This window comes from Canis aureus, chromosome 9, assembly GCF_053574225.1.
Source record: "Canis aureus isolate CA01 chromosome 9, VMU_Caureus_v.1.0, whole genome shotgun sequence".
NCBI classification, from domain to species: domain Eukaryota; kingdom Metazoa; phylum Chordata; class Mammalia; order Carnivora; family Canidae; genus Canis; species Canis aureus.
The window spans coordinates 31,105,829-31,394,186 of NC_135619.1; the positions used below are offsets into that span (position 1 = coordinate 31,105,829).

Consider the following 288,358-nt stretch of genomic DNA (forward strand, 5'->3'; position numbering starts at 1 on the left):
TAATCAGGGTTTTTTCTGGTTCTGTGGAAACTTTAGAATTGTTCATTCCAGCTCTGTGAAAAATGCTGGTGTTATTTTGATAGGGATTATACTGAATGTGTAGAGATTGCTTTGGGTAGTATAGATATTTTAACAATATTTGTTCTTCTGAGCCATGAATATGTACCCACTTCTAAAGAAGTCTGGGGGTGATGTAACATCCAAACCAGCTGAGAGAAAGGGGTGATTCCCCAAAGAAGAATGGAAGTGTTGATACAAGAACAAGGTAAAATAGATGTGAAAGTGACAGGTAGTGTTCTATTATTGTGCAGCGCTTCCAACCCAATCTTCTCATTGACTTCTTTGGAAACCAGGCTAAGTGATTTGTCCAAGGGCACAATAATAAATAGCAGAGCCAAGATTTTCTAATTTCTGCCCTTCTGCTCTGTCCTCTCTACTGTGTTACCTCCACCTTCTTGAAAACCAAGAATGAATAAAACATTAAGCTTCTATAATACTTGATTATCACTGAAATGCCTTCTTAAACATGCTGCATTTCACGATATTAAACTTAAAGGAACTATAATTGCACATCTATCATCTTTGACGCTCCTACATTAACTGCCCAGAGTAAGAAAACCACATTCCTTCTGTGATAGTAATCCTTGCTACTCCTCTCCTCCTCTTTGGAGAAACAAGTTAAAGCTTGACAAAGTGTAGCTGCTGATCTACTTGGAAGAAGTTTGAGCCCTAACCAGGTGATCCCATGAATGAGGTGGATGCCCTATGGAGAGAGGGGCTCACACCAGCCTCTGATCTTCATTTGCGGCATATGTTATCCCAAGAACTTGATTAATAGTCTAGACTAGGTCCTCCCTTTGGGCGGGCTTGTTGCCCTACCAATTTTCCCAGGCACAGCGATATCCCTGTGGACAGGTACAGGCATGCATCACAAATCTGGAGGCTTGCCTAAAAAGTATGTCTGCTGTTTGTGAAGGGGCAATGTAGCAATTACCTGTGAGTAATGCAGTGGCAGATCTTCTATGAGAAATTAAAGCTGAAAAAGAGGGCTTTCCTCTCCTTGGATGGATATTGGGTGAACTAACTCCCAAGAGTTAGGGAACTCTTTCTTCTCCTTTCCCCAGATTCAGTCCCTTTCTCCCCAAAGATCCTTTCTTGGGCACCCCACTTTGGCATTCAACAAGCCATGAGAATAAGAAAGAATTGGCTAGAAGTAAACCGACTGCTAGCTCATAGCAATTGAAAGTTTTCTTTTGATGGTTCTGGTTCCAGGGAAGAGAGCTGAAGATTACATTCTAGAGTCTGCCCCCTTCGAAGAGCAGCAGCCTGGCTTCAGGTGGTTACAGCAGCAGGTAAGGAAAGACTGGTTGTTCTTACCTTTTGTTTTTCATAAAATGTAACTTTAAGGCAAATTTAATGTTAAATGTCAGTATATTAGACATAGTAGAATCACCAAAGGACTTAAATAATATGATTCCATCTGTAAACCACCCTTGACTAATGAGAGGATTGGTTCTGTTATTGGAGAACCTGTCTCATGATTTCTTTTGGGGGCAGGGGGTGCCTATATGATAGTCATTGCAGTTAATGCCAGGAAGAAACTCATGTCTTGATGAATTAGACACCATTTGTGTTCTCTGGATTTTCATTTGTAGTGTGCATGTTTATATATAATATATATATATATATATGTATGTATGTATGTATTCTGTACTCTAGACACACAGTCACATTTGTTAAGAACATTCACAAAAACACAGATGAATATCTGATCAGAGGATAGATCCCCTTTGATACATTGCTTTATTCTAAGTTTTCCAAGCAATTGAAAATCAATTGACTTCTTGTAAGATAAGCAGCATGAGTTGTTTAGAAGGAAGTTATTAGGAGTCTGAGAAATATCAACTAGGTTGTCAGTTCCATTAGTACAGTTACTGTTTACCCTCTGGATGACAGAAAAAGACTTTTATGTGTGTTGGGGTCATGTACTTCTTTATAAGGAATATAACTTAGTAAAACTAGTCAAAAAACTATAAAGTGAATATGATGAGCTGTTACAGAGTTTGTCATAACCAGTTCCCAACTGTTATAAAATATGATGCATGTGTGATTAAAGGAAGTAATAAAGTGTATATGGAAAAGAACAAAATGGAGTTTTATGAGAATTTTTAGGTCTACTTTTTAAAAGCAAGCTGTTTGTGTGTCAGCAACCAGAGAATCAATTCTCAGAGAAAATATTTGTGAATTGTGTGATTACCTCAGCTTAAAAAATGACCAAATATTGCGGTTATCTCTTGTTTGCTGGGGGGAGTGGGGGATATAGAGAGAAGGGGGGAGATGAGGGAGGGGGTACGTTTCTCACGTGCTTGGTTACAGACTGGTTTATTTTAAAATGCAGCTCTGTAACCACTTATTCTGCAGACAGTCTGCACTCTCTGTATTCTGGGCACTGTGCTAGGTTCTGGACTATACATGCCACGCTCAATTTCTTCTTCAGTGACTTTTGCCTACCTCTCATTAGTGTCACCAACAAAAAGACAACCACAGAGTTTTAGTACAATTACTTTAACTGGACTCCTCGGGTGGCCTGGTTACCTGAACTGCATATATGCCGATCTGCTAGAAAAATATATATTGTCTTCCAGTTGGAAATGATACCCTGTTGAAAATAAACAGTACGTCCCAAGCTTCCTTAAAATCCAGCTATCTGAGGCCAAGAAATAATAGAGCACTACTGTTAGATTTGTATCCTGTTTGTGATTCCTGAGTTTTCTGGGTAAGTGAGGCTCTGATTGCTGACTGGAAGCTTGGTTTAGAGGCATGCAGGCTGTAAGGCAGGGGCAATGCCTTGTCTGCCAGGCTCTCTCTTCGAAACCCTGTGGGCTTGAGGAGTAAGGAGAAGGTGGGGAACTTGCTCCCTCGGGTGTCTCTCAGGGGACCTTCTTCACTTTGTATCAGCTGTGAACAGCCCCTGCACCCTCAGCAGATGTGATTGAAGCTCCTTGCATGCTAGCCTGGGACCCTGTCCTACTGCCAGGGGCTGGCTCCTCAGCTGGTTTGAGGCAAACCCAGAAGCGAGGTGGAGAGGTGTGAATGCTGCCTCATTATCAGCACATGCTCTTCTTTTTCACTTCTTCCCCGTGGCTGCATCTTATGTTAGTTGCTGTAAATAGCACCATTGCCCCACTCTGGACGCTAAGTTTGTCACTGATGGTCCCTTAGCTCTGCATGGCTCCTCGTTCTGGTGGGAAATGCTGCCATGCATGAAATAAAACAGAGGATGAAATCTGCAACAACACAAAAATAATAATAGCACCTAACATCTGTGAGAACTGGCTGTGTGCTGAAGGCTTTATAAACATAACCTCATGTTCTCAGAATCTCTTTATTCTTTATAATCACCCATGAGGTGAGGACTATTGGTATGCCCATTATACAGATAAAGAAACTGAGGCCCGACCATTTACTTGCTGCTAGTAGTTCAGACCTAAGTGCCTGACTCCAAAGCATTTAACAACAGCCTGTGATGAGAGTGACAATAGAATTTAGCTTAAGTGCTGGCCAAGAGAAGACAGTGCAGACTGATGATCAGGGTGCTTAGGCAGATGCCCTCTCTGGCCCTCTTAGCTTTCCTGCTCTTTTGTGATGCCTCTGGAAAGGTCTATTGGAGACCACCAGGGAGACCAAAGGGTTTGCTCTGCTGCCTGTGGCTTCTCTCTACAAGTGGCTTGTCATACCTCCCTTTGAGGTCTGACAACCAGCATTTATCTTGGTCTTTGTTTACAAACAGGGGCCATGCATCCTGTTCTTTCCCTGCTATTTGGGGCTGACTTTAATTTTAAAGGAGCATATGTTCCACTTCCACTCTGCTGGTGTTTTTGGACACAGACTTTAGCCTTAAGAGGCATCAGGGAATGCTCATAACCAGTTCTTTTCCTTTCCTTCATTTCAGTTCGTATTCTTCAGAGCTTAACTAGGACCAAAAGGAATTCTCCTTTAGGGATGGTCTCTGTTTTGTCGATTACCACTCCCCATACCTGTTGGAAACTACTCTGAGAAAGAGTTTGGAAAGTCTCCAGGCTGTTTACCCATGGGCTCCTGATTCCATGAGTCATTTCATAGGCTCATTTCTGAGGGGGTACTCTCACATTTTGAACCCCTTCCTATTTTCAACCTATAGGCAAATTCTTCTATAATCTGGATCTTGTCCAAAGAGAATAGGGTAGGGCTCAGATCAGCCCCTGCACCAAGCCCATTGGATGGCCCTTTGGTTACCTCGAGCAGCTTATCAAAACTCCATCCCCTTAGACTTCTTACAAACTACTTTTAATGTGTAACTTGGCAATGAGTTAGTGAAGTATCACCTTCTTTGAAGTTTGCCTTCAAACTCGCTTATTTCCAGTTTCAAACGGTTTCCCTTACTGTGCGCTTATTGGAAGAGAATGAAAGAGTTGGAAGTTTGAGGCGGCAGAAAGAAAGAGGACTGATATTAATTGAGCACGTCCTGTGTGCTGGGTACTCTACTAGCTTGCTACATAGGATACGTATTTAATCCTGATGGAACCTGGTAAGGTATAAGGGCCCATGTACAGTTGAAGAAACTAAAGTTTCAAAGAAGTTAAGCTACTAGATGGAAGTGTAATGCAAAGGTGGGACCGAATTCAAAGCCTGGGTCCTTCCGTTGTTCCATACTGCCTCCATCGTGTCACTTTGAATATGAACCCTTTCCCAGTGGATAGAGTATACTCAGATCTTCATGATCCTGGGATTTAGATATGTGATACCTAATTGGTAGATGAGGAAACCAAGACTCAAAGGATATTGCTTGGGTTAATGGAGATCAGCTCCTGCTAAGCCTTGATAATTTCCTACTCCATCTCAGACAGCTGACTTCCTGCAGCAGTGGTGTTCACATGAGAAATTTTAACCTCTAGGATCCTAATTAATGTAACCTATTTGTCTCACTTTTGATTTTCCAGACTTTGATCTTAGCAATATGTGTTTGCTTCCATATGCCCTACTCTGTGTTTGTCACATAATTTTATTTTAGAAATGCAAGTCAGTGTCAGTGAGATTAAATACTTATCACTTACACTGATACAGTTTCTGTCTTGTTACTCAGGCCAATTCCTTGTTCTTGAGCATTTGAGATGGCCCAAAGAATACAACCTCATTTCTTCCTTTTGGTTTTTCTTTTGGAGGGTATGGTTTCCAAAGAGGAAATTGCTAAGTCCAATAGGAAAGCAAATTTTATAGCTCTTATAAAAAATTTCCAGACTGCTTTCCTCAGAAACCTCACATTGTCACCAGCAACCAACAAACATGGAGGTTCGTTTTCCTCCGATTCCAGACTGGCCTGCTCTTTATTGAGCTGAATTTATTTATATTTCTCTTCTCCAAAAGCGTTGAGAGTACTGATCTTCAGGAGTCTTCTCACCACTGAGCCTTCTACCTCAGGACTGACGCTGAGCCAGCTAACCACACAGTTCTCCAGTCAGAGTAGTGGAGACCTGAGATGCCATATTCCATGGCTTAACGAAGTTAGAGGGGAGAATAACAGGTATGGAATGAGCTGAGGAGTAAAGAGAAATAATAAAAAACTTGTGATAAACAAGTAGGTCAGAGAAATAATAGAGGATATGGGAAAATTAGCCTCTTGGGGATGTGAAATATAGTTATTCATTTCTTGGTTATTGTGGTAGCCAGCCTCCAAGGTGGCCCTGGCCCCTGGCCCTGATAATTAATAACCTTTGTAGTCCTCTCCCACATCCTATCAGAGTTGATCTGTGTGCCCAGCGGTATACAGGACAAATGATAATATGTCATTTCTGATATTAGGCTATAAAAGATGTCATGGTTTTCATTTTGGTCACTTTCTTCTGTTCTTGGATCACTCACTCTGAGGAAAGCCAGCTGTCAGGTTGTGAGCCACACTCTGGAGAGGCCCATGTAATGAAGAACATGGTGGTGACAGCATTCTAACTGCAGTGAAATCCCAAGTCACACCTCTGTCGGGAAACCTGAACCATCTGCTTGACTCTGTCCCTGTTAGACCACAAATACATGTCAGTTATCTATTGCTGCAGAATGAACCACTCCCAAATAAGAGTGATTCTCTTGTGTTTGGGGCCACAAATAGGAAGATATGGAACAGCTGGGATGGCTAGGACTCTCCATATGGCCTTTCATGGTGGGCCTTATCACAGTACAATATCCTCCCAGTAGCAGTAGAACAAGGATAGAAGCTATAAAGCTTCCTGAGGTCTGGGTTCGAAAGTTGCACAGTATCACTTCTGCTACATTCTATTGGACAAAGCAAGTGAAAAGGCCAGCCCAGATTCAAAGGGTGGGAGAAATAGGTGCTGCCTCTTAATGAGAGGATTAGTAGTGTGTGGGCATATTTAATCCATCAAGTCTACCTTCTGGCTATAAATATTTAAATTTGTCCCATATACAAAATATACCCCTCTCCCCTAAGGCCCCTGAAGTCTCATCCAATGACCACATCAGGTTTGATGTCCATGGTCTTGTGACCTGCATCTGGTCCAGACAGAGATAGGGTTTCTCTTGTGTAGCTCCTCTTCCACCAGAGATCAAGTTTGCCTTCCATCCTAGCAAATCCTAGGTTCTGTTTATGTCCTCTAAATTGTGTTTGTAAACTAAATCATACATCTGACTACAGTGTTGAAAGAGGGACGTGTAACTCTGATAGATATCCCTATTCAAAAATAGAATAATAGGAAGAAATAGCAGTAACTGGTCCAGAGCATTTCTGAAATCTCCCTAGGTTCCTGGATATCAGGTTCCCCTAGTCCAGCTGGCAGAGTGCCTTGATTAGGCTCTGGTTCTCTTCTTGACTCAACCCCTTTGGGTTCTTGGTTATATCTTCTGAGATGTCTTTTCTTTTTGAGAATAAATAGCTAGTGTTTATAGTTAAGTAGCTTTCTCAGCCTACATCCTGACTGTAGAAAGTTGGCAGTCTGGAGATAGCCTATCATTTTAAACTATTACTCCAATCTGATGGAACTCATTTAAAAACTTTATGGGTTTTCTACATATCTCATTATTGTTCATTCCATTAGACAAAATCCATATTCCCAGTTCTTTTTGGGACTGGCCTTTCTCTACAATAATGCTATCTAATAAAAATACAATACAAATCACAAATGGGAACCACATATGTATTTCTTTTTTAATTCTAAGAACCACAATTTAATAGTAAAAAAAAAAAGTGAAGGTAATTTTAGTAATATACTTCGTTAAACTCACTAGAGCCAAAATATTATCATTGGAACATTAATTATATTAATTAGATATGTTGCATTTTTTAATGCTAGCTTTTTGAAATCCAGTATGTATTTTTTACTTGTAGAACATCTTAATTCAGACTAGCCACATTTCAAGTGCCCAGTAGCTATGTGTGCCTGTATTGGGCAGCCCAGCTTGATTACTCAGAGCTATTTTGGGATTAGGCTTCTATAAATCTTCGAAGCCCTTTGTCTAGTTGAGAGGCCCTACTCAGCACTTCCTAAAGCCTTTTTGAAGTCTTAATTAAGGGTCTTACACTCCTTTCCTTGATTAGTCTTCACCCTGTGACCATCTCTTCCTCTGAGAATCCTTTGCCAGCTGGAGAGAATGGAAATGAGGAGCAGTTTTACTTTCCTACCCAGCAAATCCTGAACCAGCCTCCTTTCTTCTACAAATCCAGTGGTTCCTGCTTCAACTCATTTCTCTCTCTTCTTGTAACTTCTACTGTGTGAGGGTAAAATATCCATTGGTGCTTTTAGCATTCTGCCCAGAAATCTCTTTAGCCAGACCAACCAATTTATTAGATCTATTTTTTAAGCTTACAAATGACTGCAGATGACAGTTTTGCTCATTGTTTCAGCAGTAAGGGTTGCCCTTTTTCCAGCCTCCAAAAACAATTTCCTCGCTGCCCTTCCAGCCTCTCCCTGCCATCTGGTCCCAAAGGCAATGCCACATGTTATAAGTTTTTGTTTGGCAGCACCCTACTCACCAGTTTCTGTTTTAGTTAATCATTGTAGAGTAACAGACAACCCTAAAAAATAGTGACTTTAAACAACAGATTATTGTTTCTCATGGTTCTGTAAGTTGATGGCTAGTTTGACCACTGGTGTTACCTAGGCTTATTCATGCACTTAGCTTCAGCCTGAAGATTATGAAGACTGGGGGTGGGGCTCAGTTGGGACAGCTGGGGCAACGGGGCCTCACTGGCTCCATGGGATCTTTCATCCTTAAGGAGGCTTGGCTTTCTCATATGTTGGCAATGGCGTTCTAAGGGTAAAATCTTGAATGCACAAGTACTTAGAAAGCCTCTACTAATGTCCATTTGCTGATTGCATTGGCTAAAGTAAGCACACAGCCAAGGCCAGAGTCAACGTGAGAGGAAGCGACACAAGTGTACGGGTCCTGGGAGGCATGATTAGCTGAGGAATCACTAGTGTAAAGCCTCCTGTGCTATATCTTCTAGGTATCTTACGGATTATGTTAGGTGATTTATACGAAAAGCACTTAGAGTCTCACAGGCAGATACTGGAACTTGGTTCTAAAGGTGCTTTTATTTTAAGTTTGGAGAGATCCATCCATGCTTGTTCTATTTATGGTCTAGCAAGGAACAAAGGGTTGAGCAGATGGGACAGGTTATATGTCAGATAGTATACAAAAAGCTTCAACTATGTTATCTCATTTCATCCTCAAAGCTGTCCATTTTACAGATGAGGAAGTGAGTTATAGAGAATCTAGTTAACAGCCCAAGACCATCCAGCAAATTAGAGGTGAAGCCAGAGCCTGAGTCCAGGCTGCCTGGCTCTGGGGCTCATGTTCATAATCACTGTCCCACAGCTGTCTAAGCTCAGGGAAGGCAGAAGAGACAGGGAAAGGGTAGAAAACACGGCCTTGTGTGCAGAAGAAAGCAGCGCAGAATGCCAGAGTCTGTGTATATTCTTTTCAGGTGTTTAGTCCTTTGGGTTTTCTGCATAAACTGTTCTTCTAGAACCCTCTTCTCTGGTGACCAGCTTTCTCAGTTAAGGCTGATGTAAGGCTATCTTTTTCTGGTTGATCTCACTTGATTCTCATATCTGAACCAAGCTTGTTAGATTGCAAATATTCTGACGTGTTGTGAAATAATGACCTGAACACTGGCAAGAGAGCATGCTGTGTCTCAGACCTTGGCAGAGCTCCTGTCATGCTGGTGGCAAACACACAGGTCCCAACAGAATAGAGGCACTCTGGTTCTGCTCCTGCCACATTAGGATTTATGACGTAGGAAGGTGCCAAGTTGGGTGTAGGGTGAGAAAAAGAAGCAGCTCACATTTACAATAATCTTTTTTAAAAATCCGCCCAAATGATACTGGAGTTGTACTTTAAAGAGTTTAGGGCAGATACACATTTTGGGAAATGATGGGAGAATGTTAAAGATATAAACCAAGGTAGAAGTAGTATTATGTAGTGTGTGTATAAAGAGAATAGTTGTTGAATGAGGCAAGATCCGTGCTATTTGACTGTTTTTAGATCACTTTTTGTGTGTGTGAACACAGAAAGGCCTGGGTAATTAATGTGTCTTCAGGTATCAGAAGAAGATTTATGAGGTTGAAAAAACACGGAGGCCACCGATGCTGCGTATACATAAATGGTTGTGAGCCTCACATACCTTAAGTACCCTGAGTTGGAAGCCTATCCGGTGAACAATGAAGTGAGCTGTTTCTAGGTTAATTTATGTTGAGAGTGTCAACAGTTTCAGAAATGTTGGCTTAAATTAGGAGGCCATTTTGATCTTTAATGTTGCAAGGATTTTTGCCATAAATACTTATAAGAAATTTGCTAGCTTCTCGGAGTGGCTGTCATTAAGGAAGCTGGTGCTTCAGAGAGCTTCTCTTTTCCTCCTTCCTAGTGTAAATCATTTCCTCTGTCCCCAAACTCTAACAGCTTGGGCTGAAAGTGGTGCTATTGCTGAAGAAGAGACTGGAAATGGAAATTCTGAATCTACCCATGCCCCATTCCTTTCTGCCTTACTTCTTCATTTGAGGTGTTTACATTATCTTAAATGAACAGTTTTGGGGGGTTTTGGGACATTTCTAGCAGGAAATATTCTAAAGCATTAGCTATGATTTATCTTGTGTAATTTCAGCACTTGATAGGAGCCATTTATTCCCATGTTCTGCATTCCTGGTTCTCTGACCAAGTGGATGGAATTCGGTTATGTTCTTTGTGCTGCCTTTCTATGCTTTGGATTCCTGGTGTATTTAAGAAACCTTGAATTTTTTTGACTTTTAGCTAATTATATCCATATCTGGAAAGGGGGAAGTCATGCAACCTACAGCAGTGATACTTTCTATGGAGGAAATATGGCTTTAATTAAAGTATCTTCTTTCTAGCCAAGTCCTTATTATTGAAGTAATAGAGGTTAAGTTTGTTCATTCTTTGGTTTTGGTAAGGGAAGTGTCTCTATTGTACACTCCTTCCTGATATACTGTGAGATGGAATATGGGGTAGCCTTTGAAGCAGCTTGCAGAGTGGATAGTTCCTGATCCCGTGGGTCCAGCCAGAACTGTGTTACCAGATAGCTGTAGCCACTTGTGATTTGAGATCACAGGAACAGAGAGTTTGAAGGGAGCCAGTGAGAAAAGTAGACATGATTAAAAGAAAAAAAAAAAAAAGAACAATTTCTGGGCAGGTCAGAGTAAGGTTGTCCTTGTTCTGGAGATGAGCTGGATTGTTAGCTGCTAAAAAATGGGAGCCGAGAACTGACGCGTTTCTACCCCAGCATGGCTCTTAGCAGCACTTTTTGTCTTTCTAGGTAAAGATTTATTAAGATGATGAAGAGAACAAGGGAGGCTAAAATTACCCAGATTTGTTTTATTATGTTTTCATTCAAATTTAGACAGCAGCTGTCTGTCCTTTTAATTGAGCTGTTCAAATCATAGCTAGGAAGCCAAGCAGCCAATGGCATGGTGCCACATCCCGTGTTCCTCTTTAGGTCCTGGGGCTTATACCTGGCTCCTGGAAGCAGGTCTCAGGTTGCAGAGCTCTGTCTGAAGGCAAACTCCAGTGACAAATCTGTTCTTCCAAGAGCTGATGGTGCTTTTGCATTTTGGATCTCTAGCAAGGAAGCAGAGCCCCCAACACAGAGGCAGGGGTGGATGGTACTTTATTGGTATGACTGGAAAGAGTTCAGAAAAGCTTTTTGTCCCCCAAATATCTCCTGCCCATTTGCTACACGAATAGGGAGTCATTTTTGTGTGTGTGACTAATACCCTTTTCTAAAATGCTTGTCATTGGCACCAGAAGATAGGTAGCTTAATTTTCAAAATTTTTTATGAACTGGCTGCATGAAATCCATTCTTTCTCATAACCAACTAGACACTTCTGAGGGAAGGGAATGGGGCTTATGGGTCAGGGACAAAGATAAAGAATAGAATACAGGGTGGCAGGCCTGGGTCCGAGTAAGGGAAGGACTCCTGGAAATCATTGTGAGGATTCTGAGTGCTAATGATTCCCCAAATATCCATCCACAGCTATAGCCACAGCCTCTCTCCAGAGTCCCAAATCCATACTGACAATTTCCCTTGGATATACCCATCTGAAGTCCAGTGGGCACCTTAACTATAGCAGATTCAAAATTGAATCCTTCTCTTCTTTTTTGCTCACACTTTATGTGCTCCAGGGTTTTTTTTTTTAATATTTATTTATTGGACAGAGAGACAGAGAAAGAGTACAAATGGGAAAAGTGGCAGGCAGAGAGAGAGAGAGAGAGGGAGAAGCAGACCTTCCCACCCCCGAGCAGGGAGCCCGACGTGGGGTTCTATCCCTGGACCCTGAGATCATGACCTGAGCATATAGCAGATGCTTAACTGACTGAGCCACCCAGGTGCCCCATGCCCCAGGTTTTCTTGAACTTCTCCCCTACTTCCCCTACTTCCCTACCCAGTCACCAGTCCTAAAAATTTTGTCTCCTCCATCTCTCTGCTCCATGGTCCCAATGCCTCTGACTTTCAGCTTCTACACACAGACAGTTGCAATAGGTATTTAATTGGTCTTTCAGCCTCTCTCTCTCTCTCTTTATTTCCTCCTTCATACCACTGCCAGAATTAACTTGCTGTATATAAATCATATCACTATTCACCCCTAAAAATCCTTCCTTTAAGTATCTGCTGTTGCCACAGAATAAAATCTGGACTCCATAGTGTAGTGCCCAGAGCCTATCTCAGTCTGGCATCCTGCCGATCCTATCTCCTTGCCTCACCGGAACACAGCCCTTTGATTTTGATTATGCTCTATCTTCTGTGTTAAATAACCTTTCCCACCATTGCATCAAACCTAGCATAAATACTACCTCCTCTGTGAAGTTCTCTCCTGCTCCCCAGGAGCAGGCTGCCCCTTCTTCCCCCGGAGTACCCTACATTGTGCCACTGTTGTAGCGTGGATGTTGAGTACAGCACCTACATACAGGGAGTGCTCTATTAATATTTATTGTTGAATGAGAAAGACGCTGGTGGGAAAACATCTACAAGAGATGACAGACGGTGCCAGAGGGAGGAGAGAAAGCACTGAACACCAAATTAACACAGCAAATGAGGTATCATTTACAACCATCAGACTGGAAAAGGTGAACAAGATTCTTCATGCCCAGACTCGAGGGTGGAATAAGAAAATGGGCAGCTCCATTTGCTTCTGGAAGGATGGAATATTGGTGGAGACTTCCTGTAGGAAAATTTTGACAGGGTGCATCAAAGCTTTTAAAGATGATGGAATTTGACCCAGCAGCTCCATTTTGAAGAATCCATCTTAAGGGATGGATGAGGATTCAGTGATGTTAATGTAATGGAATGTAAAGATCCTATTTCTACCAGCAATAACATAGTGATATCTAAAATGTCTAACTAAATAAGGCAGTTGTTGAAATAAACCACAGCACATTTTTATCATGGATTATTAAACAGCCATTAAAAATGTTAACATGGATCTATACTTATTACCATGGAAGGATAGTATGTGTGACCTACTGTAGAGTGAAAAAAGTTGGTTCTAAAAATATACACATACTGTGGAGATCCCTGGGTGGCTCAGCTGTTTAGCGCCTGCCTTTGGCCCAGGGCGTGATCCTGGAGTCCCAGGATTGAGTCCCGCATTGGGCTCCCTGCATGGAGCCCGCTTCTCCCTCTGCCTGTGTCTCGGCCTCTCTCTCTGTGTGTGTCTCTTATGAATAAATAAATAAAATCTTAAAAAAAAATAAATAAAAATATATGCATGCTGTAATCTCATTTCAAAGTATTAGCATAGAAAAAATCAGGAGGAATATACAGTAACATATCAACCGTGCCTATCCTGAGTTGGTGGTATTCTTTACCTTTTTCTATGTTTTCTGAATTTTTTGGAAACTAATCAGGAATTAGTTGTATGGTGAAGTGCATGCACATAAATGTGCAAGCACACACTCCCAGAAAGGTTATTCCATTAGTAGAACAGAGAAAGCTTCTGCTGGTGGGTCAGCCAGCTTACCCTCATTACCAGTTCCCAGCTCCATAGCAGCCTCAGGGCAGCCTGGCTGCAGCATGTTTAAGGCAAGAGAGGCAAATATATCTCCATCTTTTCTGTTAATATCGAAGTTAGCCAAGAATCCTTTAGAGGATATTTGGAAAACACTTGGAGTTAAATCATCTAGTGACCGCGAATAATTCATGGCAATAAACCTTCCTAAAACTCTACTATTAGGGAAAATAATTTTTGAAGGTCTCCCCATCAGAAATCCCGTCTGGCTGAGCTAAACCCTAGCAGGAAAGCTGGCAGGAGCTGTAGAAGCTGATGACCCTTCTCTCTTCTCCCCACCAACACATTTTAGATCATAGAATGCCTGCTAATTTCCAATTCAATTAGAAGTACTCCGGAGTGAGTGTTTGTTGACAACACCACCCAGGGGGAGCTGGAAGGGGTGGGCTGGCATTGCCATGGTGACAAGGCCTCCAAATACAGGATCCAGGTTGTGAGGCAGCAATGTTTGCTGCAGGATCACTCCCCAGTCCCACACTGCTGCTTGGTCAGACCCCTGGGCCAGACAGGAAGTCAGGAGCCATTCTTTTCATGGTGCTGGGGAACTGGGTTACTCGGCCCTCCATGCTGCTCTGTGTCCCTTGAACAGGCCTGAGCCCTAGGCCCACAGGTGGGAGCCACCTCCTCCTTTGCTACTTCTGCCCCTACCTTGTGGCCACTCAGGCTCCATATTGGACCCTGTAGCCGGCCTCTTCCCTCTGTAGCACCTCAGCCCTTCCTGTTGCTGTTTCAGTCCCAGAAGGCCAGGGCAGTGAGTGGTCAGAAGAGCACGGGGCCTGCTCTGTGCTCATGGTGTCCCGCTGGGTGACCCAGGCTGGCCCTGCCCAGTGTTGCCACTTCAGGGCTCCCTCCCTGTGGCTGCCCCAACTCATCAATCTGGAGGCCCCAGAGCAGCACTGGCAGCAGTTTAACCAGAGTCTGTCCCCAGAGCAAATTGTCTGGGAGCTCTGCCAGCTTGTGAAGAAAATCTGCTTTGTGAACAGGGGAAGAAGCCTCTTTTATACTTTCTGCTAATCACGTTATTCACATAAGAGAGCTCTTCGTGCTTCCTTCCTTTCCCACAAGCCCCTGCTTGTCCAGGAGCCTTGAGGAGACCAGAGGGAAAAAGTGAACAGGTGGTGAGCGAGCGATTGTCCAAAATATGAAGGAAATGGTAAAATACACGTTCTGAGAAATGATTCCACTTCTCAGAAGGCTGAAGTATTTTAATAAACATACTTTCTCAGAACAGAATTAAAAAAAAATGTTTATCCTTGACTGGAAAGTTTATTGTGGCCCATTATAAGCACTCTTCCCCTTCACAAAACAAATAGTAGCATGAGTTATGTCTTAAAAAACAAACTGTAATTAATGGCTCTTGCCTGCAAGGTAGATTGCTCTGTGATGTCTCTAAGCTGGTTTGATTTTCCCTGCCTCGACTTGTCCCTTCACTTTTGTCCTTTCTCTCTCCTCTCATCCTCTTTCTTCTGTCCTCAGTCTTTTCCTTTCTTTCCTTCCCAGCGTTCCTTATCTGAAAGAGTTAAGTAGAGACCCAACAGCTCATGTACAACAATAAAAGAATGAGACTTTTATGTTAAATCATATTTAAAAAGTCAAGATTAGATGAAAGACAACCTTCAAGTAATGAGTTCAGGAAGTTATGCACTTGACATCATTGTCCACCATTCTTCACAATGTTTATACAAGTCCTCATTTGAAATTACCGTTAGGGTTGATTTATAAGGTGTGTGTGTGCACACACACGATCTGTATGTAAATTTTGTCCTTTCTTGATTATGTTCCTTCTTCCTTAAATCGGGCTATAAATGACAAATTCTAAATAGGAAAAAAAAAATCACTCCAGAAGGACCAAGACTTGCCATCAATAACAATACACAGATATGTATATATTTTAAATAAGCCCTGAGGATGCTCCCAACAGAGACGGCCCAGAATTACTTTGTGAAAACTGAGCAGCAATGTTCGAGTCAGACATAGCACCCAAAGTGGCCATTAGGGAAGATGGTTTTTCCTTTGGGTATATCAGCTCTGAAAAGTTGGATGCTGTTTATTTTTATTCAGCCTTGTGGTTGAGTAGGGAGCCTCTTGTGACAGGTGTGATGTGCACTAACATTTCTTGAGTGCATTCTCTGTGATATGCCAGGCTCTGTACTGAGAATTTTATGGGCAATATCTCGTTTAATTCTCCCAACAGCCCTGTGAGAAAGCTGAGGCCTTGGGAACAGGTAACTGACCAGGGTCACATGGCAGACCTAGGATTTGGGCCCCCTTTTCTGACTCATTTACCAAATCACCAACCTGAGGTGGGTTGTTTCCTTTATGCTCCTAACCCATCTGGTCATTTAGAGCATCAAAGAAGACACTGCATGGAAACATGGTAGCTGCTCAGCATTAAATAAGTGAGTTTTCATGTCTGTTTTTGTACAGCTCTTTCTCCTTAGCCCTCAGTATTCTCATTACATATGTATTTTTTTCAGGAACTTCTCTATATTTTCCCTAAAATAATAATGACTTCTAAAAGATCCAAGAATAAAAATAAATAAATAAATAAAATATCCAAGAATATTTTATGACTACAGATTTTTGCGCTAGCCAGTGGCTTCCTTGGTAGATGTTTCTCACTTGCTTCATAAACAATCTCTGTAGAAAGATTTATCATTGGCCTACCATGAGCAGCATACATTGTTTTCTTTGTAAACCTTATAAGAAATCTTAGTACATACACATGCGATATTATGGCTTCACCAATTCCATCAAATATGCCTGCAGTTGGTCTTAACCAGAAGTTGGAAATCTTTCTTTCCTTTGGGAATTTACCTCTGTGGTCAATACCTGAAGGATCGATCTTTGCTGCCTTCTTTAATTTTTGCATTTTCCCACAGGCCTTTGCAGTGACAGAATTATCTCTGACCTTTCTGTATGCGTGCCCTGCTCTATGCCTTCCTCCTTTCCTCTCTGCTTGGGATCCCCTTGAGAGTGTGCCTGGATCTTTTCTTTCTTTCTTTCTTTCTTTCTTTCTTTCTTTCTTTCTTTCTTTCTTTCTTTCTTTCTTTCTTCTTTCTTTCTTTTTTTTTTTTTTAAGATTTTATTTGTTTATTTGATAGAGGGTGAGCAAAAGAGAGAGAGCACAAGCAGACCAAGGAGAGGCAGGCTCCTCACTGAGCAGGGAGCCAGATGTGGGGCCTGATCACAGGACCCCAGGATCATGACCTGAGCCAAAGGCAGATGCTTAACCAACTGAGCCACCCAGTGACCCCAGATCTTCTCTTTCTTTTGGCTTTCTCCATGCACAATAGCCCCAAGTGCATCTGCAGAGCTGGTTGGCAAAGACTGTAAACTTAGCTGCTTTATTCACTTGCAACTCTGTCTTAAGCCCCTCCAAGAAGCCCCACTACTTCTTAACCTACCTCCAGGTAGCTGTTTCCAGGTAAACATAGTAAATGAGAAACTGATATTCCTCCAACAGAATAGAGGCAGGGACAGATTTTACAATCACTGACGATATTTGGTTTCTAACTATAGGTTGTTGGTTTTTTTTCTAATAAATCTTGGTGGTAGTTATATTAACCACTTTCAAAAAAAAAAAAAAAGATTGTGACAGACTTAAATAAGATATCATACAGGCCAACGACCATCAACTAATATAAAGAGGAAGGTAATTCTGATAATATGAGTAACAGCTTTGATCACGAAGATTCTTCTGGATTGTGTGATATATCAGGATAACACATTTTAAATTGTAAGGGTCTAGGGGCACCTGGGTGGCTCAGTGGTTGAGTGTCTACCTTTGGGTCAGGTCGTGATCCCGGGGTCCTGGGATCAAGTCCTGCATCTGGTTTCCTGTGGGGAGCCTGCTTCTGCCTCTGCCTCTGTCTCTGCCTCTCTCTGTGTGTCTCTTATGAATAAAAAACAAACAAACAAATAAATAAATAAATTGTGAGGATATGCCATTATTAATGGGAAAGATGAATACCTTTTGTAGGTCATAGAACATATCACCTCATGAGCCATCAGTGTTTATGATTGGGTGATAGAATAATGTAAGAGATTAGGGAACCCCATATGTCATCATTTCATAGGTGGAAAAATCGAAACAGTAAGAAGTTTCTTGGGAGAGAAAAAAATTGGTTAAAAGCTAGGATTAATATAATAGTTCTTCTAATTAAGTGATAAATTCATTTTATTCTTTTCTTCTAGTATAACTTCATAGTGTATATATGCATAGGAATCATATGATCCTTTCAATCACTTTAGTACTCTTTAATATAATTCTAGAAATGAAGAACATTGAAGTTTAGATTTTGCCTCTATGATAAACTCAGACACTATAGTCTCGCCACTCTATCCTTTAAATGCCTCATCTCTAAGGGTTTTATATGGAGCTGGGGGTGGTGGACAGATAATAATTACTCATGCCAAGGTGTTGTTGCAATTTAATTAATATTCATAAAGCACTTGGAGATCCTCAGATGAAAGGTGCTCATCCAAAGAACAATTATCTTATGATCTCTCTCATGTTCCTGCTCCAGGTTTTTTGGCCAAAGTGGAAGGGGTTAGTTAACCTAGAACTCTGGGAAGCTCTGCTACCAGAATTATGATGAAGCGTGTAGACATTAAGCTTGTCACCCCTTGTGCAGAGTGATGGTTTATTTTGGGTTGCTGAAATGCTGCTGCAAATCACTGTGTCCTCAGGAGACAATGTCATATCATCAATCAAGCCTGCCTCTGGGGAATTTTCTGTCTCAGCAACTCCTGTCCTTAAAGGGGGCTCACGCAAGGAAGGCACAGCCTCCTCCTGATAGTTGGTGTAATGATTCATTTTTTTCAAGATAGATGAAAGTCTTCAGGATGCAGCACAAATGGGGGAATTCCAGTAGCCACGGGGGAGAGAGACTGGGAGAAAGAACAGCCTCTATGTCCCCTGCTTGATTCCTCATTTCCAGAACCCACCCACTTCTGGTCATGTGGCCAAAATGAAAGAAAAGCAAAGATCGAGGCTCAGTAGTGAGGTGACTGGAGCTGTCATAGAGAGGACTCCTCCCTTTGTTGCCACATTGTCTCCCGGGATTGGCCACAGCATTGCTGACCACTGAGCACCTGGAGGGCCTCCGCTTCCTCCCCAGCACTGGGCACTGATGTGTGCTGGAAAAGTAGCCATTCGCAGGCCACTGGGGAGGCTCTCTACCTGCACTCTAAAAATGAGGAGTGTCCAGTTCAGTTCTGCTCTGACAAATACAGTGAGTGGGTGGTGGTGCGAAGGGGACCTCTGCTAGACTCTTTCTAAGTGTCCCTACAGAACCAACTGTATCAGAATCACCTGAAGAATGTTCTGATTCTGAGGGCCTGGAACTCTGCATTTTAACAAGCTCCCCACGTTTCTCTGAACTAGCACAATACCCTGAACCACTCCTTGTTGAGACCAGTTTCAGCTAAAAGTTTGGGTCTAATAACCCAAACATGCTAGATATTCTGATTGCCTGAGAGGAGCCATCCCTGTCAGCTGGCATAATAGGTGGCTACTACATCTTTTGAGAAAATGTCATGTAAATTACTCATCAGAGAATACTAAGGAATGGATTCCTTTCACCGTCTTCTCAGCCCAAATCCACAATTCTGTAACATATTAAACACCTACTGCAAATACCCTATGCCAGGTCTTTCTTTGTAATGGTTGCTTTGGCTTTACAATGTAAAATCTGGTTGGCAAAGGCTTGGGCAAAAGCTCTTATGCTCCAAAGAAGCTGGTACTCATTTAATCAATGTTCTCAGCTACTTCCTGAATTTATATTTTTAAATAAGGAGTACCTGTCTATCATCAGGAGCTTTTTCTAATGACCTGGAGTCAGGCCTGGGTATCAGCCATTTAAACGATAGCTTAGTCTTTGACCTAGATTCAGGTGTATCTGAAGTTCTATGTTCTCAGCCTTTTGTTTATCCCCTGCCTTCCTCATTTATGCAAGTCTAGGCCCTGGCATTTCCCTGGCTGACACCTCTCTCTCCTCTGTAGTCCTGATTGGAAGCAAGCAATTTAAGCTTTCTCAGTGCCCATAATAGAGAGAACTTAGGCTGATGATGGAGCACTAACCAACTGTGGGATATCAGAGAAGTTACACAAGCTCTCTGAGCCTTAGTGGCTTTATTTGTGTACATGAAAAGAATAAACCTTACCTTGTTGGGATTAAATTAGATAATGTATGTTAGTATCCTGCCTCATACTTGGCACATCATATAATGTCACGCTCATCATCTCTGGCCTCTACTTAGACTCCTTTCCCCACGTGTCCCTGCCTGCTCACCCAACCCTGGATGCAGCCAGTACCCAAGCATGATACGGCTTGGGTAGATATATAGAGAGGGAGATCATTCTTAAAGCACTTCTTCACCCTAGCATATTCTTTAAAAGTCATCTCTCTCAGTAGTTTTTAAGATAAAGTGTTAATAAAAGCAGGTATTAAGACTATGATGACAAGAAGAGAAAGGAAGCAATATGAGATGTAAAATATGTGGGGTGGCTAGTTGTGGGTACTACTTTTTTTTCTAGTCTGTTTTCTCTCTCATTAACCAATAGCAGAGTTTTCATGTATACCCTGAGTCCCTGACCCTCTGATTCAACCATAGTGGTGTCCCTACCTCCCATCCTAGAACCTTGTTATGCCTGTTTTCTTAGTTGTGCTACAAAATGGAAACAGAGCCTTACCTCACACTCCCCCTCATTCAGTCCCTTCATTTAGTGGTCTAGTTCTGATAATGAAGCTCTCACTTTTGTCCCATTCCAAGTCACTCCACCCCACCCCTGTTCTCATCATTCAGATTTTAGCTCTGCCTTTGTCGCATCTCTTAAGTGCTGGTTCTGGGACATACCTTAGTCTTCTTCTACCACTCATACCTGCCTATCTCTGACTAGGCCCTTTGCCCAGTAGCAGGGCCTGTGTTCTCCATCTAAGTTTTTCTTAAATTTTGAGGGAGTGAGAAAGAGCACACGTGCATGTGTGCACTTGAGTGGGGTGGGGGTGGGGGTACAAAGGAGGGCAGAGGAAGAGGGAGAGAAGCAGACTCCCTGCCCGGCTAATGCTGAAATCATGATGCTCAGACAACCCTGAGATCATAACCAGAGCTAAGATCAAAAGTCAGATGCTAAACCAACTAAGCCACTCAGGCGCCCCTCTCCATCTTTTGATATGCCACTGTCTGACTGCCTGAATTTTAGTATATCTGCTGTCCAAATTCTCTATGGCTGGGCCCCACCTACCTATTGAGCCTCTACTTCTAAAATAACTGGTGCTCCATCTGTAGGGAGGTATTCATGCTCCCTGGACATGGTATCTTGGTCTGACAGCATCTCCACTATCACTTGGACCTACCTCCCACCATCTGTCTTAACCTTAATAGTAAATTTGCTCCTCCTTACTGCATGGTCTTCAGTGTTCAGTTCTAGTCAGGATATCAACTGCTTGAAATAGGCAGCCAATGACACAGAGAGATGGTTGTCAGGAGACAGAGTAGCTGAGTTGCTACTCATGTTTCCAAGGAGACCCATCCCCTTTATACTCAAGTAGCTGCATTAAAGAAAACCATCAGGGAGGCTAAATTTTTACCATTAAATAGCATAAAATCTCTTTACTGAGAGCCTAGGCAGTGGAGTTTGAGGAAAAGCCAATTGCTAATACAAATAGAATGTGAGAAGCTTTAGATCAGCAGAGCCTTAAGTATCAGGAGGCTGGGATACTTCAAAGCAGCGACTGCTGTAATGCTTTTGACTCATGGGTGACACTTTCTAACCTTCTAGGAGGTCACTGTTCTGATCACCACTCTTAAACGTCAGGGCTGTTTGGCTGCTGTGCATCTTAACTTCATCTTTTAGCCCTGAGCCAGGCTGCACTATTGGGGAGATGGGAAAGTGCTCATCTCTGGGAGAGAACATGGAAATTTCCCCCCTGCCAAAGGTTTGGCTACTGGTCAACCTGGTGCCATGGATTCCCTCTTCTAAGGATTAAATTCAGCTATTATGTATCCCAAGATACCCTCTTTAAAAAGCAAAATGTGTTCCACTTGAGTAATAGTTCCTCAATTTGCAGGAACTGGATTTTAGGTTAACTCTTTGCCATCCAGGCAGTTAGACACAGGGCCCATTTACAGGGGATTAGTAGGAGAAGAGTGTAGGCATGCACTTATTCAGGTGTCCACTCAGGAATACAGCTCAGGAATAGAAGACATCAGAGATGCAAAGGGGCAGGGCAACCAGAAGCCAACACACAAACTGGAACCTCCAGATGCCTTCAAAAAGAAGCAGGGTGAGGATGTGTGTGTGTGTGTGTGTGTGTGTGTGTGTGTGTGTGTCTTTGAGAATGAGGTAAAATACTAGCTTTCATTGTCTATATTCATAACTCTTTAGTTCCTTGTCATCTTGGGTGTGTAAAAAAATTAGAAAGTGCTTGTGTTTCTCTAAATACAGACAAAATGGACATATTCTTAGTCTCAGATAAATATGAAAAGCTGTGGGCTTAGAACTTCATGTGTTTATTTTTTGATGGCACTTAGAATAAAATGTTCCAAATTTAACATTTAACAGAGAACAAACAAACTAACCCATTATGCAAATGGTATTATGGTTGGAGAGTCCGTAGGCAAAGGAAGATAGATGTATTTATAATTGCATTTTAATCTTCTCCACTGGAAACAATTCCTTGTCTGTTTTAAGTTGATGCCAATCTGAACTAAGAGATGGCGACTTAAATTTAGAACTTGGTCAAGATGGCTATCAATTGCTTTAACTATAAAAGATCTTGCAATTTTGTCTCCAAATTGCAATGTCATTTATAATTCCCTTTGTCATTACAGATAGATGTTGTGTTATAAAAGACTGAATGATGAGCTTTGTTGCATACTTTAATTATTATTTTTGTCATGAAAAATGCCTAAAATTTGAAACTGGGAAATAACAGGGGCAATTAAGGAAACAATCTGTAACTGATGTACTCATCCCTCTAAATTACATTTTCCAATAGTTATTTATAAAAGTTGACCAATCCAGTTTGGCTGTTTCCTTACATATAAGACCATAACTCTCCCCTGAGGAGTTTGTGGTCAGTCATTCTAACAGCATTAATGAGTTTTCCAATCCAGACCAGCTGGAATCAAAGCTCTAAAGTACTTTATTTTGAGCAAAGAATATACTACATGTCACACAGATATGAAAATTCTTAAAGAAGCATTAATAAAGAGAGTGTTTATCTTTCACATAGCTATTATAGAGGCCAATAAGAATGTAGAAATATAGCTGTTGGAGAAAGAGAGATTAAGTTGTATTTTTCTTGGTCATAGCTCTCAACCATTGGCAGGGATGATATAATCTCAAATTTTGCCCAGTGACCCAGCCACAGTCCTTGAATTTTCCTTCCTTTAGACCCAATTATGAAGCCTACAATTACACCATTGTCATTGAGGCAGAGGCAGACATACTTTACCTTCTGCAAAGCAATGGCCTGAAAATGTAATCCTGTTACAGTAGTAATGTCTAGCCATAGTCATGGTTGCCATTGAAGATTTTTCCCCAAATGCAAGCTGGTTTTCCAGTATGTCTTGATGTGATAACTCACAGAGGTGATGAATAACTCTGTGGAGCTCCTCCCAAGTTCCTGTCTACAACTATCAAGCACCATTGTCCTACAAGCATAGCAAGACTGAAATTTCTGAACAGATGTGCCTCAGCTAAGGAGTTCCTCTTGGACAGGTAAAATGTAAAAACAATTATGGAAGCTTCATCTGTGTAAAAGAAAAAAAATCAGTTCTGCATGTTCCAGCTAATTTCTTATAAAGTAGGGTTTGTATAGAAAAAAAGAATTTGAGGGTTCACAGAATCCAAGGAGCATGATTTCCAAGGAGGTCATTCCTATGGAATTACGTGAAGCTTTATATCAAAGCTTTGTTTTAAAAATGGAGTTTTCCTTAATACTGTTCAGAGCATACCATGAAGATACACTATGATAAGGATAATTTATCTCCTTTCATGACACAAAAAGGGATATTATTTAAAAATTAAGAGGAAAAGAGAAATGTAGATTTAGATATATCATCCATGGCACCCCATCAAGTAAGGGGGTTGTCCTCCAAGGGCAGCAAAAAAGAATATTAGAATCCAGCTAGCCTTTTTTTCTATTAAGTAGCTGTAAGATCTTGGGCAAGATACTTTCATTCTGTGAACCTCATTTCCAACTCTATAATGTGGAAGTATACTGATACTAATACCTCTTGTGGCTACCTCCCAGGAGTATTGTAAGGATCCAATAAGAAAAGGATATGAACCTGTTTTATAAACTGTACTAAATAATATGTGTTAGAGTAGTAGTCAGTTTTCTTCTTATTAATCATATCTCTGATATAATATAAGAAGAAACTAATTTCCCTGTGACCCTTCTCATTTTTGGGGTCCCATGTATTTTCTCCTGCTTTGGGAAATTTTAACTTAGGAAGCAAAATGATAGAATCCTCAATCTGAGAAGTAACTGATTTCCTAGCTAGGATCCTACTGGGAGATCTGGTTTACTTTATTGCTACCATAGCATGATTTTCTCTCGATTGGCTGTAGCTATTTGGTTATAGCTTTCCTATTATAGAAAACACTCACATTATAGAAAACAGAAAACTAGGCAAGCCAGCTTTCTCTGACACTTCATTCATGTATGCTTGCATACAATCATTCATACATTAACTACATTAATAAATACCTATATGCCAAGCACTGAGCACAGGAGAATGAATAAGATTCCTATCCTCAAGATGGCTTGTTGTTCCATTAAGAATAAACTAAAAGATTTGATATATGGTACACTAGGTATTTCTTGCTTTTCTGTTACAAGGCTTGGCATATGGTACATTTTAACAAATATTTCTAAAAGAAATGAATGAAACACAGGCCGCTAGTCTCCTTAGAAGAAAGGACAAACTCATTGGATTCTGGTATTGAGAGCCAAGGAAAGGCTTGAGTATTCTAAGTCAATATATCAGAGATTTCTACTCTTGAAATCTAGAACAGACTCAACTTTTAAATTACTTTTTCAATGCAACAAGGTCATGGTGACCCTTACACTGAGATGAAATAGTGTACTCCTTGCTGACTCATCCTGTAAAATGAAAAAGACATTCTGTGGAGAAGTATTGGGAAGAAAGGAAAGGAATGAAGATAGTCACTGAGGCAGAGACTCCTGGTAGCACAAAATTTGGAGATTTATATCATTGGTGAATCTTACGCTCGATAATCCCTGGGATTTTTTGCCACTGATACATTAGCAATCACTCAGAAATAGGCAGCATGAGTGACCTTGGCACAGCATTTTAAGAGAAACTCACTATACTCATTAGCAAAGTTTACTTGTAAACAGATATGCCTACCATGTTCTGTGGATTGGTATTGTCAAAAACATCTACTCTTTGAGAGACTGCATTAAGAAGATGAAAAGGCAAAGCACAAAATGGGGAAAAATATTCACAAAACATATGTCTGTCAAAGGATTTGTCTTCAGATATATGAAGATGTTTTATCACTAACCAATACAAAGACAATGAATTTAAAACTGGGCAAGAGATTTGACCAAATATTTCATCGAAGATATCTGTGAATGGCCACTAAACACATCTGAAACATTTTAACTTCATTGGTTATCAGGAAAGTACAAATTATATACAACAATACACCCACCGGAATGGCTAAAATTGGATAAGATGTGGAGCAAGTGCCCTCATACACTGCTTATGGGAATGTAAATTGGTGCAACCACTTTGGAAAAGAGACAATTTCTTATAAAATTAATCATATGTACCCTATGGCCCAACAACCTGACTTTTAGGTAATTTACTCAATATAAATGAAAATATATGTCTGCACAAATATTTACATTTGAATGTTCACAGCAGCTTTTTATTTTTTAATCTTATTTATTTATTCATGAGAGACACACAGAGAGAGAAAGGCAGAGGGAGAAGCGGGCTCCATGCAGGTAGCCCAACATGGGACCCAATCCCGGGTCTCCAGGATTATGCCCTGGGCTGAAGGTGACGCTAAACCGCTGAGCCACCCGGGCTGCCAGTCACAGCAGCTTTATTCTTAATTGCCAAAAACTAGAAACAACCCACATGTCCATCAAGAGGTAAATAAACATACAAAGTGTGATATATCCACAAATGGAATTAAATCCAGTGTTTAAAAGCAATGTACTATTTATTTATGTAGCAACATGGATAAATCTCAAAAATACTATGTCTATCAAAAAAAACAGACACAAAAAATGTACACTTTATGATCCCCAAAAGATAAATCTAACCTATCATGATAGAAAGGAGATCAATGGTTATCTGGGGCTGGGGGTGAGGAGGATGTTGTTACAAAGAGAGTTGAGGAAACTTTTGGAGGTAATACAAATGTTCTGTGTCCCTGACTGTAGAGGTAGTTGAAGACATAAACTTTTGATGGAACTGTATACTAACATAGGTACATTTTACTATATGTAAGTTAGAGTACTAAAAGGTCTATTTAAAAAACTGACATGATACATAAATTTACTAAAGTAGAACTACAAGGCATAGTATTTATATTATGAACAATTCATAGTAAAGTAGGTACCTTTACTAGTAGAATGTAAGAGCTAAAATAGGGTTGGAGTGCGTAATTTGAAGGAAGTGTTACTTGAATGTTCTTTTAATAATCATACTGATATGTCTCAGATGAAACAAAATGCATTTGAATCTTCAGGAAAAATGTACATATTTATGTATTTTATCTTCCAGTAGAAGTATATAGTCTTAAAAACAAGGACTACTGTCATTTTTATTTAAATTTAGAAAAGAATTTGGAAGAGAAACATTGATTTATTGATAGAGGTAGGCAGGTTAAGAAACTTAAATTCAAACAGCCCAGCCAAGAAGTAGGTCTTAAGCTCAGCCAAAAGGAGGAGGAGGAGGAGGAGGCAAAAAGAGCCTTGCAGGAGCCAACTGTTTTGAAATTATAAATTTTCACTAAAGAGATGCTGTGATATGATGGATTAGTCTCCCAGGGATGCCAAGTTCAATGAATTGCTCTGTGTACTTTGTAGACACAAATCCCAGGCTTGGCCCCATTTACTCCTTTTCTTTCCCCTGGAATATATCTTGGGTCTAAGCCTCACGTCTCTTCTATAGAAAACTCTGAAACGCCTTCACTCAGAGATGAGCCAGTCGAAGACAGAGACCCATGACCTACCTACCTTCCTTCCTGGACTCCTAACATTGTAACTGGCATGTGGGAAGCTTATATATATTGTAAAATGAAATAATCAGTTCTGAAATTCTGTTTCTCTACTTTCCTTTAACTGACCAAGACAAGTTTGTGAAAAGCAGAAGTGGTATTTATTTACTGTAAATGCTTATCTCTGGACAAATCATATTTTTGGTCCCATCTGGATTAAGCCCATTCATGTATATAGACTTCTCTGAGCAGTACAGAGAACTGACTTAACATGGAATTGAAATTGTGGAGTGTAGAATGAATGCTTTTAACTGTAGTAGTCATTTTAAATGTACTAGGATTAAAGGTCATTTAAATGACTCATCTACAGAAATTTAAAGTGAAAAGATGACATTCTTAATTTAGCTGTTCCTTAGATTTGTTCTTTAGTAGAATTTTAAAAGTGGCTTAAACACACCTCAGACTGATTTATCCAAGACCACTCATCAAATCAAAAATGGATTTGTATATAAAACATCTTATTTCTAAATGCCAGAAAATAATCTGGTCTTAACCTCAAAATTTTAGGTTATGAATGACATGCAAACAGTATCATTTTTAGTTACAGATTTTACATGTAGCTATTTTTATGTAAATACATAAAACCAGAGAGCAGGGATAGGGTAAAAGAACAAATGATGAGCAATTTAAACTTAGCCTTTGCAGATAGGCTTTACATTTTTCAATTAGCTTTGTCGTTTAGATTTCTGGCCACGATATTTCTGTTATAAAATCCCATGGCACCATGTTTTGGGAGTAGTAGCACCATAATGAGAATCCCTGTTTTCCTTTTTATGTTTTTAGAAAGTGCTCTAGGAAATAGAGCATGAATTTAAAATCCAGTCACACATATCTGCACCTCAGCATCATCCTAAAATCATAGGTTTGACAAATTTCCACAAGTGTGTCCCTTTGAGGATTTAGAAAGAGAATGCTACCCTTCCCCGAGAATGCTACCCTTCCCAAGATTGAAAATACTTTCTATTCCAGAAATTTCTCCAGCAACTAGAGAAAATTAGATTTGGCCTGAAGGATCAGACCAAAAAGAAATCCTGCTGTGGGCAAAGTTAAAATATAGTAGAAATTGAAAATGCAATATGTAATATAAAATTTTATGTACAATACTTCAGCAGCATGTGTACCCAGATTAAAAAAATACAGGAAGATTAGCATGGCACCTGTGCAAAGATGACATGCAAATTCTTGTATGCTTCTCATTTTACAAAAATAGAAGTTATAGATTTGATCTGCGTAGGATAAAAATTATACAGAAATACAAACACAATATAAACAGTAATTATCTTGGGGAATTAGGACTACAATTTTGAAACCTCTCTGTATTTTAAAAAATGTTCTGCAGTAGGGGTGTAAAAATTCATAATCAACAAAAAGAAAATAAGCATTTAAACACAAAATGATATGTTCATTCAAGCTATTTGACTACCTGAGTTTATTTATTCATTTTTAAAGGTTTATTTCTTTATTTCAGAGAGAGGGAGAGAGCTTGAGTGTGAAGGGTAGAGGGGAGAGAGAGAGAATCCCAAGTAGACTCCATGCTGAGTGGGGAGCCTATCATGGGACTTGACCTCACGACCCTGAGATTGACCTAAGCCAAAACCAGGAGTCAGATGCTTAACCAATTGCATCACCCAGGTGCCCCAGCTACCTAAATTTAAAAGCAGAGTTGACAAAAAGTGAATTAAAAACACTTTTTAACCTTTCATGCCTTAGAGAAATGACTTTCTAGTTATTTCTCTTTTAATTCTAGTATAGTTAGCATAGTGTTATATTAGCTTCGAAAGAGGAACCCTTGTGCACCATTGGTGGGGATGTAAGTGGGGCAAGCTAGTGCAGCCACTGTGGAAGCCAGCATGGAGGTTCCTCTCAGGCTTATTTTTATTTAATTTTTCCTTTTTTTTCTTTTCTTTTCTTTTTTAATGTTTTATTTATTTATTATTTAAATTAAATTAATTGACATATAGTGTATTGTTTTAGAGGTAGAGGTCAGTGATTCATCAGTTGTAAATAACACCCAGTGCTCATGACATCACATACCCTCCTCAGGCTTTTTAAAAAGGTTTCTTTCTTCACATGATGTTACACTTCTTGCTGCTTAATTTTAACCCTTAGACTATCTCATCCTGGTGGCTCTCTCTTCCTCTTGCCCCTTCCTTTTGTGCTCATTGCATTACAGTCACTGACCTCATTACTTTCAGCTCGTCTTACACTTCTTCTGGACTATTCACACACCCTCCCAGACACTTGCTTTATTTTTTTTAAGATTTTATTTATTTATTCATGAGAGACACAGAGAGAGAGAGAGAGACACAGACACAGGCAGAGGGAGAAGCAGGCTCCATGCAGGGAGCCTGATTCGGACCAATCCCTGGTCTCTAGGATCAGGTCCTGGGCTGAAGGTGGCGCTAAACTGCTGAGCCACCCAGGGATCCCCAGACACTTGCTTTAAAGGGAAGTCATAAAGTAGAAAAGATTTATTATTTTTGTTCTTTTTTTAAAAAAAAAGTTTTTATCCATTTACTTGAGAGAGAGAGGGAGAGGGAGAGCATGAAGGGAGAGAGGGGCAGAGGGTGAAGCAGACTCCCTGCTGAGCAGGGAGCCCCATGTGGGGCTCCATCCTATGACCACATGATCATGACCTGAGCTGAAGGTAGATGCTTAACCAACTGAGCCACCCAGGGGCCCCTATTCTTGTTCTTTTAAGAGAAGATCACATGCATCACAGAGAGACTCTCTGATAGGCACAGATTCTGCCTTCAGGAAGTTGAGTCTTTTGAAGATGGTTGAGTAAATACAAAAGTGCAAGTGGATGTTATAAGCATCACGAGAGGGGTGAGCTCAGAGTCCTACGGAGGACAAGGAAGGGGTCAAGAAGAAAGCTAAGGAGGAGGCGTCTTTTCTGAGACCTGCAGGACAAGAGGAGTGAGCTGTGTGTTTTGCACATGTAGTAAGCCGTAAGCTGTGAGTTGATCTTCCCCCAGCTTTGTCCCTGCTCTTAATAGAGACTGTCCTCTGTAGACTGAAATGGATAGTTAAATAGCTGTCTACAAACCAGACTGTCAAAGAGGCACACTGGGTGTTATATGCCACTGATGAATTATTGAACACTACATCTGCAACTGATAATGTACTATATGTTGGCTAACTGAATTTAAAAAGAGAGAGAGACACACACTAGAGAATAAGTACTTTGAGTTCAAGCAGTGATTTTCTTCAAAAGGCAGAGCAGCTCCTGTGCCTTGTTTGTCCCTTTCACCCTTATCCCTAAGTGCCTTGGACTTCCAACTGCCACCACTTCTTTATTTGAAGACTTCCTCTGGTGCCTGGAGCCTACTTTGTCCCATATGACATAGGCAAGAATGTTAGGGAATTAATGTCCTCCAGAAGCAGTCCACCACCATAGCCAATAGGAATTGGGACACAAATACCCCCGCTCCCTGGCTCCTTGCAGGGATGCCTCTGAGATGTGTGTTTCCCCAGAAATAAGCTCTGGTCGCCCATAGTGATAACTGCCTTTCCTTCCCTGTCACCTTATGGTACTTTCTTCATCTTCCAAGTAAGCTTCTCTATAAACCTCAAATCAGGGGCTCCTGGGTGGCTCAGTGGCTGAGCGTCCGCCTTTGGCTCAAGTCGTGATCCCGGGGTCCTGGATTGACTCTGACATTGGGCTCCCCGCAGAGAGCCCGCTTCTCCCTCTGCCTGTGTCTCTGCCTCTCTCTCTGTGTCTCTTATGAATAAATAAATAAATAATCTTAAAAAAATAAATAAACCTCTATTCTTTGCTGCAGCAACTGTGTCTGAAGGAACCCAAATTAAGATTCATGACCAAAGCACATTTGCAAACAAACAAAGCGTCACTTCTTAAATTGTCTCTACACTCCCTTCACTCTTCATCTGGATACTCTCCCTCTGTATGCATGTGTCTATCACAGCACTCAGCTTACCACTCGCTTGCTGCTCTGCCTCTCCCTTTGAATTGTAAGGGTTTTGAGACCATGGATTATGTCTCTCATCTCTCTATTTCCAGGACTTCAATAAATACTTACTAAATGGATTTCCTGTGAGCTTTGCAATCATTGTCCAGGGCAAATGTCTCGGTTCAGGATATTTTACAAAATGCCTGGTGAGAGGGACAAGGTGAATGAATCTGGAGAATGTTCTGAAAGAGAAGCAACCCGGAAAACTTTAACACAGTAAAATTTAACCCCTGCCCATGTGTAAAAGCACATGCATTACTGTGCTTCAACTTCCCTGTCTCTAAAGTGAGGATTAAGTAACACATGCCATGATTTAGTGTCGGAAAAGTGCTTTGAAACTTCGGTGAGGCTCTATACGATTAAAATAGTAGCCACTGTTCCATCATTTAAATAATCTCATTGGCAAAGACCATGCATTAATCATCACAGAGGAGTATTTTTATAGTCACTGAACATCTTTCATCTGAGAACATCACCATGGTTTATAAACATTAACTCAGTGTATTCCTCATGACAACATGCAGACTGGTCCTTTACATGAATTGATAAACCAAGGCCTGAAATAGCTAAACAGCTTGTCCCAAAACATCCAGAGTTGGGGCAAGAAACAGGTCACTATTAGGAGAGTTAGTAATCAAGAGATAGCCCTATGTAAATATTTGGGTAAATGAGGCAAAGTAGATCAGATAGGCAGACCCTTAAGGAAAATAGCTCTTTCTCCTTTCTCTGCAGCCTATAGAAGATGCGGTATCTAGAAAAATCTCCATGGACTAACAGGTTTCATGAATTATGAAAATGCTACAAAATATTTAGCAGTTGCTTTATGCTTGATTCTGTGCATCCAAGGATCCCCATTCAAATGTCCCCATGTATTTTATGCTCCTGACAATAAAAATAACTGTACCTTCCAGTCAGATAAAGAGGGAAGGCTGCTGTACCTTGAGAGAAGACAGATGGGTGAGGCATACATTCGGACGGCTTCCATTACAGTAAAATACGATCCCTTGGTCTCAGCATCTGTTCTGCAAATGTAGTGGGAACCTTTCATCAAGATTCGGTGGCAGGTTCACTGGTCAGCAGTGGCCAGTTCCTCTTGCGTATGCCCTGGTGTTGGCAAGTGAATTCCAACTTTGGCCAGTGGATCACCAGCCAAGAGGTGTGAGTGCTTTGTGGCTTACAGACACCAGCTGATCCTCAGCAAGTGCCAGTGTCAGTAATGTGATACGATCATGTGATACACAAAGCACTAGGAACACTAGAAAACTGGCAGATTCTCAGCTCTATCTGCTGTGCAGCTTTGGGAAAATCACTGTATCTTTCTGTTTTTCAAGCCCTCAGCTAAGTAGGAGTTTTAGCCAGATCTGTAATTCTTCATCTACAACACAAAACCCCTTCTGAGATTTCTCAGAAGCCACTAAAAGGGACCCTTGGCAGAGCACCAAGGTCCCCAACCTAGCTACAACCAACTGCCTCACTTTTTTTCCCCTCTTTTTTATATTGAGTGTCCATGAAGATTGCAATTGGGAAAAAAGGGGAAAAGGAAGGCTGTTTCTTACTCCAAAAAATTTTTTAGGAGTTTGAAAATCACTGGTAGCTAACTTTAGCTGCTGCTTTTCCTAACTTTGAAAACATAAAAGAAATCATTAGATAGTTCTGATAAACTATGATTCTTTTCCAGTAGAGCAGAATGGAATTGAATCAGGTCACTGCAGAGAGAGACCTGCCAGCAAAACCAGTCAGGTGGTCGAGGGGCATCCAAGAGGCTTTGTGGAGTCAACGTTCTCACTGCCACCGCTGCCCACTTGCCAGAAGGGGCTCAGCCGAACTTTCCCACCAAAGGGTGCTGCTTTCTCCCACTACACAAGCACCCCTACCTCTTCTCATATTCAGAAACTTATAACAAGCACAAGTCATGTTTCCTGAGACACACAGAAGTAATGGCGTGTCTCATGGGACATGCTGGTGGAATAGCCCACAGATGTAGGAACTTGGTGTTTTGTATTTCTCTTCATGCCTTTCCTCTAACTGGGAAAGAAAACAAGCACTGTGAGTGCCTGAAGGCACAAAGCACATTAATTTTGATACTAAATTCTTTGGGCTTGGGACACTTGGGTGGCTCAGCAGTTAAGCGTCTGCCTTCGGCTCAGAGCGTGATCCTGGAGTCCCAGGATGGAGTCCTGCGGCGGGCTCCCTGCATGGAGCCTGCTTCTCCCTCTGCCTGTGTCTCTGCCTCTCTCTCTCTCTCTCTCTCTCTCATTGTGTCTCTCATGAATAAATAAATAAAATCTTTAAAAAAATAAAAATAAATTCCTTGGCCTTAAATCCTAGATTCTATACTTATTCATTCTTTGGCCTTGGACAAGTCACTTAACTTCTCTATGTTATTTTTACACATGTTTAAAGAAAATAGGAACAATGATGACAGCAACAATAACACCCACCTGCCTTTCAGGAATATGACAATTAGAGTTAATATGCATTAGTGCATGGGAAGTACCTTCCATTTAAGAAGCGCTCGGGGAGCACCTGGGTGGCACAGTTGGTTGAGTGCCTGACTCTTGATTTCAGCTCAGGTCATGATCTCAAGCCCCACATGGAGCCCCACGTCAGGCCCTGTGCTCAGCAGGAAGTCTGGGATTCTCTCTCTCTTCCTCTACCCCAACCCCTCCCATTATGTGCTGTCTCTCTCAAATAAATGAATCTTTTTAAAAAAGCACTGCAGAACACTGAGGGGGGCACTTGACAGGATGAGCACTGGGTGTTATTCTGGATGTTGGCAAATTGAACACCAATAAAAAATAAATTTATTATAAAAAATAAAATAAAATATAACAGGATTTTTATAATCTAAAAAAAAGCACTGCAGAAGTGTAAAATACAAATGCACACACATGCATATACACACGTAAATGTGTCATTATATATACAATATATATAGAGAAATATATTAAAATATATTTTGTATATAAATAAACAAAATTTTGGTATTTTTAATATATAAGCTCTCTCTATAAAATATATTTATATAAATTCTTATTTATTTATTTACACACATGCGCACAAAGAGCTAAGATATTGGACCAGGCATTTTTATCAATGTTGTTACTGTGTATGTATCTGTATATTTATTATACACTTATTAGCAATCACTCCACCCTTATGGATGAGGAAAAAGAATTGAATTTCCTCTCCAAGCAAGCAGTAGGTGTCTAATTGAAGGTTTGGTTTCCTAGTCCCAGCATCTCAGCACAGATCACTCTACATGGAGAGATGCACGTCTGAAGCATCTCACCTGGCAAAGGCACCTGGCAGCCGTAGCTCATAATGAAGAACCCACACCATCAATTTTACTCTTTCTTCTAGTTAAAAACGCACCTTTCCTGTGACTGGAACAAATGCCAGACCACAGGATCTAAGAGAGATTTACCCGCTTATTCCCAGCTTTGCGACGAGATGCCTTGGGTGGGCCACCTGGCTACAGAGAGCCAAGCCTGCAGCGATGTGCCCGAGTCAGCGCCTACCAGCTCAGGAGAGCCAAATGTCACGTTCAGGAATTTTGTGCGGCAGTTGTTAAACACAGCCACTCTTAAAAATTAAATTATGTAAACTTGCAATTACATAAATTATATTCTAAACAAAGGTAGTGAATACTCAACACATCATGTTCTAATTATTTCACTATGTATTACTGCTCTGCGTGCCCCGGGGGTGGCATGCAGCTACTGTATATGGCAGGCGTGCTATGTAGCCGTGTGCTACTGCGTAGCTCATCCCGGCTCCGTCTTTAGTGGTGTCACACTGGAAGCTTCACCTTGCTGTGGTGGGAATGTTTACGCTACGGAAACTAGCAAACACTACAAATCAGGGTTCAGCTTATGGTTTTGTTGATTATATAGACTTTGTTATGCGAAAATGTTAATAATGCAGATTCAACTTAAAAGTGTGGTGCATCTTCCTCAAGATATTTATTGATTTTTCTTAGTCTATAGTGCAGAAGCTTGGCAGATCCCATCTTAACAAAGAGATTGAGGTTAACATCACAAGGAATAAGATACGTAATGCACCCTTGATGCCTGTAGTCTGGCTCAAGCTACCATTCTAGGAAATGGAACCACCATTTGCATTTCTGCCCTCTGGTCCGCTAGACTCAGAGTTGCCTGGACCTGCTTTTTTCCCTTCTTGCCTTTTATGCATGGCCATCCATCTACTACTGTCTGGAATGACTTCTCCCTTCCTCTCTGCTCAGATGAATCTTGCCCTTTAACCAAGCACGTTGCTAATTTTTTTCACTCCTACATGAAGCTCCCCATGAAGATACCTGCAGTCTTCATTCTTGCAATTCCTCTATTATTTTCCATAGTATTACTTCTTATAGTACCATTCAGGAATTATATGATATATCGGACTGCTAGGTTGTGTGTGTGTGTGTCTGTGCTTATGTGTTATCCTCCAACATGACTTCCAGCCTCTAACAACAGAGACTAACCACTTCAAATGACCTCCTATGCCTCTGTAAATTATACCAGAATCTGAGTGTGTATTCAGTGAATACTTGTTGACTGCTTTTAAAAACAACTGGACACCATAACGAAAGTTCTAGATTTGTATTAATTTCTACAACATTAACCTTTAGTCTTTAACCAAATGTCTCTAGGAAGTTTTTATATCTGAGTCTTCAGATGGAAGTAGCAATACCATTATAGTCCGTATTTTCATAGAACTAAAAACCCACAATTAACCTTCTAACAGTGACAGCAGTACGAAGATAGAGCTCAGCCCTAGGTTATCCCCAGCCCCACTCAACCTCATTTTGTAAATCTTGTCAACCCAGTGCCTGGCACACTGCCTGACACTTATTAGGCTCTCAGCAAATGTCATAAATGTTATTAAGTCCCTTGAAGGCTGAAACACACTGTTCTTGGGTCACTCTGAAGAGTATCTCCCCTGGAACAGTTTAGAAATTATTATCTTTGATGAACAATCACTGTGTCTACCTCTTCAGTGTCTGCTAAATGCTTGGGTAACACACCTTGTGCAGCGCTCCTGGCTTTACCTCAGCACAGTCCAATGGCAAAGAGAGTACCCAGTTCAGAGGAATCACAGCATCAGGTAGACAAAGCCAAGACCTGCTTAAATTTTTGTTGTGCTTCAAAAAAGAGCCTGAAGTTCCTTCTGGGAAAGGGCAGGTTGATGATAGAGAATTGCTGAGGGCCTTTGGCAATTATTCAGCAGTATTTATGGGATTTATTTCTTCGGGTGATTTGATTTACAGAAAAGTTGCCTTAAAAAAAAAAAAAAAAGCTGGATAAAAAACAGGTCCAGCATTGCATTTGCATGAGTTGTCCTGAATGGCATAAATGATTTTTCCTGAGGCCAGTAGCTCAGAGTCTAAATAAGACACTGGTATTTTATGGGAGCCTGATGCATGGCAGTGATCGGGGCTGCCTCTCTGTGCATACTGCCTGGCCTCCTGCTGAGTCTCACCGAATGTTCCCCATCTCCAACCCATTCACCACATAAGAAATTTTGAAAGAATCGTTTCTAAACATTTCTTCCCTGTTTGTCACACCTACTAATTCCCTCTTTTAGAAAAGCACCATCCTCGGGACACCTGGGTGGTTCAGTTGTTGAGCATCTGCCTTTGATTCAGGTCATGATCTCAAGGTCCTGGGATCGAGTCCCACATCAGTTTCCCTGCATGGAGCCTGCTCCTCCCTCTGCCTATGTCTCTGCCTCTCTCTCTGTGTCTTTCATGAATAAATAAATAAAATCTTTAAAGAAAGAAAAGGACCATTCTCTCGAACTCTGTCACTAAATGTCATATGCCCTGGAAATGACAGTTCCGAGTCCCCAGGCCCATGTTCGCTGTTCTTGCCCAGGACCCGTCCACCCCCACTCTGTTCAGACAGCGCCTCTGGGTCCCGCCTCAAGTCGTGCTTGTGAGCCCTCCTCACCACCACCTGGCACAGTTTTCAGTTTCCCTTGTAGGCTCCTCTCTTCAGCGCCAATCCCTTTATCTCTGTCACTTGAGGTGAGACCTGTGGGAGGGAAGCGTTAGGAGGACCAGCAGCATTGCCGCTCCCAGTGCGTTAGGAGAGAACCCAGTCTGTAGACGTGCATCGCCCGGCGTTGTACTTGGGTGAGGCAACTCTGCCAGCTGCTTGCACAACCGGGGAGGCGAGTCAGTGGCGGGTGGGGGCACACGGGGAACACACCCCGTTCCTGTCTGCCTGCGGGAACTTGTTTGTTCATGCAGTTCAAGTGGCTGCAGATCAGTGCATTCCCAAGGTGATGGCTGGTGATCCTTTTCTCGAACTACACACTTAAACCCACCTCCTCGACATAGGCGGCCACTACCCGTTCCATACCAAGGCCAAGGAGAGCAAGGGGTTTGTCACCGGACCCCTGTCGATCTGTGGTTTGGTCATCGGTGCTCAGTATCAGTCGTAACAGTGCCTGCCGGATGGTTCAGAGCGAGTGGGCTTGTGCCGCTGGGATATTTTTATGCAAAAGTACCTAGAACCTGGCTTCTTTCTTGGAGGACAATTTGAGATACTTGCTTTTTAGAACCTTTCTACCTTTTCTATTTTGCATACCTGTCAGGGCTAGAGAAATCTCGCCGTCCCTCCTTTGCCCAGACAGCAGTCACTTTATTTAGCTTTCCCTTCTGTAACCTCCTACTTACAGGAGTTGTCAGTATCACAGTCCTTCCTCTAAAACCGAGGATGAAAATTCTCAGCCTTCCAGAACTGGTGAAGACTTGCTCTGTCATGAGGAGAATCAATATTCGCCGCCACAGGAAGTGGGGCAGGGAGCAGCGGGACAGAGGTTTATGCTTCAGCTTCAGGGCAAGGTCATTTGTGTGACCCAAAAGGTGATTCTTATTAAAAAAGAATGAAATCTTGCCATTTGCAATGATGTGGATGGAGCTAGAGCATATCATGCAAAGCAAAATAAGTCCGTCAGAGAAAGACAAATACCATATGCCCTCACTCACGTGTGGAATTAAAGAAACAAATGGGCAAAGAAAAAAGAGAGGAAGACAAATCAAGAGACAGACTCTTAATAGAGAACAAACTGAGAGTTACCAGAGGGGGTGGCTGGAGGGATGGGTGAAAAGAATATGGGGAATTCAGGGGGGGCACTTGGGATGAGCAGTGTGTGTTGTATGGAACACTGAATCACCATACTGTATGCCTGAACCTACTGTAACACTGTCTATTAACTATATTGCAATTAAAAATTTAAAAATAATAAAACAAAAACAAAAACAAAAACAAAAACAAAAACAAAAACAAAAACAAAAGGTGATTCTTTCTTGCTAGTCTGACGAAAAAACTGATGGGCAGGGAAGAGGGACAAGAGCCCAGAGAAAATGAGAAGCGTGTGCTGGGAACTGCCCAGTGGAAAGCAGGGGCGCCAGGGACAGCCGTTCAGCTGGGGGCAACACTTAAGCCCAAACTGAGTATTGACGGGTAATGGAGAGGCCGCTTCCAGGGAGGGCGGAGCCGCGGTCGGCCGGTCCCCTCTTATGTGGACTGTGCGGTTCAGATCCCCGGGACGGTCTGCTCTTCCGGCACTGGCCGAGCTGCAAGGACATTTGAACCTGTTCAGTCACTTTTGGTTGAGGCAGAGAAACACAGTACTTCTGCAGCCTCCGGGGCTTGCAAAGGTCTGATATCTGGCTACCTTTCTAGCTTTAAAAAAAGATTGAGATATAATTTACATAAAATTCATCACTTTAAGTATACAGTGCAGTGGTTTTTAGTATATTCACAGATATGTGCAACCATCACCAGTCAATTTTAGCACACTCTCATCTCCTCTGTCACAAACCCACCGCCCCAGCTGTAAGCAACCACTAATCTACTTTGTCTCCCTGATTTTGCCTATTCAGGACATTTCATAGAGATGGAATCCCATAATATGTGATGATATGATGGCAACTGTCTTTTGTGTCTGTCTTCTTTCACTAAGTGCACTGTCTTCAAGGGTCATCGATGTTATAGCACTTCCCTTCTTTCTCTCTCTTGTTTGCTCTTTCTTTCTTCTTTCTTTCTTTCTTTCTTTCTTTCTTTCTTTCTTTCTTTCTTTCTTTCTTTCTTTCTTTCTTTCTTTCCTTCCTTCCTTCCTTCCTTCTTCTTTTTGGAGTACAGTTGTTAGGTTATATAGTAACAATATGTTCCACTTTTTGAGAAAGTACCAAACTGTTTTCCAAAGGCACTGACCCATTTAAAACTTGCATCAGCAGGAAGTGAGAGTTCTAATTTCTCGACATCTTTGTCATCACTTACTATTTTCTGTCTTTTAAATTTTTAGCCGTCCTGGCAAATGTCAAGTGGTATCTTGCAATTTTGACTTGCTTTCCTTTGTGAATAACAATGATGAGCATTTAACCATGTGTCTATTACCTATTTGTGTATCATCTTTGAAGAAAGGCTGTTTCAAATCTTTGCCCGTATTTAGAAAGGGTTTTGGAAAATATTTTAGTTTCTAGTTTTGATCATTCATAAACCAGCCTAGCAGTAGTAGGGAGAGTAATTTGCATGATGAACTGAGATAGATCATGGAGTTTTTTATTTTGAATGGGTTTAAAAAAATAGACTTCATTTTTTAGAGCAGTTTTATGTTCACAGAGAATTCCTCTATGCTTTTTTTTTACCTCACCTATGCCCAACTTAACAACATCCCACATCAGAGTGTTAGAATTGAAGAACCTACATTGAAACATTATTATCACTTGAGGGCCAGGACCATAGTTTATATAAGGGTTCCCTGTAGGTATTATACATTCTGTTTTAGATAAATACGTAATGACATGTATCCATTATAGTATCATCCAGAATAGTTTCACTGCCCTAAAAATTCTCCATGCTCCACTTATTAATCCCTCCCTCCTCCAACCCCTGGCAATGACCTTTTTCCTGACTTTATGATTTTTGCCTTTTCTAGAATGTCATATAGTTGGAATCATGTAGTATGTAGACTTTTCAGCCTTTCACTTAGTTGTATGTATCTAGCCTTCCTCCATATCCTTCCATGGCTTGATAGCTCATCTCAGGCTGAATGATATTCCATGGTCTGGATGTGCCTAAGTTTATTTATCCATTCATTTACTGAAGAACATCTTGGTTGCTTCTAAGTTTGGAAAATTATAAATAAATCTGCTATAAACATTCATGTACAGGTTTTTGTATAGATATGTTTTTCAACTCATTTGGGTAAATACCAAGGAGTGTGATTGCTAGATCATATGGTAAGAGTATGCTTAGCTTTTAAGAAATTGCCAAATCGTCTTTCACAGTGGGTGCAGCATTTTACATTCCCACAAGCAGTGAATGAGAATTTCTGTTGCTGCAGATCCTGCAGCATTTGCTGTTGTCAGCGTTTTGGATTTCGGCCATTCTAATAAGTGTGTAGTAGTATCTCATTGCTGTTTTAATTTGCAATTCCCTAAAGACTTATGATTTTGAGCATCTTTTCCTGTGCTTTCATCTGTAAATCTTCTTTGGTGATGTGTCTGTTCAGGTCTTTTGCCCAGTGTTAAATTGTACTGTTCATTTTTTTTTTTTTTACTGTTGAATTTTAAGAGTTCTTTGTATATTTTTGATGACAGTCCTTTATCAGTTATCTTTTGCACATATTTTCCCCCAATCTGTGGCTTATTTTTTCATTTTATGGACAGTGACCTTTATAGAGGACTTTTTAATTTTATTGAAGTTCAGTTTATCAATTATTTCTTTCATGGATCATGCCTTTGATGTTGTAGCTAAAAGGTCATTGCCATTCCCCAAATCTCCTGTGTTATGCAATGTTGTCCCTCAGGAGTTTTATACTTTTGCATTTTAAATTTAGATCTATGATCCATTTTAAGTTAATTTTTGTGAAGGGTGTAAAGTCTGTCTAGATTCACTCCTCCCTCCCTCCCTCCCTCTTTCTTTCTTTTCTTTCTTTCTTTCTTTTCTTTCTTTCTTTCTTTCTTTCTTTCTTTCTTTCTTTCTTTCTTTCTTTCTTTCTTCTTTCTTTCTTTGTTTCTTCTTTCTTTCTTTCTTTCTTCTTTCTTTCTTTCTTTCTTTCTTTCTTTCTTTCTTTCTTTCTTTCTTTCTCCTTTCTTTCTTTCTTTCTTTCTTTCTTTCTTTCTTTCTTTCTTCTTTCTTTCTTCTTTCTTGTCTAGACTGTGCCCATTTTAAAATTGGATTGTTCATCTTTTTTACTATTGAGTCATAAGAGTACTTTATATATTCTAGATAGAAGTCCTTCATCTGATATATGATTTGAGAATATTTTTCTGCCATTCTATGAGTTGTCTTTTCACTTTCGTTGGTGCACTTTGAAGCACAGAAGTTTTTCATTTTCGTGAGGTCTAATCTGTCATTTTGTCTTTTATCACTTGTGAATTTGGTGTCATATATAAGACAATATTGCCTAATCTAAGGTCAAGAAAATTTACTTCCATGTTTTCTTTTAATAGTTTTACAGGTTTAGCTCTTTCAGGTTGACGATGCATTTTGAGTAATTTTTATATTTGGTGTGACGTAGGGGTCTGACTTCATTTTTTTGCATGTGGATAACCACACCTTCTGGCACAACTTATTGAAAACATTATTCTTTCCCATTAATTTCTTAGTTTTCTTATCAAAAATAAACTAATTATTAAAGTAAGAGGATTTATTTCTAGACTCTCAGTTCTGCCCCATTGATCTATATTTCTTTGTATTTGTACTATCTGTAGTACATATCTATGCTTCATATTTGAAATTAGGAAGAGTGCATGTTTCAACTTTTTTTGTTTTGGCTGCTCTCAGTTCCTTGAATTTCCATATGAATCTTAGGATCAACTTGTTTATTTCTGCAAAAAATCATCTGAGGAATTTATAGGGATTGAGTTGAATCTGTAAATCAATTTGGTGTTGCCATCTTAACAATATTAAATCTCCCAGTTTATGAACATAGGATGTCTTTCCATTTACTTAGGTCTTTAAATTTTTTTCAACAACATTGTGTAGTTTTCAGTGTATAAGAATTACACTATATAAGTTTATTCTTAAGTATTTTATTCTTTTTGATAATATTGTAAATGATTTTTTTTCCAAATTTTATTTTCAGATGTTCATTGCTATTGTATAGAAATGCAATTGACTTATATACATTGATCATGTATCCTGAAATCTGGCTGAATTGACTTACTACTTCTAAAAGGTTTTTTGGGTTGTTTTATGTTTTTTGTTTTTTTTGGTGGATCTAGCTCCACTTTGCACTACTCCTTCCCTCTCTCTGAATTCTGCCCTTTCTGAATTTCTTTTGGTTTCACTAATATGTCAAGCTCCTTCTAATCATAGGGTCTTAGCGGTTCCCTCTACCTAGATCTCACCATTGTCCTGCATTTTCTACGTGGCTAATTCATCCTTCAGCTCTATTTATTAGAACTGCTCCCCTTACCTCAGTCCATGTCTTACTCTTTTCTGCCGGCCATCACAAATACTGTGTTTTTTCTCAACACATACTTCTGCTTATGCTCTCATTTGTGTTACACTTTGACTCATGTCCTTCTTCTCCAACAGACTATAAACCCCTGTCCCGTTTTTCTCACTATTATAATTCTCATCACTATGCCTGGCACATACTGGATGCTTAACAGCCACTTGATGAAAGAATGAATGAATGGTTGGTATTGGAGAAATATGGCTATCATTAAGACGTTTGAGTGGGGTGGGGGGTGGAAGAATAAATTGAAGGTGGGGCACATACCATCTGTTTAACCAATCTGGCCTCCTTCTGGGGAATTAAGTTCTGGAATGGAATGTGGTTGTCTTAGGAGGGCAGAGGCATTGAGTGTGTAGCCAGTAACATTGGATTTTTTCCCCCATTAAATCTCCTTACTTGGTGGCAAGAAACACAGGAAAAAAAAAGGCCCAGCTATCTGAGTCATTTGTAGATGAATAACCACAGTCTGACTTCTTACTTGCTTCTTACCTTTCCTGCGTACAGCTGATTTGTTGTGGGGAAGGCAGGGGGTGGAGGAGACAGTGGAGTGAAAGGGGAGGTGGGGGGAATTGAAAAGATTCATCTGTTTTTCTTGCCAAATCAATTCACTCTAACAAAAATAGGGAAATCCCCAACCAGCTGTTCCAGTGACTAGCAAGAAAAATATTTCCTTGGAACACTGCAACAGAAAACACACTTTGCATGCTGGACCTCCTGAAAGAGTGCTCTGGAGCTTGTCAGTTATTGTTCTCTCTGAGTGCTTCATTGATATCAGTGATAGTAGTTAGAACAGGGTAGGGTCTTTGTTGCTTTTTTTTTTTTCCCCCTTAATTAACTCAAATACTCTTAAATGTCTGTGTTCAACTCTGATGCTTCGGTTGGAAATATTAAGATGAGGGGTGATAAGAGAACAGAGGGAAAACTAGCTAAGGGGGTCTGGAAAATGAAGCAAAGATGAGTGGGCCTGCAGCTTTATTGGTGTGTACTTCCTGTTCTGTTCTTAGAATCCATGTTCTGGTTGTCAGGCCAGAGAGAAGGAAAATATTTGCCTGTAGTGAAATAAATTAGGGAAGTAAAAATTTTTTTTCATTTTGAGCTATATTTTAGAGGATTCTTAGGCATCTGAAATAAGGTTTTGCTCCAGGGGGTGTTGAGATCTTTTAGAAATAGCAAAACATTACTGCATGAAGCTATGAAACCAATCATGGAACAATGTGGTTTATCTTTGTGTCTCTATCATCTAGCACAATGCCTGGCTCAGAGTAGAGGCCCAATGAAAATTTGAAAAAAAAAAGCTTAAATAAGGTGATGCAAGCCAAACTAATTTTGCAAGTTAGATATTACAGTCTAGGGAACTAAGCTCGTTTTCTGTGTTTTGTTATTTCATCCTGATACTCATCATCCCATTTTATCTCCTAGACTATGGGGTGCAGATATTTTGAGTCTGTAATTTTTAGTTGTTTAGGACAGGTAATTACTTATAAATTCTATAGTAAATGAACCAAATCATTGTTTCACTGCCAATAAAATAAAATTTAAAGGAGAATGATTCAAAAGTAAAAATTCTATTTTGCTAGCTATGGTTTTTAAATGTTTCATCAAAGGAAATTTTAAAATAGTAGGCATTTACATTGAAACAAGAATGAAAGAGGGAGTTTATGAAAGTACAACACTCAAAGATGTTTATAAGGTAAACACTGTGCAAAAGCTGCCATCTCCTATTTCAGAATACTTCTCTAGTAAAAGAAGAAAATCACAATTTGGAGTCCTTCCTTCAGAACTCTTAGAATCTCTGTCAGTAATGTAGATGTGAGGTATGTTAGACCAGAGGTTCCAAGTGATCACAGGCAAGTTTCCAGTAGCTGCCTAACAAAATTCCTGGGACAAAATGGTGGCAGACCTCCAAATCATGATGACTTTACTTGACTTTAATAATTTGCAAACTAAAAAAAAAAAAAAAAAAAAAAAAATAATAATTTGCAAACTGTTGTATCTCTATATGGGTCAAGATTATTGAACTCGGATTTTCTTTCTTTTTATTTTGGTAAAATACTCATAACATAAAATGTACCACTTCAACCATTTTAAAGTATAAATTCAGTAACATTTAGTGCATTCGCAATGCTGTGTATCACTGCTCTCTAGTTCCAAAACATCTTCATCACCTCAAAAGGCCAGCCCAAATCTATTAAACTGACACTCCACATTCTTCCCTCCCCTCCAGCCCCTGACATCCACTAATCTACTTTCTGTTTCTATGGGTTTGCTTATTCTGAATATATCCTATAAATGGAATCATATAATGTATGACGTTCTGTATCTGGCTTTTTCACTTCGCATGTTTTGAAGGTTCAACTATATTGTAACATGAACCTCATTCCTTTTATGGCCAAATAATGTTCTACTCTATGATATACCATGTTTTTTTTAAATCCAGTCATTAGTTGATAGATATTTGGATTTTTTCCTCCTTTGGTTATTGTGAATAGTGTCTATAAACATTTGTGTACAAGTGTCTGTTTGAACACTTATTTACAATTCTTTTGTATATATACCTTACAGTGAAATTACGGGGTCACATGGTGGTTCTATGTTAACTTCTTAAGACACTGCCAAACTGCTGTGCACAGTGGTGGTACCATTTTACATTCTTGCTAGAAGCATAGGCATATTCTAATCTCTCCACATCCTCATCAGCACTTGTTATGTTCTGGGTTTTTTCTTATAGCCATCTTAGTAGGTGTGAAGTGTTATTGCATTGTGGTTTTGATTTGTATTTCTCTAATGACTATTGACATCGAATATCTTTTTATGTACTTGCTGGCCATTTGTGTATTTTCTTTGGAGAAAAGTATATTCTGCTCCTGTGCTCATTTTTTAATTAAGCTGTCTGCCTTTTCATTGTTGAATTGTTCTTTTATATTTTATGATATACTAGACTCTTGTCAAAAATATGTTTTGCACGGGCGCCTGGGTGGCTCAGTCACTTAAGTGCCTGACTCTTGGTTTAGGCTCAGGCCATGATCTCAGTCAGGGTCATGGGATTGAGCCCTGCATTGGGCTCCATGCTTGGTGCAGTCTGCTTGAGATTCCCTCCCTCTTCCATACTCTGCCCCTTCCCCCACTTCCGTGCATGCCCCTTCTCTCTCTCTAAAATAAAATAAATAAAATCTAAATATATATATATATGATTTACAAATAGTTCCTTCCATTCTGTGAGTTATCTTCTCACTCCCTTGGGTAGTGTCCTTTAATGAATAAAAGTTTTAATTTTGATGAAGTCCGTTTATGTTTCTTTCTTTTGTTGCCTATGGGAAAGCACTTGAATTGATTATGATATTTTGTGATTACAATTATACCTTAAATCATGACAATCTTGTACTGACAGCATTACCATGATACTACTTGTTAAGGACAGTATATTCCTAGTAGTTGTATTTTCTTTAGGTGTGTACATCTAAAAATAGGAAAGAAATTATATACATTTTATTCACCTTTGCTTTTCTCAATTAAAAGATACTTGAGTATCATTATGTAAGTATTGTTTCACCTTCAATCTTGATTATAAGTAATTTTCATGAATTATTTAGAAAGGTTAGAGCCAAAAACAAGTACCAGCTCTCCAGTGGTCATTGCTACTACCTGTTCTAGCTCCATTGTTCTAAACATTTACTTTTATATAATCTGTATCTCACATTCATTCCCTTCAGCAAAAATTTACTGAGCATCTACCATACACCAGATGATGTGCCAAGCATTAAAAATAGACAGATAAAAAGATGTGTTCTGTGTCCTTGTGGGTCTCACAACTTGCAGGAGGTAAAAGCACAGGAGCTGATAAAGATCAATACCACACAAGAGGTTCCTATAAGAGAATAAGACCAAAGTGCTGTGGGGTTACAAAAGAAAGAATCATTGGCCGTATACTTTAGGTAAGAGGGTCTCCAAAGAGGTCTTTTGAGGAAGAGAATTCCATTAACTAATTTAAGTTTAAGAAATATAATTCTGGCAGCAGTGTGAGAGAGGACTGGACCAGAATGTACAAAAAGTAATCAGTAAGGTCAATAATAAGGTGTATTGGCAATTAATTTTCCCCTTATTCTTTTATTCAGCCCTAAAAATGTTCTGCAATTTTAAAAATATTGATGTGAGGTGAGTTTTCTTAGATTTTTATTATGGAAAGCTTCAAACACATAAAAAGTCTTCGACTATTAAACAGACTCCATGTACCTATCAGCACAGATTCAACTGTTATCAGCACATGGGCAAATCTCATTTTATCTATGTCCTCTGCCCCCCTTCTCCCTTCCAGATAATTTGAAGCAAATCTCAGACCCCATACTATTTCATCCATAAATACTTTATTACATAACATCAACAGATAAGAACTATTTTTAAAATCGAATCTCAGTAGGATTTTCCTACCCAAATAAAGTGAACAATAACTTCTTAATGGTAGGAGGTTTTTTTAAGGTTTTAAAAATTTTTTTAATTTTAAAGATTTTATTTATTTAGTCATGAGAGACACAGAGAGAGAGAGGCAGAGACACAAGCAGAGGGAGAAGCAGGCTCCATGGAAGAAGCCCAACGTGGGACTCGATCCTGGGCCTCTAGGATCACGCCCTGGGCCTAAGGCAGATGCTCAACTACTGAGCCACCCTGGTGTCCCAATAGGAGGTTTTTTTTTTTTTTTTTTTTTTTTTTTAGTCAAAAATATATATAAATGTTCACGTAAAGAATTCTACCCTACTCCCTATGGAGATCTTTTCCTTGATATTTTTGGCAGGGGATAGAGAGGTGAAGTTTCTTAAAAACTAAAATGATACTGCTTGAGATACAAAATATGTAGTTTCTGGAACCACATTTGTGATAAGCTTTTCTATTATATGTATTTAGCTAAAGGAGTTTCTACTTTGTTATAGATATATAGCTTGACAATAACACATGTAAATTGGACTACTGAGAAATTTTACCTTTGAACTTTTTTTTATTCAATAGCAATTACTCACATTAATATGGAGCCTTGAATTTTTCACAGTGCTGTCATGCCTGCTACCTATTGAACTCTGATAGCTCTGCTGTGCAAAGTTGTCTATTATCTACTGTTTACAATTGTTATCAATTTTACTTTGTTGCGGCTCTCAGGCTTAGACTGAAATAATAAACAATATATGCAAAATCCTTTACTGGTGAGCCAAGAAAGACTTTGTAGTCAAGCCTGCATGGGTAATGAAAGGAAATTACTGTGAATAACATCTTATCAGTTATAATTTACTTCATTTTCCACAGTTTGGGAATATTTGGTGCACACACTCACAATGATTTTAAATCCATGGTTATAAGTCAGTATTTTTCATGGGCTCAAAATCCACACATAAATTTCCTGGAAACTTCTGGAAAGGCTTGCTTCTTAAAAAACATGGCAACACTTGAATTAGGACAAGCTTCAGAGATGAAGCATGTTGATAGACCACCCTTAATTGGTGCTCCATTCTTTTTAACTCATTTCTTCATTTTTCATTAACATTCCCAGACAGACTAGATCTAGATTATCTTCAAAACGTTCTGTAGCAGAATTGTGTAACTATTAAAAAGGTTGATACAAGTATCATATTTCATATAAATTCTTGCTCTTTACCCATAAAATATAGAAAAGAAAAGTATCTTTAAATATTCTCACTAATTTATCTAAATGCAAAGGCTATTTGAAATACCTATACTTGTGTATTTCAAAGTATTTCCAATAGCCTTTGCACTCTGATATGCTTTTCTCAAATGAATGATGAAAACCCGCCCCATGGTTAGAAAGGAACACAGAGATTGGGAATGTGAGCTCTGGAGGGGGACAAATCTGGGTTTACACACTCCTGGATCTGAGTAAGCTGCGTTGTCTCTCCATGATTCAGATTCCCCCAGGGATTTGCTGGAGTCTATTAGACTGGACCCCAAAGGCTGATTCTTAAATATGCAAGAATTTTCCCAGCCAGTGTTTAAACCATTGGCTGCTTAAAATCAGCCATGGTGGGAGTATTTATATGCCAGAAATTGGTGAGCTCTGTAAATTATGGTTCCCTTCTTATTCCCACAGCTGGTTTACCAGCACAACACTGGCTACCAGACAGGTTTAAGGGTAAAATGAGCTTGTTGCTGTCAAGTGTTTTGCAGGGTTTTCCCTATACAGAAAGCATTGACAAAGTGCCAGCCGGTAGTAGTTGTAGTAGTAGTACTAGCAGTAGTAGTAGCAATGTGACATTAAAAACTAATGCAGCCAAACCTCAATTGTTTACTTATCAAATTGACAAATAATCTACGATTTATCACTGGCAGCATCTGAAGTATGCTCAGACACAGAAAATAAAGCAGTGAAAACCCCAGTGAAAGCCCATGGTAGTGCTTATTTGTCTCATCTTCATTCAGAAGATGATGTTTTTCTACCGGAAAAGAGATATTTTAAAAAATCAACAAAACATTGATGATAGAAAGAAAAGGAAAAAAGTTGTGAAAAAACAAAAGCTAAGAATTATATTTAAATTCAAAATGATCTCTCTACTTGAGATAGCCCATTGGAATTTCATTATAAATGGCAAATGACAAAATGATGAACAGTTTGAGATACCTGGTAGGCAAATCTGGCAATTTTTGATTTCTGTAACAAGGGGTAGAATTCCTGACCCAAATTATCTTAAGCCAAAAAAATAAATGATTGATTGGTTCTGAAAGAAAAAGAAAATCCAGGGATAGGTCTGTTTCTGAGCATAGTTTGCTGCAGGGCTCTTAGTAGGCCAGGAGTGCTTTTTTTTTTCCCGCCTTCTTCTGGTTTGCTCCGTGCCTGGCCTCCACATGGCAACCTCAGCACTTTCAATTTTAGAATTTTTTTAAATTTTTATTTATTTATCATAGTCACACACACACACACAAAGAGAGAGAGAGAGAGAGAGGCAGAGACACAGGCAGAGGGAGAAGCAGGCTCCATGCACCGGGAGCCCGATGTGGGATTTGATCCCGGGTCTCCAGGATTGCGCCCTGGGCCAAAGGCTGGTGCTAAACCGCTGCGCCACCCAGGGATCCCAGCACTTTCAATTTTAAAGTGAAGAGTTCTCTCCAAAATCATGTGTACTGGGAAAGAGAAAACCACCTTTCTTGGAGTTCTTGCACAACTCCTGAAGTTCGCTCTGTAGGAACCATTAGACGCCTTACTCTAGTTTGAGAATCCTGTAACAGACTCTATCTAATGGGGAGGAAATAATTTACCCTCCAAGAAATTGGGGTGCTATGACACTAAGATGAAGTGAGTGTTAGGCAACCATTTAGACAATTGTCTACCATAAATCATCTTCACTGTAATTGAATAAATATGACAGCAATCATGTGAGCTTGTAGAGCATAAGCACACTGCTTGATGGTGGCCTTCTCAGGTTGTGTTTGGGCTCTAAACACTTCTGATACCATTAAAGACCCTTGTCATAAGGAGGCATGATAAAGTGCCTGGGTGGCTCAATTGGTTAAGCATCTGGCTTCAGCTCTGGTCATGATCCCAGGGTCCTGGATCGAGACCTACGCGGACTCCCTGCTCAGCGGGGAGCCCTCTTCTCCCTCTGTCCCCTGCTTTTGCTCTCTCTCTCTGTCAAATATATAAATAATTTTCTTTAAAAAAGGATGCATTAATAGAGTTAGTATCTTCCCAGGAAACTGATATTGAGAAACCCACGTAAAAGAGTGTTCAAAAGCAAATAGTAGCAAAAAAATATTATAACACCAATTTAAAGGCAGATTTCAAATTGGCAGCTCAGGTAATAGATGAGTATTCTCTATTATGTGTTCATTATAATAAAGAGGTCTTTATTATAGAGGTCTGGGAAGCTGTCTCACCATGAAAACTGAGAGATGTACTAACTTTTGAGTGTTCTATTATGGAAACAAACCTGTTGGCATGTAGAAATTCCAGCATGTTCGGCTGTCAATTTGTTTTAAAATTTCATTCCAGGAAAGTAAGTTGTGACTCTAATGTTATGGAGAAGTCTAAATATTGATGCCAGAAAAAAAGGCACAAACCCTGCTGTCCCCAGGGTACCCACCACTGACAGGTTAGATAATTCTGTCTAAGGTAACATAGGACACTCGGGCACATCAGGGTCTCGACTGGGAAGCTCATGCTTCTCTTGGCTGCAAGTTTGTTCAGCCTGTGCCTGATGGCATTCTGATTCTTAGCTGCCTCTTGAAGCTACAGGCTGTAATGCATGAGTCACAGAGGTTAAAATGCAGCCTTTTCTGGTTTATATCATATGCACATTCTGTAATTGTCTTGGAGTGGCATTTTGTGATTCACGTCCTAGTCTGGTGTGCCCTAACCAAACACATCTTCTGGCAATGTATACTGACAGCCCTATAGTGTGTATAGTGTGTGGAGGGACTTAAGTGAACCATTTTTCTATCCCCTGGGAACTTACTTTCTTATAGTGTCCTACCCAAATGTGATTTGTTTTTAATTATTGTGATGCTTGCTTTTACCCTCATCATTAAACATCATCCTGAATAATTCTGTGATGGTGCCAAGGAAATGCCAAACATTGTGAGGAGAGTATTTTACTTACAAAGAGTCACATCTGTAAGCATTTGGGAGTGTGGGACTATTTCCCAAAGATCTTGAGATTAGATAGAGGTTGGCACTCTGTGTGGCCCCGCATAAATATCTTGGATCTTCTGTAGTTGAACTAGAAACTGGATACCAATCCAGAGTTTGTAAATAGTCTCATATGGCATTCATTCTGAGATACACAGAAATGTTAATGAGGTGTTGCTGTGAAATCATCTTTTACTAAAAGATGAAATATGTGTGCCCAACATCAGACAGTGGAGATCACTCCCAATGTCTTCTCTTCTCTGAAAGAGTGACACCCAAAGACTAATGGATCTTAGAAAGAAAGGAATTCGTATTATTTGCACAAGTATCATTAAGGCTGTATCTGTGTGGCACCAAAGGACAAGTGCCACTTAAAAACGGAAAAATTTAAGAGGCATTGCCAGAAAATAAATGAGAATGTTCAAGATTGCTGAGCTCTGTAAGTAATGTAAACATATCCGGCATCTGTCCCCGTTTTTTTCCTGGGACCTTTTAAATGAAAGGTTACTAATTCATTCTTAATCACCCGCAAGCTGCTAGGTACCCCGTGGCTTGTAGGCATCAGAATTAATTGCAGGTGCCTCTGTGGATCTGCAACATAGCCTACTAGGTTTAGGGTAATTAGCTCTGGATCCCCTCTCCTTGTTCTGAAGTGCTTCTAATTCTCAGTGGATTTCTGAAGCCACAGCTTGCCGTTGAGAGAATTGAAGAAGCACATGGCAATTGAAAAACAACTGGACTCAACTCTTAATTTTTGGGAGGAGATGTATGGGGAAAAATAGGGGAGATCTCAGTAGAAACCTGAAGCACTTCTGTAAAGATGTTTCCCTGGATCAGGGAAAAAGTGGTTTTGGTACTGGTATATTTATCCTCAAATTTATGAAGAGTAACTCTGGTGTTCCAAAGTCCAGACTTCAAGGTCATCTTAACGTACTATAAAACCTTGCCTACCAAAATGTAGTCTGAGGACCGGCAACCTGACCTGGGAGCTCATCAGACTTGTGGAATCTGGCCACCCCAGACCTAAATCAGAATCTGCATTTTAACATGGCCTCCAGGTGATTTGTATTCACATTAACATTTGAGAACCAGATGTAGTGCATGCCTATGATAATTAATCTATCATTCATATTCCAGATGTGATTACTAAGCAGACCCAGAAAGAAGTGGGTGCAGTGTTGTTCCTTGGCAGAACATGCTCTGAAGGCAGGGTTACTGCTTCCCAGGTCTTTGAATTCCTACCATGACATATTAGAGGTGGACAGATGGATTGATGGGTTTGTAGAAGGATGGATAGGTGGATGGATGGATGGATGGATAGATAAAGAGCAAGATACTCTTCCCTCCAAAAAAAACTTGAAAGAAAAAGTGAATATAAAGAAACTTAACTCAAAGCAGAATTTGGTTTTTGTCATTACTTAATCAAGAAAGGCTTGCTTACCGTCACCATCACAATATAGTATAACATGCCAGGCCAACAAAGGCTTATTTAGGAGTTGGTTGGACAGTTCCAGGCCTCCATCAGCCTATAGAGCCAAGTTTGGGGTGTGGAAGGGTGTTTTCCAGCAAAGGAGACTGTGTTTCCTTCCCTGAACTCATCTGACGCTCTGCATCTTAACCCTTTGTCACTGTGTTCCTTTTTTTTCTAACTGTGCCGTATTTCCACAGCTAGAATATAAATCTTTTAGAGATAGGGACTATGCCTTAGACATCAACTCCCCTGTGGCCAGAACATGTCCATTGGCCTGACCATCACCATAATGGTGCTCATGCCATTCCTGCTAATAATGAGACCTATATGATAACACAGAGGTGTTCATTTAGAAAGGAACAACCTGTGCCCTCCCTTTTGTATGTTAAATTCATCTGTTCACCGATACCGTTTCTTTTGGAAGTAGGAATGATGTCCTTCTATTATTAGTTCATCTTTTCATTCAGTAAATTGTTGGCCATCAGAACCAGCCAATATTGTATAACAGTGGGTGGCTCCTGCTTCTCTGACATTCAATGAAGATGGCATTTGTGCCTCTGTGTCAATGCTGCCCTCAGGAAAGTGTTCTAAGAGTCTCTGCCTATACTTACCTCATCAAAGAGCAGCTTCAAAGAAGACACTCCATGATGCCCAGCTTGAGTGCATTCCTGAGATGAAGCTTCAGGATATGGAGGTAGAAGCAGGGTGGTTGAGTGAGTGTTAGGGGAACTGGGTATGAAGTCAGAAAAGCTGGATTTGAATTTCAATGCTCCTACTCTCTCCTTATGTGATCTTGGTCAGTTTTCATTACGTCTGTGACTATATAGTGCTTGGCAGGCAGTGTTCACCAAATACTAGTTTCCTTTCCCTCTCTGAGCCTCAGTTTCCTCCTTGTGATGCATAATAATATTGCATTCTTAGTATTTAGCACATTGAACGTGCATATTGAATGCTTTGAATTCCCTCCCAGTTTCCTGGTCCCTTGTGCCGCTTATAGTATTTGGCACACCCCATTCCTCTGTGCTAGATCTCCTTGCATTCAAATGTTCTATTGGAATAATTTCCATTTGTCCCTTGCTGAAATGGTCTGAAATCATGGTTTATCTACAAAGTGCACTTTTTTTCAACATCTGTAGTATTTTCTGCCCATCCCAGGCACTAGTACATCCCTGGCTTACTCCATTACCTGTATCTAGATCCCTGCCCTGCCCAGTCCAAATAAAAACTTTGCTCTGTTTGCTACAGGTAACTGACCTGCAGACAAATATCAGACCCAGAAGGCTGTATTCTTAAGATACTTCTTTAAACCTCAGTACTTCTGTTCTTCCTGAAGCAAAGATAATCTTTATAAATAATCTTTAAAAATGACTTGAAGGCATACATAGGTTCATTGTAGAAGAGAAAAATGTGTCTAAATACAGATAATCAATAAGCTTCAAAATCTTTATTATAATGAACACATAATATACAAATAAATATTTTATATATATACATTCCACAAATAAATTCATATAATACAAAGTATATTAACACATATCATGTAAATATATGCTAATACATTTTTAGTATATGTGTAAATATTTGCTCCATTTGTCACTCACTAACCTTATAGAAACTATTGGAAACTGCACATGCACACACATAATCCTAATATATTTATGAACCTATGACCCACTTTTTTCATTTAATTATCCTTATGCTATTGCATATAAGTCATAGTTTAAACAAGTTAGTGCCTAGAATATTGCTTAGCCCACAGTGGTGCACAATGTGTATATGTACATATATATATAATAAGTGAGTGAACATATACTAATGTATTTTGTGTAAATTTTGAATTGTCTATGTTGGATTTCCTTTAATGGGGGTCAATTTGTTGATAAGCTTTTGTGAAAATTGTACATGAAAGAAAAAAACCTTATTCTTTGCTAAGGTGACCACCAGTTAAGACAGGTCTTTACTACGTGGACTCCTCTCTGCCATAAGTTACCATCCCAGAACTGCACACAGATGTAGAATTGGTGTCCAGTTTGGGTGGATTCAGACGGTAAATCTCAAAGCCATTTTGCCTTTGAAATTTGAGGGCTTTAAGTAGTGGAATATTTTTAGGGATTAGGCAAACAGTTATAGGTGACATGTGCCACTTGGATCCCCTGCCAAAAGGCACAAACCCTGATACTTCTAGGGGTCAGGTAGAGATTTTTCAGGAGAACTAAACTGAACAGGATGCTGATCAATACCTGCTTTAGACAGTCTGCAAAGTGGAGTGCCCACTCCTGCCCAAAGGACAGCCATTATTGGGCCCCATTCATGTGCCAATATAAGGCCCAGTGGTGCCAGCCCTCCAATTTTTCAAAAGAAGCCAAATGTTTGACTATTTATGGGAAATTCCTAATTCTAAAATAATGACAACTCATTTAATTTATACTTATCTTTAAAACCACTTTATAGAGGTATGGTTGACATAGAAAAAACTCTACACACTTAATGTATGAAACAGTGAGTTTGCAGATAAGTATACATCTGTGGAACCATCACCACAATCTATGCCATAAACAGCCATCACTTCCAAAAGTTTTCTTTTTCCATCTTTATTATTGTTGTTGTTGTTTTATTGTTTTATGTTATGTTAATTTTCATCATGACAAGTGTACTCTTTAATCCCCATCACCTATTTCACCCATGCCCCCCCCACCTCCCTTCTGGTAACCATCAGTTTGTTCTCTATAGTTAAGAGTCTGTTTCTTGGTTTGTCTCTCTTTTTCTTCCCTCTTTGTTCATTTGTTTTGTTTCTTAAATTCCCAGTATGAGTGAGATCATATTCATGATAATTATCTTTCTCCAATTTTTTTGCTTAGCATAATACTCTGTAGCTCTATCCGTGTTGTTACAAATGGCAAGATTTCATTCTTTTTATGGCTGAATAATATTCCATTGTGTATATATACCACATCTTCTTTATCCATTCATCTATCGATGGATACTTGGGCTGATTCTATAGTTTGAATATTGTAAATAATGCTGCAATAAACAGGGATGCATCTATTCCTTTGAATTAGAATTTTCATATTTTGGGGTAAATACCCAGTAATATAATTATTGGATCGTAGAGTCATTCTATTTTTAATTTTTTGAGGAACCTCCATATTGTTTTTCACATCAGTTTGCATTCCTACCAATAGTGCACAAGGCATCCCCTTTCTCTGCGTCTTCACCCACACTTACTGTTTCTGTGTTATTTTAATCAAATCATTCCAACAAGTGTGAGCTGGCATCTCATTGTAGTTTTAATTTGCATTTCCCTGATGATGAGTGCTGTTGAGCATCTTTTCATGTGTCTATTGGTTGTCTCTATGTCTTCTGCCCATTTTTAGTCAGATTATTTGTTTATTATTATCGTTACTCACTTTTAAAGATTTACTTATTTATTTTAGAGAGGGAGGCTGCAAAGGGAGAGGCAGAGAGAGAACCTCAAGCAGAACCCCACCCCCACCCCAGCACCAGTGAGCATGGAGCCTGACACGGGGCTTGATCCCACAACTTTGAGATCATGACCTGAGCTGAAATCAAGAGTTGGACACTTAAACCAACTGAGCCACCCAGGTGCCTCATTGTTATGAATTTTTATGTTTATTATTTGTGATAACAGCACTTAACATATATGGGTCAAATAGTATCCACCTGAGAACTTTAAGCCTCTGGCTTGGGTTGGGGAGCTGTTTAGATTGCCTGAAAGGCTACAGATATTTGAATGCCAGGTGTGACTGCTTTAAATGACCGGCTATACCTGACGTCGTCAAGGGGTATAACATGACATGCTTGTAAACCAGACCTAGATTCTCAGTGGCTCCTGCAGGAAATCCTAAGTGGATGAAAGGAGTCCAGAGATGTCAGTTTTGCTAGACAATTACCATAGGTAATGTCAGTCCAAATAGAGGAGACTGCCAACATTTTTTACCTGGCCCCATAAATTGACAAGTCAATCAGAGAGAGAGGTCCTAATACGTTGTGAATAAGCTCTTCTCATTTCTAAAAATATTCCTGAGACTAAATTATAAAAACCCTCAGATTTACCTACTTCTGGAGGTCTACTGAAGTTAAAAGTCTGTATGGCATCTTAAAAGGGAAGGAGCTGTCAAAAACAGACAAATCCTAGCCAAGTGATGGGAAACGTCATTTCAGGATAATAGCCTTAATAGCATTTGCACAATGGACATTAAAGTATATTCTTTCTTATAAATGCCCTTAACTCTGCAAGAAGGAGACATGGTTTTAATCAGACAGATTCTCATATCAAGTTACATCAAGATACAAGCAGGGGATTCTGTGTTACCTGATCAACATGGGAAAGAAATCCAGAACATTTTCCTTAATGGTAAAAATGTTTTATGAAGGGAATGAATAGTTAATCATCTTTATTATTCAGCATCCACAGTATTAAAGTTGATTGAAAAATGGAGGTTGACACAGTCACTCCCCTGGAAATTTTGCATGTATTTTCAAAGGACAAAGGGTAATAAATCCACAAGTATAAGAAGAAAAGAAAGATGCACCCCAACTAGTGATACTCAATGGAGTGACCATTTGTGAGCCATGGAGTACATTTGATTCTGCTCTTCATTCTGAACTGGCAAGTACTCTCCGAGGCCTTGGGGGTTCAAGTCAAAGCAGGTGGTCATTTTATGCACTGCATTCCATGGCCCATTCATTGGTGGGGCCAGGTCTGCACTAGACTGATCCAGGAGGACTCAGAAAACCTCAGGAACTGACCCCCAGATATCTAAGAGATGCTAAGAGTTACTGCATAGAAAATATGCCTGAATGAGAACTCCTGTGGGTCCTCCAGAACCACATCAAATACACACTGGAATGAGGCAGGACGGGACACCTCCCCTTAGGTATTCTTCAAACCGAGCAATAGTTAGCATCTGTTGTGTCTTTCTTCTGACCTAGCACATTCCTAAACCAACTCCTCAAAGGGCTCAGGAACCTATAGGGAGTCCCAGATGATTTGGTCTTATACCTGGGAGGCTGAGCTGATTTTTAGTTTGTTATTGGACATTTTTTTGAAATGATGGGTCTGGTAATTCGATTACCTTTTTCTTCATTTTGTTATATCCATCCATCTGTTCACTATACTTTCAGTGAAAGCCTACAATGTGCCAGGCATTGTGCTAGGTGACAGGGATAGAAAGAAGTTACGTAGACACACAGGATTCTTGTCCTTACAGAGCTTGCAGACTAGCGGGGGAGACTTATATTAAATACTCCTACAAGTGGTGAATAATTATAATCAGGATAAATGCCATTGCTTCTCTTTTTCACATCGTCTCAGGCCTACCTCTTACCAACCACTACTGTGGCAACAAGTTCTAAACAGCTGTTGGTTAGCCTCACAGAGATATTTGACAGTGACTGTCCTTAGCCCATGGCTACTTCTTGCTTCTTGCCCTGGGGCTTTTCTGATGCTAAAATGTGGGAACCTACTCAGAGCTCACAATTATCCAGCCTGGAGGGTGTGCCACCTTTAATCAATGGGAGACTAAGGATAATAAATTATTTTTATCACACGGAAAGGCAGTTTTGAGTTGTGTTTCATAAGACTTTTCAAAATATTCCAGCAGGTTCAAGCATCAGTTGCCCAGAGCAGTGGCTAAATCATTAGTATATTCTTTTTTGATTTTCTCCTTTCCTGTTTCATTCCCCTAGTCCCTCACTTCTGTTTCCTGACACCAATCCCCAAATAAATTATCTCCATGTAAGCCTTTTTCAGGCTGTGCTTTCAATGACCTGAGGTTAAGACATGAGACATGCTATGAAGTAGTATAATGATTCTGAAAATGTGTGAGTGTGTATGTTTATGTATGTGTGCTTGTATATATACACACCCACATAAGGAAATCTAACTTAATCTGGATTGTAAGGGAATATAATAATGCTTTAGCTACTCTACCATACATTTTTGGCAAGCTACCCAATAGTCATCTTCTCCTTCTCTGCTGATAGCATCCTGATTTTACTTAGGTATTTATCCCTCAAAAAATCTCAAGGATATGCTCTATTAGGTCTAAACCAATTATGATAATCCCATGTGATTTACCAATGATTGACCTAGAGATGAAGATACGACCCAATTTGGGCCTGTGAGACATAAGAAATTGTCTGCTGGGGGCTTCTAGAAAGCTTTTTTTTTCATACTCCAAAGTCAAGAAGTAGATTCTCTATATATCTAGATAGGATACCTAGACCTGTGTCAAGCATCTTGTGGTTAGGAGGGTATCTATCCTAAAGACAAGGACTAAGCATGGCAGAAAATTCAGAAGATCTTGGTTGATATTGTTGGATCACTGAACTAGCTAACAATTTCCATATTGTTTTAGCTATTTTGAGCTGAGTTTTCTGTTAGTAAGGAAAGGTCACATTCCCTAAAGGGTGGATACCTGATGCTAGAGCCAAAAGCATCTGAACTGAAATACCTGACTAATGGTAGAAGAAAGGATCAGATTTTCTTTGGTGATACCTACTAATTGGTTGTAAGGGACACAAAAATCTCTGAAAGATATCATTTTCTTGGTGACTCTTTTTAATGCTGCTTTAACCTTGAAAGAGTCGCTGATAATGAATAGTTAAGAGAAGAAATGGAATGAGGTTTATCAGCAAGAAGAGGGGCAGGCTGTGAATCTAGACAGCAGAAAGGAAGAAGTGGGACTATGAGGACCGCCAGGAAGAGGAGGACAAGCTTCCACACAAACATCAAAATAAGCACTCTGAAGCCCCATTAACAGCAAGTACACATAGTGCTCAGATTTTGGTTTATAAGACCATTCTTCAATTAAAGGAACCAGAGGAAAAAAAAAAAATAAAGGAACCAGAGGGTCCTTGGAAGAATGTATGATTTTAAGACAGGGCAAAAATATACAAGATGAACCTGGAGCATCTTGTAAAGCCAGTTAAGAAGTGCTGACTAAAACAAAACAAAACAAAATGAAACAAAACAAAACAACAAAAAAAACAAAAACAAAAACAAAAAACAATGATTAGAGTATATCAAAGGAATAAAGGAGCCAGTTGAAAAGAGCTCCCAATGAAGCTGGAACAATTTGAGAAACAAAATGAAATAGTGTTTGGATAATAACCCCAAATATAAAATTAATATCCATGAGTTCATACTGATACAAATAAATGATAGAATAAATAAATAGGGACAAAAAAACAAATGTCCTGTGCTAAAACATTCCATATAATTTATGTAAATAATCTGGCCTCAAGATGGTAGAGCATAACGCCTCATTCCTTAAGTGGGGGCTGTGCAGAGTTAATTCTTTCCAAAGAGTACAGTATAAAAAGAATGAAAAAGAGCAACTTTGTAGAGAAACCTTACAAACACTATCTCAACCAAGAGATCAAAATCATCATCAATAGTGATAGCATGTTGATATTCTGTATCCTTGATGTGATGTGATGAAAATGGTACTGATCTGTGATGTTCTTCGGTAAAACCCATAACCACAGTCTAATCATGAGGAAAAATGTCAGACAAAACCAATAAAAAGGCATTCTACAAAATGACTGTCAAGGTCATTAAAAAGAAGGAAAGTCTGAGGAACTGTCCCAACCAACGAGAGCCTAAGGAGATAAATATAATGTGGTATCTAGGATGAGATCCTGGAGCAGAAAGAGACCATTAGGTAAAAAAACAAAAACAAAAACAAAAACAAAAACAAAAACAAAAAAACAAAGAAATCTGCATTAAGTATGGACTTCAGTTAATAATAACGTATCAATATTCATTCATTAATTGTGATAAATATACCAAACTAATGCAAGATTTGATAATAGGGGAACTGGGCATGAGGTATGTGGGAACTATCTGTACTGTTTTCACAACTTATCTATAAATCAAAACTAGTCTAAAATATTTTGAATAGCATCCAGGCCTGCACTAGGAAACACTAATAGTCCACATAATGTGGATCATCTCTCCAATGTGTTTTTTCGCAAATAGCTCTCTTGATTAAAAGGGCAGTAATGTGAAGACTTAGGCATCATTTTACCTAAGGGCCACCAGATGGCTGTCATCTGGCAAAAGAATATTTCCTTGGCTTTCTAGCTAAACATGTGATCTTCATATACATGTTGGAGAGCATTTCATCTCCAAGAAAGAGTTCTACTGATTATGTCTATCTAAAGAATGTGATAAATTTAACAGTTTCAAGTAATAGCAATTAATGCACATCATAGATATACAACTCAGGTAGTTGATTGCAAATTTAATCCAGATTTTACATTCTGTTATTCATTTGACAAATAAATAATGATTGTCTATTATGTGCCAGGCAGTATTTGTATGTATAAGCACATATAAATATATAATTAATTACTTGTCTTGTTATTATATAATTGTATTTATTATATTATAATAAAAATACTATTCATTGCATTAAATATTTATATATTACTGTTTATATATAATTTTTATATAAGTATAAACATATTAACATAAATATAAAGATATATTTTGTATAAATATATATCTTATATATATAATGTATAAATCATATGCCTTAATTTTTATGGGACATGTAGAAATCGCCTTTGGAACTGATTCATTCCAAGCATTCATAATTTCTAGCTTTACTTAGATATTGATGTAGTCTGCTCCTGGTTAAGAAAGCAACTGATACCTAGTAGCTATATGTGAAAGAAAAGATAAAACTGTTGAAATCACTGTTAATTACATGTTGGGTTCAGTTTACATCCTATGTAATATCCAAAAATCTTTGGATGGGGATCCCTGGGTGGCGCAGCGGTTTGGTGCCTGCCTTTGGCCCAGGGCGCGATCCTGGAGACCCGGGATCGAATCCCATGTCGGGCTCCCGGTGCATGGAGCCTGCTTCTCCCTCTGCCTGTGTCTCTGCCTCTCTCTCTCTCTCTGTGACTATCATAAATAAATTTTAAAAAATTCTTTAAAAAAACAAAAACAAAAATCTTTGGATGATTTGTTCGAAGGTTGAAACAGGAGATATGCAAAGGCACTCTCTAATCACTCCCTGCCTTCCGATGTAGTCATTTGTCTGTACCTCAGCTACTCAGGGGCTTCGTCAGTTCCAGGGCTGAATATTATTTACCATTGTGTCTCCCACATAGCTATGAAAGGGCCTCCCTTACATTCAGTGTTCCATACATTTGGTGAATGAATTAAAGTTTAACTCTGTTGCTCCTATGACTTAGCAGGAGGCTTGACAGGACATCACAGCAAATTCAGCATACACTGTCTTGATTACCACTTCCCTGTAACAGTAAACATTTAGAAAGCTTTTGTTTGCTCAGCTTAACAGATTCGTGTATTAATAGACTATACCTTTTGTCTTTTTATTTTTCACTTTATTTTTCATATCAATCACCGAATAATCAGAAGGTATTTCTTTTTCTTCAAAGTGTCAAAACGTTTCATAGCACCAGTTTACTTTGCAGAATTGTACATTATGAATAGGTGAGAGCCTTAATGATCAGAGTCAAACCTTTGGCGTTGAAATTTGCTCCTTCATGAGATTTGCTTAATTGCTTCATCAGATGGAGGCTCAGTCAAGCCTGTCTTCTGAGCAACTCTTATTTTTTATTCTATTCATGCATTTAGACCGGGTCCTTGGTGGGCAAGAGAGTAAAGCAGAACATTAGACAAAACTTCTATTTCAAAGAAGATTTAATCCATAATAATGTCCAAATTTCCCAATTCATAGTCCATCCTAGTTGTATGAGGATTGAAGTGCATCTTACATGTGTCCTAGTAATGCCTTATTTATCCCTGGAGAGTGAGGCCGTCACCTGGCTCCACCCTGAGCTGCCCTGTTTCCTTTTCTGCATTGTACTCACATGACTTCAGCTGAAATTTCTATGTAAGTGGCTCCCAAATCCAGATTGAGATCTCTAAACCAACATGCTTGCATTTCCAGACTTTTGCATTTTGCTTTTCAAGGGACCATATTATTTTCTCCTGGCACTCTGCATGGTACCTTGTATCATGTTATAAGGAAGGTAATACGTGAGCAAATGAATAACTGAATATATAATATGGACTGTGTATAATATACTATAATAAAGCTGACTCTCTCAAGAGCTAAAACTGTAGCCATTTTAAATAGAAACTCTTCAAAAATGTCATAACTCCATGCCTTTTTCAACAAAATATACTAAACATAATTTAGCCATTTTTTTTTACTTAGAAATCACCATTATGAATATTGGTTGCCATATCATACAGTAACACAGCGGCTCTTAGGTGTTATTAATCATTTGAGGAAAATTTGTCCCTCCTCTAAATGAATTCTTTTGTCTACTTCTCATATTCTTTACTGTCAGGATGGTCTCACTGTCAGCTATTATTTCTTGCTTCCACCTACTTTTGTGCCTCTAGCATCTAACCCCCACCCTTTGACCCCCTCCCTCCTACTACACCTCTCCTCGCCAAATTTTATTATTTTAACTGCTATGAGCTAAGAAATCAAGAGCCAAGTTTTAGACATTTCTGAAACAAAAATAAATAAGCCCGAAGCATGACCCCACGGAGCTGTTTTATGAGAACTGTGTGTAGGTTTAAGTCACTTTTGTCCACTCTGAAGCATTTTTTCCCCCATTTCTTAGCTTGACTGTGTTTGAGATGAACGAAGTTGCTAGATAAGAGAAAGCTGCATGTAAACATGACATGGCAAGTAGTACTTCACTTAGTTTGGTAGCTACTCTCTGATCCTAGAGAATGTGCCAACTCTCACTTGGGGAAGGAGTAAGATCTGTAAGTCCACTGGGAAAATATAATTTGTTTTCCCCTCTTTTTCTGTGTGAAGGTCATGATTTTTGCTCTCTTCTGTGAGACTTCAATAGTCATCTTTTCCAAACATCTCTCACTGTAGTCCTTGGACTAACTGCGTCAGAAACACTCATTTGCACATTGTCGTGCGGACTCTTGGGCTCTAGTCCTGACCAATCCATTCAGAATCATTTGGTAGTGGGGGGTCTAAGTACTTGTTTTTTTTTTTTTTATTTCTTCCTTCCTTCCTTCCTTCCTTCCTTCCTTCCTTCCTTCCTGCCTTCCTGCCTTCCTGCCTTCCTGCCTTCCTGCCTTCCTGCCTTCCTGCCTTTGAAGAAAACCAGCTCCCCTGGTGATGGACACTCAGGCAGAGAAGAGTTTGCATCACCATGCTGGTGTCCTCTTTGGCATCCTTCACAGTTCTCCTCCACCAGCTTCCTTCACATCTCTGCGCTTTCTTTGCCCATTTCAGATATTTTCCTTATCCACTTAATCTTGACTTTTCTGCTCTCCATATCCTCCAGTTTCAGTACCCTCAAGTACCTTCCTTTGAATGTGTTCTATCTCCTTCATTAATCTTTCTCTAGCAAAAAAGAAATAAGATATCCCTTTTCCTTTGGCACATTTAATTCCTGCCATCTGCTCAACCACTTCCAGAGCCTGCACGTATAAAGGGGCTACACAAAGTGATGAAACACCTTTTCTGGAAGTTTTTTTCTTTCTTTTCTTTCTTTATTTTCTAGAGGTGGGGGGGGGGGAGAGGAAAGCAAATCGTAAGCAGGCTCCGTTTCCTGCAAGGAGCCAAACATGGGGCTCTATCCCATGACCCTGAGATCATGACCCTAAGATTGTGACCTAAGCTGAAATCAAGAGTCAGATGCTTAACTGACTAAGCTACCCAGATGCCCTCTGGAAGTTTTAAAGATGTGAGTTTATGTTTATAGGTAGAAAGAACTGGATGATTTATACAGCCATTTTCAGGCTTCTAGTGTTTTTACACGGTAAATAGTAATTTATTATTTTTCTGTTCTCTCCCCTTTATGATACTTGTTAGTCTTTTGTCTTTATATTTTGAAGCTCTGCTCTTAAGATTATGTTTTAGAATCCTTTTGCATCTCCAATTATAGTAGTAGACACTAGAAATCTACAATACATTTATTGACATGGAATAAGTATGTGTTGATCTATATTTTGCATCATCGTTTTCTATATCACAATCTAGGTGTAAGGAAGCACAAATTCACTTATTACAAAGAAACGGGCATAATCCAACATAAAATTAAGTTTAATTCTGTACTTACTTGAATATTCTCTGATAAACTCTTAAAAATTTTCATATCGATGTCCTATGTATTTATATAGCAAACTACAAGATTGGAATGGTGATAGTCATTAATGTAGTATTATTCATTTGGCTGGTCACAGCATGTCAAAAGAAGCATGGGGAGAGTTTTCAACCCTGATAGGTTTTGTGTAATGGCCAAGTGGACAGATGATCTCTAATGAATCCTGCCCCTTTGCATGGATTCCTCTTTTCTTTAGGCATCAAGTGTCCTAGGATAAGGTCCTTTCCATATCCTGCCCTGAGTTGTCCTCCCATGAATTTCTCCAAACTCTTAAGTTACTCCTGGTCCCTCCTGAATAAAAGTTTCCAATCCATCATCTTGGTGTTAGTGAGAAAGTAATCTGATGTTTGTACTTTAAAAACAGTTTATTGAATAAAATTAATCTCGAAAGGCCATATTCTTAAGCTTCTTTCCCCATCATCAGATTATGGGTTAGCAACTTGCCATTCCAATTGAAAGTGTCACAGTTTGGGATTAAAACTGAGGTAAACTCTGTGTACAGAATGTTTACCCTCTGAATCTAGACGACTCTTTTTAAATGAGGTTCTTCTGCAAGAGCCATTTGTACCAGCTGCCTTCCAGAGGTGACTCAAGTGGATTCAGATGAATCTAGCTAGTGATGTGTGACTGTGATTCTTTTATATAAATGACAACATTATTGCCCTGGACTACCAATATGGTCTTCCTCTTGTGTCCTCTAACCCTAACCCTATAACAGAAAAGACATGTTTAATCATGAAGTGCTAGAATATGAAGTGGAGTAAAAGGAAACAATTCAATTTGAAAGTCCCTTTAACAGCAGAGGGGACCTCCTTTGTACTAGAGCCTGCTGTGGCCCAGCAGGTATGGTAAGCCATCAGTGTTTAGAGAGTAGAGGAAAACAGGTATCTTTGTAGAAATAGAGTTTGAAGCTATGAATCATGCATTTAAGTAACAGAGCTGTAGGCACATAGCAGTAGACTTGTAAGGAAAGAATTATCTTGTATTTGATGACAGGCTTGGGTGGTTTTTTAATGACTTCAACTTAATATTGACCTGATCGGTTTCAGAAAAAAGTCTTGAACTGAAGGGTACTCACTTCCTGGGAGGGGAGGTTTCCATGTTAATGGATATGCCAACTTTATTCACTGAAAATGAAGGTTGAGGCTTCTCAATGATACCTATGATCCTTTCAGGCTATTATAATTGGGCTTTTTAGTATCATGATTCATTCAAAAGAAAAGGGAAGAAATCTCGTAGATTCACTTGTAATCTTATCCCATTTGGGGAAAATGAATAATATATTAGTTCCTTTCCTAGGAAACCTGATCTTGTAAAAAGATCCTGGTGTTAAATCATTTTATAAAACTGTATTTCCAGCATTACCAATTCATTTTATTTTCTTAGTCTATAGAATTTGGCCCAAATCAAAGATTCTCGCTTTTGCTTGTTTTATTAGCACTTCAGGGCCCAAGTCTAGCACAAATTGCTACTTAATTTTTAGATTAGTTTTAAAAATGAGTTTGAGAAGCATAGATCAGTGTAAAGTGAATATCCGTCACTCATCTCCACATCTCTATCCTGTCCCATCCCCAGGTCCACCGGTTCCATGATCTAAAAATGAGTAACTTTCTTTCTTGATCAGAATGTAAATATTAACCATGAATTGCCTAGATCTGGGGACTAATGGAAATAGGTCAGGAGATTAGAGCTAGATATCACCCAGGTAGACAAATATATCTCTCTGTACAGAAGTCATACATGATGCCATTCATCAGATAGAGGAAGAGAGCAGGAGCATTGTTCAGGCTACCTGGCACCCTGGGGTCTTCAAGGTGGCCCAGGTACATATACTCTGAATCATAATTTCATGAAAATCCTAGTGCTAAAATAGTTCAGAATAACTAGGAGCACAAGTCAGTCATGCATAGTGACTGTGTAAGACCCTTGAAGTGGTAGCCTAGAAAAAACTTTTCCATTTTACTTCTTATAAAAGAACATCTACATCATCCTCTCCTTTCCCTCCTTTCCTCCCTCCCTCCACCCTCACTCCAACCCAAGTGCAATGTCTGTGTGATGGCTAAATCATAATTGGCTGGCAAAACATATTACCAAGAAGATTTGAATCAGTATAAGCTTTCCTACAGCATAAGATTTTATAACCTAAATTGAATTCCACATGGTAGTTTAATTAAATGCAGTTTGCATTATAGTGATTATGGATTGTTTTGGTTACTGTTGTTGTGTAACAAACTGCCCCCAAAATTTAGTGGCATAAAACCATCATTTATGACGGTTCTCAGGTCAGGAACTCAGGACACAGTAGAGCTACCTTGTCTCTTCATGTAAGGTCTAGGTGCTCAGCGAGGGAGAGCCAACAGCTGGGGGTGACTTGATGACTGGGGGCTGAAATGATTGATTCTGAGGCTTCCTTCAGACATGTCTAGTGGTTCATGTTGATTACAGGCTGGGAGCTCATAGCGCTGCTAGCTAGAGTGCCACCAAGTAGCCTCCCTCCTGCCCTGCCCCAGCACGATAGTCTTAGAATAGCCAGACTTCATACATGGTGGCTGGGTCCTCCAAGAGTGCGTGTCCCCCCAAAAAACAAGAGGAAGCTGTGTGGCCTTTGCTGACCTAGCTTTATACAGTGTCATTTCCATAGTGATAGAATATTGCTTACAGCCCACACTCAAGGGGAGGAGTAAAAAATCCCACCTCTCCATGTGTCAATACATTCTTATATATGCTTTAAATATGTTTCAAAGTCACTTTATTCATATAAATCTTAACTATCAAGAACTAGAGACATAGTAGGAAAAAAACTATAGTGGTTACTATATAACTGATTAAATGTGCATCTCAGTAATGATAGGTGAAAAAAATATGAAGATAAAGTATATGAGATCTGTGACAATAGTGATGGCTATTGGAAATGTTTGGTATAACCAAGTTTGGAAAGTTCAGGTTTCTTCACAAATATTAAGATTTTTTTTAAATTTTTATTTATTTATGATAGTCACACACACAGAGAGAGAGAGAGAGAGAGAGAGGCAGAGACACAGGCAGAGGGAGAAGCAGGCTCCATGCACCGGGAGCCCGACGTGGGATTCGATCCCGGGTCTCCAGGATCGTGCCCTGGGCCAAAGGCAGGCACCAAACCGCTGCACCACCCAGGGATCCCAAATATTAAGATTTTTAACTGCACTTTTAGACATATTTGAAAACAACTCTATTTTCAGAATTCCTATAAGATAAATAACTTAGAATTGCAAGTCATAAACTTTCTAGGTTTTAACTGCCTTTATCTCTTGAAAACCATTGTTTTATAACCAATATGTCAACTTTTTATCATGGAAAAATTCTTCTTGGAAATGCAGCCACGTACTGATTGCATTTATTATAGCTCTATTGATTATTTATATTACTTATTCAATGTCCCTTTATGCCCCACGGAAAGGCCCTAATTTCTCTACAGGCCTCCTGTGAGCGTATTCAAGTTTTATTTTTTTTTTTTTTTTTTTTTTTTTTTTTGTATTCAAGTTTTACATTCCATTTTATTGAGACTCTCTCTGCTCTGTACTCATATTTGTCATGACTTTGAAGCATTTAAATTCCTAAGCCTGGATAGTCTACTCATGAGAGCGAGAGAAAACGTATTTCTGTGTGTGTCTTTGATCTTTGAGGCGCTCACTACAGGATTTCAGTTCATCGCAGATCCTCAGTTTCCACTCTATAATAATGAATCTGGGAAGAAAACTGTAAAACCTTGTTTTAGACAAAAATCTCTTTCTTATAGCTTTTAAATGATAAGATGAAAAAGAAATCGCCCCTTTGAGAAAAGAGGAGATAAAATGGAGCAACCTGTGGAGACCCAAGGAGATTCAGAGGTCTCCATTTTGAGCACAGCTCTGTGGTTCCAGAGGGAGCCAACCAAGGACAACTTTGTCAGAGATTGTGGATTGCAGTAGCTCAGAATAATAGATGGTTTAAAGTCTATAATTAACAACCTTCCTCTGAGGAGTTAAAACAACAGCCTTAGAAAGAGGGGTCAGGGGCCCATTTTGAAAGCCCTCAGGGCAACAGCCTTCTTCCAAGCGTAAGGGAAAGCAAATGTTTAAATAAGCCACTCACCTACTAGTTACAGAGTGACTTAACTGACATGTAGAAGTTTGTATTTGCTAAAATAAGGTACCACATCACTTACAGAAACAAGTTTATCAGCATGTGTGATATTCTCTAAATTAAAAATATAGGAAAAGTACGTGTGTATGCCCCCCTATGTATATATTTGCAGGGAAATGATATTTCATTGGAGGAATGATTATAGACCTATCCTTGTCACTTAACTTCCAATGGTCTACTACCAGCTTGGATTTGTTTCTATTTGTAAAGTCAATAAGTCATGAGTGAAAACTTCCATGGAAAAGCTTTTAGAATTCAAAAGTAATTATTCATTCAAAACCCAGACCTCTGTTTGGCTCTTTGGATGACAGGGCTGTGGGGCCTCCTCCCTTAGTTCTGCTCTACACACGCAGAGAGGAGGTGGAGCCAAGAAAGATGAAAGTTCTTGACACGAATGCCTGGCAGGACAAGTCTGGCAACTTTCAGAACAATGGAAATTAAATGGTCACATTCTATATTTTTCCCCAAACTGATATGACTTCTTCAGTGGAAGTTGTTATACTTGGTGTAAACTTGCCTATTACCACTGTAACCCACTGAGGGGCAGCTGTAGTTGAGCCCCTATTAAATTTCAAGATGCTCCTGGAACAAGACCAGATTAACCTACTGGTTCAGGAATGGATGATAGGCTTCCTGCTCAAAGGTATTTGGGGGTTTAGTTTTAAATATTTTGAAAGAAACAACTCTTTTTGTTTTCAGTCTTCAGAAATAGAGTTTTAGGGGGTGGTGATAGTGGTGGTTGTCCTTTATTATAATGAATTGCGAAGACCAGAGAAGGTGGGAAGAGACCCTGAGGACCAACCATAGCTTCCTCTGTTAACGATGAAGAGAGGGGAGAAAAGAAAAGAGAGAGAGAAGGAGGCTGAAGGAGCACTGCAACTCTGGAAGTAACAAGGCTTTAGACAGAAATCATAAGTGAGGCATATTTTATTATCATGTCTAACCCATGACTAATTTTCCTGTGTCACATTCTCTTTTGTGATAGACCTTTTTTTAAACAAACAAAATCTTAGCTTATGTTTAGACAATAGCCAAGGGAAAAAAAATGTGGTTTTCAATGGACCCGAGTTATTGCTAAGGATTAGTTCCTGAGTTTTGGTCACCAATATCAATAAGCAACTATGTGTGATCATCAAATGATGGGAGCATGGTTGAGTTCTAATTGGTTGAATTTATTTATAGTCTAGTTGGTCAGAAAATTACTCATTCCTAAGTTATAATAATTATTAAAGTGAAGCAGTCACATGTGGACTTTATATTTTATTTAGGTTCTGAGTTTTAATTTGTTCTAAATAATTACTTGGATTCTACACACGAAATGCTCCCAAACACACTGTGTTCTTTTAAAACACAGTGGAAATATGTGACATTTATATATCATACAGTTATTTATGAACTTTATTTACATGAATTACAAGGGAACTTTTTAAAATGTAAGATGATTAATTACCTAAGTTTATGTGTCAAGGTAGGTGTTAATTTTCATTTAGCCTAGTTTTCTTCAAACTGAGAGTCAAAGGGTTGACAAATCCATTTAGTGTGTTTTGACCAACTGTATTAAAGAGAAACAGAATGGGATGGAATTGAATGGAATATAATCAGATAGAATATACCAGAATGCAGGGTGCCTGTGTGGCTCAGTTGGCTGAGCATCAGACTCTTAATCTCAGTTGAGGTCTTAATCTCAGAGTTGGGAGTTCAAGACCTGTACTGGGTGTGGAACCTGCTTAAAAAATAAACAAAAAACAGAATGCATGAAGTAAAAGTTAATACAGTTTTATGTAACTTTAATTTCAATCTTGTGTGTGTGTATATGAAAATGTCATTCTGCATCAAAATGTAAAACTTATGTCTTTTTGAGGGTGACAATTCAAAAGTTTAAAGTTCTCTATGTTAGCCACTGGTTCGTAGTTTGGATAGTCTCTAATATTGGATAGTCTCTAATTGACTTTATTATCAAGTCTCTTATGTGAGATTTAAGTAACTTGCCCAAGATGTATACAAGGTGGCACTGAGCCCAGTGGCTCATCTACCCCTCCCTCTACCAAATTTCCTCAACTTTCAAGCTGGACAGAAAATACTCTTATTCTAAAACATCCTACAAAAATAATCAAAAATACATCTGTGATGATGCTACTTCATATTTCTGCAACCTCTTTTAATTGTACTTTTTAAAGATTTATTATTTATGTGTACGAGAGAGAGAGAGCACAAGTGGAGGGAGGGGCAGAGGGAGAGGGAGAGAGAGAGAATGTTGAGCAGACTCCCCGCTGAGCATGGAGCCTGTTGCAAGGCTCGATCCCAGGACTTTTAGATCATGACCTGAGCCCAAGTCAGATGCTTAACCAACTGAGCCACCCAGGCATCCTCTGCAACCTCATATTAATGTATTAGGCATATAGATAATAATGCACATGATACCTCTGTATTAAAATTGTATGTTTTCTGATGGAAAGCTGGCAAAACCATAAAGTAAAGGATTTTAAGGACTCCTATTCCAGGGCAAGTTTTCAACTATATCTTTTAAGACACGTGGCTTTCCAACATATTGTAGGTTTCTCTGTCAGTAAGTTCCTATTTAATATCCAAACTGTTTTCTCTCTAATCCCATCTCATTTCCACATAGTCTCTCCTCTGTGGAGAAATTCATAGAGAAAGCAGTTTAATCAGTAAAGCTTGAAGAATACACCCAGGAATCCAGAAATTTCAATTCTCAAACTTTAAATCAGCAGCTGTTGACTCTTCTGGGGAAAAGTGCATGAAGACTTCTGAGCCTGTCCTATTCCCAGCCTCACTTCCCTCTAATCTCAATGCCCCACATCGCCTTTCAGCCAAGACTCAGATCAGCTCATTCTCTGCTTGGGTCTCTTAGTGAAGAAGTGTGCCAGAGAGGAAAGGGCTGCACACAGGCCATTAAAGCTCTTGGCAACTTGCCTAAACCTAAAAGAGGAGAAGGGAAATGTGAGGAGAAGAGTATACCAAAATAAGTTCCAGATAGATCCAAAGACTTAAATGTAAAAATGCAACCGTAAATGTACTGGAAGAAAATATGAATAGAGTTGGGTTATTTTTTTAATTCTTGAAGAGTAAAAATAAGGACCCCCCCAAAAAAACCCAAATAATAAATAGAAGGTATAAACAAAAAAGTCAGTAAATTCACTACTCAAAAATAAAATTTTCTATTTAAGAGAAATACACATGTACAATGTTAAAAGCCAAAGCAGGTGAAATGTTTACCATATATTATATAGTAAAAGAACTAATTTCTATAATATATAGAGAACTTCAATGAATCAAAAGGAAAGAAACAAATAATACAAAGTAAAAATGAACAAATAAATAGGAATTAAAGGCCTATTAAATGTTATATTTCACTTATATTATAAGAAAATACAAATTAAAATGGCATAGAAATTTTCAGTTATGAGATGAGCAAAGATTTAAAAATCAGTAACACTATTTTTTTATTTTTTTGAAGATTTTATTTATTCATGAGAGATAGAGAAGAGAGAGGGAGAGTGAGAGAGGCAGAGGCAGGAGAAGCAGGCTCCCCTCAGAGCAAGGAGCCCAACATGGGGCTTAATCCCAGGACCCTGGCATCATGACATGAGCTGAAGGCAGACGCTTAACCAACTGAGCCACCCAGGCACACTGAAAATCAGTAATACTATTTAGATTAGCTTATAAGGAAAGGAATACACTCCTACATTTGTAGTAGATGTGCAAATTGGTACAACCTCTTAGGAGGATAATTAACCATATCTATCAGGAGTTTAAATATACATACAATGTGACTCATAGATTCTATTCCTAGGAATTTATCAGATACATAGATATATTTACACATAATGAAAAAACTTATGTCCAAGACTGCTGTAGAATTGTTTGGAGAAGGGGGGAAGAACCAAACAACTTTAACTTCCATCACAAAAGGAATGGCTAGATAAATTATATGTCTTTACTTGGACTGGATTACAAATGCAGTCGTTGGACAGCTCTGTGTGTATGAACATGGAACAATTGCTGAGATGTGTTAAATGGGGAAGGCAGGCCAAAAACTCTTTGTCGAGTATGTAGCCATTTGTGGAAACAGAATGGGAGGGGCTCTTATTCATACTTGCCATGTGTGCTTAGAACGTCTAGAAGAATATACAACGAGATAACATTCATTGACTCCAGTGAAGAGCAAGGTAGGCTTAAGTAGGCATGATTCGGCCTGTTCTCCATATCCTTTTGTAACTTTTGAGTCTTGTGTAGTATAAATGGATCACCCAATGCAAAAGTATCCTATTTAGTTAAGAGAAGAAAGGAGAAAACAAAAGGAAGGGAAAATGGCTGAAGGAAAAGCTATGAGGGAGGAGGGTATAGAAAAGTATGTGCGTTTTACTTCTAATTTGGAAATTTGAAATTCCAAATTCCAAAACTAAATTTGGAATTTAGTCAATCATGTAAAGATTTTAATTTCAGTGTTGTGTTAGCTGCCTGGGCATATCCAAACACTCCGGGTTCGTGCAGTCATTCTAACTTTAGTATTTAGTGAAATGTCTCAGACCATCTTCCCACTGTAGAGGGAAGCTCATGATGCCTCATTGCCAAGGATTCTCAGAGGAGTAACATTCCTCTTATTCTATTTCCTGAATGGTATGGCATTCTTTTATTACACTTACATATTATCCTACAGCTTGTGTCTTTGCCATTTGCCAATTCAAATGTGTAACACAGCCTATTATTTATTTTAACTTCCCTCCTAAAGTCTCTGACCAAAAACAGTTGGTCACAGGAGAAAGTTATGTCGCAGCATGGCACAGTAGATGGCCAGTATTAGATTACAGATTGTCTTGGTTTTAAAAGTCCTTGGGAATTTCTTAGAAACCTGTTTTCCTCTAACATGCAGATTCCTGCCTAGTCTCAGGCCCTCGGAAACTCAGATCCTCCCCAGCATCCCTTCTTTTCTCCTGTACCTAGAATGTCAGAATGGCTGGGGTTGTGTGTGTGTGTGTGTGTGTGTGTGTGTGTGTGTGTCTTTCATGAAGGGCAATCCATTTTTGCCTCTTCTGCCTTGTGGAATTCTTCTAGAAGTTTTAAAAAAATCTTTTCCACCAACTGCATCAGGAATAGGAAAAAAAAGTCTAAATGCCCAGTTATAGAGAATTGGTTAAATAGATTATAAGATGCTGGTGATGAAGAAAAATACATTCACTACAAATTATGTGAAATTCCATATTTACTGGAGTAGAAAAAATTCTATAACATATTAAGTGAAGTAAGAAGTTTACAAAATAATATATGTGTGTCCAGGGGTACCCAGGTGGCTCAGCAGGTTAAGCATCTGCTCAGGTCATGATCTCAGGGTTGTGAGTTTGAGCCCCAGGTTGGGCTCCACACTGGGCATGAAGCCTGCTTAAGATTCTCTCTCTCTCTCTTCCACTACCCCTCCTTTCTCTTTGTATCTCTCTTTCTCTCTCCCTCCCTAAAAAACAGTGTGTGTACAGTAAATGTATATGATATAAATATGTATACAGTATGCATATGATATATAATGTGTACATATACATGTATGTACATTCATTCATATATATATGTATGAATATTGTTTAAAGATTTTATTTTTTTTTTCATGAGAGACACTGAGAGGGAGGCAGCGACATAGACAGAGTCCCCCACAGGGAGCCTGATGCAGGACTTGATCCCAGGACTCTGGGATCAGGACCTGAGCCAAAGGCAAATGCTCACCACTGAGCCACTCAGCTGCCTCTAGACAGAGGTATCTACATGCAAAGGATTGCAGCCCAATTCCTAAGGCAGAGCAGATTGTCTCACTGTAGTCTAGGCACCTTCTTCAGAGAGCTTGGCATGTTTCATCTTTAGGGATCTCAGAGATAATTTAATATGACTCCCTCATCCGAGGAACCAAAACTAGGAGAGAAAAATAGATTGGAAAAGTTCACAGAGCTAGTTAATGTAAAGGCCAAGAAAGCCCACAGGGCTAGGCTAAACAAATAAATACGTTGGAGATGGCCAAGTGAACAAATGAGTGAGTGCTCCAATACGATTGTGAAACTCATTCTAAATCTAACACATTCGGCTTGTGTTGCCTGCCCATTGGATGCTCCCATACATTTCCTCAAAGCAGACAAGAAGGAATTGATTGTCTAGAGCAAATAGGCACGCAGAAGTGCCCCACTTTAGGACACACAGGGCTACTTTACAGGCAAATTCGACTCAATTCCAAATATATAAGAACAACTCTAAGTAATATTCTTTGTAAAATAGGTAAATTTTCTAAAAGATAGAATGATCAACCTTAACTCATCTGCCACCTCACTCCAAACTTTCATATGTAAAATGTGCTTTGCATGGATCTGCCTACATTAAGTGAACTGACGTAGTTAATGGAACATCCATCCCTTGTATGTAAACACAACCTGGTAACCTCCACTATAGAGTGTGCATTTTGAGTCACAATCACCAAGGTATTTACAGAATTGAAAATTCAACTCTTCACATATGTTCTCCATGATATTTTCCTCCGTAGATTGAGAACAATATTTTACAAAGCGTCCTTCCATGTGTGAATGGCTTACCCTTGCAAAAGTGAGCTGGAGAGGACAGGATCACTTATTGTGACTGAGTTGGTTGAAGTGGAGCATTTGTCACACCTGCCCCATGCAGGAGGCCCTGTTAATGTACAGCAGAGCTCACAAGCTCAGATGCTCACAGGGGCCAGATAGGTGACAGACATGAGCAAAGCATGTTAGGGGAGAGAAGTAATAGGGATTTGTTTGGGCAGTGGAGATCGGATAGTTAGTGCCCCATCCAATGGGGGTGGGTTTTACTCATTTCTAATTCATTGTTACTATGCAGAAATATATGCCAGGTTTTGACAGACTGTCCAATTTTCTTTAAGAGAAAATACAAGTCCATACATTCTAATGCAAAATCATTCAACTTGCTAATGTTGGCAACTAATTCAAATTTGTTTTAAAACATTGCAAGTGATGGTCAAATAAAAAGTTATTTGGCCCACCCACTGGTGACTAGTTTGAGGTTTCCAGACATGTACAAAGATATTTAGTGGTGGTATTAAATTGTATAAACTAGGGCATTCGTTTTCAGAATAAAACGTGGAGAAAGACCACCCATCTTTTTATACAAACCATATGCATCCTTTAGTCTACTTTAATCACTTCTTTCCTAAAGCTGTCCCCAACTCTCTGACATCATACATCTGTATGGTCCGACTTCACAATTCATGCCAAATAAACCCTGTCCTTTCTCTCTTTGTTTCTAATTATTTCACATGTGCAGGTCTTACATTCAGGTCTCATTATAAACAATTCTAGGGCAAAAATCATATCTAATACTTCTTCTATGTCAACTTCAAAGTTCAAAAAATATTTGTAGTTTTTTTTTTCAATAAAAGGAAAAGAGAATAACCTTTGCTGACACACACTTAGTTATACTAGAGATGAGTTTAGTGTCTTGAAGTTCCTGAATTTCTAGACTAGATAAGCTAGCAAATCCAAGTCTGCAGGTACTGTGCCCTGCTGAGCTAAGAAGCACTGGCTTCCCATAAATGTTTAAGAAGAAGCAGTTGGTAAAAAAATAGCTATGAGTTCATCATATCTTTTCTAGATTTAAAATGTAGGATGTATATAGTCCAATGGAGGTGATGTGGTCCTTTGTAAATCCTAACTTTGAAAATTTTTTCTGAGCCACCTTTTGTCTGCAGGAAACCCTCCATTGGTGGGTTGATTTAGGCAGAAAGAGAATGGTATGCTCACTTAGAGAAAGTCAAATTCATATTTCACATTGACAAGTCAGAACTTCTTGGGCTACCTTAGAGTCATTTGAAGCAGCAAAAGCATGAGCTATAACCAGCCTTAGTCCAGAAATGAGAAGTGGAGAAAGGAGAAGTAGACCCAGAACTGAAGCTCTAGAAATGACTGACCACTATATTTGTCCCTATCTGGGAGTGAGGTTGAGTGGCCAAGCAATGGATCTCACCAAAGCAAGCTTTGCAGTGTGCTAGACAAAGTTATCTCTGCAGTGCCAAGAGCGGGCTACAAAGTCAGAACAGCTGGGCATGTGTGCCAGACCAACCACGAATGTGTCTGGGAGTGGGCATAGTGTTCAGTTTGAACTGGCCAGCATCATTTGAAAGTCAAGACATGTGAAAACAATACCGCTGGGGATTCCTAAATCCACTGAGCTCTATGTGGTAGGGAATCCAAAGGTTAAAGTGAAGGGACCATTTCTGGTATGAAATGACTGACTGCCTGACCAAAGAAAAGCATTGTATTTTCTTCCTTATTTGGAAATATTGATAAAATATGCACAATGTGCTTTTACTGAGAAAGCTCTGTCTCCATACTCCTTATTTTCACAAACATCACACATATATGCCTCTCAGATACTTCTTTATGATTCTTATAATTTCCTGCATATTTTTTAGGAATCAAGAAAATAAATAGACCACATCATTACATTAGGAAGTAGATTTTGTAACGCAAAATTAATAATAATAATAATTATTATTATTATTATTTTGTTACTGAAAATAATGCCTTACCTTAGGCAAACAATACTTGGGTCAAAATAAACATTACTGCTGTTTAGGATATTTAGTTGTATCTCTAATATAATTATCACCTTCTGTTCAATAAAATTTATTCTAAATCATGAAATTTCCTTTTTTACTTGTCACTGTGTTGATCCAATTGCATCTTCTTCATACCCAAATTTGTATAAAAAGCAATGTAGAAAATGCAATGAATATATCTTTGGGATAATGGTGCTTATCTAAAAGTTACTGTTAATCGTAATGATAGAGTAATTTCTATTTCCTTTCTTGATTGCCACATCGTTCTCTCCACAGCCTTTACATCCAGTTTTTTCTCATGAAGTCTCTTCTGGTTGAGAAGTTACCGAATTTCATCAGGTAAGAATTACTAAATATGAACCTGAAAGTCTTATTTCAAAAGCATCCAAGTTGAGAAAATCTAAAAATGTGTCCGCTCTGGACAAATACCTAGAATGTAAACTGGGAAAGGTCCAACAGGATCTCCTGTTATTTCAGTGGTTCTGAAAGTATGGTCCCCAGACCAACAGCATCAGTGCCAACTGGGAACAGAGCAATGCAAACTCTCGGGCCCTTCCTTGTGCTTTAACAAACTTTCTAGGTGATTCAGATGCACACACAAGTCTGAAAATCACTGCTTTAGATAGGTTTTGTGGAACACAAGAACAAAAAAATATCTCCTCTAGATTGATGGACTTTGATATATTTGATGTCTCTTCTTTCTTCCTTTTCTCCACTGATTTTTCCTCCTTCCTGCAGGTTCATCTATTACTTATTCAGCAAGCTGAACTGTACTTCATAAGATCATACTGCATTAAAAACCTGTTATTACTCTTTATGACAATTTAAGTGACATCTGATATGGGACTCCATCAAAACTAGGTATGCAGTAGAGGTTGTCAACTAATTAAGTGATTTAAATCCCTTTTTAGCCTTTGGAAGGAAAGCTTCTATAGTCACATAAGACACACCTTTAAAGGGGTGCCCAACTTCTAAGATGGTTGCCTTTTATATCTAATATCTGTAGGACATTCTCTTCACAAGTTAATAATTTCATGTGGGCTAGAAGTGTTGAATTGTCACCTCTGAAGTCATTTGCAAAGGACTGTGTTGTCCAAAAGGAGTTCATATTCTCTTGTAATATTTAGGATATGTTTGAGGTCTACATAGTATTTGTTATCTCCAATTCTGGAAGCCAGTCTTCATAGCTTCCCAGTGGTCATTTCACCTCCAACCTTAATATAATTTGGTGTAACCCTGTGAATACCTATGAGTTGTCTGCTAAACCTATGAATTATGCTGTTATTCTGAAATGATTACTAAATGCTGCCCCCAAAATGCCTTTGCTCAAGATACCCCTCCTTTGCAAAGGTGTATATGATCTCTTCTCTATAGCATGCCTATTTCATGAGAAAATACATATTAGAGTCTCTGAGACTGTTTCTTCATCTGTAGAATGGAGACAATGATAATCTACTTGTTAGTATTGTTGTAAGAAATAATGAAGGTAATTCAGGTGCACTTAGCACAGTGCCTCGCTCAATAAATACTAGCTATAATAAAAAATAACTTTATTAATAGAATTGTAAATTTAAAAATGTCACCTTACCTCATCCCACTGAAAACAAGCACATAGGGAAGAGATCAAGTGTCTCTGATTCCAACCACTACTACATTTTATTTTCCATGGAGATTTGCTGTTGTTGTCAGCTTTCTGCTCTTTTAATTCCTTAGCTACTGCTGGAACTCCAACATGGAGCCATGTAGAATTAAGAACATGATAAATTACAGAAATCCATCATCCATCACCCACCTGTAGGGCTAGGAGAGCACTGAATAATATTTGCAATTAGTTCCTCTAATACCCATCAACCCTTAGAGCAAAATCCAGAAGGACAGCAAGATGACCCAAGTGCAGGCATAAGGTCAGAGGGTCAGAAGAGTACCCTGAAAAGTGATTTACCTCACTAACCTCTATTCAGCTTACCAAGTCCAGCATATATCCAATTTTTAAAGATTTCAGGAGAAAGAAATTTCCCTAATATTTCATATAGATGTTCATATAAATAAAAAAGCTATATATGATTATGAAATCTCATTTTGGCATAAGTTTAAATATTTCTTAGAGAGAATCTGCTGCAAAGTTCCAGTTCCATCTATGACAAATGACTGCAGAGATGACTGTGGCGAGAGAAGGGATACAGAGATAGGAAAGGAGATTCTTAAAAGAGAGGAATGTAAAATATTAGGATTAAATAAATGTCCAATAAACAAGACATTTCTGACTTTGAATTAGTGGCATAGAAAAATGAAAAACATCTGGAATCTGTACTTATTTTGCTGGTCAGAAACACAGTTTTGAGGTTCTTTTTTAAATTGTTTACTTTGTAAAGACAGACTTATTAAAAACAAATGTCTTAGGTGGTTGAAAAGAGAACGTAGTTGAATTCAGAATCCCAAGGCCTTAAAGGGAGCTCTTTAATTTCAAAGAGTTTTTACTTTCCATCAACTAAGCTGCATGCTGTCTCCTTGGAGTCCTTTTGTTCCATTTCAATACACAGTTGAAGAGTCAAAGGCTCACAGACCTATTTGAAATTTAATAGTAAATTTTTGGAGAGAGATAGACTCATTTTTTTCATATTCTTCAGTTATTTTATATGATTCTTCCGTAGCCAGCCCTTCTTCACCAAAAAAAAAAAAAAAAAAAAATCATCTCACGGAGGGATCTACCTACACATTGACCCTTACTTTTATTATGGACACAGCTGGGAATTACAAATGAGGTTATTTCCCTTTTATTTCTGAGGAAGATTATTTCTGTGGATAGGGTTCTAGTCAAGACAGACTAGGGAGTACACAGCAAGTTTATGGGTTATTGTGTTTTCTGTTGGTGCTTTCACATGCTCTTGCTGGGGCTCATAACTAGTCACTCTCTAGAAGGAGAGCGGGTCTAATAGGCCAATAAGGTGACCTGGGGTGTTGGGATTCTGAGGGGAGCACCCCCTGGAATTATTTCCTGTCAATGCCCTGCTGTGCCTTTAGAACAGACCCCTCTGCCTGTATGGGACGAGGGAGAAGGAGGGAGGGAGGGTTGGTGAAAAGGAAATGTCTTGAGGTAAAATAGGCATTCTCTCCTCCTTCACTGATTTGCTACCCTTTGTAAATACTTTATAAATAAGTAAGTATTGTGAGGAGCCAGATCTCAGGGAAGCCATGGAATGGAATTGTACATTAGGCATAAACTGTATTAATGAAACTCTGGTGGCATACTAAATTCTCAGGATGCTACTGCTGAACCAGGCTCATGCTGGCCTTTTATATTCAAGTCATGGTAATGAAGAAAGTCCCCATGTCTTGAATTTTTTATACCCAAGTTATTAAATTCAGGAGTGTGGACCCCTTTACCTTACAGTAGGCAAGGTAGAGGCCACTTTCCAAAACTGTCATTCTCTAAAAAAATGAAACAAAACAAAACAAAGAATCTCCATTTATGGTTCAGACCACAGGCCTGGTTGTCTTTCTCACTTAGTCTGACTCTAAAATACCTAGGAATAATTTGTTGTAGGGGAAGAAGGCGAGGGGGTATAAGGTTACTTTCTATGAGGCATTCCCAGAATCCCACAATAGTTATTGTTAAATTCATCATCCTCTTCAGCCTTTTTTTTTTTTTTTTTTTTAAATTGGAACATCTCTTTGGATAGGTTTCCAGAGAATTAGTAGCCATTGTGTGACTTCATGCTTTCTTTCATTTACGCAAAAGCTACCTTTGATTAATTTTGGGGGATGGTTCTTGATGTGTTCTCCCAGCCGTACCCTTTCGGTTTGGTAAACATCAGTCTCTCTGCCTTCAGCCTTCATCTTTTCCAACCGAAAGGTGCAATAATTCTCCCTCACACTTGGCCTTTCTAGTTCCCTTTTCTGGACGTGCTCTGGAGTTTATTGGCCCAAAGAATTCCAAGCATGGAACAGTATATTTCCAAAAACAGAATATAAATATTCACAGAAGCTTTAAAACTACCCTAGAAAAAAGTCTGTATTTTTTTAGATATATATGGATTTTGTATTACTAAAATTAATGCAAACCCATTGCTTTTATGAGGTTTGGATTTTTTTTTAATCACACTATGAAGTCTATTAAAATAACCCTTTTTAGTCTAGAGAGATGATACCCACCACCCTCTCAAAATGACTACCAGGAACACTTCAATCAATTTCTAGTTCATTACTGAGAATGGCTTAAATTTAATTCTTAAGATTTATTACTTAATTTAATTTTTAAATATGACTTGAATTTTAATTTTAAGATCCAGAGACAATGTAAACATTTGGAGGAAAAGAATTAAGGTCAATTATCTATTGACATGAAATGATTTTTGTAAAAGGCAGGCTATGAATATAAAGACAGCTTTGTCTGCACTCCTTGTGCATCAGGTCTTTGGTCTTGCATCAGCTGAGGGGGCCCACCTGACTCTGACTTCCTCCTACAGGTGCTCCCTGGCTGAGGAGGATGGAATTTCCCTTCGTGACCTCCCTATGCTGGCTTAACTTACAGGCTTGCTGGGTACCCATCAAACTGTTTCCATTTTCATGAGATTTTACAGAACTTTAAGTCTTCTGGTCACAAAATATTTCCTTTGTGAAACCCTCAGACTTTTGCTTTCCCTCTTCATTGCAGTGGCAGGAATACAGAGCTTTCACATGATTTTTTAATGTGATTCAGCTGCCCAAACAACAGTGCCTTCAGCTGTACTTTGGAATTTGCTATGTCTCTGCCTCATTTTTCATTTGCAGATGCCTGGAACTTTCTCTTCTCTGTCTCTGTCTCAACCAGCAAGAGCTCATGGTTATGAGCTGTATCTTTGCAAACATGAACCTATCAGTAGGTATTCCCAAAATTATCCTTTATCAGCCAGTTTCTGGTAGGGTCATACATTCTTTAAGAGAGTAGATGTATATTGAAGATCCCGGTCAGCACCAGGCAGTTGGTAGCAAACAACTGTGACCATGAGCCAAAGCAAGTCCTGCTTGAGTCCTATGGTCAACAGTGGAGAGACCAGCATATGAGAGATACGGAGCAGCCAACATATGAGAGATAAAGGGAATCAAAATAATTCGAAGATCAGGGCCAGCTTGGCACTCAAAACCCAGGAGGATTGTCCGAAGGAAGAGTCTCTGACACCAGAGTCTGTAGGAACCACAGGGACAGAGCATTAGGAAACACAAGGCAAGCTTATGTGCCAGTATCAAAGGAGGCATTCTGATCATTTCCACCTTCTGAATTTCTCTGTATTCCAATAGATTTGACAGTAAGCCCAATACAGATGGGAACAGGGAACTGAGATGGGGGGCGGGGAGTGGGAGGGTGCCGGGGAGGTAGGGGGGCACAGGCACAAAGACTCTGTTGGCAAATCGAACTCCAATAAAATAAAAAAAATACAAAAAAATAAATAAAAACAATAAACAACAACAACAACAAAAAAAGAATCTGATGTATCTTTTAGCATTGTCATAGAGAAAGAAGAGTTCTTGAAAAGCACACATGTGAACATTAAACATAATGTGGTTGGCCAAGGCCATTCACACCAGCTGAAAATTCCTCTGGCTTCTAGCCTTACACATGCCTATCTCAACTATTTTTCTTTTTTAAAAAAATATTTTATTTATTCATGAGAGACACAGAGAGAGAGAAAGAGAGAGAGAGAGGCAGAGACACAGGCACAGGGAGAAGCAGGCTCCATGCCCGAATTTGAATTTGAATTTTCAGATCCAGAGACAATGTAAAGTAAACATTCGGAGGGAAACGAATTAAGGTCACTTAATTGATGCGGGACTTGATCCCAGGACTCCAGGATCATGCTCTGGGCCGAAGGCAGGCGCTAAACTACTGAGCCACCCAGGGATCCCCTCTCATCTATTTTTCTAAAGCAGAGTGCTTTTAAAATTTTTTTATCCTGTAAAATTCGACATATGACCTCCTTCTATGACAGAGCTCTTTTTCGTGGTCTCCATAAGTAAGCATTACCCAGTATATCCCCTCACCCTTAAACTCATAAACTCCATCTTTTCTTCAGCCCTCAGCATATTGTCTCTTGACCTAGTGCTCAGTATTTCCATTTTCCTTCATCTGAAACATCTTCCTTGTCTTCAGAGCCTTGAGGATACAGATCTGTGCACACCAGGGACAGGAACCTCCCAACAGTGAATTAGTTACTCTGACCATCTTGTTTGGCATGTTGTATGGAAATCATGTCCTTGTCCTGATTCCATCTCTCACTGGCCATGAACGTTAGGCAAGTCTCTTCCTTTCCCTGAACTTGTCCTGCCTACTCCAGTGAATTATTGTAAGAATCAGATGAAATAATGGAAGAGAGAGATTATAAATTTTAAAGCACAACAGAAGGCAATTGTTGTAATAAAATATGGATTCTTGGCTCACATTGGTGTGGAGCTCCTTCAGTCATTCTTTTGGCTTATTTGTGCAACCCCTAGTGATGTATTAATTATTGCTGCTAAGTGGCATAAGTTTCACCACATCCCTTACTTCTTCTGTGGTTTTCTCCGGGCAGCCACATCTGCCATGAGTTGATACTTCTCAGTAGGGATGAGGTGGAAAGACATGTAACTAAAAGGGACTTGGAGGCCTCTGGGTAATGAGACATCTTAGATAGGAGTCACTTTAGCGATGCCTGGGTGGCTCAGTGGTTGAGTGTCTGCCTTTGGCTCAAGGTGTGATCCTGGGGTCCTGGGATGGAGTCCTGCATTGGGCTCCCCAAAGGAGCCAGCTTCTTCCTCTGTCTATGTCTCTGTCTCTTTCTCTGTGTCTCTCATGAATAAATAAATAAAATCTTTAAAAAAAAAGTCACTTTAGTTACTCCAACCCAGAATATGACAATAACAATATTATAAAACCATATAGCCAATAATTTAGCACTGTGTTTCTTGTCATTTGAAACTTCCATTCAACCATGTTTGATCTCTTGTAACTCCCACCATCATGAACATCAAGTCTTACTGAGGTCCTACTAGCGCAATTAAATTTCAGCATCTATTTTTTTTTAAATCTAATTTTTTAAATTTTTTTATTTATTTATGATAGTCACAGAGAGAGAAAGAGAGAGAGGCAGAGACATAGGCAGAGGAAGAAGCAGGCTCCATGCACCGGGAGCCCGATGTGGGATTCGATCCCGGGTCTCCAGGATCGCGCCCTTGGCCAAAGGCAGGCGCCAAACCGCTGCGCCACCCAGGGATCCCGAATTTCAGCATCTATTTTTGCCTATCAAATTCTGCTAAGCCCTATGCTAAGTATACAATAGTGAGTAATTTACATGTTCTTCCTTAAGAAACTCACATACAGATAAATACACACATAAATATTGCTATAGGGGAGATATATTCAAAGTGCTATGGGAGTATAGAAGGTGGAGTAGCTCAGCCAACTCTGTTTGAGAAGTTGGAGAGGAGGTCTATGTGAGTTGGGCCTGCATGAATAGAACTTGATCAGAGAGTGAATACAGTGCAGTACTCAGTACACGAGCTGCAGGGCTAGCCCAACTGGTTCAGATTCTGACTCTCCTGCTTCCCAACTGCAAAACTTGGCTAGTTATCTTTGGTTGCCTCAGTTGTCTTATTTCTACAATATGATATTGTGTAATACTAATAGAGCCTACCTCAAGGTTTATCATGAGCAGAAATGAGTTAAGGCATGTATAGTACCCAGAACAGTTCCAGTCATGTGGTCATTCAATAGGCAGTAGTCATCATTATTGCTATTATTATTCTTCACCGAGCCAACAAGCGGGAAAGAGATTCTTGGAACTCTTAGAGACCTAGTCCCTGAATTTAAGAGACTTCTATGGTCATCATTATCACTATTAAAAACAATAAAGCTTAAATGTATGTGTCAGGCATTTGACTCCTTCCATATGTAGCTTGACTTAATTCTCATAACAGTCCTAAAAGTCAAAAAATTTACACTGATATATCAATGATGTTACAAAAGATATGAAGTAAGTGAAAAACAAGTGGCACATAGGGTAGATGAAAGAGAATTACAAAAGGACGAATGTTTATAACCCAGAGTAGGAGGCAAAAGTCAAAGGTAGGCTTTACAAAGTAAATGGTAGGCTTAGGCCAAATGAGGTTGCAGGCATGGTTTTTTGTTTTCATTTTCATTTGTTGTATTTTTAGTTTTGGTTTTCATTTCTTTTCATGTTCATTGCCAGGCATGCCCTTTCCAATCTATTCCAGCTCCCAGCACTGATCTCATACCCAAGTCTGAAAACATTTCAATATTGAAGTTAGTGACACATGGACAAGGATGTAGAACCTAAGGCTGGCAACTGCTCACAAACATGTGTTGAGCAATGTTTTCATGCCAGGGACTGTGCTATGTACTTTTAGACACATGATCCATGAATAAAGGTATTATTACCACCAATTTACAAATGTAGTAACTGAGTCTGAGACAGGCTAAGCCTTTAAAGGACAAAGAGCAGAGGCACTAGAGCAGGGAAGTTCATGGAGTGTTCGAGAATCATTTAAACTGGAAGAGAGAATCCTTGCAGGGAAGTTGTATGAGTACAGGTGGAAGAGGATAGATGATCTTGAAGGCCAGGCTGAGGAATAGGAACATGGTGACAGGAAGCTAATAAATGATAGGCTTCCTTTTCTTCTTTACAGCTTAATGAAACTTACCCACAGGAAACATGTGGGCTGCCACAAGTTTTGCTCTAAAGTGGGAGATGTGCTGGGAAGGGCTGAAGAGGTTCACTCGTCTTTGGAGAATGCTCCACCGTAGGCAGGGACAGTCCTTCAACTCTTATAACAACACAAGGGAGGAAAGACTGTCCCATAAATATTCTCATCTGGATTTTCTTCATATGTACTATGTCATTTTTAAGAGAATGGCCACTCGGTTCCCCTCCCTGGATGCCAGTCCTTGAGATCTGAGTAATATGTAAGTCCTACACAGCAGAGTGCTCTCCAAATCAAGAACAAGTTCTTTAACTTACTATTCTAAGAAGTCCTTTAGGGTATGGCTCCTGTTTATTTCTTTGCCCTCATCTTGCGCCATTCCCATCATGCACCCCAGCCACACTATTGTTACCAGAAAGCACAAGATTCTCTCTAAAACACTTCATCAGACTGTACTCCACCTCTGCCCTCCATAATGCTGTGCACTTACTTCTAGGATACAACCTCTCACTGAGAATGTGCTTACTTGTCTGCATTAGACTATAAGCTCCATGAAGGTAGAGACCCTTGTTCTCTACTGATTGCCTGTATCAGACACTTCCCAGTACATAGTCAGCATTCCATGACAATTTGTCAAATGAACCAGTAAATAATTAAATGAGAGAATAAGTGTTATGATCCCCTGGTTCTTATTGTTGGACCCTGGTCTTCACCTTGCCAGTGAGTTCTCCCTCTCTAATTGTCTCTCTAACCTTAGATGCTCCCAACACCAACTTGATCACTGATATCCATGTCCCTTTTCAGATCTTACATATCCCCCACACACACTTACAGTCTAACATACACACACACTCTCCTTTCTGGTGGTCATCCTTTGCCAAAAACCATCATTCTGTTGCTGTTAGCCATGAAATGTTTTGGGTTCTCATTTTCCTCTCAAATCCACCAATTATGTTTGAATGGACTCATTGGAAAAAAGAGATGGGGAAGGCCAGCAACATGTTGATTTTATAGCATTGCTGTTAGCAGTTCTTGTAGTAGAGGGGAAGTGTGTGTGAATGTAGTGTGTGTGTATGTTTGTGAGACATCAACCCACAGCTCTGACTAACTCTCATGGAATGAATAGCCTTGGAAGAACGTTGGCACATGCCTGCTCATTGGAAAGGGGAAGGCCCTACATGGGCAGTCCAGGTTCTAGGGGCTCAGGAGGAGTTCAGCCCAGCAGGCCAAACCTGGTAGTCCAGTGCTGACAATAATAATAACTTTAGCAGCCTAGTTGCTAATACATATGAGAACTCCCTGTGTTCCAATCACCGTGCTAAGCACTTTACCTAGATTATTTCAATTATTTCTAATGTCAGCCCTAAATGGTTGGAGCTCTTATTAGTCCTGTTTTACAACTAAGGAAACTGAGGCCCAGAGATACTAAGTAGCTTGCACAAGATCACACACTAAGTGATGGAACCAGATTAGAACCCAAGCATTCCTCCAGTCTGGAGTGGTTCCTTTAATCACTGAGAGAATGTGGAAGCAACACACAAGCAAAAACACACATGTGTTTTTACAATATAACTCTCACAACCGGGGGAAATGGAAGAATCATTTGGTCTTAAGGAACAGATAAAGAAAATAGTTAAAAGTATCTTCCAACATATTGCATTTCTCAGCATGTTTATAAATTTGTAAGTGTATTCTGTTATACATCCAGGGGGATCAAGGGAGCACTGGGGTGCCACACATTGTTCTGCATGTGAAAGGTGCTTCCTGGAATTGTGCAGTGTGCAGACTGCTTAGCCTCACATGGCGACTCCAGAAGGCATGCCTCTTTATACCCATAAAGTAATAGGGGCCAAATGGAGATGTGTTAATGGGGCTTGAGCTAGTGTGGCCTTCAAAAACTAAATAAAAGAAAATGTGGAACAATAACCCCCATCATGGTAGAATAGAAAGATGTCTTCCCAATGTAGCTGCAGAGAGACTCTTCATTCAACTATATCAGTGTCATTCAACCCTATCAGTGTCACTTGCCACTGTTTCCTGCACATACATCCTTGGATACTTCCCAGACTGTATAAATGTTTCTCCCTCCTCAACCTCTCCCCGTCTTCCTTTAGTTATTACCTTTGTCATCTTTCTTTACTTACTACCTCCTTCTGCAAGATATAGACATCCATTCATCCATCCATTCATTCAACAAATGTTTTTGGAGCACCTGCCACATCCCAGGCCTTAAAGTAGATGCAAAGTGAAAAAGATGAGTAAGGCATTTCTCAACCTCAAATTGTTCACAGTCTAGAGGGGGATTAAACAAAATGATCCTCTCCACAAGTTTTATAACCATTCTCTCTTTTTTCCCCTAGTTAGAGGGATTCTCATGTTTTGGAAACATTAACAGTGTATTTCCATATGGGTTAAGTAACAATTTGAAACACTTAAAAACAAATACATTCTAGAAAAACAGACAATATTTTGAAAGCTATAAATCAATAAGTTTGTATGTCTGTATTTCTTCCGGTTCATTTTGTGAGGAGGCAATAAAATGCTGAGTTAAAGTTTAGTTGATTTTCTCTAGGTACTTGCCAAACTCTTGACATCACATTCTACTGTGTTTTTAAGATTCAGAGAGTCTGCACAGTGCTTGTGGAAAGTTCAGTTGAGCAAAATAAACCTATATGTCATTCTAGCCTGGAAGTGACTTTTTTTTTTTTTCATTAAATGTATGAGGCTTGAGCCAGATAGCTACATGTAGTATGAAGATAATTTCATCCCCAAAGACATACAGTAACAGATTATCTTATGGGAACCATAGCAGGTGAAAGACTTTTTTTAAAAATCCTCTGCTATGAACATGAGGCTTCAGCTAGCCACACATGTTCCATTTGAGACCCGAAGGCTTATCTTAGTAGACTATAAGCTCTCTTGCCGCAGGAATTGTGTCTTATTTGTCTAGTTCAAGCACCTAGCGTAGTGCTTAGTAAGTACTTGTGATTATGTTATTCTACTGATCAAAGTGGAAGTCTTTGTCATTCTCTGATGGCCTTTCATACTACCTAATGTTCTGGAAAAAGGGACATTAGAGTTAATGTTTGAGATTTTTGGGGTGAGGCAGGGGAATTATTTTACTTTGTTTTTGAGATATGTCATAAATCAGTAGGGACCAGGATGAAACCAATGTCCTTGTCCATCAAGGAAGCTTAGATATTGAGCCTTTGACCATCTTGCTTGATAAATAGAGCAAATAGATGATCTTATCTTCCCTGTGATGAGCAAAGAAAATAATTATATTCCCACCTTTGCCTTATTTTCACCTCAGGCATTGTAAACAGCCCATTCTATGGCTCTAGACCGCACATGAATTCCAAAGGCTGTACAAAAGCATTAAGAAACTACAAGCTTTCCCACCACCCCATACTGCTGTTGTGGTACATCTTGGTATCAATTCACAAACAGCAAGTGCCCTAAGAAGTATGTTTGGTCTGAAAAACACAATATATGTGTCATCTCACCTTCAGTGGAATGCGGAATTTTATGTCACAACCCTCTTCCTGTACAACTTGACATTGGCATTTGGTTTGACTTGGTGAAGAGAAATGTAACAAAACTATGACAAATTTTCCTTCCAGAGCACTTCTTAAGGAAGCTTTGTTGCTTTACAGGAAATTTGTATTGCTTAGCATTCATGAGATGTCCCATTATTGAGAAGATTAAAGGCCAAAAAAATAGATTTCATCTGAACATATTTAGAACTCACAATAAAAAAAAGGTAAAAAGATTAGTTAATGAAATAAGGACATTTTAATCATTTTATTCCACACATATTTCTCACTTTCTCACCTATCCTGTAATATCTTCTCAACATGGTGTCACTCATATACATTTTTGGAGGATTTTCGTATTCTTATGTATTGAACTCTATAGTGTCAATAAATTCACTACAAATTCTCATTCACAACTCTTACATTTTCCTACAAGGATTCAGAAAGAAACCCAGACATTAAGGGAAAATCAGTGGCTGCAGCTGCAGGGCCCTTATTCTGTTTTTTTACATCATAAATGTCTTTGCTGAATCAGAATGGTTTTCACCTTGTGGTGTAATTTCCTGCTGCCTGCCTTCAGGTGTTTGTTTGGAAGAAGCCATGTGATGGCTGTGCTTTGAGTCCCCTCCCCATCCAAGGAACCATCCTCTGGGTTTTACCTTGTCATCCAACCTCTGGCATGGGTGGACACTGCTGCATCCACTTTGTGCTACTGTTCTTTTAATGACCTAGTGACAGGCAGGCCCTTACTGATCTGAAGTAGACTCCTCAATTTGAAATTGAGGCATCTGGTAGTAAGATGATTTTCTCTAGGTACTTGCCAAACTCTTGACATCACATTATACTGTGTTTTTAAGATTTTAAACATTTTATATATATATATATATTTTAATTTTTATTTATTTATGATAGTCACACAGAGAGAGAGAGAGAGAGAAAGGCAGAGACACAGGCAGAGGGAGAAGCAGGCTCCATGCACCGGTAGCCCGACGTGGGATTCGATCCTGGGTGTCCAGGATCGTGCCCTGGGCCAAAGGCAGGCGCCAAACCGCTGCGCCACCCAGGGATCCCTAAACATTTTTTAAAAGAAATATGTTGTTGTGGCTCCTGGGTGGCTCAGTCAGTTGAGTGTACAACTCTCAATGTCAGCCCAGGTTGTGATCTCAGGGTCCTGTGATCTAGCCCTGCATTGGGCTCCATGCTGGATGTGGGGCCTGCTTGGGATACTCTCTCTCCCTCTCCCTCTCCCTCTATTCCTACTCCCCTTTTAAAAAAAAAGGGAGGGAGAAAAAAGAAATACATTGTTAAAAACAAGAGCTAGAGACACCTGGGTGGCTCAGCGGTTGAGCACCTGCCCCTGGCTCAGGGTATGATCCTTGGTCTCGGGATCGAGTCCCACGTCAGGCTCCCTGCCTGGAGCCTGCTTCTCCCTCTGCCTATGTCTCTGCCTTTCTCTCTCTGTGTGTTTCATGAATAAATAAAATCTTAAAAAAAAAAAGAGCTATGGTTTAATTTCTGCATGTACATTGGTGTTGTTGTTTTCCTATCTTTTGGTTCAGCCCATTGAATAAATGTGATTCTTCTTCCTGAACAGCTAAAGAAATATACCATCCATATAGTGTGTTTGGATGTCATAGTTAGATGCTTCCTATGAACCAACTCTTCCTAAAGTTGAAAATGCCCATCGATAATAGAAGTGATACTAGATTGTTTTTTGTTCTCATTTTATTTTTCCTGATCTGGTATCCTCCTACAGAACAACTTACAGTGTAATATTCACCCTTGGAAAGTATGTAAACTGTTATGTGGTAGATGAAAGAAGTCAGTTTATTTGGGCTCTTTCCTATAGAATTATATGAAATTGGTCTTTATACCTGCTTTTCCCTCCTGTCGAGCCTGAATGGTAATTCATTGATTTTTTTTTTTTTTACTCATTTACTTAATTCATTGATTTTTTTTACTTATTTACTTAATTCATACATTAATTAAAAGCATTTATTAAGAACCAATTATTTGCCAAGACATGAAAAAAATAGAAAATAGTGAAGATCCTTGCTATTTGCTTGGGGAAACAATACCTGCACAAAACAAATGAGTTCTAAGAGTTATTCAAAATGTGTGAAATCTAGTCGTAATAATAAAAATTATATTACATAGCATTTACTTTGTGCCAGAAACTCTTTATGTGTTTTACGTATATTAACTCTCACAGCACCCCTATCAAGTAGCCCCTTTTATGATCCCATTTTACATGTGGTGAAACTGAAGCATGGAGAGGTAAAGTAACTAGCAGCTGGTAGAGAGCAGAGTCGGGATTTGAACCCAGGCAGTCTGGCTCCAGAGTCCAGAACTCCTCGGCCATGGCTTACTATTGTGTATATGTTCTGTATAGAATTAAAATATTGCAGCCTGAGGTTACTCAGGGAAGACATGGTTCTTGAGTAGAACCTTAATGATAGTGTAAAGTGTGGATTGTGAAGAGGGAGGGCATGGACTTCTTCTTCTTCTTTTTTTTTTTTTTGTTTTTGAGAAAGAGAGAGCATGGTGGGCAGGGTTGGGGAATGGGGGCAGAGGCTGTGGGAGAGAGAAAATCCCAAACAGATTGTCTGCTCAGTGTAGAGCCTGACATGGGACATAATACCAGAAGCTTGGGACCATGACCTGAGCCAAAACCAGGAGTTGAACGCTCAACCGGCACTCGACATCACAGGACTTGGATTTTCTAAGAAGCAAAGATAGCAGGAAGAAAAGCTGGGACTTGGAAATGAATGTGGTATATGAGAGGAGGAATGACCAGATTGCAAAATGGTGTGAGAAAACTTTTATATAGGGCTTTGAGCACCAGACCTAAAAGTTCAAACAGAAATCCATAGGTGAGTGTAAAAGCAGAGACTTGACTCACTCATGTACAGGTATACTTACAGCACAGAACTGCTAAAAGCAACCCCTGGTTATGAGTATACTAACATTTAAAAATACTGCAAAAGTTTTGTTTGGGTTTTTTTTTTTTTTTTTTTTTTGGCTTTAATAACTCAACCAAGTTGCTGCTGGTGATGATAGGTGATGTACAACATTAGAAGCCATCAGAGCAAAGGCGCAGCCAAATCATAATCTCATTGTTTTTATTGTGTCTTAAGTGTTGGCTCCTTAGGCTGGAGGTGCCAATCGCAGGGCCATTAGCCAAGAATTTCAATTACCTCTTTGGGCCAGAGGAGCTCCCTGCCATGAGGCATGGAGCTATTCCAGAAAAAGCCTTTTGAAGAGACTCTTCAATGCTATAAGGTCTCAAGTTAATATGGTGATGGTACTGTCTGCCTTTTTCCACACTCTTTGTAAAAATATCGTAGGCCATGGAGCAGTTTTAGGTGTTTTTTTTTTTTTTTTTTTTTTTGATACCTCTCTGAGGTACACAGATAAGCTAGACATGACAATTCACAGCTGGCTTCCCTGACACTGAATTTTAAAAGTAGAGTGAGGTGACTTCCTTAGCAATACAGAGGAGGGGGCAGAGACACCCCAAATCTCTAAGGGGTTCTGTGCAAATGACACCAGATTCATGACTGTCCATGAAGGTGACCTTGAGGGTCCTTCTGACCAATCTTAATTGCAGTGGTATTCCTATTCCTCCACTGGGCATTCATCAGAAAATGGCAAGGCTCAGATTTGCAGCAGGATGGAAATTCACTCCCCTGGTCCCCAATAGTCAAGGACTATTTGGGTTAGAATTATAGCAGACTATTTGCTGCACATATTATCCTTCTTTTATATTATGTTCTCTGGCATCCCCACTGCCTATATAACTCTGCTATATCGTATGTTCTCTTCTAATTTGATTTGAGACATTTTAAAAGATGGATTTTCATTAGATACTAACAAAACCAAACACAGGGAGAAGTTTGAAATGAAAAAGGTGTTCTACAGGTCTCTGCTTGATTATTGAACAAAGATTATTAAAAAAATCAGGGGGCAGAAAAAGCTGCCCTCGGATGAAATGTCTTCTAGAATCTGCAGCGGTAGGACCCAAAGAGGGGTTCTGGTTTTCCCATTCTCTTGAAATCAAATTTTAGTGGAAAGCCTTATCTCTCTTAATGCTACTACTACCCTAGCTTGCCCCCCACTTCCCACTCTCTGATATGCCACTGTCTATGCCTGTCACGGCTCTCACTTGAAGAGTTCTGACTAATCTCAGCCTTGAGGAGTTAAATGGAAGGAAACAGAAAAGCTCACAAACTCTGTGGAAAGGTCAGAGAATCAGACTCAGAACCCATATAGGGAAGTGGAAAGGTCAGAGAATCAGACTCAGAACCCATATAGAGAACAAGGGAAGCTCCCAGCTCCACTCATATCATGTACACAGCTTGGCTCAGGCATTGCCATCTCTGGGGACAACATGCCATGGCTGGTACTCTTGCCCCTAAACAGGGGTTGCCATCACCACCAAAGCGAGTGCTAAACTGTCCAGACTTCTCTGTGTCACTCACTCCAATAGTAAAGTCCCCAGTCGAAACACCCAATTAGCCTCCTACCAAACATGCAATGGTGATGTCCTCAGAATATGGGTCGGGGATTCAGGTCACGGGCAGCCAAAATATGATATTCACTTTCTCTTCCATTCTCCTCTACTTGCTCCCTTTCTACCTTAAATCTAGTATAGAACTTCTAGGTTTTTTTCCAAAAATATTCTTTTGATCCTCACAGTATTATTATTCCCATTTCACAGATGTGAAAACCAAATGTCTTAGTTCAGGATGCCATAACAAAATGACATAGACCAAGTGGCTTAATAACAAGCATTTATATCTCACAGTTCTGGAGGCTGGGAAGTTCAAGATTAAAGTGCCAGAAGATATGGTATCTAGTGAGGGCCCACTACCTGGTGTGCAGATGACCATATTTTTGCTGTATTCTCACAGAGCAGACACAGTTCTGGTCTCTTTTTCTTATTCTTCTTTTTTTTTTTAATAATAAATTTATTTTTTATTGGTGTTCAATTTGCCAACATATAGAATAACACCCAGTGCTCATCCCATCAAGTGCCCCCCTCAGTGCCCACCACCCAGTCACCCCCACCCCCGCCCTCCTCCCCTTCCACCTCCCCTAGTTCGTTTCCCAGAGTTAGGAGTCTTCTATGTTCTGTCTCCCTTTCTGATATTTCCTACCCATTTCTTCTCCCTTCCCCTCTATTCCCTTTCACTATTATTTATATTCCCCAAATGAATGAGACCATGTTTGTCCTTCTCCGATTGACTTATTTCACTCAGCATAATACCCTCCAGTTCCATCCACATCGAAGCAAATGGTGGGTATTTGTCATTTCTAATGGCTGAGTAATATTCCATTGTATACATAGACCACAGCTTCTTTATCCACTCATCTTTCGATGGACACCGAGGCTCCTTCCACAGTTTGGCTATTGTGGACATTGCTGCTATAAACATCGGGGTGCAGGGATCCCGGCATTTCATTGCATCTGTATCTTTGGGGTAAATCCCCAACAGTGCAATTGCTGGGTCGTAGGGCAGGTCTATTTTTAACTCTTTGAGGAACCTCCACACAGTTTTCCAGAGTGGCTGCACCAGTTCACATTCCCACCAACAGTGTAAGAGGGTTCCCTTTTCTCCGCATCCTCTCCAACATTTGTGGTTTCCTGCCTTGTTAATTTTCCCCATTCCCACTGGTGTGAGGTGGTCTCTCGTTGTGGTTTTGATTTGTATTTCCCTGATGGCAAGGGATGTGGAGCATTTTCTCATGTGCTTGTTGGCCATGTCTATGCCTTCCTCTGTGACATTTCTGTTCATGTCTTTTCCCCATTTCATGATTGGATTGTTTGTTTCTTTGCTGTTCAGTTTAATAAGTTCTTTATAGATCTTGGAAACTAGCCCTTTGTCTGATATGTCATTTGCAAATATCTTCTCCCATTCTGTAGGTTGTCTTTTAGTTTTGTTGACTGTATCCTTTGCTGTGGGAAAGCTTCTTATCTTATGGTCAACTAATATTCGACAAAGCAGGAAAGACTATCCACTAGAAGAAAGACAGTCTCTTCAATAAATGGTGCTGGGAAAATTGGACAGCCACATGCAGAAGAATGAAACTAGACCACTCTCTTGCACCATATACAAAGATAAACTCAAAATGGATGAAAGATCTAAATGTGAGACAAGATTCCATCAAAATCCTAGAGGAGAACACAGGCAACACCCTTTTTGAACTCGGCCACAGTAACTTCTTGCAAGATACATCCAGGAAGGCAAAAGAAACAAAAGCAAAAATGGGACTTCATCAAGATAAGAGTCTTTTTCTTCTTCTAAGGGCATTAGTCCCATCATGAGGGCTCTACTCATGATCTCATCTAAATCTAATTATCAAAAGCCACACCTCCAACATCATGACATTGGGGATTAGTGCTTCAAATACAACTTTTGGTTTGGGGGCTTTTTTTGGTTTTGGATTTTAGGGAGACACAAACATTTAATCCATAGTACCAAATCTCAGAGAGGTTAAGTGACTATGGAAGGTCAACTATGGAAGGTCATAGAAAATATTTATTGTCTCTAGATTTTTTGCTTCACAAATAGGTTTTTAAGCACTACCCATTTTGCTTTTTTTTTTTCATCATTGGTTTTTAAATTTTTGTGCTTTTGTTTTGCCAATAGAACATTTTGCATTTTTCTAATGAAATCTTACACGAAATCTCAATATCTAAAGCAGATAAAAGCAGAGCCGCTCAGGTTGAAGAGTAAGAGAGAACAGAACCTCATCTGCCTGGCCTCACACTCCTCATTTCAAACACACAAAACACCACTGAGATTTACAAACTGCTACTGTGTCCTCAGAAAAAAAGCTTGGCCATTCCTGGTGCATTTCCTGTTACTATCCCTCCAGCCCTAGGCTCAGGGACTGGAAATAGCTCTGGTTTTAAATAGAGAACTAACTATTCATACCCAAATTTATCTATGGCCATTGTCCAACATTTCTGTTCCATAGAACTCTCATTCATCAGAATATTAATAAATGTTAAATGGGGAATAAGGTTTTGTTAATGTTGAATTTCTTAACTAACTAGATAGAAAGCAATAAATTTATAAAAATTAAAAATATTTCTTACCTCTATGTAAGAACTCTCAAAGAGTATTGTGTCTCTCCAAAGAAAAGATAGAGTATCTAGAACTTTCCAAACACTTGACCAGAGTCCTATTTTTCAAGTTGCATTTTTCAGGGCTAGTCTCTTGGAGTTTCTGGTTTCATCTTCAAATGCCTACTAACCATTTGGCTATCTTGGAAGCAGGATGAGTTGGTTCTTACCCAGCTTTTTTTTTTTTTTTTTTTTTTTTTTTTAAATAAGAATTCTTATAAAGCTTGTATATCCCAGAAGAATTGCTGAATTCACACAGAACAGGTAGGCCACTATGGGTCCCTTATGTCTGAAGGATCTGCTTTATGTGGCATTTCTCTGGAAGGTAAGGGTATAGACAGTGTGGCTTAGAAGCACTCTGAAAAATCCTCTCTCTGGATACTCTCAAGATAGTAACAACAGTAATTACAACTCTCTAATTAAAAGAGGTCTATAAAGTTCAATTATGAAAGGCAATGAGGTGACGGGAAATTCGCTTTCAGATTCACTCTTTTTAAGCCCTGGTGATTATATATTTACCTGCCAAGGGAAATGATGTCTCCAAAGGTCTGCTCCAAATGCAGGAAGGAACCTAAATTCTGGAGAAGAAATGATTTAGCTGGGTGGAAGACATCTAGCTGCCCAGGGTAATTTATTCCAAGTAACTTCACTCTGTCGAAGTTAAATGTGTAGCCTGGTTTATGAATATCTCACAGTCCCCTGTCGCCTTTTGCCTCAAATGAAACTTGCTCAGCCTGGAATCTACTCCTTCCTCCACTGCGTCTTTATCTCATCAATTCATTTCTCACCTTAAATAAATCACTTACCCAGTGTGAGCCTTGGGGCTTTTATGAGGTTTAGTGAAATTGGAGCAATCCTAACTAACTGTTCTGTCAATTCTAAGCATTGTGGTGAGAATCACTCGTGTTGAGCAACACCAAGAGTAGCCCACACTTGCGCCTCGTGTTAATTAGAAAAAGACACCCCTCTGGAAGTATGCAGCCGTCTGGTCAGACTTGGCTACTGGCATAGACTAGATGGCAGCCTCCGGTACCCCCACAGTCTGGTACATACAACCTACCCAACTGCACACCTGGCATCAATAGATGCAGAAGAACCGTGTAAACAAGAAGCGCTATCATCAGGCAGTGTTGTGAAGCAAGCAATTAGCAGCAAGACCATGTGGGATCTGGGTCTCTTTGCTGGCTATGCCATAACAGCCGTGTGACCTGGGCAAACTCAGTGATCTCTTGGAGTTCCCATGTCCTCATGTGTAAGACGAGGATGACAACAACCAGGGTTTGATAATTAGGTGAGATAATGTCTGAGAAGCACCCAGAATATAGTAAGTACTCAATAAATGTTAGCTATGACTATCATTATATTTGTAAAGCACGGAAAAATGGACTTTCAGATATGATTGTCATTTTTATTGTATGGATCCTATGTTCTAGCCAAATTAATCATCTTCTTGATATAACAACAAACAATTGTCTAGCTCTAGGACTTTCCCTGTGCTGCTTCTCACTAGGAAGCAAGTCACCCTTTGCTAACCCAGAGTTCTTATTTTACATTCCCTTGGTTCTTTCCAAATTGCCACATTATTCTATAATATTTTTTGAGACTCGTTATTGGAATTAATTAATCTTATGATATAATGCTAAGTCAAAAAGCATGGTACAAAATTATATATTCATGACCTCATTTCTATTAAAAAATAATTTAAGAAACATGCATACAGGTAGTCCACTCTTTGCACAAGCTTGGATATATGTGAATTTCAGTTACCAATGTATTAGTTAAATCACAGCAGTGTTTCAACGATGCTGTTAAAATTTTAGTTACCCCAGTATATTAACTCTGAGTAATTGCTTGAAGTAACACGTCACTGCTAGCAATTCTGTGCATGAATTGCCATGTAAATGAGGGAGGCATATCGGGATCAGTAACCAATCACATCCCTTCTTTCCAAGTCTGTCTGCCATTAGTCACAGTATACCTACCTACCTGTTACTCATTCATGTATAGACAGCAGTATGTGATTGTGTTGCCGCCTTGTCTTCCAGTGATAAACCCACATGGATTTTTAAAAGATGGTTCACTGAAAGAGGGAATTGGTCGACAATGATGAGAGTGCAGCAAGCAAATGAAAAGTGGAAGGGAAATTTTAATCAGTGTGAATGGAGTTATAGAAGAAATAGCTGACCACAGATGTTTTAGAGACCCTTGATATGGAGCCAGAGGAAATTAGGGAAGGCAAAACTGACATAAATAAGGAAAGTGGTTGGAAAGAAAGAGTTGGAAATGCCCTAGAGATAGTGATGGCAAAAAAACACTTTCCATTAAAGGAACTCCCAAAGATATTTCACATCACTGAAAGTGCAAAAGATAAAATACCAGAAGCTGATCTAAGTTGAGAAAAGAGTATGACAATTTGCCAAGGCATAGAAATGATTATTCTGTATCGTAACTTACACAAAGCAAAATAGACAAGCCTACCCAGGCTATGTTTGTTACTTTTTTTTTTTTTAACAAAGAAAACACTTTATTTTCCAGTGTTTCTAACAGTTTAAGTTACAGAATACTAAATACTAATTTTACTATTTTCTATTTCCCTGTATACTTATTACCAACAATAAGAGTTTTTAATGTTTTGGCAAAAAATTTTAAAGGTCACAGAACAATTGGATTTTCCCCATTGATTATTAAAATAACTTTGCATGGTTTCAGTTTGTATGGTAACTTTTATAGTCACATACTACATTCAAAGGGACAACTGCCTGTACTTCTACCTCCAGAGAAACAAATGACTAGACGAAAATACACCAAAACGCATGGGCATTAGAATTATAAATGATTTTAACTCTCTCCTCTGCAATTTTCAGTATTTTCAAATTGTTCTACAATTAGCACGTATTACTTTTATCATCAGAGAAGAAATTGTTATTTACAATAAAAATTGGTTTAAGGCTCAGTTCCATTGGGAGTATGGTTGGCTCTTTGTCCTTGGCTCAGGACCCCTAAACTAAAATATAATTAATATGTCTTGTTGCTGACATATAATTCTATAAAGGCATTTGGATGATTGTCTGCAATTTTTTACTTACATGTAGACATTATATATAAAGTATTATCCTTCCTACCCCATGGAGCCCTGAATAGTGTTCTGTATACATAATAGGTACTCAATAAATATTTCTAACCTGTCTCTCAAAAACCTGCCAGCTGCTACTGAGGAAAATTACCCAAAAAGTAGCAAGGAACAGATCAGATGATATTTGAACACATTTTAAGAAATTTCATGCAAAATTATTTATGTATTTCACTAATTTAAAAATTAAATTTGTCTTCTTCAGACAACACAATAGCTGAGAATCTAGAGGTCTTTACATCATACTGGTTACATTTTTTATTCCCATCATAACTAAAATTCAGCCTCAGAGTCTTGACACACTTCTTTGGATTATAGCAAATGGGGTTAAAATTTTGTGTGTATATATATATATATATGTATATATATATATATATATATATATATATATATATATAAGCAAAGTCATCAATGTTATGGAAACTGTAATTTCTTTTTTTTAAAGATTTTTATTTGTTTATTTATTCATGAAAGACAGAGAGACAGAGACAGAGACACAGGCAGAGGGATAAGCAGGCTCCCTGCAAGGAGCATGTGGGACTTGATCCCGGATCCTGGGATCATGCCCTGAGCCAAAGGCAGACGCTCAACCGCTGAGCCACCCAGGCATCCCTCAATTTCTATTTCTTAAACATTGTTCATTAAAAACTAACAAAATATCTCACAAGGAATTTTTTAAATATATGTCCTTTGTTCAAAAGATGTGAAATGCAGGGACACCCGTATGGCTCAGTGGTTGAGCATCTGCCTTTGGCTCAGGTCGGGATCCTGGGGTCCTGGGATCAAGTCCCTCATCAGACTCCCTACAGGAAGCCTGCTTCTCCATCTGCCTGTGTCTCTGCCTCTCTCTGTGTGTCTCTCATGAATAAATAAATAAAATCTTAAAAAAAAAATCCCAAAGATGTGAAATGCAATGAAAGACAAAATCTGTGCATTCCTGGTTGCAGCACATGATTTCTTTACAGAATCACCCTCAAGTCAGCGCAGGCTCAGTGTCGGAGCTTTGAGATTTAGGCCAAGGCAGCAGGTGTATGATACCATTTTTCTCACTCAGCTTGGTACACAGTGTGCTTTGTAGTTTTAACCTAAACTACCTTCTTATTTTTCATGAACTCCTGAAAAATTGTATTTCATTGCTTTACCCTTGGCTTAATGAGACCTACCTGAGCCCTGTGTCACCCCACCTCCATCTCCAGGAAGGGGTGAACTGGAGAGCAGGGCAGGCAGAGGGACTCTATCATGTTGCCAGCTAATGGCACCGGATTTCCCTGCCTGACAAAGAGAAGGTTTGTGAAGTGTAGCCTCTAGCCCAGCCAAAGAAAGACTCTGTCTTCCTTTTGAGACTTTATAATTCACCTTTTTCTGTAACATGTGAACGAGCGAAAGCAAAGACAAATAAATTGTGATTTCAAAATATATCTAGAATCTTGAGCTCTCTCCCCACCCAGTCTTTTAAATAAATATTCCCCTCCTTGCAGGCTTATTATATTGTACCTGTCACAGTTGAAAAATGAATGACCATTTGCAGAGTATGTCAGTACCAGCTGACAGCTGGCTACTGCACACAAATTATTGAGCCTCTCAATGGCTTTTCTTTAGGTCCTTGCTCTTAGAGAGACAGTGGTCAGGACAGCAATGTACCAACAGGGTGAACTCCTGCTGTCCAATGGCAAATCAATTTGATTCTGTTTGCTGTGCTGGAGCTTGTGTGCTTCATTCCCAAAGAGACTAATCCACTTAAACCCTGGCTTCCACTTCTGGATCTCAGAATACTTTTTTGATATTTTAAGTACAAAACTGAAGATGGCAATTTGAAATATGTTTAATATACGTATAGGAAGCCCACCTCTCCACTGCTACAAAATTCCATTCCTCCTTCCCAAGAACAAAATCCCTATTCTTTCTGAACCAAAGAGAGGGCCAAATGACTTGGTGTACACAGGTGTACTTTTGAGGATGGTGAAGCAGGATGTGTGAAATGGAAATACCAGAATAAACTATCGATGGAACTTAGATTAACTCAGGGCATTTCTTATATTGTGTCCAAAGACTTACTAAGAATAGGAAGTAAGTTCATGTTTGAATCATCTTCTACAGCAGGAATTCAACTCCCCATTATGCTGAGAAGTGGTAAATAGGATGGGAAGAGTCTCTGCTATTTACAGGTAGCAGGACGTCAGTCAGAGCTCTTAAGCAAAAGCAGAAGGGACTGCTTCACATTTTCATTCTTTCCTTTGGAGAAGGTGTTGTCAGGGACACTGACCAAACTTGTGTGGAAGAGAAAGAGCTGAATGATGGACTGTTGAGTTAGCTCTGGATAATCCAGCCTCAACAGAGGATGAAGGAAATCCTAAACTGTGCTAGAAACTGGAAGAGGGAGTTTGGGTGTTCCCGAATCCTCTGTATGCTCCATCCCCCCTCTGGATACCCAGAGTTCACATGGACCAGTGGACTAGGGTTTGTGGAATAGGCCGACTAAGTGGATGCTTATAAAATATGATTTGAGAGTTTCTGAAAGACCTACCTTGCAAAACTCCATTGATCCTCTCACTCAAACTCTGCCTTTCCCAGTTTGAGTTTTAAGCTCAGGCATTATTACTAGCAGGTCCTTCTCAATTCACATTTGTTTCCTGGAAATATATATTATTAGCTCTGATTTCTCATAACATTGAGACTGGGGAGCACCATACTCTGGAATGATAGAACATGAGACTGGTGAAGTTGGATTATATTCAAAAGGATGAGAACAAAATCTGCTTCCAGGGTGAACAGAACTATGAGAGTGTCTTTAACGGCGTGAAGATTCACCCCTGCACTATAGAAAGAAGAAGAACATTTAGGGAGGAGAGCACAGGGGAACCCTGACAGTGTCAAATCCAGTGGCGTCTGTCACGCCAAAAAAGGCAAGAGAAAGGCCCTCAGTCTCTCGGAAAAGGCAGTTAATCAGGGTGTGTGGAAGCAGATGTTGCAGATCGATTCCATGCTGTGAAATGGAAAACACTAGCTTTTCCATTTGGTTTGGACTCCAGTTCGTTGACATTTTTCAATAAACAGCTTGCTTTCTGTCAGGTCTCAGGTGAAAAAGAGTCGTCAACATTCTGATTTTCTTTTAATGCTAAAATATTGCCAAGAATTCATTCATGGTATCCGAACGTGAATGGAATAGAGTTCCACAGTCTGGAATTTAGAATTCCTCCTTTTTAGAGGTTGCAGGGTTTTCTAGGTATTTTGGGTTGTGCTTGTGAAAAATGTTTCACTTTTGCAGGCATTGAAATCTTGGCTACCCGCTGTTTTCTGTAGCCATGAAACAGAAGTCTTGCCGCTTGCAGAACCAACGTTCTTCCTGATGTTCCTCTCTGGCCCTTTTGATTAAAAGGCAGCAGCAGCGAGGGAGCGAGGGCCTGGGCCTGGGAGTTGCCATTATTTTCATGTCTTCTTTTGTCACAGTAATTCTCAACCCAGGCTTCACATCAGACCGAACTATGCAGCTTTTTAAATTGTGGAATTTCCAGGAGGAGAGCCCAATGTGTGTGTGTTTGTGTGTGTGTGTGTGTCCACACGTTTAAATTTCATGGAGAATCTGATGCCAAGCCAGAATCAAGAATTCTCACTTTATTGATTTCAATAAATATCTGCAAACAGTTTAAGTCTGGGGCTGGAAGGTGATTTAAACCCCTTTTTTAAACTAATGCTTACTGGTAAAATCCTGCCAAATGATAGATCAACATATTTTGTGTGTGCTCCTCTGTCTGCCTGATTGTTTCTCCTGCTTGCATGGAAATTAGATGTAGACTCCTTCATAAATTACCATGTGGCCGAAGGTGCCAAGTGTCCTCACTAATGACTTTTTATTTTATTTACTTATTTGTTTATTTTTTTATTGGAGTTCAATTTGCCAACATTTGGCCTATCACCCAGTGCTCATCCCATCAAGTGCCCCCCCCCTCAGTGCCTGTCACCCAGTCACCCCAACCCCCAACACACCTCCCCTTCCACTACCCCTTGTTCGTTTCCCAGAGTTAGGAGTCTCTCATGTTTTGTCACCCTCTCTGATATTTCCCACTCATTTTCTCTCCTTTCCCCTTTATTCCCTTTCACTCTTTTATATATATATACTACTTTACACAAGAGCAGATTGTTTTGCAATCCTGCCGGTGGTGGCCTGAGCCATGGCTGAGCCCCAAGGTTCACAGGGAAGCGGTGACGCTTCTGGGGCCTGTGAACACAGCTTGCTGTGTGGGCACGTTGGTGGATGAGAGAGTCATCCTGAGCAGAGCCCCATTGCCCTGGTTCAAAAGTTCATGAGCCCAGAAAGGGCAGTGGCGGGATAGAGGCCAGACAGAAACACTTTCTTTCATACAGGAGAATGCGGAGCAGCAATGCAGCTCCTTGTTCTACTGGGCAGCACAGCACCCTGACTGTATATGTGGGGTCCTCAGCTTTCTTGCTCTGCGGTTGCAGATTTAGATACTATACAAAAAATTGCATAGCATTCCATGGACGTGTAAATATTCCTTTTATAAATATGCATTTAATATATCCAGTGAACCTAATTGCAATATGTAAAAGAGGGCATTCACTTGTGAAGTAACATAACCTCTAGTGTACATGTTCATTCCGGCATTTTTTCTAACTTGTGAATAAATATTGCCACCGATATCATCTATTCTGTACCGAGGCATGAGCTAGCTGATGAGGGAGCACAGAGATAAATCAGATATGCATCATACCATAGAGTGCCTACCTCATGTTTTTAAAGATAGAAGGCACATGTAAATCATTAGGATACACGGTAGAACATGGCATGCCACCGAGTGCAATGAAAGTTCTTTGCTTTTTCAGAATGAGGAGATTGCAGCTGAAGGCAATCAGGAGAGGCTCTCTGGAGGAGGTAGCATGTACCCTGGGCCATGAGGGATAGGTAGGATTTGGACAATACTGAGGTTTGGAGGGGAGTGGCTTTCCAGGCAAAGGAATGGGGTGAGCAGGGGCACCAGACAGAAGATCTAGGGTGTATACAGCAAATCTGGCAAGAACATGGAATGTGCAAAGGGGAAAGGCACGTTGGACACCTTCTGGAGGGCCATCTTGGGTAAGTTACCGAACCTCTCTGTGCCCTAGTTTCCTCATGTGTAAAATGGGGATGATGATAATAGTACCTACTCACCAGGCCGTATGAGAAAGAAATGAGTTAATATGTGCTAAATACTTAGAATATTCTCGGGTACATAGTAAGTGTTCTGTATTAGATCTGAGTCATTATTAATGAAAGAAGTGAAGAGATTCCAAGACCAGGTGAGCTCTAAGATCCTTCCAATTCTAGGGACCCGGCATGCAAACCCATTATGAGTTTTGCGTGGAAAACTCTGAGGGAGGAGGTCAGCTTCCCACTAAATCTGGGGACAGTTTTGGAGTAGAGGAGGCAGGTGGCAGAAGTCTGGAAACAAAGAAGGCTCTGAAAGCAGAGGGTCACTGCCCTAACTTTTTGGGCTGGCTTTTTTTTATTTTTTAAGATTTTATTTATTTATTCATGAGAGGCAGAGACACAGGCAGAGGGAGAAGCAGGCTCCCCACGGGGAGCCCGATGCGGGACTCAATCCCCAGACATTGGGATCACAACCCGAGCCAAAGGCAGATGCTCAACCACTGAGCCACCCAGGCGCCCCTCTAACTTTTGCTTTTAATATGGAGTTTGAAGAAAAGGGGGAGAAGCCCTTTTATGTTATCTCCTCCTCTCCCAGTGGAGAATTCCCTATTTTGAATTTCCTTCAGCTCTTCTTTTATGTCTTCTTTAGCCAATAAAGGATTTAAGAGAGAGAGAGAGAAAGAGCTTTGTTGTAGAGAGGAGAAAAAAAAAAAAAAAAAACAAGCCAAAACAAAAAGAGAAATTAAGGTTATAATCTGTAGTCACGGACACAAAGTGGCTTCAGGAGCCAAACCTTGACCGGTCCCCTTCATGCTGACCACAGAAGCACATGCTGTCTGAGAATGAATGAGACAGGCTGTCAGGATTGGGGGGGAAGGGTGGCGTAGGGCAATCTCACCAGCTTCTGGTCACATCTCACTGCGTCTCTAAGGCAAGCAGAGTTCCCTCCGTAAGTCTTGGTCTTTTTTCTTCAAGGTTGGTAGTCAGGTTCTGAACATTGAGTGACCTCCCAGGTAAGATTCTCTCCATTAAATGCTGAAACAAGCATGGCCTGGAGGCCCTCCTACTTCTCTGCCTCTGGTTCCCTTTAGAGTCTAGTCCCCTCTCTGAATGATTGCCGGGTCCTCTGAATGACTGCTTTGGAGATGCGGCCAGGAGTCATAGTGTCCATGTCAGCTCCCTCTAGCCAGCCTGATCGCCAGCCATCGCACAAATTCCCAGCTATTCGCACCTGGAAAAATAAATAAATAATTGTCAGAAGACTTGAAATCACAAATCTGAAAGTCCCTGCGCTTTAAAACTTCAAGGTGACACAGATACAGTTCTAATTTGTAAAAATTACAGCACTCTCAATTTTTCTGCAGGAAAGATATAAACAAGAAGACAGTTTGGATTGTATTTTATCCCTTCTCTTAGCCTAAGCTCTCCTTTGAATTGCCAAAGGGAATGAGTTACTTGAACACAGACACAGAATTATTATAGTGGATTGCAAAATAAGATATACCTAAGCTCAAGGGCTTAATTTTTGCTTCATTCAGTAACATATTTCAGAAGAGCACTAGTAATTGGGACATAATTTATTTATCAACAGGGATCCGGACCATTCCCTTGAAGTTGATTTTTGAAATCCATTTGACTTTTGCAGAGTGCTATAATATCCAAGGTGAGAGAGGCTAGAAACAGATGTAGAATTACAGTTGCCAAAGGGAGAAGAGTTTGCCATGGGTATTTAACCACGCTGGCAACTGGCCACCAAACTCTAGGTCTTTCTTCGCAGTCCCTGACATATCCATTTGTGAAGGAGGTTAATAATAGCATCATACCTACACCCACACAGTTACGGCTAAATAACAATTTCCTTGATAAGCCTTTATTTTTCTGCAATTTAGAATTTAAGACCACAATTTTATCTACACTGTCTGAGCCCAGAATTTATTTTTGGCTTTCCGAAAGAAAGCTGCACTCATTTAACTTTGCCTGACAATATAAGAGAAAAAAAAAATTTTTTAATACAGATTTTAATTAGCTAGGCAATTTACTTTTCTCTGAACCATCAAAACCTGACCATTGCCAAAGGAGGGAGCCAGATAAAGTGGAGCTGTGGTCAGATACAGAAGGCAGTGTCAAGCACTTGCGGCAAGAAGCATTTGCCAATAGCCTGGGTTAGTAATGTGCATATTATTTTAATGACCTATTAGCAGTTGTCACTGAAATGAAAATTGTGTGATAAAGAAAGGATATTTGGGCAGCAATTTTTAGGACATACAGGGGAGGTATATTTTTCACCATTAACTTTCAGAAGCAGTCTGATGGCCAGATGTTGACCTTGAGCTGCCTTTCCTAGCTCTGGAGCTTCTCCTGGCATTTCCTGGGCAGATCCCCTCCCCATCTGCCCTGTGCTCTTTTGGCGCTTCTGGCCTGGGTTGGTGGATAGCAAGCAAACATCACTGCGAGGGAGAACCCGCTGGCTTAGAGCCCAGAGGGGTAAGCTTGTTTTTGTTTTGGGAGGCCACCTTTCTGTTCCACTTTTCTGTGATGTATCTTTCAGGAAAGATGATTCTTCTGATTTCAGTGTGGGTGACCTACCTTTCTTCATCAACTTCGTAAGAGGCGGTCTTTGCAGGAAATGTTTTTGTATCAGTACATGTTGTTCTATTTCTCTTTGGTTATCCAGTGGTTGTTCAGAGTCGGTGGTGAAACCCCAAGCTCAGTCACTAAAAGACTCATGAAGGCATTTTGTCTGGCACTTTATAGATATCTAGAGATATAGTGAAAGGTTCAAGAACGGCCTCTAAGCTTGGGTTGCTGCTTCATAAAAACGCATTTTTCTTTAACTGCTTATGCATGAATAGCACAGGTAAAACCATAAAGTAGTGACTCTGGGTAAAAGCTTTGAGCCACTGAAGATGTTGTGAGGCCATTATCCATCTGCAGAAGGCAAAGAGTAAGGATCTGTGTCCACCAGTATACAAGGAAATGCCCCCATATGCCTGGGCTTGATAGCATTGGGCAATAATATAGTCTCCATCATAGCTTAATGATTTGATTTATTTATCAGTTTGTTTGACAGTTAATAGCCTCTGATTTAAATGTTTAATACTTTATTTATTCATGAGAGACACACAGAGAGAGGCAGAGACATTGGCAGAGGGAGAAGCAGGCTCCGTGCTGGGCAGCCCCATGCAGGCCAGGATCTTAGGACTCCGGGGTCACGCCCTGAATCAAAGACAGATGCTCAACTGCTGAGCCACCCAGGTGTCCAGCCTCTAATTTGAATTTTTAATTTTCTTTGTCCTGCCTCCAGGATTAGATTTTAAGTACCCAGTAGCCTAGTCATTCAAACCTCCTTGGCAAGACTCATAACACCAAAATCAACTTTCTTTTTTTTTTTTCCAAAATCAATCTTCTAAATGAAGAGCCAAATATCCTACTACTCAAAAATGTCTTCTTAGCATCCAATTAGCTACATCTGTATATTGTCTTTTAAATGGAAATTCCCAGGAGGAAGATTGATCCCTGACAGTCACTCCTTAATGTGAATTACTTTGGTCAGATAATCAGATGCTCCCAGAAAGAGAATTGATTGAGGAAAATGGGAGTAATTTTTGAATTGTCAACTCACAAAATAAGGACTTTGGAACAACCAGATATGTGCGCAGACACACGCGCACGTGCCTGTGTGTGTATCTGTGTATGTATGTGTGAATATCCAGGAAAAGAAGAATTGGAAAGCAAATTCTTACTGATTCTGTAACTTGGTCTGTGCATCTAGTGTCAAGCTCTAAGTATAAATGGATGATATGGAGCAAGAGTGGGCAAAGTATAGCCCTGCTCTATTTTTGGGTGGTTCACAGGCTAAGGGTAGTTTTTTACATGCTTAAATTTTTTTTTTTTTTTTTAAGGAAGAATACTATTTTATGACTCATGGAAATTATGCAAAATTTAGATTTCAGTTTCTATAAATAGTTTGGTCAACACACAGTCATGGTATTTCATTTATGTTTCATGTATGGGTATTTTTGTGCTGTACTGACCGAGGTGACTAGTTGCAATGGAGACCATATAGTCCCCAAAGCTAAAATATTAACCACCTACCTTGGTAAGCAAAGTCTGTCAACCCCTGACTTAAAGTTTTCTTATTATTATTTTTTTTCTTTTTAGCTTTAATACTTTTGGGTGAAAAACCTTTCACCATTCATAAAGTGAGTAAACACTATTTCTTCCCTTTCGTGTCTAACCATTTGGTATTGGTTAAAATATGGTATGGCTACACAATGCTCTAGAATGCTTTATTGGCATAGAACTCTGTGTCCAATATTAACTCTTTGTATAGCATGAACCCACAAAAAATGTTCCAATCAAAAATATCTTCAAAGATCCATTCCATGATGTAAACATGCTGTGCTCTAGTGGTGGGCTTACAAGTGATTTCTTTCCTTATTTTGACCTCTCTGTATTTCCAAAATGGTTCTCAGCAAACAATACTTTTATAAAAAGAAAAAAATATATATGATATAAAACTCGTTTTTCTTGATAGAAAAATAGAACAAAACTATTATTCTATTAGGTATTTTTAATTCTTCCCTAAGGAAAAAAAGGAGGAATTTCCCTGGAGATGTGGCACACGGGCCTTGTCATCAAACTTCTCACTGGGATTCGGAAACCAAGCTTGCCAGTCCCTGGTTCTGTAATCTCTCTCTTGGCCTATTTTCTGAGTTCTCCAGTAAGGAAAGAAAACATCCTCTGAGGGTTTTTACAAACATTAAGTAAAATAATGCATTCAAAATAACTGGCAACCATGTGGTGATAAGCACATCAACAACAAGAAACTCAGTTTCCAGCATATTTTATGAAGAATATTTGCTATGAAGATGTCCTACCTTTTTAAAAAGATTTTATTTATTTATTCATGAGAGATATATATAGAGAGGCAGAGACATAGGCAGAGGGAGAAGCAGGCTCCCTGTGGGGAACCTGATGCGGGACTCGATATCAGGACTCCGGATCACGACCCGAGCCAAAGGCAGGTGCTCAATCACTGAGCCACACAGGCATCCTAAGATGTCCTGCTTTCTATAGCAATTTCTCTTGTGCAAAGAGAGTGAGTGGAGTCCTTGAGTGAACCGTGGGGGGTAAGGAGCAAGGGAAAGCGGCAGAGGGAACAGGAAGGCATCGAGGGATGAGATGCCCCCTGTTGTGAGGACAGCAGAAGTGGAGTGGTTCAGGAGAGACACAGGCTTTGTCATTTGGTCAGAAAGCTTCCATTACTACCCAGAGTAGTTGGGGACAGCTAGATTGCTGGGGGGAGGGAGGGTGAGTGTAGGCAGATGTGTACGTGTATGATGGTACGAGTCTTGGAGGAAGATTCTTCCAGCAGTTCATGGTTTAGTTCCACAGTTTGGAGCATCTGTAAAGTGAAAGGTGCTGAGCCTCCCAAGATGCATAAAGCATGGCTCCGGTGTGAGCATCTCATATGGGTTTAGAGAGATGACTTCGGGGTGAGGCACTGGGCACTGAGTGCTTGTGTAGCACCCTAAGGAATGCTTGCACACTCCGGGTTAGCAGGAAGGAAGATTATTACTAAAATATTGTTAAAATAACTATGTTTTGATGAAATGACTCAGCCAGGATAAAGATAGTCACTACAAAATTAATGATAATTTGGGGGACTAGATGATAAATGCTTAAGAGAACAGTAAGAGGTGAAAAGAGGATTCTGTGGCCTATTGTATTTCTTTCACTAAACACCAGGGAGCAAGTCTTGGATATGATGACGCCAAGTGGGAATTCTACAGGTATCTTATTCTCCTCATTCTCCTTGTTCTTATTTTCCAGGGAATATGCTGCTCTGAAAAAGTTCATTTCCATCTCCACTCTCTCCCAGGCTCTCTCCATATCCATACATCCCAACCTTCTAGACTATTGCTCACTATTAACACTGGCATGTGAATATGGTTCAGTCCTTGAAATTACGTCCTTGAGGTGTCAATGGCCTGTATGAATTGCCACCTCAAGATACATGCAGGGCAAAACAAAACCAAACCAGCTGAAAACACAGTTATCTCTTCATGAAGTTCACCACATCCCCATCCCTGCCGTGCTTACTGTGCCACCATCGAATACATCATACAGTCATTACTTTTTCTGTGCTGTTCACTTCTCTTCAGGTTTCTTTACATGTATTTGCATTCTGTTATTTATTCCAATTTTAGGGTGGGTTTGCAGAAGCAGGCCTTTGCTGCATCAAACAAGAGAAATAAATCACTCTCTTAATGTGTTTTTGCCTGAAGTATTTAGAGTCTGTATAATTCCATTGCTCATGTCCTACCCCAAAAGATACATGTTCTATTTAAATATATATTTTCTCTCTGAATCTTTTGAGGATACAGAGAAAGAATATATATCATATCCTAAAAGACACTCTGGTGAGACCCCATACCTCCGTCTGTAGGAAAGTTACTCAATAGACCAAGGCTATATAAGAGTTCCTCTCTTTAGGATTTGGAAGAAACCTCTTCCTATAGCTAGGCCCCCTCTGTAGTTGGAGGTGGTATGTGGATCTGGCAGGGATTGGTAACATAAGGTGGGTTATGTTATACATTTTGAGACATATTGAAAAAGAAGGCACCTAGAATCACCAAATAGTTTATTCATCTATAAAATGGGTATGTTGGAAGGAGCTAGAACTTCTGAGTCCCAGAACTTGTGTTCTTCCCACTGCTGAAGCTGGCTGTTCTGAGCTACTCTAGAGTGACTATTAAATACCTAATTTCTACACTGCCATCTCCAGAGAGTCAGAGAAACTGGTGTCGTCATTGAAAATTAGTGATATGGCCAGAAGTGAGATGGGTCAGTTTCCGAGGCTAGAGAAAGCATGTTCCCTCTGGTGTAAGATAAGGACCATCTAATACCACACCTTTGTATCAATGAGGTGCCTGGAAGTCCTCTGTGGAGAGTCAAGAATGTGGCATTAGGTCTCTAAGCACCTTGAAACACCTCCTGGGGCTTCTGGTTTGAGGGAAGAAAGATATTCCCATTCCACACACATACTTATATTTACACACACACAGATTCACACATGTTCAGTAATATGGATAAACATTCACAAATGCTTATGTACATACATGCACACCCTCATGAACACTCATGCATACGTAAAGACCGTCACACACACAAACACACACATTCAAACACACATATACACACATGCCCACAGCAGCTGGCACTGTGCAGGCCTTTTCCAAAGAACTATTTCTAACCTCTAGTCCTCTCCCACCATCTCTGCCCTAATGATACACTGGCTTGGAGCTAATATCTAGTGACCCTGGCTCTCCTGGGCTCAGTCCATGAATTATTCCTAACCCAATAGCTTTAAGATAGAATTCCTGAAAGCAATGCTGGAAGGTGGGGAGGCTGAAGTTCTGGGGGGGGGGGGGGTGGACAGTAGAAGAGCATGACTTCCATTCTTAATCTATAAAACTGTCAGACCTGAGGAGCTCTTCGTCTCTTCTGGCTAAGCACAAACTATGAAACTATCAATGTTCGGTAGGCACCTTGTGGCGGAAAGTGTATTATGCATCCAGTTTAAAATTGAGAGGGCAACTGTGGCATTCGTTCATCATGACAATTGAAGAAGGAATTGGCACGGTCTCTGACGCATGAATTTTAATCTTGACTGACCACAGGGTTCACCCCTCACTTTCTTGTTTTCCTTATAAATCTGACTTTTTATTTACCTTACTGTTTTTCATTACCCACTAAAGCTTGGTGACTATCATAGAATTGCAGAAATTTCAAAAAACACAAGTTAAGCTAATGTCTCTCCCACATATAGCCCCCTCCTCAGAGACCACCACTGCTTGCAGGTAGCGTACAGTCTTCCAGACTGTGTCTGGACTGTATCTTTTCCAGTCATAAATGGCACCCATTGTCTAACAACTTGTCATTTTTCCGACTTCATCGTGCATCTTAAAGGTCATTTTAGTTTATTTTCACTTATATCATTTTTAATACATACAAGTGGTACATTCATTACAGGAACATCACAGCAAAATATGCCATAATGAGAAAACACAGGCACATTACGCCTACAATCCATTTCATTATTATGATTGCTTTGCAACTATTCCATATTTAGAGGAAACATCTCTCATCCTAATGTGCAGTCCTTCTGCTTTAGGACATTTTATGAGGTGACTTTTTAATATGCAACAAGTGAGTGAACTTCCAGGGGATGCCCTTTCCCCATTCCTGCAAAGTGCCACGCTGCGCTTGTGGTTCTGTCAGAGACTCCTGATTCTGGGCTCCTGCCTTTCCCATCTCCCACTTACAGCACTCACTTTACAGCATCCCTGGGCTCCCGCCTGTCTGCTGTGGCCGCGTGAAGGAAGCAGAGTCGTCTTACTGTAATTATTTGAGGTTCTGGGCAGTTTTCTGAGCATCAAATCCAGTAACACAAAACAGAAGAAAACCATTATGCCCCAAACCCAGCTATTTACTCTCTCCCACACAGCATTTTCTGGGAAAGGGAGACTAGGAGTAATGTGGGAAAGGCTCAGTTAGGATCTTCAGTTAGGTCCCAGAGCTACGATAGGCCGTGAGCACGCTGGACCCCCAGCAGGACCGTCCCAGGCAAAAGGGAACTCTTACCAGGAACACTAGCCCAGTGATTAAGGGACACAAACATGATCAGACTGCCCCCCCCCAAATCCTTGAGGATGATGATGTGGTGGAGGGGGTGTCTACTACCAGGAAATTCTAGAAGTTGCTAGTGACATTTCTTGCTAATCCCTCTCAACTCTGTCTGGGGAAGTTTCTAGTCTGTATTGTTTTCAAACAGAGTCAACACAAATTTTTAATTTTTTATTACAGAAGGGTGAAGTTAAAAAAAAAAAAAAAAAGGAGCTCTTCCAGGAGCTTGGTGTAAGATAAGGACCCCTTATCCTTTTCATCTAGAAAATGGATGTCATAGAAATTATAGCTATTTTGTGAGGGTTTTGTGAAGCTTACGTGGGAGAATTCATGAAAAATCCTTAGCACAGCGCTTGGCACAGAGTAATTCCTCATGAAATGTTGAGCACTGAGTGAACTTTCCCTCCCCTTCCACCTCTTAGAATTCTTGGTGGTTCCACCCGCTAGTGTCTGCCCAGAGAGTCACTCTTTCTCTGTTCAGGCAAGCTTACAAGAGCTGGTCACCTGCCAGCTGGTCCTGACCTGGCCCTTCCCTGAGGGGTTGTTCCCTGGGATTCGCCCTCACTCACCTCTTCCACAAACTTCAGACCTGGCTACTAACAGAGCTGCCTCTCAGCCCCAGGTCCAGTGAAGCTCACCTCCACTCAGGCATGTATTTGTTATTCATTCTTGCAGGACATGTGTATGTTAGCACCTCCCATGGCCCAAGCACCATGTTAAGTGGTAGAGGTAGAAAGAGACATAGCCCCAGGTCTAAGGGAATCCCAGTCTTTGGGGGGCCAGAGATAAGGGAAACTGACTGTACAGGCCGTGGTGACCAATACACACTCTGGTGAGAAGGCTTGTTCAGGACGCCTCAAGGAGGGCCGTCCACACCAGCCTTGCAGCCGATCTCTAATTTCTGGGAGATTTCTCCAACCCCGTTCTTCCAAACCTCTCATTGAATTTTTTATGTCATCAATTATATTTTCAGTTACCAGGTCTTCTTTTTTTGTGTTCTGATTATTCCCTTTTTCCTAAGTATCCTTAAAAAGTGCATAGGAGTCAGCCAGAAATGTACATTTGGAGGAGGATCATGTCCAACAACCAGAACAGGAACCTGGTTCTGAATGCCTCAGCCTCTCGGGGTCGGGTTGTCTCTAAGATCCAAGGAGACAGTTGGCCAGGCTGATAGAGCAGTCATTCATTCCTTTATTCATTGCATCAAAATGAGTGTGAGCTGCTGTTGCAGAGTATGGTTTGGGTGATGAGAGGCATGGTGTGTACTTTAAGATTTCACTGACACAAGGAAAAAACCAGCATGTGAACAGTGACCACACCAGAGGGGAAGCTACATCTATGTCATTGTATGGATTGATCAGGAAACCACTGAGGAAGAAACTGGGAAGGGGGCACAGCAGAAGAGGTGATTTTATTGCTGAGTCTTAAAGGAGAAGAGGTAATTCCGAGGCAGGGAAGGGGCTGAGGAAGTGACAAAGGGGGAATGGCATTCCTGGCAGAGAGAAAGGTGTGTCTTAAATCCAAGAGGTATTCAAGGGCTTGTGGTCTGTTTGAGACTGGTGAGAAATTCTGTGACTGGAACTTTGCTCACTGAGCTGGGGTGGATGGGGAGAGGACACTAGCAGGAGAGGGGGCTCCACAGAGGTCAGTCTGGACCTCATGGGATGCAGGACCACATCTGTCATGTTAAGGATTAGGGCTTTGTGTTGGAGGTTCTTTTTTTCCCCCAATATGTAATTTTTTTTGGTATAATTTTTTATTGGAGTTCGATTTGGCAACATATAGCATAACATCCAGTGCTCATCCTGCCAAGTGCCCCCCTCAGTGCCCATCACCCAGTCACCCCAACCCCCTGCCCACCTCCCCTTCCACTACCCCTTTTCGTTTCCCAGAGTTAGGTGTTTCTCATGTTCCCTCACCCTCACTGATATTTCCCGCTCATTTTCTCTCCTTTCGCCTTTATTCCCTTTTGCTATTTTTTATATTCTCCAAATGAATGAGACCATATAATGTTTGTCCTTCTCCGATTGACTTACTTCACTCAGCATAATACCCTCCAGTTCCATCCACGTCGAAGCAAATGGTGGGTATTTGTCGTTTCTAATGGCTGAGTAATATTCCATTGTATACATAGACCACAGCTTCTTTATCCATTCATCTTGTGTTGGAGGTTCTTAAACACTTTTCCAGGGACCCTTTTGAAAATATGATGAAAATTATGAACCTTCTCATCCCCCAAAATGCACATATACACACAGTTTCAGGATGTAAAGGATCTGAAGCCCATTCCCATTCCTTGAATTAGGCAATGGGGAAGCTCCAGAAAGTTTTAAGCAGGAATGTCATGTTCAGATAGAGGATGGAGCTCTGGCTCTTCCATGTCCGGGTGTATGTGACTGTAGTGACACCTGTGTGCCAGCCTCACATCCCTACAGCCCACCTTGGATTTCAGTGGCATTGAGGTAGACAGTTCTGGGCAAGCTCTGACATGTTCTCACATAAACAGTTGTGTCTTCTGTGACTTATACGCAGGCTTAGTCCCAGTGCAGCTCCCTAACCTAGAGACCTAGGGCGGAGGGGGTCAGTGTGTCAATGTCTTGCCCTCCCATTTTCTGGGTTACTGTCCCTCCAACTACTTTTCGTGTTCCAAGAAATTTAAAAATCTCTCATAAGCTGGTAGCCCCCATGTTGTTTTTATGCCTAAAAAAAACCTTTCATGTATAGAGGCATCAAGAGGAAAAAGAAGTAAGTGTTCTCAGCTGGCAATTACCACCAAGACATCTATCTGTTCGATTTTTTTTTTTTTTTTGGTATGACTTAGACTAAAAAGTTTTATATTCCTTTAAATTTTATTTATTTATTCATGAGAGACACAGAGAGAGGCAGAGACATAGGCAGAAGGAGAAGCAGGCTCCCTACAGGGACTGCAAGATCACAACCTGAGCTAAAGGCAGATGCTCAACCACTGAGCTACCCAGGTGCCCCTAGACTAAAAAGTTTTAAATATAAATTTAAAATAAAGTTTAATGTTTTAAACAAATATTAAATTGAGGTTGAGCATGGAAAGAAATTAGAACCAGAATGGCTAAAATCCCTAAAACTGGGATTAAAGGTTAAATAATTTAAAAATCGGGTGCCTGGGTGGCTCAGTCCGTTAAGCATCTACCTTTGGCTAAGGTTATGATCCTGAGGTCCTGGGGATCAAGTCCCCCACTGGGCTTCCTGCTCAGTGAGGAATCTGCCTCTTCCTCTGCTTGCTGCTTCCCCCTACTTGTGCTCTCTCTTTCTCACTCTCTTTCTCTCTCTCAAATGAATGAAATCTTTTTAAAAATTAAATGCACAAAGAAATAATTTAAAAATCACTTTTAATTGACCAAGTATAATGCCATGTGCCCCGTGTTCCATTATAACATTCTCTGCAAAAGTCAGGGTATTGTGAGTATGTGCTATGATCCTAGTTTATGTAAAAAGGGGAAATAATACTGAGTCCTAGTTTTGAAAAAGTGTGTACTCCTCTTTCTTGGTCCCAGGGTTAAAAAATGGTTAAATGCTCAGCAGGACTAGGAGGCCAAAGTCTTCCAAGTTAACTCAGGTGTTTGTTTTTTAAGTGGTCAGTTCATTGAAGAGAAAATTAGGAAAAACAGTTCATGGCTATGATCATGACTCTTCCACCAACCTATGGTTGTGGCTTTGTGTAGATAGAGTCTTAAAATCTACTGGCTTGCTTAAATACGGGCATATAGGAGATGTTGGATTTGGCACTTGAAGGTAGGAGAATGTGCCAGGACAAATACAATTTTTGAGAAGAAATCAAGTAGTCTTTTATTGCTTCTTGGCACTGTGCTACAGGAAACCCATGTTTTGTGGTCTCTGAGCAGGGTCTCCAGAGAATATCATGGCCAGGAATCTCTTGGGAGAGACAGAAAGGGAGAAGGACTCTAGGGAGGGGCAAAAGGGAAAACACAAATGGGAAATACAGCAATTTTTAAATTTAATCTTTCCTGTATCATGGGGTCTTGTTTTGTTTTCATTGTTGTTGCTCTGTTTTGTTTTGCTTGGTCTCATTTTACTAGTATTTCCCACAGAAATTTATAGAATGCCTTATAAAAAGAACTCCAGGACTAGAGAGACAGGGTTGCTTAACTATCTAATCTGTTTGTGGCTGGGTCTCAGGGCTTCCTTCTAGGGCTTTCGAGTACATTGAAATCATCAGGGTAATGTTTAAAAAGACTGATGCTTGCTGATCCCCCTCCCCCACTTCAGATTGGGATTTAATCTTAAGTGGAACCTGGGCATCAGGGTTTTGAAGATCCTCCCAAGAGATTCTAAAAGGGCAACCAAGATTGACAACCACTCTTTTAGTCATCTCCTCTTGTATATTATTGTGCACGTAAGTCACTGGGGGATGTAGTTAAAATGCAAATTTGAATTCAGTAGGTCCCGGGTGGGGCTCAAGTCTGTACAGATAACAAGCTCCCAGGTGACACAGATGCTGCTGGTCTGAGGACCACAATATGAAATACAACAGACTAGAGATCTCTGAGATCCTTTTGTGCCATTAATGCTATCATTATACTACATTGCTGGAATTCATGCCTTTAAGTGTCACTTCATTAGGACTCAAACAATTCTGATAGTAATAATGAAGGGATGTTTAATATCATGATGGGAAATGAAAAAAACAGTGACATAAAATTTCGTCTGACCAAAATATGCCAAACAAGTAAAAAATGCATAGAAAAACTGAGAGGAATTATAACAAATATTAATAGTGATCTTGGTGGTGATATTTTTCTTCTACTTATTTTTTATAGTTTTGAATATTCCATAATGAACACGTTACTTTCATAATGAACAAAAACAGTTTCAAAAGAAAAGCCTAAAAATCAGGAAGTTGAAATGCTAGAATGCATTAAACATTCTCATATATCTAATTTGTGTTTATACCTGCCTTTATTTTTTTCAAATTTATTAAAATATAATTGACATGTAACATTGTGTGTAAGCTTAAAGTATACAACATGATGATTTGATACATACATATATATTGCAAAATGATTACCATAATAAGTGTAGTTACATCTCTATCATCTTTTCAAATGACCTATTTATTATTGTGGTAAGACCAATTAAGATCTACTGCCTTAAAAACTTTCAAGCATATAGTACAGTATTGCTAACAATAATGCCCATGCTGTACATTAAATCCCCAGAACTTATTTATTTTGTAACTATGAATTTGTTTATAATTTGACCAGCATCTCCCCATTTCCCCCACCACCCAGCTACTAGCAATCACTATTCTTCTCTCTGTTTCTATTTCTTCAGCGTTTTAAATTCTACATATAAATGAGATCATATAGTATTTGTCTTTTTCTGATTGGCTTATTTCATATGGTATAATGCCCTCAGGTCCCATCCACATTGTTGCAAATGGCAGGATTTCCTTCTTTTTATGGTTGAATTATATTCCATTGTATATATCACATTTTCTTTATTTACTCATCTGTCAGTGAAAACTTAGGTTGTTTCTACAGTATTTTATATTATTAATAAATACAGATGGTATAGATCTCATTAACAGATAAGAAAACTCTAGAAGAGACAGAGCTGGGTCTAAAACTAGCTTCATTGTCATAATGTGGTTCTTTTCACTAAAATTTTCTCTCTCTGTACAAAATATCATCTTTGTTGGCCAACAGACACATAAAAAGATGCTCAGCATCATTAATCATCAGGGAAATGCATATCAAAACCACAATGAAATGTCACTTCATACCAGTCAGAATGGCTAGTATCAAAAACACAAGAAGTAAGAAGTGTTGGTGAACATGTGAAGAAAAGGAATCCTCATGCATTCTTTATGGGAATGAAAATTGGTGCAGCCATTATGGAAAACAATATGGAAACAATATGGAGATTCCTCAAAATATATGACCCAATAATTCTACTTCTGGGTACTTAGCCAAAGAAAACAAAACAAGTTTTAAAAATGTATACATTGTTAGGCTTATTGCAGCGTTATTTACAATAACTAAGATATGGATAAAGACAATGTTTGTGTATGTATACATACATAGATATATGCATATATGTGTGTATAGAGATATATATGTATACACACACAATGGAATATTAGTCATTAAAAAGAATGAAATCTTGCCACAATAGAATGAAAGAATGAAATCACAACAATATGGATGGACTAGAGGGTATTATGTTAAGTGAAATAAATCAGATAGAAAAAGACTAATACCATATGATTTCACCTATATGTGGAATATAAAAAACAAAACAAATGAACAAATAAACAAAAAGAATCAGACCTATAACTACAGAAAACAAACTGGTGGTTTTTGGGGGGTAGGGAATGGGGAGTAGGCAAAATAAATGAATAAGTTTAAGAGGCATAAACTTCCAGTTATAAAATAAATAAGTCACAGAATGAAAATCAAACAGCATAAAGAATGCAGTCCATAATGTTGTGATAAATTTGTCATGACAGATGGTGACTATACTTACCATGGTGAGCATTGAGTAATGTACAAAATTGTCAAATCACTATGTTGAACACTGAAACTAATATAATATTAAATGTTAACTAGACATCAATAAATAAGTAAAAATATGATCTTTGTATCTGTTGAATAACTCAGGCAGCACCCTAAATTTTAAGTAGTCTCGTGAGACAAGGGAAGGGTGGCCAGGTCAAGTATAAGGAGACCTGAATTCTTGTCTCATCTTGCCAGGTAACTAGCTCTGTGGCCTTTGGTACATTGCTTAAATTCACTGAAGTCTTATCTTTCTCTTTTGTAAAATGGGTATTAATAGAAATGCCTACTTCATAGGTCATCATGAAGATGAAATGAGGTAGTGGGCAAATAGTTAATAACAGCTCATGTAACCTCTGAATGTCCTATTTGCTCATCAAAGAATGAGAGAGTAGAAGATCTCTAAGGATCCTTCAATCTCTACCTTGTGTGGTTAGAGAATGATACTTTTGGAAAATCCATAGAAAAAGATAACTTGGCATTTGTCTAGATGTCAAATAAGTTCCTACAGTTCTTAGCACTATACCAGGCAGCAAGGACAAAATGAGTGACTCAGAGTAGCGCACAAATAATTCAGTACAACCTGATATGCACTCAAGAGCCCTGAGTGGATGTAGTAGAGATGGTGATAATGTGGGTCTTGAAAGGGAAGAGGAAAAGGTGTTCAGGCAGAGGAAGCATATGGACCAAGGCTAGGAAACCTTTCATAAGAACATTACGTTTGGTGTGGCTAGAGTGAATATGAGGTGGGTGATAAATCGTAGATGAATTCAGAATTCAGACATTTATGGAGGGCCCTTTTGGCTACAATAAGGATTTTATTATATGATCTTTGAACCAAGGAGTACACATAATCAAGATCTGTTACTTTAAAATGAACTCTAACAACAGTGGTGAGGAAGACGATCTGGAGGAAGGGAGGCGAGTTAGAGGTTATGACAATAATCCAAGCAGTGGTGACAAAGAAACTCTGATAGGCCTTAATGATTGTTTGTAGGTGCTGGCATGGGCAGGGCACGAGAGGAGGAATTCAAAGGTGCTCGTGACCCAGATAAAAATTGCAGGAGGAGCAGGACTGGTGTGAGAAGTGCTAATACATTTGGTTTTTAGGTGGAGTGTCCAGGAAGACAGCACAGATGTATGGGTATGTGCACCTCCAAGCCTAGAGGCAGAGAGATGATGGAATCTGTGTACTAGTAGTGAAGTGATGGGTGGGTCAATGTTTGTCACTGTTAGAAGTTTCTTTTTTTTTTTTTTTTTTTTTTTAGAAGTTTCTAAGGCGGCAAGTCCCTCTTTGTTTTAAGGAAAAGGACCCTTTGATAGACTCACGAAAGCTATAGACTCAGAACCGTCTGACAGAAACATAATGTTAGCTACATATGTAGTTTTAATTTTCCTAGTAACCATATCTTAAAAAGGAAAAAGAAACAGGTAATATCAATTTTAATAATGTATTTTACTTAACCCAGTGCACACAAAGTGTTTTAATTTCAATGTTAATCACTATAATAATTGTTGAGATATTTCACATTCTTTAACTTCAAAATCCAGTGGGAATTTTATATTTATGATGTACTTCAATTGAGGCTACCTTATATCAAATGCTTAATAGCCATGTATGGCTACTGCATTCGATTGTGTAGCTATATAGGTTCCACTACTTTGCCCTGAAAAATATACACACGCACAAAATTTTCCTAGAATTCTGGGGATTCTCTTAGCTCCTGTAGTATATGTGTGCTTGGTTAGGAATCCTTGGTTTTAGATAGAGATTTTGGGTTTCTTAAGGCTGATTCTGGAAATCCATGGCTTTTTTCAGTATTATGAGGTTTAACTTTAAATATTCTAGTTACACAAAATAAGAAGTAATATACACTCCAGAGTGATATGAATTCATTCTTGCAAATAAAAGAAAGCATTAAACAAACTGTTTTGGTTTGTAATTCTACAGTGTACTGTCTGCTCTAAAAGATGGTTTTTACATTTTCATAGGACACTTTTGATTGCAGATTTGGTTTGTTAACCCTGTGCATATTGTTTCTAGGCCAAAGTAGAGTTATATGAACATTTTCTAGATGGATAATTTTAAACATGATTTTCAATTCTGTGAGTTTTTTACATTGGTTTTGGTGGTTTCTTTTTCCCTTGTCATGATTATATACAAATTTCAAAGAAATAGCCTGAGGCACTACTTCCTTCCCAAATCCTATGCATCCTTTCTTTAAAGCAGCACCCTCATAAAGGCAATTTCTTTCAAAATCTCAAGCAGAATTATTTTTAGAGGCACCATCATGTTATATTTGAAAGAATGACCCTTCCTGTAACTGGCCTGTTGGGATGATTTGGTTGTGGTGTCACATAATTATAGACCTGTGCCAACAGTCTAGGGACCATCAGCATATTTCCAAGGCCTCTAAATCAAGGGTATTTGGTTAATTGCTCACAGGTGTTTTCTTATGCTTATGAATACGTGCAGTCTGAATTTTACAAAACTTGGCAGAAAGAGGGCTGTAAGTCTGAGGAGTTTCTTAGATTTACTCAGCTAATTAATCAGGCCGAGTAGAGATTTGGCTCCTCTGTTGAAGGAGCTATGCATTTGGAGTATGACTGAGGAGTAACCCATACCTTTGAAGTAGAGTTTAAGCAGAAAACAAAAGGAAACAGAAAAACTTAAGTAAGCTGCTGCCACTAAAAGCTCAGTGTAATGACTCAGCCTGTTCCGGCTGCTTTGCAAAGATAGGTCAGCTCTGCCTCCGCAAAGAAATGGTGCTAGATTCTAAAATAAAGCAGACTATGTTGGGTTATGAATTTTAATTTCTAAAACTTTACATATAGTAGAAGCCACATTGTTCATTCTTATTTCTACTGACTACTAATGATCATTATTGTTGACTCAATGGCCTTGGAAACTGTGAAATGCTGATCAGAGGAATCCTATATTAAATATTACTCAGCCACTAGAAATGACAAATACCCACCGTTTGCTTCGATGTGGATGGAACTGGAGGGTATTATGCTGAGTGAAGTAAGTCAATCGGAGAAGGACAAACATTATATGGTTTCATTCATTTGGGGAATATAAAAAATAGTGAAAGGGAATAAAGGGAAAAGGAGAAAAAAATGAGTGGGAAATATCAGACAGGGAGACAGAACATGAGAGACTCCTAACTCTGGGAAATGAACTAGAGGTGGTAGAAGGGGAGGTGGGCGGGGGGTGGGGGTGACTGGGTGAACTGGCACTGAGGTGGGCACTTGACGGGATGAGCACTGGGTGTTATTCTATATATTGGCAAGTTGAACACCAATAAAAAATAAATTTATTAAAAAAAGAGGAATCCTATATTAGATTTACTTAGAAGTTCATCTAAACAAACACGACATTATTGGCATAATATAAAATCAAAAGAATATCCAGATAATTGTGCTAGGTAATTTCTATGGTAGTTATTCATGGGAATAAAAGGGGGCTGGGTTATGTGAAATGTGCCTACAGCCAGTTAGGCCACACCATTCTGCCCAAGAAGTTATGTGGAAAATGGTTCTGCAGTTCAGTTCAACAAGCACAGGTGCATGCCTACAAAAAGTCAGGTGCTGATATTAACAAAGATGAAAATGACATAGTTCCTGCCCTTAAGGAGCTTAAATTTGAGAGGAGAGAGAAAAACAAATAGAGAATGTCCATTGAAGGTACTAAATGCTTGTAGAAAAGCCTTGATTCATCCGTTACATCTCGCAACCTTTCTGGAGAGAGGACAGCAACTGAGCCCAACTATGAAAGGTTAGTAAGACTCCAGCTGAGAAAGCTTGTTTTTCAGGGAGAATATTACCAGAATACAATAATTGAGTGGAGAGTGGATAGGAGTGACACTGGAGAGAGACAGATAAAAAGATGCAAGGATCTCATCAAAGATGGGGGAGACTTAAACTTGCTTATACTCTGAAGGGAAAGATCCAGTAGAGGAGAAAAGATTAGAGACACAAGCAGATCTTGGAAGATCATAGAAGACATGTGTACAAAGGACATAGTTTGCCTCAACCTCTGAGACTAGAGGGAAGAAAGGGAGTCTGCAGAAAATCTTGTGACAGATTGTGCTTTACCACCTCACATTTTCTTTTCTTTCTTTTTTTTTTAAGATTTTACTCATTTGACAGAGAGAGAGCACAAGCAGGGGAAGCAGCAGGCAGAGGGAGAGGGAGAAGCAGGCTCCCTGCGGAGCACAGAACCTGACATGGGGCTCAATCCCAGGACCTGGGATCATGACCTGAGCCAAAGGCAGAAGTTTAACTGATTGAGCCACCCAGGTGCCCCTAACACCTCACATTTTCTGATGAAGTAGGAAGTGATGTTATCTGTTTAAAAGCAGTGGGCATAATCCTTGGCTGTACACTGGAATCACCTGTGGAACTTTTTTTTTTTTTTAAGATTGTATTTATTTATTCATGAGAGACACAGAGAGAGAGGGAGAGACATAGGCAGAGGGAGAAGCAGGCTCACTGTGGGGAGCTTGATGCAGGGCTTGATCTTAGGACCCTGGGATCACACTCTGAGTGAGCCAAAGGCAAACATTCAACTGCTGAGCCACCTAGGTGTTCACTTGTGGAGCTTTTAAAGATACTGATGCTTGGATCCACTGCCAGATAATCTGATATGACTGGCCCAAGGTGCAGCCTAGGCACTGGGATTTTTAGAAGGTCTTGGGGTGACTCGAATGGGTTGCCAAGATTGAGAACTATTGACTCACACTAGAGGAAGGGGGTTGAAGAAAGTAGTGGAGGGTTGGGAACAGCTGCTGAGGGGATGGCAAATGGAGCTGAGGACAAGCAGAATCACTGGGAGGCAATCTTAAAGACCAGATGGGTTTCAGATCATAGTTTTACGAGAGCCCCAATCTGCAAAGGCTGTTTTTTTTTTTTTTTTTCCCAGTCACAGTGTTACTCCAGCAAAGGAGGCTGGCGGTGGAACTGGTCCTGAGGTGGGGTTTGCAAACAGGCTTGAGGTACAAGAGAGGGGGTCAGGTCATGTCCATATAGTCTAGGCTGGGCTTGGAAGAAGCAAGACAGGCAGTGACCAAGCCTAGTTCTACCCTAATCCTCCATTTCTACTAGTGGAAGTTCATGCCAAAAGGAATCTGGACAAAAACCAAACAAGTAAACAAAGCACAGGGAGAAGCAAGAAGACCAGACACTTCACCACTTGTATCTCTAATTGCTGAATAACCAAGAGGTAGCTGAACGCACTTCCTATAAGTACATATATGACATTACATGTCCAGAGCACATTTCATGCCCATCCCTTTTCGAAAATCACCTTTCCTGTCCATGAAATAAAAAGGCAGGACATGGTTTATGAGGTGTACGTCCTTCCCATGGATCATAGAATGTGCCTCTTAAATCACAGGGGTGCTGTGTGCCTGCCCCTTTATTTCCCACAGGGATGGGCAGCGTTTTTCTTGCTAAGGCAGTGGCCTATTATTGAACCGTTTTTGCATGTACACAGTGAGTCATTGTTCTGGCAGAATTTTCTGCTTTCCACACACATTTTTACCTGCCTTTGGAATGTGGGAACCCTCACCTTACATATGATAGCCTGGCAGAAATGCGACTGTCAGAGGTTTTACCACTGAACAGCCCGAGGCCCGCAGGGAACCGAAGGGAAGGGAAGAGAACAGTACGCAGGGCTGTGGCAGGGGATACAGAGAGAAGAAAGACGCCAATGACCAAGAGGAGCAGAAATCACGCCGTCCGCAGTATTCCTCAGTATGGGAAACGTGACAGGATAAAGCTTGATATGTTAGAACTATGTATCAGTTAAGATGACCAACATGAATATATACCTATTATGTAAAAAACAAAAACAAAGCAATCCAACAAACATTTAATATTATGTGTATAAATGTTTGAGACCTTAGACAAGTTACCTAAATTTCATTTCCTTAAAAAAAAAAATAGGAGGGATAGTAATGTTACTTACTTCATAGGGTTGTTACAGGGATTAAATGAACTAATACAATTTGAATATTCCTGGGATATCATAAGAGAACAGTAAATGTTAATCATTGTTATTGTTTTCCTATATTAGGCAACTCTGAATTTGAAGACCTTAAACCACTTTCCCTAATTTATTCATTTTTCTTTAAACCTGCTTTACTATCTGTGAAAAGGGGATACAATCATCTGGTCAATAGGCACATAAAATTAAGGGTATATTATACTCGCACACTTTTAATTAAAAAAATAATGCAATATATGATGCATTACCATGATGATTCATTTGTTCACAAGTATTTGTTGAATATATATTGATGTATTAAATGCCTCTCTGAACTAGGACATGCATGATATCTGCCCTCATATAGTTTTAGTCTTCAGGAGAAGTTAGACATTATATATAATACAATAAAAATATATTGTTATAATACAATATAAATACACTAATCCATAATCAGTTGTGGTGAGAGTATTGAAAGAGAAAATCCAGGTGCTATGTTTAAGAATAACGATGGAAACTACTTTAGTTTGGGTACCAAACTTTTCTGAGGATTGACATTTAGTTAAGACCTATCTGATGATGAAAAGGCACTACTGAGTGTCTGAGGTAGGGGTGTGGGGATAGGGGAGAAAGAAAAATGTTTCCAATCATTTCACATACCAAAAGAAGGCTGAAGGCAGCTAGAGTTTAGGGAGCCAAGAGAAAATGGGCAAGAGATCTAGACCTATGTTAAGGAATTTGGAACAAGAGCACAGCTTGCCCATGTTCACTCATTTCAAAGGTTGGTCTGGTTGCTGTGAGCAGAACAGACTGGGGAGAGGCAAGTGTAGAAAAAGAGAGACCAGGTGGGAGGCTATGGGATGAGTGGTCCAGCAAAGAACTTATGTGGCTTGGGCACACTGGAGTAGATGGAGATGGGAAGCAAAATAGGCAGAATGGAAATATAATGTGGGAGTGAAATTGACAGGACTTGGTAATAGATTGAATGTGAAGGTAGATGGTGTGGCTGTGGACAGAAACCAGGAAGTCTGTAGGAGGAACAGGCTCAGTGAAGAAGATGAGTACTTGTGATTTGTTTTCTCAGAATCATTTAATTGAAATGCAAATTGTTTAATCCATCGCAATCAGTAAATAATTATTATAATTATAGATATATATTTTATGAAGAACTAACATGGTTTCATCTGATTGCAGATACACATAAAGTTGTGATATTAAGGAATTCCAAAGGATTCTTGGACTGCCTATGTTTAAAGAGTTTCAAAGGATTGATTCTGAGGCAAAAAATATAATCAGTCATATGGTTACTTTGACATTATTTAAATTTAACCATGCAGAATGCAGCTCTGCACAAAAAACAGAAGTTTCTCAAGATAGAAGTTCTGTACTGAAACTTTTTTGTCTTGATTCTGTAAAATGAAGAGTCTTGTATATTAAAACATGAATATCTCTAGTATCTCTACAAAAGCTGAGCAATATGAAGGAACTCTCATTTTTAATAAATGCATAGGAGGCCAGGGCTCAACAGGCAAACAGCTGGTAACAGTCTCCCTTCCACAAGCATTTATTGTGGATGACTGTTTATTAAATACCACACTTGGGCTTTGAAGTGTGAAGAGGGAGGAGAAAATAAAAAAGAATGGGGAGGACAAGAAGGACAAACAAGAGGTAGAGTTGGAAGGATAGAGCGAGGGAGGAAAGGAGGGAATGAAGGAGGAAAAGAGAGAAAATAATAATAAAAAAAACAGAAGAGAAAATCCTGACTTCTGCTTCTAATAAATCTGAGGTCAATACACAAAGAAAAAAATGCCATTTGGAAGAGTTGTCATAAATATGACCAGAAAGAGTTCTCCTCAAATAGCCCATAAAACAAATCTTCCAACCATCACCACCTTCCCTAACTATTCTTAAAGAGCCAGAGACAGATGGGAAATCAGAGAATATTCCAGACTCAGAGCATAAAGGCTTAGAGCTAATGGACAGTTTATGACTGGAGCCTAGGATGCAGATCAGTCCAGATGTTTGGGGAGCTTTGTACTTTCCAACAGCTGGTCTGCTGTACCTACCAAAATTATGTCAGCTACTTTGTATACTTTTTGGAATATCTAAAACATCTCATCAGCTGGAATACATGTGTTCTCTTTGGGAATACCACATCACTCCATGGAAAAAAAGTTAGAAAGTAAAAAGAAAGATAAACTTTAGAAAAACAGACCAGGCCTTTCCTTTTGACAACTGCATTCAGGTTGTCTCAGAAGACAAGCAAGAATTTCCCAAGTAGTCCTAGTGTCACCCATACCCTTTTCTTTTTTTTTTTTTTTTTAATTTTTTTGTTTTGTTTTATTTATGATAGTCACAGAGAGAGAGAGAGAGAGGCAGAGACACAGGCAGAGGGAGAAGCAGGCTCCATGCACCGGGAGCCCGACGTGGGATTCGATCCCGGGTCTCCAGGATGGGCCAAAGGCAGGCGCCAAACCGCTGTGCCACCCAGGGATCCCACCCATACCCTTTTCACTTTCCAAGGTTATCAGTAAATGGTTGTGTGACAGGGCAAATTCTTCACCTTTTGAGCCCCAGGTCCTCCTGTAAGATGAAGTGACTAAACTAAAAGTTCTCATTAAGATCTCTTCCAGGTCTGTTGTTTGACTTTGACTTGCCTCCTTGGGAACACTGTGCTCAAAAACCCCATGGGAATTGGCGTGACTTGCTCTGTGGAGGTCATCCAAACCTGATTTCCACTCAGCTTGTTCTGTGATTTCTACTTTTAAGTTGGCCTGGGAACTTCTCCTCTAAAATTTACAACTGGATGAAATAAATCCATCAAGGGCAGCTAATTAGCACGAATATAGTTGCCAGCAGTAACTTATGAAGGAAGTTCTGTAGGGATAAAGGGAAATGATTCTTCCCAGACACACGAAAAGTTTCCACTGATTTGGCACGCAGTTGGGAATTGGCTGCCAAGATGTAGGGCAGAAAGATGATCACTTGGTCTTCTTCTCTGAGAAAGGTATGATTCCGTAGTGGATATGGATAAAAGAGCCCCTGTGTCCTTCTCTTTAGGATGAAATTAGACTCCACCAGTCAGATATTTGTATAAGCCATCAAGGCAGGGCTTCTAGAACCAGCAACTGAGAACCATCGTCTCTTTGCTCCTTAGGATGTCACCCTCCCCAAAAAGCCTTGCCCACCTACCAAGCCATTCTCTGCCTGCTAAGCAGTGGCTGTCCAGCCCCAGCAGGATCTGGCAAGACAGGGTAGCACACAGACCAAGGCCACCACTGCTCCTATGAGCCTCAGTATTTCCAAGGGCTCCCACTGAACATGAGTGACTGTAGCTCCTGCGGGCCCAGGTTCCCAAGCCATGTTCCAGACACACTGTTGGTTATGAGTTGGCACCAGTGTTGGAGAGCTGGGCAGTGCACCCACACTTGTCCTCAAGTTCTGACTTTTCCAGAGACAGTCCCCAAGTAGGAAGTAGTAAATTCAGGGAGATGCAGCATCCAGGCCAGCTGACTTTCCAGAGTTTGCTGATAGAATCAACTTTGTTTGCTGCAGTGGGGCTTTCACATCACCACATTCCAGGGCTGAAGTATAATTACTTTAAACACAGAGTGGCATTTAACCAAGCCACTGTTTATGTGCCTAAATCAGCACTCAGAGGAAACTGCCTTTTAAATCAACTTTTTGATGTTGCCTTGACATTGCATGTGACTTTGGCAGGGAAAATAAGCCTGGTTATTTGCGCTTGACATATGACTCAAAGGCTCTGAAGTGGTGTGTTGGATCCAGTAGCCTGCCCACAATGAAGCTGTCTTGTTGTCCACACTGGTCCAGCCATGCAAAGCAGCTTCACGTGGAGGTGGAGTCTTCTGGCTTGCTTTTCCTGCTTGTCTTTTTTAATAGTGATGAACTGAGAGTTTGACCCACCAAAACGAAGCTACTGCATGGATAACACTTCCTTAGTCCACCAGCACATTCACATGCAGTGTATCACCTGAAGGACAGGCACCCAGGTAATCTTTTTAACCAGGCCTTCCTGCTGCTCCACCCTATAGGTCGTTTAAGAAGCTGGGTGGATCTTCATGCAAGCAGAACAAAGACAACTAACTCTACTGGATTAGATGGTATTACTTACAGTCTTGGTCTCTAAACAAGAGAAACCTTATACACTAGTGACTAATTTTGTTTTAAGTTTTAATTTATAGTAAAACAATGACTTTTAAGAAGATTAAAAAAAAAACAACAAGGACAACAGCTCCACACAACAGGAACTTTCCTTGCAATCCACTGTAAATAGGTCAATGTGATTAGCCCCACTTTAAGATTGGGAAACAGAGATTCCCCTAGGTCCAGCTGGGGCAGAAAGACAATGAAGATCCAAAAGTTAGGATGGAGAGCTTCCTACCTGGGCCTAGCTTGTGTGGTTACAGAGGTGACTTACAAAAATAGGGTGAGCATATAATTTATTGTGCAAACCAGGACTTTTTTTTCAGAATTAAAATGAATTATTAAAATTTAAACAAGAATAATAGGCATAACCCGGGACTTTCTGGTAAACCATGATGTGTATCAAAGTCATCCTGCAACTGGGGATACCATATGTGGGTGAACCATGAAGCCAATGAAACATAAGCTTCAGGTCCCTCACTTACTTGGGTCCCTGTGCATGCTCAGAGTGGCCGGGACTTGTAGTGCATTGTAGGAGTAGAGTGAACACTAGAGTGTGAACAGGAAGTGTTTCGATGTAAAGCATAATTCCCCTGATAATTCACTGATAATTCCCCTGAGGTATTTTAGGAAAAGTTCCAAATCTTCAAGGCTTCAGTTACCTGTTGTAATTTTTTCCTTAATAATTATTCATTTTTGTCCTTAATCTTACATACATAATTTTTTATCTTTTTTTAAAGAGCATCCCTCTCCTTACCCTCTAACTCCTACACAATTTGTGTAAGCCTCAAGTTCCACATTTTGCGATAAGGGTATCTGCTCAGGTAGGGGAGTCTGGTGATAGAAACAGGGATCAGCATCATCTCAGTAAGGTGTAAATCAGGCTATTTCTTACCCTTGTCATATTTATACCAACTGAATTAGGAAAATGATCAATTAAGGCAGCTCTGTATAAGAAAATCAATCTTCCACCTGGAGCTGAGGGTCCTAGACAAAAGAAAGGGGTAGCAGTGGTCCTTGAGTTCTTGGTTATAGGAAGAAATGTAGGAGAAAATGGTTCATTGCATGTTTATGAACTTCAGGTCCTGTTACAGTACTCACTGGTAGGGTTATTTCCTCTGAGTCAGTCCCTGACCCAGCTCTGCTGTTGCTCAGTCCCCAACACATACATACTCTACTCAGGTTCTAGGATATTTGCTCCTATTCACAGTACCCTGAAGATTCATTTGGACCAAGCACTGGGAGTCCTTTAATCTAATTCTTTGTCTGCACTGACTCATTATCTGGCTTTGTCATTTATCATAAGATCTCCAATTCTCTTGGATGAACAATAAAAATGAATTAATACCTCAAGAAATAGGAGATCAAATTTTGCTCCTCAAAAAAAAAATCGATCAGATTTTAAAATCAGCTGACCTTGACACACATGTTAAAATACCCTTGGTTTACGGAATATGAAAAAGGGATAGCTGATTATTAAAACAGAACAACACAAAAATGATCTCAGTGGAATTCCTGATCGTACTTCAAGAAACGAAATGAGATGCTCTTGTTTTATCACCAAGTGGATATATTGTAGAATCTCTGCTTCAGAATTATGCATTTTGAACCTGTCTGCCATCATGTTTCCTGCCTATCAGTCAAGGAAATGGCTTTTAAAATGGACTCCTGAGGGGCACCTGGGTGGCTCAGTCAGTGGAGCATCTGACTTGGTTTCATGATCTCAGGATTGTCAGACTGAGCCTCGTGTCAGGCTCCATGCTCAGTGCAGAATACGCTTGAGATTCTCTACTTCTTCCCCTTTCCCTACTTGTTCTCTCTCTCTCAAAAAAAATAAATAAAATCTATAAAATAAAATGAAATGGAATAAAGTAAAAGAAAATGGACTTCTAAATTCCACAAGTTCAAACAGTCAAATTCATTCTATTGTGAAAACCAGAGTCCAGCTGAATACTTTGAAAGCTGAATTCTGGGACACCAGGGTGGCTTACCTGCCTTCTGCTCAGGGCATGATCCTGGGGTCCCGGGATCGAGTCCCGTGTCGGCCTCCCTGCATGGAGCCTGCTTCTCTCTCTGCCTGTGTCTCTGCCTCTCTTTCTGTGTCTTTCATGAGTAAATAAATAAAATCTTAAAAATCTTAAAAAAAAAAGAAAGCTAAATTCTGCTAATCATTCAGCCCTCTTCCAGCTCTATAACCTTTCTTATTTTCATGAAGGTCATACACATATTTTCTCATGTCTCTGGACATGCTTTTCTCCTGTTAGAAAGCTGCTTTATGTATGGCATGAGGAAATGGTCTAGTTTCATTCTTCTGCATGTGGCTGTACAATTTTTCCAACACTATTTTTTGAAGAGACTGTCTTTTTTTCCATTGAATATTCTTTCCTTCTCTGTTGAAGATGAATTGACCAAAGAGTTAAGGGTCCATTTCTGGGTTCTCTATTCTGTTCCATTGATCAATGTGTCTGTTTTTGTGCCAGCCCTACACTGCCTTGATGATTACAGCTTTGTAATAGAGCTTGAAGTGTGGAATTGTGATGCTCCCAGCTTTGGTTGTCTTTTTCAACATTCTTTTGGCTATTTGGGGTCTTTTCTGATTCCATACAAATTTTAGGATTATTTTTTCCAATTCTGTGAAATAAATTGACGGTATTTTGACACAGACTGCATTGAATGTATAGATTGCTCTAGGTAGCATAGACATTTTATTTTTTATTTTTTAATATTTTATTTATTTACTCATGAGAGACACAGAGAGAAAGAGAAGCAGAGACACAGGCAGAGGGAGAAGCAGGCTCCATGCAAGGAGCCAGATGTAGACTTGATCCCGGGACTCCAGTATCACACCCTGGGCCAAAGGCAGGCACTAAACTGCTGAGCCACCCAGGGATCCCCAGCATAGACATTTTAACAATATTTGTTCTTCCAACCCATGAGCATGGAACGTTTTTCCATTTCTTTGTGTCTTCCTCAATTTCTTTCATGAGTGTTCTATAGTTTTCTGAATACAGATCCTGTGCCTCTTTCGTTAGGTTTATTCCTAGTATCTTATGGTTTTTGGGTGCAATTGTAAATAAGATTGACTCCTTAATTTCTCTTTCTTCTGTCTCATTGTTAGTGTATAGAAATTCAGCTGGTTTCTATGCATTGATTTTTATATCTTGCCCCTTTGCTGAATTCCTATATGAGTTCTAGCAATTTTGGGGTGGAGGTTTTTGGGTTTTCCATATCTAGTATCATGTCATTTGTGAAGAGTGAGAGTTTTACTTCTCCTTTGCTGATTCAGATGCCTTTTATTTCTTTTTGTTGTCTGATTGCTGAGGCTAGGACTTCTAGTACTATGTTAACAGCAGCAGTGATAGTGGACATAGGTATTAATTCTTCTTTAAATGTTTGGTAGAAATCCCCCGGGAAGCCATCTGGCCTTAGGCTTTTATTTGTTGGGAGGTTTTTGATGACTGCTTCAGTTTCCTTGTTGGTTATGGATCTGTTCAGGTTTTCTATTTCTTCTGTTTCAGTTTTGGTAGTTTTTACATCTCCAGGAATGTATCCATTTCTTCCAGATTCCTAATTTGTTGGCATATAGTTGCTCATAATATGTTTTTATGATTGTATTTTTCGGTGGTGATTGTGATCTCTCCTCTTTCATTCATGATTTTATTTATTTGTGTCATTTCTGTTTTCTTTTGATAAGTTTTCTCCACCCAGACTGTACTCCTCATTACCCTTTGGAGTTGCCCCAGCTATCACGGTTTCCTAGAAGACTTCACCATGCTGTCCTCTTCCTGTCACCATTAACACCTAGTTCGTGATCATATCGCATTTCTCTACACTGTCTCATCAAGTTTTACTGACTGACTATGAGCAGTCTCAGTGTAAGGACTGAATTTACTGTAATTGTAGTAGATCTCCAATAAATGTCAAATAAATGAACCAATGTATGAAAGCAAGATGGCATTGTAGAGCACTTGTAAAGTAAGAAATAGATTCAAAGAATTTGCTGCGATCCTTATCCTGCTGTTTCCCAACTTAGAAACCGTATCCCTTATTGAGGACACCATATGGACAATACTATTCACCAGCTGGGATAAAAGAAAATTTCAAGGGCCTGGGGGACCTGAATGACATGTGAAAGAGTAAATGGGAATCTCCAATTTCTGAACGTTCCCCCTTGGTTCCTTTCATTCCTGGCTTTTAATACTGCTGCCTGAGTAAAAGCAAGATGAATTTGTAAGATGAAGTGTATATGGGTGTGTCATCCCATTGTGGAATATATATGTCTGTCCCTTTGTTGTCTTGTATGAAATGGCTTCTGCTAGGCTCTGCTTAGCCAGGAACATGGGCATTGTCTAGATCTGCTTTCAGATCAGCTTCAGGAGCCCAGAGGGATGCTCTTCACTTGTCCTTATAAACCGTAGCGCTGAGACAGCTAAACATCAGCACTGTCTTTTAAGCTCAGCAAGTTAGTAAAATGAATTTTTTAAATCCAAATTAGAGCTGAGGGAGCATTTGGGAACATTTGTCTGGAAGGCTAACTTGCCTCCATAAAACTCACTAAAATAAGTGCTCACCCCAGTCTTGCACAATTAAAACTATGTAATTAAACACATTGGAGGATTCTCAAGTTGTCCAAGTAGCAGGAAGATTATGACAGTAAAAAATTACACTGTATCTGGCAATTATGCCTTAAAACTATAGAGAGGGTTAACACCATCTCTCCTGTTAACCTAAAAAAAATCCCAGTGTTATATTTTTAAAACATCATTTGCCACCCAGCCTGTCTCCAGCATAGTATGTACTGGAAGGGGATGAAACAGGGTAGTTTGGGGCCACTTTCACTGTCTAAATCAGTAATTTGAACACTTGGGAGTTTTACTTCTAACCATCTGCATATTGAGAATGGGATGAATTTGTGTGTATGGTGAGGGAGATGATTATATAGTTTTTCCCATTTAGCAAAAATTTATTTGGAGGTGCTTCAATGATTTCTGCTGTTGCATTTTCAGAGAATAAATGACTGAAAATGAAAACAAAACCCAGAAATTTTGATTGCTAACCCTGTATTTGTCCCATGGCCCTTCTGGGATTTCCCTTACCACTCCCTTTCTTTCTTTCTTTCTTTCTTTCTTTCTTTCTTTCTTTCTTTCTTTCTTTCTTCTTTCTTTCTTTCTTTTTTTTCTTCCTTCCTTCCTTCCTTCCTTCCTTCCTTCCTTCCTTCCTTCCTTCCTTCCTTCCTTTTCTTTCTTTCTTCCTTTTTCTTGCTTTTTTCCTTTCTTTTTCTTAAATTCTGGCCAGAAAACAGACATATTTTTACTCGAGACAGGAAGCAGTACCTAAATAATGATTCCCTCCACCCTGCCTGACTGGAATGGAATTTCCTTAGTGCCACAGCTGCCATAGGTTAAGTCACTGTCGCATTCGAATCTTTTTGCTCCTTGGCAGAAACACCATCACACTGACCCCTCCCAGGTGGGTGTCCTCACTGTTCTTCAGTGCATCATGTCCATTCCTAGTTCCAGTCTTTGCAGGATGCTCTTCCCTCTCTTGCTGTCCAACATGTGCTTTCTGCCAGGCCCACATGCACCTGGCTCCACCTGGGTAGGTGACCCCCATTCTCATCATCTCATGTCTGTGCCCTCCTATAAGTTCCTGTAGCACTTGCTGACTGACTCACTCTTTTTGCAACTTCATTCCATTTTTTTCTCTTTATTGAATTACAGGCTCCTGAGGAACAAGGTCTGCTTTTTATTTTGGAGAAGTTGTCATATCCTAGGTTTATTTAGGCATTCAATAGGCAACTGATGATGTTTGTTTAAGTGGCAAAAAAGTAATCTAATCCTTGGTGGTTCTCTAAGATTCAGTGAAGAGTAAGATAGCATGAAGGAAAGCACATGAATGTTGAGTCAGAGTTTTCTAATCTCCCTTGTCCTCAGATGTTTGGGGACATCTTTTCCCCTATAAATAGGAATAAGAACACTTAATTTGCCTAGTTATCAGGATTAGAAATAATAAATGTGAAATGCCAACTACAGTGACTTCTCTATAGTAGGTTCTCAATAAATGGGAATCATTATTGGTTATGAAACCAAGATCTGGAAATAATGATTCTATTTTATATTCATTTACCAAACAGATTAAAGGGTTTTGAGATTCCTTTTACTGAGGGGGAATAGAATTGAGCGGCTTTACTTGAACTCATGATCAGAGAACTCTGGAGGGAAAATGGGAAAGGTTGCAGTATGTCCTAGGCTTGCCTGTGCAACTTTTTCTTTTGTGTGTGTGTGTGTATTTTTTTTTATTGAAGTTTGATTTGCCAGCATATATTATAGCACCCAGTGCTCATCCTGTCAAGTGCCCTCCTCAGTGCCTGCCACCCAGTCACCCCTTCTCCCTGCCCGCCTCCCCTTCCGCTACCCCTGTTTGTTTCCCAGAGTTAGGAGTCTCTCATATTTTGTCACCCTCTCTAATTTTTCTCACTCATTTTCCCTCCTTTCCCCTATAATCCCTTTCACTATTTCTTATATTCTCCGTATGAATGAAACCATATAATGTACAACTTTTTCTCACCATCATCAAAATCAGGACTGGATTGTTTTGCACAGTTAAATAGCAGCAGCCACATCTTCATAATGAAAGGTTTTAAAGTATATTCCTCCATAAATCTCTCATTCCATTCTCAGGATTTCTATTCTCTGCTACTCTCGCCTGATGTCAGATTGAGAGGATAAGCCTGAAACATACCAAAGAGAGATTTTAAAGGGATCTTATATATAATGATGTACCTTGAGTAAAATGACTAGTTTTAGTTAATTAAAATTTATGCATATATCCACCATGTGATAATGTTATTGATCCATAGTCTCATGTCTTCTTATCAGTGGAACTGATGCCAGAATCTTTGCATTAAATGTTAACTAAATAAAATAGCTACTTAATTATCTCTGGTGACCTGGTAAGCTAAACACAAAATGGTCCTTTTATTTTCAGCCGCTCCAGTGATTTCCAGAAAATGAAGAGTCTGAACTTTTCTGGCTGTCTGGAACCTATAGCTAGAATTCAGGTAAGTACCTTGTAAAAGAAGAGAGTCCTGTTCAAGAGAGCATGGTGAACAAGTTATAATGCACTGAAGAGGAGGCCCTTATGGGTCAAGGACAGAAATCTACAGGGAACCAACTTCTTGGCTCTTCTTGAGTGAGCCATATGCCCTGTCCCCTGTGGCTTCTCCATTTGAAAAAATTAGGGTGATAGTTTTTGCAAGGTATTATCATGATTTCTATTTAGATGTACAGTATAGTGACTGAAGACATTGGCTTTGGAGTCAGAAAGACCTAGATTTGAATCCCGGTTATGTTAACCACCAACTGTCACTTTGAGCAGAAAACCTCTTTATGTATTACTTTTCTCATTTGTAAAACGGGAGAAATTATTATTCCTATATCATAGGGTCAGTGTGAAGATTAAATAAGGTGCCTGGTTCTTATAGAAAATAAACTCGTGTAATTCAAAATTCAAAGTATTCAACTGGTAGATATAGACACAGGAGGATATTTTCAATTTTAAAGTAGGTTTTAAATAGGCTTTTAGTTTAAATAAGCACCATATGCCAAATTATCTGATGTTTAGTTGATTCACACATTTCTGATTATTCTTTATATGCCTAGTAGAAGTGCAGCCATCAGTATTAGGAATATATGACATTTATCTGCATGATAACAATGCTTCCTCTCTTGATAATTTCATTCTGAAATACAAAGACTGAATGAAATGAAAGGGAGAATTATTAAATTATCAAGTTCCAAAATAGTAAAGCTTTACTACTTTGAGATTCTCACTTTCACTTTCCTTGGTAATGTAAATTGCCAGTTAACAATCTTAGCTTTTCTTTTTAAAGATTTTATTTATTTCTTTGACAGAGGGAGAGAACAGAAGCAGGGTGAGCAGCAGGCAAAGGAAGAGGGAGAAGCAGGGTCCCCACTGAGCAAGAAGCCCAGTGAGGGGCTTGATCCCAGGACCCGTAGGATCATGATCTGAGCCAAAGACAGGTGCTTGATCGACTAAGCCATCCAGGCACCCTTAATAATCTTAGCTTCGAAATAATAATAATAATAATAATAATAATAGTAATAATCTTAGCTTCTTAAGTATATGTATGTGAATGAGACCTAGAAAGAAATTTCATAAGTTTTGTAAGTATAAGAAAAATAATGATTGAAAAACAGAGTTTTCCTTGGTATAAACTGTTGCATACTGGGGTTGAGACTCTTTAGAAGGTCTAGCTAGATAGGACACCCTGATGCATAGATGACAGAAGGACTAATAGATAGAAAAGGGCAGCCCATGGAGGTTGGAAATCAAGAAAAAGGAGGAGTGGGACAGGTGGGGCAAAGAGAAACTGCTGGCCAAGATGAAAAATTGCAAGATGGGCATATTGGGTCCAAGCTGTCAAAAGATCGGATCGTGTAGACATCCTATCATCTCTTTTCCTGATGTAGATAAACAGAAATAGCTGTGGCCTGCTCATCTTCTCTCCATATTCTGTCTTCTGTGGCTGACACTACCCAGTTCTGCTTCCCCCCATGCCCACTGCCCCCACCTTACCCAGTTGGAAAGTTGGAGCTTTGGAGTTGTTTATAATCAGAGTCATGGACTATTGGATATTTGAGCTGAAAGACAGATGTGTGACTATTTCCAGAAATACAGCCTGATTATGATGTTCTCCACAGTCTCTTACTGCTGCTTTTGACATGGAGATCATCTCATGAATTGCATAACAATAAGCATTGTTTTTAAACAACTTTATGGAGATGTAATTGACATAAAATCTATTTTAGATGTATAATATACTGATGTTTTAATAAATTTATAATTATTTAATCATCACCACAATCCAATTTGAGAACATTTCCAACATTCCCCCCAAATATTTTATGCCTGTTTTCAGTGAATCACTATTTCTACCCCATCCCCCAGGTGACCACCAATATGCTCTGTCTCTATTGATTTGCCTTTTCTAGACATTTAAATGGAATCATCCAATGTCTTCTGAATCTGGCTTCTTTCTCTCAGCATACTATGTTTGACTTTTATCCTTGTTGCAGCAGATATCCTTGTTCCTTTTTATTGCCGAATACTATTCCATTGTTCATGTGCCAACTGATAGTTGAATTATTTCCAGTCCTTTGCTATTATAAATAACGCTGCTATGAATAGTCACATACATGTTTTTTTGTGTGTGAATATATGTTTTCATTTCTTTTGGGCAGATTCCCAAGCAAAATTGCTGGCTAAGATGGTAGGCTTTTCTTTAAAAACCACCCAATTATTTTTCAACCTGAAAGATATACCTGCCTGCCAGCAATATGAGATTCCAGGTTCTCCACATCCCTGTCAATACTTACTATAGTTCGTCTTTTTAATTATGCCCTTTCAGTAGGATCACAAGCCTTCCATGTTGGCCAGAGTCTTATTATAACTTAAAACAGGCCATTTGATATCTATACAAGCAGAAAAGGAATGCTTAGTTTCCATTTCTTGTTGTGACTGAACGATTAGAATAAGTTAACTAAAACTAAAACCTAGCACTTGATGTGGGTAGGGGTAGAGGATCCATGCTGACTGTATTTTTCCTCTAGCCAACTGGACAACTGCTTCTCCTATACAGCTCCTCCTCTGTTCCAACAAACTGAAGCAGATCCTTATAGGATAAGCCTTTCATAGTGTTATATCATTGTGTTATGTTAAAAAAAAAAGCACACATTCAGGAAAGTCATTTATTCTTGAAGTTCTTCCTGAAATGATGAGATTGTGTGACAAATAATGCAAGAGGAGAGAAGAAAAGAAAGCAAAGAACCCAACATCTGCCAACTCCCCTCATACTGGATATGAGATGAGCATTTTCATATTTTTCATATCTTGAAATTCTCATAATCCTTGAGATAATCTTGTAATCACCATTTACAGGTGAAGCTGTGAAAGCTCAGAAAGGGTTAGGTAATTTGCATAACAACACACTTACTAAGTGAAGCTGGGTTATGGGTTACAAGCTGGGTCACCTAGTTGGAATCCAATTTTATTTCACTGTGCCAACTGAGAGGAAATAATCAAGGGGGGAGAATTCTGATGAGCAGAGGGAAAAAGTTAATGTAACTGCTAACTAATGAGAAAATTTAACAATGAGATTTACAATGGTCAATTATTATACCTGTATTATACAGCTGACACTTATTTTGTGGTGCAGGGCTTCTCTTATTTCCATAGTTGGGGGCTGTATATATCTACAAAGTTCAAACCATGGGGATAAAGAGTCAAACTCACAGCCACAGAGGAATGGAGAGAGGTGGTGGTCTGGTTTATTGTGTAGGCATTTTGACTTTATCCCAGCTGAGAAAAGATTGTTCATTCTAAACCCTTGCCCAGATAGTGTGGAGACATTTTTACCACCTGGGGTGAGAAACTAAGAAGTTCCAGAATTAAACTGGTACTTTTTTTGAGTAATAGTTCTGCTTCCCTCGGGTGAGTGGAATCTCTCCTGATGTCATTGCCACCCACCACCACCTGGCATCCCTGCGTGGTGGCGGTCACAGCAGTGTGTAGATAGAGAAGAGCATTCAGAAGAGGCTACAGGGTGCTTGGAGCAACTCTCAAAAACAAAAAACACATTTACAGATTCCAGAGTGGAGAACTCCTTAATCTCCATCTTTAGGAGTACTTGATTTATGTGCCACTTACTTCATTTGTTTTTCACAAATGTTTATATGATCATCATGAAAGGAAAAGTGAGAACTCCTCTTTAGAATGACTAGTTTCAAGGGGAATGGCACTATTTCCCTAGGTTCTTCTATTCCTTAGGGCATCAAGTTAGACGCATAGTTTCACGCATCGTTTCGAAGTGCAGTAAAAGGGACAGGGGATGGGGAGATGAGAATATAAGTAATACATTGTGAAATTATTTTTTTCTCTAATGACACTCAACCCTGTCAGGTACCTGGATTTTTACCAATTAAGTCTTCAAATTTTAGGGCTTTAGATTAAATCCTAACTCTGGCAGCATTTTGTTACTGGGCTCATATTGTGTACTTGCTAGCACTTAACTTTCAGTGGGAATTAAAAATTCCAGTTTATACCACAGGATCTAAGAGTGAGGGGGAAAACTAGCAAATGTGATTATTCAATCCTTTACCAGAACAAATGGTCATTGGTGTACCTAATAAAAGCAATAATAATAGTAGCATTGAATCAATGCACTTCTCAAACTATGTTCTAAAAGATGTTAACAGGTGATCTATGGGGAAAAGAAACCCAACTCCATAAATCAGATGAGTTTGGGAAACACTGAATAAAATCTGTGCAACACCAAACAGGCTTTAATATATTAAATGTACATTATGAGCCTCCAAGAGGGGGATGCTGCATGGGAGTATTTCCTGAACTGCTTGAAAAGAAAAACTTTTTGTTTTTTGTTAGTATAGCTAACATACAAAGTTACATTAGTTTCAGGTTATACAACATGGTGATTCCACAAGTTTATGCATTTCTGAAAGGGAAACTTTTAATCACAGGAACATTTTGTACAACATTTTGGGGAAAGACAGCACAGCAAATTTGCAGTTGCTTTAGTCGTACAGTTTCTTGTCTACCTGAGGTTCACACATGCAGGCAACTTTTGCCATTTCACCTGGATTCTGTCTAATATCTGCCCTAAAGCCCCTGACTGGTAAACTCCTGGAGCACAGAAATATGTTGAAAGAGAAATGCTATCTATGCCCCCTTTCTAAATCTGAATTTGCTTCTAAAAGCTGAAAGGGCCAGCCTGACTGAGCACTCTTTTCACAGTAGTCTCTGTGAAAGGGGAACCCTTCCTTAAAAACAAAACCTACTCGTCTAATAATGAAATGCAACTCATGGCACTTGTTTGGACCTGGATTTCAGCAAACCAACTGTGAGGGGACATTTTGGGGATCTGTAGAAAGTTTGAAGGCTAAGGAACTATTATTAATGTTATTAGGAATGATAATAGTATCTGGTTACTCACAAAAGGCCAGTTTTTAAGGATGCCTACTCAAGTGTTTAGTGTGAAATGTCATGATGCTTAGGATTTGCTGTAAAATCCTTCCCAAGAAATAGATGCAGTGAATATGGCAAAATACTAATAAATGTTCAATCTAAGAAATGGGATAGGTGGGAATTTTTTTACAATATTTTTTTGTAGGGCTGAATTTTCTGACCTTGAAGAGTTTTTTAAAACGCAGAATAATCAGCCCCAAGCTACTAAATCGGACTTTCTGGAAATTGCACCTGGGAGTCTGTTGTTGCTTTGCCTCCTCTTCTCTCTCACTCTCTTTCTTAAAATCATACTACCAGGGTTTTTTAGTTGGGAAATCTGAGATGCTAGCTTCCTCTGGAATGTTACAGCCTTTACACCTCTCCCAGTCATTCATAGCGTGGTGTTTTGTTTAAGAGCTTACAAAGCAGTGATGTAGGTGTGTGAGAGAGTCTGAATATACCAAAAAGCAGATTGCCCAGATATGCAGGTTGAAGCTGCAGATGCTAACTAGAAGCTCAAGCATCTCATTAAGCAAGTAAGTTTAACATGGCTGGTTTTTATGGATTAGTTTTGATATTTTCTGTTTGTAATGTGAACACATCTTTTAATTAAAAATGAAAAAGTGAATAATTACTTGCCATAATTACAAAGTAACCATAAAATTATAATAAAAGAAATGTTACATTTCATAAATAAAACATTTTAAAGCAGACAATATAGATAACAATATGAATAAAAACTCTAATAAATTCTAATGTGTGTACCTAAAACAAAATTGCTTAGAGAATGGCATTATGCATCATTAACATAAAAGAGTTATATATTATATTTCACATACTAAATGGGGGTCGCCTTCAGAAGTCACAATTTGATATATCTTTTTAAAAAATGCAGTTATGAACAGAGAAATTCAATATATGCAGAATCCATGCTGTTAATCTATATCATTTGTACTTTTCAAAAAATCCATCATATTGTCATACTTTCAAAATGTTATTACAGAACGTGCCTGAGCATCATGTCTGTATAAAATGGATCACGAGCATAATTAGCTATGTCCCAAGCCATAACACCCATTAAATATGGGTTTCTGAGCTGTTTTTGTTTTTCTGAAATACTCTGAAATGAACACATATTTTTTTAAAATGTTTGTCTCTTACCGTCTAAAATCATGTAGCATATGGCAAATAATACTCTTAATACAACTGGAGGAGACATCAATCTAATTTGAGAGCAGCAAGAATATATCAGATCCTTGCTAATAGGAAAGAAAGTGAAAAAATATTCCTAAAGAGAAAGAACTATGTCATAATTATATTTGTATGACCTATACCTAACACAGTGCCTAAAACATAATAGGCATGCAATATATGTCTGAGTAAATGAATGAATGCTTATCATATCTCTGAATTAGCTCTATCCCCTATCCTCAAAACCAATTATTTGTTGAGGTAAAGGCTTTAATCAGAGCTCTTAGCCCACGAAAATTAAATTGCTGAGCCGGGCCCCTTTGTACGAAATGTAAAACTCATGAAATTCAAGTACCCTTGGGAAATCCAAACACATTTTCATTTACTGATGTATATAACAGAGGCAAAAATAAATTTAGATAAATTTATTTAAATACATGGATGCTAGCTTTTGACATTTCTTAAAATGTTCGAAAAGGAAATGGAAATTTCTGTCTCACAAATTTGGGGGCAGCTTTGAGTTACTGAGAAAATGCAGACAGAAAGCCCAGGTTTGAATCCTGGCTCTGCTACTACTTAGCTTTGTATAACCTGGTAATTTCACTTAATCTGAGCTTCAGTTTTCTCATTTATAAAATGAAATGTGAGATTGAATTAAAGTTTCCTTTAATAAAATCCTATTTTTAAAAAAATTATTCCTCTCCTGAGGCTCCTGAACAGTGTCCAGTGTTAAGCTTCAAATCTTTCCAGTATTAAGTAGGCGGAGTCTGGTATGACCCTGTGCACAGACCCAGTGCCATTCTGAATTACATGAGCCCAGGTATTGGCAAGCAAAACTTCCACATATAGGTAAAGGCTCTTTGTTGTTCAATTTTTAAACATATTTAGAAAAACAATTTTAAATACTCTCATTTCTTTTAATAATTGAAGTAAATTTTACCACAAGGCAGCATACTTATCTGGTTGTGAAGAGCATATCTTCTGCAGTTGAATTGTTTGGGTTGGAATTCTGGCTTTAGAACTTAGACAAGGATAGACGTCTTAACTAATCTTATTGTGGTAATCATTTTGCTATTTATGCATGTATCAAATCATCACAGTGTATGTCTTAAATTTACATAATGTTATATATCAATTATATCTTAATAAAGCCGGGGCTGGGGGAATAGGTCTTAGCACAAGGAACTTCTCTATGATTCAGTTATCTCATTTTCTTAAAGTGACTACAAAAAGAAAAAAAAAAATGCTACCTACTTCACAGGTTTGTGGGAGGCATAAGAATTAAATGGAAAAAAAAAAAAAAAAAGCCCCACTTAAATAGCACTTAGGAGAGTGCCTGGCATGTAGAAATCACCCAATAAAGCAGCTACCACCAGTCTTTTCCAAACATTTTTTATCTAGGAAAACACATTTTACCCTAGTAAAGAACACAATGAAAGTGCTGTGCTATGTACCTGTCTCTTCACTCTGACCTGTTTGTGTTCACATCTGCAGAATAAATGAGGAAGGCAGGTGGGGATCATTGTTTGACTGTTCCGCTCACTCCTACCCTAGAGTTCTAGGCCTCTCTTCAACTGATTGAATTGCTTTGGTCAATGTATCAAATTTGCCTACAATTGACCATTTTTCTCTCTAGCTATGTGCTCTTGGCCCATTCTGGGCAGCTAGAGAGAAACAGCGATGTGAAATGCTGACTTGGGCTGAAAATGGTTCATGAGTCTCTGTACTGTTGTGAGGTAAATGAAATGATGCTTGTGGTTTAAAAAACTGCAAGATGCTGTCCAAAAGCTACTTTTTCATATGGAAAGTCCAATTTGAAGATAAAATCTAGAGGGAAAAGGCCAGAATGTGGGATGTGACCTCTGAAAGACTCTCATTATTATGAGGTATGGTGCTCATTTCCCAAGGGTCATGGGGTAGCAGTTTTTCTGTCCTGATTCTATACCCTGAGAGAGATGACCTGAGGGGTAGGAGAGCCCCTTCCCAAGACTGACACAACCGTAGGGAAGAAAAGGCCAGCTTTGTTCTGAACTATCTTCTCACATTCATTAAACATTTCAAGTAAACAGCAATTGTATTTTACATTTTAAAAAGTTTTTTCTTTAAAATAATTGGCAGGGAACTTTACTTGTATGAATGTTTCCTATTTAAGGGAATAAATATACATTTTACATAACAATCATTAAATGAAAATCCTTTAAAAACTGATTTTACTCTATAATTGATGTGTCCCCATTTAGTATGTAAATGATGTTAAATATATGTGCAATTCCCTAATTTTAGGAAACATGCTTTTGCAAATTTTTATTTTTATTTTTTGGAAGCATAACATGTAAAAGTGATACTATTGGCTAGACATAGTTGCTGGGGGGAAAAACTGACATAAAGCAAATGGCATGTTATCAGCATTGCAGAACAGTACAATTAGCAACTACATTTTATCCTACTGGCACACAATATAAATGCTTGGTGTATCTAAAAACAAGCCTAGAGGGTATTATGCTAAGTGAAATAAGTCAGACTGAGAAAGGCAAATACCATATGATTCCACTCATAAGTGGAATCTAAAAAAAAAAAACCAAAAAAACAAAAAACACGAACAAATGAATAAACAACAAAAAGCAGAATCAGACCTAAAAATACAGAGAACAAACTAATGGTTGCCAGAGGGGAGGGGGCTGGGATTGGGCAAAATGGGTAAAGGGGAGAAGAAGACAGGGGCTTCCAGTTATGGAATGAATAAGACACAAAAATAAAAGGTACAGACTAAGGAATATAGTCAATGATATGTAATAGTGACATAACAGGACAGATGGTAGATACACTTGTGGTAAACATTAGCATAATGTATAAGCTTGTCAGATCACTAAGTTGTATGACTGAAGTTAATATAATATTGTGTGTTAACTATACCCAAATAAAAAAATAAAAACAAAGGTAAAGAGAATGGAGAACAAGAATATTTTTCCTTGTTAATTAGCATAATAGGTCACAAAGCTAAAGGGATATGTTTTGAAGTAGGGCTTACAATAGTGGGAGCAATTTTGAAATGTGAGGACAAAGATGAAATTCATATTACAAGTTGATCTGTTTGTACCTTCATAAATAAAATCCTTAAGTCCAAAAAAATCCATAAGTCCATCTAAAAGAGTTTTTAATTTAAGTTTTTATTTAAATTCCAGTTAGTTAACTTCCAATATAAAAAATCAGTTCAGGTGTACAGTACAGTGAGTCAACACTTCCATATAACACCCAGTGCTCAGCAAAGCAAGGGCCCTCCTTAACCCTCATCACCTATTTTACCCATCCCCTCACCCACCTAAAACAGTTTTTAAAAATCATCCCAATTTAAATCATCTTTCCCCAGATCCCCCAAAAGATTTTAATGGCTGGTTTTTCTTGAAACTCAAGGACATTTTTTTTTTCAAGAGTTCTCCAAGTTGCGAAGAGTGATAGGGAAATCTCTGAGTAAGAAAAAAGTTTGCCGAGTTCTTTCCATGGATAATGAGCTGAACGAGACAGGATAGCGTAGTGACCAATCTTCAATGCCAATAGGAACAGTAATTTGGTCCCTACCATTCCATTCAGGCTGAAAGCCTGGAGCTGTGGAGGTCTGCATTGTTTGAATTCCTCCTGGAGACTCAGGATTGCCAACCACCGTTCTGGGAGCCACAGCTGACACAGGAGGCTCTTGTCGCATGCTAGATTTTACAACCTGGCTCTAGCAATGATAAAATCATAGACACTTAATAGGCAGAGGTGATTCCAGGGACTGCCAGTCGGATCCCAGTATGTTCCCCTGAACTGTCCACCTCTTTCCTTTATGCTCTCTCCTTATGGCTCAAATGAAGTAACTGGAAATTTGAAGGGAAAGAACTGAGTTGCCGATGAATGCAGAGGGGGTGTAGTAACTTACCTGAGAGCTTTGGTCATTATTCCTTTAGTCTGATCAATTTAAAACACAGGCAAATTTAAGCTGTTGGAGTGGAAGGGTGTGATCAAGCACTGCCTATTGATACCTTCTTGCCAAATAGGAATTGTGATGGTACATATCTCATAGGGTCGCTGTTGTTATTAGATAATAAAACATTTGGCACAGTACCTAAAACATAGTAAATGATCAATAAACAATCACCTGTCATTATTTTAAGTGCATTGCATTCCTGGAAACCAGTCTTCTGACGTTACTTGTCACTCATAGAACAAAATAGTATCTATCCATGCAACCTTGTATTTATCAATGAGGTGTCACCTTCCAAAGTCCTGGGTGAGTCACTGCAGTAGGGATGGAATATGTACATGTTTATTAGGCAGCATCAAAAGAGCAAAGCTGTGAAATGGAAAAAAAGTAGAAATTGGGATGCTTACATATCCTATATTCCACTTTCTTACAGCTGCCCATCAGCATATTTCTGGAAATGTTAATTAAGACTGTGATTCATTTATCCACTGTTAGATTGATGTGGAAGTTTCTGGGGAGTAGATGCAATTACATTATTCAGTAAGACTGGTCAGCATCCTTGTTTTATCTTTAGTTGAATAGCTTCTTATTGACCAAATCGAAAATCACAGTTTTAGTTACTCCATTCACATCACAAAGAATCAAAAATAGGCAACCCTTCCCTAATTCAAATTGGACATCACTGTCCTTATTGCGATAAAAGATTACTATCACATCTTAACACATTTTCCCCTCCACCTTCCCTCCCACCTAGTTTTATTCATTGGAAGGGATTTATAGAGTTACAATAGCTAAAGCATTTTGAGGTATCAAATTAAATATTTCTCAAGTATCTTGAATCTGGACTCTTCATTTACATCTTACTTTAGCATGAGCATTAACAGTGCAATTACACATGTGGTCACAGATGGGTGTCAGAATCCTTCGAAGACGTTGTTGCTGTTGTATATTATTCTGAGATGCCCAGCCTTGCCCCTAGTTCTTAGATGGTTCAGATACGTTTGCAAGTTTGGAAAAAAATGGTCTAAAAGAAATCAGCTAATAAGTCTAAGTGGTAATATTTGACACTTTTTATAGTTATTCTGGGGTTTTGATTTCATGAGACTTTGAATACATTTGAATACAGACATATATATTCTTTAGGATAAATGTTAATGATATGAAGAATGATGGAAGGAGGCATAGAGATAGGAAATGGCTTTAGGCGATAGGAATGTGAAGAATATGATCCAGGCAAATAATTTTTAATGGCCTTAATGATCCTTTCAAAGTTTATTTATATATACTTGGCAGGAGCCATTTGCTAAAAACTGATATTATTTATTCTGTTATGTGCATTTCTACTACTTAAAAATAAAATTTAGCAAATTAAATAATTATAATTATTCATTATAAGAGCTAATAACTAGTCAGGCCTGGTTAAAATATAAACTTTATACTTTATTAATATGTTTTTAACACTAATTTTAGTTCAAAACTTGATTCTTCATTAATGTAAGTGAAAAGCACTAGTGTTTCCAGCTTTTTTCTTCTTTTACCTGTCATTTAATTTGGATTGAGATCTTCCTATAACTCTGTTGACAAGCAGAATAGTGTTCCACCACGTTAGAAATTTTATAGCCAGAGGTAGAAACTATACTTATGTAAAAAAAAAAAAAATTCTTTTGTCAGATATAGGGATTATCCACTTTACTTTTCCTTCTTGAAGTCACTATACACTAAAATAGGTGATAAAGAAGACATAGAATGTGTATCAGGTGTCTTGGGGCTAAGACAAAAATCCAGGTAAAGTTAGGGAAAGAGTAGGTGGAAAAATTCAGCCTGAATACCTGGCTCTGTAGGTCCCAAATGATTCACCTCTATCAACTTTTCAACAGACCTTCAGCAGGCTCAGTCAGCATTCCCAAAGGGACCCTTCCCTCAAATCCAACTTACAGGGTAACTAAATGTTCCAGTCAGGGTCACCCTTAATTTTTTTATTTTTTAAAAGATTTTGTTTATTTATTCATGAGACACACACACACACACACACACACACACAGAGAGAGAGAGAGAGAGAGAGAGAGGCAGAGACACAGGTAGAGGGAGAAGCAGGCTCCACGCAGGGAGCCCGACGTAGGACTCGATCCTGGGACTCCAGGATCACGCCCTGGGCCGAAGGCAGGCGCTAAACCACGGAGCCACCCTGGGATCCCCAAGATCACCCTTTAAATCCATGGTTCTCAACTGGGGGCAATAATTCTTTGTTGTGTGGTGCCCCGCACTGTAGGATGCTTAGTAGCATCCCTAGCCTCTATCCACTAGACACTCCTCCCAACCCCCTGAGTTGCAATAACCAAACATGTCTCCAGACACTGCCAAATGTTCTTTTGGGGGCAAAATCACCCTCTAGTTGAGAATTGCTAGATTAAAAGTGGCAAAATATAAGTTTAAAAGGTGCCTAGTCTGATAAATATCTCCCCCCTTACCAATGCTGAAATTGCTTTAATAAGATTGTGTCTTTCTTTTCCCAATAGATTACAAGGCTTAAGTCACAATTACCAGTTTGGGGTACCTTTGGTGGGAATACATTTCAGCTAAAGTGCCACTTAGTCCATAATGACAAAGGGTTAGTTTTCCAAACCTTCCCAGATCTGCTGACAAAAAGGTATGAGCTAGAGGCCCACCTGCAGTGGGCTACTTTTCAGAAAGAGGACTAAGGACAAACTTCCAAACTATAATTACTTTACCTGGAATCATTCAGCCATCTGTCAGACATGTATCTGGTGTCCTGCCCGGGTCAGTGCTAGGTGTAGTGTAAAATGTCCAGTGATTCCAACACTCTGTTAATGCGAAGAATGGTCTAGGAGCTGGCCAGATACTGAATACTTAAGGGGGAGAGTGAATAATTAGATAATCTCCTAGGTTGGAAGATTAGGCCTTGTCTACCTGTGTCCCCAATACCTGGTATACAACAGGTACTTACTATGTACTTGCTAAGTGAATAAACAAATGATGGAGAAGGCCCCTGAACAGCTAGGTGGGATCGGGATATAGAGCTTTGGTAGGATGTTGGCTGAGAGGGGTAGGGAGAGAACAGCTTCCAAGGAAGACACATAGATGTTTGGAGGTGGGGAGAACTCAAGCCCTAGTGAGAAAACTCCTGGAGTCAGCTCTGCACCATAAATAAGACAGTTTAGGGAGAGCATGTGTGAGCTTTGAGACAAATTTCCTGAGTTCAGATCCACCACTTACTTTCTTTAAGATCTTAGGCATCTGTAGGATAGGAATAATGATAGTGCCTCCCTCAAAGGGCTGTTGTGAGCATTCAACGAGGTAATACTTAAGCCTTTCAGACCAGTGGCCTGCTAGTAGAGATGGGCTAGGTTGACCCTTGAGAGTGGCAGCGTTTTAGACTGGGATGAGGGACTTGAAGAGAGACACAGAAATAAGAACATTGTGGAGCACCTGGGTAATGCAGCTGGTTGTGTCCGTCTCTTGGTTTTGGCTCAGGGCCTGATCAAAGGGTCATGAAATCGATCCCTGAGTTGGGCTCTGTGATCAGCCTGGAGTCTGCTTAAGACACTCTCTCTCCCTCTGCCCCTTGCCCACCTCTCTCAAATAAATAAATCCTTAAAAAAAAATCTGAACACTTTGGTAAAAGGGAAAGGGAGTCCACCAGGGATGAATAAGAAGTTGATCAAGCATCTGTAAGTGCTCCATGCTCAGATGTTATCTAATCAGCACAAGAAGCTGATCAAGCATCTGTAAGTGCTCCCTGCTCAGATGTTATCTAATCAGCACATTCATTAGATTTTCTTTAGTCTCCCTGGTGACTTCAAAGCAATAAGCAAGAAAATGGTGACCAAGTTTTCCTGAATATTAGGGTTGTTGGGAAAGCTTTATTAGAAGGTCAAGGAGATATGGGGCATAGACTACAGGGGAGAATACATTCAAAATAGGGAACGTAGGCTTTGAATTCCAAAGGAAAGAAGAGGAAAGTGAGGCCAAAAATGGCCAATTAACTGGAAGAACTGGGAGGGTTTTGGTGACTGAAAAGTCTCAAGTCAAACAATAGCTCTGGTGGGAGAGGTAGAAGGGTAGGATGTGGCAACGGTGGGGAGGTTTCCAGTGTTCAGAGATGGAGCAGTTCCAGATGACTCAAGGAAAACTTCACATGGATGTGGGGGCACTGAGCAAAAGGAAGTAGGGCCATTTACTTTTCCCTTGCTCAACACAAACCATCCTGTTCCCAAGAGTATCTAGTTGGCAAGAAATTCAATAATTGTTTAACTGCTCTAGTAAAATCCCTCTAACATTCTTCTTAATATTTTCAAAAGTCTGCAGGGTGAGTCAGGTGGAAGGAAAGCTGCAAATAGAAATAAAATATACATTAAGGAATATTGATAGATGTATAATTTTTCTGATTATAGATTTATACATTAAATATAAACATTATATGAATTGGGTGATATATGGTATTCCACTCAAGTCAACCAAAAGTATTAAGTGATAGATCCTTTCTCACATTACCTGGAATATCTGCCCAAAATCCATCTCAGAAAATGTTCAACTTTTTCCATTCTCATCTCAGTAACTTTTTTCCACCCTCCCTCAACATACATGTGTGTACACACACATACACACACACACCCCTTCCGTATACATCATTCATGGGATTCATTCATTCAATAAATATATACCAGACACTGTTCTAGATGCTGAGGTCACAGCAGTTAGTCAGACTAGGTCTGTGTTTAGATGAGGCTTAAATTCTAAAGGGAAAGACAGTGACAAACAAGTGAACATATTCATAATTTCAGATGAGAAAAGTGCTATGAAAAGTCATGTGATCAAATATTTTATATTGATTTGTATTTTATATGAAGTATATATATGTAAAATTATATGTTAAGTATATATCCCATTATCTCTTAAGAAATTAGGGTGTAAGGGACAAAAATTATTATCCAATATAGAACTATGGGCAGAACAAAAAATCACTGATTTGCTGATTCTATTTTTGTTTAAGAAATCATAAAATGTTTAATAATATGTGAATCATAAATATATAATAAAGTTTTATTTTTTAAAAGATTTTTATTTATTTATTCATGAGAGACAGAGAGAGAGGCAGAGACATAGGCAGAGGGAGAAGCAGGCTCCCTCTGGGGAGCCTGATGCAGGACTCATTCCCAGGACCCCAGGATCATGACCTGAGCCAAAGGCAGACCTCAACCACTGAGCCACCCAGGTGCCCCACATAATAATGTTTTTAAAGGGAAGTGTGTTTAAGAAGGCCTAGCCCTACCTCTCTACCCCAAGAGTCTTACCTTCAAAGCTAGATATAGTTAAGAGTGCTATCACCTAGTACTTTCTTCTCCAGGCCTGTCAAAACTAAGTATCTGGGTTTGAGGTCATTTGAGAACAAGCTCACAATCCTTGGTTTCTAATTCGAACTCCATGCCTAATTACCAATGTTCTTTCTTTAAAGAACTATAGCAGAAGTATTCTGTGTAGGCTAATAGAATGACATACTAGGCTACCCTTGAAAAAGAAATATATAACCAGTGCTTTGCCTATGGAAGAACTCCTTATGATTTTTTCGGCATTTGGTTCCATAGGCATGCCAAACAAGAGTGAAAGTAGATTTTGTTTCTAACCTAGGATCAGGTGAGAGGAAAACAGGGAACCAAAGTGGGTGTTCACAGATATTTTTTCCCTCACATACAAGTGAGTAATACAAACAGCACATCAGGACCTTGTGTTATAACCAAAACCCCGACCACCACAGTTAGATAGGGTGTTCCTTGGAGGCCCCACCAACAGAGACCTTTAATTTCAATGAACTTCCTGAGAAATTCCTGAGCTAGCACATCTTACCTGTGCTTTTATTCATCATTCTTTTTCAAGCAGATAAAGCTAAAAGGCACATTTGTTATGCTTAAAATCTACACAAGGTCACCAAATTAAAACAGCATGTACAGATTTCATCAACTCTCTTCATAAGTGAAACTTTTGTTGGTAGCCTCAAGAAAGCCAGTATTGGCTGGGCTGTAAGCCTGTGTTCTGGCAGATGGATGTTCACATCTCCTTTCTATTCTAGCTTCATATGTCTCAGGCACAAATTGGTAAGAGGTCATAAAATATTGATGAGAATTTCACTGACATCTGTAGTGTTATCATTTGTGTTTGAGTGACTCCTCAAGGAATATTATCTCAGATAAAGATAATCAGAGTGTGCCTGAGGCATAATTTGGAGTAACCAATCTATCACCAGATTCCTACTTCCTTTCACTGCTCATCTGTCTCCCACAATGGGGAGTGGAGGGAGTGGTCTCCCACCTCTGGGGGTAGGAGTGTTTTCCTTCAGCTTTTCAGAGAGGAATCAAGGAATCAGAGCTGAAACACTGCTCTGGGAACTTTAAGGCCCATTGTATAAACACAAATGGCACACATAATGAAGCCTCATCCTATAGGGAGCCTACCCCTTGTCTTGTCCCTTCTACTAGACATTTTTCTGTACCTATCTTCAGTCTTTAGAATGTGAAGCCCCATGCATAGAGCAGAAATGCTATTTGCACACTTAATTCCTCACTATATTTTAGTTAACAGCAGTATTCCTCAAACAAGCATGGCCTCTCTGCCACTATGACTTTTCCCTCCAACACTTCAGTGCTGGGGCACTCCACCTTTTGCAGTGTGAACCTTTACTGCCCCATTTAGAGCTGCCTCTGCTCAAGTGAAGGGCCTAGCCTGGCGCACCCAGTCTTATCAAACTTGTCTGGAGTATTCATGTATTTAAGCCCTCAAGGAACAGTAATGTGGTGTTTTGGTGAAACTAAAGCCATAATAGAATGGAAAGAAAAATGGTTCTTCAAATATGTCTCCTGTAAAGTTTTACATATTACATAAAGACTCCTAACTCTGGGAAACGAACTAGGGGTGGTGGAAGGGGAGGAGGGCGGGGGGTGGGGGTGAATGGGTGACGGGCACTGAGGGGGGCACTTGATGGGATGAGCACTGCGTGTTATTCTGTATGTTGGCAAATTGAAGAGCAATAAAAAATAAATTTATTATTAAAAAAAAACAAATTTTGTCCCAGGATAATCAGATTATCCTGTTTTAAATATTTTCTCATCCTGTTTTTAATATTTTCTCAAAGTTTGATGGCCAAAACAGAATTCAGTTAGTTTTTTGACTTTGTGTCTCTAAACAGGGTAAAGGTAAATCTTTCTGTATTCGAGTGCTCCATAATATATTAATCCCTGTGCTGTGCTACCCCTGCAAAATTATTTGTTCTGGTTAGGGGCTCTTGGTGCATAATAATGAGACATTATTTGATAATCAATTTTCCTGACTTGAGAATTAAAATCTCTTTTGGTATTTTTGTGTAACAAAACACAGTGATGATATACCACTGAGAATAATAAAAAGAACATTTTAAATGGAAGACCATGAGAACCAGGACTATATCACTGCACTGTTAAGTTTCGACATCTGATTCGTTTGTCTTTCAAAATAATATACATTAGCTAAATGGATATTTAAGACCTTAGAGTGGGACTTATTTAAATGAATTTCGATTGCTTTCAAATGTATTTTGTTTTGCTTTTTAAATGGAACTTTGGTCGTTACCAAAAAAAAAAAAAAAAAAAGAACCTAATTTTTTTATTATGACCTTCAGCCAGAATGGGGAACAATATTTAATTTGGAGAAGGTCTTCTTTAAAAGCCAGTATGTCAAATTACCAACTTCTTTCTCTCGCTCTCTTTTTTTTTAAAGCTTTTATTTATTTATTCATGAGAGAGACAGAGAGGCAGAGAAATAAGCAGGGGGAGGAGCAGGTTCTCTGCAGAGAGCCCTATATGGCACTGGATCCCAGGATGCTGGGATCATTACCTGAGCCCAAGGCAGACACTTAACCACTGAACCATCGAGGTATCCCTCTCTAAATTCTATTTCAGCATTAACACATACTGAGTCCCAAATAACCCTGAATTATATATGGAAGATGAAAAACAAGTAATTTTTTTTCTTTGAATGTACTGAACTGATCATAATTCTCAAAATACTAGTTTAATGTTTGGAAAATATTTGTAAAGGAATGTGAATTAGAGAAGTTCAATCTCTTTGCTTTTTTATTTGTGTTCTTCATGCCAAAATTGTGTAAATATGGGCCACCAAAGCTTAAGCCTCTTCAATTATAAAATGAGGCTATGGCCATCATGCTTTAAACACTACCTGCCCCTGCCCCCAGTCCTCACTCTGTGCCCCCCCTACCTGAGATGCTGTGTGACCCAAGGTTTCCACAACCCATGGTTCCCACATGTGTCTCCACTTAGAATAATCTGGGGATTTTTAAAACATTTCCAACCCCAGGCCACATCCCAGACCAATTAAGTCAAATGCCTGGAACATAGTTTTTGAAAGTCCCCAGGTGATTTCAACGTGCTGCCAAGTTTGAGAACCATCACCTCAACCAACCTGTTCCTAGACAAACTTTTGTTCATCCTTCCCACCTCAGTTCACCCTTCTTATCCACACAGAGGATGTCTGATGCCCTCCTTGCAGGTCCTAGGCCTTCTCACGATTCTTCCTGCGTAGTTTCACGCTGGCAAGATTTAAAGTGGATTGTGACTGTTTACTCACAGGCCTGCTTCCTCAAACTACTATAAAATCTAGGAGTATCTTTACTTTCAAATCCCAGAGTCTAACCCTGTGCCTGGTGTTTGGAAGTACTCAATAAATTCATGGAATGAATAACTTCTTCCAACCCTCCTCCCTGCAAAAAAATATAGAGTTATGTTAATATTTATATGCCATGGAAAGAGTAGTAATTTAAGATGTGCTTAATGTGATCTTTCACTGATGGGCAATGAATGTCTCATATTTAGGAAAACATCTCGTCATACCAATGAAAATAGAACTATATCTCAACATCAAAAAGAATCATAAAATATAACTTTACCTATGAATTTGAATTCTTTACTTAACAAATGCAGGGAAACATTTCCTGTGATAAGAAATAACTAACACAACCCATCCTCTCTCAGCTCCACTTCCATCTTGAGTAGATTATGCGTTGTTTTCCAAAGCAATCCTTTCAGAATTTTATGATGTTTCAGGGGCTTATAAAATGGTTTTTAAGAGTTTTAAAGTACTTAGTTTACAAAAGGTATTATATAAGAGTACATGTTTTTTGTGGTATTCACTGTTAATATGATCATTATGATTAAAAAATATTCACATAGTAAATTTTGCTACAATCTAATTCTAGACCATAAACCCAATCTTAAACATATGTGTTTTTTTTTTAAAGCTGTTTAAAATATTTTTCTCCTTGGTTTACCTAATTATTTTATATTGCAGCAATGTTTCACAATCTAACAATGTGTTGTTCTTTATCTGCTAGGTTCAGAAGGCCTGAAAAGAAATCAGATTTAGGAACTGTTTTCCAAGATAATAACGTCTTACTCATTTATCTTTTCATCTGAAATGCTGAACTATCTCATTAGACATAAAATTAAGGCCTTACCAACTAGTGTTCACTATGCACTCATTCTGAATGCATATAAAAGATAAAGATGAGAGAAAAGTGCAGTCCTCCACTTTTAAATGCCTACATTTTCATCAACTACTGTAGACTAATTTTTAATTTTATTCTATTAAGTACAACTAATTTAGAAGGCAATCATCGAGAGGTAGTTGTCTTCTTTTCCATATGAAGTCACGACTTGAAATCATAAGCGCAATATCCTTAGACACTGCCGCTTTGCTTTATCAGAACTAAACTATGAATGTATTATCAACTGTGAAAAAAGATCAAAGCTTCTAATAGTCTATTCCAGTATCATGGCTCCCAAATTGTAAAAGCTGGGAAAGAGGCAACTATTCCAAGTTAGCTTTAGCCCTAACGAACACAAAACTGAATGTCTTTTGCCAAGCAAAGTAGGCACACAAACAGGCACACTGTCAGTCAGCCAGCTTTACCTACTGATGTTTGGATTAAAAGAGCATTTTTTAAGCTGGCTTCTGTCAGCATAAATCTGATTTTGGATATTGTCCTTTCTCAGGTTCTCCTCTGCTGGTCTCCTCACCCATTTGTCATACCTGGAAACATACACCCTGTTATTAGTTTAGTGAGGGGCCCTGTGGGGCGTTACTGCCGCCCCTGGTCAGAGGTCACTGGGTCAGCAGTCGGCCTAAGACCTGGGCAGGGGGGGGCAGCAGCCCAGCAGGTGGGGGCGCTGTGCATCCCTGGCCCGGGAACCAGCTGGATGCAGGCTGGGGCTCTCCGTTGTCTCCAGTTCCGAGTGGCAGGTCCCAGCGGGCACAGGCTGATCCACGAGGTGCAGCTCTTTCCCGGACCCAGCAACGAAAAGAGGCAAAGAAACCTCAGTCTCCTGATTGGACTCTTGGTGCCATAAAAAAACACTTCCAGGGGCCCCTCTGCCCACCCGTCACCTTCGGGAGCAGGCAAACAGAATTTCGGAGGGGGTCACGTACGCTAAAACCACAGCAAACAGAGGCTGTGTCTACGTTTACAACCGCAGGGAGAGTTAGCGGGGGAGGCTTGGCTTCCAGGCGCGCCCCCTCCATCCAGTGTAAAACCCACGAGGGCGCGGCGTCCCGCGGGGTGGGCGGGCCGGTGGGTGCGGGAAGGAGGACGGGAGGGAAGTGAGGAGTCACGAAGCCTCCTCCGCTGGGATCGCAGCCTCTGTGAGGGGCCTGCCCTCCGCCCGCCGCTCGGAATTAGTAAGACGAGGCTCAGGCCAAACAGCCGCCCCCGCCCAGCCCAGCCCAGCCCAGCCCGACTGGCTCGGGAGAGCGCGTTCCAGGGGAGCGGGGGCCGCGCGTCGGGGAGGACCATTCGGCCAGAAGGGGGGAGCCGACAGCGTCCCCTCCCGCCTCCGTCGCGTGGGGAGAGGTCCCGATCGCAGGGGTCCACACACACAGCGCCCTTCCGCAGCTCTGCTCCTGCCTCAGGCCCCCTCCGCCTTCCCCCGCGCCCGAGTCCCGGCACCCCTCCGCGGGACGCTTGGTTGGGTCCGGGGCGGGGCCGGCGGGGCTCCACGTGCGGCCGCAGGCTAGGCTCTCCGCTCCCGCAGCTCGGCCGCCACCCCCGCCACCTCGGGGCGGCCGTGTGGGCGGGGCCTCGGTGGGCGGGGCCTCGGTGGGCGGGGCGGGGCGGGGGCGGGAGGCGGGGGCGGGGCGGGGGCGGGAGGCGGGGGCGGGGCGGACGCGGAGCGCTCGTCTAGCTCCCGGGGCAGAGGGGCTGAGAAGAGCCGGGCTGGCGCGGCGGAGGCTGGAAGGGAGCGAGAGCTGGCGGGAGTCGGACGCCTGGCGCTCCGGGCTTTCTGCGAGGTACTAGCGAGAACTCGGCGCCTGGGGGGGCTCCCATCCCGCCCCCCGGCCCGGCCACCGCGCCCCGGCTGCCCACTGTGCCCCCTGCCGGCCGGGCGGCGGCGGCGGCGGCGGCGGCGGCCGGACGGGACCTGGGGAGGGTTTCTGGGAGCCGAGAGCCCCAGCCAAAGCAGTGCCCCCTTCCCTGCGTCTTTCTTCGCCGCCTTCGTGCTTTCTCGGCGCTGGGCGTCGCGCACCGGGCTGGAAGGTCGCCCCTCCAGCCTCCAGCGGCGGAGCTCGCCCACGGCGGGACGGGAGGACGGGCCCGGGGGCAGCCGAGCCCCGCGGCGCGGGAGGCGGGGAGCTCCGTGGCCTCCAGTGCAGCGAGGGCGGGAGGCCGGCGGGGGCTGCGGGCTGCGCCCCGGGCTCACGGGGCCGCGCTCGGCTCCCCGGTGGTCCTCCGCGCCCTGTCCCGGGGGCTCCTGGCGGGTGCGCCCCGGCCGTGCCGCCTGTTGTGCGCGCGCCGGGGCCCGGCAGCCCGGCTGCGGGAAGGGACCCGAGCGCGGTCCCTGAAGCGTCTGGTCGGGGAGCCCGAGACTGAGCCGGGGCTCGGCGGCGCCAGAAGGGGGCCTCGGTGGGATGCGAGTTGGGGGCGCGGCCTGCAGCATTTGGGTTCCCGGAGGTGCTTGCGGCGTGCAGGCCCGGCCCGGGGCAGGGGAGACCACCAGCCTGTCCTCCAGGAGGGCCGGGCGCTGTCAGGTATGGACCGCGGGGGGCCCCCGCGTGAGACCCACAGGGCTGGGAGCAGCACCTCGAGTCCCGGGACAGCATAGCCTCGTGCGGAGGGCGTTTTCTTTAAGGGGATGAATAAATGGAAAGCTGTCAAAATAAGTATATTTTGAAGTTGAAATGAAAGCTGGCAGATGTTCAGGCCGTGCAGTTGTGTACTTCGTGTCCAAAGAAATATTAGCTCCCTTACACCCTTCTCGTTTTTATTTTTTTTTTTTGGCAAAAATCTGTTTTGCCAAAATTTCCCCCAGGAGCTTTGCATAGCCCACAGCGGGGAAGGAAAACTTCAGCAAGCGTTCTCAGGTTGCCTTGGACTTCAAGCCTGTGCTCTGCAGCTTTTTTTGGGTGTGCAGAAAAAAGTATGTGATTCTGCCTTCCCTCCCCCCCCCCCCCCCTGAGATCCGACGATGTTTGTTTATGGGTTTTACAAGCATCTATTTAAATTTAGCTTTTACGCGAAATACTCCACCGTTACCACAGGGTGTAGTTTAGGGATTAGAAAATACTGTTGGAGAAAGCTGCTAGTGGCTTCATTTTCCAAGAATGTAAGTCATTTCCTTTCTGTGATTTCAGGGAGTTGATATTTCACAGCATCAAAACTTTGTGGGGAAAATTTTCCGTAATACATCTGTCATTAAAAAGGCTTTTGACTTTTGGGTTTTTTTTTCCTTCTTAGAGCAGTGCATAAAGTCAGTCTCAGCATTGTTAAAGGATAAGAAGTTTTTCAGAATCTACAGCATTATGAAGAGTATTGTAGAAAGTGATTTTTAACAAGCACCAAGACTTACAGCCTGCTCAGTAGAGAGTTGGGGGAGGGGAGAAACCCAGAGGAGAGAGGCAGGAAAACAGATGCTTTTGCTGTTGTCCTTTGTAGTATAAAACTTGTAGCACTTAATCATTTTCCTTGGGTGTGGCTTTGAGAAATAAAAGTATTTTGTTAAAAATGAAATTACTCCACAGTATGAGACAGCTGACATTTAAATGCTCTTTCAGTATGTTTGTAAACATACTGGATTTATATTTCATATTAAAATGGACCTTTGGGATCATTAGAAGAGAAGGGTCCCTGGGGGGGTATCTACTATCAAGTTATCTGCAGGATATCTTCTCCAGAAAGCAGACTGACTGTAATATGAACTAATTTTCCCCCTTTTGAATTACTTGTAAAAATGCCTGAGATCTGACACTGATGGACCACAGTAATCAGCAGTTCTTGCAGAACTCAAAACATCTTAAGAGAAAGGAAATCTTTCTCTACTTCCACTCCCTCGTTTTTGGGGGGGCAACTGGGGTAAGCTATCAGCTTCAAGTACATAATTTGAACTTGCTGATTTAAGATGGTCTTAGCTCTCCAGGAAAACAGTAGTGCTAGCATGAAGACACTGTGTTTGAAAGCAAAGTGTCCATGTGCTAGGTAATCTTTTCTGGCAACACAATCTGTAAAAATTCATTCAGTTGGGCTAGCTGAATCCAGGGAAGTGGGGGTTGTAGAGCTTTTCTAGTTTCTGGACTTAGTTTCCACTTTTAACTACACTTATAAAGCCTTTGGCTTTCAGAACTTATGACATAATAGACTTGTGTAGCCTTTTGTGGCAGATGCTTGAAATGAAAGTTTCAAACAGAATTGTTTTTGACTGAATTGTCAAGTTCAGAGTTTAGTGTAAATGAGTCCTGTCTCACAACTTTTTGATAAAGGAATTCTTTGTAGTTTTCAACTTGGATGCTGCACATTTTGATTTCTGAGACTGAGGGTTAAAAAAAAAAAAAAAACAAAAAAACCTGCAAACAATTATTTTATTACATGAAAGCCAGTATACCAAGAAAAGATTAATTCAGTCCAGATGTAAAAATGTATGTGAATTTTAGATTTGGATGATCTCAACAAGTTTTCCCTTTTGTTGATGAAACTGCCTGGATCCCAGATGGCATTCACAAATTATCCCTTAGGTGGTTTTCTGAGTTCAGAACTAAATTTCAGAGGCCTTCTTTAAAGTTCTTTTAATATTGTTTTAAGTGTTCTAAAGAATATAAAGTTTTCTGTATTTATGCGGAGATGGGTTTTTCCTATTCCATGTTAATACAAACCTTATAAATAGCCTGGTTTGGTAAATGAGGCCTGTGTAGGAAAGCCAGAAGTATTCAGCATTGTGTATTCTTATAGGCAAAGCATAGAATCTTTGGCTTTCATTTATGCAATTCCAGTTCTCTTTTAAAGGAAATAGAGTTTTGTGTGTTTGCAGTCTTCAGTAGAATCCTGTTGTAATACAGTTTGTGGTTTCTGATAAAGCAGTTGGTCCTTATAATCCTCTACCCTGCTCCCTCACCAAGAAACAACTAAGACAACCTATGAGAAAACTACAGTCCTTTAAAAAATCTGTACTTCCAGCACTAAAGTTATAAAAGGTGTGTGTTGCACACTTAAAATTATATACTTTTAAGAAGTCTTTGATTATGTAATTACACATTTGGGAGTTTAATTACATTGTGATTGTGTATTAAACAATTGGGTGTAGGAGGGAGAAATAGAAAAGATACAATGATGGAATTTTATGCTTGGTGTGATTTTAGTTACAATGTACATTTCTTAGGGGCATCTGGGTGACTCAGTGGGTTAAGCGTCTGCCTTTGGCTCAGGTCATGATCTCAGGTTTCTGGGATCAAGCCCTACTCAGTGGAGAGTCTGCTTCTCTTTCTCCCTCTCCCTCTGCACCTAACCCCACTCTTGTGCACGCACTCACTCTCTCTCTCTCAAATAGATAAATAAAATCTTAAGGGAAAAAAAAGTATCTTTCCTACACCCAAACAGGAAAAATAGATTGTTGGCCTCTGTAGTTAAACTTTGATATGGAGGGTAATAGAGAGGGCCTTTTGAATTACACATTATTCTAAGGAAGAGGCTTATTTATAAAAATAAGTAGAAGTAAGTCAAAGGAATAATTTGAGAGGAAGGAGGAAGTAGACTACCGGGCATTGAGTTGCAAGGGAAATCTGAATTTAGGATGAATATTTGAAACAAGGCTGAAGAAGGGAAAACTTATTTGAAAGTGGAAATTAAAAAGTAAGATCTTTTTGGCTGAGAAAAAAAGGATTAATATTAAGGTGCCCTACACTATCTGTATACAACTTGATATAGTGATGTTAAGTGATATTATTATTCTGGACGGCTCGCCTGCATTTGTGTTGAATTGCTGCTTTGATGTTAAATAATGTTTAGGAACGGGATGTTTATTATTGTGTTCCACCCCCCCCCACCCAACCCTACTTATCATTTCAAAGACTGGGAACACTTTTTGTCTAAATTCTACTGATTCTACAAAACTTAGTTATTCCCCCCAAATTTGTGGAAACTAGAGCCTCCTTGCCATGCTGTAGGACCAGAGGGGCTCTACAGTAGCAATGGTCATGGTTATCATAAAATTTTAACTGAAACAAGCTATGCCTGTGCGTCCAGATTATCTGATATGATTTGGTGGTGTAATTACTGCTGATGCAAGTTTGTATAATACCACTTTTTTTTTTTTTAAGATTTTATTTATTTATTCATGACAGAGAGAAAGAGAGAGAGAGAGAGGCAGAGACACCGGCAGAGGGAGAGGGAGGGAAGCAGGGTCCATGCAGGGAGCCCGACGTGGGACTCGATTCCCGGTCTCCAGGATCATACCCCTGGCCAAAGGCGGCGCCAAACTGCTGGGCCACCGGGGCTGCCCATATCACTTTTAATATGGATCCAGTGGAGCAGTCATGTAGTGCACTGTATTGATCAAAAAGAGATTCTAGAACACTGGGAAGGGGAAAGAAATCACTGATTTGATAAGAAAAAATTTCTCAGGAGGAGAAAAATGTAGTGCCACACCAAATTCAGATCAACCAGTTATAGGCCAGAGGAGTGTTGCCTGCAGCTTCCTTGGAGCTGTCTGCGTCCAGCATTTTCTTCGATGCCTTTCCCCACTTGTGTGGCCTTACCTAGCAGGGTTTAACCTCCACAGCAAGAAACTAAGAGATTTGGTTGTTATCTGGTTTATTTCATTAATGTGATAACTGGATAATTCTGACCAAAAATAACTATTGAGAACCTTCAGCATTCCTAATTGATTATCCAGGAATATTTTCAGGTTTTTTTTTTAATAACCCTGGTTTGACACATATTTATTATAGGACCTTGAGCAATAATGTTTTATAGGTATATGAACACAGAAAAGCAATAATTTTATACTAACTTAGAGCTATAATTTCATATAAAGGAGGAAATCATTATAAAAATCAAGCAAGTTCTGGATGAAGATTTTAGGAAATGAATGAAAAGCTCACTTAGCTTTAATGTGTGGTTTACATTAAATGAGTAGTTCTTTTTCTCCCCACAACTAGCAGCACTTGTACTGTCCAATTTCAGTAGATGGTTTTGGGAGTGGGGGTCCCTGTGGCTTTATTTCGTTTAACATGTTATTGAGTAATTAGATACAACCAGAAAAATGCACAGATCAGAAATATATACCACGAAGTGATCATATCCAGGCATCCAAATAAAAAAAAAACAAAAAAAAACAACAACCAGATCATTACTTCATCTCTCCCCCGCCCTCCCCCCCCGCCACACACACAGAAGCCTCTCCTTACATTTGTAATCCCTGCCCCATGGGTACCAGTGCTCTGACTTCAATTGCCACAGGTTAGTTTTAACCTGTTCTCAGACTGCATTTAAGTGCAATCACATATAAGTTCTTTTTTTCTGTCTTCAGCTCAACATAGTGTTGTGTCCAAACTGATGCAAGTAGCAGTTCTTTTTCCTTTTATTTCTGTGGATAAATGTATACAGTTTATGTCCTTTTGATAGACATTTGGGTTAGTTTGGGGCGGATATTTGGGGTATGACCTTTTGATGGCTCAAGAAAAGTTGAGTACTTTGGAGTTGAGAGTATAGTCTCAAGATTAAAAGAGAAAAATACTTAAGAAATGTGAGAGAAAAAATGCAACATTACAAAAACACTCAGTCCACAGAATCCAGTGTTTCAGGGACACGGGAGTAGACCAGCTGGATATTGCCAGATTTTAACTGAGAATTGGGAAGAGGGAGGAGACCTTCATTGGCAGCTAGCCTCACCATTGTTTTTATAAGTGGAGGGACTGATGCCCTGTGAGGTTGAGTGACTCAGTCTCACAGCTAAGGACAGCATCAAGAGTACAAGCTGCTTCTGACCCTCGGTCCAGTCTGGATTAGTGCTGAGCACTAAAACCTAGCCCGCTCACTATTCTGCAGTTCAAGCAGTGAGTCCACTGGCCTAAGGATAGGGTGCCCTTTTCTGATTGCCACTAAGGTATTCTGTGGCTCTGTTCAGATAGACTTAGACCTGCCCAGAGAAAACTGAGCAGGAGCCCAGTGAGACAGAATTTTACCTCCTTAATGCTGTTCTGCCTCTGCTCCCATGCAGAAGTCCCTTGGTACTTCTCTTTTTTCCCTTTTCTCCTTCTCCCTGTGTTCTAGGGCTTTCCAGTGAGATGTTGGGTATTAAGTGCGAAGTAGGAGACATCTTGAGGTTCCTCCTGACTCATTCTTTCATCGATCCATAAATGATCTAGGCTGGACCCCAATTTCAAAGGACTGCTTTCTAAATATTTTCAGAATAGTTCATTCTTAAGATATTGTGAAAAATTCTTTTTTGTTTTTTTGTTTGCCTCTTCCTGCCATTATGTCCCTACCTTTTACACACTTTTCTCCTCCCTTGGACACCCTTATCCCCCTTCAAGTTATCTTTTCATAAACATCTGTGGAAACATCCTGTCTCTACCTATAACAACAGTAAAATTCTGATGCTGAAGTCTGTGGCAGTCTCCAGGAAGCATTTACTGTAAAACATAGGATTATGAGCAATCTAATAGATAAAACAAAGTGCTTATAAAGAAAAACAAATGATATAAATCTTTCTTTTGTGTTTCCTTAAAGAGAAAAAGAGCATTTTTTGTGATTTAAGAAAAGGCTCAGAATTTTCACGTAGGCTCATTATGAAGGTGAAACACAGGTAAAATAACAGAAGTTTTACAAATGGGTAGTAAATATATCCTGCTCAAATTATATACTGCTTAGAACAGCAAAAACTTAGCATGTATACTCTTAGAAAATTTTTTAAAGATGCGTTGCGTCACCATAGGATCACAGCTCTGACAAGTTGATCGCCGATATTACTGCAGAAAAGAGTAGTGTGTTTCAGAAGCAACAAGGAAGAAAAACAGGTAAGTATAACAGTAAGAACGAGGTCTTTGATATCCTCTTTTGGGGCCCAGATCCAGGCTCCACTATCTTCCAATGTGTAACCTTGAGGAAGTTACTTAATTCTCTGAACCTCCTTTTCCTTATCTAGAAAGTGAGGATAAAGATAGTAACTGTGCCACAGTGCTGTTTTGATTTTTAAATGAAGTAGTACATATAAAGCAATGATATAGTCTGACTGACACATGGCAAATTGTCAAGTAATGTTAGCTGTTATTACTGAAGACAAAAAAAAATGTTGCATAGGATTTATAGTTTTCTTGGTAGTTCTTGAGCCTTTAATTTATAAGTAGCTCCTGAGATTTTATTATATTTTGTTTTTGATAACATTCAGCAGACAGCAAAACATAGTATTTCTCAGTTACAGATATTGAACAATCTGTATCACTGCACTGAGAGTAGCTGCTGGCCTGTCCCATTGATCACTAATTGGTTGATTGATTTTCCCTAATTCTCTTTTATTTTTTTATTATTATTATTATTTTTTTTTCTTTATTTATTTATGATAGTCACACAGAGAGAGAGAGAGGCAGAGACACAGGCAGAGGGAGAAGCAGGCTCCATGCACCAGGAGCCTGACGTGGGATTCGATCCCGGGTCTCCAGGATCGCGCCCTGGGCCAAAGGCAGGCGCCAAACCACTGCGCCACCCAGGGATCCCGCTAATTCTCTTTTAATTTCCAGTAGTCTCACTCAATCTCTCAGCTTCTGCTTACTAGATAATTATTCCTTTCCAGATGCCAAAAAATAAATCTACAGATTAAAAAAATACTCTTTATGATAATGAAGATTGTGCAAAGTATTTTTAACTTAGTACCAGTGGCCCATGTCTTGTACCCTATTGATTTTATGTACTTTTAAAGAAAACCACGATTATTGGTATAAAGCAATTGTTTATTTTTCTCATCCCCACTTCCCCCCACCATTGGCATAGTTTATATAATGTGGGTCAGACCCCTTTATAATTTTCTCTCATGAGTCCCAAAGCTTAAGATTTTAAACTACTCATTCAATGGAAATTAATAGTCTGAAAATTTCAAAAGGAGCGTTTAAGAAAAACAAAGTTAAGCACATTAGAAAGACACATTTACATCTAAACAGCATAATTATAAGCCCAGTCAAAATCGACACAGGATCTTCCAGAATAGTCATGATGTATCATTTTGCCGTGTTCATTAAAGCAGGACCTACCTTGCATAACACCATGTCCTGTTATGCATTGTGTAATGTCTTTAACTTAGTGAACACTTTTTAAAGCATTAAGTTTACGAAGTCCATCAAAAAATAGGTTTTACATCTCCATGAAGTATCCAGCACCATGTTGGATACTTTGTACATGCCCTGCCAAAGTGCTTCTTGTCTAGGTGAGGGAACAGAATACATGTGTGTAGAAAGGAATTATATGTTTCCAGATAAGTGCTAAATGGAGTCCTAGTTTTAGAGTACAGAATTACTAATGGCTAAAGGTAGAATGTCCCTTGTTTCCTTGGGGCTGCTGGATTTGTGTTAGGCCATGAAGTCAGGCTGGGATCTTTCTATTCTTCAAGCACAAAGGAGCTTTTTTCTAACAAAAAGTTAGGATCTAGTAAAAGACTCATATTAAAAGAAAACATCGAAATTGAAATTATTAAATGTTTATTTAACTTCATTCACTTAATTATAATGTATGTTTACTGTGTGCCAGGCACAGTTCTAGGCCCTAGAGATATGTCAGTGAACAAAATAAGACAAAAGCCCTGCCTTCATGGAGCTTATATCCTATTAGAAGGTAAACAATAAGTACAACAAAGCAAATTTTATATGTATTTTAGAAAGTACTGTGATTGGAAAAAGAAAAATAGAACAGGGTAAGGGACATTGGTAGTGCTGGAGGAAGGTAGTGGAGACTTTGGCACTTGAAGTAGTATGGTATTGGTAGGACTCACTGAGATGACTCTAGGGAAGAAGTTGGCTATACAGAGATACTTGAGGGGAAGAGTGTTCCAGCAGAGACTAGCAAGGGTCCCAGGCAGAAATGTGCCTGGTGTGTTTCAGGAATGATGAGAAGGTCACAAAGTAGTTGTACAGGAGGTCAAAGAGGTTTAGGTGGCATGTCAGGTAAGTTCTGACTGGTGGACCATTTTAAGAATTTAGGCATTTACACTGAGTGAAATGGGCAATCACTAGAGAGCTTTGAGCAGAAGAGTAAGAGGATTTGATTTGCATTTTAATAGAATCACTGGCTGCTATGTTGAGCTAGAAAAATGGAGCAAGGTGGTCAAGAGTAGAAGCAGGGATACAAGGGAGCAGCTTTGGGAGAAATGTCAATAGCAGTGGAGGAGGTGGTGAGAAATGACTAGGTGTTTATTTTGTAGATCAAACCACTAAGATTTCCTGGCCAACTGTTAGAGGAGTATGAGAGAGATCAGAGTAAGGATAACATCAAGGCTTTTTGCATAATTATGGAGTTGCCATGAACCAAGATGGGGATTTGCTGGAGGAATTGCTTTGGGAAAGATAACTAGGAGCTGTTTTTAACATGTGATGTTCGAGTTCCAAGTGGAGAAGTTGAGTAGGTTGTTGTATATAGGAATCTGGAGTTTAAGACATCCAGGCTGGAGATTCACATTTGGAAGGTGCCAACGGAATTTGGATGGGATTTTTTGAGGAATGTGTGTAGACAGAGAAAGCAATCCATGAACCAAGCCTTGGGTCATACTAGTATTTACAGTTTGTTGAAGGAGAGAAAAAAATGTCCTAAGAAATTATCTTACGACATAGGAAATATGCACGTGTTTCCAACATGATAGACCTAGTTAAATGTCTCCATTCCTTGAGTAAATGTTATTACTAGAAGATACTGTTATTTCTGTTGACCCATAAGATGGGAAGAATGAACTGTGATTAGGTACTTGGGCTAAGCCTGAGATGTTTCAGCCTGTAGAGACTGAATTGGTAAGAAGGAACCAGTGAAGGAAACAGAGAAGGAGCAGCCACAGTAATAGGGGGAAATTGGAAGAATATCCTTGAAGTCAAGTAAAGACAGTGTCTGAGGGAAGAGAGAGTAAATCAGTGGTGTCAGAGGTTGCTGAGAGATCAAGTGGGAGTGGGGACCGAGTTGCTTGTTGGATTTAGCAAGGAAAGTCATTGGTGATCTTGACAAGAGCTGTGTCAGTGGAGGGGTGGGGATGAAACCTGATCAGAGTGGGCTCAAGGGGGAATAAAACGCTTTTGAAAGAAAATTCTTATTTTCAGTTTCTTATATTATAAATATCCAATATTGAATATGAGTACACTTTAATATGTCTGATAGACTGTGGGGTGGGGCTTCAGAATACTAGAGGCCTTGAAAATTTTCAGCAGGCTTTGACAGGGATGAGGGGAGCCTCTGAGTTTCCTTCTGAAACTCCTAGTGTAAATCTCCTAGTGTGTAGAGTGTAGTTAGTTAGTTAGTTAGTTTAAGTAGAAAACCTGTTCTAATGCGGTTCCTTTACTCTATATTACATCCCTTTGATAAAAACCATACCCTGGAAACACTGTCACTTTGTGTTGAGACTTTGTTTTGTTGTGTTTCTAATATAAAGACATGTTCTTTACTTCAACCCATTGATCCTTTATATGAAAAGGATACAACAGAACCCCAGGGAGACCTGTGCATTGGGTTGGTTTCTTTTTCAGCAATGGTGATAGGTTTCAACTGAGGAGCCACACATCCTAGTGCCCCAGGAACCTGGAAGCCTTCATTCACAAAATGGATGGCTCAGGTTAGGGGATCTCAAGAGCCAGAGAAAATTAATAGAAACATTGCTTGTGTAATATTTCTTTTACACCTTGTTGATAACTTCCATTGTGAATATGATTTCAAAGCATGTGATTAGGCAATTTTCATAGTTCTGTATTGTATATCATAATTATGCACCAAGAATTTTCCCTTCTGGGAATTACCTTTGAATTATAATACTAACTTTCTGTAATACTATCATCAAAATGAATCAACAAGTCTCTGATACTAATTATCTTTTCTTTCCCTAAGCTTATTAAAATGTTAACACATAGGCCTTTAATGCTTAAATATTGTTTTTGGGTAGTTAAAAGCTTACAGCGAATGGAAGAATTAAAATTTGGTTACATATGTTTGAGTGTTGTTTGGTAATAAAAGAAAGATATAGTAATAGGCTTTAGAAAGTTGCTAATTATGGGCAAATGCTAGAAGGAACAAGAGCTTTTCCTTTGTAGGGGATTATGGCGCATGTTTTTTGAGAAGTGGAACTCCAGGGGACTATATGTTTCTAGTGGATTGTGATATACACATAATGTCATCATTCTCTTAGGTACTGCTCTGTCAACAGTGCTTTATTAGTATCATTTTGAATGTTTTTTCAGCTGAAACTTCACTCCACAGTTAGTTAAATGAGCGTAATTGGCTTGTAACAGAAATTCTGACACAAGGCCAATGTGAAATAATTTGGCAGCCCTAGGTGTTTTACGTGATAAATACTGGAGTGTACAGAAGTATAAAACTAAGCAAATTTTGAAATAAATGTGAAGTCTCATAAGTCAGTGACTACAGGATGAAGACCAGATCTCTTAAGCATGGAATTCAACATGCCAAACCAGAGCTGCAAACCTGTGGGAAGGAAGACTGGCTGCAGACATGTTTTGGTTTCTAACGTAGTATCAAAACATTTATTTGCCAACATTTAAAAGTTGAAAATTTTTAATAAAAAGAAAATTGAATTCTGCAACTTCTTTTGAAAAACCAGAAGGTGTGGAAATATATATATATTTTTTTGAGCAACACAACAGCTTCCCTTTTATTTGGGGTTTGTACTCTGCAGTCCACCAAAGTCCCTAGAAGAGATCCTCTTGCCCCTGACATTGAGAACAAGTGGGCTGTTGGCATTTTCATTCTGCAGGCTTTATTCCTTTCTTGCTTGCCCCTGTAGGCACATGAATTTACTGTCCTTGTATTATAGTTATTTGGATTATTTTCCAGTGTCCTCTCACAATCCTTAAGTAAGTCTAACCAAATTGTTCTCTTCACTATCTTCTATTATCTCCATTATCAGACTAATACGTAGTCTGGGCCGTACTTGCTCTTCTGCTTCTATTTTGGTGCATAACGTCTATTACTTTATGGGAGCTTAGTACATCCTACTTTATGTAGTCCTCTTTAACCTGTTAGCTGGAAAGACAGATACTAAATAACAGAGTATACAATTGTTCAATTCTGGTAAGTATTACCAAAAAGCAGGGGGTGTTTTGAGACCTTATAACAGAGCACTTGGGTCTGAGGGTGGGGCTTTCATGGGGAGTATAACACAGCTGAATTCTAAACTCCCTGACTTTCTCATAATTCCATCAATTTGCAAAATATTTTGAATGTAAAAATTTAACCTTAGAAACAAGTAAATTAGGAGGTAATTTCTGTAACAAAATAAGAGTTAAAAAAAAACTATTCTAAAGAACTTAACCATTTGCTGCAGTCATTGCATTAATGATAAAAAAAGAAGTATAATTTATAACTTTAGAGTTTGTTTGGTACCTGAGTTGAACTCCATTTGAATAAGTAAATGAAGACAAATGGGAAAATGGACTAGATATTTCAGATATAGCTAACTTGGAAACCAACTTTAATTTTATGAAACCATAATTATTTTAAAGATGTTTGAAATAAGGACTTTTCTTATGGCTTCCAAAAATATAAAAAATAAGCTGATTTCTTCCCTTAAGAGTAACTAGTGGTTAGTACCTTTATTTTCTGTTTCCAAGCCTATGACTAAAAATATTAATAGTTTATCAGCTGATCTTGGAGTGGTGTAGTATGGTGTTATGAAAAACCTCAGCAGTAAAGTTAGTGGCATATGTGAGCCAAAAAATAGAGTGGAATTTTGTATGGTGTATGTATTTTATCACGGCAATCAGAAATGCTTTAGACATTTTTTCCCAAAGAAAATAGAATTCTATACTTAACTAAACCCATCTAAATATAGTGGTAAAGTTAATTTTTTGCATAGTTTAGTGTCACACTGAAACAAAGGTCAGCTGCAGTGGTGCCATTTCTGAAATTTCTGTTGAGAAACTCATGTTACTAGTAATTATAGAAGGAGATTTGGAAAAATTAACATATTTAGGAAGTTTTAGTTCAAATAAACCCAGGCTTTTCAGATGTGAGCTTAAGGGAATTTAAGGAAATCAGATCAGGGAATAGTTTTTTAAGAAATGTCAAGTGTCATATGTAGAATTTAAAATAAATTCCAGATCAATCTTTTCAACCCTAAATGTGCATTAACTGAGCACAAATTAATTTTAAGTTATGAAGAGGATGTTTAACTGATAATTTGCAATTTACTAAATATTTGCTTTTACTGGTGCCTATAGAAATGTAAAGAGAAATTTTTATGAATTTTACTTGCAGAGTAAAAACTAGCAGGGAAAGCTAATGAAAGTTATCTAACTTATAACATGAAGTTTCCTTTAATGATTGGTTGGCTTATGTATTCTTGAACTAGACTTGTATCTGACTAATAAGTTTGCAGGAAATTAGTAAGCAGTATTAAATATAGGATCTAAGTTAATGCATTTTAATGTATAAACTATTTTCAGTTGAGACTGAAATATTCAATTGCCAAGGGGATGGGAAAGGCTATGAAATATTGTTTGGGGGCTTGGTAGGCTGCTTAGTGGTCAGTTGAATTACATTTTCTAGTGCTTAAATCCTGACCAGACATATTGTGGTGGTGACTCGTGTTTGTGTATCTTTTTCTTTTCTATGATGTTATTGTCTGTGCTAAGGACGTTGTCATGTCTTTCCAGGTAGGCAGTAAGATGTTTTGAGGACACGAGATGCCATGTTTCTGTTCTTTTGAATTCTTACGTAGCTCCTAGTTAATTGTTGGCTCTTGATGTAAACCCAACAGTATTATGGCTTTTTAAATGTATAACGTGAGAGAACTGTCATCTAGATTTAAACCTTCAGGAAGTTAGGGAAGCATTTGACCCATTAAAAATAATTAACACACTCTCTCTCTGTCTCTCATGAATAAATAAATAAAATCTTTAAAAAAAATAACAGAATTGTGTTTATGTTTAGCTCCAAACTCTGACATGTAATGATATGTATGTATAAATTGTATGACAGTGATATGTATTCAGATCTCATGTTGGTATTGGAAATATGTATTTTAAGGCTCAATATTCAAAAGGGTGTGAAAAATACAAATTTTGTTCCATAAACCTTCAAAGACCATAAGTAAAGATTGGGTTTTAAAAATTAGCAATAGACTGCAGTAATAGAAATTATCTCCGATTTCTCAATGCAAGAAGACAAGGTCTCTTTTGAAATACCTTAGTTTGGTGTTTCTTCCCTGGCTGTTGTAGGATTTTTTTGTTTCCTCGTGCCATGAGTTTTCTCGTAGGACAGTATACAATATGCATAGCGTTTCTGTGCTTCCCGGGGCTGACTGAGAGACAAGCTTAATCCATTGGAAACGCCCAAACCACTCATACAGCTTTTTCTTCTTGGTTTGAAGTGGTGTTGTCTACTCTTGTTCTGGTGATCAAGTTTTCCATGAGGCAGTAGTCTTAAAATGACATGGGCCTTAGATTTGACTTTTGTGCTTGGCCCAGTGGCCTAGGAGTGAGATGATAATGGAATTTATTTTGTAAATATCTTTTTGAATTTAAACTTTCCCCAGGCCAGGAGCGGTTGACCCATAAAACAAACTGAAAGCTGTGTTTATAAAAATCCATGTTACATGTTTCTGAGTCTGACATATGAATAAAACATAACTTTCATAACAGTAATATGTATTTAGATTTAATGTGGCATTGAAAAATATAAATTTTGTGTGTGTGAAAAATATAAATTTTAAGTTTTCAGAAACAGTAAAGATTGAATTTTGAAGATTACCAATAGAATGTAGCTATAAAATAGAACATTTTCCTCAAAGAAACAAATCAAGATGTTACTGATTACCTTTCTATGATAATTTTTTAAAATAATATGTCTATATTTTTAAATGGTTGATTATGGGAATAATTATGTAATTGTAAGAATAATTCCAAATTGTGTTCTTTCAATTCTCTGAGACGCTAAAATGTAAAATAAAATAATAGGTCTTCAGAATGGTATATGCATCTTAACTACTGAGATTTTTCTAGATAAATACAGATAGAAGTATAGCTATATGTATGTTAAGAATTTTATCATTAGAGTTTGGTATTATAAAGGATCACTGTTCAGAAGTTGAATTATATCTGATATTTGAGAGAGGTCACAGATCTTAAAGTATTGTTAGGTAACGGAAGATACTACTAAGATGAAGTAGTATATTTGAAAGTGCTTTGTAAACATGATATCCTGTACAGACACACCTCAGGGTCTTATATTGTTATTGGGACAATAAATTTACTACTCCTGTCAGGAGAAAGAAGTTGTGTAGAAATTGTTATAGTGTTTACCCTGGACTGCAGGTCATGAAAGGGAGACTCCGACACTCTAAAATGAAGCGCAAATGTTGTACACCTCTGCATGGGCATACACTGCTCAGGCAAGGATGCAGAGTATCCATCAGATTAAGAACCATGATTCATAGATATTATCTCTTTCTTAAAAATTGAAGGTGAGCATGTATTTCCTTAAACTAGATATTCTGGCATCAGAGTATTTTATATCTATATGACATTTTGCAGTTTGAAAAGGAATTTTTACTTTGGTTACTATATTTGATCTTCAGAGTAGTATCCCTCTATTTTATAGATGAGGAGGTTAGATAATTTGAGTGACTTGACAACTTTACATGATACCGTTTGTGACAAAACCAGAACATGATACTCTTCTGCTAACCCTGAGGCGTTTGCTTTTCTCTTGTTACCAGTCACAGGTATTCTGTTGATAAAACATTTCTAGAGTATTTGCAAAATGAGGTATGACATTTTGATTTCCTTTTTTTTAGTACCTTTTTAAGTCAATTTTAGTTTCTGCCAGATACTAAATCAACTTATGTTCCTTAATTAGTTTATATTGATTTTGCCATAGAGAATTTTTGTTTCAGTCTGGACTAGATAGGGTAGTCTTCAAACATACTGTACTTCCTGTGATAATGCATTTAACTTGGCACAAAATTCCCAATTATTGGATTTTATTAGAAGACAGCAAGATATGCATAAAATTTCACACTATTAATCATTTGTTCAGAGCTTCTGTTACCTTGAAAAAAAATTTCTAGTAAGTTTTTGGATTGGTTAGTAAAGGAAAATTAGAATAAAGGTGTTTTGAAATGATTGCATATTATACATTTAAAGGTAAAACATTAAATACATTTGCTTGATTTCTTTTTAGAATGTTAATCTTTAAGTGCTAGTATTTTGTGGAAACATACCACAGGCATTTCTGTAGGAACTTTTACTAACGTGTGGGCTTTGCAAATGAATACAAATTTAGCATGAGAACATCTGCAATTCTTTCTTTCATTCAGCTATCATTTATATGCCAAGCATTTTGCTGGAAATTCAGTGATGAATAAGGCATGGACCCATCCTCTGGAAGTTAGAGCCTGGTTGATGAGGGCAGACAGGCAATGAACCTTTATACCACGTGACAAGTGAAATGCTACCTGTTTAAAAGTCTGCTGCACAATTTTTGTTTAACAAGAAATTTTATCTCTCCAGAATTCTTACAACGTGATACCATTGGTAGACATAAAAGGCCAACCTTTGTTTTCACTTAGTATTGTTTAAAATTAGAGTCTTTTTCCAAATCACCATAAATCCTGCATTTTAGTTTTTAAGGTATCAGTTCAAACTTTCTGAAGCCATAGGTTTAGCTAGTTTGACTAATATTGCACTGTATCACTTTTGTTTATACTCTGTGTCATGAAGCAAGGGATTTGAGGTAATATGGTATTACTTAACATATATGGCAGTTTAATGAACATGTAGATTTGTTAGATTTTTTTTTAAAAAAACTTTTATTATATAAACTACATATAATAAAAATGAAGTTCTAAAGTAGATAATTTAGTAACTTTTGAGAAATATGTATAATCATAACCAGTGTCACGATCAAGATATAGAGCATTTTTGTCATGCCCAAACTTTTCTATACCCCTTTTAGTGGTCTTCTCTTCCACCACTTCCTTCTTTTCCTTCTTCCTCCCTCACCTCTATTATTCAGGACAACTGCTGATCTCTAGTTTTGCCTTTTGTAGAATTTCAATGTAAATTGAATCATCTGACTTGTTTTTTTGTGCATGTATTGATAGTTCTTTATTATTGGATAGTATTCAGTTGTCACAATTTGTTTATTCATTCACCTGGTATTAATGGATATTTGGATTGTTTCCAGTTTTAAATGGAACTTATTTATGAATAAAGTTACTATGAACATTCAAGTGTAATTTTTTTTTAATTTGAGGCACCAATCAATGCATTTATATTTTTAAAATTTTCAAGTGTAGTTAACATACAATGTTATATTGGTTTCGGATGTGCAATAAATGATACAACAATTCTATACATTTCTCAGTGCTCATCAAGATAAGTATACTCTTAATCTCCTTTATGTATTTCACCCGTCTTCTCACCAGCCTCCTTTCTGGCAACCACCACTTTGTTCTCCATATTTAAAAGTCTGGTTTTTGTTTCTCTTTTATTTGTTCCTTTGTTTTGCTTCTTAAGTTCCATATGAGTAAAATTCTGTATGAGTGAAATCATTCAGTATTTGTCTTCCTCAATCTAACTAGTTTCATTTAGCATTATACCCCTTATGTCCATCTATATTTTTGCAGATGGCAAGATTTCATTCTTTTTTTATGGCTGAGTAATACTCCATTGTGCATATATATGACACCTTCTCTATCCATCTGTTTATCGATGGATGCTTGGATTCATTCCATATCTTGACTATTGTAAATAATGCTACAACAAACATAGGGATGCATATTATATCATTTTGAATTAGTGCTTTTGTTTTCTTTGGGTAAATACCCAATAGTGGAATTACTGGGTCATATGGTAATTCTATTTTTAATATAATTTTAATAGAATTTTTAATAGAATTCTATTTTTAATAGGATTCTATTTTTAATGTTTTAAGAAAACTTCATACTGTTTTCCACAGTGGCTATATCAGCTTGTATTCCCACCAACAGTGCATGAAGGTTCCTTTTTCTCTATATATCCTTACCAATACTTATTTCTTGTTTTTTTTTTTTAATTAATTTATTTATTTTTCATTTCTTGCCTTTTGAATCTAGTCATTCTGACTGATGTAAAGTAATAACTTGATTGTAGTTTGGTATGCATTCCCCCTGATTAGTGACATTGAGCATCTTTTCATGTGTCTGTTGGCCATCTGAATGTCTTCTTTGGAAAAATATCTGTTCATGTCTTCTATCCTTTCTTTATTGGATTATTTGGGTTTTTTTTTTTTTTTTGTTTTTTGTTTTTGGTGTTGAGTTGAATGAGCTCTTTATATATTTTGGATAAAAATCTTCAGATATATCATTTGCAGATATCATCTCCCATTCATTAGGTTGACCTTTTATTTTGTTGCCTATTTCCTCCACTGTGTCATCCCAATAGTTTAATTTTGCTTTTGTTTCCCTTGCCTTAAGACACATATCTAGAAAAAATTTGTTAAAGCTGATGTCAAAGAAATTATTGTCTGTAGTTTCTTTCAAGAGTTTTAGAGTTTCAGGCTTCACATGTAGGCCCTTAATCCTGTTACGTATAGTGTAAAAAAGTGGCACAGTTTCATTCTCTTGCATGTAGCTGTCTAGTTTTCTCAGCACTGTATACTGAAGGGACTTTTTTCTCACTGTATGTTCTTGCCTCTGTTGTCATAGATTAATAGATCATATAAGCATGTGTTTATTTCTGTACTCTATTCTGTTACATTGATCTGTGTACCTGATTTTGTTCCAGTACCATCCTGTTTTGATTGCTACAGCTTGCTCTATTTGGAGTCTTTTGTGGTTCCATTTAGTATTATCTGTTCTAGTTCTATGAAAAATGTTATTGGTATTTTGATAAGGATTTTAAAGTATAACTCTTTGGTGGATGTATCTTTTCATTTATCTTGGGCAAATATCCAAGAATGAGATATCTGAGTTCTATGATGAATGAATGTTTGACCTTATAAGAAGCTGCTGTTTCAGTTGTTTTCTGAAGTAGTTATATCATTTAACATTCTCACCAGTAGTGTCTGAGAGTTCTCATTGCTCCTAATTCCCACCAAGTCTTGGTATTAAGTATTTTCAATTTTATTTTTTATTTTTATTTAAGATTTTATTTATTCATGAGAGACACACACAGAGAGAGAGAAGAGAGACAGAGACAGAGACAGAGACAGAGACACAGGCAGAGAGAGAAGCAGGCTCCATGCAGGGAGCCTGATGTGGGACTCGATCCCAGGACTCCAGGTTACGCCCTGGGCCGAAGGCAGACACTCAACCGCTGAGCCACCCAGGCGTCCCAGTCTTTTCAATTTTAAACATTCTAAGGGTATGCATTGTGGTATATTACTGTAGTTTTTAATTGCATTTTCCTAATGACTAATAATATTGAGCATCATTTCAAATGCTTACTTGCCATTTGCATACCTTTTTCAGTGAAGTGACTGTTTAAATTTGACAGGCACTGGGGTTATTCTGTATGTTGGTAAATTGAACACCAATAAAAAATAAAAACAAACAAACAAAAAACAAAAAAAATTTTTTTTTCCAGTCTGGGGATTGCAATGCCATTTTTAAAGTGACTTTCAAAGAGCATAATTTTTTTTTTCTAAGATATTTATTTATTTATTTATTTATTTACAAGAGACACAGAGAAAAGGCAGAGACATCGGCAGAGGGAGAAGCAGACTCCCTGCAGGGAGCCTGTGTGGGACTCGATCCCTGAACTCGATCTCTGTCCCTCAAAGAACAGAATTTTTTATTGTAAAGAAGCCCAATTTATCCTTTAAAAATTTTTTTTGATCAGAAAGATATCCTGCAAGTTTTCTATAAGTTTTACAGTTTTAGCTTTTATATTTGGATCTATAATTCATTTCAAGTTGATTTTTCTTTGTATTTGGGCTGAGGTCATTTCTTTTCCATATGAATATCTAATTGTTCCAGCACCATTTGTTAAAAGCTTATTCCCTCACTAAAAATACATTAGCACTTTTATCAAAAATCAAATGACTTTTTAGGTATGCCTCTATTTCTGGACTCTCTGTTCCACTGACCGATATCTCTTTAGGCCAGTATAATGCTACTTTGATTAATATATGTATTTTTTATAGTAAGTCTGAAAATTAGTAAGCCTTCCAACTTTGAATACAAGTAGTAAGCGCAGACATGCTTGATTCCCATCTTAGGGTAAAACCATTCAGTCTTTCACTATTGAGTGTAATATTAGCTATAGATTTTTCATAAACTGTCATCTCTTCTACTCTTAGAGCAAGTAATTTCCAAATTCTAGACAGATTAATGCAATTGGAAGATGTATTTGGAAGACTCTTTAGAGGGAATTTCAGGATTTGTCTCTTCATTATCAAGAACTAAATCAAAGGTTACCAGTAGATATCTTACAACTATCCAAATCTTATCTGAACAAGAATTTTCATCCGGGTTTCCCTAGAAAGCCCATGATTAGTACCAACAATATATTTTCTTAATTCACTTTTCCAAATGTGAAGGTCATGAAGGAAAATATGCACTCCTCTCTTAATGAGTACTTTTTGAACCCTTGAGTAGTTTTGCTTCTGGATCTGAGATGATATGATTCCAAGGCATCTGTAGGCAATATATAACATTTTCTTGAATATAATTAAGGGAGTAAGGTGACAGTGACGCACCATTGGTGTTGGGCAGTGGTCATGCCTGAGGAATGGCTGACCTTGGAATAGGCTGCTCATCTCGTTTTTCAGGATAAAAGTCTATAGATGGGCCTCAGGACTTGTTCCCTTTCCAGGATGATTAGAGCCATATTAAAAAAAAAAAAAAAAAAAAGCAGTGCTAAACAGAGATAGTTTGGTTTCTGTTTTTTGTTTGTTCGATTGGTTTTAACTTCAAGGTTGAGTTGTGGTTCCATTTTTCATGGAGGATTAACCCTGTCATCGTAGGGTAAAGTGTAATTCTGATTTCCTTCCTCCACACCCTTTAAAAAACAGACTTTTAAGTCTCCTCTCAAAGCATTAGAGGATGATTACTATAAGAAGGAATGTTGTCCTTTGGCTTTGTGTAGGGGGGATGCACATCACAGAACCAGAAAAACTAATGAACAGGTAAGTCAAATGGAGGTGACTTGACTGGGCAATTCAGTGACTTACTATTGGACTCTGTAGACTTTACACACCAGGGAGCTCTGAGGTTCACTGATAAATGACTTTGCTTCTACTCTCTTTGAAATACACCGATAATAATTGATTTGACTTTGTTTTATTCTTATTTCAAAACCCTGGTTGAGAAGAGTCTAGAAACAAGGCCTGTGAATTGGTGTATGGGAAATAGACTATATAGGTAAATACTATTGAAAATGAGATTTCACACTTAATGGAGCTGGCAAATTTATGGTGGTAATCTTCTAAAAGTAAGCTAAGGGAATTTAACACTGGATGATGGGTAGGAGAGAGCCAACTTCTGATTGAAGATTACCTTGGGGAAAACCTAAGGTATACAGCCTTGGTTCTCAGTGATGTTCCCGACAGCTGCCTTAACAGTTTTGGATTTGTGTTTCTGCAGAATAGCACAAATCATTTCAGTCTTCTTAGAGTAGATTGGCTAATGATTGGATGATGCCCCAGGGGAATAGGGTAGCCATATATAACAGGGAAGCCCTATATAAAATGAAAATTTTATCAATTTTTTTTATGTAAAGGCTTTTAAAACTGAAATTAGAGTTTCAAGTTTTTTTAAATTAAAATAAATGTTTTCTCTGACTTTTGATATTGATATTTTCAGATGTCTTTATAAGTTTATGTGAGAACTTTGTCTCTAACTTATGTATTCACAGCAAGCCCCCAATGGGATGTTAAATAAGAACTTTTGTAGCAATATAAAGCCTTATTAAAATGTCTGGAGGAATCTTTTACTTTGAAGTCTATAGATTGTGCTTTTGATCTTCTTTTACTGTAAAGAATACTTGGACCTGTGAGTTTTACTTTACACCATTCTGCACGTTTGGCACATGAACAGTATGTGTGCGTGTGTAAGAGTGTGTCCTGCTGCAAATGCTACTTTTTCAGATGTGTCTGGCTAGCAAAATAATTGCAGCCCATAATTTATGTATATAAGGGTAAAATTTGGATTCCTAGGATCTCAAACTCATTTTCTGGTGTCATAAACGTTTTTACATATAATTCTACAACTGTCAGCATGGAAGGCAGATTTTATTAGTGTTTGGGTACATTTGCTTCACTAAAGCATTTTAGCATGTTATCTTTATATAAAAAATAAATTTTTTAAAGAGACTAGTTTAAATTAAATTGTTCCCTACTCATGGGAGCTTTTGAACAGAATTTAGAGAAGAAAAATCCTGAAAAGTATAGCACACTGGGTACCTAAAACTGACTGGTATCATCTTGGCAGGTCAGTGTCTCACAGTATCAGTTTCATTACCAATAAAAATAAGGGGTTGGAATAGATCATCTGTAATATCTGACACAGTGATAAAGTTTTCATTTGGTGGTTATTTTATTGCATTATCTTTCCATTTAGTAGTAGATAGAACCCCAGAAATTGATACATACACATACTACCAAATTGTGAATACTCTTATGAGATTTCATTAACAATACCAGAATATCTAAGGTTTTCCCCCATTTCTGGGCCATAGAAACAATTGTGCAATAAGCACAATAATATTTTATAAGGATTATTTTAGTTTGCTGTAGTTCAAGTCTTTGTATAGGATTTGTTTTATGTTAACAGTAGTAGGGTATTATAACAGAATTGTATATTTGTCCTACCTTATGTATTTTTTTCAAGTTTAATCACCAGTATGTAATTATTCACAGCATTTTCAATAATACCACCTCTGATAAATTTTACTTGTTAATTATTAAATACACAGGAAAATGCTTATAGTGTCTATGTACATTTTAAAACAATAATAGTAGTCAACATCATTGTATTCACTACCAAGCATAAGTAAAATAATAATTTCTGTAGCTCCTTTGTTGCTCCTTCCTCTTTCAGAAGACATCCCCTACTCCCAGACTACTCCATCCCGTACAGTTTTGAGGTTAATCATTACATTGCCTTTCTTTATAGTCTTACCAATACATGTATGTATCCCTGAGTGAATTATTGGTTAGTCACCTGTTTTTGAACTTTGTATTCATAGGAAAGAATTGTATATATTCTTCACATTAACTTTACTTATTTTTCTCCTGAAATATTTTTTTCCAAAGAGAGTATAATGTTAAAGATTTGTGTGTAATATAAGAATTTCTCTGTTACTACCAGATAATAAGAATTTCACAGCAAAATCATTATCTAGAAAGCTGCAGTTCCAGTGTCAGAGGGAATTGAGTGCAAGTCCCATGAATGAAGGAATCAAAGATTTCATTGTGGAAATTAGAAGCAGATGCTTCTAAGTTGGAGGATTTTCCCTGAGAACAGCACTTTTTGTTGGCGATGTCATGCTAGAAATTCATCTTGGTTGAAAGGAATTTTTGTGCCTGGTTGCTAAACCTGATATGACTTTTGAATACAGATGGCTATGAAAAAAATAAAGTTTCTCTGGTTTAAAATTCATGAATTTTACCATTGCCTTTGTTCTTGTTGGTTCCCTATTTAGCATCTCCCCTCATCTCCCAGCTTCCCAAAGGTACTCAGATTTTTGTTTTGATGCCCATGTACTTCAGGGGAAGTTGATCCTACCTCTACCTCTAGAGATGGCCCACAGTTGGCCCCATCTAATCTTTATTCTTTGCCCCTGCTGTATGATGGGTGGCTGGTGAGTTAAGACATCCAGTTAGGGTGAGTATCATTACTCATGTTTGCTTCCTCATTTTTTTATTTGACCACTCAGAGAGATGCAAACCTTAAAGGGTACCAGGAAAAAACCAGGTTTTGCATGACATCTCAAACTACCACATCAAACTACCCATAAGCCCTTTCATCCTACTGGTAGCCTTCAAGTTACTTTGGTATTTATAAATTTTCCTTATAGCATTTAACTAATTTACTAAGAGTTGACATTTCTATAGTATCTACTATGTGCCTATGTCATCTTTTAAAGTAGATGCTGTAACTATTTCCATTTTACAGATACGGGAGCCGAGATGTAGAGGTGAAAGGACTTGTCAAAGGTCACATACCTAGGAAATAGCTGGCTAATAGTCAAACTCAGGCAGTTTGGCTGCAGAGTTCAAGTTTGGGTTGGATATTTTTGGTATTTGCCATTTAATGCCTCCCAACCAATGTATTTTTTAATATATTTGCTTTCACATAAGTTGGCTTAACTTGATACACAGGGAAGCTGTCTTAGAAACTGTATTTTGTTAAAATATTTGGAAATTAATTTTCTTTCATGTTTGTCTTCTACTTTTAAAGACAAGGAAAATATGATTTTAATCTTAATTGCTAGAAAATTCAAATATCTAGTGAATTTATAAATAAGTTACTCCTTGCTTCCTACTGTTTTCCTATTATTAGACCCAATTCTACTGCAGACATTAGAGACATGATGCTGATGGATCCTACCCTGGAGGAGATTCCAGTTCTCTGTGGGGAGACAGACTTGCCAACAAGTACAAGGGTGATAAGAGTGCAAGGGAAATGACCCATCAGCTTCCTTCCAATGTGGAAGCATGCTTCCCAGACAAGTATCTTGAGTTTCTGGGGGAGAACGAAGCTTCTTGTTCTTTTGGAGGTGAGTGGATAATAGGCCAGGGAGGATATCTAGGCAGAGGGAACAGTACAGTAAAAAGCACAGACATATGAGAGAAAGACTTGCTCGGAGAGCTACAATGAAAACAATTGTAGTAAATGTACTGCATGAGTTAGAGAATGCCCACACAGAGGCCGGATGGAACCCAATGGTAAAAGATTGTGCCTTAGAGTTTAGATGTTCTCCTATGGAAGTGCTGTAGCATGAAAGAGTGTGTGAGCTGGGATGTGAGATGCAGGATTGGATGTGCCATTTAATGAGGTCACTCTGGACTTTTTATGATGAGCATGGGGTGTTGTATGTAAGTGATAAATCACAAAATTCTCTGAAACCAATATTACACTATATGTTAAACAACTAGAATTTAAGTGAACATTTGGAGAGAGAAAAAAATGAGGTCACCTTGGCAGCATGGTTGGGGTGGCCGACTTAAAGAATGAAACAAGACAGAACATTTAGAAATCCAGATGAGAATACAGTGAAGATATATGGTGGCAGAGAAAAGCACTAGAATGATAGCTTAGACAGAAGGAAGGATTTTTTTAATTAAAATTATTTTTTAAATGTATGTATACAACTAAATCACAACCTTTCGACCACTGGAGATCACTTTGGTTGTCTTTCCTCTCCCCCATCTTCCTTGGGCCTCATGTTGGAAAAGATTGTCTATCAAAATAAGTTGTTTTCATTTTTTAAATCTGGCAGGTAAAACAAAATGTACTATTGGGGGCACCTGGGTGGCTCAGCGGTTGAGCGTCTGCCTTTGGCCCAGGGCATGCTCCTGGAGTCCTGGGATCAAGTCCCACATAGGGTTCCCTGCATGGAGCCTGCTTCTCTCTCTCTCTCTCTCTCTCTCTCTCTCTCTCTGTCTCTCATGAATTTAAAAAACAAAACAAAAAAAACACTAAATGTACTATCAAAATAAGCACTTGAAAAATGGTATTAAAATTACTTAAGTGAATGATCTTTTAGTTTTCCTTGAAATATCACCATAGGTAAATATATCAATTTTTTAAAATATATGCCAGTTTTAACAGGGTGTTTGAAATATTTAAAATAATTATAAAGATCTCATTACTTTTTATTTTAATTAAAGTATGGTTGACACAAAGTGGTACATTAGTTTCCGGGTTTACAACATAATACTTCCTGTGGAAAAAAAAAAAAAAAAAAACTTCCTGTGTTATGCTATGCTCACCATTAGTGTAACTTCTATCTGTCATCATAACAATGCTATTGCAATATCATTGACTATTCCTTATGCTCTTTATACCCATGACTTATTCATTCCATAACTAGAAGCCTGTATCTCCCACTCTCCTTCACCCATTTTGCCCATCCCTCCACCACCCCCTTTAGCAACCGCCAATTCTTTGTATTTTTGGATCTGTTTCTGCTTTTTGTTTGTTTTGTTTCTTAGATCCACATACAAGTGAATTGCACTATAGTATTTGTCTTTCTCTGTGTGACTTATTTCACTTAGCGTAATGCTCTCTAAAGGTCCATCCCTATTTTTGCAAATGGTAAGATTTCAGCCTTCTTTGTGGTTGAGTATGTATATACACCACATCTTTATCAATTCATCTATTGATGGGCACTTGGGTTGCTTCCATTTCTTGACTATTGTAAATAATGCTGCAACAAATATAGGGTGCATATCTCTTTTTGAATTAATATTTTTTTGTAAATACCCAGTAGTAGAATTACTGCATCATATGATAATTGTTTTTAATTTTTTGAGGAACTTCCATACTGTTTTCAACAGTGGCTGTACCAGTTTGCATTCAATCCACCAATAGTGTGTGAGAATTCCTTTTTCTTCACATCCTTGCCAATTTATTTCTTGTCTTTCTGATTTTAGGCATTGTAACAAGTGATACCTCATTGTGGTTTTGATTTGTATTTCCCTGACAGTTAGTGATTTTGAGCATCACTGTATACCATCAAGTCCTCTGCATTTTAATTGGGTTGTTTGGGTTTTTTGTTTCTGGGTTTTTTTTTTTTTTTTTTTTGGTGTTGAGTTATATAGGATATTAACCCCTTACTGAATATATCATTTGCAAATACCTTCTCCAATTCTTAGGTTGCCTTTTTGTTTTGTTAATGGTTTCTTTCACTGTGCAAAAACTTTTTATTTTGGTGTGGTCCCAATAGTTTAATTTTGTTTTTGTCTTCCTTGCCTTAGGAGACATCTAGAAAAATGTTGCTAAAGTTAGTGTTGAAGAAATTACTGCCTATGTTTCCTTCCAGGAGTTTTATAGTTTTAGGCTTCACATTTAAGTATTTAATTTTTGAGGTTTTTTTTTTCTGTAATAGTGTAAGGAAGTGGTCTGGTTTCATTCTTTTGCATGTAGCCATCCAATTTTCCCAGCACCATTTATTAAAAAGACTTTCTCTCATTGTATATTCTTGCCTCCTTTATCATAGATTAGTTGACCATATAAGGCAAATATTTATTTCTGGGTTCTCTATTCTGTTTTATTGATCTGTGTATCTGTTTTTGGGCTGGTATGGTACATTTTGATTACTGCAGCTTTCTAGTGTATCTTGAAACCTGGGATTGTGATACTTCCAGCTTTGTTCTTCTTTTTTCTAGACTACTTTGGCTATTTGGAACCTTTTGTGGCACCATACAAATTTTAGTATTATTTGTTCTAATTTTGTGAAAAATCTTGTTGGTATTCTGATGACGATTGAATCTATAGATTGCTTTGGGTAGTATGGACATTTTAACAATATTAATTATTACAATCAGTGACCATGGAATATCTTACCATTTGTTTGTGTCTTCAATCTCTTGTTTAATGTTTTATAACTTTTAGAGTTACTCATCTTTCACCTCCTTGGTTAAGTCTATTCCTAGGTATTTTATTATTTTTCATGCAGTTGTAAATGTAATCTTTTTTTTTTTTTTTAAGTTTTTATTTTAGGCACCCAGTGCTCATTACAAGTGCACTCCTTAATCCCCATCACCGATTTCACCCATCCCTCCCCACCCCCCCTCTGGTAACCTTAGTTTGTTCTCTGTAGTTAAGACTCTATTTCTTGGTTTCTCTCTCCCTCTCTTTTTCCTTTTCCTCATTTGTTTTGTTTCTTAAACTTCACATTTCAGTGAAGTGATATGGCATTTGTCTTCCTCTGACTTATAACACTAAGCATTATACCCTCTAGCTCCATCCCTGTCATTGCAAATGTCAAGATTTCATTCTTTTTATGGTTGAAATATCTGATTGTGTGTGTATGTGTATATATATATTTTTCCCTGTATATATATACACACACACACCGTATCTTCTTTATCCGTTCTTCTTTTTATGGTTGAAATATCTGATTGTGTGTGTGTGTGTATATATATATTTCCCTGTATGTGTATATATATATATATATATATATATATATATATATATACGCACACACACACCGTATCTTCTTTATCCGTTCATCTGTTGATGGACACTTGAGCTGCTTCCATTTCTTGACTATTGTAAATAATGTTGCAACAGAGGGGGTGCACATATCTCTTTAGATTAGTATTTTTATATTTTGGGAGTAGATACCCAGTAATGCTATTACTGGATCATTTAGTATGGTTCTGTTTTTTACTTCTTGAGGAACCTCCCCATACTTCTTCCAGTTTGCGTTTCCACCAACAATGCAAGAGGGTTCCCCTTTCTCCACATCCTCACCAACACCTGTTATTTCTTGTGTTATTGACTTTAGCCATTCTGACAAGTGTGAGCTGGTATCTTATTGGGTTTTAATTTGCATTTCCCTGAGAACAAGTGATGATGAGCATCTTTTCATCTGTGTTGGCCATCTGAATTGCCATATAGAAGTTCTTTATATAAATACTAACCCTTTATTGGATATGTCTGGAATTGTTTTCTTAATTTTCTTTTTGCTACTTCATTATTAGTATATGGAGATGCAACTGATTTCTGTGTATTAATTTTGTATCTTGAAAATTTGCTTAATTCATTTATTCTAATAGTTTTTTGGTCTTTAGAGTATTCTATGTATAGTATCATGTCATCTGTACATAGTGACAGTTTAACTTTTTCCTTAACAATTTGGATGCCTTTTATTTCTTTTTCTAGTCTGATTGTTGTACCCATTACTTCTTTTATGAACGCCGGGTAGGAAACCATTATAATTGTTGATTAACAGAATTATGCTTATTATTATTCTGTCTAGAGAATAGTCCAGAATATGTCTAGAATCATGCTTTGAAGAAATATATTTTTAATCTCAATTGTGAAAAAAAGTGATGATTTCATTTTCCTTTTTGACACTATTATCATTACCCTGTGCTTGGCCTCTGTAATCAAGTGAATAAAGTGAGTTGCCAAAGCTAGAGAATGTGATTGGTTAATATAGAACAGAACTTTGAAAAATGACACCTTCTACAGGATACTGTTGTGATGTCTCAGTGAGTCTCCTTGGAAGCTTGGTCAGGATACTGAAGGAGATGCCTTATAATTCAGGGGAAAGCTCTATAACCTGATTTCTCATCTCTCCGGTCTGTGGTCTGTGTTTGCATCATGGGACAGCAACACAGATTCTCTGAGGGGCTCAGGTCTGTCTCCTGCCTCCCTATCTGGGGCCCTTATCTATATGACTTTCACCCTTGTCATTCTTTCTTTCTCCGCACTGCATACAAACCATTTCACCTCCCTCCATGAACTCTTTCCTCAGCAGCTGTACTTCCCTCTGTTCTCAGCCTTTCCACAAATCCATGGACAACCTTTTGACCACACAGTTTAGCATTCAACTTGAAATATAATTGTATTACTTCCTGTTATTTCTACTGTGTTAATTTTAACTCTTCAAAAACATGATAAGGCCTCTAAGGACCAGAATTTAGAAATGATGTGAGACAAAAAGGAGTATACTTTAACGAAGTGCTGGAGGACTCAAGTACCAGTTAACTTATATACTTGCTCATTAACAGAAATTTGTGATTGATTGAGTCATTAATTTCTGTCTGTTTTTCTTCCTGCCTTGTTGTCTTACTGTCTTTCTTTCTACCTATTTGATTTAGGAGCTTCCTTTAGTCCTGCTAGTTCTATTCTAAAAACATAGTGAAACAGTAATTTTGGGCTACAGTAGATATTTGTGATTTGGGGAGAATGTGCTCAATAGTGTTTTTTATTGGTGTACTACAGTTCACTAATCCATTCTTATTACTAGACTGTGTAGATTTTTTTTCCAGTCTTTAATTGATAATAGTTTAGTGAGTACTTATGATCAAAAGTGTGATGTACTTTGATTGAATTATTTCCTTTATATGCATTCCCCAGAAGTGAGATTACTTTGTCAAAGACTACAAACATTTGTAGAACTAACCACATCATTTTATTCCTTAGAGTATGATAAGCATTAGTTGGCACCAATTTAAGTCCACTTTAATTGGAAGGTGCTTTGCCATTCCCAGCCCCAAGGTGTATGTAGCAAATCTTATTATTAAATTTATTTTTTTCATTATTAAATTTAGAAGTGAAATAATCTATTAGCTACAAACAAGAGAAAAACACTTTCTTTTAGAAGTCAAGATAAGATTAATGACAGAATGATTGGTTATAACCACCACATACTACCAAAAAGCAGTTCTTCCACTTATTTTCAATAATAGGACATCAATAATGTTACTTGGTAGTAAAGAGTAGTGAAAATTTAATAATCTTCACAAAAATTAAATTTTAGAGGTGAGAAAAATGGACACAAAGAAGTAAAGAACCTTGCCCAAGGGCACCCAGGTTTAAAGCATTTCACCTGGGATCAGCTGATCAGCACAGTGGTTGCTGAGGTTGAGGTGACTGTGGAAATTTCTTAAAATAAGACGATAATGAAGTGTGCTGCATCAGTTGACTCTTCCTTTCATGAATGATTTCTCTGTCTCACATGATGCTGTTTGATAGCATTTTACCTGCAATAGAACTTCTTTCAAAAATGACGTCAATACTCAAACCCTTCTGCTGCTTTAAATCTAGTAAGCTTATGTTACATTCTAAATACTTTGTTGTGATTTCCACAGTCTTCACAGCATCTTCACCAGGAGTAGATTCCATTTCAAGAAGTCACTTTCTTTGTTCATCTGTTAAGAGAAGCAACTCCTCATTCGTTATTCAGGCTTTACCCCAAGATTGCAGCAGTTCAGTCCCATCTTCAGGCTCTACCTCTAATTCTAGTTCTCTGTTTCCACCACATCCACAGTTACTTCTTCCACTGAAATCTTGAACACCTCAAACTCATCCATGAGGATTGGAATCCACCTCTTCAAATTCCTGCTCATGCTGATATTTTGACTTTTTGACCCATGAATTAATGATGTTCTTAATGGCCTAAATTTAGAATGGTGACTCTTTTCTAGATTTTCAATTGACTGCCCACATCCATTTGAAGAATTGCTACCCATGACATCTATAGCCTTATGGAAATTATTTCTAGAATTATAAAACTAGGAAGTCAGAAATGACTCCTTGATCCATGGGCTTCAGAAAGGATGCTGTGTTAGGAGGCTTGAGAACATTAATCTCAGTGTACGTCTCCATTAGAACTCTTAGGTGACCAGGTGCATAGTCAATGAGCAGTAATATTTTGAAAGGAACCTTTTCCTGAGTAGTAGGTCTCAGTAGTGGGCTTAAGATATTCAATAAACTGTGTTCAATAAACAGATGGGCTGTCATCCAGGCTTTGTTGTTCCATTTATAGAGTATAGGCAGAGAAGAGTTAGCATTATTCTTAAGAGTACTAGGATTCTCGGAATGGTAAATGAGTATTAGTGTCAGCTTAAAGTCACCAGCTGCATTAGCCCCTAGCTAATGAGAGTCAGCCTGTCCTTTAAAGCTTTGAAGCCAGGAGTTGACTTCTCTCTAGTTATAAAAGTCCTAGATGGTATCTTCTGACAGAAGGCTGTTTAGCTACATTGAAAATCTGTTGTTTAAGGATAGCCACCTTCATTTATTATCTGAGCTACATCTTCTAGATAACTTACTACAGCTTCTACATCAGCATATGCAACTTCACATTGCACTTTTATGTTATGGAGATGGGTTCTTTCTTTAAACTTCATGAACCAACTTCTGCTAGCTTCATATATTTCTTCTGCAGCTTCCTCACTCTTTTAGCCTTTCTAGAATTGAAGAGAGTTAGGGCCTTGCTTTGGATACTCTTTGGCTGAAGAGAATGTTGTGGCTGGTTTGATCTCTCCAGGTCACTAAATAAAGGTGTTTTGCTTTTTTATCGTTTGTGTGTTCACTGAAATAGCACTTTTCCTTCAAGAACTTTTCTTTGCATTTCTTTGCATTTGGCTAACTGGTGTAAAAGACCTAGCTTTCAGCCTGTCTTGGCTTTTGACATGCCTTCTTTACTAAGCTTAATCATTTCTAGCTTTTGATTTAAAGTAGGAGACATCCAACTCTTCCTTTCACATGAATGCTTAGAGACTTTTGTAGGGTTATTAATTGTTCTTATTCCAGTTTTATCGTTTTGCAGGGAATAGGGAGGATAGGGAGACAGGCAACAGCTTGTTGGTGGAGCAGAGCATCCACCCATCTTACATAGGTACCCCAAAACAATTCTAGTAGTAACATTAAAGATCACTGATCACAAATCACCATTACAAATATAATAATAATGAAAAAGTTGAAATACTGTGAGAATTACCAAAGTGTGATACAGAGACACAAAGTTAGCAAATGCTGTTGGAAAAATGTTACCAACAGGCTTTCCACAAACCTGAAATTTGTAAAAAAAAAAAAACCAAATAACCCCTCACCCACCAAGTACAATATCTGTGAAGTGCAATAAAGCAAAGTGCAATAAAACAAAGATACAGATATGCCTTTATTTAAAAAAAAAAAAAAAAAAACAGCCTGAAGGTAAAAAGTAATGAGTTTAAGGAAACTTGTTCTCAATAGTTGGCTCTCAACAATGGGTGACCTTGCCCCAAGTGGCATTTGACAATCTGCAAAGAAATTTTGGGTTGTCACAACTGGGAGGTGGGGGAATTCTCCTGCCATCTAGTGAGTAAAGGCCAGGAATGCTACTAAATATCCCCTAATGCACAGGATGTTCCACATCACAAAGGATATTAGACCCATGATGTCAATAATGCCAAGGTTAAGAAACCTTGCGGTAGGATCTTCCTTGTCCAAAGACGTGTGTAGTAAGTGAAACCCACACTTAATGAGCAAATACTATGTGCCTATCATTAGAGATTAAAAGAAATTGAGTAGGGGAAATAGACAAGAAATATAACTGTAAGCTACTGAACTATTAATGAGAGATAATGCTTTGAAATAACAAAGAGTATTTGCACAAATGAGTTATCCATGAGGTAGAACTTCTAACTGAATATGAGTTAGTCACAGGGCAAGCCCAGATTTAAGCGAAGGGGAAATAGATCCCATCTCTTAATGGGAAGCATGGCAAAGAGTTTACAGTTTTCTTTAATATAGCATAAGTGCTTAACAAAAGCACCTGGCACATAATACATATGTACTGTTAGCTACAATTAGTACTTTTTTTTTATAATTAGTACTTTTATTCTGCCTTTTCTGAACAGTAGGTGAACCTTGGCCTTTGCTGTTCCCTCTATTTGGAAAACTCTTCCCTGGGATGGATGGAAGGATGGATGTGTAAGGGGGAGGGAGGGAAGGAAGGAAATGACATCCCTCTCTTAATTTTGTTATAAGCTCAAACATCAACTTATAAGAGATGTTTATAATTATGTGGGTTTAAAATTCAAGTGGGGGAGTCTTATATCTTACTATATTTTATTTGTAAGTTAGATATTAATAAAGATGACAGGATGGGGTTTGATCATTATTAAGGTTGTTTCGTTGTTGTCTGGAATATATGATACCACAGCATGGTGTGTTCTTCATAAATATCTGTTCTAAAAGTAATAATCTATCCTAAGATCACTGGACAGAAAAGGGCCTGCCTTGGAGTAGGAAGTATGCTCTCCTGGGACTCAGTTTGGACTTAGCTAAGGACTCAGAGGCTAATTTCCATGATTCAAATTGGTGTAAATTTAGTCTGATTCTTTTCCCCAGGACTGTCCAATGTAAGATTACATTTTATACTGAAGCATATTAGAGATATAGACATTTGCCCTTTTACTGGAACCCTTTAATCAGCTTTCATGTACTCCTGGGTGAATTAAAACTTAATCTCATCTCTCTTTTGGGACTTTTTTAGTTTGCCATCCTCAAAGCAGAAGCAGCAGCAATGGTGCAGCACTGCTTCTGAAAGACTCTGCTTTTTTATGAAATTTTCTTGAATAATCCTCCTCCAATCTCTTTCTTTTTTTTTTCACTGCATTAGTTGAATCATAAAATAACTAAAAATTGTACTCAAATGAAATTTGAAAATTATCTTAATGAAGCTCTGGAAACTCAAACCTCAGAAGATATTTTTTCCTTAGTTTATTTTTTAAATCCTAGAAAGTAGGTCAGTAGAAATACATTCCTTTAATTAGTTTAATTAGGAATGGACAATTATAGGAGTAACTCAATTTGAAGTGTAGAATTTGAATAATAAGAATTATGTTGGGATTAATATCATTCAAGGTTTTGAATTTAAATAAGATGCATTTAATCATAGTTGATAATTTCTTCTTGAAAAGATTTTAGTAGAGAGGAAGCCTAAGTGTTGGAATAGATCAATATGTAGGAAAAAATCTACCATTAGTGATTTGACAAGGAGAGACACTTGGGTGGCTCAGCGGTTGAGCGTCTGCCTTCAGTCCAGGACGTGATCCTGGAGTCCCGGGTTCCTCGCGGGGAGCCTGCTCTTCCCACTGCCTATGTCCCTGCCTCTCTCTAAATTTCAAATCTAAAATAAATAAATAAAAGATTTTACAAGGAAATTGTTTTAGAACCATACTTTTCCTTGGTATGTTTAAGAATTTTATTCTACAGGACCTTAATAGATAGGACTTATATGAGAGGGAAAGTATTCAGTGACCAAGTAAATTTGAGAAATATTAAGTTAAACAAATTTAAGAAATTGTCTGCAGGACTCCTCAGAGCCTTTAATATTGACGACTTTTTTCCAGTTACAGTGACAATGTCTCTTACATATGTTGCTTATTCCCCATTCTATACTTCATTGTTTCCCCAGTTTATACTATGAAGGTATTACAATCAGCTGTCTGCTCAGTACCTTCCTTGTGTTAATTCAAATGTGGTTTTTATACACTACTATATGTCAGAAATACCTGGGAACTTTTTTAAAAGGTTAAGATTCCTGAGTCTTGACTTGGAAGATTCTGAGTGAGTAGAAATGTCACTGTGCTCAGGATTCTGTACTTATTATAGACACCCAGGTGATTCTGAGGCAGCCAACACCGGTCTTCCAATTGGTGCTTTGGAACTGTTGAACTAAAAGTGGATTGGATTTGGGGTGCACTTCGTTGTGTTTATAGAACACATGGGCTAATCATCCCATACTGGGGATAAACTGCAATGCTGACCTTCACTGATGCTATGGGGTGATGTGCTAGCTATAACCTAGTGTGAAACATTTGCTATGATCCTTTAAGAAAGGCGAAATACTTCTAAGGGGACTTTTAGTCACCTTCCTAATAAAGAAATACTGAATATAAGATTACCATTTGTTTTTACTTAGTTTGAGTAGCTCCCTTATGGATGGTATTTTATTCATACTTTAAAAAGAAATACTAGTTTATATTTACTCTTAGTGCCATTAAGATTATATTCCCTCCCATCTTCCTGTTGATAACAGATGGACATTTAACTGTAAGCAAATAGACCAGATTATATCTCATTTATGCTTTGATTTATGTAAGCACTGACTGTAGCCTTTCTATTAAAACTGTGTGGTTATACTGTCTGCCTTTTTAAACAATTTTGTATTCCTGGAAATTCTCTTCTGCTCCAATAAATATAGGTGGAAAGAGGCAATATAAATACTACTGGAGAAAAATAATTACTGTTGGTTTGAGAGGCAACCAGTCTTAATGTACTTGGTTGAATAGTGTTATATTAGCAATAATATATGAAATAGTAGACACAGTCATTTAAAAGTAGAAAATTATTTTAAATTGTTTTAAAATTATTCTGCAAAGTTTTGCCAACACAGTAAGACATGAAACACAGAAAGGGTGTGAATATTGAAGATTGGAGATAAAATTTTCATTACTTGCAAACAATTGTATTCATTGAAAACCTGAGAGAAGTTTAAAAATATGTTTAATAAATTGATTAGATATCCCCCAAATCCACAGTTCTTTTGTATACAAACATGGTTTGAGATATACAGTTTTGTTATTTCTGTGTGTTAATTGGTTGGTGAAAAACATAGAAGTATTGTTTGCATTGTCAGGTTAAAGGATCAGGAGAGAGAGCAGTGCCATAAAAAATCAGGGAGAAAAAAGGTGTAAGGAGGACTTAACCTTGGTAAGTAAGAGATCATTTGAAGTGAATCCTAGAGATTCTGCTGATGGTCTAGAGATCACTGGCTTCCTTTGGTAAAGCCACTTTAGTGATGTGAAGAAGTAAAAGCCAGACCACAGTGGTTGAAGAAGGAATGTAATAGAAGAGCCAAGACATTTATTTGAGTTTGTAATGGAAAAAAAGGAGTGATTGACAATTTTGTTGTTGCTGCTGTTTTGTCATTTTGTTTATTTATGGAACTCTTGATTATCTCCCACGTGAGATCGGAAACTTCTCAGAGGCAGGCTCTCTGTTTCTGTGGGCCCTGCAGTGCATAGTACTGCCTTGAATATATGAGGCGCTCAGTGGCTTTATGTTTAATTCATGACGTGAATGAAAGTTTTAAAACAGTTGATAGTGGGCAAAATACAGAATAAATTTCAGTGAGTTCTCATTTATTAAACTAGGCAACCCTACCTTTGAGACGTGCTGTCCCTGTGCCAACAAGAGCAGTTGCACTGCTCATCTCTCTGTCTCTCTCCTCACCAATCTTGCTGACTTTATTTATGGCTGGTGTTTGGGCTTTTTTTACAGCTATGAAACCTACGTAGTGGAACATCATGCTGCTTCTCCTGTAGGGCATGTGATGAGGAGCAGAGTTTGGCTTTGGAGTGTTCGGAATCAGAGGAATTGCTGAGGACTCGGAGCCCAGCCCTGACCACTAGAGAGCCCACAACACAATGAACAAATTGAACTTCCATAACAACAGAGTCATGCAAGACCGCCGGAGTGTGTGTATTTTCCTTCCCAATGATGAATCTCTGAACATCATCATAAATGTAAGTGGATCCAACTTTAGAAATAGTTGAATATTCTGTTCACACCAGTGACCACATTCAAGTTACTACCGGTGAAGGGTGAAAACATTACAGAATGAAAGCATTAATAATGTAGCAGAATTGGGGTGTTAAAGTTGTCTACACAGGTATAAACTTTGAATTATGGCTTAAGTGCAACTGCCTTCAACATTCTTTCACCTGAGGGTAAAATTACAGAATTTTGGTTACTATATTATAGAAAAATAACACCTTGCTGTTTTAAAATGTTTTACTGACATATACATTTTTATTAATATATAATATGAATTTGCTTTTTAAGTGCTTTAGAGTTGTCGCACATGTGAAATAGTAATAACTGCTGGCTTCTTAATATGCATTTTGATCATTAATAGTAGCATAAATCCAGCGAATTTCAAGAATAGGCCATGCACTTGAGAGCACAAAGATGTGGCTTACGGTTCTTGAGTCAGAGTTAACCCTCTTAGTTAACCTGGTCATTGAGGAATATGCTACTATTTTTCTTAATTTCTAAAATTAAGTTATAATTTGCATACAGCAAGGTATAGGAGTCTTACGTGTGCACCTCAGAGAATTTTTATAATTGTGTACACCCATGTAATCATCATCCAGCTTGAGATAGGATAGAGTTTCAGCACCCTGGAAAAATATTTTGTGACTCCTTCTAGACAGTAATATCCACCCAAAGGGTAGGAACTATTTTCTCCATAGAGTAATTTTTTTCCCAACTTCATGCAGCTAAAATTATGTGGTGTGTTCTCTTTTGTATCTGGCTTCTTTTAAATAACATTTAGCCTGTGAAATTCATTTGTGTGTATGTGCATATGTATACATTTCTGGGGTTTATTCAAGAGTGGAGCTATGAATCATAAAGTATACCTGTGTTTAGCTTTGGTAGAGACTGCCAAACAGATTTATGGTAATCAGAATCATACCTAGCATTTTTCAACCCCTCTCCCTATTATCAATGTTCATATTCTTCCTTTCACTGATTGTATTCAAATGGATTAGGGAAAAACTTGCTTTTGTGCATGTCTTAAGTTGATTTTCTTTGCTATATGCTACTATATTTTTAAGTTAATTGCTATATAAAAGAATATTTCTAAATGTTATACTGAATATGTATGATATTGAAGTAACTTCGTTAAAAAATTTAGACAGGAAAAGGTTCTGCTTATTATCATAATTATTTCAGTTTTATTCTGACGATCACCACAGTTCCTCAGTTTCTTGATTTACTGCCATAACATTATTTTTGCTCATAGGGATTGTCTGAGCATCACCTACTTTTTTTTTTTAAGATTTTATTTATTTATTAATGAGAGACAGAGCGAGAGGCAGAGGGAGAAGCAGGCTCCATGCAGGTAGCCCGACATGGGACTCGATCCCGGGTCTCCAGAATCATGCCCTGGGCTGAAGGCGGCGCTAAACCGCGAGCCACCCAGGCTGCCCATCACCTACCTCTTGAATGAATTTTGTCATCTGTTGGGCAGAATTTCTGTTGATTAGCAACATTGTTATTTAGGGTACCCAAAGTTGTTTTTGAATATGTGAAGCAATAGGCTATTATTTTTACAACATTTGTTTTTTAAAAATCTAATAAAACTTGACAGCTTATCTTTTTCAGTGTGGTCATGGGCAAAATACATTAAGATACAACTTTACTCTGTTATTTTATAAAAAAAATACCCACTGAATTTTTAAAAATTTCATTATCCATGGCATTATAGCCTAAGCACTTAAGAAATTTCTCTCAGGTCCATTTATATCTTTCTACTCAGTGGACTGTATATCTGTGTGTTCATTTGTGCAGCTACGTATACATATAGGATATGGAACAAGACCTTACTGGCCTTGGATAAGTGGAAGGAAGATTAATCTGGGTTCATGAGGAATACTAAGAGCTGACTATAATTTTCAAAGAAATTAACTGGTACTAAAATCTCAATGGAGGAAGATAATTAGGAATAACACCTATTCTATAATCTTACTGTGTAATTGTGAGAATTGAGGATTAGCGGATAGCATCATTCCTACACATACATAGTAGCAGCTATTATTACTTTAACTCCTTATCAGAGATTAATTTTACATGTCTTCACTTACCTTATTTTGCAAAATTAGTGTAATATCCCTACAGGGTGGTCAGGGCTATGTTCACAGGTTGTACAGCCATGGATCATCATGCTTAAGGAGGGCTTCAGAGTCACAGGGACCTCAGATGAAATCCTTACTCTCTGACACACTCTGCAGCCTTGGGCAAGTTAGATTTTTTTGCTTCCGATTTCCTCATCTATAAAATAGAGGTAATCTTCCTCTCCTCATCGAGGTCATTGTGGGGATTTAAAAATATAACATGAATAAACTGCTAATTGTAGTGCTAGGCAGCTGGGAATTGCTTAGTAAGTGAGCACTTAATAGAGTAGCACTTTTTAAAATTTCTTTGAGCTGTTTGTTCATTTCATTAGGGAGCTCTGTTAATGAAGCTCAAATGGAGAATCTGAATCCCCTGTAGGGCGATAAGATTTTCTTATTCCAGGGCACATAGACTCCTCTCTAGCAAGCTGTTGAACAAAGGAGGGAGGAGGAGTTAAGTAGTATGGAGACCCCTCATTGCTAGAAAGCCCATTCAGGGCTGCCAAAGGTCTGTCTTTCTCTACAGTGTTATCTTTTTTATCAAATTGCATTGATGTTTGTAGTATAACAAATTAATTATAGCAAAAACAGTTTTATTAATGGTCTCATTTTTTCATATTTCTATTATTTTTTAAACAAAGATAGTTTATTTCTTTACATATATAGTTTATATATATTTATATAATATATATATATAATTTGGTAAAATATTGTCTTTCTGCATGAGAGGTAAATTTAGTGTTTTGATCATTCTAGTTTCTCCATGAGTTTGAACTAGTAGGGGATGTTTTAAAGATTTTAATCATCAGGTAAATATTCATGGAAACTTGGTAAATTTTGATGATGAGATTATGATAAATATACACAAAATTATTGAGTTACATAAATAGTGGCCAAGAGTTTATACCTGTTCAGTAAGACAAAAGGCAACAATTCTTTTTAATATATTTTAAACATGCTTGCTCAATTACCATTGACATTTATTTATTTATTTACTTTAAATATTATGTATTTACCTATCTATTTATTTATTTATTTTAGAGAAAGAGAGAGTGTGCGCACGAGTAGGGGGAGGGGCAGAAGGAGAAGTAGAGAATCTCAAGCAGACTCCTTGCTGAGTGTGGAGCCTGACATGGGGCTCAATCTCAGGACCCAAGATCATGATGTGAGCCAAAACCAAGAGTCAGACACTGAACTGACTGAGCCACCTAGGCACCCCCAACCATTGACATTTAGGGTCAAATGCTGTTTTGTTTTTTTAAAGATTTTATTTATTCATTCATGAGAAACAGAGAAAGAGGCAGAGACACAGGCAGAAGGAGAAGCAGGCTCCATGCAGGGAGCCTGACATGGGACTTGATCCAGGACCCCGGGATCACGCCCTGAGCTGAAGGCAGATGCTCAACCGCTGAGCCACTCAAGTGCCCCAAATGCTGTTTTTATTAGAAAGTTTCATATACAGTAGATTTTTAAGTAATACTTTAATTCTTAATACCTCATACTCTATAGCACTTTTTAAAGCTCCATTGTTCCTGAAGATTAAAGAACTTGAATAATTTCACAATCAGCTAAAATGTAGCCTTGAAGACTCATAATATGCAAATACAAAAAACTCCAGCTTGTTTTCACAGCAGACAAAACTTCAGAGCCACAGCCTTACTTAATTACAGGTTTGTTTTTTTTTTAAATTACAGTTTTGAACAAGAACAATACTTGATAGTTGTTACAGAGTTTTATCAGTAGACTCCAAATACTTGATTTGAACTAGCAGAACAATGATAAGTATATGGGATGTATATATATGGAGGAAATGTATAGCATTATTTGAACAGTGGTTACACAAAGTTACAACATGGTTTGTTTTTGTATATGGTTTGTGGTTTGGAATTTTTCTGTTAACTTGTTATTACATTTTTATCCCAAGAGCTTTGTTTATGACATTTGAAAATACAGTCAAAACTAAGGATTAAAGGTACCCTAGATGGTATGACATTTTAAGTCTCAAATTTGTAGTATAATAGTTCAATTTTATATAACATTTGATACTTTTATCATGTTTATTAAGCTTATTTATAAAGTAGAATTGTGGTAATGCAGAACTCAAAAAAACACAATCATTTTATTTTATTTAAATTCAGTTAACACACAGTCTTTTTAATGAGCAAAAAAGAAATGATTTCCTCTTAGCAAATGTATTCTCCCAGTGGTGTTGGTGGCCTTGCAATGCTGCATTTTCCCTAAATTCTTGAATGGCAGATCTATAAACCCATCTGCTCAGTGGGCCAGAGACTAGTCCATAGTCATGAAACAGAACAAAGGTGAGGAGCCCACAGGGGTATCAGACTCATGTTTTGTTCTTCAGACATTTACTGAATGTCAACGATATATCCTGAATATAAAATAAGACACTGTCCCAGCTTCTTCCAGTCCCTTTTGCCCCTAAGCAGCTGAATTCATGTGCTTCTGGTCTTGAATAAATACCATTTGCTCTTTCCAGTAGATAAAGTGCTTCAGATTAGTTGCCATTTAATAATAAATGTGGAAAGAGCAATAAACCTATTTTTTCTTCTTTCAGTTGGAATTATCACCATCTGAATTGTTTGGCTTTCAGTTATTGAAGGGTCTCAGCATGTTTTTATTTTCTGAATCTGAGTTACCTTTATTAAGGTATGATAAAAAGTCATGAATTCAGAGTTAATTTAGAATTTATAATTAAAACTGTAAGTGGCATCAGTATCATTGCACATTAATAGTACAAATGAGGGGGAAATGCCACACATAATATATATAGCTAAAATGATAAACCATCATGTTGCATATATTTTAATGTACACATTTAAAAATATTTTAATACTTAAATGAGCAAAATTGTGTTTTGCTGTCTTTGCCATTACTAGCTGCATGACTTTAAGCTTTCTAGGTTGTATTTTCTACTTTAATAAAATGAAGAAATTGACCTGTATGAGCTCTTAAAGTCAGTTCCAACTCTGATAAGCTTTAATGATTCTGAATTCAATGAGGCAGACCCAGCAGAATTACTATCCCTCAAAATGCTTGATTAAATATTAGAGAAGTCATTAAAACTATGTCTTTTAAAGAGTATATTATTGTTCACCATGTAACTTTTCAGAATAACCTAGTCACAGAGTTCCAAATTAATAGGATTTTATTATGTTTGAATTCTACTAGGACTGAGAAGGGACCCTTGTTTAGGTACTTATAAGACAATAGACGTGATTAAGATAAATAAAATGAGTTATTCACTCACTATAATAGTATATAAATATTTTGCTTAGACCATCAAGAGGAAAACATACCTTGTAAAGATACTTGCCTGACTTGCTTTTGATAATCTGAGTAGCCTATTTTGTGTACCTTCTAATATATTTATCATGCACATTGGTTTTAGAATAAGTCCTTGTCCATGTGTCATAAGATTTATGAGTCTTGTACAAGATTGCATTGGTACCTTATTACCATTTTGTAAAAATTTGTATTGTGATAATCATTACTGAAAAACAACACAAATTAAAGCAATTTCCATGAACCAACAGTTGTTTTGCTAGTGTTAACTTGTCCTTTTAAGGCATATATGTATGGTGCATTAAATTGCCGGATTGTGGGGGTACGTGAGTGGCTCAGTCAGTTAAGTGCCTGACTCTTGGTTTCCACTTGGGTCATGATTTTGGGGTTGTGGGATTGAGCCCCATGTCAACCTCTGTACCCAGTATGGAGTCTGCAGGAGATACTTTCCCCTTGCCTCTCTGTCCTCTCTGCTACTCCTCCAACTTGCATGCTCTTTCTCTCTAAGATAAATAAATAAAATCTTTAATAAAATAAAATAAATAAATTGCCTGATTGTGGCTCAGCATGTAGGCTTGGTTTTCTTATTATCTCAAGTTGTGTTGTTTATTTTGTTTTGTTTTTTCTCTACAGGTTAAAATTCTGTGTCACCAGTTGCTGGTCCAGGTGTGTGACCTACTCAGGCTAAAGGACTGTCACCTCTTTGGACTCAGTGTTATACAAAGTAGGTCTTTCTCCCACCGCTGATAGATTTAACCAACTATCCCTGGGGAAATGATATTTTATTGCTGTAACTTAATTTGGGCATATTGTGATAAGATTGTGATTGTCATAATACCCATAAACTGGTTATTACTTGTAGTCTAGTATTCATTTTTAAATCTTAACTGATATGTATTTCTTCTAAGATTTAGAATTTTAAACCATGCATTATAGTTTGAACTTAAAAATCAGTTCTTTTTAAGGAATCTAGATTTTGTGTTTGTTCTTTTCTGTTTTAGTGAACCAAGCTTGATTTTTGTTGCCTTGCACTCAGGGAGCAGCTGGAGCTAGTAGGAAATTATCTTGGATGTTTTTATAATTTGTTTTATAACTTCTGACATTAAAAAATTTAGACATAAGAAAAATAACTTTCCTCTATTCAAGTTCTCCTACTGTTGACTATATAGTATAACAAAATGATCTACTAATTTGCTCTCATTTTCTGTTTTTTCCTCTTCATACATTTTTTCCAATTAGACTGTATGACTTGGAGATGGGGGATGAGTTTCTGCTATATACTTTATGTGAAGGTTTTCTCCACATAAATGGCTCCATATAAGCCTCTTCCCCCACCCCATCCCCATAATATTTGAGTTAAGTTACCAGGATTTGCCAGCACCATTCCTTATAACCTTTTTCTTTCAAATCATATTTTTAAATTTATCTAATTTACTCTTATGTCAAAAAACCATTTATATCTTTGTTCAGGTTTTCAATAATACTTTTAATATACTTTTTTTGTGAAATGTATTTAATTTTTTACTTGTATATGGATCATATTCTACTCCTGGAATTAGTTTAAATGTAAAGGTTTATGACATCTTGAGAATCTGTTAGTGTCATAAATGCTTAGATCTGCCAAATGGGAAAGTATATCATGATCAGCTGAAAAACAAGGCCCTTCTCCACCAAAATGTGAACCATTTTCAGCTGTCTTTTTAGGAGAGGCCAGGGACCCTGGAGCAGTGAGCACCTCAACCAATGAATCAGCCATTTGCTCTTTGGTTTCTTCCTGCAATAATTAAAGCAATAAAAACACAAATGTTTAACTCTATCCTTCTATTAGTACATCTCTCAGTCATACTTTCAAGGAAGGGTCTGGGAGAAATAAGATGCTGTATAGATTCTAAAAAATTTTTCTTTTATTCTAAACTCAAAGTTTTAATTCTTTTAATGCTACAACTACAGCCAGACTGTTGATTTGTGTTGTTCAACAAGTCAGCCTAATAAAACCAGTTTACAGCTTCCTTAGATTTCAAAATAAGAGTTTTAAGATACCTTTTTAAAAAGAGATATTGTAGTGTGGCGAAAGAACATTGGAAAAGGAATAAGATGACCTGGTTCTAATTCTGGTTCTACCACTAGCTAGCTGTGTGGCTTTAGAAATATCACTTGACTCTCTCAATTTTACTTTTCTCACATGTCAACTGAAATTACCTGCTTGTCAGATTTTGATATATGCTTTAGAATGCCTAAAATATAGAGCCATGATCAAACTGTCAGATGGTAGAGAGATGGTGATAGTTTAAAAATATGTGCTATTACACAGAGAACAGTCTCATTTCTGTTCATTATATTGCTTCTTCAGTTGGCAACTCAAGCCAAACACAAATCATATTCAACAGGAAGGTTGTCTGGTCTTGTTCATTTCATGTTTAATTGGTAGCATATGAGAGATGGGAGATAATTTAGTTGATCTGATAAGTGAATTTAAGTAACCCTTTTTTTGTATCTGAGACCTCTTCTTTATCCCTTTCATTCAAATTGGTTGGCTTAATATGTCATTTATAACAGAGTAGCTCTACCTTTCCTATTCTCTTATGCCTTTTTCTCAGTTAAAACACTCCAGCATTCAGTCAGTTGTGTTAACCTTGGAGTAGTCAAAGAGATACTCTACTCTTCCAGAGTGAGTACATTTATTTTTATGTAGAGCTTTCCATGAGCATACTCCCTTAGTGATGGTTAGAGAAAAGAGAATAAACTTTTTAGGCTTAAAACTCTGAGGGTACCTAATTGGCTCAATCATTTAAGCCGTGAACTCTTGGTTTTGACTCCGGTCATGATCTCACTGTGTGGGATCGAGTCCCATGTTGGGTTGCTGCACAGCTAATAGGAAGTCTGTTTCAGATTCTCTCTTCCTACCCCTCAGCCCCTCTCCCCACTCACACACACACACATGCGCGGTCTCTCTAAAATAAATAAATAAACTCTTTTAAAAAGAAGATGGCTTTGTAAGAGAGAGAAATACTGAGATTTTAAGAGATTTTCTTTGGGAAATCTGAAAATTTTAATGTTTTTTTACCAGCCTGTCTTCACATGTTTAGATCACTTTTACCTGGAGTTTTAACAATCATAGCTTCTGTTCATCTTAAGAACATCATGCCCTTGAGGAAATACTTTGACATTCTTTTTTTGCATGAGATTCTTTTCCTCTTTCCACAGGATCAGTCCCAAAGGCAGTGTAAGTAATGACTTGCCATTTTATCAGGCTATGCTATATGTGGAGAACACAGAGAAGAAATAGCCTTAAAGGCTGTAGTTCACAAAACTTGGGGCAAGTTCCCCTCACTTGGAAATAGGCAGTTATTCTCAGGGTCTCCTAATTTCTTACATAACAATTAGGATGGTGTTTCTGCCCTGTTTCATTATTCTCCACCTATGACAAGAATCCTCTGAGAGCTCAACGAAAGCATGTTTCTCTAAAAGCAAGGAAGCACACAGTGTTGCAAGTTTGACTCTACATTAGGTTGACCGTAGAAACTAAGTAAAAGTGGGAGGTAGAAGCTAGTATTTCTTCTAAGTAATACATATTTTTAATAGTATGTGTTCTCTATTGCAAATGCAAAATAATTTCAAAAGATGTCATTAATGTCTAGCCAACCTTTTGGCTTTTAGTATCTTGTTGAGTTTTCATGGTATTGTGTGAATTCAAAACACATTCACAAATCTTGAGTCTTTTTTTAAAAACCCATTTTTGTGTATATTCTTTTCTTTTAAATTCATCTTTATCATCTTGTATCCTTTTTTAATGTGCAGATAATGAACATGTCTATATGGAGTTGTCACAAAAGCTGTATAAATATTGTCCAAAAGAATGGAAGAAAGAGGCCAGCAAGGTACGACAATACGAAGTCACTTGGGTGAGATTACATTTATAAGCAAAATTATTTTGATTTTTTAAAAGGTTTATTTTAGCTATTGTATATTAGAAAAATATTTAGTTTTTAAATTTTAATTCATAAAAGTATTATGAAGTAGAGAATGGGAAACGGAAATGAATTATAAGTTCTAAAATGTCATGTTAATGAAGTGTATTAATTGTTTATAGCACATAACAATAGTTTTTAAGTATCTGCTTAAATAATGTTGGATAATAACTTTAGTAATTTTGGGATAATGCTTTGAAATGAAAACCATGGAAAAATTGCTTACTCCTCATCTCTGGCTGTATTAGCTGTCAAAACTGATGTTCTAGAAGTTATTCATAATTTTTAAATTCATTTTTACTACACTTCCCTTTGCTACTTTGCTACTTTATTATACTGATGATGCCTTTATTTAGTAAACATCAATTCCATTTACGTGGGGGATCATTCACAGGGAATCTACCTGATGTTTCCAGGATCACCCTAGTAAATCAGGAATAAATCCCTAGTGTCTATTCAATTTGTATTTTAAGAATTCTTGGAATAAATGGGAAGGCTACTTGAAAGCCAACTACAAAGTAAGGCACATTAAAGTCAAAATAAACAAACAGCATATTAGAATTTGGTATGTGGAATGTCAGAGGAACAAGAGAACATTTGTAATGAGGAGCAAATGGTCACCACGGGGGATAGAGTTGAGAGAGGAGCTGGATCTCAACTAGAAATTTCCACTGGTATTTATTTTTATCTTCCCTTATGTTGTCATTGGCATTACAGTGAATGAGTATCAGATACGTGATGATGTTTTATAACTTCTCAGTTTTTCATGAACTTGGTATCCAGAGGGACATTTGTCTGCCTTTTGCCAGCCACCACCCATTAGAAGATAAAACCTTTCAAGATATAAAAACTATCTTGTAAATTACAGAATTTTGTTGCTTTTGAAACCCCTTTTTGTGGTAACTAAAAATAGCTTGCTTTTTATGTGTCATTGTTTAGGGTATTGACCAATTTGGACCTCCTATGATCATTCACTTCCGTGTGCAGTACTATGTGGAAAATGGCAGATTGATCAGGTAGGAGGACAAGGACTCCAAACCCTTACTTACCCAAAGCACTCACCTCCTAACATACTAAATAAAGTACTCATGTTTGTTTCCACCCACTAGGATATACATTCCAAAAGAGCAAGGATTTTTTTAAAATTCTTTTTGTATGCTCGTATATCCTCAGTTCCTAGAACACTCAATAAATATTTGTTCATACTGATACTTACACAAACTCAGAATTTACCATTTCAGAAACTCAGTTTATCATTTGTATAGTAGTCAGTGTTGGAAAACTTTCAGAGGTGGTTTTGTTGACTGATAGAAAATACTAGAAATGTGAACTCTGTTTTACTTATTTACTTCTAAACTCTGAGAAACACATGTCAAAAAGATACATTTGGCTAATGAGTTATATGTGAGGTTCGTTCTTAATATTTGTATTATTGCCATATGTAAATTTAAAAGTAAAAAATATTAGCTGTAAATAATTTTTAAAAGGTTAAGAAACTTTTTTTAGTTTTTCTAAACTTAATGTGAAATATTTACTCAGTTTACCTACTAAGTATGGAATGTGCTGAAAAGAAGGAAAATATGTTATTTAGCCACTAATTAACCCCCTGGGGCTAATCAATGTTTAATTCATCCCTCTACTACTTCTTTTCCCCAGGGATGAACTAGTCCAAACACTGTGTGGTCAGCATTATAAAAAGAAGTGCTCTGAAAAGTACTCTGTCCTGAGGGAAAAAAATTACATAAATGCTTTATTTTTAAACTTTTCATTCTTAAACACCATCTTAGTTGAAATCAACTCAGGTTTTTATTGTCATCTGCTAATGAGCTATGAATCTCAGGTAAACATTCGACCTAAAATAATAGGAAGGCAAATAAACTCATTAAATACATACACGCATACACGCACACACACACACACAAGCACGCGCTTTTTTTTTCCTTGCATTTTTACTTTGATCACAAAGGCATCCCATTTGCCTGTGACATTTTTTGGAGCTTGACCATGTTTTTCCCCAGTCAGCACTTCTTACTCAATGTATTTAATGGGAACTATATTTATTTCTGACCTCAACAGATTGTAATGAGCGCAGTATTAGTATTTCCATTTGTGAGGAGTATCATGATTGTCATAACATGTGCATATAAAACCACACCCATAAAGTAACATCCACTCAATTAAAAAAAAAAAAAAGATTTAAGGCAAGTTTTTTTTTTTCAGTTCATTCATTCTGAGGGGAAAAAAGCACTATAAGTTAATTTGGGGGGGGGTCATATAAACAGAAATATTTTTAAAAGGGTCTTAGAGTATTTGTAATGAGCTTAGCTGAAAACCAAACCAAAACAGAACAGCAAAACATTAGAGCCAGGATTGTCCCCTCAGATTTGCAAGCATTATTGCAGCAAAATAATTTTAATGCAGACAACAAATGCTTAGGCTTCTATACTAATCCTTGTTCAGTGAAATGTTAACTATATTGGAGTGGAGTGATTCAGACCTTGTTTCCATTCTCTGAATGAATCAAATGTTATAGGCCTCAGGAAATGGTATGTTTGCTGTTTGGGGAGTCAGACTTGGAGTTGGTGACCTGGGTGAGGCAGCAATCAGGTATTAGCTACAAGCCCTCCCCCCTTTTTTTTCAAGGAGTTGGGCGTGGGGAGGGAGAAAGAGGGAGCTGAAACAGAAGACCTCTTGTCACCAGACGGACAGCAGGATTTGGGTTCTGTTTACACGCCATTGGATTGTTCCATCAAATGTGAGGTCTGTTTTCTTTTATTTTCCTAGTGACAGAGCAGCACGATACTATTATTACTGGCACCTGAGAAAACAAGTTCTTCATTCGCAGTGTGTACTCCGAGAAGAAGCCTATTTCCTGCTGGCAGCCTTTGCCCTGCAGGCTGATCTTGGGAACTTCAAAAGGAATAAGCACTATGGAAAATACTTTGAGCCAGAGGCTTACTTCCCTGCTTGGGTAGGCACTGTTTTCGAATCTTAAAGTGTTTTCTCTAGCACATCTCTAGTTCATTATGCTGCTATTCCTGTTGCTTCCAGAAATGGGAACCCAGATGTTTGTGTCCAGTAAAACCCTCCATGATGCCCAAATGTAAATTTAACACCTGAAAGCATGGTACACATGATCTCTGGATATAGTTGATCTGCCACTTACAGCTAATGGGGAAGAGGATTGCTGTCTGTCCTGAATATGATGGAACTTGGAAGTTGCCAGCCTTCTCTTGGCATTTGTATTATCTTTATTTTCTTATTTTACTCTTAATCCAAGCATCATTTTCTTCCCTTTGAAGGGAGAAACACATTATCTTTTAAAGATAAGATCATTTACAACTTTTCTTGTGTTGAGAAAACAAATATAAATAAACTCCTTGCTCTGCTGGCCATCTCCTCTACTCCCAAGAGAGGAAGCATGCCATTTCTTCAGCAAGAAAATTTAGATTATTCCAGCATGGCCTGTCTCAAGTGTCCTTTCTCCACACAACCCTGCCCATGTATGGTGCCCACTTGTCCTCATCCAGGTCTCTGCTGTAACTTGCCTCCCTTCACATCCTTAGCCTCTGCTCAAACTAACTTCGTCAGTTAGAACATACAAAGTGTATTTGGCTTGCCCCACCTCATCCTCAGGGAAGAAAGGAAAAAAGAACTACCATTCTCACCTTGCCTTCTCAGTAAAGCCTCTTGAAAAAAATAACATATATTTGATTTTTTACCTTCCTTATTTCCCAAGTGAACTCCTCAGGGAGCTTCCTTCTGCCTTCTTTCCTTACCACTTCACTTGTGGTGCTATCCCTAAGGTCACTGGTGACCTTGAAATTGCCAGATCCAGTGGACACTTCCCACTTCTTTCTTTGGCCGCATCTGACACTTAACCACTCCCATCCTGGGAGATCTCATCCAAATGAATGCTTTTTAACAACCACTTATGTGCTGGCAACTCCCAAATCTGTTTCTCTTCCCTGTGACCATTAGATAGCTCTTTACCCATAGGTATCTCAAACACAGAATGCTCCAAATCAAGGTCATCTTTTTCCCACCTCAATTCTATGCATTCCTTCCTCTGCATCCCTAATCTCAGCTACTGCCGCTGCCATCCACTTAGTCACCCAGAAACTTGAGAGTCATCAGAACTCTTCCCCCATCACCCTTCTTTCTCCCTGCCCTATCCAGTCATCTGGAACATCCTCTAATATAAAGCACTGATCACCTATCACCTAGCTTAGGAAATAAAATTCTCTTGAATTTTTGCTGTGGTTGACTTCCTAAATGTTTATTGTTATTGTGTGCCCTACCCATCGTCGTTCTGTCTCCCAGGTTCCAGCTCTTGTCAGCACTCAGCAGCACTGCTCTGCGGGGCTTGTCTGTGCTTCAGTCTTCACAGCTTGCACTTGAGTTGCTTTTGCTTCTGATTTAAACCTTCCGTGGCTCCCCTATCACCTTCAGAGTGAAAGCCTGTCTCTCAAGCATGACCGAGGAACTTTCTGGGATCTGATCTCTGCCAGTCTTTCCAGCTTCCTCTCTGGATGTCCTGTGCCTTGAATTTTATGCTCTGACAATATCCAGCAATTCCTATGTCTCTGCACGTCCTGTGGAGTTTCACACTTGTGTTCCTCCTTCTAAAGTCCCTCTAGCTGGAGAAAGCCCTCACCCCGTTTGACCTGGCTAACCCCTGTTCATCCTCTGCCTGGAGGAACCGATTAGGTACCCAAATGCCCTTCCTCTGGGCTCTGGAATACCCTAGACACAGTGTTTTATGTCTTCTTTTCAAATGATCTGTTTATCTTTTGCCTCCAGTAAACTGCTTGGTTGTATATTCTAATGGACAGGCACAAATGTCACCTTTTCTGTTTCTTCAGCATTTCACGTCGAGGTGCTTAATATAAGGTTTTGTGGACTGACAGTGCTTCTGTTGTTAAAAAGAAACCACAAAAGGTGTCAAGCTTTTACATATTCAGTGTCTGTGGAACCCAAATCAGCCTGTGTTTCTTTCCCTAGTTGCCATCAGGGACTCAGTGAATCTTGGTATTTTATTATTTTATTTTATTTTATTTTATTTTATTTTATTTTATTTATTTTTTTAATTATTTTTAAAAGATTTTATTTATTAGAGCATGAGATCACAAGCAGGGGAGAGGGGTAGAGGCACACTCCCCACTAATGGGGAGCCTAATGTGGGCCTCCGTCCTAGGATGCTGAAATCATGACCTGAGCTGAAGGCAGACGCCTAACCGACTGAGCCATCCAGGTGCCCTGAATCTTGGTCTTTTAAATCAGAGCTCACCAGTTAGGGTGCCGTAGCCTCCAGGGTGCTGAGATATGAGTGTCTTCAATCTTTGGGATCACCAAAGCCACTTACTTCAGTGCCTTTACAAATACTATTTTCTGAGTGTTCTTTGATCCGAGAAAAGTTGGATAACTCCTAACTTAGGTTACCTCCATGTAAAAGGAGTCTCGAAGGAAACTCTGTAATTTTGAGTTCTTAGCAAAACTTCTTAAATGGCCAGGAATTTATCAAGTTTAATTCAATAGGAAGAAACAAAACATCATTATCTATAAAAACATTTTAAAATTAAGAATCCTTTAATTTTTTTTCTGATGATGTTAAACACTACTCTTTTTGCTTTCTTTGCATAATTCTTTTCATATTTTATAATCCTCATGAAATCAGCTAAGACTTAACTAATCAGCACCTTTCTCTTAGCCTGCAGCTGCTGGATACTATATATTTTGGGCATTGAAAGGCTTAGGCTACTCTCTGATGAAAACCTGAGCCACAGTGAATTGCAATGAATGTTTGAATGAAATTGTTTTCTCACAAGTATTCAAATAGAGCGTTCATATCAACCTTTTATGCAAAAACCAGACGTGTTTCAGAGAATTCCTCCCAGTCCCCTGCCTTCTTTGGATCAACATTTAGAACCTCCCACTCTTGTGGCTGTAATTTTAGAAGAGTTAAGTAGAATCCAGAACTTGGAATATGTGTTGACAGTCAATGTATTGCATGGTACCGATCATTTTGCAAGTATAAACAGTGATGTGTATAAAATTTTGCAAGTTTGCATGGGGTTTTTTTTTTTCTTAGTGAGTTTAAAGCCAAAAGAACATATTTTTCTCATTTCTTGTGATTTTTCTTCTCAGATCTACTGTACTATAGTTATATTGACTTTGTAGCTTCTAGTATTAGCTGATTCAGCCTAGTAACATAACAGATGGTGAAAACAGAATAAAAGTGGGAAATTTCCTACTGGAAATTAGCCAGTTTACATGGCCTATTTTAGGTTCTTGTCCTTTCATCATTTTGGGGATGTGAGGGTAGAACTTCCATCCCTCCAACAAATGTTGCATTGCATATCTATTGTATTCCAACAGGTTGTTTCTAAGAGAGGGAAGGACTACATCCTGAAGCACATTCCAAACATGCACAAGGATCAGTTTGCACTGACCGCTTCCGAGGCACATCTTAAATACATCAAAGAGGCCGTCCGACTGGATGATGTTGCTGTGCATTACTACAGATTATATAAGGTACAAAACTGTAGTGTGTTTGCAGCTTCTGAGGAAAAAAATACCTTCTCCATTAGAAGAAGATTTTGTTAAAATTTGTCATTTCACTTTTTAATGGGCTTTTTATTTATTTTTTAAAGAGATTTATTGAGAGATAGGGAGCACACGTGCACACGTGGACACACATGTGGGGGTGGGGAGGGGCAGAAGGAGAAGGAGAGAGAATCCCAAGCAGACTCCAGGCTGACACAGGGCTTGATCTCATGACTGTGAGATCACAACCTGAACTGAGACCAAGAGTCGGGCGTTTAGCCTGCTGTGCCACCCAGGCACCCCATCAAAGGGCTTTTTAAAGAAAAAAGTTTCATGTGAACTGTTATCATAGGTCAGTGTTGGAGTTAATGGTGCTTTTCCTTGAGCCTGGGAACATAATGGAGTCTTTCTTTAATGGTTCTGATACTGAGATAACAGGTGGCTTCAGATTGTGAACCTGGCTTTTCAGTAATTATGAAATAATTATCTTTCTTTTTTCCAAATCTATATGTCTGCCTTGGGGAGTAACATTTGCAACTCATTTGATCAGTAATTTTTAATGTTCCTCAAAGTGAGACCATACTTGCGTTGTATCTATTAATAAGAACCACCACCACAACAGCTGATGTTTATTAAGTATTGTTTCTGTGGGGCATGCTTTATTTTCTTTTTTAGATTTTCACAGTTCTGTAAGATAGAAACTGTGATGTTCATTTTACAGATGAGGAAACAGTCCAAAGACCATGAAACTAGCAAGTGGCAGAGCTAGAATCCAACTCAGGTCTACCTGACTAAAGGAATTTATGGATAAAAAGTGTTTAAAACAGTGCCCAGGGCAGCCCCAGTGGCGCAGCGGTTTAGCGCCGCCTGCAGCCCGGGGTGTGATCCTGGAGACCCTGGATCGAGTCCCACATCAGGCTTGTTGCGTGGAGCCTGCTTCTCCCTCTGCCTGTGTCTCTGCCTCTCTCTCTCTCTCTCTGTCTCTCTCTCTGTGTCTCTATGAATAAATAAATAAAAAATCTTAAAAAAAAAAAAAAAACAGTGCCCAGCACATCTTAAGCATGATGTTAAGCTGTTACCATTATCACTGTTATTACTATGCTTCTTATTACTACTACACCCTTTGTGGTAAGATTAGCATAATTGGACCATTGGAAGCTGGACTGTAGTTTAGGTGTTACTAGATAATCTTCCTGGCTGGTTCAGATAATCAGATAGATTGGTTTCTCCTGTTAAACCTATACTGTATATACCTTTCTTGATATAAAAACATACTAGTTGGGAAAAATCCAAATAGTGAAAATAGGCTATGTCTTGTCTATGCCATATAAGGATGCATTTTCTAAACACATTTCTTCCTGTGTTCATGGGAAAACTGGCACTAACCATACTCACTTATTTGTATTGAGGAATCTCATAATGAAAATATTTTAGTTACTTAGTAATTTTATTTATCTTCTATTTTGAACTTCATAACCTTATATCCCATTATTATAGATAAGCACGTAAAATATGTGGCCAAATTTCAGAGTACACTTAAAATTCAGAGGACATTTCAGGAATTTTTTTCCATATGCTTATTGTAGTTTATTTTTTGCATAGTTTATGGTTTAGCCAGTAGAATGTATATCATATTGTATGCAACTGATGAATCCCTGAACTCTACCTCTGAAACTAATAATATACTATATGTTAAAAAATTTTTTTAAAAGAATGTATATAGTATTGGCAAGTAATAATTGAACTTCTTTTTTTTTTAATTTTTTTTAATAATTGAACTTCTTAGAAATAAGTATTTTCTTTCCAAACAAACTTAATCAAAGCCTTAACAACCTTCTATCCTCATGAAATGAGAGCCTTAAATATTTAGGCTTGCCTCTGATTTTGGCTTCAGAGTTGACACATGAAACCTGTAAAATCTAGTGCATCTCAAAATATAGTTATGAGATTAGATTCAACATTCTAACATCTAAGGAAAGGTAGAAAACTAAAAAAATAAATAAAGATAAGCAGCAAAAATAGTCTTGTTTACCAGAGCTTTCAATAATGTAACTATTTAGACTATTGTCAGATATGAAAGTGTATACAATATAGTGAAAACACTAATGCTTTGAAATCGAAGTGGCTTAAAAAGTAGAATATACCATTATTGATTTAATAGGTTCTCATGATTTTCTTAAACCATACAGTAAAGTAGGGATGCAGAAAGATGAGCAAAGTTATTTTAAGTTAAAAGCTTTATAATCCTGAGATTTCTCCTTCTGTTTGTCTTCTTTGGTGCTTAATTGTCCATTATACAAGAAGATCATATTTTTTATATGATTTTGTTTCTGTAGGATAAAAGGGAAATTGAAGCTTCTCTGACCCTTGGATTGACCATGCGGGGAATACAGATTTTTCAGGTTAGTGAATGAGAAGTTAGTGTCAAATGCTGTCTACTGTGTCTTCCATGACAGTGTGCCTGCATGGTCTTTGATAGGTTCACTGGCTCATTTCTGGCCATGGATTGGTCATTACTTCTTATTTGTCTAGTACAGATGCAGGTGATGTAGAACAGATGAAGTGATACAGTCCAAGCCCTGACAGTAGTCAGTTCTCTAAAAAGAAAATAATAAGCCAAAGATTGGACCAGGTTCATCACTAATAGATCATTAATATCCAAACATTTTTCTTTGTGGTTATTGATTTTAAATACTCTATTTAATCCTCTGGAGCATTAGAACTGTATAAAGAAAAAAAATGACATTTTAACACAGTGCCAGACCAGACATTTTAATTTCCATTGCAATTTTCTGATAAAGCTCATCCCTTGAATAAGTATTAACTGTCATGCTTTTGCAAGTGGGATAATATTATACAACAGCCATGAACAGGGGAAAGAGAATGCCTCTTTCTGTGAGACCAAGGAGAATATGAGGATCTCTTATCTTTGATTTAGGCAAATACCCAGTTATGAAAGTCTGAGTACCTTACCTCATCTCTTGAATGCCTGAGTCTTTTGGACTTTTTATTTAAATTTAGGGATAGGCTCAAAGGGAAAAGATTGCCTTGAAAGGCCAGTTTAATGCAGTTACTCGTTAATGCAGTTAATGCAGGAACCCAAAGCTACAGTTTTGTATCACTAATGTTTTAATTACCGTCTGAACATTTCCAAAGAGAGTTGAGGACCTCCTTCAGATATTAATTACCACATTTTAGTTTTCTAGGAGAGAGGTTAGAGCCATTGTAGAGTGTCTGGTGGTTTCCTCCATAACTCTGCATGCATTATTTTTTCCACAGAATTTAGATGAAGAGAAACAATTACTTTATGATTTCCCCTGGACAAATGTTGGAAAGTTGGTGTTTGTGGTAAGTTTAAAATAACTGATTAAAGAAAAATTGCAGTTGTTTGTTTTTGTGGATTTTTGTTATTCTTCTCTCTTTTGTTTTGTTTTTAAAAACGATATTGTCCCAGGCACAAAAACTGGTATTTTTAAAAAGTTGAGGAAGAATACCACTAGCTTTCTTATATTCTTTCTGTATATGCTTTAATCCCTGCCACTCATCAGTAGTGAATCTAAAATTAAGGAATCTTAAGGCAAAAGAAATTACTAATTTTAATTTGTGAGTCTCGTCCCCAGTGTGCTATCCTAAGTTACTCTAGTTGCAGAAGAAATATAATGGGGAAAGTACAAGATGAGTTTATCAAACAGAATTATTTTCAAAAGCCTATAGCAAAGGGAGCAGAAAACAGAAAGCCATAACCACAAGATAAATTACTTATAGCATAGGAGTTGGCCAGTTCTTTTGAAAGTTACTTCTTTGAGCAAAGAATAAAGAGTGATATAACAAGATGTTTCTATTAATATCTAACTCTTTGAAACTCATCATTACAAAGAAGGATCTACAGTTCTTAACAGGAAAAATACTGTTATTTTTAGAATATTGAGAATAGTATCCTTTTTTTGTTGTTGTTATAGGAGCGAATTCATGATTTTTCCCAGCTGTTTCTCTATTTTGCCAGCTATATCTGGTTTTTGGTAGGGTTCAAAGAATTACAGTTAATAATATGTATATCTAGTGGTCATTAAAATCCATATTTTTTCTTCAGAAACTGTTGGAAAAAATGCACAAAGAAAGGAGGAAGATAAGGATTTGTACACATGTGCTTCTCTCCCATAAGGAAGATGGCCTATATAAATAAAGGGCTGTATTGCCAAATAGCATTTGGGTACTGACTCCACATTACTCTGTGAAGTCAAAAGACCTGTTCCTGACTTTACATTATTTTAATTACTTGGGCACAGTTCAATCTGATTTCACTTTACTCATACATCGAATTGGGCCTGACCTGCCTCCTCCTCACAGGCCCTTTGTGAAAGGATCTGAGCTATATGAAAATGAGCGAATCATTACCCTAGTTATCCCTGTCATGCCCCAAACTGAGTAGTAATAAAGCACATTTATGGAATTGAATGTTTTAAGGGTCCTGGACTCAGTGGTTCCTGAATCTAGTTATGCATCAGCCTCATCTGAGGAGTTTGTTTAAGATAAAGATTTCTGGGCCTCATCCTTCTCCCATAAGAGATTTTTGATCCAGTGTGTGGATTGGGGACCAGGTATCTATTTTGGTGAATTTCCCAGATGATTCTTCTCTGATCCAGCCCAGTCCTGCCCAAGTCGTATGACCTTAAGCAAGTTACTTAACCTGTGTGCCTTAGTTTCTTTGTTCCCAACTGAGGATAATTGGTTCTTCCCTATAGGCTTCTTGTGAGGATTAAATGAGTTAATACCTGCCTGGTGCTCATTAAGTGGCAGTTATTACCACCCTAACATTGGGATCCACTGGTGCTTCCTTTAAAATGAAAAGTCCAGGGGTGAAAACTCCACCCCCCACTGAAATACACAAAGCCATATTGTTTTTTATTGACTTTGTGTAGTTAGAAAATGCCTCCCTCTTTGCTTTACTTCTCCCCTCTGGCTGAGAATTGTTATGTCTGGAATATTCCTTTTTTTTTTTTTTAATAAATTTATTTTTTATTGGTGTTCAATTTACCAACATACAGAATAACACCCAGTGCTCATCCCGTCAAGTGCCCCCCTCAGTGCCCATCACCCATTCACCCCCACCCCCCGCCCTCCTCCCCTTCCACCACCCCTAGTTCGTTTCGTCTGGAATATTCCTTTTGCAGTCCTGCTGCCCCATTCAGTAATGAAGAGGTGAAGGAATTTATAATATCCATGACTATCATAAACTTTGCCAAACTCTGACCATCAACGTATGTTAATGAACTTTATGTTAATGGCCTCAGGCTTAATGAATGAGATTCCTTATATCTTTATGATGGAGAAACTTAAAATACTATCTCTTCCTTTCTCTGTCTCATCCCTTGAACTGTCCCTCTAGCTTCCAGCTTGCTTGCTTGCTTGCTTTCTTCCTTCCTTCCTTCCTCCTTTCCTTTCCTTTTCTCTTCTCTTCTCTTCTCTTCTCTTCTCTTCTTTCTCTTCTCTTCTCTTCTCTTCTCTTCTCTTCTCTTCTCTTCTCTTCTCTTCTTTTCTTTTCTTTCTTTTTTCTTTCTTGTGCTGTATGCCCATCATGGGGCTTGAACTCACAATCTTGAGATCAAGAGTTGCATACTCTACAGACTGAGTCAGCCAGGTGCCCCCCAGCCTCTCTTTTTTATCCAGCTAAAGAAGTTTTTCCATTTTTTTTTCTTAACCCTATAAACAGGAATTTGAAGTGCTATCCTGCTATCATAACTCCTTATTTCCTCATCAGAGTTTGTCACAAACTATAGTTATTTTATGTGTTTACTTACACATAATATATTTCTATGAAGGTAAGGATCTAGTCTGTCCTATGTACTGTCATATTCTCAGTGACAAGTACAATGTTTGGCTCAACAAATATTTGAATGCATTATGCTTCTAGAATTTTTCCTCTTGTTTGCTGAATTAGGGTGTTGGAATTGCTTTGGAAGATGTTTTCATGGTGGGCCCTTCTCTTCTCCATTGCATAAGTGGCCCAACTAGCCAGAGAAATCAAAGATATTCCCCAACAGTCCTTCTCAGTCAGTGTTTACCAGAAGACCCTTGCTAGATACTTCTCTGAATTTTTGGTAAACTTTGTCCTGTGAAATTTTTGAATGGGAAAACAATAATTTAACTCTCAGTGGATTTTTAATGGAGCTTTCTACATTTATTTCTGAATCTGTAGTTTTCTTTATTAGAAAGAAAATGAAAGGGACCTTGGCAAATTAGAGACTTCTTTTCCCAAATCCGATTTATGCTTTCACTCCACAGGGTAAGAAATTTGAGATTTTGCCAGATGGCTTGCCCTCAGCCAGGAAGCTCATCTACTACACAGGGTGCCCCATGCGCTCCCGACACCTCCTGCAACTCCTGAGCAATAGCCATCGTCTCTACATGAATCTGCAGCCTGTGTTGCGCCACATCCGGAAGCTGGAGGAAAATGAAGGTATGGGGGTCTTGAGTGAAGAAGAAAATGGTGCCTTTGCCATCTGTGGCCCCTTACCCTAGAGCTGCCATCAGGGGGGCTCTAGAACCCCAAAGAATAGGATCCAAGGGGCAGCCCCTGTGGCTTAGCGGTTTAGCATGCCTTCAGTCCAGGGCATGATCCTGGAGACCCAGGATTGAGTCCCACGTCAGGCTCCCTGGGTGGAGCTTGCTCCTCCCTCTGCCTATGTCTTTGCCTGCCTCTCTCTCTCTCTCTCTCTCTCTCTCATGAATAAATAAATAAAATCTTAAAAAAAAAGAAAAAATATGAATCATTTCCACTGTCTGTCACCAAACTACTTCTGTTTTTGGAGAAAATTGGTGTAACTGCCAGGTGTATTGGCTTCCTCTGCTGCCACACTGCCAGTTCTTCCCCATGATGACTCATCAGTGTAATAAATACATCTCTCCAATGCTGACATGAATGTTAGGAGGAATGAAGATGGGACAGAAGCGCCAAGGAGACTTGTAAAAATAGGTAACTTAGGTGTAGAGCCCATCATTTGCCAAATTGGCCATGTTCCTAAATAGCCAGCTTATAGAGCCTTGAAAAGTTTATTTATTTCACAAGCTTTCCCATTAGCATTTTAATAAATTCTTATTTAGATGATGAGGGGAGCCCTTTAGAGCCTGAAAGAACTCATGAACCTCCCATATAGGTTCTAAGGTAAAATTACAAAGAATTTTCAGTTCTTACAAGGCAGAGTTTTATCTTTTACCATACATAGTACCAAGCGCATTTGGGGGCTTACATGAGGAAGGCAATGAAGGAATGATAAAGGTGTTAATTAGATTTCTTAGTTGGATAAATGTTGATAGAACTGAGAAAAGAGACATCTCTCTTTTTCTTCTAAAGAAAACATACCTAGTTTCTTCTACTTAGAGATTCTTCTAGATCTAAAGAAAGCCTGAACTAAGTTTCTCTGGGCCCGCCTTAGCCTGACTCCAGTTATCTCATCCACACTTAAGAGCCTCATCATTTTTACAAGAAAGCTCTTTTTCTGGTGTTGGTTTACCAAAACAAACAAAAAACCCACACAAAAAGAGACTGTATTTTTTTTTAATTTAATTTAAAGTCACCTTATCTGAACGACTCTTTTAGTACGTTGTGGTAGAAAATGATCATAAGAATTCTTCCATAGCATTAAAAGAGAAGTTTAAAAAATGCTTTTGTCATGAAAAAAGGTTTTATAACCCAGTTTTATTCAACAGTTGGAGCTTATTCTTAGATCATATGTCAAGAGGCTACACTGCATTCTGTTTCAAAATTACATCTGAAAAGCTTTGTGGTCTCTGGGCTTTTACCACAGAGAGAATACAAAGAACACCAACATAGTGACGATCTGTGCTGTTGACACCCTTGATTACTAGGGAGACAAGAGGCTGCATTTTGCAGGTCTTAGAATAAATTTCAGAATTATGTAAATATTTCCTTCAGTTTGTAACTGAGTGGTGTGACACTTCTTAAACGTTTGTACTGGATCTAAGTGATACAGCTGTAAGAAGGGAACTCTGGCCAGCCGCATAGAACACCAAAGCTGCTCTGACACATTGACAGGAAGTAGATTTACCCTAAGTTCCTATGAGGTAAAGAATAGGTTGGCAGTGCTTGCCTTCTAATATACTAATGAGTATAGAGTAACTGTGACTGACTCTGAACCTGCTGGGAGGTGTTGGGAGTAAAAGGGCTGTTTGTAAAGAGGTAGAAAAACTTTTAAGTTACTAGAGCCATAATTCCCAATTGTTTTAGAACTCCAGCCTCTAAAGAATTTTTTAGAAAACTATTTTCTTTCTGCTTTCCACCTTGCAAATGCCACATGGCTATTATTTTAAAGCAACAGTGAATAGAAATTGTATGAGAATTTTGCAGACTGCTTTAGCTCTCCATCTTCATCTCATCCCCTGTTGCCTTCAGAAAATAAGAATCTTTAAAACGCAGTCTAGCTCTAAAAGATGGGTTGTAGATGATGCACGTGAGATTTGTCTCAGCTGTGTTGTGTTAGGCTCTGGTATCTAGCCCCAGTCTGTTTTCTGCATGGCTGTGCATACTTGGCTGTTGTGTTGTAGTCAGATTCCTTAGAATTGATGTGAATGGCTGGAGCACAACAATGTACACAAAACCTTCTGCAAGCATTTCTGCGTTTTGCTTCCTTGAAAGTGCATCTTCTCTTTCTGCTGATACTCCTTCCCTCTCTAGGGAGCCTATGGTGATTATACTTCAGAGTTGGATTTAGACATCAGGAGTGCAAGTGTTTTCACTTAACCAAGAAACAAGGCAATTAAATCCATCAATAGGCCCCTGAGAACCCAATTAGTCTACAAATTAGCAATTTCTGAAATAATATCTATTTAACATTCCCCAAATGCATTCTCCATCTTTAACATTGTTCTAATGTGTTATTTCTCATCAGTATTAAGAATATAAAGAATCTAAACTACTCCTCTGTTTTAAAATTCTGACCTGAAACACAGAAGTATTATTGTATACCTGCAACTCAGTTGGAATTTGGTGCTTTAATGTAGTGTTTAGTTAAGCATTTGATGAAAGGGACTTTCTAGTATGTCCTTGTGTTAAAGAATGGCCCTGACCTATTAAAGAATAGTTTTATAGTTCAGAGGCCACATAAGTATAAATCATCAACCCAGCAATGACTACTATGTTTTCTAAATAGATGATAAAGCCTCACTAGTTCACCCCAAATGGAGAAAAGGGGCCTTCATTAATTTTTCATTAATGAAAAGCTAAATTTTAGAACTCTCTGAAAGAAATTTGCAGAAGAATAGTTTTATTTTAAATTATATTTAGCAGTCATAACTAAGCTAGTAATGGGCCAAACTGAATAAATAAAATCACTGGCAGTTAGTATAATTATATTTATTAAACAGTCTTCTGTAGCAGTACTTCTGAAATTATTTGTGGGGAAGGACCAGATTTTTAAGATTTCTCATCCATTGTGGACTGATCCTTCTGCATAATACAAAATCACAGTAGTGGCTGTCATGGCAATGTCCAAGTGCTCTAAAGACTTCTAAATATTTATTCTCACATACTGAACCTATGTCACTGTTGGCCAATAGCAATTTGCAGACAAGAGGTGGTCTGGTGATTCTACATGGAAGAGTACTTTTCTATAGTTTTGAAGCTTTAAGACTCTCTGAATAGTTTAAATACAACCTCAAATCTGTTGTATTGGTTTTTATGCATTTGCAGTCTTAAGTTGAGCTCCTGTCAGAATCATCACTCTCCAGTCCCTGGATTCTGGGTGTGAAAGCGCCCTAGTTCTTAGCCCAGTGACTCACTAAAGCTAACCAGCCCTTTCTTCTGTCTGGGTTGAATATATGACGTGCTGTGTCCTCACCATGCAGAGAAGAAGCAGTATCGGGAGTCTTACATCAGCGACAGCCTGGACCTTGACGTAGACCAGCTGGAAAAGCGGTCTCGGGCCAGCGGGAGCAGCGCGGGCAGCGTGAAGCACAAGCGCCTGTCCCGTCACTCCACCGCCAGCCACAGCAGTTCCCACACCTCGGGCATCGAGGCGGACACCAAGCCCCGGGACACGGGGCCCGAGGACAGCTACTCTGGCAGCGCCATCCACCGCAAGCTGAAAAGCTGCAGCTCCATGACCAGCCACGGCAGCTCCCACACTTCTGGCGTGGAGAGCAGCGGCAAGGACCGGCTGGAAGAGGACTCGCAGGACGATGGTAACCTGCTCACTGTGGGCTTTCCCAGCAAGCTGCTGTTTCTGTCTCCCCTCCTTCGTCTTGCCTAGTATTTTTTTCAAGTGTCACTTCTGGAGAATTGATGTGTGGAGCATAACTAAGAAGCAATAATGGAGATGAGGAGGGGTCTTGTATCCTCTCCCATGATTTGGTGCTTGTGTGGTGAACAAAGCTTTCTTCTAGTCATGATCCTTTGCCACCCTGGGATTGGGTGTTGGTGGATTCTGAGTCCTAGCGGTTTATGTGAAATGGAGCAGCGGTCAGTCCTGCAGTGCTCACATCTGCGTTTCTGATTCCCAGATTAGATAGGCATTGATGGGGCACCTGGGTGGCTCAGTGGTTGAGCACCTGCCTTTGGCTCAGGGCGTGATCTCAGGGTCCTGGGATTGAGTCCCTCATCAGGCTCCCCTCAGGGAGCTTACTTTTCCTGCCTGTCTCGGCCTCTCTGTGTCTCTCATGAATGGATAGATAAAATCTTTAAAAAAATAAAAATAGTAAATAGATGTTGGTTAGGACAACTGAGTAGATGTAGAGCTAGTGACAGAAATGTCTTAAACTTTTTGCAGGAAAAAATATTTGAGCTCAGACCATTGCTTATTTTAGTATTTCTTAAACTCCTCCTCTGCACCCGGAACTCTGGGAATATAATAGAAAGTTAGTAGCTAGCTGCTTAACTCTGTGTTGAGATAAAATCAGACCTCTAGCCTGTATCATCAAGCTGAGCATATGTGTATAACCTTTTTACTATTTTTCTGCCTCAAGTGCTATAGCATTCATGTTTGGGGAAAAGATACTTCATTAAGGAAAACTGCAGCACATTTGTTTGGTTACTATAGAATTTATGTGGATCTCAAATGAAGTCACTTAAATGCCTTGCAGGTAGGCAGCTAAGAGAAATGGGGAGCTTCATGAAATACCCATTGTGCTCTGGCCCTAGGCAAACAGCCCATCAGTCTCAGTTTACCCTTCGTCATCTCAGCAAGGTGGTATAGCTCTTTTCTTCTTCTTTTTTTTTTTTAAGATTCTATTTATTACTTTAAAGAGCAAGAATGTGCGTGAGCACACAGGGTGGAGCAGAGAGAGGGAGAAGCAGACACTGCGTTGAGCGAGGAGCCTGATGCAGGGCTCTGTCTCGCAACCCTAAGATCGTGACCTGAACGAAAATCAAGAGTCAGACAGTTAACCAACTGAGCCACCCAGGCACCCCTTTCTCTTTTCTCTTTTCTTTTTTCTTAAAGAGTAAAGAATAATCGACAATCAGATTGTGGCATTAGAAGACATGTAACAAACACAACAATCCTGTGAAAAATGAGAACAAATACATCTAGTGGGGAATTGTCCTAAGAGTTTCCTATTATATAGATTCTCATTAGCAAGTTTGTTTTAAAATAGGGATAATTACATAGCCTCCCTCAAAGTATGGCTATGAATTCTGGTGTCCCTTTCCCTTCATATCCCCAAATGTCTTTTCCTTCTTCTGTGCCAGAAATAGAGATGTTGGTCGATGATCCCAGGGACCTGGAGCAGATGAATGAAGAGTCTCTGGAAGTCAGCCCAGACATGTGCATCTATATCACCGAGGACATGCTCATGTCACGGAAGCTGAATGGACACTCTGGTGAGCTCTTATGGGAAGTTCTTCTCCTTAAGTAATAGATTGCCCCAGCCTGAGAAGCAGGTGCCTCAGAAAATAGAAGGAATGGGGTGGGGCTCTAGGTCATACAGGATTGGAATCAGAACCTTGCCAAGGCAGTGCCCCAAACTGCAGGACTGGTATATTCTGAGGAAGAAAGGGAAAGGAAGGGGAAGAAGCACCTAGGATTGGGAATTAGCCTCTTCTACCCCAAGGTCTGGACAAAGTGGTAAAATACAGTTTTCTCTTGGTTGTTGTTCATTTGTTTTGCTGTTTTAAGCGATAACTAGAGAGTCATATAATACATCTAGAAGGAGCCTCAAAGACCTTTTTTCAGATGAGAAATCCTGTAGATTAGGGGGACAAATATTATGTGGCTAAAAACAGAAGTCTGGTCTCCAGGTTTGTTTTGTATTGTTTTCCCTCACTAGATCATACTCGGTATAGGAGCCGGGAGGAAAACGTGTCAAAAAAGTTTGACATCAAAAGACACTTACTAAATTCCATATCCAATTAGCTCTACTAGAAAACATGCATTCACTGTAACCCTAGTACAGAGTATATAGTATCTATTTCTACCAAATAAAAGATATTATCCTAAAAAACCCCAACACTATGGATTTTGTTTTTAAGCTTCAGTCACTCCTAATGGCTTTTGTCACATTTTATGGATTGGTCTCCATTTGATGTAAAAACATATCTTAGGAATCAGTGCTGTCGCACTGCTGTTGACATGGTGCGGGTGCTTATTATTCAGCCATGTTGAGCTTTAACATGAAAGAGTGTATTTACAACCAGGATGACCTGCGATCACTCTGTCAAGATCCACAGTCCCTGATAGTGAGCCTCACCCATGCAACAGGTGCTAGAAATCAGAGATGAACAGGGCCAACACTCCTGGTCCTCTCATCCGGGCATTTAATCTGTAAGAGCATGAGACTCTCTTTATTGCAGAATTTCATGTGCTAACCTAGCAGAACCATGGCTTCCAGATGCTCTGCCAGGAATAGACCTGCCAGTGGTTACAGAGAATCACTCTGCTTACTCAACACAGATTCATCTGGCAGGTTGCTCTGATCATGCTTAACATTCTCATACCAAACTCTGCTCTTTTTTTTTTTTTTTTGCCCATTTGCTCTATATTTTTCCTTAGACGTTTTTCCTTATAAATACATTTTAATATATATTAAATATAAACCAATTATATGCACATTATAGATGGGTAGATATTTGCTTTCACTGCGTACATATGTATTTTTGTGGAAATAAAACTGTCTAAACAGTACACACCAAAGTGTCTGTGGGAAAAAGGAGATGTAAAGGAAAGCCGACTTGTGCTTTTTATTTTTATATATTCCTACATTTAAGTTTTCTAAGATTTTGTAATTTTAAATAGAAATAAAATATAAATAGAGTAGCTGCCGAAAAAGGTTTATATACAAAAATGTTTCTTGATATGTTATTTATAATAGCAAAAAAAAGGAAAAAGGACCTAAACAGTTAACAACGAGAGGTTGTATATTCTATTCAAACGGTGAGATATTGTACAACCATTAAGTAATAGGGTCTTCAAAGAATATATAATAATAGGAGAAAGGCAAGAAAAACAGCACCAATTGTATAATAGGATGATCTCAAAAATGTATATGTATACAAAAAAATAGATAAAAGTATTAACAGCCTTTTCTCTAGATGATGGGGTTATCAATGGTTATCGATGGTCTTGTTTTCTTTCTTGCATCATCCTACTTTTTCAAATTCTCTACAATTTGAGCATTAAACATTGTTTTAAAATATGGAGCTGAGGGATCCCTGGGTAGCTCAGCAGTTGAGTATCTGCCTTCGGCCCAGGGCATGATCCTGGGGTCCAGGGATCGAGTCCCACGTCGGGCTCCTTGAATGGAGCCTGCTTCTCCCTCTGCCTATGTCTCTCCCTCTCTATCTCTCTCTCTGTCTCTTATTAATAAATAATTAAAATCTTTGAAAAATAAAATAAAATAATAAAATAAATAAAAATAATAAAATAAATAAAATATGGAGCTGAGATTGAGTAGTGATGGAAGTTTGATAGATGTTGGTTTAGTATTCCAACCACCTGACTTGATGCAGATCTAGCTAATGCAAAGTCTGGGTTTGGGAGCAGATTCTTTACAGGCATAGTGGCCAAGAGCACATTTATCAGGAAATCCAGAAGGACCTGTCCCAATTGCCAACCAAGTACACTAGTCCACATCTTTCTCTGATGATTTGTTAAAAGTTTAAAGCTTTTTAAAAAATAAGGATATTCTAGAGAAAGACCTCCCCCCACTAAAGCAATCTGTACACCCCCAAAACATGAGTATATCCACCTGAGAGTTTTTAAACTGTGTACATGTAAACTGAGAATGTCTTCCTTTCATGTTTCAACTGAACTAATTATCAAACACTTAACATGCAAGGCATATACTAGTCACTGACTTATTGACTCATTTCTAAAGAGTTAAGGGATAGGGACACCTGAGTGGCTCAGTGGTTGAGCATCTGCCTTCAGCTCAGGGCATGATCCCGGAGTCCCCGGATCAAGTTGCCACATCGGGCTTCCTGCAGGGAGCTTGCTTCTTTCTCTGCCTATGTTTCTGCCTCTCTATCTGTGTCTCTCATGAATAAATAAATAAAATATTTAAAAGTAAATAAAGAGTTAAGGGATAGAACACAAAAGACCATTTCTGAGGTTATTAGCAGTAGCTAAATAAAAATCACATTACTCAAGGTTCTTTTTTTTAATAAGGTGAAAACATACTTTCCCTAAGAAGAAGATCCTTAAGAAGCCATTTGGCCTTAAGGATCCGGGGTTTGACTGAGTTGCTTCATCTATGCACGAGAAAAACGTCAGTAATCATATTCACTTCCCATCTCCAGTTCTTGTTAGCAGTTTTATCTTTTGAAACATTTTTTTCTGGTGCTTTACTCACTTGCCAAGCCACAAAGGGAAGTTTCAGCCCTGGATTTCTGTTTCCAAAATATTAGCAGATTACCCCTGAGTGCTGAGGTAATTAGGGGATCCTGTTCGTCTCGAAGATCCAGAACTGAATGTTTAGGGAGGCCTCCCATTTGTGGCCTCTCCCCTGTAGAATCTGCTGCAGGAGGCGAGTGCCACAGGGTCCCCATCAGCCCGAGGAGCTCCTGGGAGCTGAGTGTGTCCCATCTGCAGACCTCGCACCTTGACTTGCCCTTTCCGTGCATTTGCTCTTCAGTCATCATTAAACTCTTGGATAGATGCTGCTGTTAGCCCCACTATATAGGAGGAGACTGAGACACAGGGAGCCTAAGTCCCTGACCAGCATCCACAGCTAATTATTTGTCCGGAGCCAGTGCCATCCCAGATCCGCATGACTCTGGAGGTCAAAGCCTCACACTAAATGACTGCACATCTAAGGGGAACCAAGCCTAGAAGGCCACGTCACATTTCAGCAGGGGTTAAGTTCAGACTTCATGCTCTGTGGAGTGGGAGGAACCTTAGGAGATAAACCGCTTTACACCTACAGTCTTTTTGTTACTACCTTCATAAATAGATTAATTAGAAGTTGTCATTTACTTTAGAAAATTCAGGTCCTAAGCTCCTTCCTGTACTCTAACCCCACATTTATCCCTGTTGTCCCTATTTACTGTAAGACAAGAGACAGTATATATTCCATTCTGGTTGTCTTCTATGGAAGAATAGCAGATTTTTCAGTAATGGTTAATATTTGACCTTTCAATCGTGGTGGTAGTATATGTCAGACATGTGGCAAGAAGTATGAATAATAAGAAGTCTTCATTGTTGGTTTGTTTTTTTTTTTCCATGTTTTACTTTAGGGTTGATTGTGAAAGAAATCGGTTCTTCCACCTCCAGCTCCTCAGAAACAGTTGTCAAGCTTCGCGGCCAGAGTACTGACTCTCTTCCACAGGTACAGAAGGAATTGGAAATTTTAAACTGGATACTGAAGTTATAGAAAACTTTAAATAGGAACTTACATTTATATAAATGAGCAAAAATTAAAAACCCTAAGGCAGTGCTTCTCACTAGTTACATTCTAGTTTTGTTCTGAATATATATCCACTTTATTTGCTAGTTCCATGCATCTTTAAGTTGATTTTTTTTTTTTAGATAAATTATGTACTTTGTTTCATACTTTTTTATAGTAGGGAAGTGTCTAGACTTCAGACTTCAGGTTAACTGTGTGTGTGTGTGTGTTGACCTTAACAACTGGGAGGATAATTTTTTTGTCAGGTTTGTTATGGTAGAAATGAAACATACTTTCAAAGTATGCTGATTGAGACTGTTTGGTAACTTGTGATCACTGGCTAGACTATTAAAATACGAAAATGTAAAATACTGTGAAACTCATAGTTGCAGCATCTGGGTTTATTCTATAACTGATATTCACCTCTGTTTCCTGAGCATTCACCTTCTCTCTCCTCTTTTGCCTCTCTTTCTTGGAGCATCTCTGTCTTTTTTGTTTTTTGGCCTTCTGTGTGTGCCTCTCTCCTCCCTTTTTTCCTGTCTCATTTAAGTAGTATTAATGTGCACATGATATCTTATTAAATATTTTTTTGAATACTTCAATGAATAATTTCTAAAGCACTATGTGTAGCATGATGATTACGAGCTTCAGGGTCACACTGCCTAGGTTTGCCCTCTAGTTCTGACACCCAGTGTTAGATCTTACTGTATATAAATGTTTGTGGGGCGCAGCTAAGGACTGGGTTCTGCACCTCCAAGATGGGAAGCACATTTGTGGGCCTGCTGTGTGGATTTGTGATGCGGCCCTAATGCATTCTGCATGGGAGATCCCAATGGCACCTGGGAAGCCTGCATGAGTACAGGGGATCAGCATCTTCAGAGAGTGCTCAGATGTGGTATTTCCTAATAAAATGTTTTTGGGCTCAGACCCCATTCTCTCCTCCTACTTTAAGCAGTAGGAGCAGAAAGCACTTCTGCCTTTAAGCAGAAAGCAATAACTTATTCTGACAAGGTTGGCTTTTATGGTGTTTGGCAGCCAGAGTTGAGTTCCCTTAAATAACCCATGAAGTATCTTTCATTCATGTAATTATCTGAACCATTTTTTAACCTATTTATATTTTCAGCTAATACCACTTCTTGGGGTAATGAGTTCTACAAGTCTGCTGCCTACTGTATGAAGTATTTGGGAGAATACTGCTTACAGTGTTTGGGACCTGCCTCTCACCTCCCAGCCTTTTCTGTACTTTGTATTAGTATTTTAATTTTTTTTTTCATTTATTTATGATGGTCACACAGAGAGAGAGAGAGAGGCAGAGACATAGGCAGAGGGAGAAGCAGGTTCCATGCACCGGGAGCCTGACGTGGGATTCAATCCCGGGTCTCCAGGATCGCGCCCTGGGCCAAAGGCAGGCGCTAAACCGCTGCGCCACCTAGGGATCCCTGTATTAGTATTTTATCCAAGAGCTCTAGCTTTAAAAAAAAAAAAAAATTCTTCAAATTGTGTTTCTTGAATGGTTCACTTCCCCACATCTTATTAAAATAATAACGGACCTCAGCATGAGAGTATTGCCATGCTGAATGTCATATTCTAATGAAAAAAAAAAAATTAGACCCCATCTTAACCTATCCAGCCCTATTTTAAGACAATTTCTTGACTTCTGAAATGCTAGAGACAGTTGGGTTCCTGTTGCATTTACCTCCTTTGCCTTAGATTACTCATCTGTAAAATGGGGAAAATAATGCCACTGGCATCTTAGACCTGACAGGAAGATTGAACCATTAGGGCCTTACACATGATAGGGGGTCAGTAAATGCTAGCCAGTGTTGCTCATGGTGGTGGTGATGGTGGTTGTGTTGACATATTCCCCACAGGGCCTCAGGGGCCCAGAAACCTCCAATTGGAAATTAGTTTCCAACATATAAGGATTCCATAACCTTTTATGATTTTGCAGCTTCTCTCTTTACAAGGGCAAATATTGCTAACCTTTCAGTTTAGTCTATACTCTTAAAGTTGTTTTAACCTTTCCTTATTTTGCAGACTATATGTCGGAAACCAAAGACCTCCACCGATCGACATAGCTTGAGCCTTGATGACATCAGACTTTACCAGAAAGACTTCTTGCGCATTGCAGGTCTATGTCAAGACACTGCTCAGAGTTACACCTTTGGGTGTGGCCACGAACTGGATGAAGAAGGCCTCTACTGCAACAGCTGCTTGGCTCAGCAGTGTGTCAACATCCAAGATGCTTTTCCAGTCAAAAGAACCAGCAAGTACTTTTCTCTGGATCTCACACATGATGAAGTTCCAGAGTTTGTTGTATAAAGTACATCTGCGTGCAGCTAGCTGTACAGGCCAGCTGCTGTTTGCTGGAGGCTGAAAAGCCATGGGTTCTTTCCTTAATTATTGTGCCATATTTTCTTCACCCCAAAACATAGCTCTTTCTTGATGATATTGGCAATGGAAATAGAAGCCTTGGGACAACTGCACTTTAAGTATTACACAGAGATAAAAGAACTACAGAGAATGGACAGCAAGACAAGTGCCCGGAAGTTCATGATCCTTTGGAAGGAAATGTGCTTTACTAGTTACCAAGCCTTCAGGACTTTGAATTGTGGTGTGTCTGTTCCTTGTTTTGTTTTTTTAGTTTGATTACACGACATCACATTTTTTTTATCATGTGAAAGATGTTGTTAGGTTTATTTGTTTGCTTGTAAATTTTTTGTGGTCACTCCCTCATGCATGTGGCTTGAGGGAGGAGAAGAAAAGAGAGTCTCTCCTTTTAATGGAGAGACCATTGCCTAGTACATAGCCATTGCTGCCTCACTGGGGCTGTCCCAAAGTGAACACTAATGAAGTGGTCAAAATCCTGTAGTTCTAGCAAGCCAAAGATACGTACATAACAGAAGCGCAGCCCAGGGTCAAGAAGATGCGAATGAAGCAATAACCAGAAGGTTCTGCGTGCTATGATGCCTTGTGACTCATTCATGCCTGGTCAGTGCCATGTCCTCTTCCCGCCCTTCCTGAAAGCTTTGGGACTCATCTGAGCTTCTCATTCAAGTAACTGATCAGTTGTGTTCATGTCATCATGCATTTTGTGGAGTTTACAAAACCAGTTTGTTAAAGCTATGGAAAGGTCTTAGAAAATGTTTGTGCTTGGTGTTTTGCTTTGTTTTTAATCAAGAACAAATTATGGTAAGGCTGGCTTCTGCTTAACCAAAATACCCTAACCGTACGTATATGTTATACATATATAAATACCCGAGACTGCGTGTGTTTATATGTGTTTAAAGCTTACTAACTCTTCATCTTGGCTCCATGACTATTTTGTGTACGTGGTCTGTCTTGTTTACTATGGACGATGTGTCACTGAATGAATGATACCTACAGACAATCAGTTAATATATGTAGAGTTAAGAATGACTGTTTTCTCATATGTCTTTTGCCATGATTCTCAACCCTGGTTGCACAATAGAATTATTTGGGGAGCTTTAAAAATCATAACAATGTCTGGATCCCACTTCAGACCAATAAAATCAGTCTGTTGCAGTGAGGTCCAGGTGGAGTTGCCTTTTCCTTTAAAACTCTCCAGATGGAGCTAATATGCAACAGGGTTTAATACCACTGCTCCAGAGGGTATCTTTTTGTCAATTTTGAAGTTAAAGTATACAAAAAAAGTTAGTGTTTGAGAGGGGGCCATTTTTAAGACAGTTACTGCCATTGCTGATAGTATATATATGAAACCAAGTCAGGAGAGTGAATTTATTAACCTTTAGCTGTACAGTAACGATGCTGTTCGCACTTCAGGAGAGAACTTCAGCACAATGTCTTTCTATGAGATGTTTGTAATGATTTCATATTTTACAACATTTGTTTACCATATTTTGATATACCATTTTTTCTATCTGCCAGGTTTTCTTAAAAAGAAACTATATATTATTTTCTAAAGAAACAGTCATATTTTTATACAAAATTAAGTTTTCAGGTAACAAAGAAATAGATTTAAGGTACAACAGAACAAGCAGTGTTCCCGTGGGTGGGAATCAGTATTCTAAACACATGGAGAACAGCCCCACCTGGGCTGCCCCGGCACGCCCGTGTGCAGATGTAGCAGGGCAGTGTGTACACTACAAGCCTGGTCAGATCAGCTTAACCCCACACTTAGAAAGGAACAAAAGTTACATAGAGTTCTGTAGTCATGAAATTATTTTGCTTTTATCAAAAGTTTTAAGAGAACCAAAGTTTCAGATGTCAGAATGTACAAAAGTATCTCTCAGTCTTATGTATGAAAAGGTAGAAGGATCATCTAATGACTGCTTCACTTATAAGTAAGTCGTTAAATAATCAACATTTCATATAGATGCTTCAGAGACAAATCCTGGGAAGTTTAACTCTAAAGAGCCCAGACCATAATGCAGTGCATTTCTTTAGCTCTTAGCGTTTCTGGCAAACATCAAGACAAAAGCATATTTAATTTAATTAAGTATATAGTGCTTTATTTTCTCTGTACTTCAGCCAGATTCAGGTCTTCAGGGTTTTACCAGCATTGTTGGTGGTTTTGCACACCCTCTTAATAATTGGATTTATGGATAGTCTTGTGGGTTTTCAAAAATGAAACATGCTAAGGAACATTTTGCTTTTTGATCCTCTGTTTGCAGCAGAATTATATATATGTATATGAAAATCATTTTGGTTATCTACATTTTTGTATTTGGAAATTGTTTTAAACAATAAAAAAGGAAAAGAAACATATGAAGCTGTAATTTATTCTGCATTTGTTAATATCGTTGCTAGTCGGTATACCAGTTTGGTATATATTGCCTCTATACGTCTACATTTGTATTTGCAACAATGAGCTTTATATCTACATAAACTGTAAATAATCCTTTCTGTGAAAGGATCATCATATCAGGATGATACCAAAAGTGTGTAAAAGAAAACTGTTATTTTGTAATGATTTCTTATAGGCATTTCATGGTAAGATTAGCAGTCAATAAAGTTACTTTTTATTTGTCTTTAAAGTGCCTTTTTCTTTTTTTATTAGAGTTCTCAGTTAAGCAAGAGGCATTAAAGAGTGAATGTTTTCTTTGTGTTCTTCCTTCACATAGTATAGCACCTGGAGGGGCAAGCTAAGGTCCTGCGTGGGAGAGCTCTGAGCTGGACCACCCCCTCGGCTGCTGTGATGGCTCAAGAGGACTGTGGCTGAGCCCTGCCGAGTGCTGTCCCCTTCCCACGTGGGTTAGGACTTCCTCTATTAACTCCTTCAATCCTCATACTTGCAAAGGCAGGTACTATTCTGATTCTCAAGTTAGAGATGAAGGAACTGAGGCTCCAAGAGGCTGTGGCAGCCAGGCACCATGCAGGCCCAAGCTGAGGGGCTGAAAGGATGCAAGAAAATAGAATATTTTTCACTTTTTAAGTTAAAATAACCACCTTAATTTTTCCCTCAAAATCATCATCTTTGGGGTGTTAAATTTTCATTTTTAAAAAGTAAGTGATTACATTTAAAAACATGCAATCGGGATCCCTGGGTGGCGCAGCAGTTTGGCGCCTGCCTTTGGCCCAGGGCGCGATCCTGGAAACCCGGGATCGAATCCCACGTCGGGCTCCAGGTGCATGGAGCCTGCCTCTCCCTCTGCCTGTGTCTCTGCCTCTCTCTCTCTCTCACTGCGTGCCTATCATAAATAAATTTAAAAAAATAAAATAAAATAAAATAAAATAAAAACATGCAATCCCCAGGCTGAATGTGAGGGCAGTGGTGGCATCAAGAACGGAGCCTGGAACTTTGCTTCAAGTCAGGAGCCGGGAGTCTAAGAAGCCTGTCTGGCCTTGTGAAAAGATGACCATCAGCTTCTCTTTTGTTTGTTTGGTTGTTTGGTTGGTTGGTTGGTTGGTTTTGTGTGTGTGTGTGTGTGTGTCTTTGATGAGATTAATAATTCAGAGGGCTATTTGGGGGATGCCTGGGTGGCTCAGTGGTGCCTTTGGCTCACGGAGTGATCCGAGAGTCCTGGGATGGAGTCCTCCCCTGTGGGGAGCCTACTTCTCCCTCTGCCTATGTCTCTTCCTCTATTTCCCATGAATAAATAAATAAAATCTTAAAAAAAGTGGGGGGGGGGGCTATTTGGGGGATTAACTAATAGTTAAAATACGACCCTGATGACAAAGGTGAGAGAAAGGAGGGTTTTCAAATCTTCTAACCAACACTTACTTTGTACAGAAGTGTAGCCATTTGGAAGCATTCAATCCAAAACAAAAGCTTTTTAGTGAAGTGTTCCTCATGAATTTTGCAGCGTATCTGGTAAAATTGTGAGTCAACTTTCTGGTCATCTGCTATGTTATGTATCTGACACAACACACGTCACATCTAATCTTCACATCCCTTCAGGGAGTCAACTCATTTCACAGCTGAGGAAACACTCAGACTTCCCCCAAGATCCTGCAGCTCGTAAGCTTAGAGCAGGGTTTTAAACCCAAATCCGCCTCCAAAAGCTTTGCCTTTTCTACCACATATACCATGTTACCCACTGCACTTAAGAGAATGTTCCATCTAATGCGGAAGACACATGTAGGATTTTGATAGTGTGAGAAATGAAATTTGTTTGCACACTTTTTTGGAACACTTCTACGCCAGACCTGTAGAAGGATTATTTGGGTATTGCTCTGGCACAGAAGCAGTGACGACCTTGGCAGGGAAGGGGTAGGTAGGGAATGGGAGGTGGGAAGAACGAAGGTTTTACTCAGAAGAAGAGCCTTGAAGGGGGACTTAAGGCAGATTGGGGTGAGGTACAAACTGTCCCCATGAAGACGAAAAGCCAGAGATGACAGTGCTCATTCAGGGGCCTTTAGGCTTAAGTAAGGATTCTCTCCAGACTAGTCGATTCTCTCCAGACTAGTCGTGAAAGGCCCTGGGTGCCCAGAGGGGAACTTCGGTGGTTTTTTTCTAGACAGGGAGCCACTGAAGGGGACTATAAAAGGAGTCATGTTTGAGAGACATTATTTGAGAGGAATAATGGGATCTGTGCTACAAGAAGGTAGGGAGAAGAGAGCAGGACTGGGGAAATGACCTGAACAAAAATGTGGCAGCAGGGAGAAGAAAATTATTAGGAAGCTATGCCTCTCTCTTCCCCTCTCACTCTCTCTCCTTCCTGTCTCTCTCTTTCTCTCTTACACACAATCATTTTCTAAGCTAACTCCTAGAGAAATAGGTAAGTTTTCCATGCTTGGCAATATCCTTGGGAAACCAAAAAGTTCACCACTGCTTTATAGAATGAATTAAAATCTACTCTGCATGAATGCTTTGAATGTTAAAAATTGGCACAATGGCCACAATCACTCTAATCTATGGAAAGTGCTTTTCAAGCTGGGCTGCACATAAGAATGACCTGCAGAATTTAAAACAGCAATGCCCATGGCCCAGACCAGAGCTTCTGATTTATTTGGTCCAGGTGTGGGCATGGTACTACCAAAAGTTTGGCCAGTAATGCTAACTAGTGTGTATCCAGGGTGTAGATCCATTGTTCTATAGGTGAACCCAAGCAATGTAGACCAGCTGGGTGACTTGCTCCTGAGCTAGAGTGATCCACACCTGGACTGAGTTGCATCTCCAGTGTTGGATTTTGTGGGAATGATGTTGTTTTCTTTTCACCAATAAAGAGGTCAGAGAATGGACCAACATTCAAGTGAGGCACTGAATTCACCGTTTCAGGAAGTCTGAATACACCCACATTCTAGAAAGCTGAGTGGTATATACACATAATTGTTTTGCTAAGCATGAGAGTGGAGGTTATGTGAGTACAGTAAAATACTTTAACATCTCTTCCCTGTCACTTTTATTTGCTTCGTCAATTCTCTGACGCTTTATATAAGTTGATCCCTACAGAGAATAATGAATAAAAGTAAGCTAAATTCCACCTAGCCCTTTAATTCTTAGACATTTATATGAGTTAATGGTGGAGGCTGACCTCTGAAAAGTCCTACTCAGATGCAATGAGACATTATGGGTGATGGAGTTCTATACTCTCAAGGGATTAATCGAAGATCTATAAACAGGGCACGGCTATAATTAGCCAACTCATTACTTAGGATGGGTGTTTACCCATCTGGTATCAACTGTAGTCAGTTAAGGTCTCCTCATTTTATTACTGTCATTATGGCAAGAGATGGATTTCATAAAAACAGTTCCCAACTTAGAAAGGAATTATGTTCCAAGTTTGCTTCTAAATTGGTTGCTTGATGTTTACAACACAATATCCCCAGCTTCCCTCACTAGCCCACAAATGTCTGTTTATCCCAGAGATATTATTGGAGATGATTTTTTTTTTCTGTGCATTACTAACCATCAACAAAGAGGCCCAGAGTATAACTAAGGTAGATGGAGTGACCCCACAATCATACAGAAGATAGCACCCCCAGCAGACCAATAATTCAGTCCTTAGGTGTTATCCACACCCAACTGTAGAAACAAGTAGAAAAAAAGCAGGGCACCTGCATGGCTCAGTCCATTAGGGGTCTGAGTCTTGATTTCAGCTCAGGTCTTGGTCTCAGGGTCGTGAGTTTAAGCCCCATGTTGGGCTCCATGCTGGGTGTGGAGCCTACTTAAAAAAATAAAAGAGAGAAAAGCTTCAGGCATCCATGCCAAATGCAGCAGCTTTAAGTCAGTTTCTACCTTGGTGTCCCATGAGGGGTGCTTCTAGGGTTTTCCCAACCACACACCAGGCCTCAGTCCAGAGCTGCTCAACCCTGCTCAGCCATCATGAAAGAGTCAGCTGGAACTAAGCCAGCCCCAGAGGTCAAGTCACAGGCCCTCTTCTGATCTACAGATTGAAGGAAGAGGATAGGTCTATCAGCTACTTAAAGAAGCAGAAGCCCCAGGGTCTTATTTAGACTCCATCCCTATATTGCTACAGGATATAAATAAGATGCTAAAAAAGAAGAGAAGGAGCCTCTACAGAGGCCTTAAATGCAACAGCAAAGTGAATGTAGAAGACCACAAAAACCACTGGAGAAATTAAAAGAAGGCCTCAATACCCCATATTCCTTAAAGGAAAGACTCAATAATGTAAGATCAATTTTCCCCATCAATTTCAATCAAAATCCCAACAGTGAAACATTTCAACCATGATGGAGTGATAGAACCAGTTTTACCCTCTCACTTTCAACAACTTTTAAAGAAGAAAAAATAGGGACGTCTGGGTGGCTCGGTGGTTGAGCATCTGCCTTTGGCTCAGGTCGTGATCCTGGGGTCCTGGGATGGAGTCCCGCATCCCGCTCCCCGTGGGGAGCCTGCTTCTCCCTCTGCCTACGTGTCTGCCTCTCTCTGTGTCTCTCCTGAATAAATAAAACCTTTTTAAAATAATAAAAATAAAGAAAAAATAGGTCTAAAAAATGTCCTTAAAACCTTCAGCAATAGATAGTGCAGTAGAGTGAGCCCTGAGAGGAGAAAACCAAACAAGGTGAGCCTTGTCAAGGTCTCAGTTTACTGCCTAGAGAGAGTTTCCAGGCCACTGAGGGGGGAGGGACCCAAGCAGGTGCCAGAGGGCTCCCAGAATTGAGAAAGCAGATGGTTACCTGGGGAAGCCAGGGGGACAGCAGGATGGAAGAAGCAGGAGAGGGAGAGCACTGGAGAGCACGCTCTGGAGGCCTGAGTGTCCCCATCTAGGGCTGAGCACTCAGTACACAGATGGCTCCTTTGTTTACCTGCCTATCATCTGGGCCGCCTCCCAGCTACAAGGGTGGAGAGCCATAGGGCCTGCAGAGCCTAACATATTCATTACTTGGCCCTTTATAGAAAGAAATTGCCAATTCTTCATCACTATCACTAATGACAGGAATTCTCTGGAGTTGTTTGCATCTGGAAAATATGTTCTCACTGGGTCTGTATTTCAAAACATTCTAGGCTCTTCCTTGTAAACAAGTGTCTTCCATGATTTCTGCATTTAATTGATCATTGATATGATTGGGTTTAAATGTACCAACGTTCTATTTGCTTTTACTTGTCCTCTTCTTTGTTGCTTTTTTCCTCTTTGCCTTCTTTGGGCTTCATGATTTTTATTTCACTTCTCTCTTTTGCCTCTTAGTTATGCTTACTTATAGTGGTTGCCTTAAAGTTTATAGTACACATCTTTAAGCTATCAGAATCCACCTGCAAATCATATTACACCACTTCAAATATAGTATAAATGTACTACAAATATAGTATAAGAAACTTGTATTTTCCTTCCCCGGTCTTTTTGCTGTTGTGGTACCTTTGACTTTTTAACATGTTATAAACTTCATAACACATTGTTTTCATTTTTGCTTTTTAAATGGTCAGTTATTTTTAAAAAGAGATTTAAAATATGAGAAAAATGTGTTTTATATTTACCCATGTATTTACCATATCTGGGACTCTTTGTTCTTTTTGCAAATCAAGTCTTTCGTCTGCAGTTTTCTTTTTGACTGAAAGATTTCCATTGACATTTCCTATACAGATCTACTGGTGTTGAATTCTTTCAGTTTTTGTAGGCCTAAAAAAGTTTTTATTTCATTTTTGTTTTTTGAAAGAGATCTTTGTTGGGTATAGTACTGAACAGCACTTTTCTTTCCAATATTTAAAAGACTTGCTTTTTAAGCTCTATTGGGACCAGAGAACCTTTAGTCTTAGAAGAGAGAGAGAGTGAATGTGTGTACCAAGTGGTATTTTATCTTCCATAATAGGAAACTGATGGATTAGACTCCAAATTGAAAAAGCAGTACACACATATTATGAGAATGTTGCTTGAAAATATGGAGGTTAATACTTCTAGAACCACCTCAAGAACTGGAAGTGTTAGCATCTGGGGAGGGAAGAGGAAGCTGCTATTTTTGTTAGAGCCATTATAAACATATTAATTTAAAAATTTTAAAATTCTTTTTAAGAAAAGAAAACTAATCTCAGTCCCTAGCACAGAACCCTGGTTCCAGAGACCATAAAGAGAAAAGGATCAGCACAGGGAAGCAAGTGGGGTAGGGAGTCAGTCTTCGTTTTGAGGAGTGGGCTCCTAAGTTTGTCTCCCGTGAAGTGAAGGATGAACAGCGTATGGGCACAAGCCCAGGAGGTAGAAGGGAAGAGGCAGGCTGCTTTCCTTTGGGCTTGGACTCTTCCTGACAATGCCTGCAGGCTTTTCTGGGAGGTGTTGGGCTATTAAATGCCAAAGACTTTGGGCTGCCACATGGGAGTTGTTTGTAGTGAAAGCACCAGAAGGCGAGATGAATCTCCCTTTCTCCTTGCACTTGGGGACATGTGGGGTTGATGCCCAGTGAAAGTGATCTGGCTCCCATTTCCTTGGTGAGAACAGCCAGCAGATGTGTGTCTGGTAACTCAAAGCCTTTATTGAACCGGCCCAAGTCAATTGCTCCACCTGGCGTGGGGTTGGGGCTGACTCAGGTTTCAGCCCCCTGGCCGCAGGGGGGCTAAGACAAAAAGTGGGGCTGAAGATGGAACACGAGGCCTTAGATGCGGAGCGAGTGGGTGGAGACACAGAGGATGTCAGGGTGGGAGACTGTTGACCAGTCTATGCCCTAGATCAAGTGTTCACAAACCCTAATTATTCTCAGAAGCTCCAAAGAAGCTTTTTTTTTTAATTTTTAAGAAAGATTTTATTTATTTATTCATGAGAGACACACAGAAAGAGGCAGAGACATAGACAAAGGGAGAAGCAGACTCTATACGAGGAGCCCGATGTGGGACTCAATTCTGGGAATCCGGGATCACGCCCTGAGCCAAAGGCACCATTGAGCCACCCAGACGTCCCCAAATAAGTTAAAAAAAAAAAAAAAAAAGATTAATTTCCAAGCCTCGCAGTACACCCGCCCATCAGAAACTGTAGGGGGACCACCCAGGATTCTGCTGTGCCCACTCATTCCTCTACCGCACCCCAGAAGCCCTGCTCCTCCAGGCCCAGACCACTCCAGACCGCTCCTGTCGACGGCCCCAGGGCAGTCCTCTCTTACTTCATTTTTTAAAATATTTTTATTATTCTTTTTATTGGAGTTCAATTTGCCAACATATAGCATAACACCCAGTGCTCATTCCATCAAGTGCCCCCCTCAGTGCCCATCACCCAGTCAACCCCACCCCCCGCCCATCTCCCTTTCCACCACCCCTCGCTAGTTTCCCAGAGTTAGGAGTCTCTCATGTTCTGTCTCCCTTTCTGATATTTCCCACTCATTTTTTTCTCCTTTCCCCTTATATTCCCTTGCACTATTTTTTATATTCCTCAAATGAATGAGACCATATAATGTTTGTCCTTATGCTGAGTGAAATAAGTCAATCCTCTCCTACTTCAGCTTTCTCTTCTTCCTTCTTTATTAGCAATTCAGATGCAGTAGGAATTTTCTGAAATCCAGGGATAAAAATCTGCAGGGAGTCAACAGCGTCTGTCAGTTACAAATTCATGCTATAGGAGAAGCAGGGGCTTCCTGCGAAGAGTGAGAGCAAAGTTCTCCTATAGATTGTTGCCACTTTAATCTCATCATTTATCTTCAGTGAGAAACTCAGAAAGGCCAACTGATGAGGTTCAAAGACAAACCGTTCTTTCCCCTTGGACAGCCTCCAAGGTCTGACAACTGTGGACAGGCCAGGCCATTGTGCTTTTGCTCAGCCCCAATAGATGGCACCCAAAATGACAATGCCAGAATGGGCTGGATTCAGTTATGCGAGCTATGAGCTCTACTTTAGGAACCTGTTTCTTCTTCTTACCCAGCATCTCTGCCACATTATCCTACTTATTTCTTTAATAGCACTGTTCTCAATCTCCAACTCTCTGATTCACTAATTCATTTATTATTCTCTCATTTCCTGCCTCCTACACCATAATAGCAGCACTATGAGGGTGACAGCATTATGAATCCAGCTTACTCCTCCCACAGCACTTCGAGCAGATTCTTGGCACAGAAGGTACTCTATGAATTTGACTTGAATGAATGAAGTCACATTTGATTATGAGAAGAAGAAACCTTTCTCAATTCTAAAACACATTGTTATTGATTCGAACTGGGCTGCATCTTACAACAGATGAGCGTATTTGGTGCTGTATTTCACTCCCACTTCTCCCTGAAAAGCTGTTAGTACATTGGGGTGCTCATGGAGTAAATTGTGTCTTAGCACCAAGGAGGGACAACAAACATGATTCTGAGCAGAGCTTCGCTGCCTGTAATCCAGGATGCTTTTGCCGAGCAATGAGAAGGAAGGAGGCACATCAAAGGGGATGGAATAAGGAAACCAGTGCCCAGAAATGATTAGAAGGAACAGAGAGGCATGAAGGACATCAGGAGAAGGCAGGGCCAGCCGCAACGGTCTTCATCTGGGACCAGGGAGTAAGAATTTTCCTTCATCCCAATCTTAGATGTTTATTCAAGTGGCCAGAGGCCATAGATATGATGCCTCATCCCATTGGCATGCTTAAGCCCTGGGCAAGGCACAAAGCCAAATCCCGCCACTTAGGGATGGCCCTGGTTGGAACTGCTTAAAGCATTGCCTTGTCTAAGTGTGTTCCTGCACCACCTGCCATAGAACCTTTAAGGAGTTTGCATAAGGGATCCCTGGGTGGCGCAGGGGGTTAGCGCCTGCCTTTGGCCCAGGGCGCGATCTTGGAGACCCGGGATCGAATCCCACATCGGGCTCTCGGTGCATGGAGCCTGCTTCTCCCTCTGCCTGCCTCTCTCTCTCTCTCTCTCTCTCTCTCTCTGTGACTATCATAAATTTAAAAAAAAAAAAAAAGGAGTTTGCATAAAATGCAGATTCGTCGTCCCAAACCCTCCACCAGAGAGTCTGCCTCCAGAATCAGGACCCACAATAAGCGCCTCCTCCTCTCCTCCCCCGGGACCCTTTAGGTTCGTGGTCCTCAAATGCAAATGAGGGAATCGTTCCCTGGCGGGCCCAACTCAGCCTGTGTGACGCGCGGGGAAGGAATCGGGGGCGGAGCTCAGCCTCGGGGCGTCCCTGCCGGATCCTGACCGCAGCCCGACCCCTGGCGGTCGGAGCCGGCCGTTCGGCAGGAGGGATGCGGGGCTGGGTCCGGCCGAGACTCCGCGGGAAGTTGAACCTCCCCGTCCGCTCGCAGAGGCTCTGCGGCCGAGACGGGAGGGATGGGAGCAGGGGGTGCCAGGCGGGGTGTGTGGATTTTCCAAACTCCTGCTTTGCCTCCGTTGCTTACAGACGATGCGGCAGGGAGCCCCTCCCCCCGGGCGTCTGCGGGCGGCACGTTTAGCTGCACGTCGTATCCGAGCGAGGAGGGAGAGGGAGAGAGATGGACGCGAAGTTGGGTGTTTTTCCGATGCATTAATTAATCTTTTAAAAAAAGGGAGGGGTGGGGACCAAAGTTCAAGACACGCCAGCAGACACGGGTGCGCTGCGGAGGCCGCTGGTCCGGCGCGGCCGTTCCCGGGTTCGCGGACACCCTCCGGGCGCCTCACCTGGCTGCGCACCTGGCTGCGCACCTGAGCTCGGCCCTCTCTCGGCTCCCGGGCGTCGGGCCGCCTCTCCCGCGCCTGTGGAACTTGCTGGAGTTTGGCCCCTCCCAGGACGCGAGTGGTCCCGAGAACAGGTAATTCAAAGAAGTCTCGCCCACAAGCCTCCTCTTCTTTTCCTTTTTCATTCGCCCTCATCCGTCACCGACAGAAACAGAGCACTTGACTTTCATGGCGAATAGTAAGGTGCTTTTGCGTTTTCGGACCTGAATCACACAGCCCGGCTCGAGGCATCCTCCGTCGTTGGCCGGGGGTCCCGGGGCAGGTCGGTGTACCGGGCAGCAGGCGCCGCAGTGGGCCCAGGCCCAGCCCCAGTGGGCTTGACCGCAACTCAGTTATTCAGTCGTTAAACAGACTTTACTGGGAGCCCTCGGGGAGGGAGGGAGACATGGAACTGGCTGCTGGAAGACAAAGAAAAGTAAGGCATGTGGCTCCTACCCTCAGGCTGTTTTCAGTCTTGTGGAAGGCAGTAGAAAGATCCATAAACCAAAAATTATCCAACTAGCGGACCATGCATTTCTCGGGCTAATTTCTTTGATCGGCTGTGTGACCACCTTCCTTGCCACTCTCCATTCATCGAGTGCATAGAACCTTACTCAGTTCTCACAATGACCCTATAAGGGAGGGCCTATTATTATCCTCATTGTATAAATGAGGACACCAAGTACTTGGGGGGCTCAAATAGCGTGCCCAAGGTCAAAGAGCTGGTGAGTGGTGGTAGAACTGGTACCGGAATCCAGAGTAGCTTAACTTCAAAGCACACGCTGCCACCCATCAGGTGATAGTGTTCCCCAGGGCCTTCCACTTCCAATCTTGTTTCTGCTGCTGTGTTGCTCAGAGTCAACTTCTGAACCTCTCACTTTGAGCTTATCTCTACCCACTTGGCCATCCTGACATTCTTTCCTCCAGTGTCAGAGAATAAGGCTCACGTCCTGCTGCCAGAGCTCATTCCATCCTGTCTTCCTTCCTTCTCCAGACCACGTCCGTCCACTCATCTCCTTTCTCCTAAACCTTCAACTCATTGTGTTCTCTCATTCCTTTCCCTCTGCCCATAAACATGTCAAAAGCTCACCTTTGCTAGCCTACAAGCAAATAAAACACAACACAGTGAAAAGCTCCCCATAGTATGCACCGATGAGAAATGTTAAAATAAAGAATACCGACAGTACCAAATGCTGGGGAGACTGTGGAAAAATTGGATCGCTCATAAATTGCTATTGGGAATGCAAAATGGTACAGTCTTCTGAAAAATGGCTGTTTCTTTTAAAAGTGGATAAACGCTTACCATATGATAAAAATATGGCAAATCTGCCAGAGCAATGTAAACTAACATCACAAAAACTTCTACCCTACTTCTACACAATGACCATAGCACCTTCATTTGTAATAGCCCCAAATTGAAAACAACCCAACTGTCTTTCAAAGAAGTAAATGGCTGAAACAAGTGTGATATTTCCATATAATGATAATGGGTACTACCCAGTAATAAAAAGAACAAGTTTTTGGTACCTGCAACAACATTGATGGTCTCAAAGACATTAGGCTGAGTGAACAAAAGCCAATCTCTTAATGTTATATACTATAGGGTGCCATTTCCAAAATATTTTCAAATGACAGTTATAGTGATTCATGGTCATCAGGGGATAAGGCAATATAAGGGAGTTCTTTATGGTGATTGAACAGCTCCGTATTTGATTGTTGTGGTAGTGGAACAAATTGATGCTAATAATAAAGTTGCACAGAACTACTCATACACACATAAGTACATATGAAAACTGTTGAAATTTGAATAAAGTATATAGGTTGTAGCAATGTCAATTTCCTGGTTTTGTTAATATATACTACAGATTAAGATGTTACTCTTGAGTGAATCTGGGTGATGAATGTGTAGAATCTCTCTGTTTTTGCAACTTCTTGTGAATCTATAATGATTTTAAAACAAAAAGTTAAAAAAATGCATGTACTTTAAAATCAAACAAATAATGGAAGCTTCTTTTACCTTGATCCAGTTCAGCCCTCCTGCGTCCTCACCCCATGGTCACCACCCCATCACCCACCTCTCTCCTCCCCTTCTGAGCCAGTGCCACCCAAAAGGTGACCTGGTCTCCCTGTCCCCACTTTCTCAACTCTGCTTGGCTTTCCAGTCCACTGCCATCAGACTTCTGCAACTTCGCTGTCACCAGTGTGGAAAGTCCACGGTCTTTATCTTGCTGCATCAAAATCATTGACTCCTTCCTTCTAATCATTCAGAGTCTATGGCAAAGCACTTTCCTGCTTCTACGTACACCTCCTTGGCATTTCTTGTCTGTCTCCTTTATGGATATCTCTCTCCAGTAGCTTCTCTTCTGCTTCTTATCCCTTCTATGTCAGCATTAAAGGAATGGGCAGTGACCCATTCCTTGACTCACTGCTCTTATTCCTCTTCACTCTATTCACTCCTCTGCCCACCTAGGACTAGCTAACTCCCACTAAGGCTCTGGAGATCATCTATAACCTGCCCTCTCCCCACCCCACCCCCAGTCAGGTTTATGTTGCAATTACTTGTCTATGTGTCTGTGGCACATTTCCTCAAGATTTCATAGGAAAGATGATGATACCAGCTTTAAGTGCAGGGCTTCTCATTACCTTGGGCAATGGGAATATTCTCTTCTTTGCAAAAGAAGCTACTGAGCTACTGGGGTGGGGGGGTAATTACAAATGCTCTAGGCTCTATAATATACCTTTTGCCAGCTAACAGATTCTATGTGAGGAGGAAGGACCTGGAAGGAAGATGGTGGCCCTGCCAGCAGAGGGCTGTTAGGGAGACATGGCTCGGAGGAAGGCCGGAACCACTGCAGCCCACCCAGGCCTGGGTATATTCCAGGTAAGATACAGAATAAAATCAACTCCCATCTCCCTGTACTGGTATGACCACAACAATAAGTCATGTCCAAAGTGGATGCTCTGCAGCAGAGAACATGGGGAGAAATGTGAAAAACCTGTCTTTGCCATTATGGAAAAAGCAATAGGGAACTAATGTCTTTAAGGGAGTAGAAGAGGAACAGGAACATCATCAGGAACATCACAGTCTCGTCAAGGCTCAAGTAGACACCCAGCCAGGGGCAGAAATCCATTTTGGAGTTAGGAGCAAGGAGGGAGGCAACAGGACCAGGTGCAAACCTCAAGAAGGCACGTTTTACCACTTCACCAACGCTCCTGGGTCTCCCCAGCCTGGGCTACTTTCTCCCATCACCTCTCAGGCTAGCAAAATCTCCTTCCATGCTCTTTGGTTTGTACTGACCATTTTTAAGAGTGAAGGAGGCAACTCAAAATAATGCATTTTCATCTGATTTGAAACATGCCTGGTTTGAGATTTCCACTGCTGCACTAGCCTTTCTTTCTCTTCTGAAAGAAGAGAGCTGTGTGCCATCTTGTGGCGGAGGAGTGCCATGACAGCAATTATGCACCAGAACCATTTATTTCCAGTCCAGCACCAGGGTTACCTGGTGTAAAGCTCATGAAAGGGTTCTGGTTCAGGGGCAGTAGCAATTACAGAGAATGCACTGGTAATTAATGGCATTGGAGTAGGGACCAAAGGGATTTTTCCTGCCACCATTATGATTTTTATCTCCAGGCACCCTTCTCCCTAATTAATAAATTAATTCCAATTCGTGGTGGTTTAAAAAGAAATGACCTTGCACAATGGCAAGAATGCCAGACCAAGAGCTAAGATACCTGGTATCTCATTGCCCTTCTGCCACAGACAGCCAAGGGAGCTAGCAGCAGAGAATAGTGAAAAGAGTAGTGAACTGGGACCAGAGATCACTACTCAAGAGCTACCACAATCTAGCCTGTTCAACTTTTACTGAACACCTTACCTGAGCCAAGTGCTGTCCAAGGTACTTTTCATGTTTCTCCCTCATGGTCAGATGGGTAGTGGGTCTAGAAGTCAGGAAGCTGAGACTCAGTAAGAATGAGTGAGGTATCCCAAGTCACAGAGTCTGCCGGGATCTGATCTAGATTCTTTTGGAGTCAGGCAAAAAGCATATGATCTTTGTTGTTGTTGTTTTTTTATTTTATTGTTATAATTTTTGGTCATGTGAATGTGGGGAAGTTGGGGAGCGGGGTCACACACTGGCAGATGGTTTGAATTTATTCTGTCCCTTGCTGATCGGGCAAGCGTGATTTCTACCTGAGTGCTCTGTTAATCTCCTGTGTGTTCTCGTTTCTCCCCATCTGACTTTGTTTATAAACGCATTTTAAGAGATTGAACTACCTCAGCTTCAAAACTCAGGTCCTTTGATTTCCGAAGGTAAAAGATGGAACCTAGAGAGAGAACACTGTCTGAGGCATGAATAGTAAAATCAAGGTCTCTATACAGGGAGGACAAGATGCCGTACCTGCTATTGATTTAGTACTCTTCTAAGGGCTGTCGCTACAGGGTCTCACCTGTGAGATGCTTGTAATGTTACTGTCTTCTGGGGGACCTCAGGGACACAGAGGTTAAGAAACTGAGGGGCATCTGGGTGGCTCAGTGGTTGAGCCTTTGGCTCAGGTCATGATCCCAAGATCCTGGGATTGAGTCCCACATTGGGCTCCCTGCAGCAAAGCTGCTTCTCCCTCTGCTTATGTCTCTGCCTCTCTTGCTGTGTCTCTCATGAATAAATAAATAAGATCTTAAAATTTAAAAAAAGGACAGAGAAAAGAAACTTGTTTGAGATCACACAACTATGATTTGAACACGGGCCTTTTAAAAAACAGCTTTATTGAAATATAACTGAACTACAATAGAGTGCCCATATTCAAAGTAAAATTTGATAAATTTTGACATGTATGAAATGATGAGACCATCACCATAATCAGGATAATGAACATATTTGTTATCCCCAGCCCCTTTGGACTCCCACTGTCCCTGCCCTCTCATTCTCCACCCTCACACTACCATCTCCAGGCAAACTTTGATTTGCCTTCTGTCACTATGGTTTTCATTTTATTACAGTTTTATATAAATGGAAACATAGCATGCACCCTGTTTTGTGTGGCTCTATTCATTCATCATACTTATTCTGAGATTCATTCATGTTGTGTGCATCAGTGGTTTGTTTTTTTATAGTTGATGAATATTCTTCTATATGGATAAACCACAATTTATTTATCCATTCCCTGATGGTGGAAATTTAGACTATTTCTATTTGGGGGCTACTATGAATAAAGCTATTATAAACATTAATGTACAAGTCCCGGCCATGGATCCAGGCTTTCATTTCCTTTAGATAAATAGCTAGAAATGGAATATCTGGGTTATATGATAGGTACATGTTTAACTTTTAGGAAATAGCTGAATTGTTTTCCAAAGTGGTTATACATTTTACAAAACAGTAGTGTATGAGAGTTCCAGTTTCTCCACATCTTTGCCAACACTTGCTATTGTCAGTCTTTTCCATTTTATACATTCTGTTAAGTATGTAATAATACCATGTTGTGGTCTTTTTTAAAAAATATTTTTTAAAAAATTTTATTTATTTATTCATGAGAGAGAGAGAGAGAGAGAGTTAGAGATACAAGCAGAGGGATAAGCAGGCTTCCTGCAAGGAGCCTGATGTGGGACTCAATCCCAGATCCCAGGATCACCCCCTGAGCTGAAGGCAGACACTCAACTACTGAGCCACCCAGGCATCCCCTATGTTGTGGTCTTAATCTGAATGTCCTTGATGACTAATGATTTTAAGTATCCTTTCATGGGCTTATAAGCCATTCATATATCTTCTTTAGTGAAGTATCTATTCAAATCTTTTGCCCATTTTAAAAAGTGGGTTGTTTGCTTATTGAGATTTGTGTGTTCTTTATATATTTTGGATATGAGTGTCTATCAGATATGTGACTTTTCAAATACTTTTCCCTTTCTGTAGAATGTCTTTTAATTCTCTTATTAATGTCTTTCAAAGAGCGGATGTTTTAAATTTTGATGAGGTCAAATTTATAAAAATTTTTCTTTTATAGATGATGGTTTTGGTGCCATACCTGAGAAGTCTTTGCATAACCCCAGGTGACAAAGATTTTTTTCTATGTGTTCTAGAAATTCTGTGATTTGGGGTTTTACTTTTAGTCTCTGGTCCATTTTGGTTAGTTTCTACATGATGTGAGAGCGTACTGAATTTCTTGTTTGTTTGTTTGCAAATGGATATCCAGTTGTCCCAGCACCATTTATTGAAAGGGCTGTCCTTTCTCCATTGAATTTTCTTTGCATCTTTTTTGAATATCAATTGACCAGATATATGTAATCCTATTTCTAGAATCTCTATTCTGTTCCACTGATCTATTTATCTTTATACCAATACCATACGGTGTGATTACTATAGCTTTATAATAAGTCTTAAAATCAGGTAGGATAAGCCCTTCAAATTTGCTCTTCTTTTTCAAAGTTGTTTTGACTATTTTTGTTTGGGATTTTTTGTTTGTTTGTGTGTTTTGCATTTCCATACAAATTTTAGAATCAGCTTTCTAATTTCTACAAAGAAGACTTAATGCGGTTTTGTTTAGGATTGCATTGATTTTACACAAATAGTAAGACTCATAATTTTTTTTTTTAAATCATGCCTCAAGAGTCACAGTCCCTTGTTTTCTAATGTTCATACTTTTAAAAAGCCATTGTTTCTCTCTCTCTCTCTCTCTATTTTAGGTATTTTGTTTTTTGTTTTCAGTTTGGGTTGTTTTTGTTGTTGTTGTTGTTGTTGTTTTGTTTGGTTTGGTTGGTTCAGGCAGGAATTGTAAATCTCATCCCTGTTATTCTATCTTGACTGGAAACGGGAGAGGAGCATCAAGGCCTTTGACACCAAATCCTTTGCTCTTTCCTTAAGAAGCCTGCTGGAAGAGAAGGTGGATATAGTCTCACCTTAAAACAAACAAACAAACAAACAAACAAAGATGGAATAAAAAGTTAAATTTGGGACGCCTGGGTGGCTCAGCAGTTGAGCACCTGCCTTTGTCTCAGGTCATGATCCCAGAATCCGGGATCAAGTCCCACATCAGATTCCCTGCAAGGAACCTGCTTCTCCCCCTGCCTATGTTTCTGCCTCTCTCTCTCTGTCTCTCTGTCTCTCATGAATAAATAAATATTTTTTAAAAAGTTAAATTTTACTCCCATTACTGCCTTCAATAAATACCCTGTCCCCCACTTTCTGATATGACTACCCACCAATTTTTAAATTCCCAAATTTTTATTCTCACACATTAAATCCATTATTTTTGTTTCTTTTTATGAAAAGTCACCCAAAAAAACTAATATTGGAGCAAATTTACTGATTTGGAGGAGATGCCTTTTCCTCTGTAATTCTGCTAGTCAAGTGACCTCCTAGTATACAGGACATAGCCATTTCGTTTGAAAAGAGGGACTGTTATTTTAAAATCTCATCTTCTCCCAAAACAGCAGAATCCAGGACTATGGGATATTGGTGGTTCTAAGCAGAAACCCTAATGATATACCATATATACTTAGCTTTTGACTTCATCAACTTTTTGGAAATGAAACTGTTGGGAAAGCTGATCTAATGTCATCCATTAAATAAGAAGAATAAAATTAGATCATTAAAATGAATGTGGCTGGTGCCAAGGTGAACATAATGAAAAATACTTTATTACTCTCCCTTATTTCAAAACAACCCTTTAATTAAGATTTCTTCCACCAGCAAAACTAATTTCATAAGTTTATACAGCCAGCAAATTTCAATTTGCACCTCCAGAAAGTAACCCTTTTGCATTATAGGGAATTTATGTTTATTATCCAGGAAGGAAATGAGGCCGGAAGGCAAAGAGACACCTGCGCGTAGTGGGGTGATGATTGTCCTGTCCAGCCTGGGCACACACAGAGAACAGTTACATTTCCAATTCCTCAGACTAAATTTAGTCTTATCTACTTTTCACATCAACAGCCAGTCTAAAAAATATTGTTGGAGATAACAGGCTGGCTCTGGACTGTATCCCTCCTTGAATTTCTTGATGAAAGTAGAAGCCTGAATAGCGGAATCATTCCAGTTTCTGGTTTCCATGAAGATGGGGCAGCATAAATTCAATAACTGTTCAGAATATTAATTTAAGCTTCAGCCTGACAGCCAATGATCACTGGAACATATAGTACTGACCCAGCTGCTCAGCTGTTTTAGAAATGACTTAATTACACAGTTGGAATAGCTGCTAGCGCCAAAGACACAAGGAAAAAAAATACTTAAAGGAGAAACAAGACAGGATTAATTTGTGGTCTAACTTATTAAGACCTCCTGCTGTCACCTTTTGCCAAGCCACTGAGCCTTCACTTCTTAGAAAATGATCACATACCTCCAGCTACTCTTATTCTTTCCCTTGATTTTGCAGAAATCATAACAACACCCAGGAGTCATTAAAAGCACCTGGAGCATGTAATCTGTTCCAAATGGGAAAAGACTTCCCAAGGGGACCAGGGATGGTCCACAGAGCCTCAGCCCTTCCCTCCGTGGTGTAAAATTTCCCACTAGACATTGCTACACAAGCCCAGGATGCCTCTCATTTCTCTTCTACCCTCCCCCTCCTCCTTTCTCTCCTATTCCCTCTTTCAATCTTTCTTCCTTCCCTTGTCAGCCTTTGGCTGCTGGATTGAGGCTGAAGATGGGGTGTCAGACACAGTCAGATGTGGAGCTGCTGTCCATGCACCTGCTGAGCAATCTGTATTCACCACTCATTGAATCCTTACAAAAACCTAGAGAGGAGGTGCTTCTCCCTGTTACCCAGGTACAGGAATGGAGGCCAAGAGGGCTTCTGTCATTCCTGTAAGGCCATTATACTGGTTAGTAAGTGACTTCTCTCTGTTTTAAAACCAATCTCTGTGATGCTGAGGCTGGGACTCTGCAAACCACATTTCTGCTTTGTCATTGGCTCTTCATTGGCATGCTAGCGGGAGACTGTAGGCCTGGGCAAGGGAGAAGGAACTGCTGCTTCCTGTTTGCTTCCTGGTATAGTCAGCATCATGCCTGTGGTGGTTTTCATCTCAGTGGCGGTAACTTCCCGCATCCCCAGACCAGCCCTCAAAAATGCCAGCGTCAGTCAACCCAGAGGTCTGGGCCCCAGTTATAAAGGGCTCTGCTCTAAGTTTTGAGGTTCTAATGCCCTCATCCTCTTCTCTTTGTCCTGCTAATCCTAGGAGTAATAGCTGCTTCCTACAGTCACCATCCCTCTGGTGCCTCAGTGGCCTCTTTTTCTTCTTCTTTTTTTTTTTTTTAATTTTTTTTTTTTTACCTTTTTGCATCTCCAATACCCCCATTTAACCAATTCCCTCTGTTAAATTCTTTTCTGTTAAAGTTACTGGTTTTACTAATACACAGAGCACTAGGATTCAAAACCAAGTATGTCTGACTCCAGATCCAGGCCCTTGATCCCTACTCTGTGCTATTCCCATCCACCTCCTCTTGCTACCTGTGGCAAAAATGCTTTGCTTTGATCAACCTTTACTTAACCTCCTGAACCTTCTCTGAAGCCCATTTGTGCACTACCTTATAAAACTCTAGTTTTAGCAAGAGCCCAGCTAAGTCAGTTTAACCAGAACCTTCTACCCTTGATATCTCATCAGGCTCCCCATGCTCCACTACTCCCCCAGGTGATGTCTGGTCACCCTGACCTGTCTGCAGCAAGAATCAGTCAGTTTAGCTAGACAAATCCCCCTTACCCTGGATGTTTCCTCTCAGTGATTTTCCATCTACTGACCCTATCCGTGCTCCTTGGCTCTAAATTCCCACTTGCTCATCCTGTATTCAGAGTTGAGCCCAATATCTCTCTCCCACTGTGAAATCTCATTGCAGTGGTCCCAATACATTCATGATAGTCCTGAATAAGGTCTGTCTCACCATCTTTTTAAGTATCATTAAAATTGTTTTCATTAACAGTGGCATTCAGAAAATACTTTGAATCAAATTGTTAGGACCTCAAGTTACAGTCTTTGGGTGTATTCCCTGGGGAAAGTCCTAAACCATGTCATATTGATGACTGAAGATTTCACCCTCTGTTAAATGGTTTGGAAAGCACCTGGCATAACATGAGTGAATACAATAGCCTCAGCTAAACGAGATGGAGCTCTGATTAATATATTCCTAAAAGATCACAGAATTGACACATTTGCAAGTCATAGTAGTAATGGGAACTTACCAGCCCTCTGAGTTTCAACTGGAAATCTCATTTCTCTAAAAGCAGAACATATGGTATACTTTTGACCTTGTCCTGCTGTTAATTTCATTTTGCAGAGGAAGAGAAAGAAACACAAGGAACTTCTCTCCTAAATTTAATTCTGACCTTGGAAGAAGAACTAAAAACTGATTATTGAAGCAGAAGTATAGGAAGCTAGGGCTGGGGGACTGGGAATCTTTCACATGGGGGGGTTAAAATGCCCCCCCCCCAAAAAAAAAACATTCGGAGGAGGCTCTGACATGGAACCTGAAGTCAGCACACAACTCTCAGAAGTTTGGAGGAAAGTGCAGTCTGATCCCATAACCAAACAATCTGAAAGAGAAAACAGTATAAAAGGGATGACAGGATCTCGAAACAGAAAATCTGAGGATCAAAGAGCATGGCTCCTGATAAGGGGTGAAAGGGATTGGCCTCCAAAAATGCCAGTATGCCTGCACAGAGAGCAGTTTAACGAGCCTAATTTATCAAAGGCCTCGGCAGAAGATGGGAGAAGTGTACAGCAGATGGTGATCTGTAGATGCCTCTTTGTTTCAGATACCATCTAGAATGAGCTGTCCAGATCATTGCCTTCAAGATACACATCCGGGGAGGAGAAAATAATAAGCCAATAAATAAGCAATAAAACAATCCATAATTCATAATAAGCAATAATAAATCCATAAAGGATGACAGGTAAGTACAATAATGTTATCTGTGCTGAACCAACTGAAACTGACAATATTCTACCATTTTGACCTACAAAGATGGCCATTTCATATGGTATGACCTACGGTATTGAGGGGGGTGTCATTCTTCATAAGGTCATGAGAAAAGGCCTCTCAGAGAAGGTGGCATAGGAGCAGGGACCTGAATCAGGGAAGGAATGAGCCATGTCAAAACAGAAGAGTGTTCCAGACTTAGGGGAAAGCAAGGTTCAATATTTTGAGGTGGGAATGCTGGGTATGTGTGAGGAATGTCTGGAAGTCCAGCGTAGATACACTAGAGGAATGGGGCAGAAGCAGCACGAGAGAAGGTGAAAGTGGTAGCCAGAGACAGATCATATAGGAGGGCCTTATATAGCCCACAGGTCATGACAAAGACTGAGCTTTGTTCAGGGAATAAAATGAGAAGCCCTTAGAGATCTGAGAACAGAGGTGATGTGATAAAAGATCAACCTTAGGAACTCTGTGGAGGAGCAAGCATGGAAGCGGGCGGGGGAGCAGGGAAGAGGCAGTGAAGGAGGTGAGGCTGGATAGACGTTAGGATATAAAAGTGGCAGAATTTGCAGGTTGAATTAGATATAACAGTTGAGAATGAAAAATTGAAGATGACAAGAATTTTGACCTGAGCTACTGGATAAATGGAGCTATTTACTGAACTAGGAAAGAGAGAAGGTAAAAAATGTATGTGGGTAGAAAAAAAAAGTTTGATTTTAAATACATTCAATTTAACGTTCTTCTCAGTTATCTAGTTTGAGATAACAGGGTAGGAAGCTGGATAAACAAATTTAGTGTTTTAAGAATAGGACAAAACAAGATATATACACTTGGGAGTTATTAGCATAATGATTTATTTAATGCAAGGGGTGGGTAGAAATCAAGGGAATGAATGTAGATAGAACAGAGACGAGGTTCTCTGAGGCACCTGGGCAGTTCAGTGGTTGAGCGTCTGCCTTTGGCTCAGGTCATAATCCCTGGGTCCATGATCCCTGGGATCCCTGGGTCCTGGGTCCTCCCCACAGGGAGCCTGCTTCTCCCTCTGCCTATATCTCTGCCTCTCTCTGTGTCTCTCATGAATAAACAAATAAAATCTTAAAAAAAAAAAAAAAAAGAACAGAGAAGAGGTCTAAGGACAGAGGTCCAGGACACTTCACCACTTAGAGGTTGTGAGGAAGCAGATCCAGCACAGGAGACTTAGGAGCAGCTGTCAGCGAGGATAGAGGACAAGCATACACACAATCACTCTAAGGCCCAGTCCTTGCCATATCCCTGTTTGCAAGAGGGATCTTTTGAGAAGGCATAAGGGAAGCTAGAGAAGGATCCACAGGAGAATCCTCAGACATCATCAGTTCAAATAAATATGAGGGTAAAACTCTAGAGACTCCCTCCCGTCCACGAGAATGATCCTCCGTGCCACCTCTACCTTTTCCTAACCTCCAGTGACAAAGTCAGTTCCTCATATTTCAAGTACAGAAATGCCTCTTGGCCTTTCCAATGGTCACAACAAGTATAACTCACAAATCCTAATCAAAATGCAATCACTTTCTAGAAGTCCATCTAAAAATAACTTCCTGCCCAGGGTGTGAAAGATCTGGCTCTAAGGAAACCCCAGAGGAATTCTCAGACATGTATTGGCAAAGAATATTAAAAGGCTAAAGACTAAATTAATTAGAAGACTACACAAAGGAAAAAAAGAGGAGGATCCGAAAAGATGATCAAAGATAGAGTAAACTGTAAACAGTCATTCTGGGTTTGGAGACCACCTCTAGAATACAGTTACAAATCTGCAGAAAAGCCTTCTGGAAGAGGCCAGGTCTCTGCCACTTGGGACAATTGGGTCAACAGGACTTGCTGAGTGGTGTTTATATGCCCCTCTGGCTACAGAGCTAGGGAAAGATACCTGCCCAGATCCACCTCCCTCAGGGAGTCAGAAGAGACTCCCAGCAGGAGGAACCAGGTAGGTACATACCAGTCAGAGCTGCCCCCAGACTCAGGGTGATTCCACCAGTTGCAAAGTAAAATTTTTATTCTAGGTATCTCCGTAAATAAATAAATAGACAAGTGCTGATCTTAAGATCATAAGATTTTTAGAAAAGGTATTCAGAAGTATGAATTTTAAAAGTAGTGTTCACTTGTGCATTGCTGGGGGAATAAAATGATGCAGCCACTGTGGAAAACACATGGCAGTGCCTCATCACGTGATCGAGTAGTTCCACTCCTGGGATTCTTTTCTTCTTTCAAAAAAGTGAAGACAAGGACTCAAACAGATATTTATACACTCATGTTCTTAGCAATGTTATTCAAAATAGCCAAAAAGCAGAAGCAATCTAAATGTCTGTCAACAGAGGAATGAATTAAAAAATATGGTAACTGCATACAGTGGAATATTAGTCTAAAAAAAGAAGGAAATTCTGACATCAGCTACAACATGGGATGAAGCTTGAAGACAACATCTAAGTGAATTAAGCCAATCACAAAAAGACAAATGTGTGCTTCTACTTCTATGAGGTCCCAGACTTGTCATGTTCATGGAGACAGAAAGTAGAAAGCTGGCTGCCAGGTGCAGGGGGAAGGAGGTCATGGGAAGTTACTGTTTAAGGGGAACAGAGTTTCAGGTTAGGATGATGAAAAAGTTTTGGAGGTGGATAATGTGAATATACTTAATGTCATCGAGTTGTACGCTTAACGATGGGTAAAGTGGTAAAAACAAAGGTGAAGTGTTCCAAGGGTATAAGGTTAAAAGGTGATGGTTCATTAGGCAAATGTGTCTCAAAAGCATGATCAAAATTCCTTAGTTGGAACAAAAATCTCATTGTTAGTATTAAAGAAGCCATCTTTTAAAATATGTGGGAGTGTATACGTGTAAAACTTGGTATATGTGTGTCAACATATTAGTTTTGTGTGGCTCACCTTCAGGATTCTTTCTCTTCTTCGTGAATGTGAGATAAATTCATCATGGAAAAATTACAGATCTCAGTATAATTCTGATAGCTGGGGGATAGTGTATTTTCAAGTGTGCTGGAGGAAAAAAAAAAACTGGACTTTAAATAACTAAGCCAAAATGGTTGCATTAATTAACTTATATCCTTAATCACTAATTTCATTTTTTATATTTCCCCTGACTTCTGGGGGAGGAATAATCTTTGTCTCAAAAGCAGACTTTAGTGACCTAATGATTTGAAAAGCAACCAGAGATAACGAGGGAAAGATATTTAAATGGAAACATGCCAGCAGTTACTAGTTAATTGAAAGTTTTGATGTTTTTGGCCTGAGGTCTATGCTTTCCCTGCTAAACTATAATGTGGGCAGGGGAGAGTAACAACTTTGTTTCCTCTTTTAAAATGAAAGTGTCGATGAGTAATTTTGAAGTTTTTATTAAATTAAACATTAAAAGATGGTAAAAATAACAATTTTAAAAATATGTTATATCTCAGTTGAGGGATTTTTCTTTTTTAAGTTTTTAAATTGCGATATAGGTGACATACAATATTAGTTTAAGGTGTACAACATAGTGATCAACGTATGTATATATAGTGAGATGATCACTACAATGAGTATAATTAACATCCATCACCACACATAGTTACAAATTTGTTTTCTTTTGATTATAACTTTTGAGATCTACCCCCTTAGGAGCCTTCAAATATGTGATACAGTATTGTTAACTATAGTCACCTGTTATACATTACACCCCCAGAGCTTATTTGTTTTATAATTGGAAGTTTAAAACTTTTGACCTCCTTTACCCATTTCTTCCCTCACCCCTTGCCTGACAACAACTCATCTGTTCTATAAGTTTGGCTTTTTTTACTTTTTTGATTCTATGTTATCAGTGAGATCATATAGCATTTGTCTTTCTCTGACATTTCATTTATGTTCATCTATGTTGTTGCAAATGGCAGGATTTCCTTTTTATGGCTGAATAATATTATATTCTCTTTCTCTCTCTCTCTCTCTCTCTATATATATATATGTATATATATATATACATACATACTACATCTTCTTGATCCATTAATCTATTGGTGGACACTTAGATTGTTTCCATGTCTGGGCTATTGTTGATAATGCTGCAATAAACATGAGAGTGCAGATAATCTCTTTAAGATAGTGGTTTCATTTCCTTTGTATATATACCCCATGTATATGTTACTCTATTCTACCAACATTTGTGAATCATATGTTACTTCTATTTTTAACATTTTTGAGGAACCTCCATACTGTTTTCTACACTGGCTGCACTGTATTGTATTGCATTCCCATCAACAGTGCTAGAGGGTTCCCTTTTTTCCACATTTTCACCAACATTTGTTACATCTTGTCTTTAAAAAATATATATATATATATTATATACATACATATATATATATAATATATATATATATTGCTATTCCAACAGATGTGAGGAGGCAATATCTCATTGTGGTTTTGATTTATGTTTCCCTGATGAATAGGGATATTGAGCATCTCTTCATTTATCTGTTGCCAATCTTTATGTCTTCTTTGGAGAAATGTTTATTCATGTCTTTTGCATATTTTTAAATTAATTTGTCTGTTTTCTTTTGACTTATATGAGCTCTTTATATACTTTGGATATTAACCCCTTACCAGATATATAGTTTGCAAATATTTTCTCCCATTCCATAGATTTCCTTTTCATTTTGTTGATAACTTCCATTGCTATAAAGAAGCTGTTTATTGATATAATCCCACTTGTTTGATTTTGCTTTCAGCGTCAAATCCAAGAAATTGTTGCCAAGACAGAGACCAAGGGGCTTTCCCATCTATGTTTTCTTTTGGAGTTTTATGGGTTTGGGTCTTATGTTCAAGTCTTCAATCCATTTTGAGTTGATTTTTGTGTGTGGTGTAGATAGTGGTCCAGTTTTTCTATTTTGTACGTAGCTCTTCAGATTTTCCAATGCTATTTGTTGACAAGATCATCCTTTCCCCATTGTAAATTATTGGCTTCTTTGTTATAAATTAATTGACCATATATGTGTGAGTTTATTTCTGGGTTCTCTATGAGGGATTTTAAAAGATAAGTCCATGTGAAATTGGTAATAAATTTCTACTGGCAAATTTTATTGGTGGTAGTTATACAGTTCCCTCAGAATGTAAAATTGGGGGAAGGCAGGGGGGAGTTCCAGGCACAGTATATTAGCATGATGCAGAAAATGTGGATACTTAACATCAAAACAATACAGCCTTTCTCTGTTGAACCTCATATCTGAAACTATTAAAAAATATGGATGAAAATTATGTGCAAAAATATTTTAAAAATTGAACTAATACACTAATGAAGGTGGAATTTTAACTGAAATGTGCTTTAATTTACCTATGTAAATTTTTTTTAAGACTTTTTTATTCATCTGAGCAGGGAGAGGGGCAGAGGGAGAGAGAGTGAGAGAATCTCAAGCAAACTCCAAGCTAAGCATGGAGCCCAATGTGGGGCTTGATTTCATGAGCCCAAATCAAGAGTTAGACATTTAACTGACTGAGCCACCCAGGCACCCTTACATATGTATTTTTTATAATCAGTACTTATGAAGTCAGACCACCTTGTGAAATTATTCTTGAAATAATTTCTATGTTAAGCTTTCTAAGTAAGAACCTAACCTTATATTTTGTAATCTTATGTGTATTTCACAAAAAAAGCTTGATATGCATTTTAATCACATTTTAAATTAATAAAATCAAAGATTTCTCAGAAAGCCCTCAATATTACAGATTTCTTTGGCACTGGTTTGATCTAAAGTTGAAATACCTGCCAAAAAGCAAACCTTGTGAGCAGGACTTACTTTGCCTAGTCGGTTATACTTCTACATTTTAAGTTTCTGAAGAAATGAAATCCTTTATTTTATATCTTTAGTATACTAACAACTGATCATTAAAGTATAATAAAATGCTCCTTATTAAGAAAAAGGAACAGAGTGAATTAGCACAGTTCAAAAATAAAATGAAAGAATGTTACCTTAAAAATTCAAATGTTATAATGACTCCCCAGGGCAAGGGTTGGAAGAAAGCCTTTACACAGCAAGGGAAATAAAATAAAACAAGGAGGAAAATACCATAAGTTTTTTTAAATGAATAATAGAAAACTGACATCTCACGAAAGATATCCAAATGACCAACTAGTATATGAAAAGGTGTTTGGTTGCATTCATCTTAGGGAAAATGCAAACTGAAAACCACATTACAATACCACTGTGAACCCACAAGTATGGCTAAAAAGAAAAGGATGGAAAATATGAAGTGTTAGTGACAATGTGGAGCAAATGGGACCCTTTTACACTAATGCTGGGTATGTAAATTGGCACAACCACTTTGGAAACCTGTTTGGCATTATATTCTAAGTTAAATGTGTGTATTTATGACCCAAAAATTCCACTCCTAGGAACCTACAGCAATACATACGCATGTTATGTATGTTCACCAAAAGACATTGACAAGAATGTTTAAAACAGCACTATTTCAAATAGCCCGTAAGTGAAAGCTGCACTGTTCATCAATGGTCAGATGGATCAAGTGTGTTATATTCCACACTGTAATGCTATAGAACAGTAAGAATGAGGAATCTACTAAGTAACCCATTACAGTGTGCATGGATCTCACAAACACACTGTTGGGTGGGACAGGCGAGACACAAATGAGTACATACTGTATTGTTTCATTTATTTAAATTATAAAAATTGGTAAAAACAGTCTATGCTATCAGAAGTTTAAAAAAATGACTTGGCTGGGAGGTGGGAATAGGAACCGACAGGGAATGCAAGGGGATTTCTGGTTACTTGTCATGGTTAGCATCTCAATCTAGGTGCATTCTACAGGTGTGATGAGGTTTTTAAAATTCATCAAGTAGCACACTTATGATATGTGCACTTTCCTGTATATCTGCTATATTTCAAATATGTTTAAAGATAAGGAGGGAATGAGAGGCGCCTGGCTGGTTCAGTCCACGGGGACAAGGGGTGGGGAGGGCAACTCTTGATCTCAGGGTTGTGAGTTCAAGCCCCACACTGGGTGTAGAAATTCATTAAAAAAATTTAAAAACCTTAAATAAATAATAAGGAATGAAAACGGCACTATTAACAGGAAAATATAAATATGGATTCTATCCCAGGCGTGCTACTTATCATGCTAAAGGCTGCATGCCCTTAAGATTCCCTTGAGAGATGGTCCTTTTGAGGGAGGTCGTGTCTTGCTTTTGTTTTCTGACAGCTGGCGCTGCTCTCTGATAGTACCAACCAGCAGATCATAGATTCTTCCCTATTTGGAATCAGTTCTCAGATTTTGAACTAAGGGTTGAGAAGAAAGGGAGAAAGAAAAAGGGAGAAAAAAGCATGGCCAGCACACTACACTTTCCCATAATGTTTCTGCTTATATATTCTGTTTGTAAATCACATTAGTTAACCTAAAATGCAGCCACTAGAGCACTCTACATGCTCTTACGTGAAGAGTGGGGATAATATCTGCTTTTCTGGGCAGCACAGTAATTCAAATACAGGATTCAGTGTGGTAATATATAACACAAAATGTCAAATTTCATAGGCATAGACATATAGCTTTGTGTGTATGTGTAAGTATGCACAAAAGGGTTAAAAACTTACCTGTATATAATAAGATATTTCAAAAACAAAGATAGAGAACTAGAGCAGGTAAATTGAAAGCATCAGCATGAGTGAATGCTTTATGGCAAGGTTTCTCAACCACAACACTGTTGATACTTGGAACCAGATATTTCTTTGTGGTGGTGTCTATCCTGCATATTATAGGATATTTAGCAGTATCCCTGGCCATCTAGAGTGTAGACCCTACATGCCAGTAGCAAGTCTCCTCTCCCCAGTCATGACACATAAAAATGTCCCCAAGCTTTGCCAAATGTCTTGTGGGGGACAAGTTTGTCTGGGTTGAGAACCATGCTTTATGGTACATTGTGCCTTTGATCCTGTCATTCCTACAGCCAAAAGTCACAGTCATGTCCAGAGTGCAACATAGACTCCACATCCCGACCCATCTCACTATTTGCCATGAAAAGGAGCGAGAGTTCCTTGGTGGATATTGTAATTAATCTTAGAGAAAACGCTAGATAGGCTGAAAACATTCCAATACTGTCAGAAAGTATGAATACTTTTAGAAAGTTCTAGATTAATGTTAAAAGAGGGTTCCCACTGTTAATGTAGAAAAAACTAAACAAACTTATATTAATAATAATAGTAATAATAGAGATAATAGAGCCCATTGGAAAAAGTTATGTCTATCAAAAGCATTATGATATAAAAACAGGTCATATAAAGTGTATATATAAGGGACTCGTAGTACACACAACAGTTGACAATGTTGTTACCATCCCTTCCACCTCCAATAAAGCTGTTTATTAATCCATTTGAACCAAGACAATGCCTGTTCTAGTTTTAGACAGCACCTAATATACCATTTGGACAACACCTAATATATCAGCCACAACTGATAAATAGAAATAGGAAGGAAACCATTTTTAGAATTACTCATACAAATCTTACAATTTCAGAGTTGCTTGTAAATCTTAAGTAGGCCAGTACTAGGACATATGTTGACCGTTTAGAGCAGAAGCCGTTTTGTTTTGGTACAGTTTTGCCCAGCATCAGTGTTAGAGTAGGAGACCCCTGGATTTCCTAATGGGTGACCTTAAGGAAGAACCAGTCCTAACCAAAGGTGACCAGGAGGTTGTCTGGAAGAGCTAAATGGGACTATAAGGCTAATCCTTAACATCATAGTTGTTCTGCAAACCCTGCTACTGCAGCAAGTATTGTCAATGATGAAGCTATTCAAGAGTATATGTACAAAGGATAGCTATTAAGGAAGACAGCCTAATCTCACAGCTTCAGGAAGAGATGGGTGCCTATCAATTGGGAAATAAATGGAATTCAGCCAATTCATTTCCAAGTTGGTGGAAGGAGCACGCGCTCCAAACCAACCATCCCTTGCCTCTAAGATTCCACCAGCTTCTGCCCTGGCATACCCTCCATTACCCTGCTAATAAGACAAGGAGGAAGAAGACAATAAATCAAACATTGCAAGGACCTTTGGGGTTTAGGCCAGACTCCCTGGGACAACCTATCTTGACCAGAGGGCTGAAGCATGCTTTCTGAAAGGGGTTTTTGATAACTATAGAGTGTACTATTACATAGTAAATGATATTAAGGGTTAGCCATGATTATTACTCTGTCGAGAACATTCATTTGATTTTCCTTTGGGAAACTCACTCACATTTGTAATCACATATTTTGGTAAAATGACCTACTCTTCAGAGCTAGGAGACAGGCTTCAGCCAATAAGGGATGAGTTTATGACCCATTTCAGACCAGTGAGACAGAAAATACCAGGATTTGTAGAGAAAGGACCAGAAAATGGTGGCAATGTGTAAGGAGATGAATTTCTGAAGCCAGAAATGGCTGCCACCATCTTGCTGCCATGAAAGGAATGGGCCTGATGATAAAAGAACAGCTAAGAGGTGTAAAAAACTGACACTTGAGTTTGATTGTCAAACTCTTACTGTACCTGAAGCCAGGGCTAACTCTGAACTATTCAGTTGTGGAAATCAGTCCTCTCCATGTTCTTTTTAAAATTAAAGCCAGTGTACAAAGGGTTTTCAAAGACATACAACATAAAGTGTCTCAACAAATATGGTATGTTACAAAATGTTTAGAATACACACAAAACATCAAACTCAGCAGTGCAGTTACCTCTGTGGAGGGGCAGTGGGGGTGTAGGTTAGGAGAAGTTTTACTTTCCATTGTGTATGCAAATTAACTAATTTTCTCTTTGCTTTTTACTGTGCATGTCTTTTTCAATGAAAAAAAAGTAGCTAAAATTTTTGGTAAACATGTCTTAAATCTGTGGTTCTCAAACTTAGGGCTTGTTGCATCCAGATCACTCCAGGATCTAGTTCAAACCACAGGTTTTCCCTTGGAGAATCTGATTCAGTAGGTCTGGGATAGGACCCAAGAACCTATATCTTCTACAGTTTTCCCATTGATTCTAATAGCCAGCCTGGTAAGGACATCATTCAAATTCATGGTTTTCAGCCCTGACTGTACATTGGAATAGTCTGGGAGAACTTCCAAAAGTAGTGATGTGTGAGTGCTGCCCAAGAAGAATTATATAAGTCTCTGTGTGGTTGGTATCTTATTAATCTTCCTAGGCTAAACTTTTAAAAATCGAGTAATATTAGCTATTGGAGAAGACATAGAACACCTGGAATTCTCATACATTACTGGTATGAATATAAATTAATATAACCAGGGCACCTGGATGGTTCGGTTAAGCATCTGACTCTTGATTTCGACTCACATCATGATCTCAGAGTCGTGAGATCCAGCCCCATGTTGGGCTCTGTGCTGGGTGTGGAATCTGCTTGAGATTCTCTCTCTCCCTCTCTCTGTGATCTTCCCCACATGCTTTCTCACACTCTTTCAAAAAACTCTGTTATTTAATTAATATAACCATCTTGGAAAATGTTTCACAGTACTACTAAAGGTAAACATAGGCCTTCCTTACAACCTAGCAATTCCACTCCTGGGTATATGCCCGAGAGAATTTGGGGTCTATGTCACAAAAGACGGGTATGAGATTATCCACAGAATCATAATTACTAAAAACTGGGAACAATCCAAATGTCAATCAATGGGGGAATGAACTTCCAGAATTGAAACATAAGAAGGACTTAATTTTAAATAAAATGTTTAGTTACTTAAATTTATGTATTATCTATAACAGATACACTGGACAGAATCAAAAGCTACAAAGAGCTGTATGTGAAAAGTAAATTTCTGTCTCATCCCTGGCTGTAATCACTCAGTTTCCCTTTCCAGAGCAATTGTTAACAGTTTCTTCCAGAAATATTTTATGCACACAAAGACCGATCTGTTTGCTTCACCTTGAAAAAAAAAAAAAAGCAAACAGAAGAATCAATAAACTGATATATTTTCATATGTTAGACTACTACACAGAATATAATGTATATATTACATTAATATAAGAGCAAACTATACAAGCAACAGCTTAGATGAATCACATTCTATTCAGTTAAGAAAAAAAATCCAGATGCATAAGATTGCATATTTTATTATCTTATTTATATGAAGTTTAAGAGCAGACAAAATTTGTTCATGGTGGTAGGAATCAGAAGAGTGGTTACCTCTGGGGAGGCTTCTGGGGTCCTAGAAATATTTTGATCTGATGGCATACACAGGTAGATGCCCTTGTAAAAATTCATCAAGCTGCACACTTAGGATTAGTATACTTCACTGTGAACATATGTCATATTTTAATAAAAAGTAAAAATAAAAACAAGCAGGAAAAAGATATGATGACTCTAATGGGCAGCCAGGGTTGAAAGCCACGATTTTGTAGCCTCCAGCCTTAGAATGGCATTTAACAAAATGGTCACACTGTTTTGTTAATGACAGAACCTTGTCCCTCTTTTTTCTCTAAAATCCTTCTTTCAATTGACCCCACTGAAATTTGCCTTCTCATTGTTAAGTCCCACTGGCTGGGGAGTTAGTGGGAAGGAGTGAACTAAATGCTACAAATGTTAAACTATTTTTCTAAACCTTTATTTTCAGTTATAAGAATTTCTTATACAATAATAGCACTGGAAAGGATAACTGAAATCCAAAATTTATCTGGATACTTTCCTCTCCTGTGATATTTTCTAAACTACAATATGGATTATGAGTTGCTTTTTAAATACTGTACACTGAAGAGGTTTCTTGGCATTATAAGCTACAAGTGCAGTTGATCTGAAAAGATCTATCCCTGCCTTCAAATTCTGTTCACAGCTATCTGACTAGGAAACCAATTGCATTAACAGCATTGGAGCCCCAGCTCTAGCACATTCTTAATAAAGTACCATACCTCGGGAGGAAACCAGGGCTGGCCGAGGCTTCTTGATTCTGCCCAATGCCAGCAACTGAAAAAAAACAAGTAGTCACATTTTTTACTTCAAATTAAAGATGCCCATATGGTTTCTGGAATGAATAGAAATCCTGCTCAAGATCAGGTTATAAAATTCTTAAGATTTCCACTATTTCAGGTTTGAACCTTCTTTTCCAAGTAGTGGGCTTATCACTGAACCTAGAAAATACTCTTTTTCTAATTTCAACCATAATGATGAGAAGCCACTCCATGGAAAGGGCTGTAGTCAGAATACAAAGCACATGAGGCCTAGCCTTAACCCTTATGGGGTTTATCAGAGACATATCCGATGTGCAAAAGGAAACATACTCAGTTATAGACTAAGCCAGAGTTAAAAAACATAATTCGAACAAAGTGGCCCAAGGGTTCAGATGTGGCTGAGATCACTTCAGATTAAAAGGAAATAACCAGAAGCCCCTCTTGACAGTCTCCGCCCTGTGTCACTGCTAAATAAAGAGCCATTAGAAGGCAAGAGTAATTGAAAAGCAATTCAAACCCCACCAGAACCTCGTGAAGAATGTCAAAGGGAACGCAAGAGATCAACCAGTGTAAATCCTGCGTCCCCCTCCATTTTTCTCTATTGGCCACATGCTGTGGCTCAGGAGCCAAGTGAGCAAAAGGATGGGGTGTGGGAGAGACTGGGACAACCCCATGCTATTTACTCTTGTCCAGTAATGGATGGCTTATATCATCTTTTACCATAAGCTTGTGATGTTGCTCTTCCTTCCTCTGTGCCCATCAGAACCACAAGAAACTATATAACTAGCACTTGAATGACACTAGTGTTGCAGTCAGCTGAAGTATTATTTCTTCATTTAATTTTTACAACCACTCTCTGAGGTAGGTGTCACTCACATCCATTTTACAGATGAAGAAACCAAGGCACAGAGGAGTCATGTAGCTTGTAGATTCACACAGCTGGTAAATGATAGAGCCAAAACCTGAATCTGGACTCTGAGCCCATGCTTCTTACCTCTCTAGATTATATTCAAATTCTATGTCACTGCTCCTTGGGAAAGATTTCTGTGACAAAAGGAGCTCACACTTACAATCCACACTCTCATTTAGCCTCAAGGTATTTCTTAATGTTAATATGTTGCCTTCAGCTAAAGCTATCCTGAGGGAGAAGAACAAAGCTGGAGGCATTATACTGCCTGATTTCAAAATACACTACAGAGCTGTAGTGATCTACACAGTATGATACTGACATAAAAATAGACATTGAGACCAATGGGACAGAATAGAGGACACATAGATACATACATGTGTATGGTCAACCTATCTTTGGCAGGGTGCCACCAACAAACAATTGGGAAAGGATGATCTTTTCAACAAGTGATACTGGGAAAACTGGATATCCATATGCAGAAGAATGAAATCAAACCCTTATCTCATGCTGTATACAAAAACCAACTCAAAATGGGTTAAAGACTTAAACCCAAGGCCTAAAATTATAAAACTACTACTAGGAGAAAACATTAAGGGAAAATCTTCTTGACATTGGTCTGGTCAGTGATTTTTTTTTTTTTTTTTTTTTTGGATATGACCCCAAAAGGGGTCCACAAAACAAAAATAGACAGGTGGGATGTATCAAACTAAAAAAGTTTTTGCACAGCAAAGGAAACAATCAACAGAGTGAAGACAACCTACAGAATGGGAGAAAATATTTACAAACCATACATCTCATAAGGGGTCAATATCCAAAATATTATGAGGAATTCAACCTCAGATGAACAGAAAAAGCAGGAGATCCTAAAGAAGTTTATGGATCAGCATCCAGAGATGGATTTTTCCAAAGCCAAATTCAACTAGCCCCTGTGTTTGCCTCCCTGAACATTTGGGGCTGAGCCCCCAGCCATCCACTTTCTTTTCCTACCCTTCCTTGGGACTTGGGGCCCTCAAGGCTCGGGCAGGCATAGGACTGGCTCAGCACAATGATTCCAGGGCATCATCTGAATAGATACTTCCCAAAGGAAGACACACAAATGGACACCAAATATATGAAAGGTGCTCAACATGACTCATCATCAGGTAAAAACAAATTAATCTACAATGAGATATTACCTCCTACATATTTAATCATCTGTTATCAGACAAAAGATAAGTACTAAGAATGTGGGGAAAAAGGGAACCTTTGTACAATATTTGTACAGTTGTTATGGGAAGCAGTATGGATATTCCTCAAAATTTTAAAATAGAGCTATATGTCCAAAAGAAATTAAATCACAGTGCTGGAGAGGTATCTGCACTCCCATGTTTGTTGCAGCATTATTCACAAAAGGCAAGATATGGAACAATGTAAGCATCCATTGATGGATGAATGGATAAAGAAAATGTAAAACACACACAGTGGAATATCATTCAGCCTTTAAAGGAGGGAAATCTTATCATTTGCAACAACATGGATGAGCTTGGAGGACATTATGCTAAGTTAAATAAGCTAGACACAGAAAGATAGATACTGCATCATATCACTTGCATGTAGAATCTACAGAAGTCAAACTCTTAGGATAAAAGAGTAGAATGGTGGTTGCCAGGGGCTAAAGGGTGAGGAAAATGAGCAAATATTCACTAAAGGGTATACAATTTCAGATATGCCAGATTAATATATTCTGAAAAGCTATTGTGCCACATGTGACTAGTTAACAATAGTAATAGTGTATGCTATGTCTGAAATTTGCAAGAGAACAGATTTTAATTGTTCTTACAAAAAATAATAATAGGTGATGGGTATGTTAATTAGCTCATTTAAACATTTCAAGATGTATACATTAAATCAAAACATCACATCGTACACTTAAGTATATACAATTTTTGTCAATTATACCTTATGTAGCTAGAAAAACATGTTGCCCATTTTTGTCTGTTCATGCCATCCCCACACCTACATTATAAGCAATTGAGGGCAGACTGTGACTCCCAGGGCCCACTAGAATTCCCATATTTTCAGGGTGCCTTGACCACAGTATGGGCTCAATAAACATCTGATTCTCTTTTCTGTATCTCATCCCCTTGCCAGTGCCTCGCACAAGGCTATATCCATACTTGGTAATCCAAAAATATTACTTGAATTGAAGACAATAAGTACACTAAGTGAATTTATTGCAGAATCTCTGCATACCACTTTCATCTCTCAGACTACACTTTGCATATTTGGTGCTATAAAATAATAAATAATGGCAGGAAAGCTTATTACAGAACTTTCAGATGAATTATGGCAGACTAATAGCAATCTTGCCCCAAAATAACATCTGAACTAATGCATTAGTATGATTACTCTCAGCCTCTGAGTGAATTTAAATCATTTTTCTTCTTCCTCTCTCTCTTAGAGCAATGATTAACCTGTTTGTGAAAGATTGGAACTGGAAAAATAAGACTCACGGCCACAGAGCATGACTAATGGTCAGGGAGAGGGACTAGCAATACCCGCAGAGGTCTGGCCTTGGCTCCCAATTTATTCTTATAGCTCTACCCCACTCCTCTTGCCACATGGTTTGTGTGCTTTGGGCTCTGTGTTCTGTCATGTGTAGCGAGAGCTGCTGGATTTCCTGCCCAGACTCTGCTGCTGTAAATCATGGTTGCTCGGGGCTGAGTGTGCGGTGTGCCGACATCAGAACTGCCAATATTTAGAATCCTGCAGACAAGCTTCTGCTGCAGGCTTCTCCTTTGGATCTAAAAAGTACCCTTGTGAAAAAAGGCATTGAAATCCTGGGGATCTATGTCTTAATAGGATGAATTTTAAAGCACTATTAAATCAGGAAAACTGAACTTCAGGTGATTCAGAGGTTACCTTTTAGGGCATTGGACGTTGGATTTCCAGCTTCGTAGAAATAGAGGTTTTATCTTAGGGGGAACACTTTGAGAAGCTGAGAAAGAAGCACTTAGACACCTTCTCCTAAAATATCCCCCCTGTAATCCTAACAAAATTGAGACATTTTGATACAAGGATTACTCCATAGGGTTATATACATCCCTTCCTCTAACACCCTCTGGCCTGGAGGCTAAACCACAGGCCTAGCCTGCCTCCTTTGTGTTCTGTACCAACTCAGAGGAACTAGGTCCTCCAAACATGAACAACAGATCACATTTATGAAGCATATGCTAAAGCCAGTGAATGCATTGTCATTCGTTTCATTTTCATAACAACCCAAGAAAGTGGGATTTATCTCCCCCTTCTGCATCATTTATGATTAAGCAAACTGAGGCACAGAGAGGTCTAGTAAGTCACTCAAGCTCACATTGTAGATAGGTGGCAGAGCTGGAATTTAAACATAGCTGCCCCCCTTCTCCACCTTAAACACTGTAATGTGGCTATTCTAAGAAGGAATATTGGGTAGTGATGGTGAGAATCAGGGGAGGAGGATGTAGAAGTAATGAGATGGCATGGGAAATCAAAGAAGGTTATTTACCACTTCTTTCAGGAGACAGAGTCTATCTAGGCTGGCCCTGTGATTGCTTTGACTGGTAGAATGTGGCACAATGAACTATTGTATAGGATACAGGCCTAAGTTTTAAGCGGCCCAGCAGCTTCTGCCTTTCTCCTGTTGGAAGCCAGATGTAAGGAAGCCCAGAGTATCTGGTGGAGAGAGAGACCATGTGGAGAAGACTGGAGAATGAGACATTTTATGGAGGGAGACCATGTGATGAATGAGGGAGGCACCCCAGTTGACAGCATCAAGCCCCCCAGTCCTGTGAGAATGGCCTTCATTGACTTGGAATCCAGACCAGCTGCAGCCAAGTGAAGTCAAATGAAGTCAAATAAGTGACCTGAAGTGAGAACCACCCAGTCAACCCACAGAAGAGTCAGAACTGATAAATCCTATTTTAAGGCACAAGTTTTAGGATGGTTTGTCACACAGTGCTAGGTAACTGATACAGATGGTTATTGAATTGCTTAAATCTCAAGTTCTTTCTTACCCTGAAAGTTGATGGCTCCTCAAGTGGGAAAGGTATATTTGGGTGGAGCAGAGTGCTGGTGTAGGAAAAGACTGGACAGTAAGTTAGGACCAGATGAGGTGGGCTTTCAGGACCAAGGTAAGGAATTTGAAGGAGATTCAAATTTTAGCTGGTAGGTTCTGGAGATTTCTGAGGAGGGAAGTACCATAAGAAGATTGCTTTTTAGGAAGACTATCATAGCAGCAGCACGTAGAACAGACGTGAGCACACAGAAAACATGTGAGAGCAAAGAAAGCATAAAGACCTGATTGCTGAACTAAAGACCTACAGTTAAAAATTACTGAGCAAGAAGCCAAAAAATGCAGAATCAAACATTCTGTCTTTAAAGCACAGATGTTTTCTGCCTTAACTCCACATTCTATTAACTCTATCTTTTCCAGCTATGCATGCTCTTATTTCAAAAATCCACGGAAAGATACATGGTATATGATTGAGAGCTTGGGTTCTAAAATAAGAAAACTTTGGTTTTAAGTCTGTTCTCTGCCACCTTCTAGGTGTGACTCTGAGCAAGTTACTGAACCTTACTCTGTCTTACCTTCCTCATCTGTAAGGTGGACATAATGGAAATGCCTCACACACAATCTGATGATTGTTTCTCTTCCACAGAACAGCCCATCATGGAAGTTTCAGATTGATGGGTGCCTCTTCTTTTTTGTTTTTTTTGTTTTGTTTTGTTTTGTTATTCTCTTTCACTAATTTCACCCATCCTCTACCACCTCCCCTCTAGTAACCATCTGTTCTCTAGAGTTAAGATTGTCCTGATCATGACCATTCTAAGCAGGAGGAAGGAGAAAGAGTATGGAGGAGCACACCTAAGAAGTTTTATGGGGCTGACCCAGGAGCAGTACACACTCCTACTCATGTTGCATTGGCAGGGACTTAGGTGTATGACTGCAAAGTCTGCGAAGAGACCTGGTTATGGCTCCATTCAGTGGAAGACAGAAGAGGAGAGAAGACCTGGGTACTAGTTAACACAATGGAACTACTAAGCCAGCATCAACATATCTACCATAAAACTATGCCCATCTCTTGGATTGCAGAAAGCATCAGGATCTTAAAAATCTCCTCAAGTAACTCTAATGTACAGCAAAGTTTGAGAACCACTGGTTTAAGCCACTGCTATCAGGGTTTGCTCTTACTTGCAGGTGAAAACATTTCCAATTATAGGTTTTCTGGGACAGTGCTTCTAACCTGTGTGAACATTAGAATTATCCTGGTGCAAGGGGGGGCTTTAAAATTTTTCAGTGCCCAGGGTACATTCCAGACCAATCATCTGAATTTCTGAGAGTGAGTCTCAGCTATCAGTAGTGATGAAAGCTTTCCAAGTGATTCTAATGTGCAGGCAAGTTGGAGAACCACATTCAGAAGAGGAAAATTATTATAGATTTGTCTCTTATGTGCTTCTCTGTCTCATGAGTTAAGCCCACACGTCTCAGACTTTCATGAGCATAGGTATGATCTGGGGTCCTTGTTAAAATGCAGACTGATTATTCAGTGGGTGTAGGGCAGGACCTGAGAGTCTGTATTTCTAATGAGTTCCCACAGGAGACTGGCCTACTAGTTCATGGACCACACTTCAAGCATCTCAAGCAGCAAAGAGTTAAGCAACCACATGGAGTTCTGGAACTCTATGTTACAATTTAGCAGATAGTTCTAGGAATAAAGATTTTTGATTATTAGTGAAGTATATAGTTTATTGTTCTTTCCTTCAAGGGAACTCTCAGCCCATAAAAATACAATGAATACTTTCATATATCAGAGTTGCTAGAGGGCTGTTTCAAATTATCCCATGAGACATTCCAAAAAAGGAATATTTGATAGATACCCTCTCTTTGAGAAAAAAAAATGATTTGATCTTTTGTACAAGGAAGTTAGAAAACTGTGGGAAGAGAAAGTTTGTTATCATCTTTTATTTTAAAATAAAGTTATCATTTTAACAAATAATAAGAATAATAAGAAAGCATGGGCAATAACTTTAAAGGAAAATGTAGGAAAACTCTCTTAAAGAGGACACACACAATAAATACAGACCACAACAGAAATAGATAAGTTTGCCCTGGAATTAAAACGGTGAAAACACAAGCCATCTCCACCTCCTCCTCCTTCCATTCTTTCTTGAACTTCCATTCAGGTTCCCCCAAGACTTCCCAACATACACTCACCAACCTCTGATTGCTGCCCTTTGAAAAACTCTGTTGAATGCTCAGACTTCAGCTAACTTGACTTTATTCCCCAGAAATTGTGCTCACTTGATTACAGAATACCTATATTTTGCTCTTTTAAAATTAATGTTTTAAAATAAGTATTATGTGCACATAATTCTTCTTGTATTTAACGGTTTATAAGTAAAAAACCAAAGCCCATTATCTCACTCCTTCCCCCTCTTGATTCCTATTCCCCAATGGCAGTCACTTTCACCTCTTTAGCTTTTTCTTTCAATATTTAGGTGAATAATATTCGTAAACTGCTATTTTGTTTTATCAATCTTAGCTCTTACCTTTTGACTTCCCAGCATTATGTATATTAAAACTAGCCCATCTCCTCCTTTCTGCTCCCCACATCCCCCACATGCTTGCGCACGCGCGCGCACACACACACACACTCATGCATACACACATCCATTTTCAAGCATATCAGATAACTGTCAATTCCATTTTCCCCTAGAGAAAGCATCCTTTTCCCAGAAATTTCTGTCCTCTCCCTTCACCATTGTTCTAGGAATTCCCTCTCCCTCTCTTCCATAATGGGCCTCCTGTTTCCTAGGATTCATATTGGATCATTCTCACATTGATTGACACATTGTCTAGATGGATAACTCCAGTTTGAAAATCATTTCCTTGGGACATTTTCTGGTACTGCTTCATTGCCTTTTAGTGCAGAACACTAATTAGTTCTTTTCCCACTTCACCAGCCCTTCCTTCAGAGCTAGCTTTTGTTTCTTTGGTTGGTTTTATTTTTTGTTTTGTCTTGTTCTGTTTTGTTGTTTGCCAGTTTCTCTTCTTCCTGATGATGTCTATGTGTTGACATGCTTCATGGTTAAGTTCTCCAGACATCTTTTCATCTTTATCTGTACTCACTGCTTAGCTGATTTCAATCCGTTCCAATGTGTTCTAAACCATCTCTTTGTTGATGACCTGCAGATTTTTATTTCCAGCATGGAGATACCGTGCTCAGAGAAGCAACTGCCTACTAAACATCCCAAATGTCTAATAGGTATGTCAGACATTACATATCCAGAGCTAACATCTTGATTCTTCACCCTCCAAATGTGCTCTTCTCACAGTCTTTTTGTTTTAAGAAATGGTAATGCTTTCCTTTCAGTTGCTCAGGCCAAAAACCAGGTTAAGTCATTCCTTATCCCCCTTTTTCTCTCACATTCCACATACAATTTATCCACATCCCACATACAATTAATCTACAAATTTAAAAATTCCTAATCCAGTCATTTCTCACTATTTCCACTGCTTACCGTCCATGTTCAAATCACCATCATCTCATTCCTGGACATTAGCAAGAGCCTCCTAACTAGGCTCCCTATCTTCACCCTGTTCCCCATGGTCTCTTCTGGACATAGCACCCAGAAAAGGAATCTAACCTAAGTCAAATCATGGCACTCTTCTGCTCAAGATGTTCCAGTGCCTTCCCATCTGCAAGGTCTGGCAACATCTTCTGTCCCTTATGTGCAGCTCTCTGCTTTCATCTCCTATTACTTTTTCTTTGCTTACTACAGTCATTCATACTGCCTTCTTTGCTATTCATTTAAGACTCTAAGCATGGGCCTTCCTAGGCACTTGCTGTTCTTTCCTTCCAGAATGTGTTCTCCCCATATAGCCCTATGGCTCACTCCCTTGCTCTTTGTTCTTTTCTCAAGTACCAGTGTATGAAATGTGACCTCTCCGACTGCCTGGATTAGTTTCCTGTGGCTCCTGACCACAACTGGATGGCTTAAATCAACAGAACTTTATTCTCTCACAAATATGGAGGCCATAAATCTGAAATCAGTACCACTAGGCCCAAATCAAGATGTCAGCAGGGCTGTGCATGATCTAGGGGCTTTAGGAAGCATTGGTTCTTTGGCCTTGGCAGCTTCTGGTACTACCAGGATTCCTTGACTTGGAGCCACATCACTGCGATCTCTGCCTCTGTGCTTATACAGCCTCTTCCTCTTCCCTGTGTAATCATCTTTCCTATTCTCTCATATGAACACTTACAATTGGAGATAGGGTCCACTGGATAACCCAAAATATTCTCCCACTGCTAAGGTCCTTAATCACATCTGCAAAAACTTTTTTAAAAATAAGGTAAAATTAACCAGTTCTAGGAGTTAGGATGTGAATCTTTGTGGGAGTTAGGGAGCATTTTTTTAACCTATAGCACTTTGCCCTCTGGCCCCCAAAGGTTCATGTGTCTCCCACATGCAAAATGCATTCACCCAATTCCTGTATTTATAAGTCTCAACCCATTAAAGAATCAATTCAACAACAAAATCTAAATTTTGTCAACTCCCACATCCCATATCCCATTATCTAAATTACCTAAACCAGGAATGGCAGATACTCTGGGTATGATCCATCCTGGTACAACATTCTTCTCCATGTGACCCATGAAACTAGAAAAGTTATCTGCTTCCAGAATACAATGATGGGACAGTTATAGACATCACTGTTACAAAATAGAGAAAATGGAGAGTAGAAGGGAATCATAGATACTAAACAATATTAAAATCCAGTAAAGTTTCAAGGCCTGGGAATAATCTTCTGTGGCTCAAGGTGGGCCTGTGGCTCTGCTCCCCTGGCCAAGGTTACCATATCAGTCTGCCTAAAATAGCACTGTTGATCACTTTATGCCTTACCCTGCTTTCTTGGTTTCACAACACTTACAGCCACCTGGCACATATATTTGTTTATTGTTTGTCTTCCTCTTTCCCCAACCATTACTTTTAAAATATAAGTTCACTGAAGGCAAGGACTGTGTTTTGTTTTCAGTACCGAGGATAGTACCTGGTATAAGTAGTTGCTCAATAAAGATTGTTGACTGAATAAATAAATGGGAGAATGAATGATGGAAAAGAAATAGAAACTCTCATTCATTTCATCTCATGGAGATAAAATTAGTTCCCTCTGGAGAATCCATTGGTAATATCCAGTAAGTTTGAAGATGTACATACCTTTCATCTAGCTAGCAATACAACCCTTAAGAATAATACATTAGAAAAACTCTTACACAAAATGCCGACAAATATATATATATACAAGAACTTTCGTTGCTATATTATTTTGTAATAGTAAATAATTGAAAACAACTGATTATCCACTAATATACTTACTGGGAGCACTAACCACAGGCATCTGAGCCTCAAATTCATACTAAGTGAGGAGCCCTATTGATTTCGAGTCATGGTGAGGGAACACAGCTAATGATTCTGGCAGAACTAAACCAAAAAAGACTTTGTAGCAAAGGCAGGCAAATTCTTCAATATTTAAGGGGTAAATATCAAACAGATACAGAAGCTTAAGTGATAGTAGTACCTCTATCTTTCTAGTTTCAGGAATAGTGCTATTTTGCAAAAGACTCTCTCTCTGTCTCTCTCAAACACTCTTCAGATATATACAATCATATATACAAACATACACATACAAACACATACATATGTGTTGTAGCACTTGCAAATAAATACAGACATCAGGATACTTAATGTCTAAATGTTTTTAGCTTCATTTCCTAAGAGTAAGGACGTTTTTTAGATTTAACCAAAAAAAGCATGATCATATCTGAGCAATGATTAATAATTCCCCCAATTTCACCCATTATCCTTTCCATATTAAAATTACCCCAATTATCCCAGGAATGTCTTTTATATTCCCCTTTTTAAAAATTAGGATCTAATGTAAGTTCATGTGTTACTCTATTTGATCACTTTTCAGAGTAATCCCAGCTTAAATGCATATTGCTAAGTGAAAGAAGATGGTCTGAAAAGGTTAAATTTTTGTGTGTGATTCTAACTCTGACATTTTGGAGAAGGCAAAACTATGGAAACAGTAAAAAGATCAGTGGTTGCCATGGGGTGAATGGGCTGGGAGAGGGATGAATAGATGGAGCACAGAGAATCTTGGGGGGCAGTGAAGCTTATTCTGTATGATACTATAATGGCAGATGCATGACAGTATACACTTGTCAAAACCCATAGACTGTGCAATGCAAATAGTGAACCCTAATGTAAACTATGGAGTTTAATTAATAATAATGTGTTAATATTGGTTAATCAATTGCAGCAAATATGAGAAACTAAATGCAAGATGTCAATAATAAAAGAAATTGCAGGGATTAGGAGAGGTTAAATGAGAATTCTATGCTTTGTGTTCAATTTTTCTGTAAACCTAAAACTGCTCTAAAAGACCAAAACATGTTAAATATGAGAAAGGGCAATGCTACTCTTTTTATTACACCATCATTTTGAAGAATCTAAGACAATTGTCTTACAAGGTATATCACATTCTGAATTTGTCTTATTGTTTGCTCATATTTTCTCTTTCTCCTCGATTCAAATCTAGAACTTGATTGGATTCAGGTTAAATATTTTTGCCAAGAATACTTCAGAGATGTTGTGAATTTCATGTTGCATCGTATCAGAAGGCACATGCTGTCAGATTGCTCCACTTTTAGTGATGTGAAGTTTGATCTTTTGGCTAGGGTAGGATCTGCCAAATCTCTTCCTTACTAAAGGAAGGAATCTTTCCCTTTGCAGTAAATAAATTGTTTGTACAGTGACATTATCTAGTCTCCCAGAAACCTTTCACCTGATAGATTTAGCATCTGTTGATTATTCTTGCCTTAATTAATGATTACATTGGTGGTTGTGAGATGGTGTTTATAACCATCTTTATGATCATTATAACATTTATCTTGTCTCTTCTCCTTTCTTTTCCCTTTCTCTTTTTTTCTCTCACTATTATTCAGTGTGTTGCCATTAGTGATACTCATTATTTCTGATGCTCTAATTGTTCTGACTTTGGCTAGTGGGAGCCCTTTGATCTGGTTCTTGAAACCCTTTGACACAATCCCATTAGCTTTTGAGCATTTCCTTTCTTTCTGAAAAAATATGTCAAGCCTCACCTTGTACTTTTCCTGCCTTAGACATGAACTCAGACATTTCCCTTAAAGTGCTTTAGTTCCTTTTGCTAGAGAATGCTTTTCTGTTGTTGTTTTCTGATTATGAAAGCAATTCATGTCATTGTAGAAATCTGGAAAATAAAGCATAAAGAAGAAAATGAAAAACACTATTACTCTATCATCTAGAGCTAACCACTCTTAACATTTATTTCCAGGTTTTAAAAATATGTATCTATAGGTGAATATTTTAAATTTAAATTATGGGTGGATATTATATATTTGGCATTATGCCATGCTCTTATTAACTATATCATGAGCTTATGTCATTAGATATTCTTTAAAATCATGATTTTAATTTTTTATTTATAAAACCATATCTTACATTTTAAAAATCTTTTTCAGAGCATCACAACTACCTACTGTGATAAAACTAAAACCATTCCACAGCTATTAAGTTGCATCCAAAAGCTCTGTTGAGGAATTAGGGTATTAGTCAAGTACCAAAAAAATAAGGATGCAGTAGGATGAACACACACCTTGAAAACAGAAATTTCCAAAAGGCAGTTTATTCATGTGAGATTTACTCAACTAGTTACTGTGAGTGGGTGCATTTCCTTGAATCTAGGTACTCTAGTGTCTCGAAGACAACCACCTCAGAAATAAAACACCAGGGACTATTTTAAATGCCCCCATATCAAATAGATTTTTGAAACATATGGTTGACCAACAAGTAAAAAGAGATGACTCTTCTGCAACTTCCTTGCTTTATGACCACAGGACGTTATTTACCTGCTCTGTGACTTGGCTTTATCATTGGTAAACTAGCAGTAGTTCCTTCTACATAGCATTATTGTGGCAGTTAAATAATAATTAAAGTGTTTAGGGGAATCTGGCTGGCTCAGTGGTTGAGTGTCTGCCTTTGGCTTAGGGTGTGATCTGGAGGTCCTGGGATCGAGTCTTGCATCAGGTTCCCCACAGAGAACCTGCTTCTCCCTTTGCCTATGTCTCTACCTCTCTCTGTGTCTCTCATGAATAAATAAATAAAATCTGTAAAAAAATAATTAAAATGTTTATCACAGAGCCTGGCATACAGTAAGGGCTCAGTAAGTGCTAGCAGTTGGAATTGTCACTGCAGGCTGGAATGGTGAGTAGCTTTGAGCTAACATTAGTGGAAAAGCAGGATTTAGGCTGATGGTGGTGGTACTGAAGGGCCCTCTGGGAGGAAGAGAAAGTCCCAGCACAGAGTTCAAGACACACAAGTCCTGTGAGTGAACCTGTGGAGCAGAGTGGGTATCTGTGTTGTGAAGATTAAACAAGATTGTCCTCATGATAGCACTGTAGTTCAGAGGAAGCATTTAACTTCCATCCCTCTTCCTTGGCATTTTTCTTCATACACAAGTCTAGTGTTACTGATGACTCGGATTAAAGTGTGACAGATATTTTTTTAACAGGGAAAGAGTTGAAAATTTCTCATTGGAAGTGGACAAAATATCAGCCAAACCCATGCCAAGACAGGTTTTAGTAGTGCTCAGAGTTCTTTACAGCTTTGAAATATTTTCAGTGTCCACCTGACTCAAAATTCTCTCTATTCTTGCAGCCGCTTTCAGATTTTTTTAAACATTTTATTTATTTATTCATGAGAGACACAGAGAGGCAGAGACATAGGCAGAGGGAAAAACAGGCTCCTAGAGGAGGCCCGATGTGGAACTTGATCCTGGGACTCTGCGACCACGCCCTAAGCTGAAGGCAGATACTCAGTCGCTGAGCCACCCAGGCATCCCAGCCTCTTTGAGATCTGATCAGTTTCTTATCCCTCTAATGGGATAAGTGGCCAAGCATGTGCATAGACCACTTCTAGCCATGTGACTATAGGAAAATGGCTTCGTCCCCTCGGTCCTGACTTTCCTCACCTTTAGAACAAGAATTCGCTAGCAAATTTCACCTATCAAAAGAATCTTTAACCCTAAAAAAACTAGACATTTCTATATTAATTATAACCCAACTATTCTTAATTATGACATCTACCACCATAGTATCCACTGTATGAGGTCATTGTGAGAATATAATGCGATGTCATATGTATAGCACCTAATACGATGCCAATAACTCATAGGATAAGCAACAAATGTAATATATGTTTATGAGATGCAAGGTAGAAAACCCTTCCAGTTTCAGCATTCAGATCCTCCCTCCCATGACATTGTTTCTTATCCAATTTGTCAGCTAAACTGCCTGCCATATATATTGCTTTAAATGTGAGGTACTTAGATATTAGGAAAGAATCCCCTATGTCTATTTCCACTGTAGCTATCCACAAAACTTATTCATTAATTCCACAAATTGTATTGAGCAATATGTGAGCAATATGTGAGCAATATTTCACCGTGCTAGGTCGTGGGCATTCACAGAAGTTATATTAGAACAGGTAAAACTATTCAGTCCCTCAGGGTTGAAATTGGGAATACATGTCTGGTTATAGTTCTGCTTTTTTTTTTTTTTTTTTTTTTTTTTTAGATTTTATTTATTTGAGAGAGAGAGACAGAGATAGCAGCAGAGAGCACAAGTGGGGAGGAGAGGCAGAAGCAGGCCTCCACTGAGCAGGGAGCCTAATGCGGGGCTCAATCACAGGATCCCAGGACCATGACTTGAGCCAAAGGCAGATGCTAAACTGACTGAGCCACCCAGGTGCCCCATGGTTCTGCTTATTAAGCAAGTGTGAGGTAAGTATCCTCCACATTTTGAAAGTTCACGTTATTCCACTTTGCTGTTACTAAAGACCTATATTGGTACCTGTTTTTACTAACTGAAAGAAATCCAAAGAGGATTTTCATTTTTACCAAAAAAAAAAAAAAAAAAGGTTAAAAAGTGAAAAGAATGTGTCTGGTGCTTGTTTTTCAATCCCCCTTACAGAGGCTGATGGCCCGGAGCAGAGACAGGGGCCCCCACCTGCTCCTTCCGGAGAAGTACACTCAGCATCTCAGCTGCCAGAGCTTTGAACTTTGCCTCTGAGCATCTGGGCTTTATTTCAATTTGTTTCATGAGTCAGTTAGCAAGATGTATCTTAAAGTATCAGAAAATCCTAAGAGAGGTTATTTTTGGAGTCTGAGAATGCTTAAAAATGTTTTCATGTAAATTAATGGTAACTGCTCCTTCCTTCTTCACTTTACTCCATTTGTGCTTATGAAAGATTTCATTGGGATGATCTACTTTCAGGTAATGGGGGAACCTGCATTCAAATAACTATAAGATCTAAGCCTTTTAGGAAGACATATCTTCTAAAGAGCCTCAAAAGCAAGGTGGATATTTGATACCTTTGTCTGGGAACATAGTCTCCAGATTATCTCACCCTGAGTGGGTGAGGGACGTGGCTATATTCCTGGAACATTCCAAGAGCATTTTTGAAGGATTTGTCATGGCAGTGGTGACAGCCTCATGCAGCCATCTTCTCAGAAGAGCATGACAGACTTGGGGACTGGGGCCAGTAGTGTGTATTTAAACCCAGAGTGCCTAAGCACCCAGAGCCCTCCTCTAGCCCACAGCTTCTAAAAGTTCTGAGCTTAAGGTTTTGGCCCAGGGGTTGAGGCAGTGTGCTGTAGAATGCTTCTGGAATAGCTCAGTGACCTCAGACAGGCTACTCTGAGTCTCCCTAAACCACCTGCATAGTTCAGCTATATTCATCAATGAACATCTAAACAAGAAAAAGAGGATGATTTACTGGACTAATGTAGTAGGGAGAGAAGAAACTATAGAAACAGTCCTACCTGCCTTAGCTTCCTTCATTCATCCACTTACACATCATCTCTAGTGCCGTTTGTATGCCAAGCCCTGTGCCCCCTGTACGAAGCTTGCAGGTTTCAAGGCATTCCTCTCCATGGGATGAAATGATTCTGAGACATAGTATTAATTATTTGTGTTAATTAATTAATTAGTGCTAATTACACCAACCACAGATCATTCCCTGGAGTCCTTATCTTTATAGTTCCAGAGGGGACTGAAATGTTAGGGGTCAGGGAAACGCCATCTGTACCAGCCCCAGCTCCAATGATGAATCACTCGTATCTTTTCCTCAAGTCTTATCAGAAGAGAGAATGTTATTTCTCATTGGCTCATTTCCCCCTAAAACTCCATCAAGGAAGATAGTCTATTATTGGATCGATTTCTCTATCTTCCTTAGAGGCACAAATTTAATAAATCAGAGCGCTCTTCTGGCTGGGTCAGATTGACCAGTATAAAATTACCATTTGCTTCAGGACACATGTTGAGCTAGACCCTTGACTATATCTAAAGTTTTTACTTTCAGGAAGGAGGAAACTGATATTGTTAAGCATTTGAAAATGCTAAATACACAAGCATTGATGCTTGATGTACCTTTTCTGATAAAAAGCTGGAGTTAGTTCCTCACAAACTGAACTTTAAAAAAATCTCCTCATTTTCTGCAAAGGTGCTTTCAGGAGAAGTAGAAAAAAAACCCAATTCAAACTACATGAAATAATGAAGAAATTAACATTGTGACAGCATGGAAGCTCAAGGCTTAGGCAGCCTTCTAAGCCAGTTGGTTTGGGCAGGGGGGTAATGATGTCCACAAAGACCTAGGTATCTTTGTGTCTTTGCTGCCCCACAAGATAACAAGATTTGTGTTGGCATCATCTTCAGGGGAGCAGCAAGGTGACTGTAATATGTCACAGCAATATTCCCCAGAAGCAGAGAGACAGATTCCTCTTACTCATCGGTCTCAGAAGCTCCAAACGGATTTCAACACACACACACACACACACACACACACACACACACACACACCCCACCCCTCACCATGCCTCACTGATTCCTTAACACTGCAAAGGTAATGGGATTACACTTGACCAATCAGTGCCACCCCTGGAACCGGAGCTGGAATTGGCATCACCTGAGACACCTAGCAAAGTGGAGGAAGGGAAGATACCTGAACAAAGTCAGGATTCTGAAAGACAAACATTATATGTTCTCATTCATTTGGGGAATATAAATAATAGTGAAAGGGAACAGAAGGGAAGAGAGAAGAAATGTGTGGGAAATATCAGAAAGGGAGACAGAACGTAAAGACTCCTAACTCTGGGAAACGAACTAGGGGTGGTGGAAGGGGAGGAGGGCAGGGGGTGGGGGTGAATGGGTGACGGGCACTGAGGGGGGCACTTGACGGGATGAGCACTGTATGTTATTCTGTATGTTGGCAAATTGAACACCAATAAAAAATAAATTTATTATTAAAAAAAAACAAAGTCAGGATTCTGCTCATGAGGAACTGGGAGGGTGGATGCTGGGTAGATGACATATAGTTGCAGGAAACAGAAAACTCAATTTACAAGTGGCTTAGGCCAAAAAGCATTTTTCTCTCATAAATTATTGTATTAGCTGGCTGTTGGCATTGATTCAGAAGCTTGATGATGTCATGGTTAGAAACTTGGTGATGCTTTTGACCTTTCCCTTGTGTTTGTCACCTCTTGGTCCCGAGATCACCCTTTCAGTTCCATACATCATGTGCAGATTCAAAGTAGAAAGAAAGGAGGAAGGGGCACAGGCTGTAGAAAGTACTGAGCACCGGAATCTGTGGGGCATATGAAAAACCAGACTCAATCTCCCAGTTTTACAAGGGTCGACAGTTCACAGGGGGAGACAAAACATATACTAGAAACAATGTCAAGACCGAAGGAGCATGCAAGCAACTAGGTGGCTTACATACCTGAAGGGAGCAAATCTGTGTCTATTTGTCCTCTGAATAGACATTGCTTTTCTGTTGGGACAGATACATGTATAAGAGGCTCTCGGATGACAATATTGCCCTGGCAGGGGTTTCGGGTGGCTGGGAACAGAGAGCATCTAATGAGTCTAGCAGCAGAACTGTTGGAGTGCAACTGAATGTAACAGAGGACAAGAACCTCTGTGATAATGACACTATCTGAGCTTGGTTGGGCCCTCAGCTCAGGTTTCAGATGGCCAGGCATGTATTGCTGAGAGCCATCTGACTGACATATTACATTCTGTGACCATGAGTCAAGTTTGAAAGGAGTTTAAGAAAAGTAGTTATTTTTTAGTCATTTGGGTGTTGCCTGTCTCCCATAACATCTTAAATTCAGTAAGGGCAGGGATACATGTCTTACTTGCCTTTATAGCAAGACTCCAACATCTGGTACATGTGGGTTTCCTGTGGATATTAGTAACGTACTCCTGGACCTTAGCAATGCCTTAACAGTGCTATTGCTCCCCAACTCCCGTCTTCTCCCCCCATCTTCCCAGCTTCCCTTCCTACTTTGCTTTCCCTTCATACACAGATTGGACAGAATGTCTGGCTACTGCCCTGGCACTTCAGCTCTTGTTCTTTGGAACTCTCTGTAGTACTCAGAACCTTGAATCACAGCTCTCTCCCTCATTTGGCTTCTGGGCCTCACTCTTGATTTTTGTCTCTTGATGGGTTCTTCTCCAGTGTCTCTTTAAATGTGTGTTTTCCTCTGAGCACTGTCCCAGGTTCTTGGCTCCATTTCTTCCTCTCTACATCCTCTCTCGGTTCTTTATCCAAAGTCACACAACTAAGATCTTTGCTTTTGTCTCCCAAACTCTTATCTATCATAAGACACCCCCATTAGTAGAGCCACAGGTACACCAAACTCAACGTGACCAAGACTGGGGATAGCATCTTGTCCCAAAGTGGCATTTCTGTCTTTTTAAAGGATACCAGCACCTTTAAGCCAGAAGCCTACAGGTCATCCTAGAATCCTCTTTTAAAAGCATTTCATGTGACAGTCACCCTTATTAAGATATTACCATCTGACTATGTGATAAACTTAACCCCCTCTTAAACCTTTCATCATGGCATGTCATTATTTGGTGACCCTCATGTGAAATATGCCCCTGTTGCCTCTTCTTCTCCAAGCCAGCCTTAATTAGTTGCCCTACCTCTGGGATCCAAAAGCACCAATATAGTAGTAGCCAGTACCTTCTTCTATTATGGAACTTACAATTGGACATTTTTAAAATATTTTATTTATTTATTTGAGAAAGAGAGTTCTAGTGGGGCAGAACAGAGGGAGAGGGAGGAGCAGACTCCCCACAGAGCAGGGAGTACGAGGCGGGGCTCAAACCCAGGACCCCAGGATCATGATCTGAGCTGAAGGCAGACGCTTAACTGACTGAGCCACCTAGGCACCCCATGATTAGATATTTTAACTTTGTGTTTTCTTCTTCATCTTATTCTTCTTTCTATACTAGGCTATGATTTCCTTGAGAGCAAAAACTCTGTCATAACAATTTTGGAATCTCCAGCAATGGCATACATAGGGCCTGGCTGGCACACAGTGGTTATGAAATCAGTATTTGTTGCATGAATTATTTGACAAATGGCTGACAATATTTTTAAACTATAAAAATTCATCAATACATTTTGATCCAAATGGAAAAGACAAAAAAAGCCATGTGTGGTCTCCCCCCCAAAGTGAACTACAGTCACATTTAGGGGTATTTTGGGCCTTTTTTTTTTTTTTTTTTTTTAGAGAGAGAGAGAGAGAGAGAAAGAGAAAGAAAGAGAAAGAAAGAGAAAGAAAGAGAAAGAGAAAGAAAGCAAGGATGGGGCAGAGGGAGAGAGTGAGAAAGAGTGGAACCAGTGTGGAACCCATTGTGGAAACTGATGTATGGCTCAGTCTCACTACCCTGAGATCATGACCTGAGCTGAAATCAAGAGCCAGATGCTTAACCAACTGAGCCAACTGAGCCCCTCATTTAGGTAATTTTTATCTTTACTCCTGTGAATAAGATTTATTTTTACCTAAGCATAAATATACTGTACTTAAAATTTTGAATTCTACTTTTCCACTAAGAATATAATAATTTTTCATATTTTTATTTTTTCCAGCTTTATTAAGATATAGTTGACATATAACATTATGTAAGTTGAGGATGTACAATGTGATGATTGGATATCCATATATATTGCAAAAATGGTTACCATAGTAAGGTTAATAAATACTTCCATTGGGTCACACAATTATATTGTGGGAATGTAATGAGAACATTTAAGATCTACTTTTTTAGCAACTTCCAAGTATATAATACAATTTTGTTAACTATAGTCACCATGTTGTACATTAGGTCCCTAGAACTTATGCATCTTCTAACTAGAAGTTATGAACCCTCCAACCAACATTTTTCCCATTTCCCCTACCTTCCAGCCCCTGGTAATCACTGTTTTCATCTCTGTTTTTATAAGCTTGACATTTTTTAGATTATATAAATGACATCAGATAGATTTTGTCTTTTTTCTGTTTGACTTATTTTACTTACCGTAATGCCCTTGAAGTCTATCCCTGTTGTTTTAAGTAGCAGTATTTCCTTTTTTATTTTTTTTTTGTGGCTGAACCATATTCCATTGTGTTTGTGTATGCATATGTGTATTTGGGGGAACCTCCATACTGTTTTCCTTAGTGGCTGTACTGATTTACATTCCCACCAACAGTGTGCAAATGTTCCCTTTCCTCTACATCCTTATCAACACTTGTTATCTCTTATCTTTTTTTATAACAGTCATTCTGATAAGGTGTGAGGTGATAAGTCATTGTGGTTTTGACTTGCATTTCCCTGATGATGAGTCATATTGAGCATCTTTTCATCTGTTTGTTGGCCATTTGCATATCTTCTTTGGAAAAATGTCTATTCAGATCCTCTATCCCTTTTAAAATCAGATTATTTGTTTTTATTAAATTGTATGAATTCCTTATATTTTAGATATTAACCCTTTATCACATATATGATTTGCAAATATTTTCTCTTATTCCATAGATTGCCTTTTCAATTTATTGATTCTTTCTCTGTGCAGAGAAGTTCAGAAAGTATAAAGAATAAATAACAATCAACCATAATCCCACTACTGAAAGGTACAGTCAATTTATATATTTTATTCTACTCACTAAAAATGAATTTTCCATGGCTGAAATACATTTTGTACTGCTGTGGAACACTGTAGCTATTATGAAATCAAAAACATTTTCCTGTGTCATTTGAAATATTTCCCAAATATTTTTTAATGACTACGTAATAGTCTTTTATATGATTGCTCCCTAATTTCCTTGACTACTCCACTAATGTTGGACCTAAAGGTTACTTGTGATTTGTTAGAAATTATTGTAAATAATATAACATTCTAAATACATATATTTGTGTGTGGTTCATAATATAAGTTCCTAGTAGATGAATTAATCTGTCAAAACACATGAATATTTTAAAGGCATTTGATACATTTTGTCAAAATGCCTTCCAGAAGATTTTGACCAGTTTGTTCTCCTACAAATAAAGGAAGGCATTTCTTGCTTCCTCTTCCCCAATACCAGGCAGTTATTCTCTATCAGATTGACAAGTCATTAAAAAAAAAAATCAGATCTTACTCTTGCCTTAATTCTTATTAGTTCCACTGCTGATAAGGGGGAAACCTCAACATTTTTAAATAGCCATTTATAGAGGCTATGCATGTTGGGGGAGAGTGCATATATGGGAACTCACTGTACCTTCTTCTTATTTTGCTAAAATTAAAATTAAGAACCTAAGACTACTCTAAAAATAAATTTTTAAATATGAAAAAAGAGAAAAATAAAATAGCCACTTATAAATTGGCTTCTTTTACAAATTGCTAATTCATTTTTTTGGATAAGAGTTTTTTATAGAAATATTACAATTTTCTTATTGATTTAAATAAGTTTTCTATATAAAATATTAGTTTTATTGATATTTTCACAACTATTTTTAATTCATTGTTTACTCATTTTATTAATAATTTTACATACATATAGATTTTGCTGTTTATGTAGTCAGTTCAATATTTTCCTTTACAATTTTTTTCAGTTGATTTTAACCTTTCCTAGCAAGGACTTTCTGAGCCATATATCAGAAAAAACTTTACCTCTCTTTCCTTCTAGTATTTTTATGTTTTGATGGACTCATATTCAATGCTTTTATCCACTTGAATTTATTTTAGCATGTCATGTGAAATAAAGGTCTAACTTGATTTTTTTTTCTCAAGAGTTAAGCAGTTGGGTAAGCATCATTTTCAATAATATAATATTCTGCATTGTATTGCATTTCAAGACAAGATTGTTAAAAGGAAGTCAGAATAATGTTTCTGATGAAATAAAACCTTATAATGTAATTTGGAACATGAGTGAACGGTATAGCATTCTAGGAGGTGGGAGCAGGTTGAGGCCAAGTATAAGGCAGGCCTTGGAAACAGGAGGAGGCTCATTTCTGGAAGTGTCTTTAGGCTGGTCACAGGTACAAACAGAAAAAAACAGGAATGTACTTTATAGAACCTCTCAACTGGAGGAGCATTCACACATAAAAGGATTATTTGAGCAATGCCTCGGCATGTTGCTTTTCCATTCCTATGGAGGTCTATAAATACAATGAGATTGGAATAAAAACAGATGGGAAAGATATTATTTTAACTTTCATTTCTTCATACCTAAACCTCAATCCTGACCTTATGTTAAACAATGACTCCTAGCTCTAAAATCTGCTAAATATAGTAAAGACTATAGGAACACTGTATAAACTGAATGCAGATTTGTCTGCAAAAATCTGGGCTGTCATCATTAACATGTGCAATTCACATGTTTATTCAGAAGTTGGGGTGACTTTCCAATAGGAAAGGAATCACTAATGAGGCCATTTCTTTCACCATAGAAGAGGATGAAAAGTGTCAGACATATGATGGTGGTCTACTTTCATTTAACAGATCTGGATTTTGTTGGGAAACTCAAGTACAACACTTAGCATCACTTCCCAAAGACCTCCATGTGGTTTGGTAAGCCAAAGTAAGCTAACATGCCCATGTACAGTACTGGGAAATTTGCCCTGTACCCTTTTTAGTCATCGTAGTAGAAAGATTTTACTTGTTATAATATCAGCATTGTCATTTTACAGAACTGAGTGCATCAGCAAAAAAAAAAAAAAAAAAAAGAAAAGAAAAGAAAAAGAAAAAAATTGTGCATCTGCGCACATGAGAGTGTGTGCACACACATTTGGCTCAACCTTACTGAGGAGATCTTGACTTAGAAATGAAACAATTTTATAATTCATACAATTTAAAAAACAGACCAAAAAAACATCACTAAATAAGTAGTTGTCACAGAAACCTAACAAATCCCTGAGTTACCCAGCCACAG

At 39.0% G+C, this 288,358-nt stretch overlaps 1 protein-coding gene, 3 long non-coding RNA genes and 1 pseudogene across 11 annotated transcripts; 3 read left to right on the forward strand and 2 right to left on the reverse strand.

The window, feature by feature from the left end:
* The first annotated feature begins 952 nt into the window (after positions 1-952).
* Positions 953-232,811, forward strand: FRMD6 (FERM domain containing 6). 4 transcript variants are annotated; one of them, XM_077909283.1, is made up of 17 exons: positions 953-996; positions 1,273-1,352; positions 77,581-77,643; positions 137,307-137,379; positions 195,747-195,991; positions 202,082-202,172; positions 205,247-205,350; positions 206,356-206,432; positions 208,201-208,387; positions 211,795-211,950; positions 214,299-214,364; positions 215,242-215,310; positions 218,245-218,419; positions 221,824-222,159; positions 223,664-223,795; positions 227,645-227,736; positions 229,831-232,811. In XM_077909283.1, exons 5-17 carry the CDS (start codon positions 195,893-195,895, stop codon positions 230,113-230,115), a joined length of 1,869 nt encoding a protein of 622 aa, XP_077765409.1. In that variant the 5' UTR covers positions 953-996; positions 1,273-1,352; positions 77,581-77,643; positions 137,307-137,379; positions 195,747-195,892; the 3' UTR covers positions 230,116-232,811. The 4 variants fall into 4 exon arrangements, with proteins under 4 accessions (XP_077765409.1, XP_077765408.1, XP_077765411.1 ...); XM_077909282.1 differs by lacking the exons at positions 953-996; positions 1,273-1,352; positions 77,581-77,643; positions 137,307-137,379 and adding an exon at positions 158,716-158,859; XM_077909285.1 differs by lacking the exons at positions 953-996; positions 1,273-1,352; positions 77,581-77,643; positions 137,307-137,379 and adding an exon at positions 158,716-158,859 and having other exon boundaries at positions 205,247-205,326.
* Positions 10,934-31,998, reverse strand: LOC144320081 (uncharacterized). The gene is made up of 3 exons (XR_013385664.1): positions 31,755-31,998; positions 30,886-30,998; positions 10,934-11,118 (listed from the first exon to the last, which is right to left on the reverse strand). It is a non-coding gene; the product is annotated as an uncharacterized LOC144320081 (long non-coding RNA).
* Positions 27,943-28,043, forward strand: LOC144321391 (U6 spliceosomal RNA; annotated as a pseudogene).
* Positions 146,738-158,513, reverse strand: LOC144320578 (uncharacterized). Of its 5 annotated transcripts, none has more exons than XR_013386203.1 (6): positions 158,035-158,513; positions 157,490-157,605; positions 150,243-151,861; positions 147,921-148,024; positions 147,688-147,827; positions 146,738-147,406 (listed from the first exon to the last, which is right to left on the reverse strand). It is a non-coding gene; the product is annotated as an uncharacterized LOC144320578 (long non-coding RNA). The 5 variants fall into 5 exon arrangements; XR_013386202.1 differs by having other exon boundaries at positions 157,486-157,605; XR_013386205.1 differs by lacking the exon at positions 158,035-158,513 and having other exon boundaries at positions 150,243-150,380; positions 150,961-151,861; positions 157,486-158,028.
* Positions 232,812-242,222: 9,411 nt separating the features above from the next.
* On the forward strand, positions 242,223-248,922 carry LOC144320082 (uncharacterized). Its single transcript, XR_013385665.1, has 3 exons — positions 242,223-242,354; positions 245,008-245,140; positions 248,257-248,922. It is a non-coding gene; the product is annotated as an uncharacterized LOC144320082 (long non-coding RNA).
* The last annotated feature ends 39,436 nt before the right edge of the window (positions 248,923-288,358 follow it).

Coding starts and splice junctions, on each gene's coding strand:
- FRMD6 (XM_077909283.1), top strand. CDS start 195,893: ATGAACAAATTGAACTTCCATAACAACAGAGTCATGCAAGACCGCCGG. Junction 215,311..218,244: donor TTGGAAAGTTGGTGTTTGTG/GTAAGTTTAAAA, acceptor TTCACTCCACAG/GGTAAGAAATTTGAGATTTT. Junction 222,160..223,663: donor AGAGGACTCGCAGGACGATG/GTAACCTGCTCA, acceptor CTTCTGTGCCAG/AAATAGAGATGTTGGTCGAT.